The 288,358-nt window shown below is 36.7% G+C and overlaps 3 protein-coding genes and 1 pseudogene across 5 annotated transcripts; 2 read left to right on the forward strand and 2 right to left on the reverse strand.

The window, feature by feature from the left end:
• Positions 1-1,342: 1,342 nt before the first annotated feature.
• Positions 1,343-134,632, reverse strand: Taok1 (TAO kinase 1). The gene is given in 22 exon segments (XM_047543843.1): positions 1,343-8,801; positions 17,288-17,336; positions 17,339-17,468; positions 18,486-18,611; positions 18,613-18,699; positions 22,860-23,099; positions 25,110-25,313; positions 28,428-28,556; positions 30,217-30,453; positions 35,461-35,595; positions 37,655-37,858; positions 40,711-40,878; positions 44,367-44,448; positions 46,817-46,910; positions 50,725-50,816; positions 58,172-58,285; positions 60,094-60,190; positions 60,738-60,783; positions 62,575-62,676; positions 67,461-67,532; positions 78,723-78,947; positions 133,984-134,632. Coding segments are annotated over 21 exon segments (3,057 nt in total). The 5' UTR covers positions 78,855-78,947; positions 133,984-134,632; the 3' UTR covers positions 1,343-8,284.
• A 56,026-nt stretch (positions 134,633-190,658) lies between these two features.
• Positions 190,659-191,565, forward strand: LOC124980098 (40S ribosomal protein S2-like; annotated as a pseudogene).
• A 39,986-nt stretch (positions 191,566-231,551) lies between these two features.
• Positions 231,552-257,339, forward strand: Nufip2 (nuclear FMR1 interacting protein 2). Of its 3 annotated transcripts, XM_047543630.1 has the most exons (5): positions 233,010-233,195; positions 233,424-233,506; positions 236,810-238,534; positions 251,542-251,574; positions 254,119-257,339. In XM_047543630.1, exons 2-5 carry the CDS (start codon positions 233,446-233,448, stop codon positions 254,169-254,171), a joined length of 1,872 nt encoding a protein of 623 aa, XP_047399586.1. In that variant the 5' UTR covers positions 233,010-233,195; positions 233,424-233,445; the 3' UTR covers positions 254,172-257,339. The 3 variants fall into 3 exon arrangements, with proteins under 3 accessions (XP_047399584.1, XP_047399586.1, XP_047399585.1); XM_047543628.1 differs by lacking the exons at positions 233,010-233,195; positions 233,424-233,506 and adding an exon at positions 231,552-231,921; XM_047543629.1 differs by having other exon boundaries at positions 233,010-233,506.
• Positions 257,340-262,794: 5,455 nt separating this feature from the next.
• On the reverse strand, positions 262,795-270,194 carry Cryba1 (crystallin beta A1). The gene is made up of 6 exons (XM_047543631.1): positions 270,030-270,194; positions 268,363-268,427; positions 267,276-267,394; positions 265,799-265,940; positions 263,886-264,028; positions 262,795-263,446 (listed from the first exon to the last, which is right to left on the reverse strand). Exons 1-6 carry the CDS (start codon positions 270,058-270,060, stop codon positions 263,299-263,301), a joined length of 648 nt encoding a protein of 215 aa, XP_047399587.1. The 5' UTR covers positions 270,061-270,194; the 3' UTR covers positions 262,795-263,298.
• Between the last annotated feature and the right edge of the window lie 18,164 nt (positions 270,195-288,358).

The following is a 288,358-nucleotide window of genomic DNA, read 5'->3' on the forward strand; positions in this document are numbered from 1 at the left end:
TCCACTATGAAAACCCTACAGGCTCAAGGGCTTTGGGAGATGAGAAGATGAAGGCTGCCAAAAAAGGAGGCAAGAAACCAAGCCAAAATCTAGGTCTTGCAAAATCATCATTTTTCCCTTCACCAAAGGGAACTAGAAATGTACAAATTCATTGATGAACCTCAATGATAACATATCAGTTAGCTGATAACCCTCATTTTATCTGGACCCCTGACTTGTGGGAATAACTGAAATAGATTGTGGATAATAGATACCACTTCTAGAAAATAATATCTTGCTTAGTTAAAACATTCCCTTTAGCCACCAAAGCTGGTCCTGGGCTATGACAGGTGTGCATTCATCTCTCAATGGTCTACTCAGAAATGATAAGGTTACAGCTTTTTTTCTTTTTTCTTTTTTTTTTTTAAATAAAAAGGCAATTGACTGAAGCATTTTCTTTTTTTTTTTAGGTAAATAGCAAAAATAAAAATAAAAACCAACCCTGGCATTTGCACAAATAATGCAAATGGAGTGATATGGCCTTTAAGGAAGGGATTAGTAGAAAGTAAGAGAGACGTGAAGAAAACTCAGAGAAAATTATGTATTTTTTTCTTTTTAAAAATTTCTACATGTGCAAAAAAATCATGCTGTTTAAGGAAAACAAAGGGAAATGAGTACATAAAACTAAAAATATAAATAATGTTTGGATGACTGATAAAAGCAGAAACCAACCTGGGTTACAAAAAGGATTATACATTCAAGATGCTCTTAAACCCAGTGGGATAACTTATGTTAAAATTGTGTTAATAGTTATGTTAAAAATCTCAAGTTTGTTTTTAAATCTTCACAATACAAGCAAAGCTGTTTTAAAATATACACTATACATATTTCTCATAGTCTCTCCAACCACATGAATGTGCATTAGGCTTTTTCATATACTAAAACAAGGGGGTTCTGAAAGCTAAACTGCTTATAGTAACCCATCCATTATTTAAATGTTGAAGTTTTAAGTGGGTTAAAAACTTTAGCAGACTTACATAAATAGGATTTAGCAACACAAGTGTTAATTTAAAAAAACTCTAAAGCATTTACAAATAATCTGGTTGAACAGTCAGGGAAAGTTATGTGCACTATACTTTAAAATGTTATTTACATCAGACCATTACTTTTGTAAAAATTTTCCCTAAAAAGTTAAAAAAAAAAAAAAAGGAGAATTAACCTGTTCTAACTTAGCAAAGAAGGATCATAAAAGGAAAGGTAAAGAAAGAACAAAACTATCTCTTAATAGAAACCCCACACATCCCTCTTCAGTTGGATTTCACTCTATGAAACCACTTGTAACTCCTAATAGGCTCATATATCAAGTGTCAAGATAATGTGATAAAAGACCTTGTCAGATAAATTACTGGCCTCAAGTGAACTTGTTTTTTTGTTTTGTTTTTTTGAAATGTTTTCCCACCTTGTGTCTCTGGCTTGGATTGTTTTGGGACTCGTGCAATTAAATGGAAGGGCACTCTTTGTAGGCACAATTCCCATTTTATATGAAATAAAAGGCAGAAAATGTGTCAGGAAGAAGGGGTGGTGGTTTCTCTGGTAGTGTGAAATGCAAAGGAAGGACAACAGCACATTTGGAATGGGCACCAAATGACAGCTGTCTGGCAATACACCAGGGACAGCCAACACTTTGATAAGTTAAACATACCTGTTTATCACCCCCCAAAAGGGCTAGAAGTATTCCAATACCCCCTAGGTATTTTGATATGTGCCAAACTGTCACACACAGCAGCTAGGAACTGCAAACATAAGGCAGCTGCACCCTTTTTAATTACATAATTCACTCTATGACCATGTGCAATTTATAGTAACAATAATGTTCATGCCTAGGCAATGTATTTGAGGGTTAAGAAAAAGCAAAATGTGCCACAGATAGAAACCTATTCCCATATAACTGGTCTTCATGCTTTCAAGTGGCTCTAATATACCTTGGATACTAAGCCAAGCCATGCAAAAGCAAAGAGTACACACTTTTCATTAACACTGGTATCTCATTTCTAAACCACTGACTTCAAAGTTGCCATAAAAACATAACACAAGTACTGAAAGCATACAATTGAGGGTTCATGGATTTTTTTAAAAATGCATTTCCCTCATCTATGTTCACCAGTCTTTTAATACCTTGGCTACAAGGCATATCAGAGAAAGGGAGGTTAAGTGAGGGTAATGTCTAAGGAACATATGTAATTCTGGAAATAGGAAAAGTGTTCCAGAAATGGGATGAATGTGCCAGCAATAAGCATAGTTCATTTCATTTGAAAATTCAGTTAAGGAGCCCATAAACAGTCCCAAACCATAATGTTATCACCTGCATAATTTACATAAACATTAACACACTTGCACTTTATAGACAAGACACACTTCTGTAAACATGGCCACTGGGGGAGGGAGGCTCCCTACCTCACTCATGATTAAGAACATGTAATCATTATATTAAATAAAATTAAGTTTCAAAAGATTTCAAACCTGACCAATAATTAAGCTTCATTTCCCCCATGTTTAACAACATTTAAGCATTTATTCTAAAAATGTCACCTAGGATGGTTTCAGGGTTAGATGCTAGAACCACAACTGGCAATGACAGCAACTCCTCGCTAGCTGGCACAGACTTATAATTTTAGTACAAAATAAAAAAAATACAGAAACTAGGTCAATTTGTTAGCTACATATTTACAGATAATTACATGATTTTTCACTCACAATTGCTAAAAACTATGAGTGAAAGGAAACTGTGCAGGTTGAATTACCCGTACTTTGAGGGGAATTCTTGGGCATCAAGATATCCTTTTTCATTCATTCGGAAGTCTCATCCTTACTCCACTTTTTTATGGCAACTACCTACAGATGTTCAGATTAGTATTGTCCAGTGGGCATTCTTCTGTTTGAGAAGATTAACCTTTTTCTCTACGTAAAGAAGAACCCCTTGTATAATTAAAAACAAAGAATACAAACAGACACACAAATCTCTGAAATTTCAAAGTTTGGGTTGCTGGGAAACATTAACAGTGATGGTGACAAAGCACATGCCTCCTTAGTTTTAATTCTCTGCCTCTCTTTTTTTAAAAATATATCTATCTTTGGGTGGGTGGGAAGTACAAGTTTAAGAAACTTACAACAGGCAGATAAGGTGCAAAGTTATATATTTGTTATGATCTGAAGAGTACCATTAGGCCAAATAGGTTCTATTCCCTTGTACAAGTGAAATTTTGGAAATCTGAATATAAACGAGGAAAAAAATGAGTCAATACAACTCAGTAGAAAATACAAATGCACAAAAAAGGAAGAGTTCTCAGCTTCACTTTTTTCTAGACAGTGTTTAATAAAACTTACTTCTTTACAAATTAATAGTCATTTCCAATGCAGATCTACTGTAGTGATTGCATAAAAGTGCAGCTAACATAACCAGACACAGCAAAACAGACTTCAATCAGTAGTTCTTGCATTTAAAAGGCAAGTATGCTAAGTGTACAGCACACTCTTCATCCTGTAAGGAATCTGAGGATGGGAAATTTCCAGTTCTTAACAATTAAGAATGATCAAGTGCCTTTTAAAAGGCAATGCTATACCTAGGTGGGAATAGTATCATGTCTGATGGGGGAGAACAAAATGGAGAATTTCTCTTCAATACTGATCTATATTTTGGTAAGCAACACAAAGATGACAGCCCATGTACTGACTTTATTCCTTAAAGAAGGCTCTAAAATAATGAGAATCTCTTCTTCCAATATTATAGAAGATTCACACTTACACACCTTAAATAAATTATTTTCTGACTTGAATACACACTAGGACACTTCACATTTTGAGCATGGGACAAAATGCAGAACTGTATAAACCTCCAAGGGTGCTGTGTTGGGCCAAATCTCTGCTTGAATAGTAGTGGCTCAGAAGGGGTGGAAGGTGCACAAAGAACTTACTATTAGCAAGCAAGAAGAGGCAGCTAAAAGGAGAAAGTCCCTCACACCATATCCTTTGCTCCCAGTGGCCATTTCCTGTTGATTTTATGCTTTAGGAGTACCTTACATGCTTTCGTAGTAATTCCTCTGTTGGCTGTTCTGATCCTCAGCAAAATATATAATTGTTACTATTAATGGACTAAAAACGAGTAAGAGGATCAATGGCATCACAACTAAGAAATACATGCACAAAGTACATAAAGACTGTGTGACTTATTGGTTCTTTTTATCATCTTTGCAGAGGAATCACCACCAGTGTTCTTTCTTTCCACAGTTCATTTCTCTCTGCATCATTTACATTTTAATTGCAGCATGACGCAAACTCACAAAAACACTAGCTGGCTCCTTCCCCAGAACAATTTTACTGCACTGTAACTTACAGGTCCATATTTTACTTAACCTTCTTTCCACTCACACAAGTGCTAAGAGGGAATTAAAAAGGGAAAGACTGCACAGATGTTCATCTTCTCATAAATATCAACCCAGAGTACTCAACTCATTCTTTAAAAACACATGCATTCTGGCCATAATTGAGGACTGAAATAATAAAACCAAACAAAAACAGAACCTTATTAAGTGCCCTGATGGAAATGTACAGTATGAGTTACATTCACCCATTTATACACACATATAGACACTCATATGTATATACAATATATACATACAAATGATAATAGCTATACCAAAAATGTGCATATTTAACACAGTTTTTAAAAGCCAGTAGATCATGGTATAATACAATTTATTTCCACTAGTGAATGGCACAAATGGAGAAATGCAAAGGAGGTGTTTCAAGTACAATAAAGTCATTTTTCACAGGTGAAAATAAATAGTATTATTCCAGTGTCTAACACAATGTATTCTATAAAAGTTTAAAATGCCAGACATTTAGCACTTACAGAAGCAAAAAGTCTGCCTTAGGGTTTGAAAAAAACACAGTTTTCAATTTTTGAAAAGGCAGTGAGAAAAAATTGGTGGAAGTAGGAGGGGAATGTCCAGGACGGTTTTTTAATGTTTTGAATGATGTTTACATGATGTTCAGTCAAAAATCATAATGACTATGCCAAGAAGTTCAATTTACCAATAAATTCTTGACTTAAAAGTACTAAGCATATTACACCTGTGAGTATGACTTCAAATGCAGGACTATTTGCCTCAAAAGAATGGCATCTCCGAATGAAAATATAAACATTTTTTAGCTAACATTATCTAATGAAAATGCTTTCAGACACTAATTTTGGGATAGAGTTGAGTTTAAAAGAGGAGAAAAAAAATATGTGCAAAGGGGAGGGAATCTAATTAGGAATAAAATGTTTCAAGATATATGAGGCTTTGCATTTTTAAAATGTTAGCCCAAAACAGGGAGAAGGGTGAACACAAGAAAACTTTCACTGCCAGGCTCTGGATACCAGATATAGCATCTAAAACTTCTGATATGCTACATAAATTTCCCATACTTAAAATTTTCTTACACACACACACACACACACACACACACACACACACACACACACGTATGTATATATAAGTGAACACCAACACCAGGGAGGAGGTAGCGTTAATTTGATCAAATGTTGACATTTGCACACTGATTCAGAAAGTGCTTGCTCTTTCCTTAGGATAACTCATCACAACCTTTCAAATTTTCCTGTTACCAGTTTCACTATGTGATGATTCCTACCATGTATGAGATCCCTCAGAAGTTAGATCTCATAGACAAATGAACCAATTTGAATCATTTTTGCAGACTACATATATTTTTAATTAAGATTAGTTTAATGGCATAATCCAGGTATAGTCATAACTTACATATAAAACTGGTTGCCATACAATTAAATTACATACAAAGCCCTACTGGATAGACACTTGGGAGTCAATATTCAATCACTCTTTTATAAGTACATATGATCTCAATGAATTTAAGTGACTCAATTTGACTATGTGAAGTTCACAACTGGACTTTAAAACGTATCACTGGTAGTATTTTGAATTTAAAAGAATTTTGTATGCAAATCTGATCTGCTTTCCTATTCTACCTCTGCAGTAGTAGAAAAGGGCTAGATCTATGAGGGGTGAGTTTAAAGGTATTCTATATTTGGGGGAATTTTGTTAAATTCTGCAGCTCTTATTATTTTCCTCCAAATACTTGCTTGAAAGTTCTTAAAATATCTAAATGGGGGGAAAATTAGCAAGACTAAAAGTCCTTTTCATTAGATGGAACAAATATACATATTTACCTAAAAACTGGTGATCTAGAGCAGAGCCTAGAGGACAATAATACATCAGTGTACTACTTGAAGCACTGTCTAGAAGTGTGTGTGAACTCCACCGTGATTTGATTTTTAAAAGACTTACACAAAATTTTAATTTTTCTTCTCATTTCCCTTCAAATCAGTGTCAGAAATTCCTAAAGGGGGGATTCATGGAAACTGGACTGATATACCTAGGGAAGACTTAAAATTTGGTTGAGAAAACCAAGACTACATCAGTGACATATTATAATTTGGTCACTAGTTTGGTCTACATGAAAAGCATTTTGAGGGACTTGCAGAGTTCAACCTTGGAGCCCTCTGACTACATGAAAAGCAGGATGCAGAGTTAGCAGCAAGTCTTTCAAGATAACTGGGGAGTGGGCAGGACATCAACTTGTAAGAAATTCTGATCTGTCACAGAAAGGATATTTTTTTTTCTTCAAGTCATATTCACAGCTCCAATTCAACTTCCATACAAGCAATGAATACCAAATAACATCTGACTTTCAACATTGGGTTGATCCTTCATTATAAAACAAAACACAAACAAAACAAAACAAAACATGACCCCCCCACCTCCCCCCCCCAAAAAGAAGTTAGCTTTTGTCAAGAGATTCCCTGACCACTATAACTTTTATTTATTTATTGTTATGTTTTTTCATTTAGCAAACTTCCAAGTTCCTTTCAGTAGTACTTTAGCTCTGAGGCTTGAGACTTCTGGAAGTGGTGTTTCTTATTGTGTGATGTTAACCAACTGGTCACTAAGTCTCAATGAACTAGAAGTTTGTAAAGTACTGCAGCAACAAAAACAGCAATTAAAAAATAAGAGGACCTGCACATGCAGCAAAATCTACAGTGGTGATGAGGATTAGTCAGCAGCTGGTAGTCATTGGCTCAGTGACTCCTGGTTCACTATGGCAACTAACATTTAAATAATTGACTATTCTACTTGTAAACAGGAAATCCCATAAGCCAAAAGGGGATAATCAAATTCTGTCTATGTAGTGTGATGACTATTCCAATAGATGGCAGTTTGCAAATATGGCAACATTCAAATACCTCTGGCATTTGATTTGTATTGGCTATGTCTTTATTTTTGCACAAAGTAAAAGTACTGCTTAGGGTCTTGGAACTTACAGAGCTTAGCTAGGATGATATGTCACAGTATAAGCAACAAAATGTCAGGATATATAGGCTTCATTTCCTTACTAGGTTGCTGGACATACTTATCAGATAAACTTTCTAGGGACCCTCTCATCCTGCTGGTCTACCCCTTTGAAGGCTCACAAGTTTGTTAATGCAACCCTTACACAACTTGTGATTACCTTAAGCAACTTCATCTTACTGTGACACAAAGAAGGCACAACTGAATGAACAAAAATCATCGACAAACTTACAAAGCTTTCAGAGAAAGAAGTAAGTTATTTTCTACCATCTGAAATGATCAATACAATCCCTTAGTGTTTGTGGATTTCTGCTTTTTTACACCAAATGAGGCTGAGAATTCAGACCAATTTAACAAAGAAAATACCTTGGTGGGGGTTGCAGTTGTGTTCCAATAATACCATGTTTCAGCATAGGCTGCCTGCTGTCAGTGGCTCATAAGAACTTGGAAAATGGAAGAATAATTAGATCTTCTCAAAAACTCTTAGGATATGGACACTCTCAAGTGATGACTCAAGCCACTTTGCTGTATTTTATTTCTGCAGTGTTCAGAAAATACCCCCTCTATCTAGTCAATTTCTTTTTACCACATGCATATTTAGTATCAATACCCCTTTTCAAAATTTGCCCAAAAGTTAAAAACAAAAAACAAAAAACAACAAAAAAAACACACACACACACAAAAAACCCGGCAGCCAAATTCTATGACATCCCAATTAGTAAACACAAAACAGAATGCTTTACAAAAATGAATAAAATATACCATATGCACTCAGCTCCCACACTGTAGTACCCAAGTGAGGAGACTGCTGTGATGATGTCTGTAGGCAGTTTCTTTTGGCAGACAGCTCCAGCGGAATTGCCACTCTCAATTTTAAGTTATGTATAAGACATGTGTGACCCATTCGATATTTGTGAAGTGACACTCGTGCTTCTGCTCATGCCCTGCTCCGTCCGTCCCCCAGAAGCTGTCCGCCTCAAAGCCTGGGGGCTATTGCGGACTCCCATACTGCTACCGCGGGGTACCCCTTGCATTGGACCTGAAGGGTGACCCCATGGCTGGGGTCCACCTTGCATTGGATGGCCCCAAGCTTGTGGTGGGCCACCCATGGGATGACCCCAGTGAGGTCCTGGACCCCCAGTAGGATTGTGAGACCAACCGGAAGCTCCCGGGTAGCTGTGGCTGAATGCCTCAGGGGAGAGGTTAGAAAGGACCATGTTACTAAAACCTAGTCTCATGCTTTCAGAGTCAAAAGCTTCAATTTCTCTAGCTTGACGCTCCAACAGGCTCCGTATTCGTTCTGTTCGTTCATTCTGCAAAGCCAACATTTCTTCTTCAATCTGTTGAGAGTTGGGAAAGGGAAGCAAAAAGAAGGCCAATTTATTTTTTAAAAATCTATAAATAAAAAGCAATTAAGTATTCAGCTTAGAAATAGCTATATTATGGATGTATATTTAAAATCTCAAGAGATGTACTGTAAAAATGACTTATAAATGGTATTTCTAAAACATGTAAAATCAAGTTCTTAAAAACAAAGGCAATAACCTCTATTGAAATAATAAATTAAGACAATTATCATGGATGGCTGCTACATCCATCAGGTAAGAAGTTTTTGGAAAAAGCAAAAGAGGGGAAAACAGCTTTATCCAATATCAGATACCATAATGTCACTCCAATAAAATAAGTACTGGTGGAGGAACAGACAGATTGATGAAATAAACAGAATGAATTCAGATCCTAGTTTGTAAGTTTTTAACCCAGGACAGGGCTGGGTATGTAGCTCAGTGGTAGAGCACCCATCTAACATTCATGAGGCTGAGTTCATTCAATCCTCAGGGGGAGGGGGTGGAGGGAGAAAGATGCAGGACAAAGCAGTGGTTAATTCAGTGGAGATAAGACAAAAACAAGTTAACACAGGAAAACTAGCCAACCATCATAATCAGTAATGGGAACCTTGAAAGTATTATAAGTAAATAATTTATACAGAAAAATATAATAAAATCCATTTAAAAAAATTGTAGTCATAGATGGACAGAATGCCTTTAAAAATTTCTTTTTTATTTTTATGTGGTGCTAAGGATTGAACCCAGTGTCTCACACATGCTAGGCAAGCGCTCTGCCACTAAGCTACAGCCCCAGCCCATAAAGTTCAATTTTTAAAAGTTGAAGGAAGAGGAGTGCAGTGGTACATGCGTATAATTTCAGTGGCTCAGGAGGCTAAGACCTTAAGCAACTTAACAAGATCCTGCCTCAAAACAAATAGAAAAATCAAGGAAAAGAGAGGGAAATACAAATGACACCATGATGATACAATCAGCCAATCCAGAATTTAGACATTTCTATAGCACATGATTCAATCCATAATTAAAATAAGAGAGAGGATACTGATAGAGACTAAAAAGTTTAAAAGGCAATTAGCCAAATGTAATGTATGGACCTTGTTTGGGTTTTAATTCAAATAAACCAACTGTAAAGAAGACTGTTTTGCACGCATGATGGCCCACACCTATAATCTCAGCAACTTGGGAGGCTGAGGTAGGAGGATCACAGGTTCAAGACTAGCCTCAGCAACTCAGCAAGGCCCTCAGCAAAATAAAGGGTTAGGGATATGGCTCCATGTTAAAACACCCAGGGTTCAATCCCCAAAACTGAAGGAGCGGGGGAAAAAGACTTTTTTGAGCTAAAGGGGAAATTTAGATATGAACTACAAAGTTATTATTAATTTTGTTAGATATCACAATGGAATTATGGTTATTAAACTTAATGTGAAGTCAAAAAGTTCTATCAATATTTAGGAGTGAAATGAAGTTATCCTGGGATGTTTAAAAAAAAAAAAAAAACTCTAGACATTGTCTAAAAAGGCAGGGGTGAGAAAAAATTAGGAAAATATTAATGATTGTTGAAGGTGTGTGATGAGTTCTTAGGAACCTCATGTACTGGTCTTTCTACTTTTGTGTATGTTTGAAATTTTCCATGGTACAAAGTAAAGGAGCACCAAATTATTGTTTTGTTTTGTTTGGTGCTGGGGACTGAATCCAGGGACTCCCACATGCTAAGTACATGCTCTACCACTGAGCTACAATCCCATCCCAAATTATCAGGTTTTAAGGCATTTGAAGGCGTAAGTCAATAGTCATTGTTCTCTACAGGAATCTAGTTGAACAAATATGTTTGGTTTTTAAGTATCAAGCTTATAAATGTGTGCTTTAAAAAATACACATCTTAACATAGAAAGCACATACAATATAAAATTGGATTAGAATATAATAACACATAAGATTTATAGGCATAAGATGGAATCATTTACATTATATGGGAGTGTTAAAGAGCAAAGAAATCTTCTCAAAAAAGATGGTTTATACACTGGATTTTGAAGGAAGAACAGAAGGTAACTAGATGCACAAGGCAGACAAAAGATATTTTTATCACAGGAAAGGTGGAAAGGCATAGAGAAATAATAAGAAGGGCCTGGGAAAGAATAAACAGGTCAGAAGGAATTGGAGTAAGAAGAGTTGAAGAATTAAGCTGGACACAGTAGCAAGCACATCTGTGATCCCAGCAACTCGGAAGGAGAACTATGCAAGAGGATTCCAAATTTGAGCCCAGCCTGGGCAACTTAGGGAGACCCTGTCTCCAAAAGGAAAAAAAAAAAAGATTGAGGATGATGTAGCTCAGTGGTAAAACACTACTGGGTTCAAATTCCAGTACCTCAAAAAAATAAATAAGGAGTTTGAAGATTTGTATTCTAAGTATAAAAGTGTTAATAAAATAGGTTTAGAAAGGCATTTCATATGAAAGTTGAAGGAGGAAATAGATTAACGTGAATTTTTCTGAGACAAAGATATTAAATTGTTAACTGTGGTAATTTCTCAGTGGTGGAATTAAGGATAAATTTTAATTTCTATTTATGTTTCTCAATATTTGCCAAATTAAAAAAAAAAAAAAAAATCCAGGGATAGGGATGTAGTTCACAGACCACTTGTCCCAAGTTCAACCCTGGTACTCTCCACTTCCACACAACTGAATTTGTAAAATAATTTTCCCATTATTTTAATATTTCTGTAAAATACCCAATTCATACAGAATTAAATTTACACATCTTTAAGGATTCAAGCTTTTGTTTTAAATAAAAACCTCAAAAATAGGGGCTGGGGTTGTGGCTCAGTTGTAATATGCTTGCCTAGCACGAGTTGAAGCAGTGGGTTTGATCCTCAGTACCACATAAAAATAAATAAATAAATAAAATTAAGGCATTGTGTCCATCTACAACTAAAAAAAATATTTAAAAAACTCAAAAATTCATTCACTAAAATATTTATCTTAATTCAAGATATAATAAATGATGAGAATGGGGTAAGCATATAAATGATCTGAATTTCCTGCATTATCTGAAAGGAACTCAAGATAAAATAAAACCAATGATACAGAACAGAAGACACAGAGACAAACCCACGCATCTACAATCATCTGATCCTTGACAAAGGTGCCAAAAACATACACAGGAGAAAAGGGTTTTTTTTTAACAAATGGTGGTAGGAAAACTGGTTATCCATATGTAGAAGACTGAAAGTAGACCCTTATCTCTCACTCTGACACAAAATGGATCAAAGACCTAGGAATTAGCCCAGGAACTATACAAGTCCTAGAAGAAAAAATAGTGCCCACACTCCAGCATAGAGGCACAGGCAACAACTTTCTCAATAGGACTCCTACCACTCAGGAAGCAATGCCAAAGTTAATAAATGGGATGGCATCAAATTAAAACACTTCTGCACAGCGAAGGAAACAATTTGGAATGTGAAGAAAGAACTTAGAGAATGGGAGAAAATCTTTGCTACTATTCTTCTGACAGATTTATATCTAGAATATATAAAGAATGCAAAAACAATAACAACAAAACCCCATATAACCCAATTTATTAATTGGGCAAATGAATTAAACAGACAATTAATGGGCAAATGAATTAAACAGACACTTCTCCAAAGAAAAAATACAAATGGCCAATAATATATGAAAAAATGTTCCATATCATTAGTAATTAGGGAAATACAAATCAAAACTAAAACTGAAATTTTATCTCACATCAGTCAGAATGGCAGCCATCGAGGACACAAACAATAATAAATGCTGAAGAGGATGGGGAAAAATGGAACACTTTTACACTGTTTATGTGACTGTAAATTAGTATAACCACTACAGAAATCAGTATAGATGTTTCTCAAAAGAGTAGGTATGGAACCACCGTATGACCCAGCTATATCACTCCTCAGTATTTATCCTCAAGGATTAAAATCATTATACTATAGTGATACATGCATAACCATGTTATAGCAGCACAATTCAAAGAGCCAAACAAGAAACCAGTGTAAGTGTTCATCAATGGATGAATGGATAAAGAAAATGTGGTGTATATACACAATGGCGTTTTATTTGGCCATAAAGAAAATGAAATTGTCATTTGCAGAAAAATGGATGGAACTTGAGACCATTATATTATGGGAAATAAGCCAAAATTAGAAGGTCAAGTAAAGATTGTATGTTCTCTCCTCCTGTGGAAGCTTAGAGGCAAAAGGCAGGGAGGGGAGGTTGGTGGAGTGGACAGGGATCTCATGAAAATCAAAGGGAGATCAGTAGAAAAAAGGGATGGGGGCAGAGGAGAGGGAAGAAGTGCTGGTGATACTGGCCAAATTATATTGTGTGCATGTACAAATATGTTACAACAAATCCCATCACATGTACCACTATACTGCGCCAATAAAAAATGTGAAGAGGAAAAACAATAAGCAAATTTATGCTTATGAACATTTACCCAAAAGCACTGCTTCAATTTTATATGCTGCTAAGTTTTGTCATACTTTTTTTTTCCTTTCTTTTGGCAGTGCTGCGGATCAACCTAGGGTCTTGAATTTGCTAATTTTTTCAACTAAATAAAATTCAAAATTAAGATTTGTGATAGGTTGTGCCAATCTTTACTTCTTTTAAAACATGTTATTTATTACTACAAACTAGGTAAGTGGTTTCCCTAAGCAAACTTCTGAGAGGTGCTCCCAACCTATCTTCTTAGAAACCAATTATGATCTTTTTGTGTGAATATTTCATTTTCAAAAGAAAGATCTTGTAAGATATTCCAATTATTAATTCTTACTTACCAAAATGTTGATACTAAATAAAGTATTGGGAGAAAATTAAATGAGAAAATAATAGTTAAAAAAAAGGCCATCTAGCAGGGCATGGTGGTGCATGCCTTTAATCCTAGCAACTCAGGAGGCTGAGGCAGGAGGATCATCAAGTTCAAAGCCAACTTCAGCAATTTAGCAAAACCCTATCTCAAAATAAAAAAAAAATAAAAATAAAGGAGGCGGCTCAGTGGTTAAATGCCCTGGTTTAAATACCTGGTACAAAAAAAAAAAAAAAAAAAATCTGTACTTTGGAAATACTACTACCTTTCCTTGTGTAAGATTCACATGAGATTTAACGTTATAATTATGCTGTTACTTAGCTGAAAACAATGTAAACGAAGGATGAGAAAAACTGAAGTAAGATTTCATGTATACCTATGTCTCTCTTTGTTAGTATCTCAAAGGAACAGTTTTTGTTTCACTTGGAAACTTAAAGTAATCTTCAAACAGAATTATTACATTCACTAACATCACTCTAGTTCTACTTCTATTTATTTTCAGATGACTATGTATCTGTATAAATAGTAAAACACAAAGTACAGAAAATATAGCTCTTATGATCTGTCAAAGTATGGAGGGGGCGGATTAGCCCAGGGCCTTTTGAAAGCTAACTACACAGTCTACTGCTGAGCAATACCCTCAGTCCCAATTTTTCAGAAGTTTTGTAGATAGGGTTCATAGTCTTGGCAAATGTCAATTGACCTCAGACTGCTTTGAAATCATGTACTTTTCACTTGATATGTAAACCGCCCTACAAACCGAGTAACATCTCAAAGCACTATACATTTATCATTTTTTTGTTCTTTTAGTCTTCTAAATACTAAAGTATTCTGTATTTTCCATTATCAAAGTAATATAAAGCACATTTAGGAAAAATAAGAATCAATCTATCATATTAATACAGTCACTACCAATATTACCAATATTACTTTAAGCATAACTTGGTTTTCTACGTTATTCAAATATCAAAAGCATTTTCCCATGTTAACACTTTTTTTTTAGTATCAGGGACTAGACCCAGGAACACTTAATCACTGAGCTACACCCCTAGCCCTTTTTATATTTATTAGAGACAAGGTCTTGCTAAGGTGCTTACGGCCTCATTAAGTTGCTAACTAAGTTAAGTTGATCACCAAGTTGAACTTGTGATCCTCCTGCCTCAGCCTCACGAGCCGCTGGGATTACAGGCATGTACCATTGCATCCAATCCATGTTATACTTTCTTGAAGGCTTTATTTAAATGACTGAGTAAGACTTTATTTCAGGAACTGGGGATACAGCTCAGTGACAGAGCAAGTGCTTATTAGCATGTGCAAGATGTGCAAGGACTTAGGTTTAATCTCCAGAACTGGGGGGAAATAAGGTTTTATTAGTGGCTTAGCCATATTTACTTAATTAATTAAATTATACTTCTACTTTAGATGGCTACGTTATTTTAAGCTAGTATAAATATGTTACACGTAACATATTTGCATATGATTCCCATACTTTTCTTTTCCTTAAAATAATTGCTCAGTTTTAAATTCCTACATTGTATAGGCTCAATATACACCTTGAAATTGCTTTCCAAGGTGCACTGATAATGTACAATAGTGCCACTGCATATTCATCAGTGGATTTTTTTTTTTTCTGTTTTTAAATACCAGAGATTGAACTCAGTGGCACTCAACCACTGCCCAGTTCTATTTTGTATTTAATTAGAAATAGGGTCTCACTGAGCTGCTTAGCACCTTGCTTTTGCTGAGGCTGGCTTTGAATTTGCTATCCTCCTGCCTCAGCATCCTGAGCCACTGGAATTAAGGCATGAGGCACCATGCCTGGTTTGGATATTGGTTTTATGCTCACATTTTACTAGACTTTTCTAACATGGAAGAATTTTTCATGTATTAAAATAGACCTTACTGAAAGTGCTAGTTGACCTTTAACTCTGAACCACTTAGGTGGAGCTAAAGTTAAAACCATATTTGGAATAGTACCTATTTTTCACACCACCATTTCTAAAATACCATAGGGAATTTTCCTTCAAGTGATAATTAATAAAATATGAAAGTTGACACCTGACAGATTTTTTAGAGGCGTGTATCTCTCAAAGAAGCTGGTAATAAAAACAGCTGTGCCAGAGAAATAGTAATATCCTGGTACAGTTTTTATGTTATCTTCTGATATCAGTTAAAAAATAAATTTAAGAGAAAATAAAAGAAAGAAAGGGGCTGGGATAGTGGTACAAGCCTGCAATCCCAGCTATTGGGAGGCTGAGGCAGGGAAATCACGAGTCAAGCCAAGCTGGAAGCAGTGACACATACCTGTAATCCCACAGGTTCGGGAGGCTGAGATGGGAGAATCTCAAGTTTGAGGCCAGCCTCAGCAATTTAGCAAGATCTTAAGCAACTTAGTGAGACCCTACTCAAAATAAAAACAAAATGGGCTGGGGATATATAGTTCAGTGATAAAGCAGCCTGGGGTTCAATCCCCAGTACAAAAAAAAAAAAAAAAAAAAAAAAAGAAAAGAAAAGTTCAAGGGCCAGCTGGGCAACATGGTGAGACTATCTCAAAACCAAAATCCAAACCAACAAAAAGAGAAACAGTAACATCTTATTTTGGTGCTTTAAAAAGAGATACGGGCTCAGGTTGTGCTTAGTGGTGGAGCACTTGTCTAGTATGTGTAAGGCACTGGGTTGATAAAATAAAGGTCTATCACGTCTAAAAAATTTTTTTAAAACAAGGAGATACATTTGAGGGGACTGGATCAGTGATATTACATGTCTCACATAAGTGCGGCCTTAGGTTCAATCCCTAGTACTATCACCACTAACAAAAAATACACAGATTTTAAATTTAATAAAACATTCTATTTTTATCACAAGAATTACAGGAAATAGAGGAAAATCTACAGGTCTATGATCCACAAACAGTGACAACTTTAGGAGGACCAACAGTTAAGTACTAACAATGTCGAAGGACTTGAGACTATACCAGCTGTTGGGAACTTAAGAATTCTGGAACACAGCTCTGAATCCTGGGTACAACTGCTATTCTACCACTTCTCATAATTTCCCAAAATACACACATACACACATGCACACTCCTTTGTATTCTAAAGGATGAAATTTGGAGATTCTCATTCTATTCTAACAATTTATCTGACAAAGAGTAAGTCAGAAAAAATAAAGATGTACCCAGAAGTAATATTTTCAGCCTAACGTTTCACCTGTGTGGAACTGGTTTTAACCTTCTGTCCCTCAGTAATAATCTTCCACCCAATCTGTATAGTTCCAGGTCAAGGATGTATAAGTAAAATATATAGTCCTGATCCTTTGTCCCTGCCTCTCCCAGGCAATTACTGCAGTTCCTTTTCTTCACTATTCAGTCTTTATCCAACCTCTTTAGGTAGAGCTAGGTACACAAAAGAAGTGAGGAACATGGAGCCAGAGCTGCTACTCTCACAATTCAATTGTTTTCCCATAACCTTAAATTCTTCTCTAACAACTACTACTAAATTGTATCCCCTGATTTTTAGAACTCATATTTATAAGGTTCATTACTGAATCAGTCATTTTAAATAAAAATGAAAACAAAAACAGTACCAAAACTAGAATTAAGGAAATAATATATTATGAAAGAAATGTAATGTAACCTGTCAATATTAAAATGTTTTGATAAAAGTACATACTAGGACAATTATCTTCCTTCTGTTATTTATACCTTTGTTCTAAGAGTGCCCTGCGGAGGGAGACCCTCTGTTCAAGCTCCGAAGCTCTCGATCATGTTGTGCCTCAGCTTGCATCTTGATTTTGCTCTGATATGCATTCAACAGCTCCAGTTCCTGCTGCAGCTGCATCTTCAAAACCTGGCATTCTGCTTCCTGTGCTTCATCCAAACGCAGCTGAAAGCAAAAGAAAACAGATCTATCCCACTGTGAGCTATCTATTCATGACTTATGGAAAGGAGAAGGAGTGAGAGAAAACAGTCTACTCTTTGTTTGCTATATAATTGTATGTGTCCAGGAGTAAACATCTCTGATAAGAAAGGCACAAAACCAATGATGTATTATGAAGACCAAGTTATCATAAGCTATTTGGAGGGTGCTTGAATAACTACATTTTTCTTATGAAAAACCTAGAATCTGATTAGGTGATATAAAACTCAATTTCTTCCTCCCTAGTGGAAATAAGTATAAGACAAAGAACAATCAACTACAGCTTACAGGCCAATCTAGGTGGCTGGTTGTTTATGATAGTCCACAAATTATGAATGATTTTTTGGTGGGGTATTGGAGATTAAACTCATTGGGCACTTAGCCACTGAGCCACATCCCCAGCCCTTTTTATTTTTGAGATAGGGTCTTGCTAAGTTGCTGAGGCTGGCTTTGAATTTGCAATCCTTCTGCTTCAGCCTCCTGAACCACTGGGATTACAGTTGTGCATCACCACGACTAGCTATGTAAAATTTTATATTCGGAAATGGTTATATTTTAAAATGGTTATGTAAGTACTCACATAATATCCTCACTATGCTTCCTGGTCTGCAAAGCTTAAAATATTTATTATCCGTACCTTTCAATATATTTCATATTTGCACTCAAATATGACCATTTGGATTTCCAATATACTACTACATTTTGCATACCAAAGCTTCTATTACAATCTTGTTAAGCTACTGGGCTCTGTTCTATATCAGGGAGTTGATATAGAACCTCATATCTAAATGCATCAGTGAGAATTCTATACATGTCACAACATTTCCAAGCCATGATGAAAAAAGAAAGAACATGGACCACCATTACTGTTTCCCTAGCTTCAGGAGAGTAATCATTTTCAACTAGTATTTTAATTGCTAGGATTTTATCAGTGGTAGAGAAAAGAGGCACTAAACTTGTCTGGCCCAAATAAAGCAAACTTACGGCCTGTGTGGAGAGCATTTCATTAATGCTGTGATCATACTGCTCAGCCAAGATGGCTAACTTCCGGGTCTGTTCCTCCTTGAGCCTTTTCAGAACAGCTTTATGCTCGCTCTTTGGTGTAGTCTCCCAGTAGGTGATTTCTTAATGCTTTGTACTGTCTGGTTTGGATTTTGCAGGTATCCTGAAACTGCTTTTTTATTTGGAGTTCTTTAGACTGGGAAGAAAAAAATGGATGTATGTAAGTTTTAACATATCGCATTTGGTATACCTTGTGCATACTTAAATAGGAATAAAAGGCTAATAAGAAAAGAGGAAAAACCGAAAAGGTCAGATGGTAAGGTTGCAGGTATTTTCTGCGTTTGGCTATTCAGTCAAACTATTGGATTCTATGCATTTTCACACACACACAAAAAAACTAATTTATCTTTCTTCTCTTCTCTTCTCTTCTCTTCTCTTCTTCTTCTTCTTCTTCTCTCTCCTCTCTCTCCTCTCTCTCTCCTCTCTCTCCTCTCTCTCTCTCTCTCTCTCTCTCCTCTCTTTCTCTCTCTCCTCTCTCTCTCTCTCTCTCTCTCTCTCTTTCTTTCTTTTTTGCGGTGCTGGGGATTGAACCCAGGGCTTTGTGCTTGCAAGGCAAGCACTTTACCAACTGAGCTATATCCCCAGCCCAAAACTCGTTATTTCACTAGTAATTTAGTGACACGAATAAATATAAAATTAGCTTTAATGACTATGTATACTCATACCAAAATTAATTTCTTCTAAAAACTTAAGTGTAATAAATAAAATATAAAAGCACTTTATTACAAGGCAAATTTTTACCACATATCTGAGGCAGAAAAAAAATCATGTTTACTTATTTAATTTTGTGGTTGTAGATGGACAAAATGCCTTTATTTTATTTATTTTTATGTGGTGCTAAGGATCAAACCCAGTGCCTCACAACATGCTAGGCAAGTATTCTGCCACTGAGCTACAGCCCAGCCCTTTATTTGGCTTTTTTTTTTTTTTTAAACCACCTGAAATACTTTGCTCCAATTTCTTTTAATGATAATCTCGACTCTTTAACTAACAGTCTATAATAAACCATATTTTTTGTGCATTCTATGTACCAAACTGGAGGATGACTTGGAAGTCTATATTAGCAGCTGATTCTATTGTTATTATAGTTATCTTTATCTTAAGAGAATAATTAAGTAGAAAGATACTTAGTAATGGTCTACTCTTTGCTTTTATTTTGTATTGGGGATTTAACCCAGGGGTGCTTAACCATTGAGTCACATCCTCAGCCCTATTTTTGTATTTTATTTAGAGACAGGGTCTCACTGAGTTGCTTAGTGCCTCACTTTTGCTGAGGCTGGCTTTGAACTCTCGATCCTCCTGCCTCAGCTTCCTGGCTGCTGGGATTATAGGTGTGCACCACTGCACCTGGTTCATTTCATTTTTTTGAGACAGGGTCTCACTAAGTTGCTTAGGGCCTTCTTAAGTTGTTGAGGCTGGCCTCGCAACTTGTAATCCTCCTGCTTCAGCTTCCCAACTCACTGGGGTTTACAGGCATGTGCCAATGCACCCAGCATTAATGGTTTACTCTGAACCACAAGCAAAACTTCAAAGTCAGCTGAGTTATCTCTCAAGAGGTTGAACAAAAGCTTTGGGGCTAAGGAGGCACAACCTTCTTTTTGGAGTGATAACAGATATGAGTTACATAAATACTTCTTTTTCTAAAATATATATATTTACTTTTTAGTTGTCAATGGATTTTTTATTTATTTATATGTGGTGCTGAGTCTCGAACCCAGCCCCCCACCCATGCCAGGCAAGTGCTCTATCACTGAGCCACAACCCCAGCCTCAAATATTTCTGAGATTAAAAATAATTTGAGTTTAGAGACAGAAGACCTTTGGTTTCAGCTTTGGTTAATCACCAGGCAGGTATACTATGAACTCAGAAATAAGTTTTAATAAGATGAACTATACCTCTCTAAGGTATAGGGGTAGCCTATAAAAAAGAGCATATTAATTTACTATTCTAAGACAGAATCTATAGTTGAATTATTTTACCTTACTATAAATATTCACAGGTATCGAATGGATGATTCAGTATGCATGCAACAAATGCATGTGTGACCAAGTTACACATTTGTTTTTAAAGTCCTTCCCCGTACTAGAACATTAATATGAATATTTCCATATTTTTTTACCAGTTGAGGTAACAAGTCCTAGTCATATACCTTTATTATGTGAAAGGTGAAGAAATGACTACCTAGAAATGACTCTTGGTTTAGTTATGCTTAGTAGCACTACTCTTAAATACTGTTCTCAGTTAACATAATTCTTCCAAGTGTTCTTAGAGCACTTGGAACAATGACGTTTAGACATTCTCTTTTGCCTCTGTAGCATAGCCTCTATACTTTAAAAAATTCTTATAATTTTTTCATTATTTTGGTACTTGGGATTCACTCTAGGGGGTGCTTTGCCACTGAGCTACATTCTCACTTCTAATTTTTTATTTGAGACAAGGTCTCACTAACTTGCTGAGGTTGGCCTCAAACTTGCGATTCTCCTGTGTCAGACTCCAAGTTATTGGAAACAGAGGATGTGCCACCACGCCTGACTAAAAAATATGTTTATTGTTGTGCAAAGAAATCTATAATCATTACATACTACTGCCTAATAAGGGGGAAAAAATCCACCCTCCTTAAAATTTTTTTCTTCAACATGAGTAATATTAATGCTTTATGCCAAGAATAAACTACATCCCTCAATGGTTGATTCAAGTGAAAACAAGATAAACATTACATTATTTCTACTTTCATAACACTGACAAAAAAGATCATATGGATGGTAAACTTAAGAAATAGCAGAGTAGGCAGTAGGTTTTTACCCCACCCATTCCATAGAAACCCCTCCCAACACACAAATCTTGGTCAACATACGTAAGTGCTAGATCTGAAGTCTCCCCTTCTCCATTTTAAAGTTTTACAGAAGGCTGGAAGAGGGCAACCATTAACTTAAGTAATACAAACAGGACTACGTGTTAAAACTATATCAAATTGACTTGTGGAGAGGAAAGTTTTATAAGAGGAAAATGGTGATTTTTTTTCCCCTACTAAAGGAAACCTTGAGCTCATAGAGGCATCCTATTTAAAGTCTGACTCTAACTGAAATATTTTCATTTTTTATGTAGCACCTAAGAAAAATATAGACTATATTTTAATAATTTCTCAAACTGAAAAGGTTCTAACAATAGGACACAGAGAGTCAAAACAACTATCCATCATTCAAGCCCCAGAGAAATTAGTCATATCAGATTTATTATGACAGAGAAACTAACAAACTTTAGTTTAATTTAATTCCGGGTGCTACTGGCTTTAAAACCATAATTAATTTAACAGACATGTTAAATCACAGGCTAGGTATTCTATGAACACATTTAATAAGAATGTTTTAAAATTCACTGGTGAGCTAGCACAGTGGTGCACACCAGTCATCCCAGTGGTTTGAGAAGATGAGGCAGAAGGCCATGAGTTCAAAGCCAGTCTCACCAACTTAGTGAGGCCCTGTCTCAAAATTAAAAATAAAATGGTCTGGGGATATGGCTTAGTGGTTTAAAGTGCCCCTGGGTTCAATCCCCAGTACAAAAAAAATAAGGATTCATTTGATTCAATCTTCTATGTTCATTAAAAGTTAAAAAATTTGAAAATTTCTTTAGTCTCAAATTTGGTAAAAGAGAATAGACAAGGTAGCTGAAGGGACAAGGGAAGAGAGGGAAATTATTTTTATATTCTTATATTTCATACAAATCACATTTAGAGTAAACATTCTAAAAACTATATTACTTGGGACAACAGAGAGAAGCAAACAGATTGCTGACATGTGAAATATAATACCAGCATAGGACATTGGGTACATGTATTTACATTGGAACTGATGATTGAATGCTGGGGCACTTTACCACTAAGTTATATCCTCAGTCTTCTTTATTTTATTATTATTTTTTTGAGGCAGGGTCTCACCAAATTGCTGAGGCTGGCCTTAGCCTACGATTCTTCTTTCTCAGTCACCTGAGTTGGTGAAACTACAGGCATGTGCCAATGTACCCAGTGGATACTGGGTATATTTAAAATGAGAATCTTGATTTTTATTTCCTGGTACTTCCCACAGTAGAGAGTTTTAGTTATTTTTTTGTACTCTGATGAGAAATACATAAGCTAATGTCTGCAGTTAACAAGCAGTACACATTGAAACCCACTGAAGATGCTAAAAAGCAAAAAATCTGCTCAATTTCTTAGTGACTATACATCTGTCTTAGCTTTTTTCTGCTTCCATGGATGCCTTTTATCTTTTTACCCCTTCAAGAAGCTTATACTAAAGATACCTTCAAACTCTTAGGTTGTTGTCGAACTTCCATGACATGCTTTCGCCTTAGTTCTCGTTCCCTTCGCTTGTTATATTCCAGCTGGTTAGTGAGCTCAGTTTGATGCTGCAATCTGATCAACTCACAGCGCATCTTCTGAATTGTGTTAAGGTGACGAAACTCCAGTTCTTGCATGGATTCATGCTGTCGAAGTAGCATTGCATGCTCTAAGTCCTTCTGAGTCTGTCTTTTGTTTAACTCCTAATCCATAACAAAAAAGACAAAGGTATAATTTACAGCTGGTACAATGACAGAAAAAACAAAAATTCTAAGAAAAAGAAACAGATGCAATTAACCCTTTGCTTCAATTATAGCTGCATAGTAAATATTAGGGTTTTGTCACATTTTTTATTTCTGAAGGTGCTAGGCATGAAACCTAGGGCCTTATGCATGCTAAGCATGTACTAAACCAGACCCCCTACAGCTCAAGTCTTGTTTCACAGATTTAATGTGAGGAGGAAATAAGTTCATAAATAAAAGTTCCCAGAATACGACCCATCAATGATGTTCAATAAATGTTATTCTTCAAAATAATTTTTCAGATCAAAAAGAACAAGTACACACATACACATTATGTAAAATTCAAACTCACCCTCCTTTAAGCCCTGCAAACCCATCTCCCCAGAGGCCAACAGTTTGATGCATATGCTTCTCATCTTTTTTTTTAATTATTTATTTGTGACACATTCATTATTTGAAAAACATACAGTTTCAATAATATACACTTCAGGCATGTTTAATTTGCTCTCGTCATTTAACAGTGTAGAGTGTGTGTGTGTGTGTGTGTGTGTGTGTGTGTGTGTATCTCCAGATGAGATCAGTACATAAAGATTCTTCTAAAAGTTCACTAAAAGTCACCGTTCCCCTACATCCCCCTGCCTTTAGGTACTAAAGAGTAAACCCAGGGGCATTCTGTCATTGAACTACAACTCCAGACCTTTTGATTTTTTATTTTGAGACAGGATATCACTAGTTGTCCAGGCTGCCCTTTAACTTGCTATCTTCCTACCTTGGTCTCCTGAGTAGCTGGGATTACAGGTTGTGTGCCACCATGACTGGCTCAAATCTACTTTGTGATACCATTTTTTTCCCAACCATTCCTATGTGACTAGACAAGTACATTGTTTCCATTTTTTGCTTTTTAAAAGTTTCAATAAATATCTACATATAGTGTATCATATAATCATGTTTTGGTTTTGGTTTTTATTTGGAGGATATAAGAAGTAGAAAAAAGCATACAAGCATGTATTTTAAAAGTTATTACTAGGGACTGGGGATGTGGCTCAGTTTTGGAATGCTTGCTGTGCATGCATGAGGCCCTGAGTTCAATTCCTAGCACCCCCCAAAAAAAAAAACAAACAAAAAAAAACACAAAATACCTACTGCTAAAACCACGCTCTGAAAGGGCAGCAGCAACTGATACTCTTACCAACAGTGTCCATTAATCCATGCCACTACCAAGATGAGATATTATCCATCTTTTTAAGTATTTTTTAATCTCACTGATGTTTTATTAACATTTCTTTGATTATTAGAGTATTTGCAAAATATGTTACATTTGAAGCTTTTAAATCACTCTCGGAAATAAATTTATTTATGTTCACAGACATCCTGATCATGGGGACAACTGGTTTCATTGGTATAAGTTTCTACATTTGCCCAATCATGTTAATAGCTAACATGATTATAAAAATGCATTAAATGGCAACATATATCTCATGGTACCCATTTCAAATCAGAGGCAAAGGCTGACCAATTATCTCCCCATATTTAAAAGTAAGTATTTATTTTATTCATATATTATTTAAATTGTTTATTGAATGCCTACTATGGGCCAGAAACTGGCAATATAAAGAACTAGACAAAGTCTGCTATTTTATACAACTTCAATTCTGGTGAGGAAAACATGACTCCCTTTCCCCCAAAGCATGTGTGTGTATGTGCACATGTGTGCATAAGAGGGAAGAGTGCAAGGAATATTTAAAGAAGGGAAAAAGATTTGGTAGTCAGGGAAGGCATGTCTGGGGAAGTGACATTTGAGTGAAGACATAAAGAAAAGAGAAAGCAAGTCCTGTGATTATCTGGGGAAGAGTGACTCAGACACAGGAAAAAATAAGTGCAAAGACTCTGAATGTGGGATGAGACTGGCAAATATTCAGGAAAGACTCTGGTGATAAAGGATTTTTATTTTCACACCATTTACACACATACCTCCCTGACAAGGTCTTGCTCCAAGTTATGCCGCCCAAGTAACATTCTTCTCTTGAAGCGACGGCATTCCAGCTCTAGGTACTGTCTCTGACGTCGAAGAAGGTTAGCTTCTTCTTCTGCCTGGAAATGTTGTATATTTTCCTTCTGCTTTGAAAGCCACTCTTGTTTTTCTTTTTTAGGGGTGCTCTGGTTTTCATTCAGCTCCTAGCAACATAAAAACAACAAAAACTCAGTTCACAATACATAATTAACTGTATGAACGTGTCACTTGGTATATGGTAACCTTAAATAAAAGGTTCGCATTCTTGATTGCGATACAATCAAGAATGTGAAGAGAGAGGCTGCAGAGTGAGAGAAAATCTTTTCCACGTGCACTTCAGATAGAGCACTTATCTCCAAAATTCATAGAGAACTTACAAAACTTTACACTAAAAATACAAAGAACTCAATCAATAAATGGGCCAAGGAACTGGACACTTTATAGAAGAAGACACACAGGCAATTAATAAATATATGAGAAAGTGTTCAACATCTCTAGTAATTAGAGAAATGCAAATTAAAACAACTCCAAGATTTCATCTTACTCCAATTAGAATGGCTATCATCAAGAATATCAACAATAATAGATGTTGGCATGGATGTGAGGAAAAAGGCACACTTTTACATCACTGGTGGAGTTGCAAATTGGTGCAGCCACTCTGGAAAGCAGTATGGAGAATCCTCAGAAAACTTGGAAAGGACCCACCTTTTGATCCAATTATCCCACTCCTCGGTTTATGCCCAAAGGACTTAAAATCAGCAAACTACAGTAACACAGCCACATCAATGTTTATAGCAGCTCAGTTCACAATAGCTAGATTGTAGAACCAACCTAGATGCCCTTCAACAGATGAATGGAAAAAAAGAACTCTGATATATATACACAATGGAATACTATTCAGCCATAAAGAATAATTATATTATGGCATTTGCAAATAAATGGATGGAACTGGAAAATATCATGCTAAGTGAAATAAGCAAGCCCAAAATACCAAAGGCTGAATGTTTTCCCTGATAAGTGGAGAATGATACATAATGGGGGTGAGGGGGTGGGGAGTGAGAGAAGAATGGGGGAACTTTAGATTATGTAGAAGGAAATGAAGGTGGGTATGAAAAATGGTGGAATGAGACAGACATCATTACCCTATGTACATGTATGATTACACAAATGGTATGAATCTACATTGTGTACAACCATAGAAATGAAATGATGTACCCCATTTGTGTATAATGAATCAAAATGCAGTCTGTAAAAAATTAAAAGTTAAAAAAAAAAAGTATTTAATTGCTTTCTCTCTAGTGCTTAGGCAGAGTAATGACCTGGAGAAAGCAGGTAACATTTTCCTCTTTTTTGAGTTACTTATGAAATAGGACAAGAAAAAGATATATGTACGCTAGAAAACCTGTATACTTTTTAGTTTTACACAGTTATATTTTGTTGGTTCCTAGCTTCAAAGGACACAATGATCGTTTATAATAAAGTAAAACACATTCTTCTTTAAAACTTTCCCAAGAAGAGACAAAAGGGAGTGCTTTCAGATAAAAATCACGTATGAATTAAAATTAGGGCTAAAATACAGTAAAATATCATCTCAATTTACATTCTTGATATTAAGTTTTCAGCAAAATTACAGATGAGCTAAATGTAAAAGAACTGGAAAGTAAATGGAAAATCAACAAAACCATGATTAGGGGCTGGGGAGATAGCTCAGTTGGTAGAGTGCTTGCCTTGCAAGCACAAGGCCCTGGGTTCAATCCCCAGCATCACAAACAAAAACAAAAACAAAAACAAACAAAAAAAACCATGATTAGAACAGAAATTTACTTTAGAATGGTACTTAATTTTTAGCACTAATAACCACTGAACAGAGCAAAACAAATGCTTTTCTATATCATGTTAAATATCATCTCAAAAACTAATACCATGAAAATGCATTTATATTGGGCAAAGTGAAAAAAAAAAAAAAACAATTGATGATATACTCAACGAGGCAAACCCTACAATGCTAATTAATACTGGTATATTTTCAACCTAAAGAGAATCAATATTGTATAAAGTATAAATCAACTATCTTTCCTAGGTATGACTACTATCTTCTTTCCTCTGTTATTCAAGAAAGAGATCACGATTTGGGGCAGGGGAGGGGGAGATACTGTGGACTGAACCTAGGGGAGCTTTCACTACTGAGTTATATCCCCATCCCCAGTCATTTTCTTATTCTTTTGAAACAGGATCTCACTAAGTTGCTTAGGGACTTGATAAACTGCTGAGGATGGCCTCAAACTTTAGATTCTCTTGACTTAGGTTCCCAACTTGATTGGATTACAGGTATGTGCCACCAAGTCTGGCTATAAGAAGATCAATTCCTTACAAGTTTAGTTTATAAGATATTTGAACACATACAAATAAAAGCATATAAATTAGTAGTTTTGCCAGGCACGGTGTTACCTGCCTGTGATCCCAAGTGGCCTGGGAGGGTGAGGCAAGAGGATTCAAGTTTAAGGCCAGCAATTTAGCAAGGTCCTTAGCAACTTAGCAATTCTCTATCATAAAGTAAAAAAATTAAAAGGGCTAGGGATGTAGCTCAGTAGTTAAAACATCCCGTTTTAAGATGTGACCTTGCAATGCTGTCCCATGCTGGTTTCAAACTTGTGGTCTCAACTGACCCTCAGCCTCCTGAGTAGCTAGGACTACAGGTATGTACCACAGTGCCCAGCAGGCTTACCACGCCCCCCCTGCACCATCCTCCCCCCGCCACCGTACTAGGGTTGGTACCCAATGATGCTTTGCCACTGAGTTTCATACCTCACTGTTTCTATTTTTGAGATAAGATCTCACTAAGTTGCTTAGGCCCTTGTTAAGTTGCTGAGGCTGGGCTTGCAATACTCTTGCCTCATCCCCCAGGGTTACTAGGATTATAGACATGCATCACCACATACAGCACTGGCTTACTTTGAAAGTAAGAAACGTGCATTTTTTCCCACAGCTCAGGTATTTTTATTTCTAATGAGTCAGTTAATTAATAGGCACTTAGGAAAGCTATTATAAATGAAATAATTTACATTTTCAGGAAAGGTTCTTTCTAAGATCCTATTCAACTAGGAAACTCAGGCAGTTAAGGGTAATGAATTATAATCAATATCGTGGCATAAGCTGATACACATTTAGTGGCCACAACCAATAAAAGAAAATTTTATCCTACTGGCTTTATGAGTTGAGAACCATTAAATATAATTAATAAGCAGGAACCTGACACAAATTTTTTATAAAATAAATACCTCTTTAAGCTGTTCTTTTCGAAGTTTATATTCTCTTTTCTGGGACTCCAAAAAGCTATTGAGTTCTTTCTTCTGTTGGGCCTGAATATGTTGCTGAAATTTTTTCTCCTCATTGGCCATCACTTTAGCCTACGTGAAATTTTTTAAATGAATCAAATTAGTTAAATAATAGACTCAAAGGAGATACATTAAAAGCAGTAGTTTAATATTAATATACATCACTAAAGATACTTTATTTCTTAAGAACAAAGAAATCAGTAGAAACAACACCAAAATAAAATATCTGACCAACTGGGCCTCGTGGCCCACCCCTATAATCCCAGGGGCTTGGGAGGCTGAGGCAGGAGGATCACAAATTAGAACCCAGCCTCGGCAATTTAGCAAGACCTTAAGTTACTCAGTGAGACCCAATCTTAAAATTTAAAAAAAATTTAAAAAGGGCTGGGGATGTGGCTGAGTGGCTTGACACCCCTGGGTTCAATCCCTGGTACAAACAAACAAAAAAACAAACAAAACTGACCAATGTTTTTCAGCATCCTTATCATTTAAACTTCAAAGATCCACTAATTTGGAATTCATTTTTAAAATACTGGGATAGACCAGTGATGTAACTCAGTGGTAGAGTACCTTCCTAGCACATGCAGTAAGGCCCCAAGTTAGATCATCGGCATTGCAATAAATAAATAAAATACTGATCTCTTACTGGGCCAAATGTTTTCATTTAACAGGAATATATCCTCCCTTCAATAAAACAAAACAAACAAGTGTTTTTCTTCAAGTATAATTAAATTTTTTATCTAGATTAATCTAAATTAATTTATATATTAAGTAATGGAATATATTCACCTTTAAATTAAACCTTGAGTTTTTCAGGGACACTTTGGTTGCTGGTACCCCCCAAATCCCCAGTCCCTTTTAATATTTTATTTAGAGGGAGGGAGGGCCTTGACTAATTTGCAGAGGCTGGCTTTGAACTTGTGATCCTCTTGCCTCAGTTTCCTGAATCACTGGGATTACAGGAGTGTACTGCTGCACCCAGCTAAATCTTGACCTTTAATATATATAATAAATACTATGAAAACATTAAATATCAAATATATATATCATTCTATTTTATTTTTGCAAATTTTTTTTTCTTATGGGGGATTGGGGTATCAAGGATTGAATCCAAGGGGCACTTAACCATTGAGCCATAATCCCAGCCCTCTTTTCATTTTTTATTTTGAGATTAGGATCTCACTAAGTTGCCGAGGTTGGCTTTAAACTTCTGACCCTCCAGCCTCAGCCTTACTTGCTGAAATTACAGGTGAGCCTATCATACTATTTCATTTATTATATATGTAATACATATTAACTGTAGAATGTTTCAGAAATACAGAAGAAAAAAGAAAAAAATATCTCATGTTTTAGCACTCAGAGATAAACCAACGTAAACATTTTGGTACACACCTGTTTCAATTTTTTTCTAGGACAAAAATTTTAAAACAATATTTTCATCACACTGCACATCCTGTTTCATGAATTGCTTTCCTAAATATGTTAGAATCTACCACTTCACAAGTTACAAAGAGTTATGCCCATCACCTAACAGGATTCAAAATATTGATAATTTTTTTCATTAAAATTATTTTACAGAATACTTTATACAAATTACATAAATGCTATCCCTTTCCTCAAGCAGTTTATTTGGCTCCTGGGAACAGATGCCCCAACATTAAAATGCTATGTTGGTTAATTATGAGATGGACACAAGCTAAAACAAACAAACTAATAATACTGAAACAGCCACCTCTTTTTCCATAGCAGCCTGATGTTTCTTAATAAGTTTCTCCATTTCTGCAGCAAAATTATTACGCTGAGTTTCAAGATCTTTGTCTAATCTGAGGCGGTGTTCATCCATCTCAGCCTTTAGCTTATTTTCCAGAGTCATCAGTTGCTTTTGATGCTGCCGCCTCATTCGCTTATAGCCAGACATCTGTTCTCTAAGCTCAGAGTCCTGCTCATGTTCTTGCATTTGCCTGGTAACCTAGACATACAAAGAAGAAAAGAAGAAAATAAAGCAAAACATTTTTCTTTCAAAATAATTTAGACCATCCTACTATTAACTAACTAGGTAGTTAATTTAAGAGATCCCAATGTTAGCAGTTTACAATTAAATTTCTGGCAGGTCTTTTAAAGAAACAAACAGGTTCTAAACTCCTATGGGGAATGTAAAGGACCTAGAATGCCAAAATAATCTTCAGAAAAAACAAAGTAAGAGGATGAGCACCACAGTGATCAAGACACTGGTACTGGCAACATACAATACTCCCTTTCAACAAGGACTACAACAAAAAAACCTAGAAATAGACCCTCAAATTTTTCTACCAAAAACTCAAGTTAATTCAGAGGGAAAAAAAAAGTATTTTTAACAAATTCTGCTAAAATAAGTGCTTCTCTACACAGAAAAAACAAACCTTGACTCCCATATCTCTCACTGAATGTAAAACTAATCATCTGAGGAGGATAATTTATTTCTTTTTTTTTTTTTTTTTTTTTTTTTTGAGGAGAATGGTTTCTAATCTGAATGTAAAATCTAGAATAATAAAGCAGAAGAAAGCAAAAAATATCTTCATGACCCTGAAATAAGCAAATATTTCTTGGGCAGTATATAAAAAGTCAATGATCACAAAGAAAAAATACATAAATAGTATATTTAAATTGAGATATAATTCATAGAATATAAAATTAATCATTTTAAATTGAATGATTCAGTGACATTTAGTCCACTCATCATGTTTTTCAACCATGTGAGCTTTATCTATTTACAAAACATGTTTACCACCTCAAAAGAAAATCCTACTCAGTTGCTTCACTTTTTTCTTTCTTTCTTTTTTTTGGTACCAGGGATTGAATCCAGGGGCATTTAACCAATAGCCACATTCACAGCTCTCTTTTTATTCTTTTATTTTAAGACAGGTTCTCTGCCAAGTTGCTGAGACTGGCTTTGAATTTGCAATTCTCTTGCCTCAGTCTCTTGAGCTGCAGGGATTACAGGTGTGCGCCATCACACCTGGCAGTTACTTCTCATTCTTCCACTTGGCAAACTAACCAATAATTTGCTTTCTGTTTCCACAGGTACCTATTCTCAATATTTCACAAAAATCGTGTGATATATGTATCTAGTTTATTTCACTGTGTTTTTGAGGTTCATTTATGTTGTTGCATAAATCATTATCTCATTCCTTCTTATAGCAGAATCAAATTTGATTATATATGTATATCATAATTAGTGTTTCATTCATCCATTGACACATTTGCACTGGTCCTTTTCTTTTGCCTATTGTGAACAGTGCCTCTATTAATATGTATGTACATGAACTTGTATGTTTTCAGTTCTTTATTTAAAAAAAAATTTTTTTTGGCAGGATCAACCCAGGGCCTTATAAAATCTGAGTGTGTTCTATCACTGAACTATATTCCTAGTCTATAAAACTGTGTTTGATTGACATTATAATTGTACACATTTATGGAGCACAATGTGATGTTTTGATATAAGTATACAATAAATCAAGTTAATTAACATATTCATCACCTCATTTACCAATAATTTTTCATAGACATTTGAAATTTTGTCTTATATATTTCAAAATACATATCGTTATTGACTACAGTCACCCAGTTGTGCAATAGATCTCAAAACTTACTTCTCCTATCTGAATCTTTGTGGGTTTTCATCAACAATTCCCTCTCCCCCTACTCAGCCTCTTTCATGATTTCAACCTTTTTAGATTCTACATGTAAGTTAAGACTGTGGTTTGTATTTCTGTGCCTACCTTATTTCACTTAGCATAGTGTTTTCTAGATTCATCTATGTTGTTGTAAATGATAGGATCCCCCATTACACACACACACACACACTAGAACCATGTATTCTTCATTCATCATCCACCGACAGATACTTAGGATGATTCCACATCTTGGTTATAGTGAATAATACTACAATAAACCAAGAATGCAGATATTCCTTTCACAACTAATTTCAGTTCCTCTGGCTATTGTTAGTTTCTGTTTGCTTTTGGTGATTGGGTACTGAACCCAGAGTGTTCTATCACTGAGCTGTATCTCTAGCACTTTTTATTTTTCAACATAGGGTCTCACCAAGTTGTCCAGGCTGGCCTTGGATTTGGTATCCTTCTGCCTCAGCCTCCAAGAAGCTGGGAATAAAAGTGTGTGCCATCATGCCTGGCTCTACTGTTAGGTTTTTTTGGGGTTTTGTTGGTTGTTTTTCCTTTGTTTACTGGGGGTTGAACCCAGGGGCACTTAACCACTGAATCACATCCCCAGCACTTTTTATTTTGAGACAGAGTCTCACTAAATTGCCTACAGTTTCTTGAGGCTACTGAAGCTGGCCTTGAAGTTGTGATCCTCCTGCCTCAGCCTCCCGAGTCTTTGGGCTTACAGGCACACACTATCATGCCTGGCACTTCTAAACTGTTTTACATTCCCATCATCAATGTACAAGAGTTCCCTTTTCTCTGCATCTTCACCACCTGTATTTAATTTACCTGATGTTTTCAAAGATTTTTTTTTGTTTTTTGGTGGTACTAGAATTGAACCCAGGACTTCAAGCATGCTAAGTAAGCACTCTACCACTGAACTACATTTCCAGCTCATTTTATCTTGTTTTGAGACAGGGTCTCAGTTGCCCAGGCTGGCCTCAAATATGTGATCTTTCTGCCTCAGACTCCAATTAGAACTCTAACACATTACTAATGGGCATGTGAAATGCTACAATCACTTTTGAAAACTGACAAAGTTTCTTAAAACTTGACAATTCTACCCTTAGGTTATTTACTTAAAAGAAATTAAAAAACCAGCTGGGCATGGTGGCACACACCTGTACTCCCAGCTACTTGGAGGCTGAAGTAGAATACCAAGTTCAAGGTCAGCCTGGACAACTTAAGTGAGGCAAATAAAAACTTAAAAAGGGGGCTGGGGTTGTGGCTCAGTGGTGGAGCGCTTGCCCAGCATGTGCGAGGCACTGGGTTCAACCCTCAGCAACACAGAAAATAAATACATAAATAAAATAAAAGTATTGTATCCAACTACAAATAAAGTACATTTTTAAAAAATTAAAAAGGGGTTGGGGAGGGCTAGGGTTGTAGCTCAGTGATGAAACGCTTACCTAGCATCCGTGTGAGGCACTGGGTTGATCCTCAGCACCACATAAAAATAAATAAAGAAATAAATAAGGGCACTGTGTCCATCTACAACTAAAAAAATAAAAATAAAAATTTTAAAGGGGGTTTTGGGGATGCAGTATCATGATAAAGTGGTCCTGGGTTCAATCCCAAGTACCACCAAAAATTGTAATTTAAAAAGAGATCACATTCACAAGATGACTTGGTCATGAATATTTATAGTGACCTTATGCATTATAGTTCCAAAAGGGAAACAAACCAAAAGTTTATCAGCAAAAGAATGGATCAACAAATGATGGTATATTCACACAATGGAAAAGATTTAGAGCAATAAAAAAGAATTAACACTGTTGAACACAATAATATCTTGTTTTATGTAATGGTTAACCTAGATGTACATCAATTTAAAAATTCCTCAAATTGAGTATGTAAGATCTGTACATTTTATTGTATAAAGAAAAATTCAAAACAGAAAAAGGCAGGCTGAGTTACAATATAAAGTACTTATAAAATATTATATAGCAATGTTTATTTGTGCAAAAAGCTACATACTCTCTGAATATTTTATTTGTAATATATAGAATTACTAAGTTCATAAATAGAATTATATATATAATATGTAATATGTAATATATAGAATTGCTGGGTACAGTGGAATATACCTGTAATCACACCTGCTCAGGTGGCTGAGGGAGGAGGATCTCAAGTTCAACAGGAACTTCAGCAACTTAGTGAGGCCCTAAGCAATTTGGTGAGATCCTGCCTCTAAATAAACATTAAAAAAGGGCTGGGATGTGGCTCAGTGGTTAAGCAATCCCCAGTATCAGAAATAAATAAAAATAAGTATTTTCAAGTTTTTGATTTGTCCTTAAATTAATTTGAGGAAGCCAACATTTGGGATATGAAACTTGCATGAGAATATTTAATACATGCCAAGTCACAAAGAGGTTTTCCTCTGATCTGGACCTGCTTTTACACATCTACCAAAAGAATCACCAAATAAAATTAAACCATCTTTGCCATTTGTTCTGTTTAAAGCATTATTTTCATGTTGCAGAACAGTAGTGGTGGGGAGGGTGCTGCATTCCTGACTCCACATGCAATTCAGATTCATGGGCATAGGATTTATAAACTCTGATTATACAGTAATTCTGCTTATTATGTAGCAATTTAGATAATCCAATACTTTTTTCCCTGTCATATTCCTCTAAAAATCTACTTTTCATATGATATATTAATGTAATTTCTTTCTATTCCTAGTATCCTTTATTATGTTTTGGTACCACTTAGCTGACTGAACAGAGTTTTAAATGCCCCACTATAATATGTTTGTAATGGACAAATAATCTATATATATTGTTATTTGGGAAATTAGAGTGATTACCGTACACCAAATAGGATTATTTGTGATTTCCAAACATTAGCCTCTTTGGGTTACCTCATCTATTTCTTTATTGTCAATTCTTAGTGGAAATACCCATTTTCTCTTTCTCCTGTGTGTAAAACCTAATAACTCTAAATGCTCCAGCTTTTTGTTTGATAAATACTTCTTTTTATGTTCCTAATAAAAGTTACCTGAATAACTATTTAGCACTTTGTAGTTCTGTTAAGTATTTAATATATTCTAAAAGATTAGTTATATGTGTACGTGTCTTGAAGACATTGTTAGTAACATTTTTCAGTGTGCTTTACATATTTTTCTCTTAACAGGCACTTAAATGTTGAATGAATGGAATGCTTTGCAAAATAAACTCTGATACAAAAAATAAGATAAATTTATACTTGAGTCTACATTGCCAAAGTCCAACATGAAAAATTATATTTCCCTCTGGGCCTGGGAAAGTACACACCAGTGATGCTGTCCTTATAGTCGCAAAATGTTCTCGATTACGATAGTGTGATTTGTGACGTGATACTTGGGGAGGAGACTGTGGATCTGATGCTCTTGTTCTAGGATCTCCTTCTTCTCTGTAATTTTCTTCTTCCTAAGCAAAGAAAGAGACAATAACATTTAAGATAAACAAACTTTTTGAAACTTCAAGAAAACTAAAGTTCAAAGTTAATTAGATCAATAAATCTAGTAATAATTTTAGAAATCAAAAACAAAAAAATGAGAATGCTATCATTTTATCTTCAACATAATTATAATTAGAAATTGTTTTCACAGTGAATGGAACAGTATACAGATTCAGGATAAGGACATGTACACAGCTGGATTTATAACCTACACATTACGCATAAAACTGAAAAGTTTTAATGTCACTTAAAAACAAGTAGATAAAACATGTAGCTAATACTTTAATAGTAATAAGAATTAATGACACAAAGCTTTTGGATTTTAGAAGCAATACAGCTTAAAACTACCTTTATATTTTTGCCATCTGTCCAAAATAAGCAATTAAAAAAATGTTTGCAAAATATTGAAGAACTAATATTGTTTCTTATAAACTTCCATCCATTAACTGAAGAAGTCAGTTAAGTAATAACCAACTACATATAGAAATAATCTTTTTTTTTTTTTTTTTTTTTTTTTTGTTACCGGGGATTGAACTCAGGGGCACCTACCCACTTATCCACTGAGCCACAACCCCAGCCCTATTTTTGTACTTTATTTAGAGACAGGGTCTCACTGAGTTGCTTAGCACCTCATTTTTGCTGAGGCTGGTTTTGAACTCACAATCCTCCTGCCTCAGTCTCCCTAGCCACTGGGATTACAGACGTGCGCCACCACACCCAGTGAAACAATGTTATGATTGATTCCATTGCCTATGAATATAAAAATTAAATGTGATTTTTCCCTTAATAATTCTACTGCATAATCATCATTCTCAGTAGCTTTCATGTATGTTAAAATATATCTAACAAAAAATCTGCCATTTTAAGCCAGACTAACTACATTGAAAATGTTGTGTACCCATCACCACTATTTCCAAAACTTTTTCATCACCCCAAACAGAAACTCTGTATCCATTAGCAATAACTTCCATTTCACTTTCCATTCATCCCATGGTAACCTTGAAATCATCCCACATGAATTCCTATTATAGACAGATATTTCATTAACTTTAATTATATAGTACTTGTTCTTTTCTGTCTGGCTTATGTCCCTTAGCATGTTTTGGGGTTTTTTCCTTTTTTTGGGGGGGCGGGTACTGGGAATTGAACCCAGGGACACTTTATCACAAGCTACACTCAGGTCCTTTTATTTTTTTTATTTTGAGACAGGGTCTCACTAAGTTGCTTAGGGCCTCAACAAGTTGCTGAGGTTGGGTTTGAACTTTCAATTCTCCTGCCTCAGCCTACTGAGTCACTGGGATTACAGGCATGCACCACCAAGCCCAGCCTTTAGGATGTTGTTGACACTGACCCATAGAGTTGCATGTTTCAAAACTTCACACCTTTTTCCAAGTGAGTAATATTCCATACAGCACAATTTGCTTATCCATTCATCTGTTGATGAACATTTGGTTTTTTCCCTTTCAGCCACTGTGCCTAATAACTTTTAAAATACTGTAAGCAATGAAGTTTAAAAATCAGTCCTACAAATTGCTAAGAGTTATTGGACTTTTCAAAATTTTCAAGAAAATTTAAAAACTTACACTCAAAATTGTAAATAAGGATGCACCTACATTTCCTATGTTTATAATTTTCCACATATGTATTATTTTAAAGATATAAATATGAAAAGTGCAAGTCACTTTTGATTTTTACTCATCCCAATTCCCTCATTCTCCAAAAGGAATCATTATAAATTTCATGTGCATCTTTCCTATTCTTTAATTTTTATTTTCCATGTAAGAACTTCAAATAATATAGTACATATAATATTTCTATTTTTTTTTCTAAGATTTTTGGTTCCATATTCTTGTATTCTTAAAATGTTAGTTTTCTAAATGCAGTTAACAGATTAGGAATCAACAAGACTATTGCCATTTTTAAAAATGTTTCAATCTTTTGAAACTTAAAACTTCCATCACTTAAACTAATGATGAAGAAAATTATTTACCAATGTTGAAATTTTTTTGCTGAAATCCAAATACTCACAGGTTTTAAATGGATGACAGAACTGTTGGACATCACCGTATGGTCTCCTTCCATCATGTCTAGCTCACTCTTATCATCTGAGGCATCTGGAAGACTGTTAACACTACTGCTTTGGCTGCTGGCACTGATAGACATACTGGGAATAGACTGATTACTTCCAACACTATTCACTGTTCCAGTCCGGCCAACACCATGATCTTGTTCCTAAGGGAAAAGAGCATTGTATTAAAATATCTACGTCTCTTGTGAATTCTTGATTAAAGCATCCAGCACAGATTCCACTTGGCACACAGTTATTAGAAAGAAAATCAGAAGCCAGGTATAGTAGTATATGCCTATAATACTAATGACTTGGGAGGCTGAGGCAGGAGGATCACAGCAATTCTGAGGCTATCCTCAGCAATTGAGGGAGACCCTGAGAAACCTGGGGAGATCTTGGCTCAAAACAACAAATAAAAAGAACTGGGGATGTAACTAAGTGGTAAAGTACCCTGGGTTCGATCCCTAGTATGAAAGAAAGAAAGGAAAGAAAGGAAGAAAGGAAGAAAGAGAGAGAGAAAGAAAAGAAGAGAAAAGAAAAGAAAAGTAAAGAAAGAGAGAGAGACAGAGACAGAGACAGAGAGAGAAACAAAGACAGACAGACAAACAGGTCTATCGTAAGAAATTCCCTTTATGTGCCAACTAGGAAGCTTGTCTACTTTTAGTTAATAGAAAAACAAATAAAGCTGAACAATAAATTAGTAACAAACACCCTGAACTGTTGGGGGGAGCCAGCTGATCAGTTCTGGATTATTTCCTTTTTTGTTTTTGTTTTGTTTTGGGGGGTATAGGAGATCAAACTCAGGGCTTTGAGGATGCTAAGCAAGTGTTCTAACCACTGAGCTATATCCCCGATCCAGTTTTGGGTAATGTTCAAAGTACTAAATTTTCTCTTAATTGTTTGACATTTTTTGAAAAACATTTCTATAACAAATATTATGGGGATAGATAATTCACTCAAATTTCAATGATTCTTGTGGTCAATGTAAACACTTCCTTAAAAAAAAAAAAAAATCCTGGGGGTCCTGGGGATGTGGTTCAATGGTAGTGTTTGCCTGGCATATGTAAGGCCCTGAGTTCAATCTCCAGCACTGGCAAAATAAATAAATAAATAAGTTTTTTAAATCCTGAAAATGCTTTTTAAAAAATTTTAGTTGTAGATGTACACAATACCTTTATTTTGTTTATTTATTTTTACCTGGTGCTGAGGACTGAACTAGTGCCTCACACATGCCACATAAGTGCTCTACCATGGAGCTACAACCCTAGCTCAAACACTCCTTTTGTGCTTATTTTTTACTGAGTACTTTTATAAAGGAGGCTGTTCTTTCTTCCTGAAAATAAGTCATTAGATTATCTAGCACCAAATAATATTAATTTCTATCTATTCCTGTAAAAACTAAGAATTATAAATTTGTATAAATACATATTATAAATGTTATATGCTTTATAAATACATATAATAAATAAATATATATATATATAATTTATTATTCAGTCTTAATCACAATAGTGTTCAAGTAATCAAGTAGCCATGGGGTTAGGACACTAACATTTTAATAGTCTGTAGTACCAAACTTTTATAAGATATGCTAGAACTTAATGAATACAGATACCATATGCATGTGTGTGGGGGGAGGTGTGTATGTACATATACATATATATTTATAGAATTTTCTTAGATCCCTAGTCTAATAGATGCTTTTAAAGATTTAACTACATAGCTGGGGCTGGGGTCATGGTTCAGTAGTAGGGTGCTGGCCTGGCATACATGAGGCCCTAGGTTGGATCCTCAACACCACATAAAAATAAAATAAAGGTATTGTGCCCACCTACAACTAAAACAAAATGAAAAAAAAAAAAAAAAAAAAAAAGATTTAACCACATAGCTGCATGTAATCCCAGCAGTTCAGGAGGTTGAGGTAGGAGGACTGCAAGTTCAAAGCCAGCCCTAGCAATTTAGCAAGGCCCTAAGCAACTTGGTGTGATCACATAATGATCACATCCCACTTTTTTGCAAGAAAAAATTTGGGATAAAATCTGCACTGATTTTGCAGTAAAATATGATATTAGAGGTCTTAATTTTATATCTCATTAGTTATTTAGTGCCACTAAAAAGGAAAAAAAGCATCACTCATCGTTTCAGAATACAAAGTGATCTCTCTCATCAAAAAGCAATAAAAATAACCAAAGATTCAGAATTGGGATGGGGTAAATTTGAAAACTTAGAGGAAAAAAGATAATTCACACATGATACACTTTCTTTGTAATTTTCTTGTGAGGAACTTCTGCAACATTTCTGCCAATCTTTATTTTCATTCTTCTTACGAGGTAACAGAAAAAAAGTGGCCTTGAGAATGAATTACAAATTTAAATTCATATGCCTCTACCTACAATAAGTTAAATACTCTAAGCCTTACTTTCCTCATCTGTAAAACAAATATTTTAGAGCCATGTGAATGGAATAAAATTATACAGAACTAAAAGGAACCAGGTTTCTTCGGTTACAGTCAAACGCCTGTTAACTTTCTAATAATTTCTGAGTGAGAACAGTCAACTCTCAAGACTTCATTTCAAGTACTTCTTTTTTTTTTTGTGGTGCTGGGGATTGAACCCAGGGCCTTGTGCATGCTAGGCAAGCACTCTACCAACTGAGCTATATCCCCAGCCCCCTCATTTCAAGTACTTTTAAAAGCATGTCCTGTGGAACTAAATGATCAAATTAGGGTTCAGTGACAAAGAAATATGAGAAGGATTAGACTACATAAATTTGAACAGTTTTTCCTAATAAAAGACTTTGAACAGCCTTTACCATGCTAATGTGCACTTAACATTAAAGGGATTGGGCTTAGAGCATGCAATCTAACATAACTAAAACCCTTTTTTCCTAATGGGATAGTGTATAATCAATGTTAAGAAAACGACTTGGGAACCACTGATAGAAAATTATTTGCAATAATGCATAAAGAAAAAAACCCATAAGGAGAATTCAAGATTTCAGTCATTATAGGTATTACCTCTTCTTCTTCCTGTGCTTCCACTGTTGGTCCATTATGTGCCTCCTGAAAAAGAAGTTTCTTCATTTTTCGATACTGCAGATTATCCAGCTCTCTTACTGCATCCTTCGTCCTCTGAATAAGATCTATTAACACTGTTTCAGGGCGCTCCCGAAGAACAAACATGTGCTAGATAGGGTGAAGGTAAAAGGTTGACATAGTGCAAATGTACCCCTTCTCATACTTTAGAATTACTATCTTATGATGCATAATACATAATCTATAGCTATCTAATTCTATTACTGATATTTACAAAATTATCATTTATATGCATATACAATATGTCTACATTACTAATCTTGCATGTTTTATAAAACCCAAAAACATAATCTTTTGTTGGTCAACTAAAACTTGAGTTGAAATTATCAAAGGGTATAAACAATAAGAACTGTCTAATCAGAACCCTCAATAAAGGTTTACATATTCTAAGAACTGCTGATTTTATAAAAAAATATACTTCTGGTTCTGAGTTATATTTGATTTCAACAGAATATTTACTAAGAGGGAATTAAGTAACCTGAACTTAAGATATTATGATTTCCCTTATAGGCTGCACATAAGATTCTACATAAAATAGTAACATAGATTGATAGTTATTATGTTATTAGTGATTTTTATCAAACATTTAATAAAACTTAACATCAAATGCAGGAAAGTAAAAAGGACAAGTCCACCATTAGGATTATCACTCTTTTAGGTTTTGCTTTTTTTGGCAGTACTGGGGATGAACCCATGGCTTCCTACATACTAGGTTAGCACTCTAGCTGTGCCCCAGCCTCTATACTGTTACCTTTTTTTTTTTTTTTTTTAATGTACTGTTCCATTTAGATATACTTCCCAGAAATTTTCTGAAGATAGAATTTGTTTTGAAGATAAAAAATTAGCATATAAATTGTAGAAAAACATCTGCCCTCCCTTAAGTTCATGAAATATCCTTGAATTTTTATAACATTTACTTTTACCTTGTCATCTCAAATTTCTTTCTTTTCTTATGTAAAGAGTTTAAACTACAGACACAATACTGCATTCTACTTTCATTGAAAAGCAACAAAAATAATAGTACTGTTATTTATTTCTGTATTTTTGAAACAGGGTCTTTCTATGCTGCCTAGTTTGGCCTCTACTCCTTGGTTCAAGGGATCCTCCTGCCTCAGCCTCCTGAGTAGTAAGGATGGGACTATAGGAGTAACCCACCGCACCAGGCTAGTATTGTTATTTCAAATACAAATATAACATCTGCAGAATATTTAATAAATGTTTGTGTAAAAATTATTGAACAGTTATCTTAATTCTGGACAGGTTTTTATAATTTTTAATTCTGAGATAAACTGCTTCATATATTTTTTGTATTAATTTTCTTTTATGACAACTATGACAAAAATGTAATGAGGACAAAAGAAAAGAAGCTCTTTGATGCAAGCCTTGACAACTTAATGAGACCATCTTAAATGTAAAACTAAAAAGGGTTGGAGATGTTGCTCAGTGGTAGAGTAGCTCTATGTTCAATCCCCAGTATTGCAAAGAGAAAAGAGGAAGCAGGGAGGAAGTGGCAGGAAGGAGGAAAGGAAGGAAGAGAGGAAGGAAGAGAGGTGGGAGGGAAGGAAGGAAGAGAAGCTCTTACTACCCACTTCCTATCGTTTCAAATATGGTTATGAAGTTAACACCATGAAGCAAGCAAATGAATAAGCATGGAGACTTGGGATCTAATCAAATACCTGACTCTAGTGGGCAGGGTTATTACTATATAAATTAGAAGGAATTCTTTTACTTAGCTTGGTATGTATCACTATTTAAAATATTCGGTCTTATCCAAAAATACTAACTTTTCCCCAGTAATTGCAACTGAACCCAGAGGCCCTCTATCACTGAGCAACACATCAAGCCCCTTACTTATTTTGAAGCAGGTCTTGCTAAATTGCCCAAGCTTATCTCAAACTTGTGATCCTCCTGCCTCACCCTCCTGAGTCACTGGGATTACAGGCATGCACCACATGCCTGGCCAAAAATAATTAAATTTTATATTTTTAAGTTTTTTTTTTTTTTTTTTTTAAATTTACACATAGATTATACTTTTTCTTTCTTTTCTTTGGTGGTGCAGGGGATCAAACCCAGGGTCTTGCACATAGTATGACATACTCCATCAGCGAGTTATATATCTCCAACCTTGTTTTATTTTTTACTAACATAATTGCTAGATATTTTAGTTTTTGTTGATACTCTGAGTGCCTATTTACTAAGGCTTTCATTTCCAAGCCCATGAGTAAGCTCACAGCATGGAATTCCTCAATCATTACTAAAATTTTACACTGTTCTTCTGTATACTTGGCTGCAAATATTACCAAACTATTTTATTTATTTATGTATTTATTTATTTGCAGTGCTGGAGGATGAACCCATGACCTCATGCATACCAGGCAAGTGCTTTACCACTGAGTCACATCCCCAGCTATATGTAATTTTTAAAATTTCTTTGTAGCTTTAAATTAGGTGACATATGTCAGTGAAAATAAACTGAAATCTTTGAATTTCTGAAATACTGATATAAAATTAGCTTATTTAAACGTTGTGAAAAATCAAAAAGATTCCTTAGGGTCACAAAGAGTCAAACCCTACTCATTATTGCCTAATATAGATATTTTAAGAATTGTTAAAGTCAACATTATCATTATTAGTATTAATAAGATGATCGATCCTTAAATGCAGTAATTTTTGAGACCAAAAAGCATGTATTAATCACGCATTTAAATTAGACAACCAAGCTTGTTAAAAACTCACAACTTAATAAAAAAATATATTCATTGCTAAGTGAGAACAATAAACTCCCATAAAAAAGAAATATTCTGGTTTTGGTTTTTTTCTTTCTTTTTCTCTTTCAAACTTAGGCTGGTGGCTGACTGGCCTCAGACTCTGGAGTACCTGGACTATAGGTATGCACCAACACTCCCAGCAGGAACAAAAATATTGTATCCATTTTTTAACAGTTTCTTTTCCATGTATTTACCTAAATATAACACAGCATATACATTTTTATATTAATATCTAACAGATCAACACATAAGTTATGGTAGATAAAAAAATTAGATCTAAAATTATTCTGTTTTACCAATTTTGAAACAAGACTTTGCTTCACATTAAAGTTTATAGGGGCTGGGCTAGATATGGTAGTACATGCCTATAATCCTGGTAACTTGGGAGGCTAAGGCAAGATGATTCCAAGTTGGAGGCTTGCAACTTAGCAAGACCCTATTTCAAAATAAAAAATAAAAAGAGCTAGGGATGCTACTCAGTGGTAGGGTGCTTGCCTACCGTGTGCAAGGTCCCAGGGTTCCATCCCAGGACTATTAATTTAAAAAAAAAAAAAAAAAAAAAAGTTTCCAGAGACAACAGTATAAAAATTTAGTATTTTATGGGTTGGGGGTGTATCTCAGTGGTAGAGTGCTTACCTCACATGTATGAGGCCTTGCACTTAAAAAAAAAAAAAAAAAAAAAAAAAAAAAGTATTTCAATAAAAACTAGTATATAACTTAATCCCAGTTCAAAAATCAAAGAAAAACAAAACACAATCTTTTTTATCATTTCTCAAGGGTAATACAGATTTACAGCATTACAGAACTGACCTTTAAAAGTTCCTCTGATGTTGGACGATCTTGAGGGATTTTCTGGAGGCAAGAATCTACAAAGTTGCGAAAATAATCAGACCTATTGTAAAGGAAAGTATCAAGTGAACATATTGCTATTTTCTTAAAAAAAAAAAAAAAAAAACATCAAAAATTAAGGCATGTAAGGTGGAAGAAGGAATGGAAAAGGAATAATAATAAAAAAGCAGGGACTATACTTTCATGTCTATGAAAAGCTATCTAAAGCAACCAATAAATCTTATCCATTTTCCAAAGATAAACTTGCACAGATTTTTTTAAAGTTTTAGATAGACACAATACCTTTATTTTATTCATTTATTTTTTTATGTGGTGCTAAGGATTGAAACCAGTGTTTCACATGTGCTAGACAAGTGCTCTACCACTGAGCCCTAAACCCAGCCCTTACTTGCACAGATTTTTTTGGAAATTCTGAGACTAAGAGTATAGTTTAATTCAGTGGTAGAGTGTGCTTATTAGCATTGATGAGGCCTTGGTTCAACTTCCAGCACCAAAAAACAAAGAAACAAATTCCTGCTTCCATATTTTTAACTATCTCAACTCAATTTTACACTGAGGCAAGACAAAAAAGTCTTATTTCCTTCTGCTTTTTTTTTTCATTGAAATACAAGATTGTATTCCTTCTCACTCCCCCAACCCGTTTTCCTTTTCTCTAAGACATCTTTAGAGATGTCTTAGATATTTTTTTATATAGCATGTTTTAGAACATCATTTTACCTACCCTGGAGAGAGAACTTTTCGTGCCTGAGTTATGAGATGCCCCTGAACAAATGGCTAAGAAAAAGTCTGTATCATATTATTACACAGCGTTATTCAGGACAGTTCAGTGATTAAGACAGCAAGTAATAATTAGTTCATCAATGCTTTTCTCCAAAATCCAAATAAGATTTTTAAGTTCATTGTAGGCAAGAATGCTTTTTAAATCCCCAAAGTTGCATACAGTACAAACAAAATTTGTGTTCAATATATTTATAACTTACACATATCATGCTATGGTTTAAATATTTTTTTCAATTCAAGATGAAAATTCCCAATGCAACAGTACTGGGAGGCAGGGCCTAATGAGAGGTGTTGAGGTAATAAGGACTTTGTCCACATGAATGAATTAATGCCATCATAAAAAGGGACACAAGGGTCCTGGGGTTGTGGCTCAGTGATAGAACACTTGCCTAGCATGTGTGAAGCTCTGGGTTAGATTTTCAGCACTGCATATAAATAAATGAATAAAATAATGTCCTCAACAACTAAAATTATACATAAGAAAAATATTTAAAAAATGGATGCAAAGATAGGTTTACTCTCTCCTGCTCTTTGGACTAAGAGGACTCAACATTCCTTACCTCCTGAGGATGCAGGGTTCGAGGCACCTTCTTGGAAGAAGAGAGGCTGAACACTAACCTGCTAGTAGTCTTTGTTTTGAACTTCAGAATGGTGAGAAAAAATTCCTTTTGTATTTTTGGAACCAGGGATTGAACCCAGAGGCACTTGATCACTGAGTCACATCTCCAATCTCCAGCCCTTTTTAATTTTTTATTTTGAGACAGGATCTCACTAAGATTCTTAAAACCTTGACAAGTGGCTGAGGCTGGGTATGAACTTTTGATCATCCTGCCTCAGTCTCCCAGGCTGCTGAGATTATAGGTCTGAGTCACCATCACCATGCCTGACTCTTCTGCTGTAATTTTTTACCACTGATAAAAAGAACTTCTGGGGTTGGGGTTGTGGCTCAGTGGTAGAGCGCATGCCTACCATGTACAAGGTCACTGGGTTCAATCCTCAGCACCACATAAAAACAAATAAAAAAATAAAGGTATTGTTTCCCACTATAAGTAAAAAAATATATAAAGAAAAGCCCACTTCTATATGTGAATGAACTTAATATTATGAAATCAAGGATGCAGCAGAAGGAACACTGAAGCAATCTGAATAATATAATTATAACTAGAATGATCCCCAGTTTTCAATTATCTGGCAATTTTGATAAAGTCAAATCATTTTACATATGTTTTATAATATATAAATTATAACCTATTCCTCAATCAAATATCACTATAGGTTGCAACAATCTATACATACATTCAGTTTAAAATATTAATGTTTAAAACTGTTACTTTTATACAATTAGGGTTATATGTGTTCCTGAAGTTCTAAAAATATAAATTATTGTAAAAATCAATATTTTTTATATCCATGTAACAATCTATCCTTTTCTTCTGAACTGAGTTTTATATACATGCTATGAAATGCAGATGAGACAACGTATAAAAACAATATAAGGGTAAAATAAACCTGTTTTAATATCTCTTAAGTAATACAATTTACCTAAATACGATTAAGACATTGTGATAACAGATTATGTAAAAAGCATTTCATTTATAGAATATCACACAGTATTTCTTAGTAATACTCACCATTCATTAGACTGTAGTGTAGGGGATTCATTTTGGGCTATGTGATATAAGGCACTCATTGCATTCATATTAAATAAAGGAGGTTTCCTTTCCGCTGTAAAATAAAGGAAACTTTTCTATTAAAATATATGTGTGTGATAAAGGTGAACTCAAGTATTGTTCAAGTTGGAAACAATCTTGCAAAGAAAGTACAAATAACTCTTTCAAGTGAATCAACTGAAAATAAATTGCTGATATAACATCCCACCATTTCAAAATATTTATTTAAATATATAGTTCCTACCAACTAGAACATTTTCCTAAAGAACCATACTATATCCCTTGAAATAGTCTACTTAATACTGATATACAAGTCTCATCTATTCCCCAAACTCCATGCAAGTTTCATTCTAATGTCCTACGTAGCAAAAGTGAACTTTGATAACTTGTGTCCTTCAAGGAATTTGTTCATTTTATCAAGTTGTAAAACTTACAGACATAAATCTGTTCATATTTCCTTATTACCCTTTAATATTTATAAATCCCTTAGTGATTAACATCTCTCTTTACTGCAACTGGAAATCTGTGTCTTCTCTTTTGTTCTTAATGAGTATGGCAAGATGTTCACCAACTTTATTGATCTTCTCAAAGAACCAATTTTTTATTTTGCTGATTTTCTCTATTGTTTTTGTTTTCTATAAACTGATTTCTGGTTTGATCTTTATTCTTCCCTTCTACTTGTTTCAGACTCAATTTGCTTTTTCCAGTTTCTTAAGATAAAAGTTGAAGTCACCATCTTTACAATTTTGAAGTAAAAGCACTCTTGAGTGGCCCTCAGTTTGGGTTTGTCTACTTCCTGTTATTAGATCTGGATCATACATCTTTGGCAGAAATATTTTAAAGTAATGCTATATTTTGCTTACAGTATCCTATGAGAAACACATGATTTCAAGAGATATCCTTAATCATGGTGTTCACTTTGATCACTTGGTAAAGGCCATCTTTGCCAAGGTTCATGTTAGCTTCTCTTTTCTCCTATGTACTTAATAAACATTTTATAAGAAGATATTTTGAATGATTTAAATATCCTGTTTCTTGTAAAGCTTCCATTTATTTATTTATTATAAAGATCCATAGATTTCTACTTTATTTAATAAATTTCACAAATCAGGAAGATAAAGACAGAGAACCACAAACTTGAGGGCAGACTCAGCAACTTTGTGAGGTCCTAAGCAACTTCGTGAGACACTGTCTCAAAATAAAAAGTAAAAAATGCTGGGGACACAGTTCAGTGGTAAAGTGACCCTGGATTCAATCCTCAGTACGAAAAAACAGCCGGGACAGTGGCACATGTCTGTGATCCCAATGACTCAGGGAGCTGAGGCAGGAGGATTACAAGTTTTAAGGAACCTCAGCAATTTAGTGAGGCAGTAAGCAATTTAGTGAGACACTGTCTCAAAATAAAAAATAAAAAGGGTTGGGATGTGGCTCAGTGGTAAAGCACATCTGGGTTCAATCCCCAGTACCCAAAAAAAGGATAAAAATTATATTCTCTCATTTATTATGATGTCCATACTGTCTCATATTTGAGCGGTAGGAGCTTTTGTAAAGTTTCTTAAGTTTGAAGAAACTTCAGTTTTTTAAGCTTCTGTGTCTTTTGGACCTTATTATTCTTTGATTATTTTTTTGTTATTCTGGTACACTAAGATGTCCCAGAATCAGCTTGTACTTTCCTACCCTAAATCCTGGATCAACTATTTCCCCAAAAAGGCATGGCATTAGGTATGCTCACTGCTACTGTGGTGTCACTGCTCTCAGGCTCTCGACAAAATTAAGAAACACAAGAATGGCACATTGGTGCACGTCTGTAATCCCATCAGCTCGGGAGGCTAAGGAAGGAAGATCACAAGTTCTAAGCCAGTCTCAGCAACTTATCAAGGCCCTAAGCAACTCAGTAAGACCCTGTCTCTAAATAAAATATAAAAAAAGGGCAGGGATGTGGCTCAGTGGTTAAGTGCCCCTGGGTTAAATCCCTGGTCCAAAAAAAAAAGGAATATATACATGTATATATTTATACATGCATGAACACTGAACATGTTTGTTTCTATACTTAGAAACAAACGAATTCTCTACAATCTCTCAAACTCCAATCCAACACGACAGTGTTTATTCTAGTTTTGTTTCATATTTGTAAAGCTCTTTTCTGACAAGATACCTTGTTCTCATTATCCTTAATATACTTTCTTACTTGGTAAGTTCTCCCTGTGTGTAACCAAGTTCCTACCACCTTGGCCACTACCCTCTACCCTGAGCAGATGTGCTCCTTCCCCTGTTCAAAATCTGAATGCATTTTTCATCTACTGTTTCTGACACCCCACTAAAACCAGGTAAATTCTCTCATATTAAGGAAACCTTCAGCACAGAAGCACTTCTCGTATTTATCAGGCTTTGTAACTGTTACAATATCTCTAAATATGGGTTGCCTCTTCAGACTCTGCTTATGTAAGATGATGCTTTCCCTGTGTTGTCACCTCCCCATCCTTCTTGGGTTCTGATAATTCATGCTGAGCTACCTCCGTGTTATGAATGCCTTCGTTACCCCGCTAGGACTCTGAATCCTTATACCTGACAGTCCCTTTGCATAAATCATCTAACCAATTTCTGATTCCACACACCAGGCTGTGAGAACTCTTTATTCTACTCATTTGATTCTGAAACCCACCCCTGATTTACCATGGCCTATTGCCTGTCATGGACACCTACCTACTGTACCTCACCCAGGGGCTTTAAGAGTAAACAGTCTGGGAAAGGAAAAGGTTACTGAAGAAATTCTGAATAAATAAAAGAAAGACATTATCTATTTCTATGATAACTATTAAGGTCTTTGACCTGGAAGATTCAACTGACATTTTCTATCTCAAATTCTTATAAGCTACTACTAAACTTATTTTTGACTTAAACCACATTTATTTTTTTAAAAAGTTAGAGATCTTATTCTATATATAGTATTGTATACCTGTTTATAAAATATCTCTATTCATAAATGTGGATGACAAAATACCACCCAAACTAAAGAATAATGAGATGAAATTGAGATAGAAAAACAAGGTCCAGAAAGTAAATCTCAGAAAACACTATCCAATAAAAAAAAGTATTACAGAAAAAAGGTTCGTATTATTTATACTTACATAGAAGAATTATAAAAGGTAAAGTAAATGGGTTCAAATTTCACCGTTTTTCCCTTATGATTGATACCTCTCAATGGAAAAAGTAGCTTTGTATTTGCATGGAAGCTAGTGCTGACAATAAACTCAGTAACAATTCATATACCTATCTGGCTTACTTCCAGTGGGAGTATTAGTAATTATGCTAGTCCACTGCTTTAAGCCTACTTCTACTTAGAAGCAACACAAAAAATGTGTCCATAAAAATCAAACTACTATATGGAGTTGATTCTAATCTCCTTCACCAATTGCAAAACACCATCACAGTGATTTCTAGACCTATTTCCATGGTCTCCCGTGAATAAAGTCTGTCTCACTATCTTTAAACCAAAACAAAACAAACTGCTACAAAAAAGTACACAGCCTGACAGCTAATTTTCATACCTAACATGAAGTAATAACTATACTAGGAAAGGGTAAGTTATTTGTGAGTGCTTTAGAAACCTTCTTTGGATGATAAATCTAGTGATAATGGGAACATTCTAGATGTTTTGGAAATATTAATATTGTTAGGAATAGAAGGGATATTATTTTAAGACCTAATTTAATAGCAAATATTTCTAACCTACATACATAAAAATTACCAAATAACCAAATCTTTAATAGATTTAGTACTTCCTTTAGGAACCTGATAAAAACCTGTAACTAGTAATTGAAGTAAACACTGATCAAACTTAATCCAGAAAAATGAAGAACAATGCTTACCAAGTTCAATACATGTTATTCCAAGAGACCATACATCAACTTTGCCATCGTATTGTCCTTCATCCATGGCTAAAATTACCTCTGGGGCCATCCTAAAAACAAAATGTTCATATAAGGTTTTAACAAAAACATATACTATTGTTGTAGAATGTAAGGATTACATGGAGAACACTGGTTTGAATTCCAACCAATATGTGGACGTAAGAATTTTTGTAATGGGAAATAGAGGTTGTGAGGTAAATATTTAGCAATACACAAAAAGTGTGAGATTCATTCTACCCGTCATGATCATGTAACAGAATCCCAAAAGAACAATTTTGCAGAGAAGAGCTGTGTCTGCATCTGTTCCAAGTCTGTAGATTCCAATATTGCATATCCTTTAGGCCAGTGGTTCTCAAACACCTTGTTCTCAGGATTGCATTTAAAAAGTCTAATTTTGGCTTTAAAGATTGAATTTTACCACTGGAAACAAATATTGTCAGTTGTTTTTCTTAAAATGACAACCTCATTTCATTTATTTGAGAAGTATCTGCCATAATTACCAAGACTCTTTCAAATAGTGTTCCATGATAAAAGTGGTTGATCAGCTTACAACTCCAACAACTACAAAATTATTAATCTTATGTGTGTTTTTTTTCTTTTTTTGCATAGCTTTATTGAGGTAAAATTGAAGTACAATAAAACACATATATGAAGTATGCAATTTGATCACTTTTGTATGTAACCAATATAATCAATATAAAAAGCATTTTCATTACCTTTTTTTAATATCTGAAATCATGCAGACTATTTCCTGCATGATTTATTACATTAGAAACCAATCACCTTAAGATATATAGAACCCCACATGTCAACTATTTCAAAATTAAACGGCACACTTATAAAAATCTGAGAGGTCAAGGAAGAAAGCACAAGAAAAGTAAATAAAAAGTGCTTTGAACTAAGGGATAATAGAAGCTTAAAGTATCAATCTCTGGGATGAAACAGTACTGAGATGAACATTTACAATTTAAAATACTTGTATCAGAAAGAAGCTAAAATACTTATCTTGAAAACATGTAGTAGAAAGGGAAAAAAAAGTAGAAGCAGAAATATATGAAATAAAAGAAATAATATAGCTAAAACTTGATAAAAACTAGACAAGTCTAATCAAGAAAAAAGCAAGAACATAAAAATTAATATCAATGGAAAGGGAGCAATCAAAATAACCCTACAAATGCTAAAAATATATTACCTTAATATTACAATTGTATGCCAACAGGTGATAGCTTACATTACATGGTCTATATTAGAGAAGGATCCATGTGCTGCTGAGAAGAAAGTGCATTCAGTCACTGATGGATGAAATATTCTATCTATGTCTATCAAATCTAAATTACCAATATTTTATAGTTCTATAGCTGCTTTAGTTTTTATTTGGAGGATCTATCCAGTGGTGACAGAGGCATGTTAAAGTTACCCAGTATTACTGTGCTGTGGTCTATTTGATTCTTGAAATTGAAAAGGGTTTGTTTGGTGTCAGTATACTCCATTGTTTGCAGCATAAATATTTATGATTGTTATATCTTTCTTTTTTCCCCTTCTAGAATTTTTATTTATCTTTTTATCTGATCTTTTAAAAATTTTTTTTTATTTTTACAGACTGCATTTTGATTCATTGTACACAAATGGGGTACATCTTTTCATTTCTATGGTTGTGCACAATGTACATTCATACCATTCATGTAATCATATATATGTACATAGGGTAATGATGTCTGTCTCATTCCACCATTTTTCATACCCCCCTCCATCTGATTGTTATGCCTTGTTGAGGTGTAATTCCCTTAAGCAATATGAAATCGCTTTTTTTTGTCCCTCCTGATTAATTTTGGCTTAAAGTCCACTTTATCTGAGGATAGAAACCCTGCTTGTTTATAAGATCTATGTTAGTGATATGTTTTTCCCATCCTTTCACCTTCAGTCTATGGATTGTTTTGCCTGTGAGGTGAGTCTTTTGGAGACAGCATTTTATTGGGTCTTGTTTTTAAATCCAATCCGCGAGTCTGTGTCTTTTGATTGTTCAGTTTCGGCCATTAACGTTCAAGGTTAATGAGATATGATTTGTATTCCTGGTCATTTGGGTTTATTTCTTGTTTTTAATTTGAATTAGTTTCTCCTTTGATTGACTATTCACGTAGTGTAGTTCTTCCTTTTGCTGGTTTTCATTTTTTTTTTTCCATTTCATCTTCACAGAATGTTTTGTTGAGTATAGTGCAGGCTTTCTATTTGCAAATTTGTTTATCACAGGAAGTTTTTATTTCATCTTCAAATCTGAAGCTTAATTTTGCTGGATATGGGATTCTTGGTTGGCATTCATTTTCTTTTAGAGCTTGGTATGTAATTCCAGGACTTCCTAGCTTTGAGGGTCTGAGTTGAGAAATCAGCTGAGATCTGAATTGGTTTTCCTTTATCTGATATTTCTCTCTCACAGCCTTTAAAATCCTATCCTTACTCTGTATGCTAGGCATATTCATTATAATGTGTCTTGGTGTGAATCTGTTTTAATTTTGTACATTGGGGTCCTGAAAGCCTTTTGTATTTGATTTTCCATTTCATTCTTTAGGCTTGGGAAATTTCCTGATATTGCTTTGAAAAGACATGCATTCCTTTGGTTTGTCTTCACACCTTCATCTATCCTGATAAATCTTAAATTTGTTCTTTTCACATTAACCCACAGTTCTTGGAAGTTCGGTTCATGGTTTCTTAACATCTCTCAGTGGTCAACTCTATTTTCAAGATTGTATATTTTGTCTTCATTGCCTAAGGTTCTGTCTTCCAAGTGGTGTAGTCTGTTGGTGATGTTTTCTATTGAATTTTTAATTTGGTTTATTATTTCCTTTAGTTAGAGGATTTCTGCTTGTTTTTCCCCACAATCTCTGCCTCTTTATTGAAGTGATCTTTCACTTCCTGTATTTTCTCTCTGATTTCATTTTTTATACCATCCTTTACTTCACAGATAAAGTTTATGTACATTCTAAACTCCTTCTCTGAAATTTCTTCCACTGTGGTGTAAATGGATCCTATTATTGGAGTATCTTGATTTGTTTTGGGCAATTTGTTCCCTTGTTTTTTCATGTTGTTTGTGTGTCTACCCACCTAGCAGTATAGATCTGAAGCAGCAGAGTTTCTACTCTGTGGACTTAACGTATCCCTGAAGGTTTCCAGTACCTCACCATTTAGGGAAAGACAAATAATAACAAACAATGCAAACAAAATACAGCATTAAATCAAATAGTTCCTACTTTGACGTCTACAATGTTAACTATCACAACAAACAGAAATGATGTGATCAGTTATTGCCTATAATGAAAACAGAAAGTTTGCAAAAGGGTTTATAATTTCAAATGGTGGTCAGGGGGAGAACAGAAGTGATATAGGATGTGATAATTATGAGAGAGGAGGAGAGAAAAAGTAGTAAAAAATTAAAAAAAGAGTGAAAGAGAGAACAATAGAGATTGCTGTTAGCAGAAGAGAATCAAGGAAAACAGGAGAAAAACACATATAAAGTAAAAATTTTAAAAATAAAAAGAATATAAAAACTAAAATATACTAATCAAACATCCTAGTTGACAAAAAAAACTAATCCATGAAGAATAACTGGCTTCAAAAATGAGGGAAAAAAAACAACTATGAATATGTATAAATGTCCATATACCATTAAGGTCACAATTAAACAGAGAAAAAGAACAGAAGAAAAAAAAGATCAGAATTCTTTCCATTGGCGTTCAAAAGATTGTTTCTCTTCTCAGTACTTTTAGGTGTGGTTGTCTGAAGAATGATGCTGCACCCTCCGGACTGCTGAAGTTAGAGAGGTAATCCTGTAGGCGGAATTCCTGGAGGCGGGGTTTAGCTTAGGTGGGCTCCAGTCTCTCTGCTGAAAGTCAATTGGTCTGGAGATTTTAAATCAGCACAGCTCCAGGGTCCTCTACTTATTGGTCCACACTGGAAGAATGTACCCCAGGGATTTTCCCTGGGTTCCACTTGTATGGTGGGGGAGCCAATTCTTAGTTCCCTAAGTCACCTGTGGACCTCATGTTTCCTGGTCTCAGGTTCAATTTCCACACAATCTCTCCTGCCCCTGCCCTTCTGAGTTCCCTGTCAGATGTGTCTCTCCCAGCTGGTCCTACAAGTAGTTGGATTGGAGAGGGAGGGTTAGAGCCAGGTAGGTTTCCTCAACCACTTTTCCCGTGTGTAAACTTATCTCCACATTTGATTTTCTCGTGGTCACTTAAGCACATTCTATGTCATGCAGTGTGGGTTTACTGGGTCTGTATTTTGGGCCAAATTCAAGTTTGCCAGGAACTGGTCCTCTTAACTGCCAGTCCCCATGCAGTGGCTGCAAAATGGTTCCTTCCTTAGTCCTCTGCACGTCTCCTGGAGAGATGGCAGCTTCTTTCCCCGCACACAGATATTGTGCAGGGCATCCTTCAAGTTTTCTACGCAATGTCCTTGATCTCTAAACACTCTACCCAAAGAGCCTCAGGTCTCCCCAAAAATGTGGGTTCCTTTAATTCCCTTATACCTTCATTCTGCTCTGGCTGGTGCTTCCAGCCCAGCTACAGCAGTGGCTATGTGGCTGGGGATTTCTTCCTTATTTTATTACATCCAACCTCCTAGGTCCCCAATCTGCTTCGAATGTCATTTTAAATTCCAGTAAAGTCCCCTCGCTTTTTTGTTGTTGTTGTTGCTGTTCACCTACCTTGCTGAAAAGTTGCCTGTCTGTTTTCTTGGTTTCACTCCACGGAGCAGCCAGGAAAGCCACCTCCTCTATTGTGCCATCTTGAAAACCTCTCTCTTATGTGTGTCTTAAGTTATAAAACAAAACACCAATTCATGTCTACAACTAGAGTCTAACTTTTTTTTTTTTTTTTTTTTTGGTACTGGGAAATTGAATCCAGATACACTTACCTCCCTGTGTTTTTTTTGTTTGTTTGTTTTGTTTTGTTTTGTTTCAGATAGGGTCTGATAAAGTTGCTTAGGGCCTCATTAAGTTTTTGAGGCTGGTCTTGAATTTGTGATCCTCCAGCTTCAGCCTCCTGAGTTGTTGGGATTATAGGCATGCACTACCACACCTGGCTGTGTCTAACATCCTTGATGATACTTTACCTAAGACTTCATTTGTATTTGGTGTTAAGCATGGATGAACATCTAAAAGAATTACTAACTGCTTCAGTAAGATTAACAACCATCTCCAGCATGTATGTGTATGTGTCTAACAACAGGTGTCACATTTGTTCTGAATACACTATATAGAAATTAACAAATATGTTAATAAAGTAAACTTTCCATTGTCAATAACTGGCTGTTTGATGAGTTTCCTTTAAAATGTTTGAGTTCAGAAAATTTCTAAATTAATCAAAAAGTTAGAGTAATTTTTATATTTTTTAATTGAAGATCTTTCAGACCCTTTTTAACATCTAATATTCATCACCAATTTCTAAAATGGGGAATTGTTAAGAAGTATTACTGGCTCAGAGAGTTCACTTTATAGAGGAAGAAGATTCTATGTATTATAGACTAATGTCCTATATAAGCAGTGGTTTTCAAATTTTTCAATTCATTTACCTCCTAGAACTTATAAAAAATTTTTATACCCTTGTACCTTTTGGGGTTGATATTTACATTTTATAAATTTTGTAGTATACAAATATTATATATTACAGGTGAGGAAGATACTTAAAACTTGCAGCTGCAGAATCAGTTTAGTTAACTTATTAAAAACACTGTCATATATGCTGGAGTGGTGGCACATGCCTGTAATCCAAGATATTCAGCAGGCTGAGGTAGGAAGATTGCAAACTCAAGGCCAGCCAGGGCTAATTTAGCAAGACCCTATCTCAAAACAAAAAGAGGGGGCTGGGATTGTAGCTCAGTGGCAAAGTGCTTGCCTAGCATGTGTGGAGACACTGGGTTCAATCTTTAGCACCGCATAAAAAATAAACAAGTAAAATAAAATAAAAGCATGCTGTCCATCTACAACTACAAAAAACTAAAAAAAAAAAAAAAAAAAAAAAAAAAAAAGAGTGGGGGGCTCAGTGGTAGAGTGCCCCTGGGTTCTAATTCCCAGTACATAAAAAAATAAAAAATAAAAAAACACTGCCATATAACTGAATTAGCAAAACTAACCTGAAGATCTTATCAACCAGACAAATCAGAACCACTTTCTGTCAGAAAAAGGTCCAACTTCATTTTTCGATGCAGTTAAACATTTTAATATGTCACCACAATCATCATCTCAGGTCCCAAATTCCATACAAGGAAGGAAGGAGGGATGGAAGGAAAGAAGGAAGGCAGGCAAGTAAGTTATTGGAAGAGAAAGAAAATGAGGAATAAAAGCAAAGAAGAAAGATGACTAGAAAGACTCAGGGCTTTGCCATCAGTGTGTGTCCTGACCCTTCAATATTTCTTACAGATGCCCAACATTCTCAAAATGTCTCTCCAGTGTGCCTCTGAAGCTTTTACATCCCAGAGCAATGCATCATTATAATATTCAAAATAGGTAAGAAGTTTTTCCGTTATAAAGTTGGATAAGGGAGAGTTAAAAGGCAGGTAAGAAAGAGGATACAATGCAGATAGAGAGGGCACATACAGAAGTTAAAGATCTGAAAATTATTCCCTTTAAACTTTTGCTGTCAGATACATACTGAATTATTTACCGAAGAAATTAGGAGATGTCTAGGATTTCCTTCAAAATAATTGGGATGGGAATAAATAGAAGTACACAAAGCAGAAATGGTAATGTTTTGCTGGGTAGTTGGTATGTAAAAAAAAAAAAAAAATCATACTTTTTCCATATATATATGTGAAATTCTCCACACAAAGATAACAAATCTGAAAAAAATTCAAATCAGCTACCACTCTTTGTTGTTGTTATTACCAGGAATTGAACCCAGGGGTATTTAACCACTGAGCCACATCCCCAGACCTTTTTTGTATTTTATTTTGAGACAAAGTCTCACTCAGTTGTTGAGGTTGGCTTTGAACTTGGGATCCTCCTACCTCAGCCTCCTGAGCTGCTGGGATTACAGGTGTGAGACACCATGCCCAGCAGCTACCAGTCTTTAAATATTCTGTCTAAAGATCAGTTATATTAAGTATACTTAAATATAAAGAATATATACAGTTTACCATTTAGCATATCTATCTCCTACCACACTTGAATTTTATTGACTGTTTTTACTCCTACACCCAATATTTGATGTAAATAGCAACAGGAAAGCAAATGAGGCATGGATAAATGAAAAGATGAAAAAGAAAACAGATAAAAGGATAACACTCTAAATCTGTATTTAAAATTAAGTATAATACTCCAAGTAAAAATGTCCAAAATGACAACTGAATAAAGTATAACCACACATTGTCTATTTCAATTATGAGGATCAATGCCAGATAGAAACATTCTTACCAATATGGTGTTCCCACAAAAGAATTGGCAGGAGATGCCATGGAAGCAGATCCAAAATCAGCAAGTTTCACCTGGCCTGGTTCTGTCAGAAGGATATTTCCTGCTTTGATATCTCTGAGTTTAAGGAACAGAGAAAATTATTTGTCTTTTTTTCATTAGATAATGTTGAAAATGATACAAAACAATTAAGAACTTGTAAGATAGAGAAAATGAAATAAAATTAAGGGCTAGGATAACTTACAATTGTGATAAGATTAGATAACAAAAATATAGAATTCAAAAAAGAGTAACTTTTCTAAAAGAGAAGATAAATAGCAGTTTAAAAAAAGATAGGTAACTGGGGCTGGGGCTGTGACTCAGTGGTAGAACTCTTGCCTAGTGTGTGTGAGGCACTGGGTTCAATTCTCAGCACCACATATGAATAAGTAAATAAAATAAAGGTTAATCAACAATTAACAAAAGTATTTTTAAAAAGATAGGTAACTGCAGCATATAGTCTATATTTAAGTTTGTTTATCAAAACAAACAATGGTTTGCAAAACAATTTTCTTGGCTAATGATCCCTTCACAATGTATAAGATTTCTGACTATCCCACTTATTTCTTTTAGGAGAAAAAAAGGGGGTGGGGCACAAAGAACTTTATCCTCCAAACTTGTTTTTGTTTTTAAAAAGGCCTATTCATATCATTTTCAAACTTCAAATATAGTTCTCCTAACTCAATGTGAAGTGAAAACTGAAACATATGGACAATGCAATATTAATGATCCCAACTCTACTTTCAAATTTACTTTTCTGAAAGAGCAAACATACTGTCCATCCAAATTAATAAAAGTATGGATAATTACATGATTAATTACATGAGTGGATTGCATTCCAGTGGGCACTATAACATACACTTAACCTTTCAAAAATTAAAAAAGAGAAACTAAATTTCCAAGCACTTGTTCATTCCTTAAGTATTACAATGCATATAAATACTAAGTGGATCTAATTTCCTTCCTCTTATCATAGTATATAATATAGTACATATATTATATACTATGATTATTCATTTGCTATTATATATGTGAATCTATTTTCATTTTTTTTTTAAGTAGGGAGTGTACTTTATTTCTTTGTGATGCTAAGGGACTAAACCTTAGACTTTGTACCCAGGGAACTACTTTTAAGTCGATAAGAAACTTAGGTTCTAATTCTAACTCTGTTAATCATGTTCTAACAACTGCAAGTCCTTTGGACTTTGCTATTCTCTTTTAAAAATATGATAATCCATTATTTCCAAAGACCCTATTACCAAGTCTAACATGTACTGCCTGGTTCCAACACATAATTAAAATTAAATTCTATTTTTCACCTAAAACAGTCAAAACAAATAACAGTGTCAAAATGCATTATAAAGTGATTTAATCTCAAAATTACTATCTATTATCAAAGATTATTAAGGATTAATGCTCAAAACCATAGTCTTTGTCCATGTCATGAAATTGATAGGAAAAATTTGGCATTATCAGTTACTAGGAAGACAAAAGATTTGTTAAGTTCTACCTCTCCTCTCTTTGGCTTTGCAAACTTTGGGAAATTATAGTAAAAATCTGGGGCATCAACTTTTTTCACCTGTAAAAAGAAAAAGACTATCTATCTGATCCCTGATATCCTTTCCAGTTTGCAAATTAAGTGATTCTAAAATTAAGTTTCTACTACTTTAGAATTCCCAAGAGCACAGGAGGCAAAGATAAAAATTATCCTAAACAGAGAGATCAAGTGTACTACTGTCATTTTTAATTCATGAACAATCAACAAATATGAGTTTATACAATTCTTATTTGGCTATAACCAATAAACATTTCAGAGTTACTGAACTATAGAGCTGATAAATGCAATTAATTGCTTGTCACTATGTGATAATTTTCAAAATACTTACCTATGGATCATGGTATGAGAATGTAAGTAGGCTAATCCCTGGAGAGCACCATGTGTAATTGCTGCTATTTCCACTTCTTGTAATGGCTTTTTGTGAACTTAAAATAAAAATTTATTTGAAAAAATTACTATATAAAAGGTTTTGTTTAAAACAATAAACTTAAATATCTGATATATGGGTAATTTTTAAAAACTGATATTTAGCAAGAGAAGTCTTATGATGCTAATAAAACAGGCTGCTAACTTTATAAATGGTATACAGTTGTGCTAGCTATTGAAGTATAATTCTCAGCCAATTTCCCTTTTAGTTAACAATATTAAACAACTTTGTGATTATAAAAGCAAAAGTAAAAGAGAAGTTTTCCATTTATTCTCACTTATCTTTGTTATGAACAGGACAGCAAGCTGATAGACAAAGAATCCAGAAAAATGCTTGTAAAGTCACAAGAGAAAACTTGTTTATTTTATATCCTATGTAAGATTTATAAGGATAACATAATATGCTGAGAATCTGGAAAGAGCTAAGAATTTTACTCTTTCTAGATAGTTTTGTTTATTTTATATTAACATTATTTAAATAATCTCTAACTGAACTATCATTTTAATCTATTAATACTTTTTTTTTAATAATCAAAAGAAACCTACCTTCTAGTAAATCTGAAGCAGATCCTAAACAATATTCCATTACAAGCTACACAGGAAGAAAAATTACAAAAACATTAAAATATAAAGATTTATTCTAGTTGAGATAAAATTAATTTGCCCAGAGGTCCAGGGGATAGTTGGAAATAAAACAAACTAGGTATGGTTTACCTTAAAAAATACTTACACATTTATCAGGTTTTTTTAAAAATATTTTTTAGTTGTAGATGGACACAATATCTTTACTTATTATTTTTATGTGGTGCTGAGGATTGAATCCGGTGCCCCACATGTGAGAGGCAAGCGCTCTACCACTAAGCCACAGTCCTGGCCCTATCGATTTGTTAAATGTATTTAAATTACGCTAATAAGGAAGCGATTATCTTTTGATAATGCCAACATGTAATCACTTCTATAAGCTATGCATTTCATATGCAATTACTTAATTAAATAAAAAATAAATGTAGATCTTCTGTTACTATTAAACTACAAAACCAAAATTGATTATTTGGTAAGATGTAGAAAACTGTGTTCTCTAAAACTGTATGTATAAAGCTTAGGTAACAATTTAATTTGCTTCTCTTTGTTTTTTGAGCTGGTCTCACTGTGTTGCCCAGGTTGGTCTCTGAACTTCTGGGCTCAGCAATCCTCCCTCCTATCTCCAGAGTAACTACAACTACATGCATGCACCATCAAGCCCAGTTCTAAATAATTTTATTTTTTTAAAACCAAACACAAAGAACCATCTCTGTGCCAAGTATTTTATACATATTAACCATTTTAATCTTCACAAAAACCTTATTAGTTAGGTCCTACTATCTCTTTGTTTTACAGATGGAGAAATCTGAAAGACATAAGAGTCAACCTGCCCAATGTCACTGCTTTTTCTTCAACCACTGTCCCAGTTTTAGGAGTCACCACCACCAAAATCAAATCAAATAAAAATGTAAACTGGGCATGGTGGCGCACACCTATAATCCCAGTGACTTGGGAGACTGGGGCAGAAGTTTGAGGCCAAACTCAGCAACTCATCAAGGCCCTAAGCAACTTAGTTGACACCCATCTCAAAATAAAAAAATAAAAAGTGGGAATGTGGCTCAGTGGTAAAGCAACCATGGGTTCAATATGTAATCCCTGTACCCCCAAAAAAGTATCAAAAAGTTACAAATCTAAGTCAAGAATATTGAAATAATAATCAGCTGTAATTTATTGCTTATTCAAAATTAGGGGTAATTCTTATTTAAAAGAAATTGAATCTTTCTCTTTAAAAAGTCAGTTATTAGCCAGGCATGTGCCACCCAGGACAAAAAAAAAAAAAAAAAAATTCAATTATTGTACCTATATCACTATAGAATTATCATCCCACCTCAGTAGTAACAACAGGGTAAAATTAAACCTTACTTCTTGTAACAAAGTGCTTCAATTCTCTAAAATTAATATTATTCAGCCAAGGAATCATGACCAGTTCAATTTTCATTAGAACACACCCAAATTTCACCAAGATTACAATATGCTTTTGTTAAAAAAGGATACAATAACATATTCTCAAGTTAACAGAATTGTTTTCACAACATTTAGATGGTACCACTGAAAGTACTGGTAGAAACTTTACTACATATATGAAGGTCAACTGAATTCTGGAGAAAATTTGCATTAGACTCGCGAAAGTTCTATTATCTCTTATTGCCTACAAGTTCTAGAAAATGCTGCTTTTCCCCTCACAGTATAAACGAATATTTTAATTGTTTCTGCATACCTTTCCACAACCAGTTCAAGACATTCTGAATAAATTCATTCTAAACTAAAACCAACGAAAATTACAAGGAGAACAGATACCAACCCAAGCTGTGTGTTCACGTAAATAGCAGCCTTTGTATTCTATACTGTTGGGATGTTTTATTCTTTGTAGAAACTTGACTTCTTTAATAATATCCTGCCATTTCTGTGGGGAGAAAAAAGAAAGAAGGGAAAGGATTATGAACAGTTGGTTTTCCTGAAGTTATAGGAAAAAAAAGTAATTACTGTACTGAGTTAATAAGAACATAAACTTTGCTTGATTTATGCTGTTTAGACGTCAGGAAAAAAGTCAGAAAATGAAAAGAAATTATATTCATATAGTTTACAAATGCAAATGCATAATTTAAAAAATTATTTCATTCATGGTAGGACAAATTTTAATTTGATAAAACTTATGTTGAGTCTCATTAAACGTTTACAATCACACACTATCAACTGTGTGATAACTATATATCACACTTATTAATTTTTTTCCAAAAGAAAAATCGGTTATTATGCACATACCATTGTAGAATTACTACCACATCAATCACCTCAATGGTAGCAGCAGGGTAAAACCCTTTGGGTTTTTTTTTTTTTTTTTTTTTTAATTTACATGCCATAAAGTTCACCCATTGTGTTTTTTGGCTTATTTCTCCAGTAATGCTAGGATTGGTCTTTTCGTTCTTAATTCAAATGAAATAATTTCTCTGAAATTTAAGTTCTAAATGCACATTCTAAAATGCTAGCAGAGCAGAATTAGTTACGGTATAGGAAAGTTCACAGAAAAAAGCAATAGTATGAAAAGCTTCTATTACACAATTTTTGAGGATACTTCCTCATCAATACCTACCAGGAAATAGAGGTAAACTCCTGACTTTAAATCAAGACATCCTCAAGCATTTAGGCCAAATGTTATACATAGTTACTCTTGAGAAGCAACCAGGGAACTCTATAAACATACAGGTTCTTTTGCAGGGCACTCTGGCACACACTTTTTTTTTTTTTTGGGTACTGGTTGAATTCAGGGGCACCCAACCACTGGGCCACATCCACAGCCCTATTTTGTATTTCATTTAGAGACAGGGTCTCACTGAGATGCTCAGCACCTTGCTTTTGCTGAGGCTGGTTTTGAACTTGTGATCCTCCTGCCTCAGCCTCCTGAGTCTCTGGGATTACAGCATGCACCAATGCACCCAGCTTGGCACACACTTTTAATTAAAACAATTCAGAAGGTTGATGCAGGAGAATCACAAGTTGGAGACCAGCCTGGACAACTTAGTGAAACTGTCTCAAAATAACATATAAAGGGCAAGGAACGTAGCTCAGTGGTAGAATGCTTGCCTAGAATGTACAAGACCCTAGATTCAACACCCAGAACTGCAAAAAAAAAAACCAAAAAACAAAAGAAATAGGGCCTTGGATCCATATGCAGAAATTCTATAGGTCTAGTAGGTATGGCATGGGGATTAGGAATCTGTTTTTTATTCTTGTTTTAGTTTTTGTTTTGTTTTGTTTGTTTTTTGGTACTCGGGATTGAACTCAGGGGCCTTCAACCACTGAGACATATCCCAGCCCTATTTTGCATTTTATTTAGAGACAGGGTCTCACTGAGTTGCTTAGCACCTAGATTTTCCTGAGGTTCAATCCTACTGCCTCAGTCTCCTGAAGCTGCTGGGATTACAGGTGTTTGCCACTGCCAACTTTCTTAAGTTTTTAAAGTTTTACTGCTTATTTGGACTATATAATTAAGGGCAGAGAAAGCAGTATAATAGAAAACTTTAAGAAATGTTTTGTACTGGATTTAATATCATACACCTCTGGTGTTATTTCACATGATCTCAACCAAATACACCAAAATATGTTCAATGTTTTAGGTAATATGTGTAAAATATATTATAAAATGCTAAATTCTGAAAACCTATTTTATGAACTTTAAATTTCAAATTTGAATACTCTAGGAGACAAAGTCTTAAAAATCATATACCTCTATATACACTATGGAATATTACTCAGCTATAAAGAATAATAAAATTATGGCATTTGCAGGCAAATGGATGAAATTGGAGAATATCATGCTAAGTGAGATAAGCCAATCTCAAAAATCCAAAAGATGAATGATCTCGCTGATAAGTGGATGATGACACATAATGGGGGGTGGGAGGGGGGCAAGAATGGAGGAAGGAGGGACTGTATAGAGGGAAAAGAGGGGTGGGAGGAAGGAAAAAATAACAGAATGAATCAAACCTCATTACCCTATGTGAATGTATGATTACACAAATGGTATGCTGTTACTCCATGTACAAACAGAAACAACATGTATCCCATTTGTTTACAATAAAAATAAATTTTAAAAAATCACATACCTCTAATGAAAAAACTTCCATGAAGGACACCAATATTATATGTTAAAGATGGTACTGTAAATAAACTTTTTGTTCTAGGTATAACTAATCAATTAGACTCAAGTTTAATCAATAGCCTATGAAAGCTAGTCCTAAAGTTGTTTTATACAATGGTGAATAAAATCAAACCTGCAAGAAAGATCAGGAGTTTTTAAGAGATCAAAATGATGAACCATGGGCTGGGGAGATAGCTCAGTTGGTAGAGTGCTTGCCTTGCAAGCACAGGCCATGGGTTCAATCCCTAGCACCGCAAAAAAAAAAAAAAAAAAAAGATGAACCATGATATAATTCTAACAGTATTATCATACCCACAAATATGATCATCATCACAAAAAAAAGACCCACCATAAATTAGATTCCAAAAAAGCAGGAAACCAAAATCTTTAGTACTGAACCAGCAATTCTACTGCTGGGTATATACCCAAAAGAAATGAAAGCAGAGACTCAAAAGAAATATTTTCTGTGGTATACACTATGGAATATTATTCAGCCATAAATAATAATAATATTATGGCATTTGCAAATAAATGGATGTAATTGGAGAATATCATCCTAAGTGAAATAAGCCATGTCCAAAAAACCAAAGGTCGAATGTCTTCCCTGATAAGTGGAGAATGATATACAATGGAGGTGGGGAGTGAGAGAAGAATGGGGGAACTTTAGATTATGTAGAAGGAAATGAAAGGGAGGGAGGTATGAAACATGGTGAAATGAGACAGACATCATTATCCTATGTACATGTATGATTACATGAGTGGTATGAATCTACATCGTGTATAACCATAGAAACGAAATGATGTACCCCATTTGTGTACAATGAATCAAAATGCAGTCTGTAAAAAATTAAAAGCTAAATAAGAAAAAATAAAATAAAATAAAACAAATATTTTACATTCATAGCAACATTATTCATAATAGCCAAGGGCTGGAAGCAACCCAAGGGTCCATTTATACATGGTACGAACATAAATGTGAAGTGTGTTGTGTGTGTATAGTTAGATAGAAAGGCTAACATACAGATATGTGATATATATACACACAATGGAGCATTTTTCATTCTTAAAAAGGAAGGAAATTATGGTGCATACTACATAAGTTAGTCACAAAAGGATAAATACTGAATGATTTCCATGTACAGAATACCTAGAGTACTCAAATTCATAACAGAAAGAAAATAGAATGGTAGTTGATAAGGGTTGGGAAATGGAGAACTATTGTTTAATGAGTACAGAGTTTCAGTTTAGCAAGATGAAAAAGTTTGGAGAAGAATAGTAACAATCGTGGCACAATAATGTGAATATACTTAATGCCACTGAACTGTACACTTAAAAATGTTTAAGACAGCAAGTTTTGTTATATGTATTTCACCACAATTAAAATCTTTTTAAAATTTTTAAATTAAACACTGTCACAATTTTAGATTTAAAAAGTAGATTATGAGCTGGTGATATAGTTCAGAGGTATAGCATTTGCCTATCATGTAGAAGGCCCAGGATTTAATCCACATACTCACAAAAAAAGAAAAGAAAAAGATTACATTTTATAAATACCTATATAATAAAAAAGAAACAGAATAGTAGTAAACTAAAGTAAAATATGACATCAATAATTTTTTTGGTTTTTCAAATCGTTAAATACTGCCTATTTATAGTTTGCTTAAAATAAGCATTAAGCAATTTGTAAACTATTTTAAAAGATTATGTCCCATATAATTTACTGTCATGCATATCTTATTTTAGTTTTTTTTTAAGATTTTTTAGTTATTCATAAAACCTTTATTTTACTTATTTATATGTGGTACTGTAAATCAAACCCAATGCCTCAGACACACTAGGCAAGCACTCTATCACTGAGCTACAACCCCAGTCCCTCTGTTTTAGTTTTTATATTTTTTAATTAAAAAATTTTTTTTTTTGCGGTACTGGGGATCGAACTCAGGGCCTTGTGCTTGTGAGGCAAGCACTCTACCAGTTGAGCTATCTCCCCAGCCCTGTTTTAGTTTTTAAAACACTAATCATCCCTCCAAGATATAACATATTAAACAGAATAATATATTAAAATACAGTATGAAAAACTAAAAGCAGGGGACACAAGTTGGGAAGGTTTTTGGGATGGCATTAATGTTTGTTTTCAGCTCTAGGTTAAGAGTTAAATGAGAAAATTCATTAAGATGCAAATTTAAGATTTGTACACTTATTTTATTTAATTTTTTTAAGCTTTGAGACAGGGTCTTGGTAAGTTGCTGAGGCTGGTTTTGAACTTGTGATCCTACTACCTCAGTCTCATGAGTCGATGGGATTACTAGGTGTTCACTACCACTCCCAGCTTATATGCTTTTGTGTGTATCGTACATTAAAATTCCTTAAAGAATTCCAACCTTTGGTCTCTAATTAAAAATAGTATGTTATTTTCTAACATCAATAAAAATGTAGGGGCTGGGGATATAGCTCAGTTGGTGGAGCACTTGCCTCACAAGCACAAAGCCCTGGGTTCAATCCTCAGCACCACAAAAAAAAAAAAAAAAAATTGTATATAATTAACCTACCTCAGTAGATTGCTTTCCACTATAAGACATTTTCTTGATGGCCACCACTTCATTGGTACGCACATCCCGTGCCTACAAAAAAAGAATTTTAAAAGGATCATTGTAAAAATCAATAAATTAAATCTGGGCAAACATTTCTTTGAGAATAAAAGTATTTATGAACAACCATGTCAAAAAGGACATCAAAATGGCTTTTAGTGGGAGAATAAGGAGATGTAAGTCAAAGAATAGAAAAAACATTTAACATATGCTACAAGTCTAAAAATCTAATTACAACATGAAAACTAAAATTATTGAAATTGTATTGTATTATGGACTTTTGTTAAATAAGTAGGTTCTAGCTGCTTTTGTCACATACAAAAGTGAGTGAGATGACAGATATGTTAACCTACTTCACTTTAGTCCATTTTCCTGTCTCCAAGTATCTCATAAGTTTATAAACCTCGAATATATACAATAAAATTTATTTTAAAAATAAAATGAACTAAAATCATTCTTTTAAACATTTAAAAAATAACACTATACAGCAAAACTCCTAAAATTACCCAGCTGCTAGTATTTTGGAAAGAGAAATAAAGCAGAATTACCTTTGAATAACCCAGTTGAGAGGAAAAGGTAAACATTTTAGTAATACTAAAAACAGACAAAACAAAACTAGTGATTTATAGGTATGAAATGGACAACTTTCTAGGAAAGAATACATTATTAATATTGGTCCAAAGAAGAAAACACGAGTAAAACAATGGTGGAAGATAGAAAAGAATACCAAATGAATCAATTACCCAGTCTTCAATGGAAAAACAGTTTTACCAGGGGAACTTTTCAGGATATGAGGAGGAAGAAAAGGAAGAAAGCTCTCCCATTGATTTTTACAGAGGCATTATGCCCTATTACTAAAACCTTATAAACAGTACAAAATGGAAACTTAATTTCATTTGTAAATTTAGATAGGAAGACTCTAAAATTAACAAACCAAATTTACAAGTCATGAAAAGAACTTTTCTTTTTTTTGGGGGGGATTAGTAAATTCCTCAAACATAATAAATCATACCTATTGAAACCAACTGCTAATAAGGATCAAGAGAAGATTTCTAAAATGCTATCATAATGATGATTTAACAAAGTTACAGAAATTCTGAAAAAATTAAGAAGCATAACAGAAGCATGACAGTTGACTCTTCAGCAAAAGGGCAAACTCATTATGTATGAATGAAATAATATGTAAAATTAAGAAGACACAAAACAATAACTGCTAAATATTTTAAATGAGTTCAGTAAAATACTCAGAACCATCTCAGATTATTTGTAGAGAAACATATTTTCAACTTAGGCTTTAGTAAATTCCCAAAAACAGAATGCTCTAAAATTTGATTATGGTGATGGTTGCAAAACTGATATTTAGTTTAAAAAATCACTGAAATGTACACTTAAAAAACTGATAGATTTGTGTCATGTAAATTACACCTCACGAACTGGGTGTAGGGGCTGGGGAGATAGCTGGTAGAGTGCTTGCCTTACAAGCACAAGGCCCTGAGTTCGACTCCCAGTACCGCAAAAAAAAAAAAAAAAAAAGAACTGGGTGTAGTGGCACATGCCTGTAATCCCAGCAATTCACAAATTCACAGCTAGCCTCAGCAACTTAATGGGGCCCTAACAACTTAGAGAGACCCATCTCAAAATAAAAAATGAAATGGGCTAGGATATGCCTCAGCTGTTAAGCATTACTGGTTTCAATCCAATATACATATGTCTTTCTCTGTTGTTTTTATTGTTGTTGTTTGTTTTTTAAGACTGGTCTTGCTATGTTACTCAGGGTGAACTCAAACTCCTGGGGTCAAGAAATCCTACTGCATCAGTCTCCTGAGCAGCTGGGACTAAAGGTATGTACCACTATATCCAGTTAAAAAGTTTTTTTTAAAAAAGACAGCACTTATATATTATGACTTCCAAACTGCTTATAAAAATTGTATACCTGCCAGACCTAGAGGAACATGATTGTAATTCCAGTGACTTAGGAGGCTGAGGCAGGAAGATAGTAAGTTTGAGACCATCCTAGGCAATGTAATGAGACCCTGTGTCAAAATAAAAAAATAAAAAGGACTGTTGCTGGGCGTGGTGGCACACACCTGTAAACCTAGTGGCTCAGGAGGATGAGGCAGGGGGATTGCAAGTTCAAGGTCAACCTCAGCAACAGCAAGGTGCTAAGCATCTCGGTGAAAGCCTGTCTCTAAATAAAATACAAAACAGGGCTGGGGATGTGTCTCAGTTGTTGAGTGTCCCTGAGTTCAATCCCTGGTAGCAAATAAAAAAAATTAAAAAAAAAAAGAACTGGGGATGTTACTCAGTGGTAAAGCGCCCTGGGTTAAATCCTCAGTACAAAAACAAAACAAAAAAACATTAAAATAAGCAAAAATTGTTTAAACCAAAAAGTATGATACTGTACCATGAGTTTATTAATATATTTATTGTAATACATGACAAGAATAGCATAATGGATAAAGAAAGAGGTAAACAATTTCCATATTTACTTGCAGTAATATAAAATTAACTAACTAAAGAGAGGATGGAATCTTCTAGTAGAGAATAAGTAAAGTAACAGAGAAGTTTACAAAAGCATTTGTTTACATAATAAAATACTATGTAGGTCAGAACCAAATGAGCTATGGGTAATTAAAGAGGAAAACAATACTACATGCCATCAATTCTCACTGTAAGAGAAATTGGATAAAGATAAAATTAGCTGCAAATCTAAAGACAAACTGAGGTAGTACAGAGCAAAAGAGTAACAAAAATAAAGTAGGAAAAAGAAAATACATATAATCATTGTTTTGTCTCAAACCAAGAAATTGCTTGTGAAGATCCATTTGGGAAATTAAAATGAACTTATTTATATATTTATACAAGAATGATCCAAAATCATGGGATGGGAGGATGGGAGCGCAGGGATAGAGGCCTGTAATCCCAGTAACCCAAGGCCAGCCTCAGTAATTCAGTGAAGCCCTAAGCAACTTAGCAATACCCTACCTCAAAAAAGGGGGATGGGGAGGGATTGGGGACATAGTTCAATGGCAAAGCACATTTAGATTCAATCCCCAGTACCAAAATAAATAAATAAATAAATAAATTCTTTTTTTTTTTTTTTTCCTGTGCTGGGGATCGAACTCAGGGCCTTGTGTTTGCAAGGCAAGCACTCTACCAACTGAGCTATCCCCAGCCCAAGAATTATTTTTAAAAAGAAGAATGATTCAAAATCACTATTGATAATTATTCTCATAACATAAATGTGAATAACACTGAACAATTTATGTAACTGTTGGAGAATATATAATTTGTAAAGACTATAAAAAAGCACAGATTAGTATAATCTCATACTAGGAAATACTATATTCCATTTTTAAAAGTGAATAACCAAAAAACTTTTACAAAGTAAATAAATGACTATTAGGATCACATATGTGGTCTGCCACATTTGTTAGCAAACTATCTAGTTCCTAAGTAGGTATTCTTTTTGTCTCTTTAATTTCCCTGTATACTATGGCCTACCTACTGACATCATGTTGGTTCTATTTAAAGTACTGGAGACTAAAAGAGAATGTCTATCTTCTTTGCAATCTACAACGATCCTCTTGGATATCTGATCCTCTGGTTTGGTTTCAAATACTATGGTGCCAATCTGTGATTAGCTTGCCTGATGAGACAGCAATACTAGATGCCTCAATTAGAATATTTTTTAATTTAATATGATTCCTACAGCCAATTAATGAAAATTCAAGGATATGCTATAAGGACTACTTTTAGTTATCTAAAGAGGTCTTTCCTCTATCAACAAAACACTGTATTTAATCCTATCATGGGCTGGGGGTGAGCATAAACAAAAATACAGAAGAATATACATACACACCTGGCTTTATCTGATACCACAGAATACCCAGAATACCTAGAAATGGAATTTCAGCAAATAGATTCAATTCTAGGCTATATTCAAACTTTTCTTATCTATATGTTGTATATTTCCCAGACATCAAGACAATAAGAGAAAAATTTGTGCTTTTGGTCAGTTGGTCAGTTGCCCCTGAGTTCCTGGGACTGTCTTAACCTTAACTTCAGATTTTGGCTTCTTAAGTCAGCATTTAAAGAACAAATTTCTCCCTTTATTTTACTATATGAGTCTGTTAAAACACACAGTGAAGTCAGTATAGCACAGTAATCCCCTACATGTCTTCCTCTAGATTGGTAATTGGGAAACTTGGGGTTTGGGATGTAGATTAAGTGGAAGAGCACTTGCCTAGCATGTGCAATTCCCAACATCATACTCAGAAAAAAATTCAATCCAAGAAATTAGAGGGCAGAATTATTTCAGTCCACAAGTTTAAGAAGTTTAAGACCCGTGGGACCCTAAACAACAAAAAACAAAACAGTACTAACAAACACCAATACATATAAAAAACACCTACAAATAAAATAGAGGGGGCACGGGGGTGGGGTGGAGAAACATGCAATTTTTTTAAAAGGGCAAAATATTTTAACAAATGCTGCCCAAAGATATTTAAATAGCCATTAAGTCCATGAAAAGGCACTCAGCATAACCAATCATGAAGAAAAGATACATTAAAACCATACTGAGCTGCAATAGGGTTGTGCGTATGTCATATCAGCTATTTAGAAAGTTTGTGGAGGATCACTTGAGATCATGAGTTCAAGACCAGCATGGGCAACTCAGTGAGACACCTCTCATAAACAAAATAAAAACCATATTAAAAGACTATTACACATCCATCACAATAGCTCAAATTAAAATGACTGTCAACACCAAATGCTGGAGAGGATACAGAGCAAACAGAATTCCCGTGCACTGCTGCCAGGAGTATAAAGTTTCTGTCTTGATAAAAAAGTGTGGTAATTGGTTACAAAATTAAACTTATATCTGCCCTATGACCCAAAAATTCCATTCTTAAGTATTTATTGCAGAAAAATAGAAACTTAAGTCTACAAAGAGACCTGTAAGAATGTTCATAGCAATTTTATTCATAAAAGCCAAAAAGTATTATATGAGAATACTATTGCCTATGAATTAGATAATAAAACCCATAGAAACCCCAAAATTACCTAACTCAAGAAAATTTTTAAAAATCTCAATAGATCTATAACAAATAAAGAGAGTCGATCTGTAATCAAAAACCTCCCCAAGAGGCTGGGCATGGTGGCACACACCTATAATCCCAGTGGTTCCAGAGGCTGAGGCAGGAGGATTGCCAAGTTCAAAATCACTCTCAGCCATTTAGTGAGACCCTGAGCAACTTATCGAGACCCTGTCTCAAAATAAAACATAAGAAATAAAAAACAGGCTAGTGATGTAACTCAATTTTAACCACCCCTGGGTTTAATACCCAGTATCAAAACAAAAACCTCCCAAGAAAGAAAAGTCTGGAATCCAGTGGCTTCCCTAGTGAAAGAACCACCCTACACACACACACACACACACACACACACACACATACACACTTTTTAGTTGTAGATGGTCACAATACCTTTGTTTTATTTATTTATTTTTTCATGGTGCTGAGGATCGAACCCAGTACCTCATACGTGCCAGGCAAGCACTCTACCACTGAGCCACAATCCCAGCCCCTACATATATATCTTTAACACATAATGTTTACATGTATATACTGTCATTTACCATTTTTCTTAAAAAAAAAAAAAAAAAAAAAAATCATGTTTTATTTTGTGGTACTTATTTTTCATATTAATAAGTGTTTATGTATACCAGTTGCTCTTTAGATTTCATAATATATGTATCTGATATACCATAATTTGCCTCTATTTTTGCTATTAAATATAATGCTGTGATGAATATCATTATATTCCTTATGGGTTTTTCGTTTTGTTTTGTTTTTGTCAATTTGAGGGTAAAAGGAAAGGAAAATAAGGCAATGTGAACAGTTGTTAAAATGTGAGCAACTATGACAGGAAAAATAGTCATCCAAGTTTCAAAGGAATAAGTAAAATAGCTCCATTTGCAGAGGATGTGTTCCTAAATATAGAAATTCCAAAGAATTCAAAAGAAAGCTATCAAAGCAAATAAATTCAGCTAACTTGTCAGATACAAGATTAATACACAAATCAGTTATGGTTTATATACACCAGCAATAAACAATTCAAAGAGGAAATTTAGAAAGTAATTCAATTTAGAAATAAATTTAAGGGAAGTGAAACATTTGTACGTTTAAAACTGCAAAACAGAGACTGGGGAGGTAGCTCAGTGGTAGAGTGCTTGTCCAGCATGTACAAGGTCCTTGTTTGAATTCCTAGCACCACAGAACAGAAAAACAAAAACAAATTAAAAAAAAAAGAAAAAAAAAGCTTTGAAATACAGCTGTTAAGAAATTAAAGATCTAAACAGATATTTAAAAAGTCAACCTGTGTTCATGGATTTAGAAGACTTAATATTGAATTTTAAGGGGCCCTAAATTATCTTTATAAAGAATAAGTTGGGAGAAAAAACTTCTTGAAATCAAACTTACTACAAAGCCACAATAATCAAAATAGTATGGTACTGACATAAAGGTAGGCATACAAAAAAATGCAACAGAATTGAGAGTTCAGAAATAAACCTAGACAATATAGTGAACTCATTTGAAAAGGATGCCAAGGCAATTCAATGGGAAAACAATAATCTCTTCAATAAATGGTTACCAGGACGTATGCAAAGGAATGAAGTGGGACCACCACCTCAATATCACACCAAAACAACAACAAACTACCTCAAAATGTGCCAATGACCTAAATATAAGAGCTCAAATCATAGAATTCTAAAAAGGAAACACAAGGTAAATTTTCATGACCATGGATTCAGTAATGGATTTTTTAAAAAGTTTTTGGTACTGGGGATTGAACCCAGGTTTTCACATATGGTAGGCAAGCACTCCACCATTCATTAGGGTACAATCCGCAGACTTTTTCTATTTTATTTTGAGACTGGGCCTCACTAAGTTGCCCATACTGGTCTTGACTTGTGATCCTTCTGCCTCAGCCTCCTGAGTACCTGGGATTACACACGTGCCACCATTCCTGGTCTGGCAATGGGTCTTTAGATATGATAGTGAAAGCATGAGCTACAAAAGAAAACACAGATTTGGACTTCACTGAAATGTAAATTTCTGTGTATCAAAACATTTTACCAAAAAAAGGAAGAGATCCACTACAGAATGAGAGAAAATGTTTGCAAATCATGATAAAGATTTACTATCCTGAGCTGGGAGTACAATTCAGTGATACAACACTTGCCTAGCATGCTGGAGACCTTGGGTTAGATACCCAAGCACTGCACAAAAGAAAAAAGAAAAGAAAAGAAAAAGAAAGAAAATTTAATACCCTGAATATATATAAAGAAATCCTACAACTTAACAACAAAGAAAAAACAACAATTTCACAAATGGGCAAAGAAGAAATACAAATGACACATGAAATACAAAGGGCACATGAAAAGATGCTCAACATCATCAGTCATTAAAGAAATGCAAATCAAAACCTCAATGAGATCTTCACACCTAGTATGAGGGCTAAAATCAAAATAACAATTAAAACAACAACAGGCATTGTCACAGATGTAGACATGCTGGAACACTTATTCAGCCTGTGGTGGTACAACTATTGTGATGCAGTTTGGCAGTTCCTCTAATATAATCAGAGAACCTATAATTCCATTCCTCAGTATATACTCAAAATTGAAAACGAACTTGTTGAGAAAACAGTATCACAAAGTATGGCCATTTGACATGATCAGTAAGTACTCTGAACTAAAATGCAGACTCAGAGATCTCTGACCTTCTTTTGTGATCCTCTCTCTTCCTCAAAGCCCAAAGAGGGACTTTCTCGAAGTTTTAAATTGTGTGCTGTTTTGAGTAATTTCCTCCATTCTGCCCAGGACATGAATGAATCATCCCTTTGTCCAGAGTATTCATGGTACATATGCTACCCACCCATTAATGACTCAATAGACCCCTTGGTTACCAGATTAACTGCTACAGTATCCAGTGCGTGTGTATAAGTAATGATTTAACAGCTCTAAAGCAGAGTAGTAATGCTGGCAATTTGCATGTGTCAAAGGGAAACCATAAAGTGCTTCCTATAAGTACAACAGTAACTTAATAAAAGTTCTTGACTTAATAGCGAGAGGAAAAAACCTGTATGCTTTTGTTGATAAAATCTACAGTAAGAATGAATCTATTCATGAAATTATAAAGAAAAAAGAAATTTTTGCTAGTTTTGCTATCACACTCAAACTGCAAAAATTATAGCCACGGTGCATGATAGATGTTCAGTTAAAATGGAGAAGACATGAGACATGAGGCTGAAATATATTTCAGTGCTAGAGTGCTTGCCTAGCATTCATGACAGCCTTGGTTCCATCCCCATGGGGAAGAAGGGAGGGAGGGAGGGAGGGAGAGAGGAAGGGAGGGAGAAAGGTGGAGAGGGAAGGAGGGGCATTAAGTTATAAGGCTCAGTACTATCTTTGGTTTTGGGCATCCACTGGGGATCTTGGAATATATCAAGAAGTGAGAGGGATTTTGTGTAGGGAAGTTTTAAATTTTCTTTTCTTCCCAAAGGTTCAATAATTCTAGGCTTTTAATGAACTGGCAAAAGAGAAACAAAATTTTAAAAGCATATAAATTTATTAACTTACAGAAATACAAGAGACATACACAAAATAGGAGACTTAAAGAAAAGGCCAAGGATTTTAGGACAGCATAGAAGAAATCAAGACAGATAAAAGGAAGGAAAAAGAAAATATAACTTAAATCTGAAAGTCCTGTGCTACAGTTCCTCATACCTCCACCCTCAAAGCCTTACTTCTTCCCAGAACTGTTACTCCCCAAGTTCTATTTTCTAAGCCTGTTACTCTCCAATCTGTGGGAAACCTGTAAATCTTAAAGTAACCAAAATGTTACTCGCTTATGAAAATTACCTTGTACACTAGCCAACATAACAGATTAAGAAAAGAGAGAGACAATATTTTAAGAAACTTAAAATCAAGGGTGATTTTCCACATCATCTACTGATGGGATAATGGAGAGCACATCAGCCGAAGGATCCTGAGAATGATCAGACTACATAATTCGTCTTGTGATCACCAGGCTAATCTTCCTCACTTATCACATACCTTCCCATGCCCATTCGTCATCAAGTTTCCTTCGAAAGAAGAGCCTAAGGACCCTAAAAGCATCTCCCACTCTCTAGGTGGCCCGCATTCTCTCTCTTTTCAAAATATTATTTTAGTTGTTGATGGACCTTTATTTATTTATTTTAATGTGGTGCTGAGAATCAAACCCAGTGCCTCATACATGCTAGGCAAGTGTTCTACCACTGAGCTACAACCCCAGTCCCTGAATTCTCTCTTGAATGTTTATTCCTAGCTTTACCCAAAGCACATCTTGCTCTTGAGAAAGCCTACATTCTCCCATGAATGTGTCTCTACCTTCCAAAATAAATCTGTGTCTCTAACTAATGCTTCCTTAAATTCTTTCTTTTTTTTTTTTAGTTGTAGATGGACACAATACCTTCATTTATTTTTATATAGTGCTGAGAATCAAACCCAATGCCTCACACACACTATGCAAATGCTCTCCCTCTAAAGCCACAACCCCAGCCCCTTAAATTCATTTTTATGATGTTTGTCAAGAACCCCACTGGTCCTGAGTTGAGGTTCCCCTACTCTGGAACTCCTCGGACTTCCTCCATTGACAGTTGAACATTAAATAGCATTTTGAGCTACAAAAAGAATTAGGGGTTTGAGGTTGCTGGGTGGTAGTAACAGCAAGCTATGGAGTTTGAGGAGAGGAAGTCAAAGTGGATAAGATTGTCTATTAAAGTCTCTCAAATAACAGTCAACTATAATCTTTCTGGGTCAGGTGTCAAAAACCTGATCTTATATTTCCATGAAAAGAACTTTCCTAAGTGGATAGGAAAAGCCTCTGCCTGTATGTATTGTATACTAATGTAGATGAATTTAAAATTTCTTTTTCATAAAGGAATGGCTTTTGAGAGCCAACTCTGTGTCAGCAAAAAGCATACATTTTCTCTTATCAATTCAAAGTTGCCAAAAAAATATATTTAAGGTGAGATATTTTGATCTCCCTCAATTCTATCTTTTGTCAAAACATTTGGTCTTTTGTCTTTGGTTCCAGAAACAGTTTCAGAAGGAACTGAGATAGAGGTGAAAGTCAGTCTTCTGTTTTTCTAAGAAGCCCCTTTCAACCACACCTGAGCTTACAGTAACCCATTAAGTCCAGAGTTTTCAATTCTGGGAATATTTTAGTAAAATTGACATAGGTTTGTAAAATAGGTTGGAAATCATAATCAAAAGCTTTATCATCATTAAGAACAAAAATATACATTGTCTTATAAATAGGACACTGGGACAATATAATATCCTTTGCATATGTAAGTCACCCTATAAATAGGACAGTGGAACGACACAGTATCTTTTACATATATAAGCTATCCTATAAATAGGACATTGGGCACGTATGATATTTGTTTGCTGGAACAAAATGGGTAAAGAGGTGGTTTGTGGAAAGTCCCTAGATAGCCACAGGATGGTGGGCTGGTTGCCTGGGGAACAAACCACATACTCAGGTTTGGAACTCACAGCCTCACTCCCACCTTCAGAAGAAGGGAAAGATTCTGAAAGTTGAGTTAATTACCAGTAGCCAATAATTTAATCAATCATTGTAATAAAAAGCCCAAAAGGACTGAGTTCAGGGGCTCCAAAGAAGATAAATAAGAACATATCTAGCATTCTAGATCTCATTCTACATCTCTTTGACTGTATGAAGAGGTGAATTTGTATCTTTAAAACATCCTATATATAATCATATAATTAACTGTTTCCCTTAATGCTGTAAACCACTCCAGCAAATTAACAAAACCCAAGGAGGGGTTGTTGAAACCCAGATTTATAGATGGTCAAGAAACACAATCTAGAGATTTCAACTGGCATCTGAAGTGGGGATGAAGCAGTCTTATGGGACTGAACCCTCAACCTGTGGAATCTGACATTATCTCCAGGTTCTACTGGTACAAAACTGAATTAGAGGACATAGAGTTGGTGTTTGCTACAGAACTGATTGCTTAATGTTTGAGGACACATCTGGTATAAGAAGCATGTTGTGAGAGCATACTAAGAATTCTTCTACAGACCGAACTCTATGTCTCTTTTTATTTTTGTCTTTTACTTTGACACAACCCTTGAACACTTACAAAATAGACCGCTCCAAAGCTTCCATGGCCAATTTCTCTGAGATCTGTGAAGAGCTTTTCTGGATCTTCTTTGAAGAAGAGTTCTGCAATTTCAGGGTCCTTTAGACTGCCTGCTCTGTTAGTTGATGGCATCCTGCTGGGCAGTCAGCTGTCTTATTCTAATTTTATACTGCTATCCCAATCCTTGGTTCATCTGTATGAATGAAGCCACGTTGGCATAAAGTACTGTAGAGAAATAAGAAAAAGAAAAAAGCAGATAAGTTAAAAGCTGCTAAAAATAATTAAGATCACTTACTGATAGCACCCATGAAATTATGTCAGGCCTAGAATTTCACTGAAATGATAGTGTGGGCTACTATTGCAGTAGTTCCTAAACCTGGCTCATTATCACCTGTGGCACTTAAAAAAAAAACTAAAGTAAAGCACTTTTAAAATTTAGATACATCTTTATATCTCAGAAGGCTTTCTATGTCAATATTTAAAATTTTATCTAATTCTAAACTGGGTATGGTGGTGTGGTGGCACATGCTTGTAATACCAGTGAATGGGGAGCAGGGAGGCTAAGAAAGGAAAATCTTAGGTTTGAAGCCAGATTGGACAACTTAGTAAGATGCTGTCTCAAAATAAAAAAATAAAAAGGACTGGAGATGTAACTCAGTAGTAAAGCACCCCTGGGTTCAACTCCCAGTATGGGGGAAAAAAAAAAAAAGAAAAAGAAGAAAAGGTTCATCTAATTTGATAGTCTGTGAGCAGAAGAGATAATACATTACAAAGATTATTAAAAATAAACAAAATAGCCAGGCAAGGTGGTGCATGCCTGTAATCCCAGAGTCTTGAAGTCTGAGGCAGAAGAATCAAAAGTTCAAAAGTAACCTCAGTAACTTAGTGAGACTCTGTCTCTAAATAAAACATAAAAAGGGATGGGGTTGTGGTTCAGTGGTTAAGCACCCCTGGGTTCAATCCCTGGTACCAAACCAAACCAAACAAAACCACAGACATAATAACCCAAGATTTACTCACAGTTTGCTTTTAACAACAGGAAGACTCTATTAATGATTTTATACATAATACACAAAAGATGTAAACTTAGCACAATTTCTTTTCCTTTGGGATACCATATGATGGTATTAACCAAATCATATGCAATAGGAGAAAGTATGAATTCAACCCAAACAAAAGCTGATTTATCTGATTTACATTAAAATATGGCCTTTTTATCAACTAACTCCTTAACTAAGAAGACTTAAAGACAACCAGTAAATTCTTTGATATTCTGCTACCAACTCATGTATATCAGATTCTCCAATTTTTAAAATAGCTGTCCTAACTTCAGAATCTGGGTCCTGGAATGATGTTGCCTGAATATGAATCTCAAAGCTGTGAATTTGGGTAGTCTCATTTTCCTAATCTGTAAAATGAAAATGATAACCTACTTCATAGAGTAGTTGTGAGGATTAAATGAGTTACTAAGTGGAAGTACAGACTAATACTATGGTATAAATAAATGTTAGCTATTTTCTTTTAACCCACTTAATTTCAGCAATTTTTAAAAACTTCAGAATTGCAAGCCATGGTCAAGTGCACTTGTAATTCCAGCAATTCAAGAAGCTGAGGCAGAAGGATCTCAAGTTCCAGGCCCCTTTCAGCAATTTAGGGAGACTCTGCGTCAAAATAAAAAATAAAAGGGGCTGGAAATGTAGCTCAGTGGTAAAGCACCCAGGGTTCAATCTCCAGTACCAAAAACAAAATAAAACAAAAACTTTGTAAATAGAATTTATTTCATTAGACTTCTAGGGGGGGGGGGGGAAGTTCCATTCAATTCTTCCTATGCCCTTTATGTAACTTCCAAGCAAGTTTCATTCTTAGTGAAATAACTGAAGCAATTTTAATTCCTGTTACAAGATGTCTTTGCAACTATATAATAAAACATATTTATATGCCCTTTGTACCTCCCTAACATAATACTACACTGCAGTCAAAAGGTATACATTGTTAATTTGTATTTAATTTCTAACATATGTCCATGGTTGCCCCATATACTTTAACCAATTTCTCTACTTGGGAAATTACCCAGAACAATGAGTATAAATTACATTTCTCCCAAGACATGTGAACATAAGAAAGTCACTTAACTTCCCATCCCCAAAATGTGACAGTTGAACTGAATTCCATATAAACTGATAATATTTAAGGTGTTGGGAATGTAGCTCAGTTTTAGTATTCTAAGAATTACTTTATGGTGGGCATGGTGATACATGCCTGTAATCCCAACAAACTCAGGAGGGTAAGAAAAGAGGATGGAAGTTTCAGGACAGTCTCAGCAACTTAACAAGACTGGTCTCAAAGTAAAAATAAAAAGGGCTAGGAATGTTATTCAAGGATAGAGTATCACTGGGTTCAATCCCCAGTAGTGTCACTGCCCCCTACACAAATAATTACTTCATGTAAAATTTTTTTAACCAGATTTATGACTTGTATCTTCTCTTATCTGCCTAACGAATTCCCACTCAAATCTTTCAAGATTAGATTAAATGTCTTAACACATACATGTTTTAACCCGTTAGGAAGAGTTGGTCACTCTACATATCTCAAAACATCCTGCAAGTATTTATAATATTATATTGCAATTCTCTCTCTCTTATCTCTCTCTCTCTCTCTCCTCTACACAGGCAAACAAAATGAGTCTTATTAATCTTTGTATCATTTCTCCACCTCCTACGTCCTCCTTCCTACAGTTAATATTAAATATTTATTAAACTAAAGACTTTATCTTCTATACAACCCCCTAAAAATGATTTTTCTTCCATATGTATTTGATGAACAGTATATATAAGATTATGATAAACAAAACATTAAAGTTGATATAGAGTAAATTCATAGCACTCTCTAGAAAATCAGATAGATAAAAATACTAAGAGAATAAGAACACTTGCTCTACCAACTACCAAAAGACAACACACATCTACTGATCTACTTGACAACATAAAAAAAAGAAAACTTATGTAGCTCAGTGGTAGAGTGCTTACCTTGGGGAGAGAACCAAAGTTCAATCCCCAGCACCACAAAATATAAACAAAACTTGGGAGGATGTACCACAAGACAACAAAAGCAAAAAGACAAATGATAAATTTGGGAGGAAAAGGGTTAATATCCCTAGTATGTAAAGAGTTTGAAAAACAGGTAAGACAAAGACATCCTAAAATCCCAAATGTGTAGTTTCAAAGAAAGACAAGAATAAGGCAGTAACGAAGAGTGAACACGTGAAGATGACAAACAGCCATGAAATAAGTGAAAATATGTTCAATATTACTGAAGGTAAGAGAAATACAAACTAAAACCATTCTAAGATTTCATTTACTATCTATCAGAAAGGCAAAACCTCACCATACACTGATAGTAAGATAGAAAGGACACATACACTTTCATTAGCAGTAAAAATGCTAAAGAGTACAAGCACTACAAAGAATATCTAGTAAATTCATATAGGCAATTACCATTTCACCCAAAATCCTCCATTAAGGAATCTGTACCAAGAAAGAATATTTACACTAAATATAAGAAATGATAAATGCACAATGTAGTTCAAGAAGGACTATTTGTGTAACAGAAGATTACAAACAAGTTAAACGTCTATCACATGGGCACTGATCAAATAAATTGTGCACCTATACTAAGCACCAACAAACTTGCTCTGTAAAAGTCCAGACAGTGCGTATTTTAGGCTTTGTGAGACAAATGACAAAAATCAAAGATATTATATAGGTATTTGTAAGACAAAATATAATTTGTTTATAAAAATGTATTGACAACTTTCAAAATATAATTAAGTTCTTTTTTTTGTAATGCCAGTTTAGTAATGGGAACAATGAAATTCTTTTTTAGGGGGATTATATTTTGCTAAATAGGTCCAAAGTAAAGTTACATGCTCATCAGAATTTTTTCTGTTCATCTGTTAGTGCTGATCTATAATGACATTTACTTATTCTATCTATAATGACATTTACTTATTCATTGCACCCAGTCCTTTGAAAATTTCATACAAATAGGTACTGCCAAATATTGATACAAATCCATGAACATATGGTTTTAATTGAGCATATCTGTCTCTCAAAAGACACATAAAATTTCATTGGCTTCTCCTCTTGATATTTGTCTTTATTTACCATGTCACCACTTTGCAGATCAACCACATCCAATTGAAAGTTATGTGGAAGCTCCTCAACTGCAATTAAATGAACATTAAAATATGGAAATGTCCTCTGCACCTTCATCAAGGTATGAAAAGTAGTGCTGGAACTGTAGTTTAATCTCAGAAAATACATCTGGGGCAAATCTTTATCAGAATGGAGATCTTACTTTTTGTTTTAGCATCTGACAGCATGTAAAGCATATAAAGAAGCTTGATATTACCTGTGATTCAAAAAAACATTGTAAAATGATTTCATAATAGAATGCTTCAAATAAGCACCATTTTGCCTTATAATTTTAATTTAAATGCATTCAGAAACATTATCAAATTGGCATCAAAGTAAATATCCAAAGTCAATCAGTGTTCAGCAATAATAGTTAAAAATCTCATATTCAAAATAATTTAATTTGAGCCATAGGTAATACGCTCTACATCATGTACAACCAAAGAAATGAACAGTTGTGTTCCAACTGTACAATGAATCAAAATGCATCCTGCTATTAGAACAAATAACAAAATTTTTTAAAAGTCACAATATCACTTTAGCACCAATAAACCATCAACCTGCTGTGTGGCAGGTAGGCAGTAGCAAAAGTCAATATAGTTTCTGTAGGTGTCAAAATTTCACAGAAGGGAAGATGGTAAAGTCCAAAGAAGTTTTAAGTTCACCATTGAGGCTACTGGTCAGTAACAGATTCAATTATTTTTCATAAAATATCTGCTAATAAAAAATGTAATAAGCAGGCTTTAAAACATAAATGAATCCAACTAAGTCTTTTTCTGCTTGATGCATACTTTCACCCCCAACAATTCTTGTTTTGTTGTTATTGTTGTTTTGGTACCGGGGATGGAATCCAGGGGCACTTAACCACTGAACCACATCTCAGCCCTTTTTTTATGTTTTGAGACAGGGTCTCACTAAGTCCTTAGGGTCTCACTAAATTGCTGAGGTTGGCCTCAAACTTGCAATTCTCCTGCCTCAGTCTCCCGAGTTCCTGGGATTACAGGTTCACTCTACCACATCCAGCTTCATCACCATCAATTCTAACACATCAAATTCCACTTCAGGTGATGCTGAATTAATCTTTGTTCACCTTTGAAAATATTCTCACCTGGAGTTGATGATATCCGCAGATTATTCATAGAAGCTAACTATTTAGGCCCTTCGAATGTGGCACGGATCCTCAAACAAGCAGTATAAAGTAACCTCTATTGACTGATCAAGAGCCAAGGATAATCACTTAAAATCACTTATGTTTGTTTTCTCTCTCTCCTCTCTCTCTCTCTCTCTCTCTCTGTCTGTCTCTCTCTCTCTCTCTTTTGTACCAGGGATTGAACTCAGGGGCACTTAACCACTGAGTGACATACCCAGCCCTTTTTTGTGTTTACTTTAGAGACAGGGTCTCACTGAGTTGCTAAGTGCCTTGCTGATCTGCTGAGGCTGGCTTTGAACTTGTGATCCTCTTGACTCAGCCTCCAGAGTTACTGTGTTTGATTTTTAATGCACTATTTGCTATTACTCCTAATGTCCTCAACTCTTTGAACAGTTCTTCTCAATGTAAGGTTAACTTTGTTAAGTTGATTTTCTATGTGCACATTTTTTCCACTGCTACAATCAAATATGATCTAAATTACTCATCATCAGTAAAGGACTTTCCATGCTTAGCTAACATGAGTTACTCAAGTTTGCTTTAGTCAGTTTCATTTTCATATTTTATTTTTGTGAAGAAATCATGCTATAATAACATACTCTATTTTAAATTTTTAATTTTTCTGTTGTTCTGCAATCAGTTGGTAATATTGTAATAGGGCTTAGTCTGGAAATACCTGTGTATATCATGTTATTTTAGCTAAACTAGTGTTGTTGCATAATAAACAAAACACTTTGCTACCTAATTTGATAACAAAACAACCACTCTCTGATAGACTTTAAAAGCATGACATTATTCAATTTAAATTGTTGTGATATGATGGATATGCACTAGTAATAAAAATAAATACATTAAATGTTGCAGTTCAGTGATAGGTGTTGAGTTATAATTGCATTAAAGAAATTTGTATTGTGCCAAGCTGTGGTGTCAAAGGATGAAAACTACTCAATTTTGCCACTGAGGCACAAAAGCCTGCAAATATATAAATGAATAAGCTGAATGTATTTTACAATAAAACTGTGTTTACTGATACTCAAAATCTGAATTTCATGCCATTTTCATTTGCCACAAAACACTATTCTTCTTTTGTTTTTTTCCAAACATTTAAAAACATGAAAAACATACTTAGGAGCCATACAAAAGTCAGGCAGCAGGAGAGATTTGGTCCTTGTGCCAACTGGCAACCCCTGATTTATACAATGGAGATTTATACAGTTATAAAAAGAAAAGAGGAATATTACTACATTATGCTATGAAATAATTTGCAGGTTATACTTTTGTAAAAAATAAAGCGAAGTACAGAACAGTGTACATAATATGCTACTTTTTATTTAAGGGTGAAGAAGATGAAGAAGGGATGAAAACCAATAAAATAATAAATAAAAACACAAGTTGCCCAGGATGACCTCGAACTCGCCACCTTCCTGCCTCAGACTCTCCAGTTGGTGGGATTACAAGTATTTGTCAGTGTACCTGGCCTAATCTTAAAATACTTTAATCATCATATTGTTAATAAATACCACTATAGAAGTATTTAAACTTCAGAAATGAGTAACTATGTTAATGTCATGAGGAATCAAATAAAACATAACAAAACCTAAGTAAAAATCTTGCAATCATGCAGAAGTCTAAAATCTATGAGAGAAAATGTCTTTCTGGTGAGAGGAACTGGGAAAAGGGAACATAGAAAACTGAAAAGTACAAGGGTAATCCTGGAAAGAAGATAAATGGAAAAGAGATTTATTAATTCTGTATATCAACCAACACAAATACTAATTTATACAAGCAAAGAACAAATTCAGAGAAGTAAAGCAAAGACTTTGAGAACTGTGATTTAAACCACTACCCAATCCTCAGACTGCACTTAAGAGACAAGTGCATATACACAGAGCATAGCCAAGGTTTTGAAAACAGAACTTAGAACTTCTACCCACAAAAAGTAAGATAGATCTCATCATGTAAATCATCTAAGCTGGGTTAATGTATACTAATAAGAACAAATAAACATTCCCAGGGGATATTAATAGCTCTTAGAAAGGACAATACAATATTCAAATCATCCAGGATAAAATCCAAATTACTCGCAAAAACAAACCACACACACATAAACACATACACACACACACAAAGAAAAATATGACAAAATATCAAGGGAAAAAAGAACCAACAAATGATTACTTTGAGATGACTCATGTTAGAATTATCAAAGACTTTAAACAGCTATTTATAACAATAATAAATGAGATAATGGCTAACATTCTTAAAACAAAGACACAGATTCTCAACAGAGAAATATAAGCTACAAAAAAGAATCATATTGAAAAATTAAAACTGAAAATAAAGTATCCAAAAAAAAATTTGGGGGGGGGCGGGTGCTGGGGATCGAACCCAGGGCCTTGTGCTTATAAGGCAAGCACTCTACCAAATGAGCTATCTCCCTAGTCCCCCCCCAAAATTTTTTAACTAACTGCCATGGACTCAATAGCAGAGGGCACAACAGAGGAAAGAATCAGTGAACCTGAAGACAAAACAGAGAAAAAGGATAGAAAAAAAAAAAAAAAATGAGTAGAGTCTGAATGGTGAGTGGGTCAATATCAAATGGTTTAAGTTTCAATCACTGAAGATGCACAGAGGGTAAACAGATAGAGAAAAAAAATGGTAATGTCAGATAATTTCCCAAATTTGGCAAAAGACAAATTCAAGAAGCTCAGTCAACACCAAAGAGGGCAAATTCAAAGAAAACCAAGACTAGACATATCAAAATCAAAGCGCTAAAAAACAAAATATAAAGTAAAATTAGAAATTATTATAGATTTCTCATTGGAAACAATGGAGTCCAGAGAAATTAGAACAGTATATTGAAGGATTATAAAAGGAAAGAACTGCCAACTCATAATCCTTTACCTAACAAAAGTTTTCTTCAGAAATGAAGGTGGAAGGGAGGGAAGAGGCAGGGTAGATAAATTCTTAAATAAAGGAAAACTAAGATAATCTATCACCTGCAAAGCTGTGCTAAAAGAAATGCAAAATGTATTTAAAAAAAAAAAAAAGAAAGAAAGAAAGCTGGAATAGCTATACTGATATCAGACAAAGTAGACTTCAGAGCTAGGAAAATTACAGTAATAAAGAGGGACATTATATAATAATATGTCCTTTTTTTAAATTCCAAATTTATATGCACCTGACAACAAACCTTCAAATTACATAGAGTAAAAACTGGTACAACAAAAAGACAAACCGTCAAATTAACAATTACCTTTTGAGACTCCAACACTTCTCAGAAACTTAAAAAAAAAAAAAATAGTAGTCAGAAATCAGTATGACTACAGAGTAACATTATTAACTAACTTGACCTGACATTCCTGGAATAATCTACCTAATGACAATAGAATACACATTCTTTTCAAGTGCATATATAACATAAACACAAAATAGATCATGTTCTGAACCTTAAACAAACCCTAACAACTGAAAAAGAATACAACTCATACAAAACTATATAATCTGACTATAGTGTAATTAAAATTAAAATCAGTAAGAAAAAGATAACTTTTTTAAGTGCTGTATTGGGGATTGAGCTAAGGGGTGCTTTAGCACTGACTTGTATCCCCAGTCTTTTTAAATCTTTATTTTGAAACTAGGTTTCACTAAGTTACTGAAGTTCTCACTAAGATTGTGAGGCTGGTCTCAAATTTGCAGTCCTTCTGCCTAAACTCCCCAAATGGTTAGAATTACAAGCATGCACCACAATGCTAGGCAAGAAAAATAACTTAAAAAAAAAAAAAAAAAAAATTTGGTGTTGCGGTTGTAGCTCAGTGGTAGAGTACTTGCCTAGCATGTGTGAGGCACTTGGTTTTGACCCTGAGCACCACATAAAAAGTAAATAAATAAAATAAAGGTATAAAAAATTATAAAAAAACTAATTTCTAAAAAAATCCAAATATTTGGAAATTAAACAACATACTCTAAGTAACTCAAAGGTCAATGAATAAGTTTGAGGAAAATTGAAAAAGATTATGAACTGCGTGAAAACTATAATACAACATAAAATTTACAGGATACAGCTAGAAGCTGTACTTAGAGGAAAATTTCTAGTATTAAATGCTATGTTAAGAAAAATAAAGTCTCAGTTGGGTATGGTGGTATATACCAAGAACAGAACAAAAATTGATAAAATGCAAAACAAAAGCCAAAAGAGAAAAATCTGTAAATTAAAAAACTGGTCCTTTGGGTCTGAGGAATAATAAAACTTAAGACCTCTAGCCAAACTAACCAAGGAAAATAATAAGAGCAGACACAAATTACTAATAATGGAAATGAAAGATGATACATCATTACAGACCCTATGGACAGCAAAATGTTCAGGAAATTACAATGAACAGCTCTCAGCTCATAAATTTGAAAACACAGAAGACATGGATAAATTACTTGACAAATATAAATCACCAAAACTCACTCAAGAAGAAATAGATATTCTGAATAATCATATGTATATTAAAAAATTAAATTCAGCTGTGTATGATGGCACATGCCTATAATCCTGGTGATATGAAAAGCCAAGGCAGGAGGATTGTAAATTTCAGGCCAAGTTCAGAAACTTATGAAGACCCTGTCTCAAAATAAAAAAATAAAAAGGGCTGGGAGTGTAGCTCAGTGGTAGAGCAGCTGCCTATCTGAGTTCAATCTCCAGTTGGGGGGCAGAGAGAGGGGGATGGTAGGAAAGCATATCACAAAAAAATGAAGATTTATGACCAATATACATCATGATATTAAAGTAAAAATTCTTGTGGTTATCAGAGACTGAGAAGGGTAGCAGGTAAGAGGGAACAGAGGGAGAATGGTCTATGGGTAAAGAGGTACAGGTGGGGAGGAGGAATAACTTCTAAAGTTCCAGTAGAGTGTTCTGAGTTTGAATCCTAATACCATGTGGCAGGTAGGGAGGGGCTAGTAGAGTATTTTGACTGTTGTCAACACAAAGAAATGAATGATAGTTTGAAGTGACAGATAAGCCAGTTACCCTGATCTAATCATTGCACACTAGATAGATGTATTGAAAAATATCAGTCTACCCCCATAAAAATGTACAATTATGTCAATTTAAAAATGTTTTTAGTACTAAGGACTGAATCCAGGGAAGTTTTACTACTGAGCTACACCCCAGTCCTTTTTACTTTTTGTTTTGAGACAGGGTCTCACTAAGTTGCTTAGGACTTTGCTAAATTGCTGAGGCTGCCCTCAGACTCCAAACTGTCTTGCTTCAGCCTCCAGAGTAGCTGGATTACGGGCATGTATGCCACCACACCCAAATGTGTCAATTTTCAAAACGACAAAAAATCTTCAGTAATTGGTGTGAAATATTTTTCAGCCATAAAGAAAAATGAAATTATGGCATTTTCAAGAAAATGGATGGAACTTGAGACCATTATGTTAAGCAAAATAAGTCAAACTCAGAAGGTCAAGGTCAGGCTGGGGTTGTGGCTCAGTGGGAGAGCACTTACCTAGGTTCAATTCTAAGTACTACATATATATAAATAAGTAAATAAAATAAAGATCCATCGACAATTTAAAAACAATTTTTTAAAAGAAGGTCAAGGGTCATATATTTTCTCTCATATGCAGAAGTTAGAGAATAAAAAAGAAAAGAAAGGTGGGGGTGGATCTCCTAAAAATCAAAGGGAGATCAGTAGAGGAAAGGGACCAAAGGGTGAGAGGGAGGGAGGGAGAGGGGGGAAAGTGTTGGGGAGTGATATTGGCCAAATTATATTGTTATATTGTGTGCATGTATGAATATGTAACAACAAATCCCATCATTACATACAACTATAATGCACCAATTAAAAATGTGGGGAAAAAATTTTTAGGACAGATGTTTATTAAAAAAATAAAGACTCCTCCGTAAAATAACAGTACATCAATTCTAACAATATATAAAAATGATACTACATCATAACAAAGTGGGACTTACCCAGGAGTGCAAGCCTGATTCAACATTAGAAAACCACTGTAACTCTCCATTCTAAATAGACTAAAGAAGAAATAACACATGATCATATCAACCTAGGCAGAAAATCAATTTGACAAACACAACATCCATTCAAGTTAAAGACTCTCAAGAAACAAGGAATACAGCTGGGGAGATAGCTCAGCTGGTAGAGTGCTTGCCTTGCAAGCACAAGGCCCTGAGTTCGATCCCCAGTACTGCAAAAAAAAAAAAAGAAAGAAAGAAAGAAACACACAAGGAATAGAGGGAAACATCCTTAACATCCTTTACCAAAAAACTATAGCTAATATCATACTTAATGCTTGAAGACTAAAAGCTCTCCCCTAAAGATTACAAATAAGACAAAAACTCTGCTCTAATCACAGCATTGACGTTGTATTAGAAGTTCCAGTTGGTGTCACAGGCAAGAAAAATAAATAAAAGGCATACATAATAGAAAAAGAAAGAAAGCTTTATGATTACTGACAATATTCTTGTGCACATGAAAAATACCAAGAAATGTACAAAATAGCAAGGGGGAAAAACAGAATATTTACATAAAATTCTAATAATATAGAAGTAATGTGTGTGTGTGTGTGTGTGTGTGTGTGTGTGTTTTGGTTTTGTTTTTGTGGAGTTTTCTGTTTGTTTTTTCAGTGCTTAGGATCAAACCCAGGATCTTACACATGCTAAGTAAGTGATCTATCACTGAGCTACATCCCCAGTCCTTTTAAGTAGAATTTATATAGTAAGAACAAAAAACGCTGATGGAATAAATCAAAGTTAACTGAGCTAAACAGACAGATGTGCTTTGTTTGTGGAGTGAATGACTCAATATTGCTTTCTAATCCAGAAATTCAGTGATTCATAGATTCAATGCAATCTCCAGTACAACAATATATTTTGTAATTACCAATAAACTAAGTCTAAAATGTACATGAAAAGGGAAAAGATTCAAATTAGGCTAAATAATTTTTAAAAGAATAAAGTTGAAGGATTCATACTGCCTGATTTCAAGACTTGATGTAAGCTACAAATAGTCAAGCAGTGTGGTACTAAATGAAAGGATAGATATAAGTCAATAAAACAAGAGGCAGAGAAATAGAACATACAAAATATGATCAATTGTTTTTTTTAATATTGTTGATGGACCTTTATATATTTATATATGGTGCTAAGAAAAGAATCCAGTGCCTCACACATGCTAAAAGCAAGTGCTCTACCATTGAGTTACAACTCCAGTCCTGATTAATTTTTGACAAAGATGCAACAGAGCAAAGATAATCTTTTGATTAATAAGACATCCATACGTATAAAAATGAATTTTAACTCAGACCTCAGACCTATAGAAAATTCAAAAATGATTTACATCACATAAAAATTTAATACCATAAAACATTTAAAAGGAAAAACAGGAGAAAACATTTGTAACGTTGGACTAATCAAAGAATTCTTAGATATAATATCAAAAGTTTAATACATAAAAGACAAAACAATTTGTATTTCATCAAAATTAGTAAGAACTTGGGCTGGGGATGTGGTTAAGTGCCCTGAGGACAATCCCGGTACCAAAATAATAATAATAAGAAGAGGAAGAACAACTACAACAACACCAACAACTACAACTTATTTTGTAGCCAGGTACAATGGCATGCCTTTAATCCCAGCAGCTCAGGAGGCTGATCGAAAGTTCAAGGCCAACCTCAGCAACTTAGCAAGGCCCTAAACAACTTAGTAAAACCCTATCTCAAAATAAAAAAATAAAAAAGGCTGGATATGGATCAGTGATTAAGCACTCCTGGGTTCAATCTCTGGTACTAAAATAAAGAACTTATCTTGCAAAGAGCACTATTAAAAGAAAAAAGATTCTCTTCAATCTTCAAGCCAGAGATCAGAAGAGAAATATTTTCAAATCATATTTCTGAAAAACGATTTGTATCCAGAATACATAAAAAAAACTCCAGAAACTCAATAATAAAAGTCTAGGGATGAATTCTTGGGGTAATAAAACTATGAAGAAACTCCCAGAAGTGATTACTATGTAAGAACAGTGGTCAACCTAGGAAAAAGAGAGGGGTTTTAACACCTAGAAGAAATTATGGAATGGCTAGCCAGCCAAATTCTATTTCTGGCCCACGACAGTAGTTATAAAGGTTCTATTTTTGTTGTTGTTGTTTTCTTAACTTTTTGGTTCTAGAGGAACACAATACCTTTATTTTATTTATTTTTATGTGGTGTCAGGGATTGAACCCAGTGCCTTAGGCATACTAGCCAAGTGCTCTATCACTGAGTTACAATCCCAGCCCTTTTTAATTTTTATTTTGAGACAGGGTCTCACTAAGTTGCCAAGGCTGGCATAAACTAGTGATCTTCCTGCCTCAATATCCAGAGTCAATGGGATTAGAGGCATGTGCCAAGTCACTAAGTTACAGGGGTATGATTTAAGTTACACATATTTGTTTTATGAGTTTTTTTTTTTTTCTTTTCTTTTTGTGGTACCAGAGATTGAACCCAAAGCCTTGTGTGTGCATATGTGCTACATACCCAGCCTGTTTATGTCTTTTATATACTACGTTTAATTTTATCATAAATATTAAAGAAAAAATTGACTATATGATGGAGAATCAATTACATGTAATAACATGCTCAGGAAAGATGGCAATATACAAAAACATTAAAGGTTACTTTTGTCCAATATTTTGACAATATTTACAAATCAATATACTTTGCCTACATTCCAAATTTAAAAAAAATAATCAATCATATGTTCAACTTTAACAACCAAAAAAAGATGCATAACACTTAAGCATATTTTTTGTACTGTTACAAAATAACAAAATGAAAAATAAGACAAAATAATATGAGAACTACAAAAAAGTTAGAAAGCTCTGAAATATACCATTACACTATTAGGCTAGAATTAACAATATCCTTTGCATATGCTAGGCAAGCACTCCACCACTGAGCCATACCTCCAGTCCCACAAGTAACATATTTAATAGTGAATGACTGAAAAATTTCCTCCTAAAATCAGGAAAGGAAAAGATGTCTGGTCTCATTACTTTTATTCAACATTGTGCTAGAAATTCTAGCCAGGGAAACTAGGCAAGAGGAAAAAAAGGTATTCGATTAAAAAGGAAGAAGGTAAATCTCTAATCACAGGGTGACATGATATTATCTAAAGGAAACCCTAAAGAATCAACAAAAAGGGCGGGGGTTGTGGCTCAGTGGTAGAGCACTTGCCTAGAATGTGTGAAGCATTGAGTTCCATCCTCAGCACCACATAAAAATAAAAATAAATAAATGAATTTTAAAAAGTCCACTGACAACTAAAAAATGTTTAAATATATATATATGTATGTATATATACATACATAATACATACATAATGTTTAAATATATATATACATACATACATACATACATATATATGTATGTATGTATGTATATATACATACATAATCTGTCCTGGTGTGGTGGCATACGCCTATAATCCCAGCAGTTGGGGAGGCTGAGGCAGGAAGATCCTGAGTTCAAAGTCAGCCTTAGCAAAAGCAAAGCACTAAGTAACTCGATGAGACCCTGTCTCTAAATAAAATGTAAAAGAGGGCTGGAGATATGGTTCAATGGTCAAGTGCCCCTGAGTTCAATCCCCAGTACTCTCCCCATCCCCAAAAAATCTAATCTGTACTTAGATAGAAATATCACTGAAGTATTTTGCCATATCCTTTCAACAAAGAACATAAAAAGAAATTAACAACTATATAAATGGTCAATGAGATTTTATTTGAGTCTACAAAAAAAGTAGACCAGAAAAGACTATCATTTATTAGGTTATTTGTGATTGAAAATATAAAAATCATGATTTTTGTGGGTGGTGTCATTTTGTTCAATCCAAAATCATGTATCTCCAAGAAAGCTGATAAAACTAGAATAAAAATCTTGTATACTTTATTTTAAAATCTCAAATAGGAGATTTCAGAATTAAGTAACTGTTCTATATCTGCAAAACGCACTCAAATAATTGACAATACTATCAGTCAAAAGCAACAGAATCAGAAGATGGGGGAAGGATACTGATAATCACAGCACATTCTGTATTCCTTGAGGATGAATGTTCCTTGGAACAACAGTAATGACATCATGGTATTCCATCTTTTAAGAACCTTAAATTTTTCACAAAAAGAACATTGTTCTAAGCAAATAATTTAATATCATAAAGCCCTTTTCCCTGCATCTGTTCATCAAAAGGTTCGGGCTTAGAAAACAGCCAACTTAATCAAATGTTTGATCCCTTTAGAAAAAGAAAAATGCCTATTTACACAGCAGCAGCAGAGATTACACTATCTACTGTATGCTCCCTCAAAAGATAGATGGACAAAGAGACATACATGCTTATCATTATAACAATAACTGGAAGCTGAGTGCAGTGGTACTCACCTGTAATCCCAGGGACTCTGGAGGTGAAACAGGAGGATTGCAAGTTTGAGGCCAGCCTCAGCAACTTAGCAATACCCTGTATCAAAATAAAACATAAAAAGGGCTGGGGATATAGCTCAGTGCATCCTAGGGTTCAATTCCTAGTACCAAAAAAAAAAAAAAAAATTGGAAAAATGCAACTGAAAAGTATCACTAATAAGATAAATTGATATGATTTGGGCATAATGTACAAAGCACCAATTTGATGCTTATTGTTTCAACTTGAGTAATATATATATACGCATGTATACTTATGTAATTTTTTTGGAAGGCTACTAGGGAACGATCCAGGGGCACTTACTTTACCACTGAGTTATAGCCCTAGTTTTATTATTTTTCATTTTTATTTTTGTGGTACTAGGGATTGAACCCAGGAGTACTTTATTACTGAGTCACATCCCCAGTCCTTTTTATTTATCTTTATTTTTTTAGTTGTAAATGGACATAATATCTTTATTTTATTTATTTATTTTTATGTGGTGCTGAGCCTGAGGATCAAACCCAGTGCCTCAAACATGTTAGGCAAGCACTCTACCACTGAGCCACAACCCCAGCCCTTATTTTTTATTTTCTACTTTGAGACAAGGTCTCACTAAGTTGCTTTGGGCCTTACTAAATTGTTAAGGATGGTCTCAAACTTGCTATCCTCCCATCTCAGCCTCCCTAGTCACTGGGATTACAGGTGTGTACCACTGTACTCAGCATACTTTAATTTAAAAAAGGGAGATATAGGCAATTTTTCAAAAAAAGGTCTTAAACATACAACCTTATTAGTTATAATTCTATGCATTTTTCTTATTCCAATTATTCTAGCCATGTGAAACTTTCATGTACCTTTCACAGTCCTATATATGATAAGCTACTATTAAAAGCTATATGATTAAGATTACAACTGAAATGTTGAAATTATTTCTTTATTTATTTATTTTTTGCGGCGCTGGGGATTGAACCCAGGGCCTTGTACTTGCAAGGCAAGCACTCTACCAATTGAGCTATCTCCCCAGCCCAATGTTGAAATTATTTAATATTTAGTACATAATGCTAATCTGTACCAAAATGCATGAAATCATTCCATTTATGGGATGTTTGCAGGTGAGATGAATTAATTTTAAAAAATGAATTTCTTTGTTAATTCAACTTAACTATGGATTAGAAAACACAAGTGGTAACAGTTTATCTTCATTTAAGAAAACAAAAAACACCCAGAGAAAAATCATCATCTTTTGAGCTAAATCTCAAAGCTTTATTATACCAAGAGAAAAGAAATAAGCAATTGACCTTGGGTGTAGGCTTCATTTTTATTCATTCTTTTTCCTTCTTTTGTTTGGGTGGGAGTTGTTTAGCTGTTATTAAGATTGAAAATGATAAATAAGATTATATAATGGGAAACTCTGGTTAACTGCTTGCTGAAACATTGATATAATAACAACTGAAATCAACTTTAGTTCTTCACATTCAACAACATGTATGATTTTAAAATACTAGATTATTTCATACTAATTTTTATGGATTATTTTATGCAAATATATAAAATAAGAATGTGGAAACAAAAAACAGTGAAAAGAAATTATTGATAAACCTGAAGAGATTCCCTTATCCCCAGAAATAAAATCATTAGCAGAACAAAAACAGGGTAAAGAACTATTAAATGTAAGCCTTAAATTTCTAGATAACAACAAACTTGAATACACTATTCTGCTTAAAATCTTGATTTGGGGTTTAAAAAAAAAAAAAGCCAAGTCTACCCATTAAAAAGGCACATCTAAAATAAATGAAATGAAAATTGAGTACAATATGATAAGCCATGTTTAGTGAAAAAATAAGAGAACGGTGTATGAACTATATAGTATGCTGTGTGTGTGTGTGAGCAGGGAGAAATACAAGGGTTTGGATATTGATATGTATAGACTGTTCCTGGAATAATATTTCAGTAAATATTTAATATTACTTGCCTCCAGAGAAAGATACTGGGCCTCTGAAGAACAAAGGTTGATTTTACACTCTTAAGTACACAGCCTCAGAAGACAAACTGCCTGAGTCAGAATTTCAATCCCTCTACTAGCTGTGTCAAGTCACTCAACTTGTCTATGGCTCAGGGTTCTTAACTGTAAAATAGGTTAGTACTACACTTAGGATTGTTGTGAGCATTATTACTGTTAAGCAGTATGTATGGCTATAACACCACTGTTTTTCTAGAAAACTTAACATTACTATTTTCTACTCTTGGTAAACTAGAACTATAAAGAAACTTTCTTAATCATTATATTCTATTTAATGGTGAAATACATTTCTATCAGTCAAGAAAGAAGTCTATCATCTATTATTCAACACTGTTCCAGATGTACTAGCTTTGTTAGCAAGTATCATAATACATAAAGCATTACTGGAAGACAATAATAACAAAAAAGTAGGTTCCATGAATAAGGCAGTTCACAGAATCAGAATTACAAATAGCCAATAAAAAAGTATAGTCAGGCAGAGATAAGCAAATAGTGAGTAGTTTACAAAAAGAAAGTCAACCATAAAAAAGGAAAACTCGAAAACAAAAGTTGGTTTCAAAAATAAAAAAGAAGAAAACTCAAGTAAATCTGGAATGAAAGCAGGGACAATTACTACCAAATTTACAATATAAAAAAGGATTACATTAGAAATAGTATGAAAAACCAACAAATTAAAAACTGAGATGAAATGCTCAAATTCCTAAAATCACACGAACAACCAAAACTTACTGAAGGAAACAGGAAATCTCAACAAACCTTTAACAAATAGAGATTAATAAATCAGTAAAAAAAAATTTCAGCAAAAAAAAGTCTTGGACTAGATAGCTTCTACCAAATATTTAAAGAAAAAGTAATACCAAATCATTTTATGAAGCCAGTATTGCCTGGATACCAAAGCCAAAGATATCACCCCAAAAGAAAATTACAGACCAATATCTCTTATTGAATATATATGCAAAAATCTTCAACAAAATATTATGAAACTGAATCCAGCAGTTGAAAGGATTACACATCATGACCAAGTGAAATTTATTCTAGGAATGCAAGCATGTTTCAACATATGAATATCAATGTAATACATCACATAAAATAAAATGAAGGAAAAAATATGTAATCATTTCAATAGACGCAGAAAATGCATTTAACAAAATCCATTACTCCTTTATGATCAAAAAACACTCAACAAACTAGGAATAGATTGGAATTTCCTCAACCTGATAAAAAGTATCTAAGAAAAACCCACAAGTAACTTATTTTTTTTCAGTATTGGTGCTAGAACCCAGTGCCCTGCATGTGCTAGGTAAGCACTCCACCACTGAGCCATACCTCCAGTCCCACAAGTAACACATTTAATAGTGAATGACTGAAAAATTTCCTCCTAAAATCAGGAAAGGAAAAGATGTCTGGTCTCATTACTTTTATTCAACATTGTGCTAGAAATTCTAGCCAGGGCAACCAGGCAAGAGGAAAAAAAGGTATTCGATTAAAAAGGAAGAAGGTAAATCTCTATTCACAGGTGACATGATATTATCTAAAGCAAATCCTAAAGAATCAACAAAAAGGGCGGGGGTTGAGGCTCAGTAGTAAAGCACTTGCCTAGCAAGTGTGAGGCGCTGGGTTCCATCCTCAGCACCACATAAAAATTAATTAATTAAATAAAGGCATTGTGTCCATCTATAACTAAGTGTGTGTGTGTGTGTGTGTGTGTGTGTGTGTGTGTGTGTGTGTACACAAATATATATACACATTTTTTTAAAAAAGAATCAGAAAAAAAAAAACTTATAGAATAAAAGAGTTTAACATAAACCAATGAGTAATAACCTCCTATCCAAACTCTTTCTAGTCTTGTTATCTCAAATCTTTTCCACTATTCCTCTTACTTGTTACATTAATATTTATTAAGTACAAATTATGGGCAAGGAAATTCTTAAGAGGAGTCACAGAATTACTACTTGTGCATTTTGTCTTTTAACTCAACACCATGATAAAAGTTCAAATTACAAACCAGGCACAGTGGTGCATGCCTGTCCCAGAGGCTTCAGGCTGAGACAGGAGGATCATGGGTTCAAAGCCAGCCTCAGTAAAAGCAAGACACTAAGCAAATCAGTGAGACTCTGCTCCAAATAAAATACAAAATAGGGCTGGGGATGTGGTCAGTGGTCAAGTGCCCCTCAGTTCAATCCCTGGTACCTCTCCCTCAAATTTCAAATTACAAAATAAAAGTTCAAATCAATAGATACAGCAATTAATAACTTCACCATATGTCTTAATCTTTCCTGTCCTTTCTCTTAGGCTATTTATTCCTAAATCTCAGCAATTTTTATCAAAGGCCCTCCATGCCACCTGAAATAATCCACTTTCTACATTCTTAACAAACCTATCCCATTCCTTTTTCAAATCTGACTTAAATCCTAAGCCCATGAAATTTTCACAAAACCTCAATTCAAATTAATTCCTTATATATAGTAAAATATTATATATATTCTCATTTTGTATCTACTACAACATTAATTTTATTCTGATTATATTCTAGTTGTTTATATGCCTATGCCCATCATAAGCTTCTAGAGTTCCTCCACAGAACCCAACAACTTCACAGAGGCAAAAAAAAAAAAAAAGTTTGTTGAATGGCTATTTAAATACCTATCATTTCATTTATTTCTATGTCTCTTTGTACACTCTGTCCAGTTTAGGTAACTGTGAATATTTTTTCAACTGCTACTCCAATTATAAAAAAGAAGACAGGCACAGTGGCATGTGTCAAATCTAAGTTAATCTCCTTTCTACATATTATCTATCTCAATTACTTGCATCACACTGAACATAAACTCTAAGGTAAAATTTATCCCTAAATTAAATCTAAATATGTGATTACTTTCCAAAGAACAAAACCAATACCATGTCCTAAGGAATTACAAAAACAATACAAAGATAAAATCTATGTAATAGAATCTGAATCATTAACAGTGGATGTAATGATGAGTTAAATATTGTACATGATCAGTTTTGCTGTTAACACTTACTTTGAAAATAATTTTACCATTAAGAGCATTACACATTTACTTATGTTCAAGTTCAGCCCTGAGAAACACTAAGGTGAATGCAGACAACTGCATCCAGCTGAACCAAGTATATTAATTGTATGCTCTTATCTGTTTTCTTAAACAGATGTTCTGGCATCTGGAGCCTTGCTGATCTGGAAGAGGCTGTCCCTCCCAGAATTAGTTCTCAAGAGATATTGAACAACTCACCTATAAGCATACCTTTCATATGTAAATCAAATCACCTCCTTTAACTAGTTCTTACATACCAGGCCAATATTCCTCCACTTTAATCACCCCAGGGCTTGTTACCAGACAACTCAAGACAGCCTCTACAACTCCATAGACTACTGAAATTACTAAAATTAGCTAATTCTAAACCTGCCCAACCTGCCTCCCCTATTCCTTCCCATAGAAACCACAACAAAGGCTCTTTCCCGAAGATCCTAAGTTCCCTCTGCCTCAGGACTGACCTTGGTGCTTCCCCATGTGTTGGTGCATGACACAGGAGGCCCCTCTTCTAGAAACTATGGTGACAAACTACCTTTTCAAGGGCAGTTTCTCTGTTGGCCTTATCATACCTGAATAATAATAAAACCTACATTTTAAAAAATCAAGCCACATAATACACAAAACATACATACACAGAGACACCTTAAACATATTACCATACCAGCTACAGTCATTTACATCTGGTGTTAAAATTTTGCCACCTGAGGGGCTGGGGTTGTGGCTCAGTGGTAGAGTGCTCGCCTAGCATGTGTGAGGTCCTGGGTTCAATCCTCAGCACCACATAAAAAAAATAAAATAAAGGTATTGTGCCCACCTACAACTAAAAATAATATTTAAAAAAAAATTTGCCACCTGAGTTCAGATAACCTATAGTCCCACTGCAAAATAAATCCTGAATTGCAACCCTTTCTATACTCATTTCCTTACATCTCTTTCAAGGTAAAGTGCAGTATTTATCACAGTATTTATGTATCCATTAATCATTTAATTTATGTAAAACCATACCTCCATTTTTATTCTGTTCTTATCTTTTTGTGTGTATGTGTGGTACTGGGAACTGAACTGAACTTAGGGGTAGGTGAGCACTCTACCACTGAGCTAATCCCCAGACCTTTATCTTTTTTTCAAAGTGTGACAGATGAAGCTTCTAAGTGTTGTACTCGTATGCTTATTTTCTCTGTGAGTTCTGTGGTTTTTATAGTATAATTTTGCAAAACATGGTGGCTTTTAGTACTGCATGTTTTGCAACAGCAGAATTGCTGGTACTTATAAAATATCTGAGGTTCATGATTATTTTCTAACACATAGTGATTCTGTGAACTGTACTTTTCCTATAATTATACTGTAAATTTCTTACTATAAAGATATCAATCATCTGCTTCTCTGGAACATATTAATGAATAATTAGTCTGATGCATGCCTGTAATTCCAGCTACTTGGGAGACCAAGGCAGAAGGATGACAATTTTAAGGCCAGTGTCAGCAACTTAGTGATACCCTGACTCAAAATAAAAAATAGCCAGGCATGGTGGTGCACATCTGTAATCCCAGAGGCCCGGGAGGCTGAGGCAGGAGGATCACAAGTTCAAAGTCAGTCTCAGCAACTTAGCAAGGCCCTAAGTAACTCAGTGAGACCCTGTCTCTAAATAAAATACAAAAAGCGCTGGGGATGTGGCCCAGTGGTTAAACACCCCTGGATTCACTGCCCAGTACCAAAACTATATAAATAAAATTAAAATTAAAATTTTTAAATTAAAAAGGGCTGGGAATGTTGCTCAGTGGTACAGCACTCATTAGCAGCCATGGGTTCTGTTCCCAGCACTGTAAATAATAATAATAATTTGCTACTTAATCTAAATAACTCTTTTACATTCTTTTTTATTTTGGTGCTGGGGACTAAATACATTCTTTTTAATCAGGTTCACTGAAGTAATTTAGTAATTTTATTTTCAATACAATTCACCCGTTTTAAACATAGAATTTGATCAACTTTTTTTTTTTTGGTACCAGGGATTAAACCCAGGGACCCTTAACTACCAAGCTATATCCCCGGCCCATTTTTATATTTTATGAGAGAGAGAGGGTCTTGCTGAATTGCTTACGACCTCACTAAGTTCCTGTGGATGGGTTTGAACCCTCCATTCTCCTGCCTCAGCCTACGGAGCCTCTGAGTTTATAGGTGTGTACCACCATGTCCTGCTCATCACTTTTTTTTTTTTTTATTGTAAACAAATGGGATACATCTTGTTTCTCTGTTTGCTCATCACTTTTTTTACATGTGTATACAGTCTTGATACTACCATCAGAACAAAAAATATTTCTATTACCCCAAAAAGTTTCCACAGCCCTTGATCCAATTTCTGTCACTGTAATTTTGCCTTTCCTAGATCTTCATATAAATGGAATCAAATATCTTGTAATCTTTTTATGGCTGGCTTTTTTTTTAATTTAAAATAATGCTTTTTAGATTCATCTCTATTGTTACTGAATAGCATTCAATTCTATGCATAACAGTTCATCGATTCTCCAGTTGATAGTCTCTGAGTAGAGTCTAATTTGGGGCTAATATGCATAAACTTGCTATAATACTGATTTGTATTTAAGTCTTTTGTGAGCACATGTACTTTCATTTATCTTGGGTAAATTCTAGGAGTGGAATTGACAGTAAATGTATATTTACCTTTTTTAAAAAAATTTCTTTAGTTGTAGATGGACACATTTTATTTTATTTATTTATTTTTAATGTGGTGCTGAGGATGGAACCCAGAGCCTCACACGTGCTAGGTGAGCACTCTACCATTGAGCCACAACCCCACCCCAATTGTACATTTAACTTTTTAAGACTGTTTTCCAAATTGTAACATTTTGCTTTCCTACCAACAATATATTTGCTTATCCACTTCTTCACCAACACTTGGTGCTTGTGGTCACAGGCATTCTCTACTTTTCCCTATCATTAATCTCATAAAGCAGTAGAGTCAATTAGATGTTAAAGATTGCCAAGATGTCATAGAAGACACAAAAATTAATCTATAATAATTTAAAACTTCACTCTGCTCCAAGGTCACAGAAATAGAATTTAGATCTGAAAGGAACCCTGGAAAAAATTGTATACTTTCAGCTAACAAAATGATAGGCAAGAAGTAGAGTCAGGATATAGGTTCAGAGGTAGAGAGCATGCTTAGCATGCACAAAGCTATGGAGTCAATTCCCAGCACATGAAAAAAAAGAAAAAGTTCAAATTACTTTCTCAGAGTTTATCATTATTAGATGCTCTTCTAAACACTTCACACTATAATAAATAACTCAGATGATTCTCACAGCAACTCTATGAGACCTATACTTTTATCTACTTATTTATTTGACAGTGCTGGGAATTAAACCCAAGTCCTCACACCTTAGGCAAGCACTCTACCACTGAGGTATATACCCAGCCCAAAACTTGTATTTTTAATAATTCCACTTTACAGACAGGGATACTGAGACACAAAGATTAGTTTACCAAAGACAAGCAGCTAGTAAGTGATATATGGCCACAAATCGACCCTAGATTCCATAGTCTTTTTTTTCCTTCTCTCTGTTTCTCTTACTATTACTTTTTTTTTTGGGGGGGGGGCAGGGGGTGCTGGGGATTAAACCCAGGGCCTTGTGCTTGCAAGGCAAGCACCCTACCAACTGAGCTATAACTCCAGTACTTTCTAAATATTTGTTGTTTGTTTTATTTTTGTTTTTTCTGTGCTGGGGATTGAAAACAGGGCTTCAACACGCTAAGCACTCTACCACCTAGCCCTGTCCCATAGTCTTTATTTTTTTTTTTTTTATAGTGGGGAGTGAACGCAGGGGTGCCTAACCTACATCCCCAGTCCTTTTTATTTTTTATTTTGAGACAAGGTCTTGCTAAGTTGCTTAAGGTCTCTAAGTTGCTAAGGCTGGCTTTGAACGTGTGCTCCTCCTGCCTTAGCCTTTCCCAAGTCTCTGGGATTACAGGTGTGTGCTACCATGCCAGACTCACAGTCCTTATTTTTAGTGATTACCTCTAACACAGAAAACCAGGGCTCAAGGTCTCTCTAGCTATCTTATCAGATACAGCATCTCTAAAAGATCCTGCCTTGACTACAGTACACCTTTAGTATGTAAAATACATCTATAGCATCCGGAATCACATCCCAGGAAGAACAGATCAGTGTAAGAAAGTCTTTGGTTTAATAGAACCTTCAGTTTTTAAAAATGTCATTTGGTTACACCCTACATATTAAATCCTAAAATTAAAATAAATTCTTGTTTTTTCCTATTTTTCTTTCAAATAGACTACGAGAGAGAAGCCCTGCATTTGTGAGGGTACACGGATATAGAATTTAATGTATGAGTTAATACCTCTAAATTAATTTAATCAATTGTTTAGAAAGAAAACCTGCCACTACACTTACAACAAGCAATTTTTAAAAGTAAATATATAATACATAAGACAATATTTTAAAACTACAGAGATAGCAAGCCCAAAAAAACTACTAAGACATGTGTATATCAAAACCAGCAAAGTATCACTGGGGGAAGGAATATAAGGGAGACTAAGATTCAGAGTTTGCTCCCCTGATAAACATTAACATTTTCTTAAAGTGGTTTGTTTTATGGTTTTGTTTTGTTTTTCAAGAAAGTGGTAATGTTGGAGATTGATCCAGGGCCTCATCCATGCTAGGCAAGCACTCTACCACTGATTCAGTCTCAGACCAACCTTAAAATTTGTAATGAGAAATAGGTCAAGAGTACAAACATGTTTTTGATGAGTATTAAATGAGATATGCGTAAAGAAACATAGTGCTCACGACCAACAAGCGCTTCATTGAAAACTCCTCTGCTTTCTTCAATTTCTGGTTATCATCTCCATTTGGGAAACTTCCCTTAATCCAATGACTTCTTCCAGGCACAATTAATTGGTTTTGTGTGTATGATACTCCCATTAAGATTTGTTTACACTCATTTTAGCACTTACATCATTTCACTGTACTAATTTATATATCTCATCCTATCACTAGGGTGAATTCCTCAAAGGCACAGGTTACCTTATCTCTGAATCTGATATACAATGTCTCTCATAGACAGCAGGTGTTCAAGAAATGTCACAGTGATTATAAAAATTACACAGATGAACAAAGAAAAATGTTTTTACTAAGCAGAATCGGGGACAGTATACATAAAAATTTGGCACTCATCCATATTCTGTCAAATTAGAATTATGTTTCTATTTGTGGTCCACAGAACACTTATAGAAGAATCCCTTAGGGGGCTGGGGATATAGCTCAGTTGGTAGAGTGCTTGCTTCACAAGCACAAGGCCCCGGGTTCAATCCTCAACCCCACCAAAAAAAAAAAAAAAAAAAAGAATCCCTTAGGGTGTCTTATTTAAAATATATACATTTAAACCTAAATCTGAGTTTTTGAAAATGTAGTTCAGGAATCTGCAATTTTTATGTAAGCAGCATTTTTTTGCTAAACTAATGGCTAACAGTAAGTAGATTAGAATAACAAAAAGAAGCAATTATTAAATGTACATTTAAATAGGAAAATGCATAATGATCAGTTCAACATTACACCTCAAAGTCCTTAAAATTCATGAAGTTATTTCATTAAACTACTGGATCAAAGCCAATTATAAACCAAGTCTAGTGATAAATTGTGTTCAGTATTTGAAAATAGGAGAATCTGAGGGATAAAATACAACTATCTTCAAATAATTTACCATATGACATCCTCCCTAATACAGAACTTAGAAGTGAAAAGGGGCAACAGTTAAAAATATGAATAGTTTATCCTGTACCAAATCATGCCCAAACCTGAGAATAAGCAGCAAAATACAAACTTCAAACCATTCAAAAAGATATATCTGCTCTTACTTACCTCCATGATACACTCTATATGAAGATCTACTTTACAGATGACCTTCTAAGCCATTCTATCTTGCTTATTAGGACTCCAAAAAGAAAACACAGGCACTTTAAAAAATGTACATGGTTATACATCTCTTTCCTTTCAGGTCCCATACTACTAACAGAACATCTTGTTAATTAATATTTGGAGGTGAGATTTTAAAAAGAAAACTTTCATTAATTTGTTTATTTATTGCAATAATGGGGATTGAAACCAGGGCCTCATGCATGCTAGGCATGCATTCTCTCACTTGGCTATTTCCCCATACCTTTTTTATTTTCTAAGACAGGGTCTAACCAAATTGCCTAGGCTGGCATTGAACTTGGGATTCTCCTACCTCAGTGTTCTTGTAGCTGGAATTAGATGTGAACCACCTCACTAACAATTTTCTTTTGGAGAAAGGTCTGGCTATGTTTCCCAGGCTGGATTAAAACTTCTGGGCTCAAGTAATCCTACTATTTCACCTTTCCAAGTACCTGGAAGTTTAGGCACCCCTTAACTCTTAAAATTATGTGTTCATTTAAAGAAAGGAAAAATAACCAAGCATGGTGGCGCATGCTTATAATCCTAGCTACTCAGGAGGTTGAAGCAGAAGGATCACAAGTTTAAGAGTCCTCTTCTGACATCTCTCTTTCCTTTACTCATAACCCAATCTATCACCATGGCTTGTGGATTTGTCCTCCTAAATCTTTCTAAACTTGGCCCATTTTCTTCCACCTCTGCAACTCCTTAAACTACAACTTTATCTCACTTGGGCTACTTGCTGTAACAACCTCCTCAACAGTGCCATTGCACATACTCTTGGCAAATCTCCAATCCATTTGGTCTATTACAATGAGAATGATCTTTCAAAATGCAAATTTGATCATGTCACTCTATTTTAAAGTATTCAATGCCTGTATTCCGTACTTTGGTTGAAATAAAAATCCTACGAAATTCAAGGATTTGTATCTTCTTACCCTAGTTGTATATCAAGCTTCTGTTTTTCACCATGTTCCTCCTTCCACAAAGTCTTAAACACATAGTGACTGAGAACACCAGTTAAGAATTATATTACCTAAGTCCCAAAACTGTATTTATCAACATACCAACTGTATATCCTTGGGCAAATAACTTAACCTCCATCTTAGTTTTCTCATCTCTATAATGTTTTGTTTCACTGTAAAATATTCAAGGAAAATAAAGTTATTTAGGTGCTTCCTTCATCTCATTAGGATGCCATACCAGAATAATTGACTTACAATATAAAATTCAAAATCCTTCAACACACAATGTTCCAGGAGCTAGTCCTTCCTACCAGGGGTCTCTTAAGTTACCAAACCTTTGTAGTAATTTTTAAAAAGGTACTTCCTCCAAGGATATGCAGTCCCTAACAACACATGAGTAATGTAGCACAAGCTGAATTTCAACCCTCGCTCATCCACTTAGCCAAATGTACTTGGCTTATAATCACATTCCTATCATATCATATCATGTCTTTCCTCAAGCCTTCAACTGTAGCTTGGGATCCTTTTATTCCCACCTTTGACCAAGAATACTATACCTACTCTGTCTTCCAATTCCCAACTTGGATTTGGAGCCTATCCTTTGTATTCCTGTGATGTAATATCTGTGCCAGACACAGTGGCACATGCTTTAATTCCAGCTACTTGTGAGTCTGAGGAAGGAGGACAAGTTGGAAGCCAGCCTCGGGAACTTAGCAAGATCCTATCTCAAATTAAAAAAAAAGGGGGGGGGCAGGGGATGGGGGTGTGGATATATAGCTTTGTGGCAAAGCACTTCTGGGTTCAACCAGAGTGGCAAAAAAAGAAAAAAATTAGAAGAAAAAAATAAAGTATCTGTGGTACTACATTTGTACTGGTTTATAATTACATATTTTCTCCTTTGTATCCTTGCCCAGTACAAAAACACCTCTTAGAGATATAATTTTTATCTTCCTATTTTCACCTACTAGATAGTACTAAAACATAGAAAATTTCAAACTAATATCACCATGAAGGAAACAGATTCTATGTAAAACATTAAAAGATGGATCAAAAAATATTTAAATTGGGCTAGGGATATAGCTCAATGGTAGTGCATTTGCCTAGCATGCACAAGGTTCTGGGTTTGATCCCCAGCACTGCTTCAGGAAGAAAATAAATAAATAGAGTCAATATAATCTAGTTTTACTTGATTTTAGATTGGAAGAATAATGTTTTCAATCTTAACTATAATCTATTAATATCTCCCCTATAGTAAAATGTTTGAAAGTGAACAGTGTGAAGAAATCCTGTATGAGGGTTGGGGAGATAGCTCAGTCGGTAGAGTGCTTGCCTTGCAAGCACAAGGCCCTGGGTTCGATCCCCAGCACTGCAAAAAAAAAAAAAAAAAAAAAAAAAGAAAGAAAGAAATTCTGTGTGAACCAAAACCAGTAAGTATTTACTAAAAAATTTAATGGTCAATTGAACTACTAACTACTCCCTGGTTTTCATGATAGAGGCAAGGCATTATATCTCAAATAGCATACTAACACTTATTACAGGTACAATAATTGTGAAGAAAAATTATAAGCAGAAAAAAATGTCAAAACATTCAGAACTATTAATCTATGCAAGTTGTTTCACACAATTTTCTGAAAAGCAAAAAGAGAAACTAAAGGTCATCATCAACAAAGAAAACCCATGACAGGTCATTTTACTCATAACATAAAAACAGGCACTTGCTACTACTGCTCTTATTCTTTCTACCAGGGAACCACAACTTCCAAAGAAAGAGATGTAGGCTACCCAACTTCTACACTTTGGCAACCAAAGAGAGCTAGATCAGTTTTCCTATTTCACTGCTTGGTACCTTTCCTTTCCTTAGCAAATGTTACTGTGTCTCTACTTACACAGATGGTGATTAAATAACATAGTATATGCTTAATAAATTGTTATAGCAACTGTGAAAGTCCATGTTTCTCCATCTGGCCAATAAACTAAGTTTTATATCTTCTGATGTTTTCTACAATATACTAATTTTACAACAAGGCAAATGAGGGAAAAAAGTGTAAGGCTTTTTATGTGATACAGGAATATCAGCAAGCCTTGTAAACCTCCAAACTACAACTTCAATTCAATGAATCAATTATATTATAGTAAAAGTAAGTATGCTTATAAAACAATAGCTCATTCCATGAAAACATAATGTGCAATTATTCTAAATGATGCTATTTTGAAAGGTTATAGCAATGGCTCTTCACTATTAAAATATTGAGTATATTAATATTTAACTTCACAGCACTGGGTTGCAAAACCCAGATTGCTGTAGTTAATATGACTTCATTTAGTTGGGCACAGTGGCGTACATCTATAACCATAGCAATCTGGGGAGGCTGAAGCAGGAGGATCCCAACTCTGAGGCCAACCAGGACTACTTAGCAAGACCCTTTCTCCAAATTAAATTAAATTATAAAGGGTTGAATGTAGCTGAGTGGTAGTAGAGTACCTGAGTTCAATCCTCAGTACCACCACCAACAACAACAAAAAAATAGAATCACATTCATAAATAAATGTTATTGGTGTATGCCATCACAATGTGACCAGTAATCATGCTACAACACTAGCCATAATAATAACAAGATTTTAACCAAGCAAATTGTTCTTGAAACTTCTTGTATACACATTTGGGATCAACTATGGCTTCTCAGGAAGGATTTACCTTTCTCCTATAAACACTGGAAAAATATAAAACTACTTTTCAGACAATAAACAAGAAGATTACAATCTTAAAAGAAGCTAAATAAGCAAGGCTAATTTCTATGGCTACGGGTTTTCTATCTGAAAACATTTTCTGGAATGTGATATGGGAAAGAGGTTCTGAGTAAAGTCTCACCAAGTCAGGAAGACAGAAATTACAGTTTAGGAAGGCTGAACTAAATAAAGGAAGAGAGCTGCCTGGGGAAAATATTACCATACTGTTTAGAGGACATCTTCAGTATTTGACTAAATACTAAGCTGCACATGCATAGTACAAAACTCCACAGGGACAGAAAAAGATCAATGGGAACAATTGATCCAAAAGTTCACATAGGACTGGGAAATGTCTGAATTCCAACTCGAACTCTCTCCAAGGTAGAGAGTTCTACATTTAGGATTTGTGTGTGTGTGTGTGTGTGTGTGTGTGTGTGTGTGAGAGAGAGAGAGAGAGAGAGAGAGAGAGATATAGATGTTGGGGACTGAAACCAGGGCCTTATGCATGCTAGGAAAGTAGTCTACCATCTGAGCTAAATCCCCAGCTCCCTCCTATAGAATTTAGTAGAGACCCTAAAAAGGTACCTATCTTTGTTATTGTAATAGTGGGGATTTAAACTCAGGGCCTCATACATGCTAGGCAAGTACTCTACCACAGAGCTATACCCTAGCCCAAAGATGAATATCTTACAAGTAGGGCTAAATTAGCTCTAGAAAAAAGACTACTCTAAATACAACTTAATAAAGCTTAAAGAACAGTACAACTTGGAATGTTGCTCAGTGGCAGACCACTTGCCTAGCACATGCAAGGCTCTAGGTTCAACCCTCAAAATTGCCAAGAAGAAAGAAAAAAAAAAAAAAAAGCAGTCTGAAAAGAATCAAGTCAACCCACAACGAAGTATAATACTCTTTAAAGGTAGTCAAAACTTTAGCATACAAAAATGTAAAATTGACAACATACTCACCCAATCAAAAATTAAAAGAGGGGGCTGGGGATATAGCTCAGTTGGTAGAGTGCTTGCCTTGCAAGCACAAGATCTGGGTTCAAATCCCCAGCACGGCAAAAAAAAAAAAAAAAAAAAAAAAAAAAGAGATGCAAAAACCAATCAACCAACCAAAGGAAATGTTAGCCATAACCAGCAGAAAAATCTGCTCAACAAAAAAAAAAAGATCTCATGGGCTGGGGTTGTGGCTCAGTGGTAGATCACTTGCCTGGCATGTGTGACACCCTGGATTTGATCCTCACACTACATATAAATAAAGAAATATCCATTGACAACTTAATATATATATATAAAAAAAAAACAGATCACATAATTAAACAGAAATCAGCAGTCAAGGACATTATGTTAATTATTATAAAAATGTTCAAGTAGTTGGGCACAATGACACACATCTATAATCCCAGCAACTCCGCAGGCTGAGGCAGGAGGATTGCAGGTTCAAAGCCAGCCTCACCAATTTGGTCAGGCCTTGAGCAACTTCTCAAGACCCTATCTCAAAATAAAATATAAAAAAGGGCTAGGGGATGTGGCTCAATGGTAAAGCACCCCTGGGTTCAATCCCTTATATACACACACATACACACACACAAATTCAAGTATTTACATAAGAAAAAAGTACATATACACACAGACACACACATATTTTATATATATATATATATATATATACTCTCATTATATAATGCCAGCAACCTGGAAGGCTGGGGCAGGAAGATTACAAATTTAAGGTTAGCCACAGCAACTTAGCAAGACCCTGTCTCACAATAAAAACTATTTGAAAAGATCTGGGGATATAGATCAGTGGTAAAGTTCCCCTAGGTTCAATCTACAGTACTACAATAAAAAATAAATAAATAAGAAAAAAATAAAATGGAACTTTAAGAGATGAAAATTATAATTTTCAGAAATAAAAATGTACTAGATGGGCCTAACAGCATGTATGACACCACAGAAAAAATATCTATCAGTCTGAAAATGATCCATTAACATGAGGTACAGCAATAAAAACTAACCAAATAAAAGTACAGATAAAAACTAATGAAATAAAAATGTACTGAATCCCAGTGACATGTCATTAGAATACCACGTGGGAGGGTAGAATAAACTGAACATTATTAGAAGAAATAACTAAAAACTTCTAAATTTTGATGGAAATTATAAGACTACTGATTCAAGAAGTGCAATAAACACCTCCCAGGATAACCTCAAATCAAGACCATGGCATATGATAATCAGTTTCCTGAAAAACTAGTGAAAAAAAGTCTAGAGCTGGGGTGTAGCTCAGAAGTAGAGCAATCCCCAACAGTGTTCAAGACCTGAGTTAGCTCTCCAGCACTTGTGTGTGTGTGTGTGTGTGTGTGTGTGTGAGAGAGAGAGAGAGAGAGACAGACAGACAGACACAGAGGTAGGAGCGAGGGAGGAAGGAAAAGAAAAAAATTTATGTCAGTCAGCACTCTTTAGAGCAGGCCAGGAAAAAGATGAATTATGTAAAGAGGAACAAAGATAAGAATAACTGCAGATTTCTCATCTAAAACTATGCAAGTCAAATCAAAACATGATAAAGTCAGACACACACTGAGATTGTCTCAGAAAAACAAAAACAAAAAGAAATAACAGTATGAGATCTTTAAAGGGCTACAAAGAAAATAACACTTATCAATTGCAAATACAATGTAAAGTAAAAATACACTTACGAAATGAAGGTAACACTATATACCTATCAGAATGACTAAATTTTAAAAAATTATATAATCAAATGCTATGAAATAAGCCAGTCACAAAGGTCAATATCATATGATTCCTTTTATATTAAAGCAGACAAATTCAGACATAGAAGGTAGAAGAGTGGTTGCCAAGAGCTGGGGAAGGAAAGAATGAAGAATTGTTTATTGATGTTGAGTTTCAGTTGGAAAATATGAAAAAGATCTGGAGATGGAAGGCAGTGATGGTTATCCAATAATGTGAATATATGCAATGCCACAAAAAAGTAATAATCTTAAAAATGATTAAAGAGATATAGTTCAGTGACAGAGCACTTACCTAGCTCGTAAAAGGCCCTTGGTTGATCCCCAGAAACAGATAGGAAGGAGGGCAGAGCGGGGGAACAAGGTGGACAAAAAGATTAAAATGCTAAATTTGTTATGTTTATTTTCCACAATTAAAAAAAAAATGGGAGTGAGGAGGTACCACCTCCAAAAAAAAGCGTCTGACAAATGAATGTCTTCATTCATGACAAAAACTCTTAGAAAACTACAAACAGAAGGGAACTTCCTTAGCTTGGCATAGTGGCACACGCCTGTATTCCCAGCTACTTGTGAGGTTGAGTCAGGAGGATCTGAAATGCAAGGACAGTCTCAGAAATTTAGTGAGAACCTGTCTCAAAATAAAATTTAAAAAAGGAGTTCAGTGATAAAGTGTTACTGGGTTCAATTACCAGTATTCTTTCCAGAGAGAGAGAGAGAGAGAGAGAGAGAGAGAGAGAGAGAGAGAGAGAGAGAAAGAGAGAGAGAACTTCCTTCACTGAATAAAGAGAATCTATAAAATCCCTACCGAGCTAGGGTTGTAGCTCTGTGGTACAGCACTTGTCTGGCATGTGTGAGGCACTGGTTCAAATCTCTGCACCACATTTAAATAAATAAAGGAATTGTGTCCATTAAAAAAAAAAAAAAAAAAACTATTTAGTTGGGTGGAGAGGCACACAACTGTAATCCCAGCAGCTTGGGAGGCTGAGGCAGGAGGATCGAGAGTTCAAAGCCAGCCTCAGCAAAAGTGAGGTGCTAAGCAACTCAGTGAGACCCTGTCTATAAATAAAAAACAAAAAAGAGCTGGGGTTGTGGCTCAGTGGTAGAGTGTTCTCCTAGCACATATGAGGCACAGGCTTCGAACCTCAGTATCATATAAAAATAAATAAAGTTATTGTGTCCATCTACAAATTATATATATATATATATATGTATGTATGTGTGTGTATATATATATATATATATATATATATATATATATATATTTTTTTTTTTTTTTTTTTTTTTTTTTTTTTTAAAGCCCTATAGTTAGCCAGGAGCAATGGCATGCCTGTAACAATCCCAGCAACTTAGAAGGTCAAGGCAGGACGCAAGTTGGAGCAACTAAGTGAGACCCTATCTCAAAACAAAAAGGACTGGGGGTTTTGCTCAGTGGGAAAGCACCCTTGGGTTTAATTCCCAGCACCAAAAAAAACCAAAAAATCTATAATTAGTAAGTCAGTATCATATATAATAATAAAACAATTTTCTTAATGTGAGGAACAAGGCAAAGAGCCATTCTCATCATACCTGCACAACACTACAGTGCAATAAATCAAGAAAAAAGAAGTCAAAAACATTCAGATTGATAAGGAAGAAATAAAACTGTCTATTCACAATTGTCTCACAGAAAATCCCAAACAATCTATAAAATAGCTACCAGAACTAAGTAGTGAATTTACCAACTTTGCAGAATACAAAATCAGTACACAAAAATCAAATGTATTTTTATGTATTAGTAATGAAATTGAAATTTGGAGAAAAAAGTAATGTTTATAATAACACCAAAATCATAAAATTGAGGCTACAGATGTAGCTCAGTGGTAGAACATTTGTCTAGCATGCACAAGGACTAAGTTAGATCCCAGCACCACAAAACAAAACATAAAACCCTAATGAAATATTTAGGCATATTTTCCCCCTGTGCTGGGTATCAAACCCAGAGTCCTATTCATGCTAGACAAGCTCTCTACCACTGTGCTACACACAACTGACAACTACAATATATTAATGAAAGAAGTCAAAAGCTACCCAAATAAATGGAAGGGCATGTAATATTCAAAGATTGGAAGGCTGAATATTGCTGATGTCAACTGTCCCCACAATGATCCAAAAGTTCAACAAAATCCCCAAAGACCAGCAGTACCTTTTTGTAGAAAATAACAAACTAGTTCTGAATGCATATAAAGTACCTATAACAGTCAAAGTAATTTTGAAGAAAAGAATTTGGAGGGCTCAATCTAACTGATTTCAAAATCTACCATAAAACTATAATAATCAAGATAGTATAATACTGTAAAAAGAGAAACAGATTAATGGAACACAATAAGAGTCCTTAGAAGAAGACTCATACACATATGGTCAATTAATTTTCATAAAAGATACTAACAGTAGGGCACAGTCGCACATACTTGTAATCCCAGCGACTCAGGAGTCTTAGGCAAGAGGACTGAAAGTCTGAGGCCAGCCTCCGCAACTTAGTGAAACCCTTCGCAACTTACTGAGACCGTTTGCAACTAAGCAAGACCCTGTCTCAAAAAAGTGAAAAGAGCCAGGAATGTAGCTCAGTGGTAAAGTACCACTGGGGTGAAACCCCAGTACCAGAAAATGAAAAAGAAAGAAAAATATACTAAAGGTCTGCAGAAGCCCAATGGGTAACTAAAAGCAGGATAAAGTTTGGCATTTGTGACTTCATTTTTTATCTACTCTCTGTTATCTTAAATTGTTTGACCTGCTCAGCTCTACACATAGGTATATTAATCATTTACAAGTGTTCGTCTAAAAACAAGTAGTCCAAAGTTTGATTAGTCTAAAGTTTACCTAACCTATCTTGTCCCCTTCAAGACTGAGAAAAGATTTACAGCATGCTATTTCAGACCTCTGGAGTAAGTAGCACATAGAAGTATCAAGTTATTGGGCTGGGAAGATAGGTCAGTTGGTAGAGTGCTTGCCTTGCATGCACAAGGCCCTGGGTTCAATCCCCAGCACCACCAAAAAAAAAAAAAAAAAAAAAAAAAAATCCAGTTATTGGCAAACAGCAGAGCCTTGTAGACACATCGCCCTATAATGAGATAATCCCCCTAAGCAGAAGCAATCATAGGAACCAAACTTCCTCCTTCCAGGGTCACCGGTCTGACAGAATAAACATTTTAAGTATCAAGTGGAAAATGCCTCCTCATGTGGTAAGAAAATCTCCAGGGCCATCTTATGAAAGAGAACTGAAATAGTAATCCACTAGACCTCGTCTGACCAAGACTGCTTTTTTATGTATACCTCTTGGTCCCTTAGCCCAATTCTTACTCTATTTAAACCTACAAGCTCGTGGGAGAACCTTGAAGGCAGAGTTGAGATGCTGGATATCAATTGCCTTCTCAATATGGCCATATTGGTTCAAGTTCCTTTCCTGCTTTTCAACCGTTACCTCTTCTGTTCGGTTTTTGGAGCAAATGGCTAGACCTGGTTTGTTGGAGTCCTAGAGTCATAGTATAGAACTGATACTGATTTTGTCTTTATAATTATTCTAAGGTTATGTAAGATTAGGGGGAGCTGTGGATATCTGTACATTGTGCTAATTTTGCAACTGTTTTGTAAGCCTAAAATTATTACAAAATTTAAAATACAAAAAAGAATGCCTGCCTCTTTAGTGAAATCTCCAAAGTTCTAAATCCTTAACTCAGAGGTATGAGTTAAAATAACATTAAGGCATTTACTTTGATTTCTATAATTAAAACCATGAAATGACTATTACATTTTCCAATACTAATCCCTTTGGAATTAAAGAATATTTATGGTACACCAGAACATTACTGAATGTAGAGATGAATTTAATTCAAAACAATTCTTTTTCTTTTTCTTCTAAACAATTCTTTTAACAGCTTTTTAAATAAAAAGGCAATCACGTACAGAAAAATGAGAAGCAAATCACCCTTTAAAAAAACGTAAAAAGGGCTGAGGTTGTAGCTCAGTAGTAGAGCGCTTGCCTAGCACATGTGAGGCACTGGGTTCAACCCTGAGCACCACATATCAATCAATCAATCAATAAAGGCATTGGGTCCATCTACAACTAAATATATATATATATATATATATATATATATATATTTTTTTTTTTTTTTTAAATGTAAAAAGGGCTGTATATGTAGCTCAGTGATAATACTGGTGTACTTGGCATGCAAGGCCCTGGGTTTATCCCCAGCAAAAAAGCAAACAAAACTGGAACATCCCTCCTCTTTTTATTTATTTTATTTTTTCCTTTTTATGGTACTGGGGATTAATTCAAGGCATTCTACATGCTAACCAGCAGGCACTATACCACAGAGCTCTACCCCCAGTTCCTGAAATACCAGTGTTGAACATGTTAGAAGATACAGTAGCAGGAAATAATTAACATTAAGATTTAGTAACAGTTCATGTATCAATATCCAAATATATACAATAACTCCTAGTGCAGAGGAAGCCAAAAAAAAAAAAAAAAAAAAAAATCAAACATTGCCATTACTGATTTTTATTCAATTTTCTTTCTTACTTTTTTTTTTTTTGGTACTAGGGATTGAATCCAGGGCACTTTACCACTGAGCTGTATCCGGATCCAGCCCTTTTATTTTTTATTTTGAGACAGCATCTCACTAAGTTGCTCAGGGCCTCCCTAAATTGCTGAGGCTGGCCTCAAACTTTCAATCCTTCTTCCTCAGCCTGAGTCACTGGGATTACAGGTGTGTGCCACCACAAAAGGCCTCAATTTGCTTTCACTGGATCTAACTAAACAATTATTAAAATCAACTGATAAACAAAAATAATAATAATTCATTCAACATTTACAAGGCCTCTATAATGTGCCAAGTACTATCCTAGATGCTAGAGACTCAGAAATGATTTAAGTTGGAGGGGCAAATATAGGAACAATTGGAATTTCATTTAACAAATATTTATTGAATAATAAAAAATGAATAAGGTAACTCTGCCATGAAGATAACTCCTTTTAGAAAACTGAGTTAAAAATCTACTTTTGTACATCCACATGCAATGTCACACACCTATAATCCCAGCAACTCAGGAGGCTGAGACAGGAGAATCTCAAGTTCACACTCAGTCTTAGCAATTTAGCAAAACCCTAAGCAACTTAGTGAGACACTGCCTCAAAAAATTCAATGAATAAAAAGGACAGGGGATGTGATTCAGTGGTAAAATGTCTCTGGGTTCAATCCCCACTACCAAATAATATTTACCTTTGTACAGTACCAACATGATGAATATAATTTCAGGTGGAAAACTAAAATATTATCAGTTCAAAAAATTTTATTCGGGGCTGGGGAGATAGCTCAGTCGGTACAGTGCTTGCCTCTCAAGCACAAGGCCCTGAGTTCTATCCCCAGCACCGCCAAAAAAAAAAAAAAAAAAAAAAAAAAAAAATTTTATTCAACATAGTTTAAAATTAAACAAGGTCAGATTTTCTTTTTTCTCCTTATTGAAAAAGTTTAAGTTTTTATTTCTTTACTTTTCTTGCTCTTTTCCTTTTGTTTACCTGTTCCCTCAGAGTCTCTTTCTCCCTTTTTTGCATGCTAACATCCAATTTCTTTTGATTACACTCCCACCCTTTCTATTATCTAGAACTTCTGTATATTCTTTTCTTATTCCATTAACAGCCACATTCTATATCCCTCTGCATCCTCTTTGTCTTCCCCATTTGAAACTGCAGACCTTATTGCAAATCTATTTGTTTTACTGAAGATAATATTTGAACTCATTCTGTTTATTATGACAATTTTGTTATTGTCCTCATAGGGGCTATTTGGTCTAGGATTGCATAGTGTCTGAATTGGGCACTGCTAATATTGATCTCCCCTTAAAGAAAGGGTTTTGGAAACCTATAGGGCCACTATAAGCCTATAGGGGGAAATCTGCAATACCCCAGATCTGCACTGCTAGAGGGGAAGATACATGAACAACATGAAAAAACAAGGGAAGAAAATGACCCAAACAAATCTAGATTCTATATTAATAAAATTGAACAAGTCTAAAAGATGACACGTGTATACCTCCAGCTTGCATTAAAAGAAGAAGCCATCAGTATGTTCTACTTGATCTGTTGTATTAATTTCCAAAATATAATTGCCCCTTTCCTGGTGATTCAATTAATTTTTCTAGAACTTTTCTCTAAATGGGTTGAAATTTTTTTTTGCATTAAATCTAACAAGTATTTGAATATTACATGTAACTACTTCCTTCCATGCTTTGAAAAAAGGAAGTTACAGACAACCTATCCACTTCTTTCAACACTGAATATCATGGATATTTTCAGACTATTTTACTACACGATTCATTTTATTATCCTAGCTTTATTTTCACCTGTTTATTTTATTTTTTAGTTGTAGATGGACATAATACCTTTATTATCTTTTTTTTTAATGTGGTGCTGAGAATCGAACCCAGTGCCTCCCACATGCTAGGCAAGGCTCACTCTACCACTGAGCCACAACCCCAGCCCCACCTGTTTATTTTTATTGTTTATACATATGTATTTTATGTTATCTGAAATCAGATAACTTAATATGACTTCAAAAATTGTGCTTTTTCGGGGCTGCGGTTGTAGCTCAGTGGTAGAGCGCTTGCCTAGAATGTGTGAGGCACTGGGTTCGATCCTCAGCACCACATTAAAATAAACATATAAAATAAAGGCATGTTGTCCATCTACAACTATAAAATTTTTCTTTTAATTGTGTTTTTTCTAATGCAAAAAATTGAATGGGGGAGCCGGGATTGTGGCTCAGTGGTAGGCACTTGCCTACTATGGGTGAGGTCCTGGGTTCGATCCTCAGCACCACACAAAAAATTAATTAATGAATGAAATGTATTGTGTCCATCTACAACTAAAAATATTTTTTTTAATTGAATGGGCATCTTTCGATGTCAAGTCAAAGGACAATACAAATATTTGAAGTGAAAAAGCCCCAAAGTGGTTTATCTGTATTAAAGTTTATAATTATACATAATGTCCAAAGAATCTTAAACATATTCTTTCAAAGGTCAAATCAGTTTCACCAAATCTTCTTTTTTTAATCACCCACAGTACTTTGTATTTGGTACTTCATTATATAGTAACACCAAATAAACATTTTAAAAGGTTCTTCCTGGGAATTGAAGAACACCACTTTGAGAATCAACAGTTTATATTTTTTCATAAAAGATATACACATGGTTAACAAGCATACAAAAAGATGATCATCACTTTAATCACTAAAAAAATGCAAATCAAAGCCACAAAGAAGTACCATTTCACATCCACTAGGATGGTTATAAAAAATGGAGGATGTTAAAATCTGGAACCTTCGTGCCTTTCTGGAGATCATGTCAAATGTTTCAGTTCCTGTGAAAAATAGTTGGCAATTCCATAAAAGGTTAAATACAGAATTATTGTATATCCCAGTAATTTAACTTCCAAGTATATACTCAAAGACTAAAATTGGGTACTCAATCAAGTACATATAGAGGCACAGTCACAGCAGCACTACTCACAATAGCCAAAATGTGAAAAACAATCTAAACGTCCGCAAATAGATGAATGGAAAAACAAACTGGGGTATTCATTTGCAAAAGAGTATTATTCAGTTATGAAAAGGAATAAAGTAAGTACTATTATACGCTACAATATGAATGAAGGTCCAAAGACAGACACAGTTGCATATTATATGATTTCATGTACATGAAGTATCCAGAAGCAAATCCAAAGCCAAAAAAATGAAGATTCATAATTATCAGGGGCAAGGAAGAAAGGAAATTACTGAACGCCTGCTAAGTAGGCATAGGGTTTGCCTTCAGAGTAAGTTAGTACTTTGGATGAATAAATGTGGTAGTTGGACAACACTGTATGTTAATTAAACACCAATGAATTTTTCATTTTAAAATGCTTAATTTTATGTTATATGAATTTTTCCTCACTTTTTAAAGAATTTGAAACAAATATGTCCTAACTCAACTAAGCACTTCCATGCATTCTTAGCTCTCCTTAATAAAGTGGAGCTCTCTAAACATAATTAATATTTTCCTGTTGACTCAGAATCATGATCATGAATAACAAAGACTGTATGAGTAAGCCATCCTTCATGTCTTAACTATCTCAGCCTCAGTTGTCACATCTGTAAAATGTCAGTTTTTGCTAGCGTGCAGGTGCACATACAAAACAAATTACATATGATATCAAGAAATTCACATACTTATTATAACCCATTCAAGCAATTCCTGTAGACTCAGCACTGGGGGTTAGGAATGAAGCACATAATAATTTTATCTCTATGATCCTTTCCAGTTCTAAATTTCTCAGTCTGTTGTAATGTAACACAGTGGGATAGCCTCAAGATTTATATTGGTTAGGGGAGCTGTACTGTGTGCTTTTTCCTTCTTTTATAAATAGTTATCCAAGTTCACTGTCAAATACACTATGATTGCTAACTGCTATCCAACACTTGCCAGGTATAGTTATTCCAACAATCAGGAGTCTATGGCAGGAGAATTGCAGGTTTGCAACTCAGCAAGAACCTGAGGACCTTAGCAAACCACTTTCTCAAAAAATAAAATAAAAGGCTGGGGATGTAGCTCAATGGTAGAACACTCCTGTTCAATCCCCAGTACCACACACACAAATTTTTCTCCAATTAGACTCTATTCAACAATTAGTACTCTACATCCTATGCTAGTCATTTAAAAGGAGGAATACAAAATAATGATAGTCCAGATAAAACCTAAAACAATTAGCCCAGCATGATGGCAAACACTATAATTTCAACTACTCAGGAGGCTGAGGCAAGAGGATCCCAGATCCAGGCCAGCCTGGGCTACTTAGCAAGATATTGTTTCAAAATTTAAAAAATAATAAAAAGGGCTACGATGTACCTCAGTACATACCCCTCAATTCAACCCCCAGCACCACAAATACAAACACATATGCACACACACACACTCGCACAAACCCTAAGACAACTAAGTAATTACAAAACAAGAAAAACACCTCATTAATTACTAAACTGGGACATTGATAATGAGCCAAAAAGAATTTCAAGAAGAACAAGGACAGTGTAAGTTGGAGGGTTGGGGACAATTTCATTGGAAGATGACTTAAATGAACAGGGAGGACAGGACAGATGAAATCAAAAAGGCATTAAAGGGACATCATGAACACAGGCAAAAAAAAGAAAATATAAAATGGGCTGTGTGCTGGACAATAATGTGAAATAAGGTCACAATATGTGTGAAGGAGCTAATCACAGTTAACCTTAAAAATTAAACAAAAGAATTACTTACAAAAATAATCTATGGTAAAGAACAAGAATGAGAGGTTATTGAGGGGCAAAGGACAAGAGGGAGCCTGTTGGAATGTTAGAAACTTTCAAGTAATAAATTTTGCATGTCACTCAGGGAAATATTCGTTACCCTGTTTAAACACAAAAAGAAAGAAACCTTCTATAGCTTTATTCTGAGTAGTAGAAACATTTGTAAAACTTTATTCACAGGTATTTTACTATTTGTATAACATACCACAAGTACAAAATAAGATTCAAATAATTGCAGAAATGACACAGTAATACCTTTGTAATTTTGAACAAGTGCAAGAGGAGTGCTAGAGTTAAGAATGTATCTCAGTGGCAGAGTGCTTGTCCAGCATGCATAAGGACCTGAGTTCAATTCCTAGCACCCCAAGTGGGGAAAAAAAGAGTGCTGTATTAGGAGATAAGTCTTCTCATAATACATGAAAGGATTTGAACTGGCAGAGGATGAAAATCTTTTAAGTAATATGCAATTAAGATAAATATACTAGCTGACACCTAACATAATATATCAGGAATTATTCTAAGATCTGTATATATAAAATTGCTTCCAATCCTCTTAATAACCCTATATGAAATGCATTATTATTATTATTCATATTGTACAGATGATCAAACTTATGCTCAGAGAGCTTAAGTAATTTGCTCACTTAAGGTTAACTGTGATTTGCAAATTCACACAGCAATAAGAACATCAATGACAATAAACTTTTCATCACACATACCAGGGGCACTTTACCACTAAGCTACACTACCAGATTTTTCTACATGACCATAAATAAACAACAAATCAAAAACACAACAAAACAAGATTATCAACAGATGCCCAGTGTGGTGGCACATGCCAATAATTCCAGCAACTCTGATAGGCTGAAGGAAGACAGAAAGTCTGAGGCCTGCCTTGGCAATTCAGTGAGACTATCTCAAAATGAAAAACTAAGGGGCTGTTAAGAGTGCCCTTGGGTTCAATTCCCAGCAATGTAGGGGCGGGGGTAGGGGTAGGGGGTACTAAAATGCTGCTCATAGGCCTTGAGTGAATCTAGCAGCAAAAGCCCTTATCCACATCTTGTAACTTCAATATCAGCACCACCCTATCACAAGCCTCACTCAGAATTACACCATCTACATCATCCTTACATCCCCTACTCCTAAAATAAACTTCGCAAAAATGTAGTTTCTCACAAGAAAGTTACAGATCCCTAGAAAAGAGAATAAAGAAACATTTCAAAAGAAGAAATACTATGACTTCATAATCTATTGTGTGAATTTATGTAGGAAAAATCAAAAACAATCCCAAAATTTCTAACTTGGAAGACTTCAGGTTATTAACAAAAACAAAACTACAGCCAGGCACAATGATACATGCTTATAATCCCAGCAGCTCAGGAGATTGAGGCAGGAGCATGGAAAATTCAAAGCCAGTCTCAGAAACTTAGCCAGGCCCTAGGTAACTTAGGGAGATCTCGTCTCAGAATAAAAAATAAAAAGGGCTGAGGGCCGAGCACAATGGCGCACACTTGTAATCCCAGTGGCTTTCGAGGTTGAGACAGGAGGACTGCGAGTTCAAAGCCAGCCTCAGCATTGGCAAGGCGTGAATAAGCAACACAGTGAGAGCCTGTCTCTAAATAAAATACAAAATAGGGCTGGGGATGCAGCTCAGTGGTCAAGTGCTCCTGAGTTCAATCCCTAGTACCCCCCCCAAAAAAGGGGGCTGCTGAGGATGTGGCTCAGTGGTTAAGTGCCCCTAGGTTGAATCCCTGGTACAAAAGAAAGAAAGAAAAATACATGTCCATAAAAAGACCTATACCAAAACATTCATAGCAGCTTTATCCAATAATAGTCAAATACCAATACTTTTTCTAAATAATAGCCAAAACCCAGAAATGATTCAAATATCGACCAACAGCTAGGAAAGCAGCTCAGTGGTAAATAGCTTACCTAGCATGTGCAAGGCCCTGGGTTCAATCCAGTACTGCCAAAAGAAAAAAAGGCCAAGGAACAGACTCAGTGGCGTACACCTGTAATCCCCAAAACTCTGGAGGCTGAGGCAGGCTGACTTTAAAGTTCAAGGCCAGCCTCAGTAATTTAGCAAGACCCTGTCTCAAACACACACACACACACACACACACACACAAAGGTTGGGCTTGTAGTTCAGTGATAAAGTAATTGCCTATCATGGACAAGGCCCTGGATTTGATTCCCACAGGTACAAAACCAAAAACAAACAAAAAAACAAAACATGCAGGGTGTAGCTCAGTGGTTGAACATTTACCTAAATATGAGACCTTAGCTTTAATCCCCAATACTGGGGAAAAAAATGCTTGAATCTCTCATATCATAATGCAATCTGAATAAAATAAAGTTAAATAATAAATACTAAAGTCTGGGACACCATTTTATTTTATTTTTTTCCCTAATAGAATTTATGTTAAAAAACAGAATGAGGTCTGGGGCTGTAGCTCAGTGGCAGAACGCTTGTCTAGCACGTGTGAGGCTTTGGGTTCAATTCTAAGCATCACATAAAAATAAACAGATAAAATAAAAGCATTCTGTCCATCTACAACTAAAAAAAAAAGAATGATAGTGTACTCTCACACATTAACTATCAAATAAACTAGATTTTATATCAATTATTTTGCTTACTTAGCCAACATTTCATTTCTCAACAGAACTACCTTATTGTTAATAAATGAATTTACCACCTCAACGACAGTCACTGAACACATTTTAAATGTTAGCTTATTTATTTCACCATTCCTGTCCTAATATATTCCGTGCCATCATCTGAAAGACTAAAAGAAAATTTGTCTTCATAAGGCTATTAAATGTTAACCAGATACCTTATTAAATCTAGTTGTTTAAGCTATTTTACATATACATATATATATTTTTGGGGGGAGGAATACTAGGAATTGAACCCAGGGGCACTTTACCACCCCCAGTCCTTTTTACTTTTTGAGACAGGGTCTCACTAAGTTGCTGAGACTGGCCTCAAACTTTCAATCCTCCTGCCTCAGCCTCCTGATTCACTGAGATTACAGGCATGCACCACCATGCCGTTTCCTTTTACTTTTGGGTTTTTTTTTTTTTTTTTTTTTTTGGGGGGGTGGGGTACCAGGGATTGAACTCACGGGCACTCAACCACTGAGCCACATCCCAGCCCTTTGTTGTTTTTTTATTCAGAGACAGGGTCTCACTGAGTTGCTTAGCATCTCGATGTTGCTGAGGCTGGCTTTGAATTCAATCCTCCTGCCTCAGCCTCCTGAAGCCACTGGGATAACAGGTGTCGCTACCAACTTTTTTTTTTTTTTTTTTTTTTTGTAGTTGTAGATGGACAGCATGCCTTTATTTTATTTATTTTAATGTGGTGCTAAGGATTGAACCCAGTGCCTCACATAAGCTAAGAAAGTGCTCTGCTACTGAGCTACAGTCCCAGCCCCTTCCTTTTACTTTTGATTAAACTTGCTGGCGTTGTTTTATAGAAATGAACATTCACAGATAAAACACAAAAATACATGTCACTAAACTAAATTTAAAAGATCTTCTATTTACTCCATTTTTAATTTTTTATTTTTTGGTAGAGAATGAAAAACATTATTAACAACTACATGTCAGAGTAAAAAATCTGAAAGTAGCACATTACATTGTCCCTCCTGGGGTTCAAAACCCTTGAATTCTAGGAAACAAAACCAACTGAAATACCATACTCCTGTTATGTGATGATCTCTATAAAACTTCACAATCATCATCAACCATTTATACAGTTTCTATGTAACAATGAGGAACAAAGTTTCCTTATTAAGTACAATTACATGCTAAAATGTAATTATAGTTTTCACAGCTCAAGAATATGGATGCTTTTGGCAGAGACAAAGCTTTTCCAATTTTCAGTGACACTAAACTCCTGAGTCTAAAAGAAGAAAAAATAACCTTGAACTTATTTAGTAATTCTGTTCATCAACTTTTACTGAAATTTCTTTTTCAGTATCCATGAGAATAAACTGGTAAAAAAATCGATCCAAAATACAAACAAGAGATTCATAACTGCTAACATAACATCAACCAAACTCGTGTGGTGGCACATCCCTGTAACCCCAGCTACTTAGGCAACTGAGACAGGAAGATCTCAAATTTGAGACGGCCTAAGTGGCAGCTTAGTGAGACCCTGTTTCAAAAAGAGAAAAAAAGGTAGGGGAGGGTATTTGGGAAGCTATGACCAAGGAGGAATTTAAAAGTAAGTAGACTGCTCCTATGTTCACTGCTAATCAACCTGGGGTTCCAGACTGGTCTGAAAGTATGCAGGAGCTCTCTGTGCCTACCCAGCAGTTTCCTACTGAAGACTGGAGAGTTCCCAGTCAGCAACTGAGTGGGTAGGAAAAATCAACAAGTGGTCTTGAGCTATTCTTTTGCAGACACTTAAGCAAAATGGAAATAAGGTTATGAAAAATAAATAGCAGATTCTGAAAAAATGGGGAAGGGTTAGGGATGTAGTTCAGTGTAGAGAACCCCTGGATTCAATTCATAGTACCGCAAAAAAATAAAAAATAAAATTGACCAAAACATAAGGACTATGGTTAGATATAAGATACTGAAGCTCACTGAAATCCTTTTATTATAAAGGATATTTACAATATTAAGAAGTCACAAAAATTTTATTAAAATATATATTACAATTCCTATTTTAAAATTAAATCTATGTCCCCCCACAAATAATTTTTAATATGCCCCAAATAAAAAGTTCTTATATAGGATGTGATGGCACATGCCTATGATTCCAGCAACTTGGGAGGCTGAGTCAGGAGTATTACAAGTTTAAGGCCAGCCTCAGCAACTTGGTGAGGCTCTAAGCAATTTAGCAAGACCCTTTCTCAAAACAAAAAATAAAAATGGACTGAGAAAGAATATAGCTCAGTAGTAAAGCATCCCTGGATTCAATTCCCAATACCAAAAAAAAAAAATCTTGCTGGGTACAGTGGTGTGAGCCTATAGAGGAGATCTCCCCTCACCCCCACTACAGGGCACTTTAGTACTGAGCTATATCCCTGCTCTTTTTATTGTTCAAGACAGGATCTCATTAAGTTGCCCAGGTTGGCCTCAAACTGCCTCTGTTTCCCAAATAGCTGGGATTACAATCATGAGCTAGTGTGCCAAGCCAGGATGTTCTCTTGAGCCCAGGGGGTCAAAGCCAGCCTGCACAACATAGTAAGACCCTGTCTCAATTTAAAAAAAAAAAAAGTTTCTTTTTTAATAAATTCTGCAATTCATGAGAAACTGCATTCAAACATAGGGTATGACATGCACTTCCCAATATCAAAACATCAAAATTTGCCAGGCACGGTGGCACAGGCCTATAATCCCAGTGGCTTTAGAGACTGAGCCAGGAGGATCATGAGTTCAAAGTCAGCCTCAGCAACCTAGCAAAGTCCTAAGTACCCCTGAGTTAAATCCCCAGTGGGGGGAAAAAAATCAAAATTTAAACATCATTCCCCAAACTGCTAATACCCTGCCTAGGATCTCTTAGACTAAGTCCTCTATACCTTCCAACTTTGAGATCTAGAAAAGATAAATATGCCCAACATGACTACCAAGTAAACTGTGACTGGAGTCAGTACAGATAAAGGGTAGAGTTGCTTACACAAAAACATAAAAAAAATAAATAAAAGCATTCTTCGGAGATATGAAATTAGAAGTAAAAATGATCTGGAGCATTTGTCTAGCATACAGTAGAACCTGGGTTCAATATCCAGCAATGGTAGAAAGGAAGAAAAGAAAGTAAAAGGGATGAGGTGAAAAATTTCAAATAAAGTTAACTGGATGCCGAGAACACAAAAAGTGTCCCATAATAATGCTTATCCTTACTCTGACACTGCCAATTACTTTTTTTTTATTCTAATTCTCAAAACTGAATTCACAAGCCATTAATGGATCAATATCTAAGAAGCAATGGCTTAGAAGAACTGACAATCATACGAAAGTCCTTGCTTTCTTTCTTATGAGTATCTAGCTTGAGAAAACTATTCAGAAGAAAGAAAAATTGAGAGGACAAAATCCATCCAGGACATGGACAGTGTCTTAATGGAACATAATTATCACTTAGAGTTTGTTGAATTAATATGTTTTGAAATATAAAGCATTTGCAAGATGAAGACATACCTACAAATACCACCTAAGTAAAAAAGCTTAGAAGAAAATGAGTACTCCAATGGCCTTCAAAATCAAGGATGGTGAAAGGAGTTCCAGGAGGCAAAATGGGATATCAAATTTTTCTTAAATAATAAAATGAAATGCCAAAGGAGAAAAAAAATTTCATTCCTTAGAACAAGGCTTTACATCCAGGGGCTGGGGAGATAGCTCAGTTGGTAGAGTGCTTGCCTCGCAAGCACAAATCCCTGGGTTTGATCCCCAGCACCGCAAAAAAAACAAACAAACAAAAAAAAAAAAACAGTTTTTACATCCAACCAAGGAAAAAAGAAACCCCTCATAGATTAAATCTTCACTTTAGGGCCTGCAATCCCAGTTACTTGGAAAGTTGAGGCAGAATAGCATTTGGAGGTCAGCCTGGGTAATTTTGTAAGACTCTGTCTCAAAATAAAAATAAAAAGGACTGGGAGCCAGGCACAGTGGTGTGTGCCTGTAATTCCTAGGAGGCTGAGGCAGAAGCATAGTGAGTTCAAAATCAGCTTCAGCAAAAGCAAGGCACTAAGCAACTCAATGAGACCCTGTCTCTAAATAAAATACAAAATAGGGCTGGGGATGAGGCTAAGTGGTCAAGTGTCCCCAGTACCCCCAAAAAAACAAAAACAAAAACAAAAACTACTGGGGATGTTACTCTGTGGCAGAGCAGCTGCCTAGTATACACAAGGTCCTAGGTTTATAGCTTTAAAAATAATAACAACAGGGACTTGGGGGTGTAGCTTAATGGCAATAGGGCACATACATGCACAAGGCCTTGGGTTAAATCCTAAGACTCCCCATACCCTCCCCCACTTCAAAAAAAAAAAAAAAAACCCTCACATTAGTATTAAGCAGTAATATATAATAGTCCACCATAGATACAAAGTTAGTAAACTAGCCTGATATACTCATCATTTCTAACCATATTATATGTCAGACTCCAAATGTATAAACCCAACTTCGAATCAAAATTATAGAACACAATTCATTCTTTTGCACGTTTGTCTGTTTTTACAGTGCTGGAGATCAATCCCAAAGCCTCACGTATCACAAGCAAGTGGTCTACCCTCATCCCCTGCAATTCATTCTTAAATATTTTACTCCCTATATTCATTCATAAACATTTATTAAGTAGCTAGTTGGTTAGCCAACTTATTAAGTAGCTACTATATATCAAACAATACCTTAAGTACCTAACAAGGGTTATCATTCTTAAATCTAACTCAGTCAAGTAAACACTGTCCTCTTACTATAAAAAAGAAAAATTTAGGCTCAAAAAGTTAAAGAGGTTACATAGCTAATAAATGATAACATTAAGATACATTAAGTGCCAGTTTTATTACTATTGGTGTCTGAAAATCAGAAAGTTTTGTTCCATTCTATTATTTTATAATTCTCAGAAACTAAATTTTGAAAGTCTTTCTAAACCTTGCAGTAATTCACCTACATCTAAACCTGCATAAAATTATTTGATCAATTAATTTATCAAAAGGAAAAATAGGCCTTCTTCTCAGCTGAAAGATAAACTAGAGGGCAATAAAATATAGTTATATTTAAATAATAACTTAAGGGGCAGTTACAGTTATATTTAAATAATAACCTATAGATCAGTAGTAGAGCGCTTGTCTACCATGCATGATGCCCTGAAGTTCAATCCCCAGCACTGCAAAAATAAAAAAATATTAATCATGGGCATAACTGACATTGGCCTTTTTTTTTTTTTTTTTTTTTTTTTTTTGAGATGGGGTCTTGATATGTTGCCCGGGCTGGCATCAAGTGATTCTCCAACTTAGCTCATGAGCATTTCTACCAGGCTGTAGTACTATGAAAAGTACTCAGTAACCTGTACCTTTTACTTATTTTATAGGCCAAGTCCTTCTCCCACAACCTGTCACTCCCACCCAATCCCTTACTAGGGGTTGAACTCAGAGCACTCTACACTAAGCTACATTTCAAGTTCGGTTTTTTGTTTGTTTTGGTTTTGTTTTTGTATTTGGTACCAGGGATTAAACTCCGGGACACTCAACCACTGAGTCACATCCCCAGTCCTATTTTGTTATTTTATTTAGAGAAAGGGTCTCACTGAGTTGCTTAGTGCCTCAATGTTGCTGAGGCTGGCTTTTTAATTCGTGATCCTCCTGCCTCAGCCATCAGAGCCGTGTGTGCCACCACGCCCGGTTCAAGCCCATTTTATCTCTTATTTTGAGACAGCATCTTGCTACATTGCGCAGGCTAGCCTCAAACTTGCTATCCTGCCTCTGTCTCCAGAATAGCTGGAATTACAGGCATATGCCACTAAGCCCAGCCAGGTACTTTTGAGAAACTTTGTTTTTTATTTTTAAATGGACACACTTTTATTTTATTTGTTTTTATGTGGTGCTGAGGATCAAATCCAGTGCCTCACACATGCCAGGGTAGCGCTTTCCCACTGAGCTACAACCATAGTCCAGAAACTTCTACCTTTTAGGAACCACTTAATTGTGTCACCATGTAAGAAGGTACAGCCTTCTTACATTTCTTACTATATTTCTTACTATATTTCAGAACAAAAAGTCTGCTTCTAGAACAAGTGGAAGGAACCAATATAGAAATAGAAATAATTGTTATCAAATGATAACAGATACACCTCAACTGAAAATAACCATTTCTAGTTTTTCTACGTGGATTTTTCCATGTGGATTTTTTAGAAGAGACATCTTTAATGAAATTAAAAATCAATTCTTAATCACTAAAAACTCAACTACTTTAACCCAATAATGGAATATAAAGGAACAAAATACTACAGGTTGACTCTTCTCAGTTCCATTTTATAACAGGAAACCTTGAAGAATATAAAAAAATAATCCAGGCATGAACAAGTTCAGAAACCTAAAAGGCAGATGAACATATGTTGGCACTCTGCTTAATGGAACAATTCAATTTTATGCAAGACTTGACTACAGAAATAGTAGTCAATAGTCAAAACTTTCTAGAAGAGATTCATTCATATATGATTCTAAACTGAATCCTTAATTCATACCAAAAAGTTCCTACTTTCTTAAAGGTTAAATCTGTATAAAATAGCTATTATTAAAAAAAAAAACTACTTATAACCAAAAAGAGATACAAATGAGAAATTAACTGACTTTAATAAACAAATTAGTCAAATGCAAAACAATTATTTCCAGGTACTATGAAGAACCAATTAATCTCAGTTCTACATGAAATGCCAACAGTTGGCAAAGATAACTTCTGGATTTACTAAGTATTCATGTCTACTAAGAATCAACAAATTATTAAAATAAATTATGCATTTTTTGTTAGTTAAGAGTATCCAGTCATTGTAATATCCTAATAACTAATCAATTTCTTTCTTATTGATAGAATGGCATCAAAGAATGGAACCAAATATCATGCATGTGTATTCTTTAAAAAAGTTTTTTAGTTGTAGATGGACACAATACCTTTATTTTTATGTGGTGCTTAGGATCAAACCCAGTGCCTCACACATGCTAGGCAAGTGCTCTATCACTGAGGTACAACCACAATCCCCATGTATATGTCTTAATAAACAAATCATTTCTTATTAACACATATTCAATTACTTGCCATATCCACAGTTCTCCACAAGTCTACATTACAGAAAAGAAAACAATAATTTTCTACTCATACATTTTGGCCTTACACACTACTGCATCTCTTTAAAATCTCTCAAGAACAGGGTGAGGTGGTGTGCATCTGTAATCCCAGCTGAAGCAGGAGGATCACAAATTTGAGGCCAGCCTCAGGAATTCAGCAAGACCCTGTCTCAAAGCAAAAAATAAAAGGAACTGGGTATGTAGTTCAGTCGTAAAGTGCCCCTGGGTTCATTAACCAGTACCCAAAAACCCTCCCAGAGGCTTGGGGATGTAGCTCAGTGGTAGAGCACTTGCTTAGCATGTACAAGGCTTTGGGCTCAATACACACACACACACACACACACACACACACACACACACAAAACCTTTTGGAGTTTTAATTTATTTTAATACTATCCTTCAGTTTAGAACAATGTTTTGTTATTGTAAAAGTCTCTAAACCAGTTGATTCTAAGAAATTCCTCCATGTATAAGACATGAGATTATAACCAAATTAACAAATCAGATATCAGAATGCCAAAAATTAAGTCATTAAAAGGGAATCCAAAGAAAGAGCCAGTTGTGAAAGAACAGGAAGTGATGTACACTGCCATTTTGACATGAACTATTTAGAAACATAAGAAGTGCCATACTAATCTGGAATCAACCCAGACTAATAGCTCTCAGTATTCTCCTACAGTGACATCAGAGGTCATCTTCTGAAATAACCCTCAGGCAGTTTTTCTGTAACAACAAATTTAGCTAATTGATCCTGAACACACTTTTACCATTTCTAGGCAGAATTCCTACCAGCTATGGAAAACAGTATTTTAGTTATCCTCAAGAGTACCACTTATGCTGAAATATAGCAAACAGTTAACCTATACCATGTGTATATTCTTAAGTTTTGTAGCTTTTATTGATAAATCCTCTCTTCCTGCAATCTAAGATAAACAATTGTCTCTACTGAACAGTATGCTTGGACATACACATGCTAGTATATATGAATTCATTATCAACAAACCATAATCTACAGAATTACGCTTTATGGCATAATTTGCCACATAGGAGAAAACTCTACACATTACAACATGCAGCTTTGTACCATGAAATAAAGATTCAAATGAATAGTGCTGCTTAAATTAAATGAATTGAGATGAACATCATAAGGGAATAAAGAAGGCAAAGAGCATTCTATTTTTGTGAGAGAAAAAATAATACTACATCAAAATCATGAAATAAGATAATAGAAACTATTAGTGCCCAGCACTACTGCTAACAACATCTTTAAATCCCTGTATTCAAACAGGTTTCAAAATGAACACACCAAGAAAGCTCTGGGTACATTTAATGATAACATAAATACAGAAGTATTTTTTAAATAATTCACTAAGTAAAGCTTAAACTCCAACTACAACTTGTATGTAAAATATCAAAACAGATCATAGCTGTGATTTTACATTTTAGTCATCTTCATCACTTTGGGAAAATTACTTAATTCTACTAATATTCATATATGGAACATTTTTAAATCACTTCCCTGGTAATCTAAACGCTTACAGGAAAAAATGTATTGACAGTACATCAAGATTCCTTCAGGACTTAAAAGACTACTTTTTGGTCACAAAAAGCATGTGGCAACGTTAAAATTATTGTTGTTATTTATCGTTACCCAGGACAAAACCAGTATGTATACTGCAAACCAACAGAGATGATTTTTTTAAAAACAAATGACAGGAAGCAAAAGTAAAAAAAAAAAAAATGGCTAACAGAATATAGATCTATCATAGTATAATTGGGCAGATTAATGTCTATTATCTTGCATTTCCTTATGAAACAGAGCATTTGCTACATAAAGGTTTGTAAACAAATCATTTTCAGAAAATTTCAATTTCAGTATTCTACAAAATAATATTAACTTTTAAAATCCACAGCCCAGGCACAAATGTCTATCAAAAAGCCTGTCTGTATGTAATAATCTTTAATAACTTCAAATATTCCAAAAGTCATAGGAAGAAAAAAAAAGAAAAATAAAGGGATACAAAATTATTTTATTTGAATTCTAACAAAAACTCAACCTGCTCCCCAAAACAAAGTCAATCCAGATATGTCTCTCTCAGGAAGAGAGCAAGAGACATCAAAATTGTTCCAATATGAGGGGTTCCCTTGAAAGGCCATACCCCCCTAACAATAACAACAGAAGCAACTATACTTCCCATGGACAGATCTCAGGGGAAGAGTATTAACGGTACTGTTATCGATCTGAAATCAAAGGAAAAAAAGAGTAACCTTTGCAAGGGAAGCGCCATTACTTCCCTCTCCTGTTCCCCCTCCCTTCAGTGTATACATGGGTCTGTGTATGAAGAAACTGCCTTGGACTTCTGCAGCATTGCAGTAGACTAGACGATGAGGAAGGGGGAAGGGTAAGGGGAAAGAAACGTTTCCATTACCCCTAAAAAGGAGTATAGATTTCCTGAGGGAGGGGTGGAATCCACCCAGCAGGCTGCTCAGAGCAGTCTCCCTTCCCAAGAATACAGAGACACTACAAAGGAGGAGGAGGAACGGGAGGAGCAGAAGGACCAGAAGGCAAAGGGACCTCGCGCCTTTAAATCGGGGTGCACATCAATCCTATCTCCCTACGAGGGCCACACCTTCCTCGAAACATCCCTTCCACCACCCCTTCCGGTGACCCTTAGGAAAAAGGAATGTAATTGCTCTTGCCCCTCATAACAGGAGGGCGCCCAACTAACCAGCTTCTTCACCCCACCCACAGAATCACAGACCCTCCTTGTCTCCCTCCCCCACCCCACTCCCACATCCCTTCTTCGGTAGAGGCCTGAATGGGCCGAATTTCCCCGCCCCCCCGCCAGGTCTCCTTTCCCGAAGCAGAGGTGCCCTTACCCTTTAGCCGACAGGTCTACAGCGAAGTAGGCAAGCGCAGCCCCCCGCAGCGCTCAGGTGGCTGCTAGCTGGAGGGCGAGGAGTGAGGAGGAGGGGGCCTGGCGAACGACCGCCGCCCCCCCCCCCGCGGAGCCCCGGCAAGCCGCCCAGCCCAAGCTCTGCGACAAGGGGCGGGGAGGGGGGCGGCGAGGGGACGACCAGAGTCGAGGAGGCGCCCTCAGCGCTGGGGCTCAGCTAAGATGGCGCGGGGAAGTGCCCGGAGCCGCCGCCGCCGCCTTGGGGGAACCGGCCCGGGCCTCGGCCGCCTCCCGTCCTCACACAGCCGAGGCCCTCTCGGTCCCCCGCCGCGGCCCCTCGGCGGGCGGGCCCACGCGCGGCCCTCCGCCACCACCACCACCACCCCTGGGAAGGGGGCGCTCACAAAGAGAAGAGAGGCCGCGGGCCGGCCGGCGGGCGGCGGGGCGGGGTCCCCAGGGGCCGGGAGGCCTTAGAGGCTCGCGGGTGCTTAGCACTCTTGGCCCGCGAAGGGCGCTGGGCGAGCGGGACCCCTCCTCTCTCCTCAAGCAGGCAGCGGTACCGACTCACTCTCTTTGCCACCCTCCCTCTCTCCCTCCGAGCCCTGAAGCCACAGAGCCCGGCCGCTGCCCAGATTCCCCCCCTTCCCCAACACCACTCCCCTCCTCCCGACAGTCATCCCAGTCTCCGATCTCGCGAGATTTCCCTCGTGACAGGCCCGACCCTGCGCAAGACCCGACTACGTACGTGCGTGCGCCCTCGCGGGAGCGCGCAAGCCCTTTCGTAGGGCCGGGTTGCCCTAGTAGCCCAGAGTTCTATCCTCTGTCCATCGTAGCCTAAGCTTTCACTCAGCTTTAGGAGCTCCAGTGCCACGCGGGCGTCAGGTGCATTAGTCCCCGGAAGTCTGAGGAAGATTAACTTGTCTGCACTCCCCTCCAAAGCATCCGCCCCTCCACTAATAATGCTGGTGTGAAAGTTTGCCCTAAAGTGTAAAATATTATCTCATTCCTTACACACCTTACTTCGACTCTTCCTTGGAATTCAGAGGTAACCTGAGCAGCGTAATCAATATGTAAATGAGTTTTCAGATTCTAATAGTTTATAGTAAATTTTGGAAAGGCATGAAAACTTGGAAAATATAACTTAAGCTACCCTGTATATCGGTGACGGTAGGAAAGCTACTTCAAAAGATTCTGTGGGCTGGGCGGGGTGGCACACGTCTGTAATCCCAGCAGCTTGGGAGGCAGAGGCAGGAGGATCCAGAGTTCAAAGCCAGCCTCACCAAAAGTGGGGGGGGGGGGGGCGGTATGAAACTCAGTGAGACCCTGTCTCTAGATAAAATACAAAATAGGGCTAGGGATGTGGCTCAGCGGTCGGATGTCCCAGAGTTCAATCCCTAGTACCAAAAAAAAAAAAAAAAAAAAAAAAAAAAAAAAAAATTGGTGGTTTGGTAGGTTGAGTGATGGCAGTTTTTAGGAACAAGTGCAGCAAACCAAAGGATCCTAAGGCGCTTATGCAGAGAAAGTTAGAACTCATTTTGGCGGTGCCTAGTAGCGCATGCCTATAATCCCAGCAGTTTGGGAAGCTAAGGCAGTAGGATCACAAGTTTGAGGCCAGCCTCATTATCTCAGCGAGACCCTGTCTCAAAATTAAAATAAAAAGAACCGGAGGACTGGAGATGGGACTCAGTGGTTTCAGTGGTTAAGTGCCCCAGGGGTCAATCCTTGGTATAAAAAAAAAAAAAAAAAAAAAAAAGGACTGGTGATGTGACCCAGTAGTAAAGCCCCCCTGGGATCAGTCCCCAATAAAATTCAGGTGAATAATTTTTCTTATTTTTTTTAGGGAAAAACCCTTCGGTGGTTCTTAACTCAAGAACACTTTTATGGACTGAGATTGTAGCTCTGTGGTATAGCGCTTTCCTTGCACGTGTGAGGCACTGGGTTTGATCCTCAGCACCACAAAAAAATAAATAAAGGTATTGTGTCAATCTACAACTAAAAAATTTTTTTAATAAAATACTTTAGTACATCTGAAGTGCAGTCATGAAAAATCGTGGCTCTTCAACCAACATAACTGAGACAAATACATCTGTTTGGTTTACTTCGAAAGAAATTTCTTTGGAGCAGTGATTGGAAGTTTCAGTAAGCTTATCAGAAAAACAGAGCATATGATTTGGTCTGGATACTTTCTCCTGTAGTAGGGGTACTCTGAATCATTCCTTTTTTGTATATTTTTTTCACAAATTTATTTATTTATTTATTGGGTCCATCTTTATTTTATTCATTTATTTATTTGTGGTGCTGAGAATGGAACCCAGTGCCTCACACATGCTAGGTAAACGCTCTATCTCTGAGCCACAACCCCAGCCCCTCATTCCTCTTTTTGCCTACATTGTCAACCACTGTCAAATGGCTTCTTTCCCTCAGCATATAAAAACTTGCCCTCCCTCCTTTTGGGATGGGAGTTGAGGGGAGATTACCATCTTCATCTCTTCACCGCCGAGCTGCTTGGGAAACGTAAATCTTCCCACCTCCACTGAAACTGATCTTGCTGAGGTCAGGAGTGACCTTGGTTGCTATATCTAGTGAAGTCATTTAATCCTGTCCTTCCTGTCATCCACAATATTTGACATAGTTGACACTCCTTCCATCTTGAAACTGTGTTCCTCCTTGGCTTTTCAACACCACTCAAAACCAGTTTTCCTTCTACCTTCCTTTCCTGGCAGAGCCTTTCTTCCTCCACCCAACCCTTAAAAGATGCCCCTCCAATTCTGTTCTGTTCCAGCAAGAAAATTATTACAGCAAGAATGTCCTCTTCTAAGAGCTAGGAGTATAGCCCAGAGGTAGAGCACACACTTAGCATGTAGTGCAGCCCTGGGTCTAATACCTAATACTTCCCCTCCAAAAAAGAGTGTTCTCTTCCATCTAATTGTTTCACATATTGGGGAGAAACAGATTCAGAGCTTCCCATAGTATATTTTTATGGAAAATCCCAAACATAAACAAAAGGATTAGAATAGAATAATAAACTTATTGGGCTGGGGACATAGCTCAGTGATAGAATGCTTACCTAGCATAAGTGATGCCCTGGGTTCCCCAGCACTGCAAAAGAAGAAAAAGAAGTGGGGGTGGGGAGGACAGGGAGGAAGGGGAGGAATAGGAAGAAGCCACCTTATGTCCATCACCCAACTTCAACTATTTGTAACACTTTACCATTCTTATTTCTCCTGTTTTCTCACAAACCTTTCCCCTCCACACAGCCCAAATTTTATTTTATTTCACTTTATTTTATTTTATTTTAATTTGGTTTGTGTTACTGGAGATTTAACTCAAGGACTGTCTACCAATGAGCTATCCCTAGCTCTTTATTATTTTGATAAACAGTGTCTTGCTAAATTATCTGGACTGGCCTCAACTTTGTGTCCTCCCCAGTAGCTGAAATTACAGGCATGTACCACTGCGCCCAGAACCAAAAAAAAAAAAAAAAATTAGTTCTACCTCTTCCCGTAGGACACTTCAGTTTGCTGCTCTGTTCCAAAAACTGCTCATCACCTTGCCCAGCTCCCCTGGAGTATTTTTAAGTAAATATCTTGTAAACCATAACATTTCACCATACATACTTTAATATGTATTGCTAACAAAGACTTTTTTTACAAAGACTTTTAATGTAAAATAACCACAATATTATTATCACATCTTTATAAATTTTTTAATCCTTTAATATCACTTAATACTCAATCCATGTTCAGTTTTTCCCAATAATTTCCAGAATGCCTTTTACAGTTCATTTATCTGAGTCAAGATCTGAATACCACCAAAAAATATCACCAAAGCTTATGAGATTAATGAAATGTGGATCCAGAATTTGTCGTCATGTTCGTTTGACAGTAAAAACCTATGAGATCAACCACAAGCCTCTACTACCTTAATAAAAGGTATTGTCAGATTAAAAAAAAAAAACTGAACAAATTTCCCATTTTGCATGATTGATAAATAAGTCCATAAACTTCCTTTTCATGTGTAAAAGCTTCATTTCATTTTTCCTTTCTTCTTTTTTTTTTTTTTACAACTGAGTTATGTCTCTGGTCTTTTTTATTTTTTAATTTTAATTTTTTAATTTTTTAATTTAATTTTGAGCCACAACGCCAGCCCCCTGCTTGCTTGCTTGCTTGCTTGCTTGCTTTTTTTTTTTTTTTTTTGGTACTGGGATTAAACCCAGGAGTGCTTTAACAACTAAGCAACATAACTGGGTTTTTGGGGGGTTTTTTTGTTTTTTGTTTTTTTGAGACAGAATCTTGCTAAATTGTTGAGGGTCTTGCTTAACTTCTGAGGCTGACCTTGAACTTTCAATCCTCTGTCTCAGCCTCCCAAGTCACTGAGATTACAGGCATATGCCATCACGCCTGGCACAAATGCTTTCTTAAATTTTCTTTCTTTTCTACTTTCCCTCCTTTTTTCTTTTGTTTGAAATTTATTTATTTAGAGGTGGCACATTCCTGTAAATTCCAGCAACTCTAGAGACTGAGGCAGAAGGACTGTAAGTTTGAGGCCAGCCTCAGCACCTAAGCGAGGCCCTAAGCAACTTAGTGAGAGCCTGTCTCAAAAATAAAAAATAAAAAGGCTAGGGAATGTGGCTCAGTGGTAAATTGTCTCTGGGTTCATCCCCAATACCAAAAATAAAAAGAAAAAAAGAAAGATAGGATGAAGTTTATTTGTTGAAGAAATCCGATATAGACCTTGTACAATTTTTTGCATTCTGGACTTGGCCCATTGCATCCTCATAATATCATTCCATATGTTATTTCACATTTGCTTCAATGCTTATACTTCCTGTAAACTGTAGTTAAATCTAAAGTTTGATTATATTTATGGCATACTTGTTCTTATAAGAATGTTGTATGGGTATGGGATGGGGATATAGCTCAGTTGGTAGAGTACCTGCCTCACAAGCACAAGGCCCTGGGTTCAATCCCCAGCACCGCAAAAAAAGAAATAAATAAAGAATGTTGTATGGGTGATTTTTTATATTTTCTATCTGCTACCACCTCATACTTACCTCCACCTCCACCATAAATTATAGTTCCTCTCTTTTCTATTTCCCCAACACTAAGAGAGTTTTTTGTTTTGTTTTGTTTTGTTTTATTGGTGGTGGTGGTGATCTAACCTAAGGCCTCCCAAATGCTAGGCAAGTACTCTACCACTGAGCTACACTCCCAGCCCCAAAGACAATCTTAAGAGACCCTGGATGTTTTTTATTTTATTCCACCTCTGTGCCTGTGATATGGTGTTAATAGGTTTCCCTCAAATTCTTCATGTTGCGTACACACGTACACACACACACACACACACACACACACACAAGCTTTCTTAACATTAAGTTTATTTAAGAAGAAAACACCATTAATAAATACTGCAAATCACAGCAGTTATTTCATGTAAAAATTAATTTTAAAATATAATAACATTTGTCAATGTAATGAAAGTAATAAGTTAATGCCTAGAAGAGTTGCAGATATTGCTGTTCCTGTGGACTTAACTCCTGAACATTTCTCTTTGATCCCCACTGCCCCTTCTATGGTGGTTCATAACTCCCAGTTTTTCAACTGGTTGCTATAATTGCCTTCTAACCAGTACCTGCATCTCCTCCACTAGTATGCCTCATTCTCTATACCAAGGTGAGTAGTTTTAATGTTCCTAAAATGCAATTTCTAAAAGCTGAAAGTGTCATTTCCCTGCATAAAACTCTCCCATGACTTCCCTTAAAACTCGTCAATGGTCTTCTTTAGAATGTTCCCAACATCCTGAACAATTATTCAATATTCTGCTAACTGCTAACACACTGTCTCCAGGACATCCACTGCATTCCTCCGCCTGACATGCCTTCTCTAGTTGATAATATCCTTCAGTTAGAGTGTTATCTCCCTTAAGAAACTTTCTCAGATCTCAATTAAGTATTTCTTAAGTTTGTAAATTAGGGTCAGAAAGCTGTGGAGAGAGCTATGGATACCAACTACATTTTGACTTTTTTTTTTTTTTTTTTTTTTTTTTTTTTTTTACATTTTGACCTTAATAGAAAAGTTACTCAAGACCGCTGGGCATGGTGGCCCATGCCAATAATGCCAGAAACTCAGAAGGCTAAAGTATAAGGATCATAAGTTCAAGGCTAGCTTCTACAACTTAGTGAGGCCCTTCCTCAAAAGAAAAAAATTAAAACAAGGTGCAATTCAATGGTAAAGCACCCCTGGGTTCTAGTTCCAGGGCAATTAAAAAAAAAAAAAAAAAAAAAAAAAAAAAAAAAACAGAAAGAAAGGAAGGAAGTTAGGTAGGTTACCTAAGCAATGACAAAACCAAGAACAACCTCTTTCCATGTGTTCTTATTTAATCCTCACAACAAACCTGTGAGGTAGATACTATTAATGAGCTTACAACATTTGCTCCAATCACAAGTAAGTGGAGAGCCAGAATTTGAACCCAAAGGTGTGACTGAGTCCAAACAAACTATCTTCCCATCATATTGTATTATTAGCCCTTACAACCAAGGGTACTTTGATGCTACATACGAATTTCTAGTGTGTATAAGAGATGCCTGAACAAGTATGATGCCAGTGTATTTGTTGTCACTCATGTATCAATATCTGAAAAGATAACTTGTCAATCTGTCACTGGTTGCACTGATAAGAATAGAGTATTGGTCCAATGAAACTCTTTTCGGTTTCTTTTCTTTTCGGTAACTCAAGTAAAGGATTGAGTCATGTTCAAGTCAATTTAACGAATACTTCTTAAAATCCTAATGTGTGTTAAGTTTAAAATACAGAAGGAGCAAACAGAACTAACATTTATGGAGTTACTCTGTGCCAAGCAGTGTATGAAGCAAGTGCTTATATTCATTATTCCCTTCATCTTCCCTACATCCTTGTTAGAGGGATGATTGATGATGATAATTCTTGATACAGAAAAAGAAAGCTCAGAGAAGTTAAGTAACTTTGTGCAACATCACACCCCTAGCAAAAGAAAAGCTAAAATTAGAATACAGACTCTGATTATTAAGTCCCTATTTTTTTCACTACCTCCCAGTCCACTTCCCCAAAACTTCTCTCCCACCCTACCTCCAGGAACTCAAAATCTTATAGAAATAAGATCTGCATGTACAAAACATTTAAATAATGATGTAAAACAACCTGTGAGGAAAGGATGCACACAACCAGATCTTACTTTTAAAGAAACCAGTGGTTATGGGCCTCAATTTCCAATCTAATGAAAGTAAACTAAAATGATCTCTAGAAGCTTTTTATTTTTTTACTTTATTTTTTAATTTTTTAATTTTTTGTGTGTGTGCTGGGGATTAAACCCAGGGCCTTGTGCATGTGAAGCAAGCATTCTAACAACTGAGCTATATCCCCAACCCTCTAGAGTCCCTTTTAGGTCAAAAATCTGTAGAGGAATGATGCAAATAATACAGGCAAATAATTTGAATTCTGAAATGTGTGTGTGTCTGTGTGTGCGTGTGTGTGTGTGTATGTGTGTCTTACTAGGTTGCCTACAGTGGCCCCAAACTCCTGGTCTCAAGAGATCCTCCTGCTTCAGTTTCCTAAGTTCTAGGACTACAGGCATACACCACTGTGCCTAACTAGTGCGTGAATATTTAGAAACGGAAAAAGAAAAGTATTGATATTCTGATAGAATATTCTATTTGAATATTAAAATCTGGGGAGGAATTCATTGCTAGTGGTGATATCCCAATCCAGGGTTAGCTAATGTGTAAATTTTTTGCAATTGCATCATTATTATCACGGAAATCTCTCTTTTCTCACAGTAGAAGGCAAAAAACAATAAAACTAAGTGAAAGGGTATTTGGTGAGAATAATGTAATGATTAGAATTACTACTTTAGGGCCAGGCACAGTGGTATATGCTTATAATCCCAGCTACTTCATAGGCTGAGACGGAAGAATAAAAAATTTAATGCCAGTCTCAGCAATTTATCAAGACCCTATCTCAAAATTTAAAATAAAAAGGTTTGAGGTTGTAGCTCAGTGATAGAGCACCCCCGGATTTAATACTCAGTATCACAAAAAAGGAAGAAAAAAGAAAAAATTACCAGTTTGGAAACTAGAGATAAGGCACTCCATGGAACTGATAATCATCAAATAAATGAATGAGGGAATGAATGAATAAATAAATAAATAAGTAAGTAACTGGAAGTCCATTCAGTATGTCCTGGGATGTTATCAGTGCATCCTTAGACTTTATTTTATTTTATTTTATTTTTTTACAAAGAAAGATTTTTTCTTTTTTTAATTTGTTCTAATTAGTTATATATGACAGTAGAATGCATTTTGACACATCATACATAAATGGAGTATAACTTCTCATTCTTCTGTTTGTACATGATGGAGAGTTACATCAGATGTGTAATCATATATGCACATAGGGTAATAATGTCCAATTCATTCTACTATCCTTCTTATCCCCATATCACATCCATAGAATGTTATCTTTAGGTGTCAGGACCAACAAACTATAAATATGCAATGTAATGTGGCTATCATATGTCACTTAGATATGCCTAGTTTAAGCAAAATTTCACAGGCTTGATCATGAACAGAGTTACTTTTTTCGGGGGAGGGTACTGGGAATTGAACCCAGAGGTACCCACTGAGTACATCTCTAGCCATTTTTTATTTTGTGTTTTAAGAAAGGGTCTCACTAAGTTGTTTAGGGTCTCTCTAAATTGCTGCAGCTGACCTCAAACTTGTGATCCTCCTGCCTCAGCCTCATGAGTTGCTGGGATTACATGCACCACTGTGCCCGCCAGCCAGAGTTGCTTCTTGAGCTCTATATTCTCATATAATGGAACCCTTTTTGTGAACATCTTTTTAAAATGCCAGTCTTGTGCAAAAGGCCCGGGTTCTATCCCTAGTACTTGAAAGAAAAAAAAAAAAAAAAAAAAAAAAAGCTAGTCTTTTAAAAATGCACTGTGTGTGGGCTGGGAAGATAGCTCAGTTGGTAGAGTGCTTGCCTTGCAAACACAAAGCCCTGGGTTCGATCCCCAACACCGCAAAAAAAAAAAAAAAAAAATGCACTGTGTGGGGAAGGACCAAATTCTTCTTCCATTTTAACCCACAGGAATAAATAAATGCTGAGCCAAGGTACCAAAGGATGGTAGAATGCAATTCAGTATGATAAAGTCCTGACCTAGAAACCTTCCAGTCCAGTCTCAAGTATCAGATAAGTTTCTATTGCAAGCCATGAATAAGTTAGATTATAGCCACTCCAGAGTCCAAAAGAAATCCAACCCTGAAAAAATTAAGTAGTAAAGAGAGAGAGAGAGAAAAAGAAACAAAATAATAGTTTAAAACATTAACTTTGGGGTTCCACTTCTATTACTAATGTCAATGACCACCTTATTTTGTCATTTTTATAACTATGCAGAGTGTGGGTTTCTTCATCTGTAGAATGGGGTTGACATTACTCTTCTCAGAGGGTTCTTTGAGGATTAGATAAAATAACATGTAAAGTGCTTAGCTTAGTTCCATGCCTAGTCCATGGAAAATGTTTTAAGCAGTTATTGTGTATGTGTAAGGAGGTAAATATTCATCCCACTGCTCTGACACTACCCTCTGGAAGGCATTCCATGATCAGTGCATCACAACCGTGATTGTCTGGAACATCTGTGACGATGGGAAGGGTTGGGCAGCATGTTTGTGGACTGAGAGGTTTTTTGGAATGTGTCTTCAGGACCAATTGATGATTTTGTCATGCCCTTTTCTTTGGCTGACATCTCCCAAGATTTAAAAAAAAAAAAAAAAAACCTATGGGAATTTCTACTAGATTTGTGCCACACAGAATATAAAACAGAAACAGCTGGCAATCAAACATAAAATAAGTTGACATTTTATTGCCCCAGGATTGTATTTGGGCCTCCTCTTCGGACTTCCCTTAGGTAGTAGTATTGTACTAGTAAGAAGTCTTTTGGTTTTGGTTGAAAATGACAATTCAAATCAGTTTAAGCTGCAGGGGAGGGTGGGTGGGAGGAAATTGTGTGTGTGTTGCTGGGGATTGAACCCAGGGTCTCACACATGCTAAGCAAGTGTTCTACTACTGAACTACATCCCCAGGTTTAAAAAAAAAAAAGAAAGAAAGAAAAAAAGAAAGAAAATTTATTAGACCTCATTAAACTAAAAGAATTTGTAGGGGTTGGGAGTATAGCTCAGCAATAAAGCCCACTTGCCTAGTATGTGTGAGGCCACAGGTTTGATTACTGACACCACCAAAGAAAAAAAAAATTTTTCATCAGCTGTTTCTGTCTCTTCTTTTTCTGTCTCTCTACATACTTTAGCCAGCTACCAATTTCTGGGTTTCTCTATAGGCTGAATTTTGTTATAAAGTTGTATGTGGCTGTTGGGCATGGTGGCAACACCTGTAATCCCAGCGAATCAGGAGGATAAAGCAGAAAGATCATAAGTTTGAGGTCAGCCTGGATGATTTAGCGAGACCCTATCAAAATGAAAAATGAAAAGGGTTGGGGATATAGCTCAGTGATAGAGCCCCCACTGGGTTCAATCCCTAGTACTGAAGAAAAAATTTGTATGTGTCCATCCTGGGGACAGGGGTTTCAGATGCTTCCCACTAGGGCAACCTAGTTTAATGTACTCCACTGAATGTTGCCATTGATAGTGTCTACACACAGGAAAAAAATCAGGAAAACTTCTAATATGGGTTTTTTGTTTGTTTGTTTGTTTATTTGGGTATGGGGGATTGAACTCAGGGACACCTGGCCACTGAGCCACATCCCCAGCCCTATTTTGTATTTTAGAGAGAGGTTCTCACTGAGTTAGTTAGCGCCTTGCTTTTGCTGAGGCTGGCTTTGAACTCCCCATCCTCCTGCCTCAGCTTCCCAAGCCACTGGGATTACAGGTATGTACCACCACTCCCAGTTTCTGATATGGGTTTTAATCAAGTGCTTCCTTTACTGATACATTATTCTAACTAGAGATGGGAGACTGTCTCAAAGTTCAGGTTTTATACAACATTTAAGTTTGCCTGATTTGTGACCTTTCCTACATAAACTGCTCCCTCTTATCTATTATCTGAAAATTCCTGAATAGGGGAAAGAGGTCTCATCTAATTATTAAGTGGTACCATGTAAATAGTTATCATGAAATTTATTATTTCTCCTCTTCATAAATCTTCTTGACACAGAATATCAGAATATTGTGGATGTAGAATTTGAAGGCATTTAAGACTTTGTGAGTATAAGTAGATAACAACTGAGAGTTTGCCTGGGGCACACCTGTAATCCCAGCTCTTTGGGAAGTTGAGGCAGGAGAATAGCAAGTTCGAAGTCAGCCTCAGCTACTTAGCAAGGTCCTAAGCAACTTAGTGGGACCCTGTCTCAAGATAAAATATAAAAAGGTCTGGGGATGTGGCTCAGTGGTTAAGAGCCCCTGGGTTCAATCCCTGATACCAAAAAACAAACAAACAACAAGAAAAAAAAAAACAAAACTGGGAGCTTATGAACCATGGGCATAGTTCCATAGAGGTCTCACTTGGATCAAACTGAGGAAAAATTGTATCTTAGTAGTTTATTTCATGCAGCAGAGGGATGCTGGACCAGGGATGGAGAGGGAGGGGAGTGAAAGGAACAGCTACAGAAGGTCCAGAATTATATCATTTCACTTCAGTGACCCCTCTCCCGACCTGGCCTGAAAGCAAAGGGAAGCTTCTCATCCTGGAAAAACAGTTCACATAATCCAAATGAACAGCTCTGAGTGCTCCAGGTTGGGCCCTGTGTCATATGTCCTTTCCTAAGCCAGTTACTTTGCCAAGGTGTGAGATATTTTGATTACCCTAGCTATGATTGTATGATCACCTTGTGTCAAGAGTCAGAGTAACACCCCCAAAATAAGTACATCGAATGATGGAGAGGTAATTCCCAGAAGGAATGTAGCATACTTTTTGCCAAAAGAGGGAGAAATTCTGGACAGACAAAAACAAGAGACGTTCACTAAAAGTAGAACGGAACTTCTGGTGAGGCCAAATGATGTGGCTTTGTGGGGATGCTAGCTAGAGTAGACTATGTTAGTGCTTATTGTGGTCAGATAAAAAGAAAGCAACTATCACCTGGATACAGTAGAACTTTCATATCTATGACCTCTTTTGATCTTCACCACAACTCTCAGAAATGAGCAAGTTACACTCATTTTACAGAATACAACTTTTGAGACTCAAGCGATACAAAGAAGTCCTGCAGAAAACACATGATTCATATGACAGGCGTGACTCTGGTACGTACATCAGATGGAGAAGTAGAAAGTAGATGCTTTCCAACGTTTTTGAAAACTTAGACAACCCTGGAAACATCTGGCATGTGCAAGAACCCAGAAATGCCCTTCAGTCAGACACATAGTACCAAGGTGACAGCTTTCAAATGACTCTGGAATGTGTGTGCATCTTTTCCTAGCATTCTCTGTCACACTAACCTTTATAGGTTATTCTCCCATATACTGCAGACAAACAACATTAAGTCACTCATTTTTATCCCCATATCCCATACCTAACCCAATTTCTGGCTCAGCAGAAAATGTGTAATGACTGAATCGATAAATAGCAAATATTTATTGAATGTTAATTATGTACATTATGTAGACTGTGGATGTAGAAATGAATAACATCATTCCTATCTCAAGGAGATCACAGCCTCATGGGAAGGGCCACAAATAAATAATTCTCTGACATTTAGGACTGTTTGGTTATAAAAGACAGAGAACTAGACAGAAAGTAGCTTAAGGGAAATTCAAATATTTTGGTTTACACATACTGAAAGAAAAAAAAAAAAAAAAAGGTCCAGGGTGAGGGCTGGCTCAGGAAGTTAATTCTGGGGCTTAAATGATCTGGTTTCATCTCTAAACATGTCTTTCACTGCGTTGCCTTGGGTCCGGGACTTCATAGCAAAAGGAGCAGCAATTCCAGTCCTTACATTCTCTCAAGGTTATGAAAGTGGGTTTGTGGCTTGACCATACCCTGACAAGTTGAACAAACTCTCTGTGCCAGGCTGAGGATGTGGCTCAGAAGTAGATTATGTGTTTAATGTGCGTAAGTTCATTGGCTCAATCCCAGCCCCATGAAAAGACAAAACAAAACTCTCTGGTCCTCAGTTCCACCATTTTTTAAAAATATATTTTAGTTGTTGATAGACCTTTATTTTATTTATTTTTATATGTGTTGCTGAAGATCAGACCCAGTGCCTCACACATACTAGGCAAGCTCTCTTCCACTGAGCCACAACCCAGCCCAGTTCCACCATTTGTAAGAGGCAATAATAATCATAGCTACACAACGTGGTTATTGTGAGGAGTCAATAGTTTAGTGTTTAGAATTCTCCCTGACATCGAATAAGCCCTAAATAAATGTTAACTATTTTATTATTATTGTCATCATCATCAAATGTCAGGGAAAAGTGTGTGTGTGTAAGAAACAGAGCAAGAGAAAAATCTCCAAAATGCTAAAGAAAAATCTTATTGCTTTCATTGACTCTACTTGGATCACGTGCCCAACCCTAACCCAGACTTGAGGGAAAGTCATACACTATACACTGTGCATACAGATCGATTTAGGCTGATAAACAAATTCCATCCTTAGAATACAATACAGTCAACTTCACAAGAACCAGAGACTGTAAAAAGAGGAGGGGCTAGTTTCCAGCAAGAAATTAAGGTACAGTTATCAAAAAGAAAGGCAATGGATGGTAGCCTAGGAAAATAAAAGATAGGCAACCCAACTGGCTTTATAGGCTTTATAAGATAGTCTAACCAGAACTCTGATCAAGAGAAGCATTAAAACCCATCTAAGGAGCTTCTGACCCAGACTAGGAAGAATTTCTTTCTTTTTTTTCCTTCCTTTCTTTTCTCAGAAACGGGTCTCACCTGATCCTTCTGCCTCAGCCTCCTGAATAGAAAAATTGATTTCTTTTCATCAATGGCCTAGGTACCCTAGTCCAAAAGGGTAGAACTTTTAAAAACAAATTACAATAAAATATACATAGCGTAAAATCTATTATTTAACCTTTCCCCCCAAGCCTTTCTCCCCAGCCCCCCCCCCCCTTCTTACTGCAGTTCCAGGAATCAATCCCAGGGCCTTGTGCTTGGGAAGTGCTTGGGAAGTGCTGTACTACTGAGCTATGCCCCCAGCCCTTCATTTCACCCAGTTTTAAGTGGCATCTCATTGCTGGGCTGGGGATACAGCTTAGTGGTAGAGCATTTGCTTAGCATGTATAAAGTCCTGGATTTAATTCTTAATACTTAAAACAAAAACCCCACATTGTTATGAAACTATCACCACCATTGATCTCCAGAACTTTTTCATCTTCCAAAAGGGAAATACCATACCCTTTAAACAATAACTCCGGGTTCAGGGTCATAGCTCGGGTTAGAGTGCCTGGGTTCGATCCTCAGTACCACATAAAAAAATAAGTAAATAAAATTAAGGTATTATGTCCATCTACAAGTAAAACAAATTAAAAACAAAACAACAACCAATAACTCCTCATTCCTCCTGTTCCCTAACTCTGATCACCACCATTCTACTTTCTGTCACTATAAGTTTGGCCATTTGGGGTACCTATATAAGTAGAATCACACAGAATTTGTCTTGTGACTTGCCTATTTCACTTAGCATATTGTCTTCAAGGTTCATCAATGCTGTAGCATGTGTCAGAATGCCTTTCCTTTTTAAGGCTAATACTCCATTGCATTATTTATCTCATTTTGTTTATCCATTTATTTGTCAGCGGACACTTGGGTGGCTTCCATCTTTCAACTGTCATAAATGTTTCCAGGAACATGGGTGTACAAATAATCTGTTCAAGTCCCTACTTTCCGTTTTTTGGTTATATAGGAGTTGAACTTTTTAAAAGAGAACAAATGCAACTTTCTTAACTTTTTTTTTTTTTTTCTCTTTTTGAAAGGCTGTGTAAAATTCTCATACTCTCATGCCACTTCTGGCCTTGATGATGACTCCTGCATTACCAAACCAGAAAGTCAGCCCTTATTGCTTAGGACATACATGAATACAAAGATTTTCCCCAATCACCACCATGAGACCAAGCAGCCTGTTTTGGAATTAGATAATGCATTGAGAAAGCTTGCTTTCCTCTCAGATCAGACTCTTTGAATGATAGGAAGAACATTAGAGTTAGAAACTTAGGTTTCCTGGGAGGGAACATGCCAGCTGTGAAAAGCCCAAAGTTGTAAATTGTCAGATGGTGACTATCTGTGAAACCTGTCCAGATTCCTGACAGCTCAGCTGAGAACCTAATTACCAGTTACAAAAAAAGACAGGAAAAACGTGTTGTCAGAGGTTGCCTGGTCAGAGAGAATGAGGTACAGTGTCCTGGCCTCCTCATCAGCCTCCTTCTTGTTTCAACTAGAGCAAAACACATTAGTATAATTGACATTACATGTGTTTATTATCTGGAACAAAGGAGCCATGTCCAACCACAACCCTGTGTCAGCTGAGTCTTTGGTAATCACATAAATTGAACAGTGGCACTTGACCCAATTTTATAAACACTTCCTATATTCTCAGTGCCAAGGATAATACCATCTGTACTTACCTTTTCTCCTGAAGTTTATAGACCTCCTTGTTTCCTGGAGTGAAGAAGAGCAATGATCCTTTGTTCTGGTGAAATCCAAAGAAGGATAATGAGTTACCTAAAGTCACACAGTCAATTTGCAACCAAACATCTTTTCTTCCAAGGAAAATAGTACAAAAATAGTATAAGAAAATTAGCAGTCTTCACCAAGAATCCCTAAATTGGGGAAAAGCAACATTAGTGTACTCACATGCTGCTTTTTTTCAAAATCTTCTAGTCTTAACAAAACACACACATTTCCCACTCTCCTTTCTTTCCCCAAGTGCATCAGCAGTACTTGAGTATGAAGGTTACCTTCTCAGTGGGAAATTTATTTTTCAGGTTTTTGAAAACAAGAACCTGACACTCACAGCCTCAGGGAACAAAGAGAGATAATTAATATTTATTAGGCACCTATTATGGTCTAGATTCTATGTCTTGCCTCTATCTAATTTAATCTGTAAGTCAACTGGCAAAGTAAATGCTATGTACATGATTGATGCCATACCAGGAACTCAGATTAAGTAAATTGCCCAAGCTCACACAGCTAGTAAGTGGCAAAGCAGCTTGGTCTGGTGGTTCATGCCTATAGTCCCAGCTACTCAGGTGGTTGAGGCAAAGGATCACTTAAGTCCAGAAGTGCAAGGCCCTGTGTTGGACTCCCAGAACTGGGGTGAAAAATGCCTTGCTCAAATAGAAGGCATTCAAACAAAACACTCCATCAGAATCAAAGACTCTGCAGAGAATTGGGAATGGAAAATGGGAGGAATGAAGGGAAAAGAAGTGGATGAGGAACAAGAAGGACCAGGAAGGGAATGTACCTGGGAAATTAATGATAATGGGAGTCATTCTCAGAGACCTTCCACCTATACCCACAGAACATGCAGAAACTGACACTCTTTTTTTTTTTTTTTTGCTTCATTCACCATTTATTTTTCTCTTCTGTGAAAGGATTAGCAGGATGGGCTCAGTGGGAAAGGAGGCCCCTGTGGGATCCTGTTACCAGCCATCTGTGTTCTGTTCTTTACTTTCGAACAAGACAGCTCCAAAACTCTGAACTGAAGAGGGAGTTGGAGCTGCATACAGATCAGCGGAGCTGTTGCTAACAGCTCTGACGCCTGCAGGATGACTCAACCCTCTGTGCCTGGTGGAGTCAGCTGTGGTCCCCTGGAGCCTCCCACTCTAGGGAGAAAATGAGAGATGTGAGAAAGTGGCTCTGGGAAAGGAAGGAGAATCCTTGATCTTGGGAGAACCCTTGATAGGATGAAGTGCTCTGAGACAGTTAAGAGTTCCAGTCGAGGGGTTGGGGTTGTGGCTCAGTGGTAGAGCACTTGCCTAGTATGTATTAGGCACTGGGTTCAATTCTCAGCACCACATATAAATAAGTAAATAGAATTAAATAAATAAAATAAAAGGTCCAACAACAACTAATAATATATATGTGTATGTGTGTGTGTGTGTGTGTGTGTGTGTGTGTGTGTGTGTGTATATGTTCCAGTTGATGATGGGGGAGGAATTACAGGTAACTGCGGAAAGCACAATACTCTACATTTTGCTGCTTCCCAAAAGGAGTATGTGGTCAGCAAAAGCCAGAGAGCTTGAGCCAGGAATGCAGCCCAAATACAAATCTCACTCACCTCCCTGGTGAATTTTACCCAGGTACAGGCAGCTCCTACTATTACCTCACTTTCCAAGGAAACCTTAGGCTGTTCCTATTCCTACAGAGCACCATTAATACTTTAGAATGTTTTTGTGGGAGACAGTTGCTACTTCAGACCACTCCCCTAGTCATTCTCTGAGACACAGGCAATTAGGAAGAAGAAACCATGCCAGGAAGTTCTTAGGTAGCCTTCCTGTTTGCTAGGGGTTTTGCTACTTGTGTATCCATAGTGCAAGTGGCATCTGGATTTACCCTATGCTAATACACAAACACTTTTCTTCACCCCCTCTCACTCCTGAACAACACAGGCTTCCCTCAAAGAGCTGTCCTTTCAGTTGGCTCCTTATCATTCACCAATAAATAGCCCCCTCCCAGGTTTGGCTTCCGGTTGCCATGGCAACTCAAAGGAACCGGTTGAAGCTGCCAATAAAGGCATCTGCAAGAGCTCCCTACAGCCAGACTCCTTTAAAAACAATAGTACAAAGTGGAATCACCACTTTACCTACCGTCCCCCCCACATACCCTACATATACACTCTTTTGTTGGTTTCATGGAGAGACTGTCAGTTCTTGGAATAACTGAGAAAGTGGTTGGTTAGCCCTGGACAAAAGGTTTTTATGCTCGGATACAATTCTTTCTTTAGATGCTGGCCTAGAAATCTGACCAATCTACTAGGTGTTCATACCTCTAAGGGGTCAAGGAATTTACAAAATAAGTCTGCATATGCCCTTTACTTATATTTCATTTTTCTGTGCTTACAGGAAGAATCTGTGTATTTGGTATTTCAGAGCTAGAACTGCTGGTTAGTCTCACACGAAGGATGAGAAGACTCTTGATGTCCTCATATAATATGTGTAAAAGAGTCCTGTACATGAGTGTTCAAATATTCTTTTTTTTTTTTTTTTTTTTTTTTTGCGGTACTGGGGATCGAACTCAGGGCCTTGTACTTGCAAGTCAAGCACTCTACCAGCTGAGCTATCTCCCCAGTCCTCAAATATTCATTTTTAAAAAAATGTTTTTTGTAGTTGTAGATGGACAGAATGCCTTTATTTTATTTGTTCATTTTTATGTGGTGCTAAGGATCAAACCCAGTGCCTCACACATGGTAGACAAGCGCTCTCCCACTGAGTTACAGCCCCAGCCCCAAATATTCATGTTAAGTGCTATTCCCTGTCCTCATTCCCCTTTAGTTCAGGCTATATGGCACAGTAGTTAAGCAATTAGTCTCTGGAGCCAAACTTCTGATTTGAATCCCTTTTCCCCCCTATGCTTTGGCAAGCCTTTCTCTGTGTTTCACTTTCCCCATCTGTAAAATGAGGAAAATAATAGTATCTACTTCAGAGGGTTTTATATAGATGAAGTAAATTAAAATCTACAAAGTGCTTAGGACAATATCTGTTTTTATATTCCAAACATCTTTAATATATCAAGTATACTGCTGGACACAGTGTGCTGCTGGGAAACATAGACAAAGTACTCTGTCCTTAAAGAGTTCATAGTCTCATATTCTCATGCTAGAAATAGACAAACCAATAATTGTAGGTAATGTGATAGGTATTTCTCTAAATGAAGAGAGCAAACAGAGGAGGGAGTCAGAATTTAAACCTGAAAAATACTTGAGTTTCCCCAAAACAGAGAAATGGTTTATCTGTTAGGTACTCTTGAGTTATAAAGTACAACTCACTCTACTTAGCACACCAATTTTAAAGATATACGTCACAGAAGCTTAGGAAACGTAAGAGTCCAGAAAAGAAAGACACAGCAGTTTTAGTGTTTTACTCTGATGCTTAATCATTAGCATGACTTGGCTATTTTTCCTCCTGGAAGAACCTCTTTTACCACTATCAATTTTTTCCTTTTTCTTTTCTTTTTTTTCCCTAGATGTTGATAGACCTTTATTTTATTCATTTATTTATGTGTGGTGCTGAGAATTGAACCCAGTCCCTCACATGTGCCAGGCAAGTGCTCTACCACTGCGCCACAACCCCAGCCCCTCATTCCTTTTTCTTCACTTTTTATTTCTTCATTGCTTGCCCAAACCTGTCATGAATCAGAATTTATTTTATTTTTTCTTTAGGTATCTTTTTAGCTCTAGTTCTTACCCTTAGTAAGTAGCGCTCTGTGTGTGTGTGTGTGTGTGTGTGTGTGTGTGTGAGAGAGAGAGAGAGAGAGAGAGAGAGAGAGAGAGAGAGATGGGGATTGAACTCAGGGCCTCAAGAATGCTGAGCGGTTGCTCTATTATTGAGCTATACTCTTAGCCTTCTCCTTTTTCCTAACTCTGATTTTAGAGAGTAAGAGAATCTGATCAATCTACTCCTTTCTTGGTGCCAGGTATGGCATAAATTGCGAACTATGCTCTTGATTGTTCACCATTGCATCAGATGCCAATTCTGGTCCAGTCAGTTAAGGCAAAAGACCTCTATGGGTCATGACTATTGCTACCTAAGGCTGTCTCTTCAACAGAGGTTATGGGTGGGAATGTTTCCTTGGAAAGGAAAGCTGGACTTAGCAGTCACTTTGCTCTATATAAAACAGAAAGAAGAAACAACATGTACAAAAAGCATGGTAAAAAGAGGTGCAGTGAGTCTGCGGTTGATTCAGCAGATATTTATTGAGGTATTGCTTCATACCAGTCACTATGCCAGGAGTGAGTAATGTTATGGGGAATGCTGGACAGGTTGCTATGGAAGCCCACTGTAGGATCACCTGAACCAGACATGGGGAGTCAACAAAGACTTCTTAGAGAAAGGAAACTTCACATTGGGAGTTATTGGGATAAATAGAAGGATGGCACGTTCCAGGATCTGAAAGAAGCTTAATGAGGATATCAGAAAATGAGGGGGAATAATAAGAATTAGGCAGGGACTACCGCATTCAAGGCCCAGTAATTGTAGTTACCAATTAGAGAACTGAGCACTAAAATAAAATCAGTGATATATATGATGTAACATTTTACGTATATTAGCTTATTTAATCCTCCCAACAACTCAATGAGGTAGGAAAGTTTATTCTTCACATTTTGTAGGTGAGGAAACCAAAGTTCAGTGAGATTTGATAACTTTCTTATGATCATATAACTAGCAAGTGCCCCATCTGCTAACAATGAAATTATACTTACTTTGTAGGTCACATAAAGAATATGGTAGTATTTATTTTGAGAATGATGGGAAGTCATTGAGGGATTTTTAAGAAATCTGCATTTTGGAAAGATCAGTTTCGCTACAGACTATAACACAGATTTAAAGCAGACAAAGGATATATAGGGAGACTACTGGGATTCTTCTGTAGACCAGGTGAGAGGGAGTAGTGACTTGAACTGGGATAATAAATTTGAGGTGAATATAATCATTCATGTATTATTATTGTTTTTATTAGTAATTTTTTTGGGAGGGATAGTGGGGATTGAACCCAGGAAGGCTTACTACTAAACTACATCCCTAGCCCTTTTTATTTTTATTTTATTTTTTTAAATTTTGAGACAGGGTCTCACTACATTGCTTAGGGCCTAGCTAAGTTGCTGAGGTGACCTTGAACTTTTAATCCTCCTGCCTCATTCTCCCTAGTTGCTGGGATTACAGATGTGTGCCATTGTGCTCAGCATTATAACTATTTTTTTGAGACAGTTTCGCCATGTTGCCTCTGCTCCCAAGTTGACCTCAAACTTATGACTATCCTGCCTCACTTTTCCAAGTATCAGGGACTACAGGTGTGTGCCACAGTGTTCAACTTCATGTTTCTTTGTTTTGTCTGTGCTACTGAGAATTGAACTCAAGGCCTCATGTATGCTAGACAAGCACCCTTACCACTGAGCAACACTCCCAGCCTTTTTTACTTTATTTTGAGACAGGGAGGATCTCACTAAATTGTGAAGGCTGGCCTTGAACTTGCTATCTTTCTGCCTCAGATGCCTGAGATTACAGGTATACACCATGCCCAATCTTCATGTATCAATTTGATTAATAAACATTTAATGAGGGGGGTTGTGGTTGTGGCTCAGTGGTAGAGCACTTGTCTAGCATGTGTGAGGCACTGGGTTCGATTCTCAGCACCACCTATAAATAGATGAATAAAATAAAGTTCTATCAACACCTTAAAAATACTAATATATATATATATATATATATATATATATATATATATATATATTTAATGAGTTTCCAGGAAGAGTGTTATGCACTAAGGATACAAAGATGAGTAAGAACTAAAAAGCTTTCTCTCAGCAAAGGAAACTATCAGTAATGTGAAGAGAGAGCCTACAGAGTGGGAGAATATCTTTGCCAACCATACTTCAGATAGAGCGCTAATTTCCAGAATCTATAAAGAACTCAAAAAACTCTACACCAAGAATACAAATAATCCAATCAACAAATGGGCTAAGGAAATGAACAGACACTTCACAGAAGAAGATGTACAAGCAATCAACAGATATATGAAAAAATGTTCAACATCCCTAGTAATAAGGGAAATGCAAATCAAAACTACCCTAAGATTTCATCTCACCCCAATTAGAATGGCGATTATCAAGAACACAAGCAACAATAGGTGTTGGCGAGGATGTGGGGAAAAAGGAACACTCATACATTGCTGGTGTGGTTGCAAATTAGTGCAGCCACTCTGGAAAGCAGTATGGAGATTCCTCAGAAAGCTTGGAATGGAAACACCATTTGACCCAGCTATCCCACTTCTTGGCCTATACCCAAAGTACTTAAAATCAGCATATTACAGAGATACAGCCACATCAATGTTCATTGCTGCTCAATTCACCATAGCCAGATTGTGGAACCAACCTAGATGCCCTTCAGTTGATGAATGGATAAAGAAACTGTGGCATATATATATACAATGGAATATTACTCCGCAATGAAGAATGATAAAATTATGGCATTTGCAGGCAAATGGATGAAATTGGAGAGTATCATGCTAAGTGAGATAAGCCAATCTCAAAAAACTAAAGGACGAATGATCTCGCTGATAAGCGGATGAGGACATATAATGGGGGGTGGGAGGGATTAGCGTTAGGGTTAGGGTTAGGTTTAGGGTTAGGGATAAGGAGGGTGGTAAGAATGGAGGAAAGAAGGACTGTATAGAGGGAAAAGAGGGGTGGGAGGGGTGGGGGGAGGGAAAAAAATAATGAATCAAACATCATTGTCCTATGTAAATTTATGATTACACAAATGGTATGCCTTGACTCCAGGTACAAATAGAGAAACAACATGTATCCCATTTGTATACAATAATAATAAAAAATATATATATATATACCAAAAAAAAAAAAAAACAAAGATGAGTAAGGAAGATAAAGTCCCTGTCCTCAAAGAGCTTAGTGTCTAAAGAGAATAGTGAGAACTAAAGATGAATTGGATGAGCTAATGATAGAAAAGAAGTAGTTTGGTATAATTCACTGACTTCTAATTAGCTCCAATACCCATGCTCTTCACCATGCTACGTCCCCAAGAATTTGTATGTTAGTAGGTACAAAGGATGAAAAAGTGAAATGAGGGAGGAAGATCAAGGAGAATATGGGTGAGAGATAGGGGTTTAATTTCATTCTGTTGCATATGGTTTTCCAGTTTTCCCAGCAACATTTGTTGAAGAGGCTATCTTTTCTCCATTGCATATTTTTGGACCCTTTGTCTAGTATGAGAAAATTGTATTTATTTGGGTTTGTGTCCATGTCCTCTATTCTGTACCATTGATCTACCTGTCTATTTTGGTACCAATACCATGCCGTTTTTGTTACTATTGCCTTGTAGTAGAGTTGAAGATCTGGTATTGCAATACCCCCTGCTTCGCTCTTGCTACTGAGGATTGCTTTAGCTATTCTAGGTTTTTTATTCTTCCAGATGAATTTCATAATTGCTTGATCTATTTCTGCAAGGTACATCATTGGGATTTTAATTGGAATTGCATTGAATCTGTATAGCACTTTAGGTAGTATGGCCATTTTGACAATATTAATTCTGCCTATCCAGGAACATGGGAGATTTTTCCATCTTCTAAGGTTTTCTTGAATTTCTTTCTTTAGTGTTCTGTAGTTCTCATTGTAGAGGTCTTTCACCTCTTTTGTGAGATTGATTCCCAAGTATTTTATTTTTTTCGATGCTATTGTGAATGGGGTAGTTTTCCTAATTTCTCTTTCTGAAGATTCATCACTTATGTATAAAAATGCATTGGATTTATGAGCATTGATCTTGTAACCTGCTACTTTACTGAATTCACTTATGAGTTCTAAAAGTTTTCTGGTGGAATTTCCAGGTTCCTCTAAATATATAATCATGTCATCAGCGAACAGGGATAATTTGAGTTCTTCTTTTCCAATTCATATCCTTTTAATTTCTTTGGTTTGTTTAATTGCTCTGGCTAGAGTCTCAACTCAAAATGGATCAAGGACCTCGGAATCAGACCAGAGACCCTGCATCTTATAGAAGAAAAAGTAGGTCCAAATCTTCAACTTGTTGGCTTAGGATCAGACTTCCTTAACAGGACTCCCATAGCACAAAAAATAAAAGCAAGAATCAACAACTGGGATAGACTCAAACTAAAAAGCTTTCTCTCAGCAAAGGAAACTATCAGCAATGTGAAGAGAGAGCCTACAGAGTGGGAGAATATCTTTGCCAACCATACTTCAGATAGAGCGCTAATTTCCAGAATCTATAAAGAACTCAAAAAACTCTACACCAAGAATACAAATAATCCAATCAACAAATGGGCTAAGGAAATGAACAGACACTTCACAGAAGAAGATGCACAAGCAATCAACAGATATATGAAAAAATGTTCAACATCCCTAGTAATAAGGGAAATGCAAATCAAAACTACCCTAAGATTTCATCTCACCCCAATTAGAATGGCGATTATCAAGAACACAAGCAACAATAGGTGTTGGCGAGGATGTGGGGAAAAAGGAACACTCATACATTGCTGGTGTGGTTGCAAATTAGTGCAGCCACTCTGGAAAGCAGTATGGAGATTCCTCAGAAAGCTTGGAATGGAAACACCATTTGACCCAGCTATCCCACTTCTTGGCCTATACCCAAAGTACTTAAAATCAGCATATTACAGAGATACAGCCACATCAATGTTCATTGCTGCTCAATTCACCATAGCCAGATTGTGGAACCAACCTAGATGCCCTTCAGTTGATGAATGGATAAAGAAACTGTGGCATATATATACAATGGAATATTACTCCGCAATGAAGAATGATAAAATTATGGCATTTGCAGGCAAATGGATGAAATTGGAGAGTATCATGCTAAGTGAGATAAGCCAATCTCAAAAAACTAAAGGACGAATGATATCACTGATAAGCGGATGAGGACATATAATGGGGGGTGGGAGGGGTTAGCGTTAGGTTTAGGGTTAGGTTTAGGGTTAGGGATAAGGAGGGTGGTAAGAATGAAGGAAAGAAGAACTGTATAGAGGGAAAAGAGGGGTGGGAGGGGTGGGGGGAAGGGAAAAAAATAATGAATCAATCATCATTGCCCTATGTAAACGTATGATTACACAAATGGTATGCCTTGACTCCATGTACAAATAGAGAAACAACATGTATCCCATTTGTATACAATAAAAAAAAAAGATTGCATAGGTATAAACACAGTTCAAAATGATCAAATTATATACAATAACCATGTGCAATTGTGTGTGAATTATGTTTCATTAAATATGCTTTTAAAAAGAAAAAAAAAAGGAGAATATGGGGAGAGCCTTGTATACCATTCATATCAGTTCAGACTTGATTCTGGAGATTTTTAGCAAGGCATTGGAAATGTATGAACCGAAAAATAGCTTGGTCAGATATACTTGTTAACAAGATTAAAATTTATTCCCCTCTAACACTTAGAATTCCTCTAGGGCTAATTAACCAGTCTGCAAGAATGAGAATGTTCTAATCTTCTTTTTGTATTCTGCCCTCTAGTGGTAATAAGAAAAACAGCAAATTCTAACTTCACCAGTTTGTAAGGTTTGTAAATTAACTTTGATTTGCACTGAATATCCTGACTCCTGTACCTCTGGAAAAGTTTTATTATTCAGAGGGCCTTCAGCAGAGACTGTCCATTCATTTTGAAATTCCCCCAGCTTATGGACACAGCTCTATATCTGACTGCAAACATCCTTCTGGGAATTCTCACCAGCCTGATCCCCAAGCCTCCTGCCCCACTTCCACTTTGTTGGGCTCTTTTCAGTGCCCTGCCTGGCATCTCACAGAAGGCAGTCATGAGCAGTTTGCAAAAACTAACACTGCTGCCCTCAGGTGGGAACCTGGTGAAGTGCACCTTACGTTTCTGGAACCACTGCCCTCCTTTTCAGAAAGGCAACTTTTTAAACCTGGTATTTTAGTGAGATCTTTTTCCTTTACATCTGAGTTATAAAAAGATAGTGCCCCTTTCTGCTCAAACCTAAGGAAGCAATGTGGAGAAAGTAAAAGTAGATGTCCTCACCATGGATTCATCAGTGTTAACATCACCATTTCACCATTATGGGCAATAGACTTTTTTTTTTTTTTTTTTTTTTTTTAATATATAACTTTCTTTTAAAAAAAATATATAAGGGGTGGGAGGGGTGGGGAGAAGGGAAAAAAATAACAGAATGAATCAAACATTACCCTATGTAAATTTATGATTACACAAATGGTATGCCTTTACACCATGTACAAATAGAGAAACAACATGTATCCCATTTGTGTACAATAATAAAAATATATATATATATTTTTTTAATTGTAGGTGGACACATAACCTTTATTTTTATGTGATTCCAAGTATCAAACACACGGCCTCACGCATGCTAGGTGAGTGCGCTACTACAGAGTCACAACCTTAGCCTGACAACAGACTCTTCAAACAACTTTGAGAAGTTTTGGGAATAGAAGAAATAGAAGACAGGGGAGGTGAAGGGCAACCTTTTCCAGAATATTTCCTGCTTTCTTTGGAAAACGATTTTTTTTTTTGTCCCAGGGATTGAACCCAGAGGCGCTTAACCACTGGGTCATATTCCCAGTCCTTTTAAAATATTTTATGTAGAGACAGGATCTCACTGAGTTGCTTAGGGCCTTGTTAAATACTGAGGCCGGCTTCCTTCCTGAGCCTCCTGAGCTGCTGGGATTACAGATGTGGGCCACAATGCCCGGCTGGAAAACGATGTTTTATTTTACACCTTGACCTTCAGTCCCTTTGCCCCAGTCCCTGTGCTTCATAGAACTCTGGCAATATCCACCATAAAAAGAGAGACTTATTAATTTATGTAGCTTGAAAATAAACACGAATTGCTTCTTAAAAATCCAGGTGATTTAAACACCCTCTACCAAAGTACTTTTGTCCTCCTCTCCAATTTTAAAGAACTTGGGTCACAATCTCCTCCATTCATTGAATCAGCATTCAGTGGCAAAGTGAAACTTTAAATCTTATCTCAGCTAAGAAAACTCCTCTACCTCCTAAGAGGGTAGTTTTATGAATCAAACACTGATGTTGTTTTTCTGATTTAGCACATATACACCACTCACAGATAATTTACTCCTGAATTTCTTTTAAAGTCAGGGGTCTTAAGATTTCTGACCAGACAGATCCCTCCCCCATTTAAGCCCTCTACTCACTCAGGAATTTGCGATGGAAATAGTACTGCTTACTGGAGTACTGCTTACTGCATACCAGTGCTGCCAGAGAGCAGAGTGGCTGTTGCCATGGGGGCAAAAGTGTTTGTATAGAACCATCTATACAGGTTGGTAGGCCTAAGGATTGTTTCAATTCAGAGCTGACTGGATTGGAATTGAACCAGTCCCTCATTTTACAGATGAGGAAACTGAGGCCCAAGACTTAGTTAAACAACTAAGGTCCGAGGGAAAGTTAGAAACAGAGTTGTGTCTTTCTCAATGCATCATCCTTCGTAGTAAAACACTTCTTCTGGGGATGAGGATATAGCTCAGTGGTACAGTACTTGCCAAGCATGCTCTAGAGGCCCAAGGTTTGATCCCAGCGCCACACACACATATACACACACAAAACAAAACCAGAACCATAAAACAACACCCTTGCTGGTTGAGTGGCTTGCTTCTGTCAGTTCCACTAATGCCAGTGTGCTATTTCAGCACCATCAGTCCAAGATAGAAGTGCCAGGAAATGTAGCACTGGCAACAATGTGGATGTATATATCCTTGTATTTGCATGCCTGTCTAGGCTTGCATCAAATTGCATGTGTACATCTAAGTGTGACTGCACTAACTGGCTATTTGTATAGTTCTCTGATAACTGAAATTCCTTAAACATTAGTTTCCTTAAGAGTGAAATTTGAATGAGAAACAGTACCTATCTCAAAGAATTAAATGAGATAATGTGGTATTTAAAGTACTTAGCATAGTTACTGACATATAATAAATGTTTGATGTTGCATTATTACTATTATGCCTTACTGTGATGGAACGTGTCTGGAGCTGCCTTCAAGGCACTGGCTAAATGCCTTAATTTTTTTCTTTTAATTTTCACAACAAACTTTTGAAGTACATTCTTTCATTTATCTGTACAGAACTGATGAGAAATCTACACACCTGGAGAGGTTGAATAAGGTCCCAAGGTTAGGAAATAGCTGAGTAAGAATCAAAACCAGGTCTGGGGCTGAGGTTGTGACTCCATAGTAGAGCACTTGCCTAGCATGAGTGAGGCCCTAGGTTTGATCCTCAGTACCACAGAAAAATACAATAAAGGCATTGTGTCCACCTACAACTAAAACAAAATATTAAAAACAAAAACAGGTCTGCCTAATGTTAATGCCCTCAATCTTTTTTTTTTTTTAATTTTGTTTTTTAGTTGTAGGCGGAAAGCGGACACAATATGTTTATTTTATTTTTATTTGGTGCTGAGGTTGGAACCCAGAGCCTCACTCATGCTAGGCGAATGCTCTACCACTGAGCCACAACCCCCACCCAATGCCCTCAATCTTAACAGATAGTATTCTTTTCTTATAGAAACAAGAAGGGATAACTGGACTATTATAGTGTAATTAGACTTGTTTGCTAGAACTCTAAGTCAAATTTGTTAGAAATAAATTGCATGGGTTTCAAGATGGTGGCCTAGAGGGTGGCTGCATTTCACGTTGCTCCAGGACGCAGGATTCAAAAGAGATAGTGAGAGACTTGGGACCAACTCAAAGCCGCTGGGTGAGTCTCTCCCGTTGGGGAGGTGTCCCGGATGGGGCGGTAGCCTTGGAACGCAGGGAATTTGTGAAGTGGAGTTGCTCGGCGAGACGCCCCTCCCCCCGCTGGAGCGGTAAACACGGACAACTGGGATCATCGTAGAGGAGGCGGCTCAGCACAGCGCTTGGACTCGGAGCAACCACTGGGGCTCCGGGCGGCTGCCTGAGGAGGAGCTGCGTGGTGAGCTGTTTAGACTCAGAGTAATCGCTTCTGAACACCAGGGGGTTGCCGGAGGAAGAGGAGAAGCGTGGCGGGTCGCTTGGTCTAGGAGTGACTGCATCAGAGCCACAGGCGGTTGCCAGAGGAGGAGGTGAGTGGTGAGTTGATTGCACTCAAAGCGACCACTCCTGAACACTGGTGGCCAGCCTGGAGGAGGAGCGTGGTGGGTCACTTGGTCTTGGAGCCACTGCCCCTGAACACCCGGGGGGCTACCCCGAGGAGGAGGAAGAGGAACAGGGCAGGTCACTTGGGCTTGGAGTGACTGCCTAGGGCTACGGGAGGTTGGCGGGAGGAAGAGACGCGAAGTGAGTTGCTTGGACTCCTAGTGACTGCGTCGGAAACCGGGCTGCTGTCTGGTGGAGGAGGTGTGTGGCGGGTCTCTGGGTATCGGAGCTATTGTACAGGGCTCCAGGTGGCGGCTCAGAGGAGGGGCCGCATAGCCAGGCAATTAGGTGCAGAGTAGGGTCCCAGGTGCTAGGTGGCTTCTTGCTGGAAGAGCCGCACAGAGACATGCCTAGGGGCGGAGCGAAGTTTCCAGGACTGTGGGCAGATTATCTGGGAGAGGCAGCCTAAGGAGACTCGCCTGCGGAGGGTGAGGCTCCCAGGCCCAGGAGGTAGGTCTGGGCCCCTGGGAACGTTGCAGAGGAAGACAGCCCAGCCCAGGTGGTAGTTGTAGATTGAGGGGAACCTCTAGGAGGGGAACTGACCAGCGAGACGTTCCCACCGAGTGAGTCTTCCCTACCGGGAGAGGTTTTCCCACAGGGACGGTAAAACCAGAGACACAGGCACAAACAGGACTTGCCTCAGCCCGCAGCCTAGTTTCCCGTTGGATGACCATTGGTCAACAAGTGGAGACACCTCTGACCACTAGCAGGGAATATACGCCACCTGAGGGTCACCACCCTAGAGAGGCAGCTTCTTCGTGGAGCTCCGCATTATTAACTTCCTCCAAGACTTCAGGCTACTGAAGGATAAGAGGGGATATACTAGCAATCTTCAGGGACATTATAAGTCGATAGAGGAAATCTGCAATATCTTAATGACCCACTGATTCCTGAACAATATGAGAAAACAAGGGAAGAAAATGCCCCAAACAAATCTAGATGTTACATCAATAGAATCCAACGACAGCATGGCAGAAGAAATGACAGAAAGGGAGTTCAGAATGTACATAATTAAAATGATTAGGGAAGCAAACGATGAGATGAAAGAGCAAATGCAGGCATTGAATGATGAGATGAAAGAGCAAATGCAGGCATTGAATGATCGCACCCATTGACAGTTAACAGAGCAAATTCAGTAAGCAAAAGATCATTTCAATAAAGAGTTAGAGATATTGAAAAAAAAAAAACAGAAATCCTTGAAATGAAGGAAACAATAAACCAAATTAAGAACTCCATAGAAAGCATAACCAATAGGATAGAACACCTGGAAGACAGAACTTCAGATACTGAAGACAAAATATTTAACCTCGAAAACAAAGTTGAACAAACAGAGAAGATGGTAAGAAATCATGAACAGAATCTGCAAGAACTATGGGATATCATGAAAAGGCCAAATTTGAGAATTATTGGGATTGAGGAAGGCTTAGAGAAACAAACCAAAGGAATGAACAATCTATTCAATGAAATAATATCAGAAAATTTCCCAAATCTGAAGAATGAAATGGAAAATCAAGTTCAAGAGGCTTATAGGACTCCAAATACACAAAATTACAACAGACCCACACCAAGGCACGTTATAATGAAAATACCTAACATACAAAATAAAGACAGAATTTTAAAGGCTGTGAGAGAAAAGAACCAAATTACATTCAGGGGGAAACCAATACGGATATCAGCAGATTTTTCAATCCAGACCCTAAAAGCTAGGAGGGCCTGGAACAACATTTTTCAAGCTCTGAAAGAAAATGGATGCCAACCAAGAATCTTATACCCAGCAAAGCTTACCTTCAAATTTGGTGATGAAATAAAATCTTTCCATGATAAACAAAAGCTAAAAGAATTTACAAAAAGAAAGCCAGCATTACAGAACATTCTCGGCAAAATATTTCATGAGGAAGAAATAAAAAACAAAGAAGCAAATCAGCAAAGGGAGGAATTATCCTAAAGGTACTGTCAAATAAAGGAGGAACCAAGATGTGTCAAAAAAGAAATAAATAAATAAATAAAATTTTAAATATGAACCAAATGACCGGGAATACAAATCATATCTCAGTAATAACCCTGAATGTTAATGGCCTGAATTCATCAATCAAAAGACATAGACTGGCGGATTGGATTAAAAAGAAAGATCCAACAATATATTGCCTGCAAAAGACTCACCTCATAGAAAGAGATACCCATAGACTAAAGGTGAAAGAATGGGGAAAAACACCATGTACATGGACTCAGCAAAAAAGCTGGAGTATCCATCCTCATTTCAGATAATGTGGACTTCAAGCCAATGTTAGTCAGAAGGGATAAGGAAGGACATTTCATACTGCTTAAGGGAAGCATAAATCAGCAAGATATAACAATCATAAACATCTATGCCCCAAACAGTGGCTCATCCATGTATGTTAAACAAATCCTTCTCAATTTTAGAAACCAAATAGACCATAACACAATAATACTAGGTGATTTTAACACGCCTCTCTCACCACTGGACAGATCTTCCAAATAAAAATTGAACAAAGAAACCATAGATCTCAATAACACAATCAATAATTTAGACTTAACAGACATTTATAGAATATACCGTCCAACCAAGAGCAAATACACTTTCTTCTCAGCAGGACATGGATCCTTCTCTAAAATAGACCATATATTATGCCACAAAGCTAATGTCAGCAAATACAAGAAGATAGAGACACTACCTTGTATTCTATCAGATCATAATGGATTGAAGTTAGAAATAAATGAAAGAGTAAAAAACAAGAAACTACTCCAACACCTGGAGATTAAACAATATGCTATTATATGATGAATGGATAACAAAAGATATTAGGAAGGAAATTAAAAAATTCTTAGAGGTAAACGAGAACAAAGAAACATCATATCAAAATCTCTGGGACACTATGAAAGCAGTACTTAGAGGAAGATTTATTTCATGGAGCGCATTTAATAAAAGAAGTAAAACTCAAAAAATAAACAACCTAACACTACAGCTCAAAGCCCTAGAAAAAGAAGAACAGACCAACACCAAAAGTAGTAGAAGACAGGAAATAGTCAAACTCAGAGCTGAAATCAACGAAATTGAAACAAAAGAAACAATACAAAAAATTGACAAAATAAATAGTTGGTTCTTCGAAAAAATAAACAAAATTGATAAACCTTTAGCCACACTAACAAAGAGAAGACGAGAGAAAACCCAAATCACTAAAATTCGGAATGAACAAGGAAATATCACAACAGACACGACTGAAATACAAAACATAATTAGAAGCTATTTTGAAAATCTATACTCCAACAAAATAGAAAATTTCGAAGACATCAACAGGTTTCTAGAGACATATGAATTGCCTAAACTGAACGAGGAGGACATACACAATTTAAATAGACCAATTTCAAATAATGAAATAGAAGAAGTCATCAAAAGCCTACCAACAAAGAAAAGTCCAGGACCAGATGGGTTCTCAGCCGAGTTCTACAAAACTTTTAAGAAGAGCTCATTCCAATACTTCTCAAAGTATTCCATAAAATAGAAGAGGAGGGAACCCTCCCAAACTCATTCTATGAAGCCAATATTACCCTGATACCTAAACCAGACAGAGACACATCGAGGAAAGAAAATTTCAGACCAATATCCTTAATGAACATCGACGCAAAAATTCTCAACAAAATTTTAGCAAATCGCATACAAAAACATATTAAAAAGATAGTGCACCATGATCAAGCGGGTTTCATCCCAGGGATGCAAGGTTGGTTCAACATCAGGAAATCAATAAATGTAATTCACCATATCAATAGACTTAAAGTCAAGAATCACATGATTATTTTGATAGATGCAGAAAAAGCATTTGATAAAATACAGCATCCCTTCATGCTCAAAACACTAGAAAAAATAGGGATAGTGGGAACATTCCTTAACATTGTAAAGGCCATCTATGCTAAGCCCATGGCTAATATTATTCTAAATGGTGAAAAACTGAAAGCATTCCCTCTAAAAACTGGAACAAGGCAGGGATGCCCTCTTTCACCACTTCTATTCAATATCGTCCTTGAAACTCTAGCCATAGCAATTAGACAGACCAAAGAAATTAAAGGGATACGAATAGGAAAAGAAGAACTCAAACTCTCCCTATTTGCTGAAGATATGATTCTATACTTAGAGGAACCAGGAAATTCCACCAGAAAACTGTTAGATCTCATAAGTGAATTCAGTAAAGTAGCGGGATATAAGATCAATGCACATAAATCTAAGGCATTTCTATACATAAGCGATGAATCTTCAGAAAGAGAAATTAGGAAAACTACCCCATTCACAATAGCTTCGAAAAAAATAAAATACTTGGGAATCAATCTCAGAAAAGAGGTGAAAGACCTCTACAATGAGAACTACAGAACACTAAAGAAAGAAATTAAAGAAAACCTTAGAAGATGGAAAAATCTCTCATGTTCCTGGATAGGCAGAATTAATATTGTCAAAATGGCCATACTACCTAAAGTGCTATACAGATTCAATGCAATTCCAATTAAAATCCCAATGATGTACCTTGCAGAAATAGATCAAGCAATTATGAAATTCATCTGGAAGAATAAAAAACCTAGAATAGCTAAAGCAATCCTAAGTAGCAAGAACGAAGCAGGGGGTATTGCAATACCAGATCTTCAACTCTACTACAAAGCAATAGTAACAAAAACGGCATGGTATTGGTACCAAAATAGAAAGGTGGATCAATGGTACAGAATAGAGGACACAGAAACAAACCCAAATAAATACAATTTTCTCATACTAGACAAAGGGTCCAAAAATATGCAATGGAGAAAAGATAGCCTCTTCAACAAATGGTGCTGGGAGAATTGGAAATCCATATGCAACAGAATGAAACTAAACCCATATCTCTCACCATGCACGAAACTAAACTCAAAATGGATTAAGGATCTCGGAATCAGACCAGAGACCTTGCATCTTATAGAAGAAAAAGTAGGTCCAGAGCTTCAACATGTCGGCTTAGGACCAGACTTCCTCAACAGGACTCCAATAGCACAAGAAATAAAAGCAAGAATTAATAACTGGGATAGATTCAAACTAAAAAGCTTTCTCTCAGCAAAGGAAACTATCAGCAATGCGAAGAAAGAGCCTACAGAGTGGGAGAAAATCTTTGCCAATCATACTTCAGATAGAGCACTAATCTCCAGAATCTATAAAGAACTCAAAAAACTCTACACCAAGAATGCAAGTAATCCAATCGACAAATGGGCTAAGGAAATGAATAGACACTTCACAGAAGAAGATCTACAAGCAATCAACAAACATATGGAAAAATGTTCAACATCTCTAGTAATAAGAGAAATGCAAATCAAAACCACCCTAAGATTCCATCTCACCCCAATTAGAATGGCGATTATCAAGAATACAAGCAACAACAGGTGTTGGCGAGGATGTGGGGAGAAAGGTACACTCATACATTGCTGGTGGGGCTGCAAATTAGTGCAGCCACTCTGGAAAGCAGTATGGAGACTCCTTAGAAAACTTGGAATGGAACCACCATTTGACCCAGCTATCCCACTTCTTGGCCTATACCCAAAGGATTTAAAATCAGCATATTACAGAGATACAGCCACATCAATGTTCATAGCTGCTCAATTCACAATAGCCAGATTCTGGAACCAACCTAGATGCCCTTCAGTTGATGAATGGATAAAGAAACGGTGGTATATATATACAATGGAATATTACTCTGCCATAAAGAATGATAAAATTATGGCATTTGCAGGCAAATGGATGAAACTGGAGAATATCATGCTAAGTGAGATAAGACAATCTCAAAAAACCAAAGGAAGAATGATATCGCTAATAAGTGGATGAGGACACATAATGGGGGGTGGGAAGAGTTAGTGTTAGGGTTAGAGGTAGGTTTAGGGAGGGGGGCAAGAATGGAGGAAAGAAGGACTGTATAGAGGGAAAAGAGGGGTGGGAGGGGTGGGGGGAAGGGAAAAAAATAACAGAATGAATCAAACGTTACCCTATGTAAATTTATGATTACACAAATGGTATGCCTTTATGCCATGTACAAATAGAGAAACAACATGTATCCCATTTGTGTACAATAATAAAAAAATAAATAAATAAATAAATAAAATAAATAAATAAATAAATTTGGTCCCTAAAAGGGAAAAAAACTGCAGTTGCTAAAAAAGAAATTATGCAGGCTGAAAAAGTTAAAATTGTCTACCATAAAAATAATTGTAAGAACTAATATTTGTTGAACTTGTCGAAGTACCTATCAATCATGCAATAAAAGCTTTATAGACATTAAAAAAAAAAAGAAAGAAATTGCATGTTGAATGGATCAACATCATATAAATATATTTTCATTAAACCCACTGAGGACTTGAGCTGTAATTTAGTGGTAGAGCGCTTGCCTAGCATGCGCTGAGGCCCTGGGTTGTATCCCCAGCGCTAAAAAAAAACCAAATCAAACCAAACAAAAAAGAAAACAAAAAAACAAAAGCATTGTCAATGTTTGTTTTCACTTCCCTTTTGGAAAGACCCTACTTAGCCATTTGATACAAGACACAACTTCCCAATGACTGACTGCCATTTTTTTTTTTTAAATGTTGACCTTTATTTTATTCATTTATTTATAGGCGGTGCTGAGAATCGAACCCAGTGCCTCACACATGCTAGGCAAGTGCTCTACCACTGAGCCACAACCCCAGTCCCCTGACTGCCATTTTTTTTCAAAATCCTACTGTTTCAAAACTTGTAGCTAGTCGTGTTGAAATTTTTGTAAAAAAATACCAATCAAATTGAAATCATGTCACCAAATGCTTGGGAATCCTACTTATCTAGTAAGCTCTCTATTATTTAAAATCTCTTCAGGCATGAGAGATAGACATTAAACATGTTTAATAGATACTGTCCCATTCTAGTTAAAAGTGTCAGTTTTGGGGCTGGGGTTATGGCTCAGCAATAGAGCGCTCACCTAGCACATGTGAGGCACTGGGTTTGATCCTCAGCACCACATAAAAATAAATAAATAAAAATAAAGGTGTCCATTTTAACTAAAAAAAATTTTTTTAAAAAGTGCCAGTTTTAGGATCTTCCATAGTTTTACACATTTAGTTTCTATCAGATCAGTTTCATTCATACTTTAGTTGTTCTTGACTGTTTCCTTTTCTTCTTTCTTTCTTCTCCTTCTGTGATTATCATCCATTCCTACACCTTCAACTATCCCTGCTACATGTATAAAACTACCACATCAATCCTATTAATTTGACAAACATTAATTAACTTCTTGCTACAATCTGGATCTCATTTGGGTAGTCAAACATCTGTCCTAAGTTCAGATGTTTATGGAACATCTTTAAAAGGATTTGGTGAGCTATCTGACATCCCCATAAAAATAACTTTGGGCCAAGAAAGTACCTTGTCGTCTCTGTACCTCAATCTTGGCATTACCTCTAGGACCCTCCTTTACATTAGCTATTCACAGTCTCCAGGAATCCACTATACTGATTCTGCAAATCTCCTTGTCTTGTACAACTTGGGAGTGATGCTAGAAATAACTAGTGTTAGAACCTCAAAATCAAGAAGACCCAGAACAAAGTCATCACCTTCCTCCCCAAACCACACTGCTTTTAATTTCCTCTAGTATTCATTTAATAAAAGCAATATTTCCCTAAAAATCCCCTAAAACCTTCTAAGTCCCTCTCAGCCCAGTTACCATTTAATAACTACAGTAATGTTAAAACACAAATCCAGTCATGTTATTCTCCTGATTAGAACCATACCACACCTTTTCCCAGTGGTCTAAACATGTAATTCAAATTCCTTCCTGGGACCTAGAAGAGACCCTGAACAATCCAGCCTCTACCCAAATATCCCTTTTTTGTGATTCTGGGGATTGACCTCTGGTGTGTCTACTGCTTAGCTATATCCCAGCCATTTTTTAAAATCTACTTTTAAATTTTAAGACAAGGTCTTGCTAATTTGCCTGGGCTCAAATTTACAATCCTTCTGCCTCAACTTGCTTAGTAGCTGGGATTACATATGTGTGTCATTGCACCTGGTTCCTGCCATATTCTAGTCATACGGAACATGCAAAATTCTATCCAGCTTTAAGGCTTGAGCAAAAGCTCTTCCCTCTGCTCTTACCATGGTTGACTTCTCCATTCCACCTCTCCAACCTGGCTGTCATCTCTATTGTACCATTATTCTTTCTCACAGCACCATTTGTTTATCTTTTTAAAAATTTTTTTTAGATGTTGATAGACCTTTACTTCATTCATTCATTTATATGTGGTGCTAAGAATCAAACCCAGTGCCTAACACATGCTAGGCAAGCGCTCTACCACTGAACCACAATCCCAGCCCCCATTTGTTTCTTTCTTTCTTTTTTTTAGTTTTGGGGATTGAACTCAGAAGCATTCGACCACTTGAACCACATCCCCAGCCCGATTTTGTATTTTATTTAGAGACAGTGTCTCACCGAGTTGCTTAGTACCTTGATTTTGCTGAGGCTGGCTTTGAACTCACTATCCTTCTGCCTTAACCTCCTGAGCTGCTGGCATTCACCACCACGCCCCGCTAAATTTTTTTTTTTTTTTAATTTTGAGACAAGGTCTTACTGAATTGCTTAGGGCCTCGCTGAGTTGCTGAGGTTGACTTTGAACTTGCTCTCCTCCTGTCTCAGCCTCCTGAGCCACTGGGATTATAGGTGTGTGCCACTAACCATTTTTTTCTTCATAGCACTTATCCTAATGAAAATATCCGAAATTTTAGAACATACCTATTTGTAGTGTACCTTCCCTATTAGGTGGTATGCTCCATGAGGGCAGGGACCATGGCTGCTTAGTTCATTAGTGTTTATCATGCATCTAGCAGAATGCCTAACACATAGTAAATAAATAGTAGTTGATACCATTGTTCCTTGTGAACTCCATTCTCATTCTGCAAAATGACTGTTTAAAGCTTTACCACTCTCGAAGTAGCTCCTTTAATCTTTAGGTTCTTCAAATCTGACTAGAAATTACTCTTTTCTTTTTTTTTTTTTTCTTTTCAGTCACGGGAATTGAATGCAGGGGAATTCTGCCATTGAGCTAGATCCATAGCCCTTTTTGTTTTTTTATTTTTTAAACTTTTTTTTCTTTAGTTCTAGATGGACACAATACATTTATTTTATTTATTTATTTATATGTGGTGCTGAGGATTGAACCCAGTTCCTCACATGTGCTAGGCAAGTGCTCTACCACTGAACCACAACCCCAGCCCCTGTTTTTTATTTTGAGACAAGGTCTTGCTAAATTGCTGAGGCTGACCTTAAATCTGTGATCCTCCTGCCTCTGCCTACCATGTCGCTGGGATTAGAAATATGTACCATCAAACCCAGTTCCTATTTTCATTTATTATAATTTCTTTAAATGTTTGAGTAACACTGGACCACTCAGCATTCTATTACACTAAGGTAGGAGAAGAAATTTAAAAATAGGTAGAAAGGAGCCAAGCATGGTGGTGCATGCCTATAATTACAGCAATGTGGGAAACTGAGGCAGGAGGATTGCAAGTTCAAGGCTAGCCTCAACCATTTAGTGAGAACCCTTTGCAACTTAGTGAGACGCTGTCTTAAAAGAAAAATGAAAAGGGTTGGGAATGCAACTTAGCGGTAGAGTGTCTCTGAGTTCAATTCCCAGTATCAAAAAAAAGGTAAAAAGGAGACAGAAAGGAGGGACAATGAAATATGATTTTCATTCAAAAGGTCTGTGTCACTCCCAGATTCCTAGGAAATCTGTAATCTACCTGTATACTGTTAATTAACTCACAATAAATTGTAAGTAAGGCCGGGTGCGGTGGCGCACACCGCCTGTAATCCCAGCGGCTTGGGAGGCTGAGACAGGAGGATTGTGAGTTCAAAGCCAACCTCAGCAATTTAGCAAGGTCCTAAGTAACTCAGTGAGACCCGTCTCTAAATAAAGTACAAATCAGGGCTGCGGATATGGTTCAGTGGGAAAGTGCCCCTGAGTTCAATCCCCAGTGCCAAAAAAAAAAAAAAAATTGTAAGTAAGGAGAGGTGATATTTTCAGAAACATAACTTAGGGGGATTTTCTAGCACTATCATTATTACTTGATCAGATAATGACCACATCAGCCTAAGGGTCCTAAGACTGACCAAACCATCATAAACCAGTCTAGACAACATCAGAGTGATTTCATTCCTACATACCTCTCCACACCCACTCCCAGAAAACCCAAAACTATGTCTCTCTTAAGATGGTCTGCCTCCTCCCTTAAATTCATAGTCCTTGCTTTACCCTTAAAGGCATCTCTCTCTTCAGATTGTCTCCATTCTCCCTTGAATATATACCTACTTTTTAAAAAATTATTTTTATATGTTTTTAGTTGTTGATAGACCTTTATTTTATTTGTATGCAGTGCTGAGATTCCAACCCAGGGCCTCACACATGCTAGGCAAGTGCTCTACCACTGAGCCCCAATCCCAGTCCTTGATGTCCAGCTCAAAGGGCAGGCACAGTCCCTCTTCATTTTTTCCCTAATAACCCACAAATAACTGCTCTCTTATATGACTTCTCAGAACCTTTCCTAATACTTTTTACATGAATGTCACAGTTTATCTGTGTTATTTGTGTGGATCTCCTACCCTAGAGGGTGAATTATTTTTTCTTCCACAGGTACTAGGGATTGAACCCAGGGCCTCATGCATGCTAGCAAGTGCTCTCCACTGAACTATATATCCCCAGCCCTAGAAAGTAAATTTATAATTTATTTATTTATTTATTTTTAATTTGTTTTATGGTGCTAGGGATCCAACCCAAGGTCTTGTGCATGCCAGGAAAATAGTATGTATGTACTATGAACTACACCACCAGACTGAGGGAGAAATCTTTAAATAAAAGAATTTTATTTTCTTCTTTAAATCCCCACTACCCAACCCAATTCCTTTCTTTTGTTCTTTCTTTTATTGTACTGGGGATTGAACCCAGGGTCACTCTACCACAGCCCTTTTTATTTCTTATTTTTAAATGATCTCACTAAGTTGGTTGGGGCTTTGCTAACTTGCTGAGCCTGTCCTCGAACTTGCGATCCTCCTGTCTCACCCTTTAGAGTCACTGGAATTATAGGCATGTGCCACTGCATCCAGTCAGAACAGAATAGCTGTAGAAGATATCCAGGGATTGTCCCAGAAATTAGTAATGAGACACCTAATAAGGACTCCGAGAAAAGGAAATGTGCTAATTTCCTCACATATATCTTCTCTTCGAAAGCTACAGAAATCCTCAAAGAAGCCTCTTTTGGGACTTTTTTTTCCACATAGAAAACCAGAGAAAACCAGGAAGGAAGTGAAGACTGAGTGAAGTCAGCCATCCTTGGACTGACCAGTAAGAAAAAGTGAGGGACTCATTACTCCTGAAAAATGTGAAGGCGACCTTTTGTAACTTTCCCTCATTCTACAATGATGAGCTGGGTTCTATCTCCAGATATTTGATTTAATTGGTCTAGCATATAAGCATCTATATTTTTTAAAAGTTCCCTAAATGATTAATGTGCAGCCAGGATGGAGAACCAATTCTTAGAATGATGTTAGACTGAATATTTATGTCTTCCCCAAACTCACATGCTGAAGTTCTGAATCCTTGTTGTGGTATTTGGAGATGGAACTTTTGGGAGGTAATTAGGTTTAGATGAAATCATGAGAGTAGGTCACCATATTGATATTAATATCTTTATAAAAAGGAGAAGAAACCAGACTGCTTTCTTTTTCTCCCTGTCCTGTTGAGGACACAAATAGAAGACAGGCATTTGCAAGCCAGGACAAGGGCTGTCATCAAGAACCTGGTCATACTGACACACTGACATTGGACTTCCCAGCCTCCAAAATTGTAAGCAATAAATACTTGTTGTTTAAATCACCCAGTCTATGGTATTTGGCAATGGAGGCTCAAGCTGATTGAGACAAGCAGCAATCTACTGGTCTTTCAAATGAATGAGAGTGAACAGAAATAATATAAGATACTGAGAATTTTAAGATATATAAAATATATATAAATATAAATATTATAAATATAAACATAAAAATATATAATATAATATAAATATATAATATATTTATAATATATGATATATTTATAATATATAATATATTATATAATATATAATTTATATAATATATAATATATTTATATAATATAATAAAATAAATATATATAAAGATATATATAAATACATATATGAAGATATATAAATATAAAGATATATAAATATAAATATTATAAATATAAACATAAATATATATAATATTCTTTATATAATATAATAATACATTGTAATTATATATAATAATATAATAATAATATATTATAATTATATGTAATAATACTATACTTTATATAATATAATATAAATATATTTATATAACATAATATATAATATATAATATATGATATATAATATATTTATAATATAATATATACATAATATATATTTACGTTTATGTTTATAAATATAAATATATATTATATATTTATATTTATGAATATATTTATATTTATATACTATATAAATATAAATATAATCATAAATATAAATATATATATGATTATTTTTATATTTATATAGTATATATTTATATTTATATACTATATAAATATAAATATAATCATAAATATAAATATATATGATTATATTTATATTTATATAGTATATAAATATAAATATATAATAAATATAAATATAAATATATAAATATAAAGTTATATAAATATAAGATACTGAGATTCAATGAATAATCATTGTTATTCAAAGCACTTTGAAACATTGCCTGGCACATTAAAAAATGATCAATAAACACATTTAGTAGTAATAGTATTAGCATTATCATAGCCAACATCAGACAAACAACTGGGCTGGAAATGGTGACATATGCCTGTAATCCCAGTTACTGTGGAGGTTGAAGCAGGAGGATCACAAGTTTGAGGAGAGCCTGAACAACTTAGTGAGATCCTATCTCAAAACAAAATTAAAAAAGGACTAGGGGTCTGGGGATGTAACTCAGATGAAGAGGCTTGCCTAGCATGCTTGAAGTCCTGAGTGAAATCCCCAATCAAAAACAAATTGGGTGCAGCAGCACGACTATAATCCCAGCATCTTAGGAGCTCAGGCAGGAGGATCATAAGTTCAAAGACAGCCTCAGTAATTTATCTAGGCCCCAAGCAACTTAGTGAGACCCTGTCTCAAAATAAAAATAAAGGACTGGGGATTTGGCTCAGTGGTTAAGTGCCCCTGGGTTCAATCCCTGGTACCAAAACATATAAATAAATTGATTAAAAAGTTAAAAAAAGAAAAGGAAACCAAAACAAACAAACAAAAATAAACCAAAATGGGTTGTAACAAAATTGGTTGTACTTCAATTTTCAATAAAGAATTAGAGGTAAACTATTTTCCTGATAAAGAGATTTAGACTTGGTTGAGTGATCTGACCAAGGTTTCAGAGTCAAGATTCAAATTTATGACTAAAATTATTTTTTCACCTTTTCCCCATGGCTCTGGGGATGGAACCTAGGGTCCTGCACAAGCTAGGCAAGTGCTGCACCATTGAGCTACATTCTCCATCCCAAATTATGACTGAAATCCTAATGGCTTTCATTATACCAGGATAGTTCAGGACATTTTTTTGCACCCTGATTTAGAATCCAAAACCGAATCAAGTTTTTGACAGTAAGAGGTAGGGAAAAAAATCCAGTTGGGTCAAATTTTCACCAGGAAGCACTGTATTTCTCTTAGCTAATATTCTTTGTTAAAGAATCATCTTAGTGCTTGCCTTGTAAGCACAAGGCCCTAGGTTCGATCCCCAGCATCCCCAAAAAAAAGGACCATCTGTCTTATTCCAGGGATGTAGTTCAATGGTAGAGCACTTGCCTAGCGTGGCTGAGACCCTGGATTTGATCCAAGCACCATGAAAAAACAAAAAATAAAAAATCTTTTTTGACACTGTGATAACATTTTCTTCTGTGGTCCCACATTGGAGCAGCCTTTATTAAAATTGTATCAGAATTATTTGATTAACTTTCTTTTCCCTTCATCTTGCTCTGAACAAGTAGATGAATCATATCCTATTTATCTCCATTCTCCTAACAACAGGAATTAGATCCTGGCTGATTCACTGGAGATGCTTAATAAATGATTGTTAAACAAATTAATAGGCGAATAGGCCTTTGGGTCTCATTTAGGCTTGAAGTGATGATACAATTGCAGAGGATATATTTTTGCATTATTTGGGCCCATATCTGTATATCACACTAGGTGATAAATGTTTTGATACTTTATTTTGCATTATTCATATTTGTAGTTTCCACAGGATCAGTATTCAAGATCCTGTTGAGGTCTGTTCTGCTCAGAAACGCAGTAGGATTCATATGTTTTAACTGGGGCAAAGTCCATCCATAAACTTAACAGACATTTATTGGATTCTTCCTATATACAGAAAACTGTGAGAGATAGGATGTGTAAAAGGTTAGACCAGGATTAGTTTTATAGGTGATGCAAATCTGGAACTGGATTTTACAAATCGTAAAAATGGGATCGTAAAGTGACAGGGCATTTTAGGTTATAGGAAGGATAAAATCAAAAGGAGAGAGGCAAGAATGATTATGGTATATGTGGGAGGCATTGAGTTAATAGCACGAAGTGTCTATAGTCATTTGTTTTCACCAAATACATAGAGATGACTAAGAAATGCCAGAAAAGAGGAATGGGAGGAGTAGTCAATGGTAAGGCACTTGCCTAGCATTTGTGAGACCCTGTACTGAAATCCCCAGCACTGAAAAAAAAGGAGGGGGGGTGGCTACAGGAAAAGAAAATCAACATCATTAGTTATTAAGGAACTTCACCCTTACTAGCATGGTTATAAGAAAAAAGAGTAACAATGCCAAGTGTTGATGAGAATGTGGAGAAATTGGAACTTTCCATACATTGTTGGTGAAATATAAAATGAGATTGTGACTTTGGAAAACAGTTTGGTGGGAGTTTCTAAAAAGTTCAACATGAACTTACCCTATGATTCAGCAATTTTCCTAAGTATTGCCCAAGAGAAATGAAAATATATATCCACACAAAAACTTGTATGCAAATGTTCTTAACAGTATTATTCATAATAACCCAAAAGTGGAAATAACCCAAATGTACATCAGCTTGGTGAACAGATAAACAAAACACAGTATATTCATACATTGGAACTGTTCAACAATAAGAAGGAATGAAGTACAGACACAGGGTACAACACAGACAAACTTCAAAAACATCATACTATGTGAAAAAAAGTCAGACACAAAAGATTTCATTTACATGCAATGTAGGATTCCATTATATAAGTTACAAAAGCCAACACTATAGAAACAAAGCTGATTAGTAGTTGTCTGGGTCGGGAGCAGGAGCAGGGATTAACTGCAAATGAGCACAAGAAAATTTATGGGGGTGAGGGAAACTTTCAAAAGTACAACTCTAAATTTACTTAAAATTATTGAATTGTACACTTACGAAAGGTGAATTTATTTACTTATTTATTTAAAAATATTTTTATTTGTAGATGGACACAAAGCCTTTATTTTATTCACTTTTTTTTTTTTTTTTTTTTGTGGTACTCTGGGTGGAACTCAATGCCTCACATGTGCTAGGCAAGCGCTGTACCACTGAGCCACAACCCCAGTCCAGAAAAGGTGAATTTATGATTTGTAAATTATGTCTAAAAAAAGTTGTGGGGATTGAGGAGAAGATACAGGCCGGCTTAAATCAAACCCTGACTCTACCACTACCCAGCTTTGAGACTTAGACGAGTTATTTTGGTTTTGTTATCTTCCATCTTGCCATCCTTGTAAAACAGGGATGATAAAAACAGTACTGTAGCTACCCAGTGAAGACTAAGTAAGGTCATGGCAGTAAAGCGGGTAACAGTAATTGCTCAGTGAAGGTTAGTTCCTATTACTAGCATTATTGGGAGACAGTAAGGAGAGCAGTCTGATAGGATGAGCATGTGGCCCTGTGGAGGGGCATGAGAGCTGGGGTGCATTAGGTGAAGTGGGACTAGTTGATAGAAACTAGTTTGTGCTTATTTTCAAAAGGTGTATGAAAGATTGAACCCAGGGGTGCTTAGCCACTAAGCCACATCCCCAGTCTTTTTATATTTTTTTATTTTGAGACAGGGTCTCACCAAGTTGCTTATGCTGAAGCTGGCTTTGAACTTGCAATTCAACTGTGAGACTTTTGAGAAGATGCAGGTGGCATAAAAACACAGGTGAAAACTCTAGATAGGTAAATAATAAGGGAAAAGAAGGAAGTGATAACTGAATAAGTAGAGCCTGAAAACGTATCCCTTTCTAAATTGAATTTGTATATAGGTAAACAAATTTTACTTAATTTTGTTTACTCGTGGTATTCACTTATTAATTTAATGTATACACTGGTGTTTTGAAAAATATTGGTCTGCTCAGTTATACATATTTTCCAAATATTAGTATCTTTACTTATACAATATCAAGTAAATGTGGTTTTATGCAGGGGTATGCTGGGGATCAAGCCCAATTCATTCATTCAACTAAATGTGTAAATAACAGATAATAGGAGGACCTATAAAACCAGGTACTGTGGTGCACACCTATAACCCCAGCTACTCAGGAGTCTGAGGCAGGAAGATTTCAAGTTTGAGGACAGCCTGAGCAAATAAAAAAGGCTGGGGATGTAGTTCAGTGGTATAGTTTGCCTAGCATGCATATGGCCCTGAGTTCAATGCCCAGTGGAGGTGGAGGTCGAAGGAGAGTATATCCTGTATAGAGTTGTCATAAATTAGATCAGTTAATTCTTGTACAGTTTATACAGGCTATGTTATATATCATTAAGGAATTGGATTTGAGCTTCCAAGAATTGTTTTTGAACCCATTAATATTATTTTTTTTTTGCTTTTTTTTTTTTTTTTTTTAAATTCAAGAGTTTATTTAACTTTCAGATAGGACTTTCCAAATATGGACATGGTTGAACCCATCAATATTAAGGCTCAGTAGTTAATTGGCAGCTCAGAACTGTTGTACCACCAGATCTTGTTAGAAGTAGAATCTAGAATTCATGGCCATTCTATAGTTTTCAAAAATTTAACTGAGAAAAATAATCTTTATGAAAAAAAGGCAATTAGCTCATCCATGCCTTTTTAAAGATCTGTGATTCTTTTTCGTGCTGAAGTCTTAGGTGTCTTTGAAACTTAATGAAAATTCTAGAGCACTAGTTTACAAACCAAAAAGTCATTTTTTTTTTTTTTTTAAAGATACTGGGGATCAAACCCAGTGCCTTGTGCACACTGGGCAAGGGCTATATCAGCCATGTACACCTCAACCGAGGAGCCTTTCTTTTTTTTTCTTTTTTTTTTTTTTTTGTGGTGCTGGAGATTGAACCCAGGTCCTTGTGCACACACTCTACCAACTGAGCTATATTCCCAGCCCAAAAAGCCCTAAAAAATAATGAGCTTTTGTTTATATGAGTTATACACATCAATAATTACTATATTAGAAATTAAAGCAAAATAACAGTAAACCTATACCAATAAATAACTTTTTTTGGTGAAAAAACAGCTATAAATTCCAAAACAACAAATAATGTAGTAAGTGTTGATGTGTTACATTCTTATAAATTTCTTTAATGTCTTCTTTAGCTAGATTATCATGTATGTATATGCATTTAGTCTGTCATGATGTGTTGTTTTACTTGATATATATAAAGAACATTTAGACTACTTTTTTTCCTTTGTTCAGTGCTGGGGATTGAACTCAGGGCCTTGTGCTAAGCATGCATTCTACTACTGAGCAAAACTCATAGGCCCTCAACAAGTGGTCATTTCTTAAAGATTAGTTGCAATGTGGCATCTAAAAACCACATAAATGAACTTTTTGTTCTCTGTTTCATTAAAATTCATTGGTATTTCTTTCTTGCTCTTAAAGTAAATCTTTTATCCATGCATGATTTAATGTATACACTGGTATTTTGAAAAATATTGGTCTGCTCAGTTATACATATATAAATATGTAAAAGATACATATTTTCCAAATATTAGTATCTTTTTTTTTTTTTTTTTTTTTTTTGGTGCTGGGGATTGAACCCAGGGTCTTGTGCTTACAAGGCAAGCACTCTACCGACTGAGCTATCTCCCCAGCCCCTAGTATCTTATACTTATACAATATCAAGTAAATGTGGTTTTATGCAGGGGTATGCTGGGGATCAAGCCCAAGGACTCATGCATGCTAGGCAAGTGCTTGACCATTGAACTACACCCCAGCCTTCATTACACATTATCAAAATATCATATTTATTATATTAGGAAAGTTTTTTAAGTGTTGGGAAACTATTAAGCTCAAAATAGTGGATAAAAGTCTGCTAAAATTCTAAGTTTTACTTGAAAACTCAAATTTTATCATTGGCAAGAAACACTATCAGTTATTTTCCTTAAAAGTGCAAACTCACTTTGTTCATTTTTTGGGGAAAATACCCAAAAAATGATAGTTAACTATTCTTTCAAATAAAAATGGAGGTCAATGAGAAAAAGTAGCTAGCTTAACTCATAGTTTGATGAAGCACACAAATGTGGTTTATTTTTTTGTCATTGTTGGGGATTGAACCCGGAGCCTTGCACAGGCTAAGTGCATACTTAACTGCTGGGCCACCTCTGCTGCCCCACACAAATGTTTTTCAAGACAACCATCCATCATTCTTTGATACACAGCTGAAGTTTCATGCATATCTCCCATTCTGTCATACAAAACAAGTAATTAAAAACGTGTAACAATGGGGAGCAATTTAATAAAAATTTTTTTTCTACTTCATCAAGGACATTCTTATATAAAACTGCATCCTTTTGTTCATTATTTAATTGCAAGTGGATGGTGGTAAATACAATCAATACTAGTATGGTTTGGTGTCACCACCTTGTGTCCTGCTAATAAACAAGTACGCTTACCTATCATTGCTTTTGCAACATTAACGCAATTATCAGCACAGTGAAAAAAGCAAATAACATTTTAGTATTATGTGTATCAGTCACTTTCTCTCTCTCTCTTTTTTTTTTCCTTTTCTTTCTTTTGGTACTGAGAATTGAATCCGGGGTTACCAGTGAGTACATTCCCAATCCTTTTTTATTTTATACAGGGTCTCATTAAGTTGCTGAGGTTGGCCTTGAACCTGCAATCCTCTTGCCTTGACCTCCGCTGAGTCACTGGGATTGCAGGCGAGTGCCACTGTACCCAGCAGCCACTCTCCCTTTAAATACCACTGTTCTACGCACTTACTATCCAAATTAGGATCTGAAGATCAGCTGCAGTGGCATTACCTAGAAGCTTGTCAGAAATGCAAAAACTCAGGCCTAACCCCAGATATCAATATTTACATTTTACCATAATCCTTAGGTCTTTTGTATTCACATTCACTTTGCACATTAGAAACACTTGTGTAGCAACAAATTCCATCATTATGTACAACTATAATAATGCACCAATAAAAAATGTGGAGAAAAAAAAAAAAAGAAAAGAAACGCTTGGTGAGCTTATCACCCATGCCCAGTTTCCTCCAGTCCATTTAAATCAGGATATCTAGGGTCACTAAGTGATTCTAAAATACAAACTTGAAAACTACTGCTCTGAGTTTTTTCCCCAGGAAAATGTATCTACTCATGCACACAATGTTTTTGCACAAGATTTCAGAGAATTTTTTTAAGTTGTCACTGAGCTAAACCCTTAGCCCACTTTCAGAGAATTTAGAATATCCTAAATGTTGTCTGTGAACCTCAAATTAAGAAATTTTACACTAGATTTTTAAATAAAAACTTCCCAAGGATCAGATAAAATCAGGAGAGAGTTGTTTATCTTCAAAGTAGTATAATAATTATAATCATAATCATAATAATAAATAGTCTTTATTGCACATATTTAATAATATGTGTTCAACTTTTATTATGGGCACTATAAGAAATAGCCTGTCAAAATTTCTTTTCATGTGTACTATAAGGAATGTGTTGTTGAAGGTGAAATTGTTCACTAGATTTGTTTTATGAGAGAAGCTGGGCGTGGTGGCAACACACTTTGTAATAATCCCAGTTACTCAAGAAGCTGAGGCAGGAAGATTGACAAGTTTGAGACCAGCCTGGGCAATTTAGCAAGACCTTGTCTTAAAAAAAAAAAAATTGCTCTCTGAGAGAAACATAGGAAAAATTTGTAAGCCTTATCTTCAGGAACTGTGGAGATTTTCCTTAAGTAACCAGACTGTTCTTGCTTATGAACACTGCAAATGTTGCAACTGATTGCTTTCTTGTGTTTTTATTGTTTGCCAGGGAGCTTAAAGTAGAGATTTTGTTTTGCCCTTAGCATGGTAGAACTTCTTAAAGTGGTGTTCTTGCAAGAAGACAAACTATAGACAAATGCGTTAATTATCAATTAAAGTAAAGTAGGGCTGCAGATGTGACTTAGTGGTTGAGTGGATTAACTGCATGCATGAGTCCCTGGATTAAATTTCCAGGACTACAACAACAAAAATGACAATTCTACAAAACTCCACCTTGGGAATCTCTAACAAAGTCAGAATTTGTCCTTTTTCTTAAGTGATAAAATACTCTTTAACTGAACATCTGTTATGTGTCAGCTTCTAGGCTGAATATAGTATCAGGAAATGGAAAACCCCCACAGAAAAGTTAAATAAACAAGTCCTCCAAGTAAGAAAAGAAAAAAAGTTATTAGTGGCTTTAAAATCTTTATATTACTTAGCCCACTTATTAATTGGGGTTATTTGGTTTTTTTGGCATTAAGTTTTTTAGTTCTTTATGTATCCTGGGGTTTAGTGCTCTATCTGAGGCACATATGGTAAAGATTTTCTCCCTTCTGTAGGCTTTCTCTTCACGTTATTGATTGCTTCCTTTGCTTAGAAGAAGCTTTTTAGTTTAGTCCCATTTATTGATTCTTAATTTTACATTTTGTGCTTTAGGAGTCTTGTTAAGGAAGTCAGGTCCTAAGCCAACATGATGAAGGTTTGGGCCTACTTTTTCTTCTATTGGGCACGGCGTCTCTGTTTTAGTGCCTAAATCTTTGATCCACTTTGAGTTGATTACTGTGCAGAGTGAGAGATAGAGGTTTAATTTCATTTTGTTACATATGGATTTCCAGTTTTCCCAGCACCGTTTTTTGAATAGGCTATCTTCTATCCATTGTATGTTTTTGGTACCTTTGTCTAGTATGAGATAACCATATTTATGTGAATTTGTCTCTGTGTCTTCTATTTTGTACCATTGGTTTACATATCTACTTCACTGCCAATACCATGCCATTTTGTTACTATTGCTCTGTAATATAGTTTAAGGTCTGCTATTGTGATGCCTCCTGCTTCACTTTTCTTGCTAAAGAGAATAAGTCTATTCTGGGTCTCTTATTTTTCCAAATGAATTTCATGATTGCTTTTTTCAGTTCTATGAAGAATATCATTGGGATTTTAATAGAAATTGCATTAAATCTGTATAATACTTTTGGTAGTATGGCCATTTTGACAATAATAATTCTGCCTATCCAAGAGCATGGGAGATCGTTCCATCTTCTAAGGTCTTCTTCAATTTCTTTCCTTAGTATTCTGTAGTTTTCATTGTAGGGGCCTTTCACCTCTTTTGTTAGATTGATTCCCAAGGCTTTTTTTTTTACGCTATTGTGCATGGGGTCGTTTTCCTAATTTCTCTTGCAGTGGATTCATCACTTATGTATAGAAATGCATTTGATTTATGGGTATTGATTTTATATCCTGCTACTTTGCTGAATTTATTTATTAGTTCTAGAAGTTTTCTGGTAGAATTTTTTGGATCTTCTAAATATAGAATCATGTCAAATAACCCAATCAATAAATGGACTAAGGAACTGAACAGAAGAAGAAGAAGAAATACTTAGAAGAAATACAATTATCAATAAACATGAAAAAGTGTTCATCATCTCTAGCAATTGGAGAAATGCAAATCAAAACTACTCTTAAGATTTCATCTCACTCTAGTCAGAATGGCAATGATCAAAAATACAAGCAATAATAAGTGTTGGCAAGGATATGGGGGGAAAGGTACGCTTATACATTGATGGTGGGACTACAAATTGGTGCAACCACTATGGAAAGCAGTATAGAAATTCCTTAGAAAACTTGGAATGGAATATTTGATCCAGCTATCCCACTCCTCGATTTATACCCAAAGGACTTAAAATCAGCAAACCACAGTGATGCAGCCACATCAATATTTATAGCAGCTCAATTCACAATAGCTAAACTATGGAACTAACCTAAATGCCCTTTGACAGATGAATGGATAAAGAAAATGTGATACATTGGAATATTACTCAGCCTTAAAAAAGAATGAAATTATGGTATTTGCAGGTAAATGGATAGAACTAGAGAATATCATGCTAAGTGAAATAAGTCAATCCCCCAAAACCAAAGACTGAAAGTTTTCTCCGATCCATAGTTGGGGTTTAGGATTGGGCAGAGGGGAGTGAGGGGAGAGGTGGGGCAGGACGGGAAGGACAGTAGAATGAGACAGACATTATCCTATATACATGTATGATTACACTACTGGTGTGACTGAACCATGTACAGAAAGAAGAATGAGAAGTTATGCTCCATTTGTATACAATGTGTCAAAATGCATTCTACTGTCATGTATAACTAATTAGAGCAAACTTTTATATATCTTTATGTTACTTAACCAAATGATTCCACTTCTGAAGATTTACCCTAAGAAATAAGTTAACAGAAGGAGGGAAAAGTACGTGTGTTGAGAGTCATTGTCTTATAATACTGAGAACAAGTTTTTACCAAGTGTATTAGATACATACAATTATTTCTCAGAAAAGTGGGATTATTAAATGAAATAATATATGCTAATTACTTAGTTCAGTGCAAGTCACAAACCATATGCTTAATAAAAGGTGACTTACAAGTCTTAAAAATAACAAGACATCCACATCTCTGAAATGCTGATCTCTGTCTCCTTTCAACCCCCCACATTCATATTTAACAGAGACCTGTACACTTGATTTGTTTTGGTTTTTTGGTACTGGGGATTTGAACCCAGGAGTGCTTTACCAGTGCTACATCCCCAGCCCGTTCTATTTTTGATTTTGAGATAGTGTCTTGCTAAGTTGCTTAAGGCCTCACTCATTTGCTGAGGCTGACTTTGAACTTGCAATCCCAGTTGCTGGGTTTACAGGCTGAGACTTGTACACTTGAAAAATTGCCTTAGGAAGGCTAACTGTGCTTCCATAGCTCAAGTAGGTTCCCATACTCTCAATTCCCTACAATTTCTACTTTCTCCTTTGGAGACTATCATTCTACCTCACACCATAATATCTTCTAAAAGTACCTATAAGAACTGCTATAGGGTTGGGGTTGTGGCTCAGTGATAGAGTGCTTGCCTAACATGCGAAAGGCACTGGGTTCAATCTCTAACACCACATTTAAAAAACTAAATAAACAAAATAAAGGTACTGTGTCCATCTACAACTAAAAATATTTTTTTAAAAAGAACTGCTATAACCACTTTGAAGTCTCAAGCTGAACAATCTTTTTTTTTTAAACTTTATTGTATCCTTTTTTAAAAATACCTTTGTTTTTATTTATTTATTTTTATGTGGTGCTGAGGATAGAACCCAGTACCTCACATGTGCCAGGTAAGCACTCTACCACTGAGCTACACCTCTAGCCCTGAGCTGAACATTCTTACAGGAGAGAGAATTACTGCTGTACTACCTATATCCTCATATTTTCCCCCTCAGATCCCCATGTGGAAGTTTCTAGGATTCCTGCCAAAATCCTACAGGAGTTCTAAGAGCTACTGCTTCTAGAATTTTCTCCCAAGTTTCCACTATCCTCCCTTTTCCCACCTTTAGGCCCAGTGGTGGAGCTAAAACCTAGTTAGTGGGCAATTTTGTGTTGCCCAATCAGAACTTTGTGTGTGTTGCTGGGGATTGAACCCAGGGCTTCACACTCGCTGGGCAAGTGCTCCACCACTGAACTACACCCAACTCCATGCCTAATCAGAAACTGAGCTCAAGAATACTTGTTTTTTTTTTTTTTTTTTTTTTTTTTTTTGGGTGCTGGGGATCGAACCCAGGGCCTTGTGCTTACAAGGCAAGCACTCTACCGACTGAGCTATCTCCCCAGCCCCTCAAGAATACTTTTTACTGTGGAGCTAGAATTTCAAAGGAAGACAAAGGTTAAATAAACTTTTGTGTGCTGATCTATGACTTATCAATTCTGTCCAATTAAACTAACATTTGCCAAGTACTTGCTACTTGCCAAAGACTGTTTGAAGTATTGGGGGTACAAAGTAAAGCAGAATAATGTCCTTCATTTCTATTGGCCAAAAAGAATTTGGCAGGTAGCAGAAAGAGGGATTTAAAGTCAGGGTCCTTTCCAACAAAAATCAAGGTAAACTGGGTCACTTAAAATCACTGGTCAGGTTAGAGAACTAGATTCACAGTTATGTGCCCCTGGACAATATCCAAAATCTAACCACAGAACCATCTTTAGGGTATCCACTGCCACTGCTATGGAGTACCAATATATAGCAACTTAAACTGCCAATATCATTGGAACAGGGGATCAGACAACGCGGTTTTCACTACTGCCATTGCCATCCAGGAATTTCTTCTTACTTTAGGAATCAGGTCCACCAAATTTCCCTTCCTTGGATCACTGACTTCTGATTAAAACCTGAGTAACTATGTCTGTTTAGCAAAGTGTAGATTCTGTGCCCACTCCCTAACTTAAAGGAGGTTGAAAAAGTAACTGACACATTTAGATTTGTGTGTGTGTGTGTGTGTGTGTGTGTGTGTGTGTGTGCGTGCGTGCGCACATTACTAGGGATTGAACCCAGGGATTCCCAGCCCTTTTGGTTTTTCATTTTGGGACAGGGTCTCTTTAAGTTGCCCATACTGTCCTCAAACTTGCAATCTCCTCTCAGCCTCCCAAGTAGGTGAGATTATAGTTGTGCACCATGATGTCCAGCCAACACTTGCAGTTTCTATCAAGAAAGCAACTCTGGGGGCTGGGGAGATAGCTCAGTGGGTAGAGTGCTTGCCTTGTAAGCACAAGGCCCTGGGTTCGATCCCCAGCACCCAAAAAAAAAAAAAAAAGAAAGCAACTCTGCCTCTCATCAAGTTTCATATCTCAGAATTTCCTGAACATAGGAAGAGGTTTCCGTTGCTGCATTTTGAAAACAATAACAAATGTCTACTAAAGAGGAAGAGAGGAGGATGATATGAGGTTGGAGAAGCAAGCAGGGACCAGATAATTCAGGGTTTACAGGAGATAATAAGGAATCTGGATTGCATTATAAATACAATGGGAAACCCTGGAATGACTTTAAGCTGGAGAATGCCATGACTGGATTTGTTTTTTAAAAAGATGATTGTAGTTACTGTATACAGAGGACAGTAGGGAGGCAAAAGTAGAAGAAGGGTCCAGGGAGTAATTTAGGAGACTGAGATAGAAGGAGTGCAAGTTCAAAGCCAGCCTCAGCAATTTGGTGAGACCCTTCCCTGCCACCACCGCCCCCCAAAAAAGAAATGAAAACGGACTGGGGATGGAGCTCAGTGGGAGAGCACCCCTGGGTTTTTTGATACTGCAGAGTACCAAAAAAATTAAAAAAATAGAAGAAGGGAGACAAGTTATGGGGTCACTGAAGTAGTGGCATGAATGAATGCAGCAGCAAGAGAAAATGGACAGGGGCTGGGGCTGTAGCTCAGTGGCAGAGCACTTGCCTAGCAGGTAAAGAATTCAATCCTTCGCACCACATAAAAACAAACAAACAAATAAATAAAATAATTATTTAAAAAAGGAAGGACAGATTACACACATTCATTGTCTTAGAGGCAGAGCAACAGTGCTTGCTGATGGAAGGTGAGGGACTCAAGGATGACTCTGGTTTTTAGTAACTGAGAGTAGAGGTGGTGTTCTTTACTAAGAATGGGAAAACTAAAGGAAATTGGGCTTAGAAGAAAATTAAGATTAAAAGAGCAAAAAAGAGCATCAAGGACCAAGTCTCAAGTAATTAACAGTGTGCTAGGTAATTTTTGTGACTTCAAATATGCCCACAAAAATCTTTGATACTCCTTTCTTCAAGAGGCTGAGCTTTGGGGCTGGGGAGATAGCTCAGTTGGTACAGTGCCTGCCTCCCATGCACAAGGCCCTGGGTTCAATCCCTAGCACTGCAAAAAAAAAAAAAAAAAAAAAAAAAAAAAAAAAAAAACAGGTTGAGCTTGATCCTATTTCACTTGAATTGGGTTAGATTTAGTGACTTGCTTCTAATGCATAGACTATCATAGAAGTCAAAATGTCTGACTTCACATAGTAGGTCATAGGAGACATCACGACTTCCTTCTTTTTTTTTAAATTTTTAAAAAATATTTTGCTCTACAAAGGATCTCAAACACTGAATTACATCCCCTTTTGAGACAGGGTCTCACCTAATTTCCCAGCCTGGGCCTTCAATCATCCTGCCTCAACCTCCTGAGGAGCTAAGATTATAGATGTGAACCACTGCACCTGGCTTGCAATTTCTTTCTTGTACTCTCTCAGATCACTCTGGAGGACACAGCTGTCATTTTGTGAAGTCACTCCAACAGCCCTACAAGAGGTTGACCTTTTGAGAAACTAAGGACTTCTGCTATCAGTCATGGGAGTCCACCATTTTGGAAGCAGATCCTAGACCCAGTTGAGACTTCAGATAATTAGTGCCTGACCAAATTCCAAATTTTTTTGTATTTTCTTTTTCTTTTTTTTTTTTTTTGGTGCTGGGGATTGAACCCAGGGCCTTGTGCTTGCAAGGCAAGCACTCTACTAACTGAGCTATATCCCCAGCCCTGTATTTCCTTTTTTAAAAAAATCATGTTTTTTATTCAATCATATCAATCATACAAATTAATGGATTTTACTGTGACATTTCTATACATGTATATATTGTGCTTTGATCATATCCACCCTCCCTACTATCCTCTTTTGCCCTCCCCACACAGTTCAGCCCTATTTTGTATTTTATTTAGAGACAGGATCTCACTGAGTTGCTTAGTCACTTGCTTTTACTGAGGCTGGCTTTCCCCTTTCGTAGTAGTCTGTGATTAGGGTTGTTTTTATTTGTTCATTTCCATATATGATAGAAGATGTGTGATATGTACCTTTCTGTGTCTGGCTGAATTAATTGAACAAGATAACCTCCAGTTCTATCCATTTTTCTGCAAATGACATGATTTCATTCTTCTTTATGGATGAATAAAATTTCATTGCGAATATATACCATATTTTTTTTATCTATTCATCTGTTGATGGACACCTAGGATGATTCTATATCTTGGCTATTGTGAATAGTTTCACAATAAACATTGGTATGAAGGTATCTCTTGTATGCTAACTTCGTTTCCTTCAGGTATATAGTCAGGAGTGCATATATAATATATATATACATGCATATATATAGCTGCATATATAATAGATCTATTTTTAGTTTTTGAAGGAATCTCCATATGGTTTTCCATAGTGGCTGTACTGATTTATATTCCCACCAAAAGTGTATAAATGTTCCTTTTTCTTTTCTTCATATTCTTTTTTTTTTGGGTGCTGGGGATCAAACCCAGGGCCTTATGCTTACAAGGCAAGCACTCTACCGACTGAGCTATCTCCCCAGCCCTTCTTCATATTCTTGACAGCATTTAAAATATATATATAAAATAGATATTCTGCTTCTTCTCTGGGAAAACACCAAATGGCGGATGACGCCGGTGCAGCCGGAGGGCCCGGAGGGCCCAGGGGCCCCGGAATGGGTGGCCGCGGCGGCTTCCGCGGAGGCTTCGGCAGCGGTCTGCGAGGCCGCGGCCGAGGCCAGGGTGGGGGTCGGGCCGAGGCCGCGGCGCTCACGGAGGCAAGGCCGAAGACAAGGAGTGGATCCCGGTCACCAAGCTGGGCTGCCTGGTCAAGGACATGAAGATCAAGTCCTTGGAGGAGATCTACCTCTTTTCCTTGCCTATCAAGGAGTCTGAGATCATCGACTTTTTCCTGGGGGTGTCACTCAAGGATGAGGTTTTGAAGATCATGCCTGTACAGAAGCAGACTCGTGCTGGCCAGCGGACCAGGTTTAAGGCATTTGTAGCTATCGGGACTACAATGGTCATGTTGGACTGGGAGTAAAGTGCTCCAAGGAGGTAGCCACTGCTATCCGAGGGGCTATCATCCTGGCCAAGCTCTCCATTGTTCCTGTGCGGCGAGGCTACTGGGGGAACAAGATTGGCAAGCCTCACACTGTTCCTTGCAAGGTGACTGGACGTTGTGGTTCTGTGCTGGTGCGGCTCATCCCTCCTCCCAGAGGTACTGGCATTGTCTCAGCCCCTGTGCCCAAGAAGCTGCTGATGATGGCTGGTATTGATGACTGCTATACTTCTGCCAGGGGCTGCACTGCCACCTTGGGCAATTTCGCTAAGGCCACCTTTGATGCCAACTCCAAGACATACAGCTATTTGACTCCCGATCTCTGGAAAGAAACTGTGTTCACCAAGTCTCCCTATCAGGAATTCACTGACCATCTTGTGAAAATCCACACTAGAGTCTCTGTACAGAGGACCCAGGCTCCAGCTGTGGCTACAACATAAGGGTTTTTATACAAAAAAATAAATAAAGTGAATGAAACCTGTTAAAAAAAATAAATAAATAAATAAATAAAATAGATATTCTTATTGGGGTGACATGTAATCTCAGTTAAGTTGATTTGCATTACCCTGATAGCTAAAGATGTTGAACATTTTTTCATATATTTGTTAGACATTTGTATTTATTCTTTGGTGAATTATATGTTCAGATCATGTGCTCATTTATTGATTGGATTACTTCTTCTTTTATTAACTTTTTTGAGTTCTTTACATATTCTGGATGTCAATCCTATGTCAGATGAATAGCTGGCACTTGTCTGAATCTTAATTGCAACTTTTTGAGAAACCCTGAGTCAGAACTACCCAGTTAAAATTACTTACATCCATATTCCTTATCCTCAGCAACTGAGATAATAAATAAATGTTTATTATGCCAGACATGGTGGTCCATGCCTGCAATTCCAGCTACTTAGGAGGATGAGTTAGGAAAATCTCAAGTTTGAGGCCAGTAATTTGAGGCCAGGGTCTCAGCAATTTAGTGAGATCCTATCTTAAAATAAAAAATAAAATGCGGGACTTGGTGGCACATGCCTTTAATCCCAGAAGCTCAGGAGGCAGAGACAGGAGGATTGTGAATTCAAAGTCAGCCTCAGTAAAAGCGAGGCACTAAGAAACTCAGTGAGACCCTGTCTCTAAATAAAATACAAAATAGGGCTGGGGATGTGGCTCAGTGGTTGAGTGCCCCTTGAATTCAATCCCTGGTACCCCCTCAAACAAAATAAATAAATAAAATAAAAAGGGCTGGGGATATAGTTCAGTAATACTGGGTTCAATCCCCAGTACCAAAAAAATTAAAAATGTTTGTTTTGTTAAGTCACTAAATTTGCATAATTTATTGCATAACAGTGCAATAATTAAAATTAATAATAATAACATGTTTATATAATAAATAAAATATTTATTGTTATTAATTTATTGTATAACAATTGCTAACTCACATGACACTTTTCCTACATTTTCTCTATTTTTATAGTACTCCATGTGTTATTTATTTATACCTATTTTACTAAAGAGGGTGACATGCCCAAGGACTCATAGCTAGTAACTTTTGGAACAGATGGTAATTTTTTTTTTTTTTTTGGCAGTGCTGGGGATTGAACCCAGGGCCTTGTGCTTGCAAGGCAAGCACTCTACTGACTGAGCTATCTCCCTAGGCCCAGATGGTAATTTATAGAACTAGAATTAGAACCCAAACTAGTAGCAAACCTTCATGCTTTTTTCCCAACAAAAATCTCATCCCACTCCCTATCCCCTGCTCCTGCACACTTATAATGTGTATGTTTGTGTGTGTGTTCCATCTTTTTATTTTACCCTCTCTTTTTCTCTTGACACTCTGTTCTTGTATTATTTCAGCTCTCCTTCTGTGGATGACTCCAAATCTACATATTTCATTTAAGGGTCTCTTGAATTTTTTTTTCTTTTGTGGTCCTGGAGACTGAACCCAGGGTCTCTGCATGCTAGGCAAGTACTCATACCATTAAGTACATCCCCAGCCATTTATTTATTTATTTATTTATTTATTCATTTATTCACAGTACTGGGGATTGAACCAAGGGCCTTGCACATGCTAGACAAGTGTTCTTCCACTAAGCTACACCGAGTCCTTTTTAATTTTATTTTTGAGACAGGGTCTTCCCAAATTGCCTAGTTTGGCCTCAAACTTACAAGTCTTCCTTAGTTTCCTGAGTAGCGGGGATTATAGGTGTGGGCCACCACACCGTCCCAGTTCTTAATCTTAATCTCTTGTTTTAAATTTCCTTAATATACCACATTTAACCAAAATGAATCAAAGTCAATGGTCTCATTCAGCCCTTCAGTCCTGTCCCAAGTATAACTTTCCTTGATCCCTTTTTCTGATAATTGACACCACTAATATTCTAGTTATTACCCAAAACTCCAACATCATTTTTTTTATTGAACTTTTAAAGAATTAATGGCATATCCAACTACTATGTAAAACTATAAAACTCTAATTTAAAAAAAAAAGAATTAATGATACAGAGTCTAGGAATGTAGCTTGGTGGCAAAAAGTTTGCCTAATGTGGTAGGCCCTGGGTTCAATCCCCAGTACCAGAAAAAAATAAAATAAAATAAAATAAAATAAAATAAAATAAAGGAAAAAAATTAATAGTATAGACATATTATAGAAAATTTGGACAAGAAACAATTTTTTTTTAATTTAAAATCATTTGTAGCTGGTCTTTGTGGTGCATACCTGTAATCTCAGCAATTTGGGAGGCTAAGCAGGAGGATTGCAAGTTGGAGATCAGCCTTGGCAACTGAGAGAGATCCTTCTCAAAATAAAATATAAAGAAATAGGGATGTAGCTCTGTGGTAGAGAGAACCCCTAGTTTTGGTCTCCAGTACCAGGAGAGAAAAAAAATCTGTAACCAACAGTGTGAATAACAATAGGTAAAGAACTTGAGGAAAAAATTGTGGAACAGTCATACAACAGAAGGCCATGCAGCAATTAAATTTTTTTTAAAAAGGAGGCAAAATGTAAATTTTATATTGCAGATAAAAGTCATCTTTCCAAGCTACAGGTGTACTTGTAGGGAAATCCTCTTTTTCATAGAGGCAGACAAAAATAAAATAAATGTTTATATTCTCTTCATTGTTCACAGACTTGGTTCTGTTTTGTTCTTTCACTTGTAGAGTGGCAATAACATCCACCCAGATGCAGAAACCAGAAAATTCAAAGTTCTCTTCAACCTTTCCCCATTTCTCACTGCTGCTGCTAATAGGCAACTGCTTTCATAGATCTTTGTTCCCCACTTCACATCCTACTACACTCAAAGAGGTTCTTTATACCTCTAGACAATCACAATACCATCACAGATGTCCAGGGTTTTACCTCCTGTACTGTGAATAATGAATAAATGAATGAATAAATAAATAAATAAATGGCTGGGGATGTACTTAATGGTATGAGTACTTGCCTAGCAATCTATCTCCTCCAACCCATCTTTACATTGGCCTCAGTTATTAAGCCCCGATCCAAATAGTAATAGGTTATTTTTCAGCTATTGCTTTTTAATACTTACAGGAAAAAGTTTAACTCTGAAAATGCCATCCCTGTACTTATGCTCTTCCTTCTGCATACTATGACTGTTTTCTTTGCTGCCTGGTAAATTTCTTCTCATCTTTTAGTACAATTCAAATGTCACTTCCTTTCTGGTTCTGCCAGCATTACTGTACCCTTCTCTGTGCTTCCAAAAGCACTTTGCATATGCTCATATGCTTCTTTCTTTCTTTTCTTTTCTTTTTTTTTTTTTTTTGAGATGGGTTTCACTATATTGCCCAGGCTGGTCTTGAACTTTTGGTTCAAGTGATCCTTCTGCCTCAGCCTCCTGAGTACCTGAGGCTACATGCCTAGCTCATTTTTTTAATTCTCTTCCTCCCCTTGCTACCGGGAATTGAACCCAGGGTGCTTTACTATTGAGCTACATCCCCACGCCTTTTAAAATTTTTTATTTGGAGACAGTCTGTCTGGTTAAGTTGCTAACGTTGGTCTAGAACTGGCCATCTTCCTGCCCCAGCCTCCCATGTAGTTTGTATTGCAGGTGTGCACCACTGCACTTAGTTTAAATCGCTTTTTACTACTTCATTTCCAGTTTTTGTATAAAAGGAAAAATATTATTTGGGAATTCCAAAATCCATTTTATAAAATCTATCTTAGCAAATATCAAGCAAATATTTTAATGAACCACTTAAAATACCTGTGTTTATATTTAAATCTATGTTTGGGATGAAAGCAAAGGACCGAAAATGGAAAGAAGTACTTTATACTTTGCAACCATAGATATATTATTCAGTTTTATTAAGACAAAATTATTTTTTAATATATTTTCAAAATATGTATTTAAGACATAGGAAAATTTTTGGATGGTTTTGGATTGGTTTTCCAATGTGTGAAGTGGAATGATGGTATATCAAAAGAGATTAAGCATTCTAAAAGTCACAGTTGAAAATTGTATCTTTGTATCTTTGTATACCTAGATACAATGCAGACAGGTATTAAGAAATATGGGGCGCTAGGGTTGTGGCTCAGAGGTACAGCACTTGCCTAGCATGGGCGAGGTCCTGGGTTAAATCTTCAGCACCACATAAAAATAAAATGATATATATATTTTAGATGTAAGTGGACAAAATACCTCTTATATATATGAAAGGTGGGGACTGTAGTTTTGTATGCTACAACTTATCTGTATTAGTTAGGGCTCTTTATGTTGTAAATAGTGGAAAATCACAACAGAACTGGTTCTTTTTTTTTTTTTTTTTTGCAGTGCTGGGGATTGAACGCAGGGCCTTGTGCTTGTGAGACAGGCACTCTACCAACTGAGCCACATCCCCAGCCCCAGAACTGGTTTAACAAAATGTAAATAAAAGTTTGTTTATTGGCTCACATACCAGGCAAGTAATTTCTTGCTACTTCTGAAGGAACTTGTTCCAGGATTCAAATGATGTCCACTTTCTTAGTGATGATTCCATTTTTATGTGGACCCTCTAATCATGGTGCCAAGCTGGTTGCTGATAGGTCATAGAGATACATACTTTCAACTGGTAGAAAAGAGATTCAATTTCTTTGATAGCTGGAAGAAAGATTCCTAAACTCCCTAAACTCAGTATTATTAGTCTTAAGTATCCTGAGTTGGGTATAAAGTCACACACTAATTCCCGAACTGGGGGTGGTGGTGGTGGTATGAAAGTTAAGGGGATATGAGATTCCTTGATTGACTTGAATTGATACCTAAGAGTTGAACATGTAGAGAAGGAGGAAAGGAAAAAGTAGAACTATTTGATCAATCATCACTTTAAAATATGCTTTACATAGGACAAATATCATCAACCATGATATTTATGGAACTCCTGATTTTAGAAATAGTTGGAAGAACATTATATTAATTTTGAATGCCTCTCCTTGTTACAAGGGAATTTTTTATTATTATTATGATACTAAGGATTGAACTCAAGGGTGCTCTTCCGCCACCTGAGACCCTCACCTCCTGTTTTGTTATATGAGGTTTTTAAAAATCTTTTAAATTTGTTCTAATTAATTGTACGTGACAGTAGAATGCATTTATACATTTTGATAAATCATACATAAATGGAGTATAATTTCTCAATTTTCTGATTATGCATATTGTAGGATCACCTCAGTCATACATGTACACGAGGTTATAATTCCTATTTCATTATATTATCCTTCCTACCTTATATGGGTTTTTGTTTTGTTTTGTTTTTTTCAGACTGGGTCTTGCTATATTGCAGAGGCTAGCCTCGAATTTGAATTCCTCCAGCCTCAGCCTCCCTAGTCACTGAAATTATAGGCATGTGCCATCATGCCCAGTGCTCCAAGGAAATTTATAAAGAAAATGAAAAAGATAATCAAATCAAACTTTACACACCTGGGTCATCAGTGTCATCTTCTTACCCAAATCTTCTAAATTCTTTTTTAAAAATATTTTTTCTTAGTTGCGGATGGACCTTTATTTTATTAATTTATATGCGAGAATTGAACCCAGTGTCTCATACATGCTAGGCAAGCACTCTACCACTCAGCCACAACCCCAGCCCTAAATCCTTCTAAATTCTAAGAAAACTCTACTTGTGCACCTGAAGCAAGTCACTCTTTGGGTTTTCTGTAAAATCTCTAACTTCTTTTAAAATTCAAAAATTCCATTAGTAAAATAATCATCAATTTTAAAATTTGATGTTTGTTTTATATATACTAATTTCAGATGAAAACTGTAAAATAATAGAATGACACAATCTGTGACTTTTTGGGGGAAGGGTGCTGAAGATGGAACCCAGGGGCCTCTTGTATACACATGTGCTTCACTACTGAGCCCTACTAGCAATCCATTTGTGTCTTATTTTTTGCTATACTAGGGATTGAACCCAGTGTACTTCACCACTGATCTATATCCCTTCCTTCCCTTTTTTTTTTTTTTTTTTTTAAATTTTGAGATAGGATCTTGCTAAATTGCCCAGACTTGCCTTGAACTTGTGATCCCTAGTAACTGGGGTTACAGGCCCATGGCACTGCACTAGGCTCCTTTCTGTGTTTTGTATATATACTTTGTGTGAACCGCCTTTTTTAAAAATATATTTTTTAAGTCGTAGGTGGACTCAATACCTTTATTTTATTTATTTATTTTTTGTGGTATTGAGGATGGAATCCAGGCCCTCACATGTGCTGGGCAAGCGCATTACCACGGAGCCACAACCTCAGCCCTGTACTGCACTTCTTTTTTTTTTTTTTCCTTCAAAATTCCACTAAGTTTTTTTTTTTTTTTTTGAGCAGGCTTGGATTAATTTTTATTTGTTTTAATTAGTTATACATGACAGTAGAATGCACTTTGATACATTATATATGATGGAATATAATTTCTCATTCTTCCAGTTATACATAAAGTTGAATCCCACTGGTGGTAGTTATATATATATATATATATACACAGGGTAATAATGTCTGATTCATTCTACTCTACTTCCTATCCCCAAACCCCTTCCCTCCCTTAATCCCCTCTACCTGATCTAAAGTAACTCTATTCTTCCTAGTCAGCCCATTGTAATGTACTGCACTTCTTAATATATGATATGCATTAACTTTATGTCATATATAACATATAGTATATGCTTCCCTATGCATTCTATCATGTCCCCTGCATCTTAAGGGTGAGGGGCAATGTCATAATCCTTCAGATACATTGCCAAACAGCATTCTACCCTTCCTTTGAAGCCCATGCTTTCCTGTCATCTTAACCTTTTACCTCTCCCTCTCACTGCTTTGTATTGACTCCCAAGGTATGCTGCTACATTTGTGACAAACTTTGGCAATCTGGTTTATTTTCAACCCAATGCTTGTCATATTTTGGCTTGTGGAACTTCAACATTCATGTGGATGAGTCATCTAAGATTCCATCTTCAAAGCTTTTTGACTTATACCATTTCAATAGCTCCCCTTTCCTTTCTAAGCATGCAATTTTCTACTATGCTCACACTTAGATTTTTTTCTACTTAAAACCTCCACCCTTTTAACAATCTGAAACTCCCTATACTTGTTCTCCAACCCCAACATTCTTCTCACACTTTCATCCCCCTATTGCTAAAGTTCTAGTTCTTCAATATTGTTGAATTTTATTTTTTTATTTTTATTTTTTATGGTGTTGGGGATCAAACCCTGGGGCCTCATATGTGCTAGGCCAAGTACTTTCCCACTGAACTATATACCCAACCCCTGTACTCACTTCATTCTCCCAAAAGTCAATTGTTCCCTCCTGCCTTTATTTCCTTCCTATTATTCAGTTCTAGATGGACCATGAAACTCTACATATTCCTTCTGAGAAAAGTAGCCTGGGGTGACCATGCCTTATGTCATATAATCCTGTTACCCTAGTCATGACTGATTCAATCGTAAGTATACAGTAAGAGCAAAAGAAAAACATGCCCCTTAAAATATCTATTTGTTCCAATTGCCTGGCAAACAATTATAGGCTAAATATAAAGGAGACCAGCAGTCTTTTAATGTGGTCTATATTGGATGGGCCTAACTGACACAATCAAATCCTCTTTCTGGTGAGTTTGGATACAGACACACAGAAAACAGTGCAATCAGAGGGAAGTAGTAAGTATATGCGGAAGAGAGACACTAGACAGTAAGAAGCTGTTATAATAGAGTCCTTTGAGCAAATGGGCAACCACTTCTGAGAGGGTTAGAAGACAAGTGATCAGAGCTGACGTTAGGATGTTGAAACATCTATTGTATCCTAGTCATTTTTCATTTCTCCATGACACCTGTCTGCAGAGCCAGTTTCTGGGTTTCCCTTCTGCTTGGGTATCATCACCTTATACCTGAACTGAGGGCGTCTCTGTTTCTTGGCCCCCAGAAAGAGCTTACTGCCCCATCCAATAGTTTATCACCTCAATTCTTCTCTTGTCACTGCCTTATAAACCTCCAATCTTAGATGAATCTACCATTCTATCCTCTGTCCTACTTTATCTGAGCTACTGAACTGTGGTGGGAAGAAAATCACATGACTTTTTTTGTAGATTCATACCACCATAAACTTATCTGTGAATCCTCTGCAACAAGCAGCAATCCTTTTAATAGTTCCTACTCAGCTTTGCTTTCCCATTTCCTGAGAAAACTTCCTAAATATCCACCACTCTTCTCAAGTCCTTTGCTCTTTCTTCCCCAATACCTCTTTACTCACCCTTGAACCCCAGCATTAGGCATAGGGCTTGGCACATAAAATTTGCCCCCCAAATATTGTTGATTAATACCATATTATGTTCATCAGGGATTCCCTTAACTTCTTGCCTTGCTTCTGAACAAATATCTGTTACCAACAATCCTCATCTTTTACCCCCAATCTCCAAGACAAAAGGACTCCTCAAGTACCCTAGAGCACATCCTAGTCTGTATTCCCTGACATCTTCCTTCCATCACTTTTCTATCTCCTCCATCTTCTTCCCTCTCCCCTTCTCTTCTACTTTCCTGCCAAGCTCTTTATTTATTTTTTTGTGGTGCTGGGGATTCAACTTGGGGCCTCATGCATGCCTGGCAAGCTCTCTAGCACTGTTATACTCCCAGTCCTCTTTATTCTTTTCCATTGATCTGTTTGCCTGTTTTCTTGGCAATATTATACTGTCTCGATTACTGTAACTTTACAGTAAGTCTTTAAAGGTTTTGATACTGGGGATTGAACCCAAGGTCTCACCCGTGCTAAGTATATTTTATCACTGAGCTGCACTCCCAATCCTGGTGTCCTCGCTTTTAGTTCTGTCCACCCAGAGTGCAGGGACTACAGGCATGCACTAGCTTCCCTTGAGGTGTTGGGGATCAAACTAGGGATTCACACATGCCTAACAAGCACTTTATCAATGAGTCACATCCGTAGTCCCTACTTCACTAGTTTGAAGGTTTATTTTTACCTTGTCCTTTAGGTCTCAGCTCATGTCATTCAAAGAGGCATTCCTTTAACACAGTGATTCTCAACTAAATGTGATTTTTATCCCCAGAGATTTGACAATGTTTAGAAATCTTGTTTTCTTCTTCTTCTTTTTCTCCCCTCACCCTGTGGTGCTGGGGATTGAACCCCGGGTCTTACATGTGGTTAGGCAAGTGCTCTAAAAACATTTTTTATTTTTATCAACTAGAGGGGTTGTATTTTACTGGCATCTAGCAGGTAGAGGCCAAGGATGTTATTAAACATCCTAAAATGCACAGGACATTCCTTTGCAAAAAAGGATTATCCAGGCCAAAATGTCAATAGTGCAGATGTTGAGAAACTCTTCAAATAATACTGTAAATAACACCTTACTTAAAGTGGCTCTATTTCATTGCCTTATTTCCTTCACAGCACTTACCACAATCTGAATTTACATTATATATTTATTTTCATTTGTTAATTCTGTGCTTATATTCTCCATAAAGTCAAGATTCTTATTTGTCTCCATCACTGTTGAATGAATAAATAAATTGCATACACCTGAAACTACTTGATAGACTTTTCCCACTAAAGTTTAGTTTTACAAATTAATTTAATTCATTTCCCATCAAAGCATCTATTTTTATTGATTACTTCAACCAATATTTTTGGAGTACGTACTACATGCCAAGCAATGAGCTAGGTGCTGGGTATATAAGAGGGAACAAGAAATAGCCCTTGGTCTCAAACAGCTTACAAGTCAAGGGTTGGTTGGGGAGGGATACCTACACGTAAAAAGGCCATTTATACTTTGGAGTGTGGTGGGAAATCAAGGAAAATACATGGTCTCTACTGTTGAGGGGCTTAATCTGTTCTGGGAGGGAGGATGATAGATACACATAAACAACTACAAATACCAGAATAGAACACAAATAAGAAAAGCAAGTTTTATCAGCTATGGAAATCTGAGAAGGTTAAGGGGAAGAGATGCTATTCAGTTTGAGGTATATAGGGAAACCAATGAGAGTTTGATAAGTAGACAGAAGAAATAGAAGAGGAGAGGGTGTTCCAGGCACAGAGAATGGCAAGAGCCAAGGCACAGAAGTGTGTGTGCCAGGAACAAGTAGACGTGTTTGGCTAAAGCACAGGAGACCAGTGAGAGCTTAGGCTGGAAAGGGAGACTGGTCCAAACTGGGTCAATTGAGTAAGAATGCAAATGACCCAAATCTTGCCCATATTTCCTATAATTTAGAGCAGTATCTCCCCCTTGGACACAGGGAACAGGAAGTTTAGAGAATTCTGGTGACTCAGCAAGGCATTAGTGAACCAGTTATGTTTTGACTGTCAGGATTTTGGGGAGGTTCCTGGCTTACCTCCCCAATAGCAGAATAAGGCGACACCCATAAAGGGTTAGAGTTCCTGATACATAATAGGGACACTTCCTGTTGCAGTGTGTAAACAAATAATATGTTGCCAGATTTTATTTTTTGGGGGGTGAGGAGGCTCTTTTTCTTTTGTTCCAAGGTATGGAAGAAATGAGTGTGTACTAATGAAAGGAGGATGAGGAAACAGGAGGGGAACCAAAGAATGGAAAGAATAGGTCAGTTTGTCTGAGAAATGCTATGCTGAAGTATTTATTTGCAAAATTCCAGTTGCCATAGCAATTGAATACTGCTCTTTCCACTGTTCCTCCTTTAATCCTTTGCACGGCCTTTAAAGAAGTTGTTTCCTAGGTTAGATGTAGTCTTTTCCATTGATCTTAAAGATTTTAGGACATTTCTTTTCACCTGCTTTTCCTTTTTCCTTTTTGCAATCCAAATCCAGTCACACATCTGGGAAGAACTGGATGGTGCAGCTATTTCAGGAGCTGGACCTTAGAATCAAGGGAGCATTATCAAATAGCCAGGTCTGAGTTGAAATAACCTGTTAGTGTCTTTTGTGGCATCTTGGCATATAAGTAAGTGATAAGCCTAGGGATTAAGTAGGTATAAAATGACTTAAAAGTAAAACAAAAACCAACATGCAAGTTACAACAGTGTAATAAAAATTCTCTGAAACTCAAGGAGAGAATTACCCACATTAGGAGGGAAAAATAATGATTATGAGTATCATGCTAACTAATCCCACCAAATCCTCACAACAACCCTATGAGACAATCATAGCTAATATTTACTGAACACTTGTGCCAGGCACTTTAGAGACTCTATTATCTCATTTGAGCCTCACAATCACTTTTGCTATAGATATTTATACTCGTTATTTCAATTCTGAAAAAGGTGGTCTGGGGGCGCAACTCAGATGAACATATGTTCTGCATAAACAAGGCCCTGGGTTCAATCCCCAGCACCCCCAAATTAAAAGAAGAACACAATTAACAATTAATTGAATACATGTGCCAAGACACTGTCCTAAAACTTGACATGCACATGCATTTTCCCATGACAAACTCTGAACTACATCTGCATTTTACTGAGGGTCAGAGAGATTAAATAGCTTTCTCAAGTCTACATAGGTAAGGAGTAGCAGGAGTAGGATTCAAAACAAGGTTTTCTTATTCCAAAGCTCCTGAGCTTAAGCACTGCAAAAATAGAAAACAAAGTTCAGAGAGATTAAGAGACTTGCTCAAAGTTTCACAGCCAGTATGTCACAGACTAATATCTAAGTCCGGGTTTTTTCTGAGACTAGAACAGAAATGCTGACTATGTATGTGTGGGAGTGGTACTCAGGATTGAACCTGGGGTCTCCCACATGCTAGACACATGCTGTACACTAAGTATGTTATCAGTGCCCTTTTCAAAAAAACTTATTTTGAGATGGAGTATGGTTATGTTGCCCAGGCTGGCCTTGAACTTGTGGTCCTTCTGTCTCAGCCTCCCAAGTCACTGGGATTACAAGTATGCACCACCATACCTAGTAAAATATTGACATTTTGTAATAATAAAAATAACAGAAAATTATTTAGTCTTCTCATCTAAAGTTAATTCTGAAAGCAAAGCAATCTAACAGTGCTTTATTTTATTGTGGTCTTTAGATATAGTTTCTTCAGATGTTAGTCTGTAAATCACTAGCCAGATAAGATGACTTAACTTTTTTTTTTTTTGAGATGGGATCTTACCCAGGTTGGCCTCAAACTCCTGGGCTCAAGTAATCCTCCTGCCTCAGTCTCCTAGATAGCCATGACTACAGGTCCACAGCTCAGTGGTAGAGTGCTTGCCTCATATGCACAATATCTCGGGTTTGTTCCCCAGCACCACAAATCAAACCAACCAACCAAACAAACAAACAAACAAAAAACAGTGTTCACAGGCAATGACCACAAAATAGATATAGTAAATTACATCAAAATTAGGGGATGCAAGGACATAATTAAGTGAAAAGGCAACCCATAGAATGTGGGGAAATATTTGCAAATCATAGAGCTGGTAAGGGATTAACACCCATAACATATAAAGAACTCCTACAACTCAACAAAAACAACAACAAAAACCTAGGTCAGGGCTGCAGGTGTAGCTCAGTGGTAGAGTGCTTTCCTAGTATGCACGAGGCCTTGGGTTTAATTTCTGGCATTCCCACCCCCAGATTGAAAAAAAAGAAAACTTAGTTGGTTTTGGGTGGCTGTAACACAATACCTTAGACTGGGTAATTCATAAACAAAATAAATCTATTGCTTATGGTTCTGGAGTCTGGGAAGTTCACAATCAAGGTGTCAGCAGATTTGGTGCCTAGCAAGGACATCCTCATAGATGGTGCCTTCTGTGTGCTCATATGGCATGAGGGCAAAAAGCTCCATTAGGCCTATTTCATAAGGACACTAATCCCATTCACAAGGGCTTCATACTCATGACCTAGAAATTTCCCTAAGGTACCACTTCTTAATACCATCGCTTGGGGGTTAGTTTTCAACATATTAATTTTCTGGGGGTGGGGAGACACATACATTCTGACCATAACAGACATACATTCCTTGGCTCTGGAGGGCCTGGTAGTAGCAACAATCCAATAGCAATGAGAACACTAAGTATTCATATCTCCATTTTTATTTATTTATTTATTTATTTATTTATTTGGTATTAGGGATTGAACACAGGGGTGCTTAACCACTGAGCCACATCCCCCAGCCCTTTTTATTTGGAGACAGGATCTTGCTAAGTTGCTTAGGTGCTTGCTAAATGCTGAGGTTGGCCTCAACTTGTGATCCTCCTGCCTCAGCCTCCTGTGTTGCTGGGATTACAGGCATGTGCCACCACACCTGGCCCATCTCCATTTCTAAATACAGTACTCTCTGTTAACCAAGATATCAGGGATACTGAGAGTAACAGCTTATTCCGTAAGTGGGATATAGGAAGTACTACTACTCAAGAAATGATGGGAACATGTCAAAATGACACAGAGGTCAACTGGAAGGGGCAAAATATGGGACAATTAGAGCACCAAAATAAATATATTAATGAGTTATATAAAATAGAAATCCATGAGTCCCTACTTACATAAGTAAATAATGGAATAGTAAGTGATAAGACTAGAAAGATTTCTTTATAGTCAAATACTAATGAATAAATAGAGAAAGAATTTTGGAATTAGAAAACCCCCATTTGTCAATCATCATATTAAATCATTAAATCAGTCAAGAAACACTGTAGATGCTAAAACTAGTGGGTGAAAATTTGATGAGGAACAGGATATTTACATAGTCTCAAAATATGTCCTCACAAAATATTAATAATTATAAAGTGAAATAGAGTAATTTCACAGTGGAGACACCTGGCAGATGCACCTTAACTAACCCATCAGTTAACATCAGCAGTTAATGGATCAAATTGAAACTGTACCACTAGATAAGATGCAATGAGAAAAGGAGATCATCACTTCCGTGATAATCCTTTCAAAATGCATCACATCACTAATCATGAGGTCATCAGAAGAAAACAAAGTCAGCAATATTCTATAAAATAACTGACCTGTAGCCTTCAAAAGTATAAGGAATTCAAAATCATGGAAAGAGAGGAAATACTGTTCTAGATGGAAAGATATAACTAATGTAAAATATGATTTTATTTATTTATTTTTGGTACTGGGGTTGAACCCAGGGGTACTTAACCACTGAGCCACATCCCCGGGCCTTATTTGTATTTTATTTAAAGACAGGGTCTTGATGAATTTCTTAGGACCTTGCTAAGTTACTGAAGCTGGCTTTGAACTCATGATCCTTCTGCCTCAGCCTCCAGAGCTGCTGGGATTAGACATGCACCACTACACCTGGCTGTACCACATGATCTTGAGTAGAATCCTACAGCTACAAAAGACATCATTGGGTCAATGGAAAAACTGGAATAAATTGTTTTAAGCGATAGTAATGTACCAGTATTAATTTCCTGATTTTTTTTTTTTTTCAGTACTAGGGATTGAACCCAGAAGTGCTTACCACTGAGCTACAGAACTAACCCTGTTTGTTTTTTATTTTGAGACAGTGTTTTGCTAAATTATTCAGACTGGTATCAAATTTGTGATCCTACTGCCTCAATTTTTGGAGTTGCAGGGATTGTGGGTATGCACCACTGCACCAGTTAATTTCCTGACTTTCATAGTTGTACTGTGTTTAGGTGGGAGAATATTCATGTCTGCAGGAATTATACTCTAAATTATTTGTGTGTACAATGCTGTCAACTCTAACTCAAATGGATTGAGGTGTGGGGTAGAGTTATTTGTATTATTTTTGTAAAAAAAATGAACTTGTGATGTTAAGTAGGTGACTCATTTTAGTACTGTTACTAATCAATGATATCTTTGTGTGTGTAAGACACTAATACCCATGCAGTGTATTTTCTGATCCTAGTCTATGGACATGACATCAAATAATCTCTATTTAGCAGTGTGATAGAAACCCCATTAGTTACCTATCCAACCACTGTTCCCATTTTTTTTTTTTTTTTGCTAACAGAATTCTAGTTCTCTTGAGGTACGGTTATGTGGACGATCCTATCTCCAGGAGTTGAATTTTTATTGGTCTAAGCTAGTTATGGTTTAGGCATAAACATGTGGTATAATTCTGGCTAATGATACATATGAAGGCAGGTGTGCTGGGGTTAGGGTGGGGTTTGGGGAAAGATTTTCCTTGCTAATAATAAGATACCCACAGAATTAGAATGGCTTCTCTTCTTCTATTTGATGCGGTCATGTCTGCAAAGGATATCTGGAACTTCAGCAGTCATCTTGCAACCTCAAGAGACAAACTGAGGACAAAAGTCAATGCGTGGAAGATGATAGAGTAGAAAGATAGAAAAAAAATCTCCGTTTGTGGAAATGTAATTTATGGCTATCATCCTATCTCCTGCCCCTTTGGAAGATAATGTATTTTCCTTATTGTTTAAATAATTTGAACTCGAGTTTTCTGTTACTTGCAACCAAAAGCAACCTAACTGAGAAAGACGATCAAGGGAAAGTTTTAGTTCACAGATTTTTCTAAGATAGATCTAGTGTTTCTTAGAAAAATTGTTCTCTGCCTAGATAACTTAACATGTACCCTATTTCCACTGATCTGGATGAAGTTTGAACTTAAGGAAGAAGACAGTGAATTGAAAATTTATTTAGCTCACATATGAAGCCTGACACAATGTTTCTAAAAACCTAATGGTATTGCTCTGGCTGGGAGAAAGGCCTTTGACCACCATCTGAACTCTTCTGCTTGATGCATTACAAAAATTTCCTAAAGATTTATATGGAACATTCCATCCTTTGGCATAATACCAATGATATATACTACTGTCTACTCTTTCTGATTCCTGTACTTAGTGGATAACTTTAACATAAATATCAAGCAATAAAAATTTTGTGAACATCTTTGTTAACTGCACACTAAATACATTTACATTGAGTAGGCACATCCTTATCTTATCCCCCTTCTTAGACATACACTAAAAGTGTTTGAAAAGACTTAGTGTTTTTGCCTTATTTATTTTATTTTTTTGCAGCACTGGGGATTGAACCCAGGGCTTTATGCATGCAAGGTAATGGAACTCTGGCTACATCCCCAGTCTATTTCTACTGGGAATAAAAATTGTCATTTAAAATAATTTTCACTATTATTATTTATTTTTAATAATTACCATTTGGTTTATGAGATTTTCCATTTTCCAATTTCTAAACTTTTATTGTTCTTGGATTAAGAATAATGAGGTGGTTGGGGGATGGGGATGTAGTTCAGTGGCAGAGTGTCTGCCAAGCATGTATTTGATTCCTCGAACTGCAAACAAACAAACAAACAAAAAGTTAAAAGCTTGAGGATTAGACTTCTTATTTGCTGTGTAGCCTTAAACAAATTACACTGAAGACCTAATTTGGTAGCTTTTATTAAGTAAGGGGAATATAATACTAAAATATTGCTTTTTTATCATATTATGTAATTGCATGTAGAATTCGAATACCATAATTTTTAAAACTAGTTCCTTGTTACAGAACTTCAGGAGGTAACAAGAATGAAGTACATTTGGTTTTGGAATTGAGTAGACTTGTTTTTAAAGCCCATGCCTACTACTTATTATCAGAAGGATTTTAGACAAGTGATGTAACCTCTCTGATCTTCAGTTTCTTTATCTGACTAATGAGAGTCACCAGCCTACAGCTGATCCTCATTATTTCCAGGTTCTGTATTTTTGAATTTGCCTACTTACTAAAATTTATCTGTAACCCTAAAATCAACACTTGTGGCACTTTTGTGTTAATTCCCTGGACATATGTAGAGCAGTGAAAAATATGAATTACCCAAAGTACATGTTCCCAACTGAGATTGCCCAAGGCAATGCTTTGTCTTCTTGTTTCAGTTCTCATACTGTAACAAACATTTTTCGTGGTCTATTTAGTGGCATATTTTGTGTTTGTTTTTTGCATTTTGTGCTTTTTTGGATTTTTTTTTTTTTAATGTATCAGGGATTAAACACAAGGGCACTTTACCACTGATCTGTATCTCCAGCCCTTTTTATATTTTTATATATTTTTTGAGACAGGGTCTTGCTAAGTTGCCTAGGGCCTCACTAAATTGCTGAGGTTGGCTTTGAACTTGTGATCCTATCTCAGCCTCCCGAACTGCTGGGATTACAGATGTATGCCACCGGGGTTAGCTGAATATGATTTTGCTATTTAAAATGACCCCCAAAAGTATTCCTGAAGTTATACCTACTGTTCCTAAGAACAATGATGATGAAGAAAATACACGTGTTAGAGAAGCTTCATTCAGATATGAATTATATTGCTGGGGGTCATGAGTTCAATGTTAAGGAATCAACAATATATATTAAATACAGTGTCTCTGCTCAGTGGATGAAAATATTGTGACAAGAGGCTTTCAGGAAGGTAAACTTGTATTTTCCATAGGAACAATGGCTTGGGATTCACTAATTCAGTGTTTGCAGTCACTTTTATTAAATATAACTACCATAAATAAAAAGACTTAATTGAATCCTGTAGGTTTGTAACTCAACTATTGCACACAGATGTTCAGAATTGCAGCTGGTACATGGGGGTAAGAGCTATGCTGAGTGTAGTTGAGGGTAAGAATCCCTCTAGATATATTCTTGTCAGTTTGATTTTGATAGTTATCTAGGTGCTCACATGGTTCAGTGTTGGAGTATATTTAAATGAAAATCTTGAAGATCTAGAAACTTCACAACAAAACTCTCAGGCTAAGCCACAGGCTGGATTTCCCTTGAGAAAGTTTCAAATAGACCATTTCCTTGCAAATAACAGTTTACTTTCACAAAAATAGATGACCTAGCTCATGATCATAATTAGCCTTCTGGAATTGAATGACAATACCAAATGAGTGACTATCATTCTCTCCTTTCACTCTCCTAAACTGATTTGGGGTTCCTACTCCTCTTCCTCAGAATGTGCATTTTTTTTTTTGGGGGTGCTGGGGATCGAACCCAGGGCCTTGTGCTTGCAAGGCAAGTACTCTACCAACTGAGCTATCTCCCCAGCCCCAGAATGTGCATTTTAATAGTAAAAATGCCACATTTTATTGATTATTGCATATATGTTTATATAATGTCATAATAAGGCAAGTATTTTAAAGATGAAATATAATGAATTTTCATCAGGGGTTCAGGAAAGAAATCCCTTATTCTCATGCTGAAGATCCTGAAAAAAGACCAAGTAATAAAGTTAAATAAAGTGACAGACCTCATAAAGACCTGAGTAAACTGGAGTAAAAACAGTGGAGCTTAGAGACGCCTTTCCACAAGAAATTGCACTGTACTTTCAATTACTCAAGGCCCTGAGCTTTTTTTTACTTTATGGTCTTTTACATATGCCATTTTCTTTTCCTGGAATATCACTCTGCATCCTTCTCCTAACTCTCCCCTGCCCTTTGCTTTTCCCACCCACAACAGAGAGATCATGTTTGACTAACCTCCTACCCTAACCTCCCCCACCCCATTCGCTTCATTCATAGCATTCTTACTTTCCTCCATAGCACTCATCACAATCTGCAATTATAGGTCTATTTGTTTATGTATTTGTCTTTCCCACTAGGCTGTCAGTCCTATGCAAGCAGGGACCAGATCTGTTTTGTTCTCCACTGTAAACCCAGAGCCTAATCCAGTGCTGCGTGTATAGCAGGTTCTTACATAAATATTAACTGAAGGAATAAATGAATGAATAAAATGTAATTTAGCACATACTACTCTGGTAAAGAATAGCTTGGAGTGGAAATGGATGTTAGAACAATATTGTAATAGTTGGTGTTGGGTATATTTCTTTAGTTATTTTTTGGTGTTGGAGCTTGAATCCAGGGCCTTGTTCAGGCTAAGTATGTGCTCTACCACTGAGCTACACCTCCATCACCTGATGTGTTTAAACATCCTCTACTCCTCCTCCCTTTCTCTACCCTCACCATCAAGTAGTCTAATTTCATAGTGCTAAGTCCTAATCTTTATAAATTTGGAGACTACTTTTGGGAACAGATACATGAACCAAGACTGATTCAATTTGCAGGATTTTAGGCTTAAAAGTTCTTATTGAAATAAAGTTTGATTTCATATTATTCTGGAGTAACTCCAGGCATTCGCTATTCAATGTGAATAATTCAAAATTATTCTGGAGTAACACCAAGGTATTCACCATTCAAAGGAAAAGACGTTTGCTTTGTTTTGCTAAAACTGAACTCAAACTATATAAAAGAGACTGCTGCTTTTCAATATAATTTTGTGAATTTTAGGTGTCCAAGAATGAATATTGCTTTTGAATGGTTACATTCTTTCTATTCTTATTGATATCCTATGAACTTTGTGTTATGTATTTTAATTAACGATTTATTTTTTCTAGTTGTAAAAATGAGCATGTTCTTTGTAGACATTCTGGATAATGCATTTAAGATGAAAGAGAAAAAAAATAAAGAAACAAAAAAGGACTGAGAGTTTGGCTGAGTGGTAGATCCTTGGTCAGCTTTGGTAAGTGGTCAACCTTATTTATACGTGTCTATGCTTATTTAACTGACCTGACTGATAAGACATGGTGTACAAGGTAGCACAGAGAATTTTGCACACATATGTAATAGTTATCATTTATTGAGTATGCCAGGTGCCTTGACTTTTTATACATATATTCTCTTGTAATCATCTCAATATAGTTCTATAAGAAGATATTATCATCCTCACTTTACAAATAAGCAAAGAGGCTGACAGTATAATTTATTTTCCTAAGATCACATAGTTAGTAAATGGTAGATCTGAGATGCAAATCTATATCTGATTCTATTCTTCAGTCTCATATGCCATACGATTATCCTCCTTTTCTGTTTTAAATCAAGTTGGAATTATCATAGAAATGGTTTTATCTTGATTTTTTTACTGTTGATAATATTTTCTTATAACAATTCATATCTTTTACTAATCTTATTTTAATGGCTTTATGATGTTCAGTGAATTTATTGAAATAATAAGTGAACAAAATGAAATTGCCAAATGGTAAAGGATAGGTTGGATAGACATTCAGATTTTTTTTTTTTTTTTTTTTTTTTTTTTTTGCGGTGCTGGGGATCGAATCCAGGGCCTTGTGTTTGAGAGGCGAGCACTCTACCAACTGAGCTATCTCCCCTGCCCCAGATGCTTCTGACTATGTCTTTTGTGTATGTGTGTCGGGGGTAGGGGTTGTGGCAATTGAATCCAGGGTTGCTCTATCACTGAGCTACATCCCCAGCTCTTTTTATTTTATTTTTTCTCTCTATTTTTTTATATTATGAATTTAACCCAGGAGGGCTTAATCACTGAGGTACATCCCCAGCCCTTTTTATTCTTTATTTTGAGAAAGGTCATCTCTAAATTGGTTAGGGCCTCGCTAAATTGCTGAGACTGGCCTCAAACTTGCAATCCTACTGCATCAGTCTCCTGTGTTGCTGGGATTGTAGGTGTGTACTACTGCACCCATTTATCATCTTATTTTCTTAATCATTTTTTGTGTTCTATGTGACTTTTTCTTGTCTTCCTACTATATAAACTATGTTTTCTTGGTTTTTCAAGCTTTGGAAGTTATATATCCTGTTTTTATTCTAAAAGTGCTTACCTTTAAATAAATGTTTTTTAAAAACCTCACCTTCTTTTCAACATCACAATGAAATAATAGCTTTTGACTTCTTCTGAGTATGATGGGGTATTTAGCATACTTTTATTTATCCACATTCTTTACTTTCCACTCCCCAATCCTCTCAGCTTGGTTTTGTTTATGCAATTTGTCCTTTTAGTCCTTGATTATTCCTCTTAGGAAAAGATATTTCTTTCTTTCTTTCTTTCTTTCTTTCTTTCTTTCTTTCTTCCTTTCTTTCTTTCTTTCTTTCTTTCTTTCTTTTTACATTATGTATTTTTTCTTACAAAAGTTATTTTAGACATTTAAATACAGTCTTATTATGCATGAATCCTGTTAGGCCATGATTTCCCTCTTTTTTCTTGAATTCTCACTCAGCAGAAGTATACATTTGCGTAGTCTTTTCTCTCAGAATGGATAGCCTGTGTGGTATCATTTGAATTATTTTTGAGGTCTTTAGAATCACATAACAATATGGCTAAGTGTTGAATTCTTAAATTATAAACACTTACTCTCAGAATTCTGTAGGGTATGCTCTATTGATGGGTTTTATGGAACTTCAGAATCCTGAGGATTGTTTGATTTTTGTTCCTTGTAATTTTTTTTTCCTTTTCTTTTCTTGCCTGAATTTTTAAAAAAAATTTTTTTAGTTGTCAATGGAACTTTATTTTATTTATTTATTTTTTTATGCAGTGCTGAGGATCAAGCCCAGGGTATCACGCATGCCAGGCAAGCGCTTTACCACTGAGCCACAACTCCAGCCCCCTGCCTGGATTCTTAAAGGCTTTTTTCATTATCTTTGAAATACTTTAAAAAATATTACCTGGCTAGTCTAGACTGATGCCGATTTATTTTCATTCATTTGGCCAGCAAGCTTAAGTTTTAAGAAATTTATTTAGTGATTCTATTCCTACCCTGTTTCCCATTCTGAGATTCCTAATGTGTTCATTCAATTCACACAACAAATACTATTTTGAGCAACTACTCTATGCTAGGCACTATTTTAAGTATGGGGACCCATCATTAGGAACAAAAATGCATTTCTTTATTGGATCTTCTGAATCTATTCTTCATATCATATGTGTTTGTTCTGATTTTTCAAAGGGACTACATTCTTTGAACTCTTGCATCTTTTTATAATCCTGTAATTTTTCTCCATCTGTTCATTTAACATAAAGAGGTCTATACTTGTCTAGCTTTGGTTAATAAGTAAGAATTGCTTAAGTAAGAATTACTTGGAGTTGGGGTTGTGGCTCAGTGGTAATGTGCCCACTTAGCACGCATGAGGCACTGGGTTCAATCTTCAGCACCACATAAAAATAAAAGGCATTGTGTTCATCTACAACTATAATATATTAAAAAAAAAAAAAAAAGAATTACTTAAGTAAGAATTCCAGTTCTTTTAGAGACTGTAATTGTTCTAAGTGTATCCCTCATCTGCCCTCACTTAAGTCTTCAATCCTAGAAAAAGGGAATGTTCATGGAATTCTATTGGAGTGATAAGATATTTTGCAGAAGTAGACTCTTGAACAGTCCTCTCCTTCTAATTGGCCCCTTCTATATTCCAACAAGCAGAAATTCCTCAAAGTTTCTGGCATATGGAAGGTTTTTCCTTTATTTTTGTTCCTTTGATCATTTCAATGTGAATTTAGAATGAAGCAATTTAGAAGTCTGTCCTCACAAAGACTTCTTATTTTAAAAACCCCAAACTAACTTTTTTTTCCCCTCTATGTTAAGAAGGTTAGGAAAAAAATACTCAAGACTCATAATTACATGTAGTTTAAAATTTTTTCACAAAAAATCTCAAATTCCTTGGGAAGCTACATGGTCTAGTGGGAGTTGGGAAAATGGAGTTTGATTGTGACATGTAATTTTACTGTGGCTTTGAATGAACTATTCGAACTTCAAGTTCTCTAATCTCAGATTTTCTTACATCATAGTGTGACAGGGAAAGCACCAGGAAAAGAAAATGTGGAAGCATTTGGACTGTTCAAAGATAGACACTAAGGAAATCTGCGGTCTTTTTGTTATTGTTTGAGTGCTTTGAGCACTTTCAGTCTAGCCCAGAGAGTGTCTGCTTGGGGATAGAAATGAGGCCTGGTTGCTGGGAAGCCTCGGTATGCAAACCAGCTCTGAAGTGTATTCGGGGGACAGTGTAGCTTTGGACACTGTCATGTTGTATGCAATTCAAGAGAGTGGCAAACACAGTACCACTTTTCTGTTAGTTCAAATTACTATGCCAGGTTTATCTGAAATTAGTTTGTCTCCCTCCCCTCTTTTCATGGAAATGAAGGCCTCTGGGTGGGTTAATTATGCCTTCGTCAACAACTTTTGTACTTCTGGCCAGCATAGGCAGCAGATGATGTCTATTTTTGTAGGATGATTTGAAAGTGTGCAAAAAGAAACATCCCTATGGTTATCTTAGAAGTTTAAAGAAAGTATCTTATGGCCTTAGGCAAAACTTTTCAGATCTAGCTCCTTTATACTATTAATCCTTCCTACAGTTTATGATTCAATTTCTTTTTGAAATTTCTGTTAGATTTGGTATGAAGTTTTCTTAACCATGGGTAAAAATATTGTTTTCACTAAGATCCATGACACTGTAGCTGTTTCTGTACTACAGAGATAAATGGCTCTCTATGTCATTAGATGAGGGACTTTTTTTTTTTTTTTTTAAGTAATGGACATGAAATGAAGAAATAAGAATTTCTTTCTCTTGCACCATGTTGTGCAAATGCATCACACTTGTAACCCATAGGCCAAAACAGAATAGGGCACCTATTCAATCCCTTTCAATACACTCAGCAATGTACCAGACACTGCAATAGGAACTAGATATACATCAGTAAACAAGACAGTTCCTGTCCTTATGGAACTTCAAATCAAGTGGGGAGAACTATTATATTAATTGGTATAAGGTGGTATGAAGGAAAGATAGAGGATAAAATAACTGCATGTAATAGTAAGAGAAGACAGATGTACTTACATAGATCAGGGAATAAAAAATTCAATCAAACCTTAGAAGCAAGGCATAGTAGTGTGTGCTGTAATCTCAACTCTGTGGGGACTGAGGCAGGAGAATCATTTGAGCCAAAAGTTCAGGACCAGCCTGGGCAATATAGAGAACTTTTCCATTTCAAAAAAACAAAATCAAGCTTTATGATATGAGATAGAAACTACTATGGGAAGAGCAAAGAAAAATATTACAAACAGAATGCACTAAGGATTTTTTGTTGTTGTCATTGTTGTTTTGTTTTATGGTGGTGGAGATTGAACCCAGGGTTTCATATATGCTAGGCAAGTAAGTGTTCTACCACTGAGCTATATCCCCAGCTCTTTTGGTACTAGGGATTGAACCTAGGAGAGCTCTGCTACTGCGCCACAGTCCCAGTTCTTTTCATTTTTTATTTTGAGACAGGGTCTTGCTAAGTTGCCCGGACTGGCCTAGAACTTGTGGTTCTCTTGCCTTAACCTCCCAAAGATTACAGGCATGTGCTGCCACTCTTGTTACAATACTTGATCTTTTTTTTTTCCTCATGGTATTCAGGATTGAACCCAAGGGCACTTTATCACTGAGCTACATTCCCAGATCTTTTTCTTTTGAGACAGGGTCTCGCTAAATTGCTGAGGCTGGCCCCCAACTGCCTCAGCCTCCCGAACCGCTGGGATTACAGGCATGTGACCCTGCGCCAGCCACAATGTTCACTCTTGATGTGTGTCCTCAGTCTTCTCTGAGGTCCAGACACAATTGTCTACTTGTTGTATCTTCTTAAATACATCAAGGGAATTTCAAATTTATCATGTCTAAAACCAAACATTTTGGTTTTTTCTCCAAATCTTTATCCCAGATTTTCCCCATCTATAATGATACCACCCTTACTAAATGACTTAATCCAGAAACCTGGAAGCATACTTGAGTTCTCTCTCTCACCCACCATAATTAGTTCATCCATAGGTCCTATCTGCTCTATCCACATATGTGTAGTTCTAATTGGATTTACTTTTTCCCATCTCTTCTATTTCCTAGTCTAAACTATTGGTATCCATACTTCCATTAGTAACCTCCTATCCATTCCTCCACAAAATAGGTAGGGTAATCTTAAAATATAAAATATGAAATTAAGGGCTGGGTTTGTGGCTCAGAGGTAGAGCACTTGCCTAGCATGTGTGAGGCACTGGGTTGGATCCTCAGCACCACATATAAATAAATGACAAAATAAATGTCTATCAACATCTAAAAAATAAAAAAAATAAATAAATAAAATAAAGGCATTGGTCCATCTACAACTAAAAAATATTTTTAAAAATATGAAATTAAAAAGGAATGGGGGGCTGGGGAGATCGCTCAGCTGGTAGAGTGCTTGCCTCACAAGCACAAGGCCCTGAGTTTGATCCCCAGTACCGCAAAAAAAAAAAAAAAAAAAAAAAAAAGGAATGGGGATGTAGCTTAGTGGTAAAGCGCCCCTCCGTTCAATTCCCAGTTTAAAAAAAAAAAAAAAAGTGAACATTATAGTAATAATATTTTAGCCTTCAAGTCAGGTGTGGTGGCACATACCTGTAGTCGCTGAGGCAGGAGGATTTCTTGAGACCAGTCTGGGGAACATAGCAACACCCTTGGAGATGGGAGGGATCTCTTAGGAAGACAATGTAAAGAGTAGAAAAGAGAGCCCCAGGATTAAGCTTGGAGAATTAGCCAGGTGTACGGTTGTGTCACTGAAGGAAATACTGAAGGAAATAAAGAGGAACCTGTGGTTTGGCAAGGATATTGATGACTTATGTATGCAACTTGGTAAGTTTGGGGATACTGACCAATCATTTTTATGGTGCCTGGGCAAAATGCATGTAGGTCTTCCTTCATAATTTAATGCCATGTTTTAATTTTTTTAAATATGTTTGTTTAGTTGTAGGTGGACATAATACCTTTATTTTATTTTTTTAATGTGGTGCTGAGGATCAAACCCAGGGCCTCATGCATGCTAGGCAAGCCCCAGTCCATATTTTAACTTAAAAAAAAATCAGTTCTAGGCTTTCTCTGTGAATTTTCAGAATAAAATGTTCCTAATCATTGACTGATTAGGAATTTGGAATGAGAGAAAACACTTTACTAAGATCCACCATGCTGCAGCTGTTTCTGAGTTATGCTACTAAATAGCTCTCTCAATGTCACCAATCTTAGACAAGTGACTATTCATTTCATTACTGAAGACTGAACCCAGAGGTGCTTCACCACTGAGCGACATCCTCAGCCTTTTTTATTTCTTATTTTGAGACACGGCTTGCTAAATTGCCCAGGCTGGACTTGAACTTGATTCTCCTGCCTCAGGCTCCTGAGTAGCTGGGATTACAGTTGTGTAGTACCACATCTGGCTTTCTTTTTAGTAGTAGACATGAGATGAAGAATTTTTCTGATAATGTACTTTGCTGATAGCAATATAAGCTGAAGAAAACTCAATGGTGATACACATTTATTGAGTATCTACTACGTGCCAGGTACTCTGGGGATAACTCAGAGAACCTGATAGACAAGTCTTGATGCTTACAGGGGAAATGGAAAGAAATTAACCTACAAATAAATACCTGCAGATTGTGGCATGAGCTATGAAAGAATGAAACAAATACAGAAAATAAGTGGGAAATAGTATTCATTGTCTAGATAGGATATTTAGGGAAAACTTCTTGAGGAGGTGACACTTACCAAGTTTTAGTCCTGGGAACTGAACCCAGAGGCACTCTACCACTGAGCTACATTCCTAGTCCTTTTTTAAATTTTGAGACTTGTGATCCTCCTGCCTCAGCCTCCTAAACCACTGGGATTACAGGTGTTCACCACCATGTCCAGTTCATTTACTGACTCTTTTTTTGTAGATGGACACAATACCTTTATTTATTTATTTTTATGTGGTGCTGAGGATCGAACCCAGTGCCTCACATGTGCTAGGAAGTGCTCTACCACTGAGCCACAACCTCGGCCCCTCAATTACAGATTCTTGAAGGATGGGAATTCAGTCATACTAAGACTAAGGAGTTTGTCTGGTCATTGATGAATCACCAAATTGTTTTTTGCAGTTTTTGGCCCTCAATAGTTAAGGAAGGCTGACTAGCCCATATTAGAATGTTCGATAGTGGGGGGTGGTGTTGGGAGTGATCTACCTCCACAGGAGTATTTTATCACTGATATCAAAAATTGTCTACTGAAAGCCTGGGGATGTACCTCAATAGTAAAGTACTTGTTTAGTATACGCAAGGCCCTGGGTTTAATCCCCAATACCACAAAAATAAATGAATAAATTGATAAAATAAAATTACCTACACAGGTGGCCAGGTGCAGAGGCAGGTGACTGTATTCCTAGCTCCTCATGAGGCTGAAGCAGGAGGATTCCTTGAGCCCAGGAATTCAAGTTTAGCCTGGGTAGCATGGTGAGACTCATCTGAAAAATAAATAGCCTGGTGCAGTGGTGCATGCCACATGCCTGTAATCCCAGTGGCTCTGGAGGCTGAGGCAGGAGGATAGTGAGTTCAAAGCCAGCCTAAGCAACTTAGTGAGACCCTGTTTCCAGATAAAATATAAAAAAAAAGGGTTGGGGATGTGGTGATTGGGAGTCCCCAAGTTCAATCCCCAGCATCAATAAGTAAATAAACAAACAAACAAACAAACAAAAATTGCCTACACAGGGGGTTGGGGTAGTAGCTTAGTGGTAGCCCTGGGTTCAGTCTCCAGCACCCCACAACTAAAGAAGTGAGACAGAGAGAGTGAGGTATGTTGGACACAGAGCTTGAAGTGATGTGGTCATAAGCCTAGGAACGCTGACAAACACCAGAAACTGGAAAAGGGAAAGAATACGTTCTCCCCTAGAGTGCTCAGAGGGAACACAGTTCTGACAACTTGACTTTGGATTTCTGGCCTCTAGAACTGTGAAAGAATAAATTTTTGTTTCATCCTGTCAAGTTTGTGGCAATGTGTTACAGCAGCCACTGGAATCTAATTTAGCCCCTTATTCTCTGAACCTAGGGTTTATAAAAAGTCCCACCCCTTTCCTAGTCACTCAACATGTTGATTTTCAGACCATATATTCACAGATCAGACAGTTCAACATAGTCTGATGTAACCCTAGTAGGGGACAGGTCTAAAGTGGCATATGAAGGACACATTATTCCTGTGTTTAAATCTCTAATGCACTCACACCACATTTGAGCCTCAGGTTTAGGAAATTGCGCAGACTGACATTCAAATACAGTTTATAAGTTCCATTTAAGAGTGAGATTCTTTTATTTAATATGATTATCTTACAGAAAGAAAAGGTAAATATAAAATACATATGAAATATTTTAATATGCATAGTAAAAACTCCAAGGACTAAAGTAGATGAAGGTTTGCAAATAGAAGATAGAAAACTGGAGCCAGGGGGCTGAGGCTGTGGCTTAGTGGTAGAGCGCTTGACTAGCACTTGTGAGGCACTGGGTTCGATTCCCCAGCACCACATTAGAAAACTAAACAAACAGAATAAAGGGATTGTGTCTATCTACACTAAAAATATTTTAAAAAGGGGGGAAAAAGAAACAGAAAAAGAAAACCAGAGCCCAGGACAGTGGCGAATGCCTATAATCCCAGCGGCTTAGAGGCTGAGGTAGGAGGATCACAGGTTCAAAGTCAGCTTCAGCAACTCATTGAGGCCCTAAGCAACTTAGTGAAACCCGGTTTCATAATAAAAAATAAAAGGGGCTGAAGACATAGCTGAGTGGTAGAGTGCCCCTGGGTTCAATCTCCAGTACAAAAATAAAATAAAATAAAAAAGAATGGATGAGGATGACTACATGATTGGATGGATGGATATAGGGATAAAGGAACAATTACTAAATAATTGACAAATGACAAATCCGTTTTCACCAAAAGACTTAATTTTCCATGCTGTACTGCTAGATTACTCATGATTTTCCTTTTGATGCATAACAGTGACTTTGATTCAAACAGTTTCATTTTACTTTATATCAGTATATGAACTTAACTTTCATTATTGACAAAATGCCACATACATCTCCATATCCTCTTTATTTTTGTCTTAAACGAAACTTCTTTTGGATAGGGATCTCATCTTTTCTTTTTAAGACTTTGTGTTTCTAGACTGGGCATGGTAGTAAATGCCTGTAATTCTAGCGACTCAGGAGGTTGAGGCAAGAGGTTCACAAGTTCAAAGCTAGCCTCAACAATGTAGCAAGGTCCTAAGCAATTTAGCAAGACCCTGTCTCAAAAAATAAAAAAAAAGGGCTGGGGAATGTGGTTCAATGGTTAAACCACCAGTGAGTTCAATCCCAGGTATCAAAAAAAAAAAAAAAAAAAAAAAGACTTCGTGGTTCTAAATCAATATTATGAAGGTAAAATTTTATATTATAGCTTTATTTAAAGATATTCAGGTTTGGGGCACTATGATATGTGCCTGTAGTCCCAGCTACTCCCGAGGTTGAGGCAAGAGGGTCCCTTGAGCTCAGGAGTTCAACACTATTCCTGGCAGCATAGCAAGACCCCTATCTCAAAAGAAAAAAAAAAAAAAGATAGTAGGGAAATTATAGAAGAGATTAAGAGATTGAGGGCTAAATTTACTTTAGTAAAAGAGTTAAAAACAACAACAAATTTTTACCCGGGTATGGTGGCACATGCCTGTAATCCCAGCAGCTCAGGGAGGCTGAGGTAGGAAGATTACGAGTTCAAAGCCAGCCTCACCAAAAAAAGCAAGATGCTAAGCAACTCAATGAGACCCTGTCTCTAAATAAAATACAAAGTAGGGTTTGGGATGTGACTCAGTGGTTAAGTGCCCCTGAGTTCAATCCCCAGTATGCTCCTCACAAAAAAACAAAACAAAAACTTAATTTTGAAATAGATTCACAGGGTGTTACAAAGAAATATGTAGGGACTTCCTATATGCCCTTCCTCCAGTCTCCTTCAACATAAACATATATATTTTCTGTGGTACTGTGGATGCAACCCAGGGATCCTCTACCACTGAGATATGGCCCCAGTCATATCTTTTTATTTTTTATTTTGAGACAGGGTCTCATTATGTTGCCCAGGCTGAACTTGAACGTGTGATCCTTCTGCCTCAGCCCCTGAAGTAGCTGTGACGACAGGCATGCATCACGGTGCCCACCAAGTCTCCCCCAATATTGATATCTTACACACTTATACCATCATATTCAAATCAGGCAGTTAACACTAATATAATTCAGAGCTTATTCAGATTTTGTCAGATTTTTAATACACACACATACACACATATGCACATTCATTTTTGTGTGTCTGCATGTATATCAGATTCTTTTTCATAAGATGAATGCAGATATTAGACTGAAAATTAAGTCATTTAGTTCTTAAGGTAAATAGGTATATATTTGAAGAGAGCTTTCATTGATGCTGTGTTGGGAGAAATATTTCTTACACTCAAGTTTGCTTATATCCAAGAAGCTTAGTCCAAGTTAACTGCTTGACCCATGTAGGCATTTTATATTGCATTCCTATCACAGAGGGAAATCTTCTGGCTGCTCTCTAGGCCATCTCAAGATAGCTATATAAACCTGGATCTGGTAACAAGTTCAGGATCAGGATTGCTCACCAGCAATCAGCATTAAGGCATGGACTCACACTAACCAAAATCACAAGTTTGGAAAATGACAAAATTCTAATGTTTAAAAATATTTATAGCATTTGATCCCCAGCACTGCAAAACAAACACACATTTATTAATTTAGGACTGGAGTTCTCTCTCAGTGATTGTACATGTGCTTAGCATGCATGAGGCCCTGTGTTGAATATCCAGCACACACAAATTTATTTATTTAATAAATGATGAGGAACGTCTGTGTGCTGTTTAGTGTACTCTCTCTTCTTACAGACAAGACACATGAAATGAGATTATATTGAGAAAACAGAGATGATGACATTAGACCAAGCAGAGTACGTTTAATAAATTTTTATACTTTCATTTTATTTATTTATATGTGGTTCTGAGGATTGAACCCAGTACCTCACATATGCTAGGCAAGCATTCTACCACTGAACTACAACCCCAGCCCTTGATGAATGTTTTTGTGCTGGTAGTAGCTAGCCTCTGAAATGACCCCCCAGCAATCCCTGTCTCCCAGCATTTATAGTTTTTTTTTTTTTTTTGGTGCTGGGGATCAAACCCAGGGCCTTGTGCTTCCAAGGCAAGCACTCTACCGACCAAGCTATCTCCCCAGCCCACATTTATAGGTCTTGGTGATCTCCCTTTGTGTGTAGCTTGGACTCATTTTTTTTCCCCCTGAAATTAAATGATTTTATTAGAAAGTTTGACTAATTAGGCTTAGAGATAAATGGACAGCCTTTTTGAACAGTAAACTTAGGATATACATTATTTTCAAATACCACATTAAAGTGTTTAAAACTGAAAGATTTTAGGCCTAAAAGGTGTCATTGTATTTACAGTAGCAGAAATCCAAGAGGTCAGTCAGGCATGGTGGCACATGTCTCTAATCCCAGCTGCTTAGGAGGCTGAAGCAGAAGGACCTCAAGTTCAAGTGAGTAAGACCTGCAACTTAGCGAGACCCTATCTGGAAGAAGAAAAAAAAAAAATTAAAAGGGCAGGTAATGTGTCCCTGGGTTCAATCCCCTGTACCTCAAAGAGAGAGAGAGAGAGAGAGAGAGAGAAATCCAACATATTCCAAATGATAATAGTAACTGTCAATTGAAGTAAATCAGAGTTCAAAGTACTATTATATCAAAAAAAAAAAAAGAAGAAGAAGAAAGGGAAAGAAATAAAATCTCTTTAGAATTATTAAAAGGCACAGAATTCAAAAATCAACATACAAAACAATAATTTTCGGGAGCTGGGGATATAGCTCAGTTGGTAGGGTGCTTACCTAGCATGCACAAGGCACTGGGTTCAGTCCCCAACACCACGGAAAAACAAAACAAAACAAAACATATGCATTTCTAAATAATAACAACAAAATATACAAAAAAAAGAAATCAAGAAAATGATCTCATTTACAATAGAATCAAAAGAATAAAATTCTTGGGAATAAATTTGACCAAGGAAGTGAAGGTGGTAAACACTGAAAACCTACAAAGCATTGATGAAAGAAACTGAAGAAGTCACAAATACATATAGATATATCCTGAGGTCATGCTGGGGCTGGGGTTGTAGCTCAGTGGTAGAGTGCTTTCCTAAGCATACATGAGGCACTGGGTTCAATCCTCAGCACCACATAAAAATAAAATAAGATCCATCAACAACTAAAAAAATATTTAAAAAAGAGAATTCCAATGGCATTTTTTTCACAGAAAAAAAAATCCTGAAATTAGTATGGAACCGCAAAGACCCCAAGTAGCCAATATAATATTGAAGGACAAAGCTGAAAGCTTCACACATCTTGATATCAAACTATATTACAAAGATATAGTTATCAAATCAGTATAGTACTGGTATAAAAATAGGCATAAATACTAATGAAACTGAATTGAAAAGCTATAAATAAACCTGTGCATATACAGTCAACTAATTTTCAACAAAGGCATAGGAATATGCAATGTAGAAAGCATAAATTTATCAGTAAATGATGTTTAAAAACCTGGATATGCATATGCAAAAAAATTTTTGAAATTAGATCCTTCTCTTCTATAATCATAAAAATAAATTTAAAATGGATAAAGACTTAAACGTAAGGTCTGAAACCACAAGCCTTCTAAAAGAAAACATGGGGAAAAGCTCTCTGATACAAGTATTGGCAATTTTTTGGATTTGACACCAAAGCACACAAAAGTGAAAATGAACAAATAGAACTACATTGAAGTAAAAAGATTCTCCACAGTAAAGGAAGCAATCAACAAAAAGGAAAGGCATGAGGGCTGGGGATATAGCTCAGTTGGTGGAGTGCTTGCCTCACAGGCAAAGGCCCTGGGTTCAATCCCCAGCATAAAAAAAAAAAAAAAGGCATGGAAGAAAATATTTGTAAATATAAATATATGGTCAATAAGGGAATAATTTCCAAAAAGCATAGGATATAGGGGGATTAATGAAATTAGGTTTCGAAAAGTCTGAGGTTTCATCTTTTTTTTTTAACCTTTATTTTTTTTTAATTTTTATGTGGTGCTGAGGATTGAAACCAGTGCCTCACACGTGCGAGGCAAGCACTAGTCAAGTGCTCTATCACTGAGCCACAACCCCAGCCCTGAGGTTTCATCTTGAGAGTTCTTTTTTGTTCTCTTGCTTACTCTAAGGGGAGGCAATTACTGTGTTGTGAGCCACCCTATGGACAAAACCTTACCCAAAAGCCAATAAGGAACTGAGACTCAGACCAACACCTCATGGGAACTGAATCCTACCAGCAACCACATGAGTGAGTTTGAATGTGGATTCTTCCAGAAGTTTTGTGAGAAACTTTGAAGTAGAAGCTCCCAGTCAATCAGCACTTAGATTCCTGACCCAAGGAAACTGTGAGATGATAAATGCTGGTTATTTTAAGGCATCAAAGCTGCTCCCCTCATGGTAGTCAGGTAGCAGAGAGAGGAGGGGACCAGGTATCAGAATTCCTTAATGACCCAACTTCCTTTCACTAGACCCCACCTCCTCAAGGTTCCATCACCTTCCAATAGTGCCACATGCTCATGACCAAGTCTTTTAAACACAAGAGCCTTTCGAGATCCAAATAATAACATATAATGTTCAATAATTTAGTATCACTATATTCAAAATTTAATACCATTTGCTGATGTTATAAGCACTATACTAAACTTTATTTAAACCTCACTAAACCTTGTGAATTAGGTTTTAATATTACCCCACTTTTCAGATGAATAAACTAAAGCTTAGAGAATTTAAGTAATCTGACCAAAGAAGGTACAAAGCTAAGCAGAATAGGGATTACATCTTAGTTCTGACTACAAAATTTATGTTCATACTACTTTGCTATAGCTTCTCCCTCAAATTTTTCCCATAATACTTTTTTTCATAAAAGCAATGTCATTTTAAAAAACTTTCATATTCAGAAAAGTTGTCATATTCCAGTTATTAAGAGACTAACCTAATTTATCCATACCTCTGTACAATTCCTTTGAAAGTTTTTGAAGTTAGTGTCTCCAGGCAAAAATTTTAAGATCTAAAAGAAATATACATGAATAAAATTCTTTTCCTGCCGAAATAAAACAGTGGATGATACCAGTGATTTGCCTCATTTTGAATCTGTAACTATCATCAGAGACCAATTTCCATTTATATAAAACTACATAATACTGTTTCTGATTAAAATTTCTGTTAAGTTATAGTCAATTGTTATAGTTGAAAAACTAGAATTTTTCAACTAAATTTCCTGTTGTTCACAGTTTTATTATAATGAAATAAAGGGGTTGTTTAGGGAGAAAGAGCAGAGAATATGATCATGAAATGTTAAAATGGGAAGAAATTTCCAGACCCATGCTTTTTTTCCCCTTCCCATCATGGTGATTGAACACAGGTGCACTCCACGACTGAACTAGACTCTCCAGTTCCTCCCTCCACCTCACCCTGCTTCTTCCTTTTCTTTTTTCTTTTTAGCTTTTGTTTTGAGACAGCAGTTCCCTAAATTGCCTAGGCTGGGCTTGAACCTGCAATTCTCCTGCCTTAGGTTCCAGAATAGCTAGGTAAGGCCTCCTGAGTAGCTGAAATTGCAGGCATATGCCACCGAGCTCAGCTTCATTTTCCATATTTTAGAGATGAAAAAACTGAGAGTTAAAGACCAAAGAGTTAAAGGCTTCTGTATTTCTTAAATTGCCATAATACCCAAAGTATAAGATGAAAGTTATATGGAAAAAAAAGTGTAAAATGTGATTTTCATTTGATAATAGAGATGGTCTTGCAAATATATTTAACCAGTTTCCTAAAGTGTGTAAATAAGAAAAAAGAAACTCTCCCCACTCACCCAAGAATCCAAATAGTCTGGAGCTGTAGTGCACACCTGTAATCCCAGCAAGGAAGGCTCACAAATTCCAGGCCACTCTTGGCAATTTAGCAAGACCCTGTCTCAAAATAAAAAATCCCAAGTTCAAATCCCAGTACCGTGGGAAAACATCCAAATAAAGATATAATATCTGATACACAAATCATGTTCAATAAATATTTGTAAATGAACATATGAACAAAAAGATTATTTTTCAAGTTTTTTCACAGTCTTTGGATTCATTCTTTATATTTAGTCATATTCCATAGATATAATTTGTGGCTTTGCTTTTTGTACTTCAGTTATAGTGTCAGTATTTTTTCTGTTGTTATAAAATGTGACTATAACCTTTAAAAATACCTTTTGAAGTTATGACATTTCTGAGCCAGATTTTAAATATTAACATTTTAATAATGTGGATCCAAGTTTCAGAGGGTTCTCATTTAGGGGGGAAAAAAAAAAATATATATATATATATATATATATATATATACATATATATATAAAACCTTCTAAAATTTTACAAAATAATAATAATTAATACCCTAGTTTAAAAAACAACCCAAACATTTCTAGGGCCCCTCCAAGGCTTTGGTGGGACTTTTGCAATGAGGGATCCTGTAGGATCCTAAATCTTCATTAGCTTCATAGTACATCTATTCCTGTTAATACTCAGACACTATCTTCATGGTGGTTCTGAGATAGCTTGAATGGTATGTACGTACTTATTTATTTATTTATGGTACTGGGGATTTAACCAAGGGGCACTTTACCACTGAGCCACAGCCCCAGTCTTTTTTTATTTAAAGATAGGATCTTGCCAAGTTACTGAGTCTGGCCTCAAACTTGTGATCCTCCTGCCTCAGCCTTTCAAGTCACTGGGATTATAGGCAAGCACCACCACACCTGGCTTGAATAGTTTTTAGAGGTTTACTAAAATTTTAGAAATACGTATCACATTTTTAAAAATATTTTTAAATTTTGACAGATCTTTATTTTATTTATTTATTTATATGCAATGTGCGAATCAAACTCAGTGCCTCACATGCACTAGGCAAGCACTCTACCACTGAGCTACAACCCAAGGCTCACATCACATTTTAAAAAAAATTTTAGTTGTCGATGGACCTTTATTTATGTATATGTGGTACTAAAAATCAAACCTAGTGCCTCTTGCATGCTAGGCAAGCACTCTACCACTGAGATATAACCCCCTACCAGCTCCCATATCACATTTCCATAGTGTTAGAAATACTTTTTGGTTGTTGTATTTTGGGGCTTGGGACTGAACCCAGGGCTTTGCACGTGCTAAGTACATGCTCTACCATTGAGCTACATCCCTAGTAGTTTAATAAGAAAATTCTTTTCTTCTCCTCCCTCCCTCCCTTCCTTCCTTTCTACTTTCCCTCCTTCCTTTCCTAGTTCAGACTCCACTACAAATCTGCTGGCTTTTAAATTATAGGCATGTCTTTTAATTTCTTCAGTTTTCAAATTCCTCATATGTAGAGTGGGCTTAATATTTATTTCAAATTAGAAATGAAAATTTAAAAATACTTGGTACGATTCCTGACATAAATACCCAGTAAATATGGACTATTATAATTATAGTGATAGTTAAAATATTAAGCTAACACATATGGGAATCTTCTGTTTCTCCATTATAGCTTCCCTCATTGACTATAGGTAAAATATTGTGTAAAATGAATTTCAAAGAAATATACAGATTAAGGTTATTAAAATTACCAGGCACAGTGGCCTGTGCCTACAGTCCCAACTACTTAGGAGGATCACTTGAGCCCAGTTCAAGACCAACCCGAGCACATAGTAAGAGACTTTAAATAAATAAATGAATAAATAAAACAAAAATTGAAAATAAAATTAATTTCATTTTAAAAAATAATGTTTTTAGAACTGAAGTCAGTGGCAGAGTGCTTGCTTAGCATACACAGGCCATGAGTTTGATCCTCAGCACTGCAAAATAATGTTTTTATTATGAAAAGTAATACCTCTATTACAGAACATTTGGAAAATAGAGAAAAGAGGAATAAAAGTGTCTATAAATTCACGAAATTTATGCTGTATTTCCTTCTTGTACTTTTTCTGTAATGTAGGTTCTGTTTTATACTTATGCTTGAAATAAGTGGACCCAATTGTTTTCTTTTTGGAAAACTTTGGAATTATGGCATTATTATAATGGAGTATTTCAAATGGCAAATCTCAACTATATCGTACATAAAAATTTCAGAAAATCTAGAAGAGGCACATGTTTTACTGCTATATTTCTATTCTTATTTCGAAATTTGTTTTTCAAAATTATGATTCTAGAATATATAATCTAATATTCTGCATTTTTTTCTTAGAGTTTCTGCATATTATTACATATTACTAAGTCGGCATTCATAGAGACTAGAGCAGGAAACAGGAAGGCAAGGGTGTGATAAATCAAAAACTCAAAGTGAGTGTTTTTGGTTTGCCCACAGCTATAAGGTAGGAAATGTAGACAAAGAAGTTAGAACTCAGGAATTCTAGTCATTCAATTAAATGTCTAAGTCAGTAAAAAAAAAAAAAAAAAAAAAAAAAAAAACTAAAAATATAAAAATATATACATATATCAGCATAATCCTAAATTATATATATATATATATATATATAATTTTATTTTCCTCTTTAATCGGAAAGTGTTGAAATACTATTCAATAGCAAAGACATTTGTCACGATAACGTTGGTTTTAGCTCTCAAAATTGGGTAAAGGGATACTTCTTTAAAATTTCACAATGTAATGTAAATTTTCACTGTATGGAACAAATCAAGTTCTGGTTTTGTTTGTTTAAGTACTGGGGATTCAACTCAGAGGCACTCTACCACTGAGCAACATTCCCAGCCCCTTTTATTTTTTATTTTGAGACAGGGTCTCACTAAATTGCTAAGGGTAGCTTCGAATTTTCCATCTTCATGCCTCAGCCTCCCAAATTACTGGGATTACAGATGTGTGCCACAAGGCTCCATTTAAATACTCTTTTGTGTTGACATTCATTAATTTCAGAGCACAAGTTTTTGCTTCGAAACTTCTTTGTTCCTTTAACACTGCCCTGCTGTAAGAACTCGTCACATTTTAAAAACTATAAAACATAACATACATTATGGAATAATCCACACATGCATTGCCAAATAAAGAAAATATGGTCCGGGTGAGGTGGCACACACCTGTAATCCCAGCAGCTCAGGAAGCTGAGGCAGGAGGATAGTGAGTTCAAAGTCAGCCTCAGCAACTTATAGAGGCCCTAAGCAACTTAGTGAGATCCTGTCTCTAAATAAAATACCAAAGGGGCTGGGAATGTGGCTCCGTGGTTAAATGCCCCTGGGTTTAATCCCTGATACAAAAAAAAAAAAAAGAAGGAAAGAAAGAAAGAGGAAGAAAAAGAAACAAAAAATGGTATTATGGTATACACACAGGCACACACAATGGAATATTATTCAGTCATAAAAAGGAAAGAAATTCTTATATGTTACATGAACGAACCTTGAAGACATCACACTACGTGAAATAGGTCAGTCACAAAAAGACAAATACTGTGATTCTACTTATGTGAGGTAACTAGAGAAGTCAAATTCATAGAGACTGAAAACAGAGGATGGGGGAGGAGGGCAAGGGAACTTATTGGTTTAATTAATTCATTTTTTTTTTCTGTACTGGGGCACAAGTAAGTGCCTTTTTTTTAACTTTATTTTTGGTGGTGCTGGGGCTTAAACCCAGGCCTTGGGAATGCAAGGCAAGTGTTCTCCCATTGAGTTAAACACCAGGCACCTTTTTACTTTATTTTGAGAGAGGGTCTCACCAAGTTGCCTAGGTTTTTTTTTTTTTTTTGGTGCCAGGGATTTCAACCCAAGGGTACTTAACCACTGAGCCATATGCCCAGCCCTTTTTTGTTATTTTATTTAGGGACAGGGTCTTGCTGAGTTGCTTAGGGCCTGGCTAAATTGCTGAGGCTGACTTTGAACTTGCAATTCTTCTGCCTCAACCTCCGGAGTAGCTGGGATTAAGGAATGTGCCACCATGCCATGCAGAGTTATTGTTTAAACGGTATGAAGTTTGAGTTTTGTAAGATGAAAAAGTTCTGGAGATGGACAGTAGTAATGGTTGTACGACAATGTGAATGTATTTAATGTCCCTGAACTGTATATTTAAAAATGGTTAAGATGGCAAATTTTGTTACATATATTTTTATGATAATTTTTTAAAATTCCCATTATTGGGGCTGGGGTTGTAGTTCAGTGGTAGATCCTACCATGTGTGAGGCACTGGGTTCCATTCTCAGCACCACATAAAAATAAATAAATAAAACAAAGATATTGAGTTCATGTACAACTAAGAAAAAAAATTTTTAAATTCTCAATATTATATACACTGAAGAAAGTACATTATATATGTATGTCCAGTTTAACAAATAATTACAAAGCAAATGTGTGTAATCTCCACCTAGCTCAAGAAATAATACAGTATCAGAGAATACCAGTGTCCCTCCTTTCTTCCTCAATAAACACTACCATGACTTTTTTAACATTCGCATTTAAAAATCAAGACTGTTATGTGATAAGGCAGCTTAAGTTAGATCAAGGATACAAAATGGGAAAGAAGTGTTTAATTTAAAATATTTAAATTAATTAAAATAATTCAACTTAAATGCAAAAAAAAATCCTTAAAAACTTTTAAAGCGCTTTTTCTCTCCTTTACTCTTGGAACTCTTCACATTCTAAGACCTATTTTGGTTCCACAGTTGACCTCACCTGCAGAGTTTAATTAAAAAAAAAAAAAGTCTTTAGTGTAGATTTTCATTCTTCTTTTTCTCCCTTGCCTCCAACTACAAAGAAACAATGATTTAAACCCTTTGTGCCCTTTTAGAAAATTACACAGATACCCCATTGTGGAACCCTATAATCCCTTCGTGGAAAGGAAGAGATTAGCATATGAATACAAAGCAAAATGAAACCAGAATACAAAATGATCTACTGAATTGTGAAGCTCTTGTTTTCTTAAAAATGTATTTATTTCCTTTTTTTTTTTTTTTTTGTATTGCCCCTTTAGTGGTCTCAGGGTTAAGGGAACTGAGCTTCCCCTCTGGTTACCCGGAAAAGGATTTAAAAAAAAAAAAAGGCAACAGATTCGAGGAGGTGCAAAACCAACAGATGGCTCCCAGCGCCAGTGGAATCTGCTACACTCGACAGGAGCTTGCTTGCCGGCGAGAATGTAGAAAGTGCTGTTCGCAGACTGCGTGGTGAAGGAGAGAAAGCGACAGAAGAGAGAGCCATAGTGCTGACGTTGAAGGCCCGGCCCTGTGAGGTTGCACAGGGTAAGTGGCGTTGGCCAGGAGGCAGTGGCGAAGGGGAAGGAAAGAGGATTTGGGCTAGGGGCGGGGCCTGCGGCACAGCGTGGCTCCTGATTGCTGGAGCGCGGCTGCCAATCTCGCAGAATCGCTCGGTTAACCAGTGCGCTGGCGAGACGCGCTCAGATATACTGAGCGAGCTGTGAGAAGCAGCCTCAGATCCTGACGGTGCAGCAGCCCGCAGCCTCAGCCAGGGAGTCCCAGCCGCTTTCAATGGAGGAGAAGCCCGGCCAGCCACAGCCTCAGCACCATCACAGCCACCACCATCCGCACCATCATCCCCAGCAGCAGCAGCAGCAGCAGCAGTCGCACCACCACCATCATTATTATTTCTACAACCATAGCCACAACCACCACCACCATCACCATCACCAGCAGCCTCACCAATACCTGCAGCATGGAGCCGAGGGCAGCCCCAAGGCCCAGCCAAAGCCGCTGAAACATGAGCAGAAACACACCCTCCAGCAGCACCAGGAAACGCCGAAGAAGAAAACAGGTCTGGGAGGGAGGACGGGTGGGGGAAGGGGGTTGGGGGTGGGGGGACAGGGAGTTGGGGGTGGGGCTAGATCTGGAAAGCGCGGACAGGGTCGGGGCGTGTGTGTCCTCGGGGTCTAGGGATGCCCCGTTTCATTCTCCCTAAGCTCGGGCAGGGCGGAGGAGCTTACAGCGCCCTCTCCTCCTCTTCGGCATGGGAGAGGCCCAACCAGGCCAGCATGACCTTCCCGGCCCCCACCCCAGCTGAAGGGAGACCCGCAGGGTCGGCCTTGATGGTCCAGCTTTATTCCCTTCCCGTTCACCTTCCTGAGGCCCTGGAGTTACCTCAATTTGGGAGTCCTAAGATGGGGTGAACCTACCCCCCTAAAAATCCCTTGGAGGTGTAACTCAGGAAGGCCTAGCGAATCCCGACCCGGGTGGTGTCGCGAGGCCCTTTTGCAGGCGGTGAGGAGTGGGTAGGTGGACTGAGTTGAGGAAGCGTCCTCACCCGCCACCCCAAGCCCACCTGTGGCCTTGGGGTTCCCCGTCGTGGGGGGTGCCTGGGACCCTTCGTCTCTGGGGTCACTTCCACTTCTAAATGCCATTTTTGGGCGCCGGACCCCGCAGTCCGGCCCCTTGGCTCCTCCCGAGGCCGGCGCCCCGGGCCCGCTCCCCCCAGAGCCGGCGCGGCTGGAATGTTCTCTCCTCCTCGCGGGGCCGCTTCCTGTCCGCCATGTTGGAAGCCGATTCCTGTCACCGACTCCGGCCCACTGAGGAGCGGAGGGGAAAGGGTGTCCAGGGGCACACGCGTGGCAGAGCCAGCGACCCGGGACCCCAACAGGCCATCGCTTCGTCCCCCAGCATTGCGGGGGCGCGGCCGCCCCCGACCCCGAGGCCGCCCCTCCCCCCGGCGCCGGCCGGGTTGTGTAACCCGGTGGCGGCCGCGCGGCCCCGGGCGGGTCCCTGGGGTGAGGGGCGGGGGCGGTTGGGGTGGGGGAGGGAAGCGGCCACGAGGGGAGCGGCCTGCGCCGGGCCCCGCGCGCCGGCGGCCGCGTTTCCCGCTCCCGGGTGCGGCGGGAGGCGCGGGCGGTCGGGGCGGGGAGTCGGCCTAGGAGCGGAGTGAGGGGAAGGAGGCCCCGGGCGGCGGCCGCAGAGGTCCTCGGGGCAGGAGGGCCGGGGGCTGCTGGGGTATTCATTTTGGGTAGAGGCGGTGCCTGAGGCCGGGTGGGGTACCCAGCGGGAACCAAGCTCCCCGGTCACGAGTTTCTCTGCCACAGGAACCTCATCTCCTGCCAGGTTCGCTCACGACTCCGCCTCTGAGGCTTTCACTTGGGCCTTTTCTTTCTAGCAGCTCATTTTCTACCAAAAGGGGGGTTAAAACTCCCAAACCGTGTTCCATCCGTCTCGCACACAACACTTAACCTTCTGGGCTTGGGTAGTGTCTTTAAGGGGAGGGATTAAACAAATGTTTGATTGGATACGGAAAACGGGCAGTTTTTTTTTGACCCCTTTCTTGTCCTTAAGGGTGAACTGAAGTGGCTCCTCCATGAGGTTGGATCCACTACCATTTTGCCTCAGACGAGTCTTTTTCCATGTTGAAATGAAAGGTATTTTTCGCGTTTCAGAGCCGATATTGATCCCCAAACTCTTATCAAATGTTCAATTGAGGGGTAAAGTCATGTGAGGAACTATTTGGGAAGAAATAAGCTTTGAAGTTTATAATCACGCACAGTTTTTTAAAGAGGTTCTTTATAAGTCAAGATATGAAGGCAAGAAAGCACATGTTTAATCCAAATCTAATACCAGCAATTATTGAGAACTGGAGAAAAACTTAACAGCTTTTCTATTGCAGATATACTGTAACTTGAAGACTGAAATTGGCATATCAAATTTTCCATTGTAGGGGGTGGTGAACCTATGGCCTTCAGTAGAGAACACATAGACAAGAGTTAATTTGGAGCTGCTTAAAAATTGTTAGGAACTATATAACAATAGATCATTTTAACATTAGGTTTTTCAAAAGATGAGAAAGTATTGCCTTATTATGATTGCTTGGAATATGTAAGGCAGTATTACTGTTTGGATTTTAAAATTGTTTTTTACCAGTTAGGTTAATATATTGATGCAGAGCTCCTCTCTAGGAGTAGAAGCAGCCTCTGAACTGTTCAAGGTGGCATTCTTTAATGTCTTACCCTGGAATAAAGGATAAGGAGGGGAAACAGCAATTTTGAGAGAATGTGAACCATTTAGGGTGAGCGTTAGTCTGCTACCTAGTCACACAGTATTGTTGCTTCAGAGTGTGCAATGCTAATAACTAAGAAAACAGGTTATTTTTGAAACATTTTCTGTAATATGTTGAGGTGGGATTTTATGATCCATTACCCGCGAACCTATTAAAAAAAGAACCATTTTTCTTTATCCAGAAGAGGGCGCAAGAGAAGACCAAACATGTTGAGTTATTTCAGTTTCTAATCCAAAAACTAGATGTATCAGGACTCTTAGTTTTGCTGAGTCCATTTGAAGTAGGGGTCACGTGGCAGCCCTAAATAATAAAAGCACTAGGAGGCTTTTAATTTCTTTAAGTAATTGTATAATGTTTACATTTTTCTTAAATACCTAAGCTTTAAAAATAAAATGGCATATTTTTTACATACCAACAAGGTTGCCATGAGAAATTTTATGTAGTTAAGTGAGTTTTTGTTTTGTTTTTCTTTTGGTCCTTAAGACTTCTGGGTGGAACTGGGAATGTAGCTCAGTACAGCTCTTGGCTAGTATGTTTAGGGCCCTGGGTTGTATCCCAAGCACAGAAGTAAAAAAGTTTGGGGTTTGAGTACAGTGACTTAGCTTTTCAGCTTTTTCATTGGTGATTTCTGATATTTTTCTGATAGTTGAGCCACTAGATAGTAATCTAGTTCACTTAGAAGTCTTTGCTTTCAATCAACTCAGTTTGGACATTGGATTTTATTTTTTAATTTTTTTGTATTTAAGATTGCTTATCTTAAATTGGGATTTGAAAAGTTATAACTAATGAGTCATCTGTTTAACCTGTTAGCATGTTAAATGGTATGGGTAGTTCTTTAGTCCAGATTTGTACAAGAGTGTAGTTCCATTTCTTAAAAACATTGAGCGTATCCATTTAGAACTTTCTGCTTTCCTAAAGAAAACCTTTTAGAAAACATCCTAAACTTAGATCTCTTCTTTCTTGTTTTATAGTTTAGAAGTTTTCCACCAAAATTTGACTTTTTCAGCCAAATAATCGAAATATAATACTGCAGAAGTTAAGAAATTTTATAAAGTGTATTCTCATGGTACAAATTTTTCACCACTATTTTAGGAATGATGACACCTTGAATTATTTTCTGCAAGTTTAAATAGTAGAAGACAATGTCTGTTCATTTTGAGTATTGCCAATTTTTCTGAGTAGAATGAGTGACTTAAAGTTTTAATGGACTCTTGTAAATCTTTCCAGACTGCGTTCTGTTATATATCATGTTTTAGACCTAATGGTTCTCAAGTTCAAAAAATTTTTATTTCCCCTTATTTATTTATTTATTTATTTATTTGGTGGAGATGCTGGGGATTGAACCTGGGGCCTCGTTCATTTCCCCTTATTTTTATCATAAAATTGAGGACCTTTAAAGAGTTTTTGATGTGGTTTATATTGATCAATATTTACCATCTAGGAAATAAAAACAAATTTTGAAGGAAAAAAATAGTATACAAACTCATGTGCTTTTCAGCTTTCATAGGCCAGAGGCTTTAACAGTGTGAATGAAAGAAATAAAAGCAAATAACTTATGCCTATTGAATCCACACCCTGAAAAACTTCTATAAATGGATGTGTGTGTATTTACTGCATATCTGTTTCTAATGACTTCCTTGACCACAGGATACTTTCATACACTTTTCAAAGAAAGGTAGATAAATAGATATTACTATTATACTTAATAAGGGAGCAGAAAAAGTTGTTAACCCAATTGAATCACCTATAATCATAGAGTTAACTTTGTGGTGGTTGAAATCTTCATTATATCTAAATACCATAACACTTGAAAATTAGATTCCTTTCATTGTAGTTTTGTTAGTAAATATTTCATTTCTTGAGTAGGCAGTGTTGCATAGTGGTAGGAAACTGTGTTCTCCAGACTGGAGTTCAGATTTCCAGTTCTGTCGCTTTGTGACCAGGGTAAGTTACTTCACCTCTGTGGGAATTTGTTTACCCATATGAAAAATAAAGAAAACATAGGTTAGAAGGGTTAGAAACATTGGTATATAGGTGTTTTGTTTTCATTTATCAGTAGTATGATCTAATGTCAAAATAATTTGACTATTTTAGAAAAAACAAGTATTACAGCTTCTGATGGATGCAGTGGACACTACTTTTGGTGATAACTGGCCACTCAGGATTTCGTAGAAATGAGAACCCCCCCCTTTTGTTGTGCTCAGTGGCTCAAGTATGATAGGCAAGCACACTGTCACTGAACTATACTCTTAACCCTAATTTTCTTTTAATGCTATTATATCAATAACACTTGATTTTTGCCCAGTGGGTAGATCTATTCTTAATTTTAAGGAAAATTTACAATGGTCTGTGAGGACGATGGGTAAGTTAATTCTCTTAGATTGAGAGGTATTATGGTATACTTAAAAGAGGTGATCATTTTCTCTCTGATATTCTGGATTTTGGTTTGAGGCATGGCTCAGTTATGCCTCTGCTTAGCAGTAGATTGCATTTTCTAATTTGTAAAGTGGAGCTAACAAGTTTCTTTACAGGGAGATGTGAAGTTATAACAAACCTACAACTAAGCATAGTATCTAGTGTATAGTAGTCCTTATGTGTTAGATGCCACTGCAATTTAAATGTGATTTTTTTTAATCTTTTTTTTTTTTTTTTTTTTCCCCTCCCTTAGGCTATGGTGAAATAAATGGTAATGCTGGAGAAAGAGAAATATCTTTAAAGAGCCTGGGTTCTGATGAAGCTACCAACCCCATTTCCAGGGTCCTCAATGGCAACCAGCAAGTTGTAGACACTAGCCTGAAGCAGACTGTAAAGGCCAGCACCTTTGGGAAAGCAGGAATTAAAACCAAGAATTTCATTCAGAAAAACAGTATGGACAAAAAGAATGGGAAGTCTTACGAAAATAAATCTGGAGAGAACCAGTCTGTAGATAAGACTGATACTGTAACAATTCCAAATGGTGTCGTAACAAATAATTCAGGCTACATTACTAATGGTTATATGGGCAAAGGAGCAGATAATGATGGTAGTGGATCTGAGAGTGGATATACCACTCCTAAAAAAAGGAAAGCTAGGCGCAATAGTGCCAAGGGTTGTGAAAACCTTAATTTAGTGCAGGACAAAATAATGCAACAAGAGACTAGTGTCCCAACCTTAAAACAGGGACTTGAAACTTTCAAGCCTGACTATAGTGAACAAAAGGGAAATCGAGTAGATGGTTCAAAGCCCATTTGGAAATATGAGACTGGGCCTGGAGGAACAACTCGAGGAAAACCTGCTATGGGTGATATGCTTCGTAAAAGTTCAGATATTAAACCTGGTGTGAGCAGCAAAAAGTTCGATGATCGGCCCAAAGGAAAGCACGCCTCAGCTGTTGCCTCTAAAGAGGACTCATGGACCCTGTTTAAACCACCCCCAGTTTTTCCAGTGGACAATAGCAGTGCTAAAATAGTTCCTAAAATAAGTTATGCAAGCAAAGTTAAGGAAAACCTCAACAAAACTATTCAGAACTCTTCTGTTTCACCATCTTCATCTTCATCCTCTTCGTCATCTACTGGGGAAACTCCGACCCAGTCTTCAAGTCGGTTATCCCAGGTCCCTATGTCAGCACTGAAATCTGTTACTTCTGCCAACTTTTCCAATGGGCCTGTTTTAGCAGGGACTGATGGAAGTGTGTATCCTTCAGGGGGTCAGCCACTGCTAACTACTGCTGCTAATACTCTAACACCCGTTTCTTCTGGGACTGATTCAGTTCTCCAGGACATGAGTCTAACTTCAGCAGCTGTTGAACAGATTAAGTCTAGCCTTTTTATCTATCCTTCAAATATGCAAACTGTGCTGTTGAGCACAGCACAAGTGGATCTGCCCTCTCAGACAGATCAGCAAAACCTGGGGGACATCTTCCAGAATCAGTGGGGTTTATCATTTATAAATGAGCCCAGTGCTGGCCCTGAGACTGTTATTGGGAAGTCATCAGATCATAAAGTGATGGAGGTGACATTTCAAGGAGAATATCCTGCCACTTTGGTTTCACAGGGTGCTGAAATAATCCCCTCAGGAACGGAGCATCCTGTGTTTCCCAAGGCTTATGAGCTGGAGAAACGGACTAGTCCTCAAGTTCTGGGTAGCATTCTAAAACCTGGGACTACTAGTGAGAGTGGAGCCTTATCCTTGGAACCCAGTCATATAGGTGACCTGCAGAAAGCAGACACCAGTAGTCAAGGTGCTTTAGTGTTTCTCTCAAAGGACTACGAGATAGAAAATCAAAATCCTCTGGCCTCTCCTACGAACACTTTGTTAGGCTCCGCCAAAGAACAGAGATACCAGAGAGGCCTAGAAAGGAATGATAGCTGGGGTTCTTTTGACCTGAGGGCTGCTATTGTATATCACACTAAAGGTAACTCATTTGTTTCTTATACAAAGATTCTTTCTGGCCAGTTTAACATATGTATTAGTTGTTTGTAGTAAATTTTGAATATTTTGTGATTCTTTAAGAAAATTGGAGAACTTAGTGACAGTGGAGAAGTAACTAGCATTAGATTCTTAATTCAGGGTCTTTGGAAATAGTATGGTTAAAGTTTAGAAGGAATGTGCACTTTTTCAGCTTCAGCATTTCTTTTTATATAAATAGGTATAATTGACCTATCTGGTTCCAAGACTACAGAGAGGTGTATGTGTGGTGCTTTTGGTGGGGGTTACCTAAAGGGGTGATCTTATGTGTTCGTAAGAGTTTAAAAAATTACCTTTGCACAGATATTCCCTCTTTTTTTTCTTATTAGCCATACATGACAGTAGAATGTATTTTGAAGGTATTTCCACCTTTGCTTTTTGTATCATGCTGCTTTATTAGTGAAACATTTAGTAGTTCTAATTTGAAGTGAGTAGGAGCAGTGTTTTTTTAAGGAGTCCAAAGATGGAATGTGAAACTATTTTTTTCTTATAAGAAGGAACAATGGGTGCTGAAAGGTAACTAGAAAATAATTTAGACAAATTACTGTGACAAACATATTTGTTCATGAGCATTGTAGAGACCAGGCTCTTGGGAAACTACTTTTCATAGCTCCAAAACGTTTTAAAAGGGAACCAGTTGTGAATGGAGTGGTTTGCATCTGTAGTCCCAGGTACTTGAGAGGCTGAGACAAGAAGAGTATTGATTGCTTGAGCCCAGGAGTTGGAGGCCAGTCTGGACAACATATTAAGACACTTTACCTAATTTTTAAAAAAAGAACCAGAGATTTTTCAAATTCCATGCTAATAGTTTCTTAGGATATGACTTAAATTTGTTGTTGTTGTTTTTTAACCAGGATTGAACCTAGGGTCGCTTAACTACCAAACAACATTCCCACCCCTTTTTTATATTTTATTTAGAAACAGAGTCTTACTAAGTTGCTGAGGCTGTGAACTTGTGATCCTCCTGCCTCAGCCTCCTTAGCTGCTGGGATTACAGGTGTGTACTCCCAGCACTTATTTGGATCTTAAAAATTGGCTGAATAATATAACTAGTTTAAAGTAATGAGATATGGTGAATGATGTATATGATCTTTTGCTTTTGAGAACAGTGGTTTTCAGTCTTCTCAACCCTCCTGTCTCATTTCTCCCCCTACCCTAATAAAGCCATACCCTATCTGTGCATGCACACCTACTATGAATTGCACATTCCCATTTTTAACATGGGCTTATTTAGGCAGTGACTTGGAACTGCAAGAAAAGTGGGAGCATATCAGATTGTAGGGATGAGGTAATTACTCTCTTCTCCCTGAAAGAAATCATTACCTCAGAGATGAATAACAAAGCTGTTTATATGACTTTTTAAGCAAATTACCTAATCTGCACATCTTTCCTTGTCTTTAAACTGGAAGACAATGAATGGAAGTCCTTTCCTTAATTTTTTCCTTTAAAAAAATGGAAGTAAGGATTGATATATACAAGTCTTATGAGTAGGAGTCCTGGCAGATAAAGAAAGTTTACCTGTCTTCACTTGCTCTTCAGTTCTTTTTGGAAGTTAGAAAAAGTAGGCCACCTCCAAAAAATATTGTGACATGTTCCTTTTAGTGGTTGGTTAGTTGGTGGTCTTATGAATTTTTTTTTTTTTTTTTTTTTAAGAGATGGTGGTCTCAGTATGTTGTCTGGCTAGGCCTTGAATGCTTGCTTTTTTTTTTTTTTAATGTAGAATTGCAGGCCTTTGTAAATGGAAGTATTGACTTGTGTTTAATCTGTTCGCATTTTCTTTATGCATGGGCTAATTACATATGAAATCAGTGGTTTAGATAAACTAAATGCCCCATGAAGATAGGTTGTTTTTTTTTTTTTTTGTTTTTTGTTTTTTTTAAGTTGTCAGTGGACCTTTATTTTATTTATTTATTTATTTATTTATATGTGGTGCTGAGGATTGAACCCAGTGCCTCACTCGTGCTAGGCAAGTGCTCTACCACTGAGCCATGACTCCAGCCCATGGGGATAGTTTGGTTTTACTTGTTTTTGAGAATATTTGTTGTAGTAAGTGCATCAACTTTTTTTTAAGTGAAGGCTTGAAGTTTTCTTAAGAACTTTAAAAGAATCTTAGAAGAAGTAATAATCAGTTTGGGCTTATTGGAATATTAAGAGCACCTGTATTTTCTTTTTTACTGTAGTCCTTCCTTTCAATATTCAGTAGTAATATACTGAGTTGAAGAAGTTTAGAATGAGAAGTTCAGTGCATTTTTCCTAACTTTAGAAATAGGCCATTCAACAAGATAGGAGGGTGTGTTTTGTCCCTTAATTTTGTGGTACTGGGCCTCATACCTGATAGGCAAGCATTTCAATATGTAGATAGATTCCTCAGCAAACCACCCCCGCTTTGCCCTTGCTAAGTTTAAGTTGCCCAGGCTGATCATAAGTTTGGGTTCCCTCTGCCTCTCTGGTAGCTGGGGTTATAGGAATATGCCATTGTGCCTTGCTAGGGATGGTACATTTTTTAGGTTTAGCATTAATTTCTAGCAGCCTTACAAATACTGCAGATTTTTAAAAATCTTAATTCAGAACAATTGAAGATGTGAAGGGAAGACACAATAGAGCATAAAAATGGATTTATGGGAATTATAATTTTGGGGGATTTTTCTCAGTAGTGTATGCTATAAAATTTGCTGGCCTTGCATAGTTGGGACTAAAGGTGTATGTCCTGCACCTGACCTTACTTGAAGCATTGTGATTTGGGGGGTGGGGTGGGGCCCTGGGATACTACCCAGGGGTGCTTAATTACTGAGCCACATCCCCAGCCTTTTTTGAGATGTGCCTTGCCAAATTGCTGAGGCTGCCTTTGAACTTGTGGCCCTCCTGAGCTGCTGGGATTACAGGCATGCACTGCCATGCTTCGGCAGTATTGCTGTCTTTTTTTGTTTTAAATATTGTGTTTTTATGTGGTGCTGAGGATCAAATCCAGTGCCTCACATGCTAGGCAAGTGCTCCACCACTGAACTACAACTGCAGCTCTTGTCTTTAACCTATTTTACCCCTCCACATTTTTGGGATGCTCTTCCCCTCTCCCCTTTGAGATTGTGGTAAAATAAAGATTTATCATCTTAACCAATTTTAAGTGTATAGTTCAGTGGTTTTAAGTAATGTGCAACTATCACTACCATCCATCCATTTCATTAAGCTCATGAAATAAACTCATTACTCATTACACAACTATTCTTATTTCTTCCTCATAAACCCTGGTAACCACTCTTTAACTTCATCTTTATTATTTTGACTACAGGTAACTCATATAAGTAGAGGTAATAGTTTTTTTGTTTTGAGGGTACTGGAGATTGAACCCAAGGCCTTGCTTTTTGTGTGTGTTAGTGCACTTTACCACTTGTCTACGTACCTAGCTACTAGTGTTTATCTTTTTGCGACTAGACATTTAAGCATAATGTCCTGAAGGGTCATCCCTATGATAGCATGTGGCAGAATTTCATTCCTTTTAAAAACTGAATAATGTAGGGCACTTGAAATTCTGACTTTTTGAATATTCATTGAAGATAATAAGATGGTAAATTTGATCTGAGACACAGGGATATATCACATTTCTTCATCCATTCGTTTGTGATGGACACCTAGGTGTTTGCACTTTTTAGCGATTATAAATAATACTGCTATAAAGACAGATGTAGAAATATTTCTTAGACCCTGCTTTCAGTTCTTTGGTGGTATATACCCAGAATTGGGATTACTAGATGACATGATTTTTGTGGAATCACCGTTACTGTTCTCCATTATACCAGCAATGGTGCATGAGGGTTTCACTTACTCACACATCCTTGCCAACACAACTTTTGTTTACTTGATAGTAACCATCCCATTGGTTGTGAGAAGGTGTTATTTTGTAGTTTTATTATTGTGCTGAGGATCGAACCCAGGACCTTGTGCTTGCAAGGCAAGCACTCTACCGACTGAGCTATCTCCCCAGCCCCATTGTTATTGTTTAGTATTTGGGTTGAGTGTGTGTTTTTAAATCAGGGATTGAACCCAGAGAAGCTGAGCCACATCCCTAACCCTTTTTATGTTTTTGTTTAGAGACAGGATCTCCCTGAGTTGCCTAGGACCTCGCTAAATTGCTGAGGCCTGGCTTTGAATTCACCATCCTCCCGCCTCAGCCTCTTGAGCACTGTGATTACAGGTGTGCACCACTATGTCTAGCTAGTGGTAGCTTTTAAATGCACATACCCAGGACATGTAACTGTTGCCTCCTTGAAGTAGTTTACTTCAAATTTTTAGTTTAATGAAACTCCAAGGGCTTCTAACTCTAGATTGTAAGTTCTTTTGAAATGGTCTAGTTATTTAAAGCCTCATAAGTTAGATTGATATGAGTTATTTCATTGACTTTTTTTGGTCTTTTCTTTTGGCTCTGGGAATCAAACCCAGGGCATTGTATATCTGAGACAAGTACTTTACCACTGAGCCTTGTCCTAGCCCTCTGTTTGAAAATCTAATTTAAACTGAGTCATTATTTGTCTTAACCTGGTTAATGGTTCACCAAAGAATATATAACACTTGAAATTCTGACTTTTTGAATATTCATTAAAGATAATAGTAAGATGGTAAATTTGATGTAAGATACAGGAGAGATGAATAAGATTTATACTTGAGGGGTCTGGGTTTGTAGCTCAGAGGTAGAGTGCTTGCCTAGCATGTACGAGGCACTGGGTTTGATCCTTAGCACCACATAAAAATTAAAGGCATTGTGCCCATTTACAACTAAAAAAATTTTTTTTAATTGTACTTGATGGTTTGAATGAGAACATGAAAGCTAGTCTTGTCTGTAAAATTAATGATTAAACATCAAAAATTTTAATGTTGTAAAATACAGTAAAAATACAAGGTGAAGGTGATTGCACTACAAATAGAGTTTACAAGACCTAAATCAACTTTTTTTTTTTTTTTTTTTTTGGTGGCAAGCACTCTACCGACTGAGCTATCTCCCCAGCCCCCTAAATCAACTATTTTGGAGGAAAGTTCTGATGCTCTTTTTTCTTTAATCTTTGGGAGGTGACTTTTCTATAGAGGGAGAAGCTACTAGTATAAAATATTCTTCAGGTAACTTTTAGACTGCTGCATGAAGTTTTTAAAACTTTCTCTACTACCTCCACAGGTGGTAGGTTATTGGTGTAGACAGTTTGATTCATTAGATTTGGGGTAGACCTTTGAGTGGGGGAAAAGAAAATTAGCTCTCTAGGTGGTTCTAATTGCCAGTTGCAATTGGGAATAGGTATAAGAGTTTTCCTCAGTTTAATTCATTTTTTCTTTTCTCAAATACTTTTGTAGGGGTTTTTTTGTTCTTTTTTTTTTTTTTTTTTTTTAACTGAGGAGTTGGGCAGTACTTGCTGTATTTTTCTTTCCTTTTGAAGTACCTATGTAGGCAGAGTATTTTGCCTTACTTATGGAAGAATTATTCAACAGGGTGAATCTTTTCCTTTACAGAATTTGATCAAATAGAGGATAAAACAGTACCCAAGTGCACAATGCAATATTTTAAATGTCATAGAGTGGAGGAAGAGAATTTCTAATGGAGTAAAAGTAGGAAGAATAAACTAGAGTTTTGTTTTTATGGCGCACTTAAAATGAGTTTTGCTGGGTGGGGAAGGTTTTTAACCTATGAAAACAGAAGATTGGACTGGGGGCAGGGTAACTCAATAGTAGAGGCTAAGTTTAAATTCCTAGTGCCAAAAAAAAAAAAAAAAAAAAGGCAAGAGAGAGAAAATGCTGGACCATGAGGCATGTAACTGTCCTCCCACCTACTTGAAAGGCCAAAGCAGGAGGATTGCCTGGACCTAGGAGTTTGCAACAGTGCCACCACTCACTTCCTGAAAATGGAGTTCTAGAACAAGAGATAAAGAATAGTAAAATGGGAGAATCGCTAATAAATGAAAATACAGGAAGGAATCAGTTGGGATATGGTGAGGGGATATAAAAAAGAGAAAAGATAAATTTTTGCTAGATTACAGAGGTTTTAAATTTTAACCTGGAAACGTAGAGCCTTCCGTTGAGGGGGAAATGAGCTTGTGGATGAGAAAACATGGGTTTTTAATGCTTGTACTCCCAGTTAATTCATACTTGGATAAATCATTTATCATTTTTAAGCATGGGTTTCCTAATTTCATGAAAATAAGGATAACAGCCTATGTTTTTTCCTCTTGGATTGAATTGAGATGCTTTAAAACTGAGTAGATAGTAAGCAGTCAACAGATCTGCGATCAGTAGATTAATGTAGGTAGCCTGGATGCCATTTTTCCGGTGACTTTGTAAAGTGGAAGATCAGTTAGATTCTTGGATATTCCAGGTAGAGAAATAATACAAAGGTCTTCCCTCTTGACTTGTAGCCACATGAATGTTCAAAGTAACAAACATTTACTCAAAAAGTTTTCAGATTGGCCTCAGTAGAAGTGAGGCACTAAGCAACTCAGTGAGACCCTGTCTCTAAATAAAATGGAAAATAGGGCTGGGGTTGTGGCTCACTGGTCAAGTGCCCTTGAGTCCAATCCCCAGTACCCCACTCACAAAAAAAAAAAAAAAAAAAAAAAAAGGTTTTAGATTGGGAAAGGGCACAAGGGATCTGATGTATTTCTACATTTACAGAATTTGGGAAATAGAATATGATGATAAGTAGATAATTGATCTATAAAACTGACAAGGGGATTATATGCAATTGCAGCAGTCCACTTATAAATAGATTTTATTTTGGAGATTTGTAACAATTTGAAGAAACTGTTAAAGAGTCATGAATGTAGAACATAGTCATTTGCTATCATAAAATTCAGACAAATCTCTTACAAAAAGTTATATCAGCGTGGGTGATAAGGCATAAGATGAGGCACCATTTGCAAAGGAATGTAAAGATATAATATTTAATCATAAATATGAAAATCATGTGCATAATTACTATTAACATGTTCCTGCAAATTTGACAGTTTTAAGAAAGTGCACTTACATTTGGGAAAGGGTCCATGTTTTTCTCTAATATAGGACATATATAAATGAATATAACAAATGATTCCTAAGATGGTCTATGAACCCTAGTGATGTGCCAGTTTAGCATCCATATTCCCTGCTTGATTTCTTATGTCTGCTTTATGAATATAATAATAATGAATTTACTTTGGTGTTAATCCAAAAGATTACTTGTAAGGATTTTACAGAAGCTGAAATTTAAGCCCCAGGTTTCACTAGTTTAAGGGGGAACTAAATCACCCATGCCACAAAAGAATTGTCAATTACTGTTACAGTAGCAGCAGTTTCATTCCGAGCATTTTGAATTTGATGTTTTACCCTTACAGGGTGAACCAGATTAGAATAAGTACTGTAGAAAAGAAAAAAGTTAAAAAACCAACTTAAGTTGTGTGTATTTAGAGGTGGTCCAGCAATTATGCTTATTCTGGCTGGTGGTGGCTTTATTTATTTTCATTATTTAGAGAATACTTTATATTAGTTTCTGTAATCAATGGTTGGTGGCTTTAAATTGGGAATGAAGGATTTATTGTTTGTTGAAAAGGTGGTGACTTCTGCCATAAATTAAAGTTATTTAAAAATGTACTTATTTCTGGTTATAGTCTAACTGAAAAAGTAAAGGATAGTTAAAATTTCTGAAAGATTTTTTTTTCCTCCCCAGTCTGGGGATCAAACCTGTGGCCTTGCATTTACCAAGCAAGTGCTACCTGAGCCACATCCCTGAAAGATTTCTTTGTAAATGAATAGGCAGGTGTACAATAGACTAGTTGAGAAAGGAAATCAGAATAGGAAAACAGTGTTGGGATAGTTTGTAATTATCAAAAGATAGATAAATCTATATTAGGGAAAAGGCAATTTAAATTGAAGATGTTGCCATGATTGCTGAATTTTAAGGAATTTGGTGTAAAATGGCTTACTAAGTGATTGAAAGGCACGATTAATGGTAGTTTGATTTTTGGGTTCTCAATTATGGGAATTGGCTTGCTTGGCCTTATATTTGACTGGCTTATTTATTTAATTTTGTATCAGGGATTGAATTCAGGGGCACTTGTACAGTGAGCCACATCCCCAGCCCTATTTTGTATTTTATTTAGAGACAGGGTCTCACTGAGTTGCTTAGGGCCTTGCTTTTGCTGAGGCTTACTTTGAACTTGGGGATCCTTCTGCCTCAGCCTCCCAAACCGCTGGGATTACAGTAGTGTGCCACTGACTTTTTTATTTCTAAGGGTGCTATTATGTATTGATCAACATCAATTTAGATGTTGATTTTTAACATTCTGTTAACCTGAGAATAAAATCATTGTTCAATTTTAAAGACAAAAAATGAATTTCAAGTTGACTTTGACTCTTAACTTCATTCTTTTTCTTGAGAAATTTTAGAATTGAATACTGAATCTGTTTGGACTTTATGAAATTGCTGGTTTTGGAGGTCAGAAGTTGAATGTCAGCTGTGTCAAATGGGTCAATTTATTTACTACTTTGTTATATTATTTCCTGGCTTATTGTTTGTTTCATTCAAATTAGTATTAATAATACCAAAGTACTATGGGAAGAATTTGCAATCCTCCTACCTCAGCCTCCTAAGTCACTAGGATTACAGGTGTGTGCCACCATATCTGGTCAGATTTGTTTTTATTTTTTATATTTTTTTAGTTGTTGATGGACCTTTATTTTATTCATTTATTTATATGCGGTGCTGAGAATCAACCCCAGTGCCTCACACATACTAGGCAAGCGCTCTACCACTGAGCCACAACATTACCCCCTCACATTTGTTTTTAAAGGAAGAGATAGGTAGACATTGAAAGTGAAGCTTGACTGACAGGTGACCAAAGAGGCAAGTAGAAATGTTTGTAAGATACTACTGCTTGAACCAGGGCAGCGGCATTGGACTGAATAAAAAGGAACAGATGACTGGAATGTTGCAAGTGTCCTAACACTGGTTAAGAATTGCCATAGTTGAACACTCCTACCCTAAATTCTCTACTTTGAATTTCCTTTTTAAAAAAAATTTTTTTTTTTTTTTTTTTTTGTTTTAGTTGTAGGGTGACACAATACCTTTATTTTATTTTTATGTGGTGCTGAGGATTGAACCCAGGGCCTCACACATGCTAGGCGAGTGCTTTACCACTGAACCACAACCCCAGCCTTCTACTTTGAATTTCTTTTGACTCTGCCCTCCTATCATTTTGTTCCTTAAATGTTTTTGTTGCTTGAGTCCCTTTTCATACTACACTAATTCATCTGGGTAATCTCATCAAATTCTTTTGTATATTAAGCTTAAGAATTCTTCAACTGCTATTATTTTGTTGCATCACCTTAACGAACTCAGTTTTATATACACAGAATAAAAGTGTATATAAAATTGAATTCATTTGCCAGGTGTGGCACATGCTTGTTGTAATCCCAGCTACTGGAGGTTGAGGCAGGAGGATCGAAAGTTCAAAGCCAGCCTCATCCACTTAGCAAGACTTTAAGTGAGACCCTGTCACTAAATAAAAAAATATAAATAGGGACCGGAGGCATGGTTCAGTGGTTACATACCCCTGGATTCAATCCCCAGTACAAAAAAAACAAAATAATTGTTTTCTACCTTCTCAGTGAGTTAATATATTTAGTCCAGTTTATCATTAGATTGTATAGGACCAGTCTCTTAATGTCTCCATTTTTCTTTTGTATCTCTGATAAAACTGTCATAATTTATTTTACAGTAGCATTTATTGAACTTGATGTCACCTTATTCTTTACAGTTGCCTGGAGGAATCCTTACTAATATTTAGTATAATAATTTTAGATTTCTTCAGTGACTTTCCTTCACCTGTATAACTAAATAATAACTTCTTTACATAGACTGTTTTGGTCTGTCCTCTGAAAAATGTTCTTCCTCTAAATCTTGCCAACTTTCAACCTTACTAAAGTACTTGTAATCCCTAAAGTGTGGGTTAGTTAACTTTTTGTATAAAGGGCAAGATAGTAAATATTTCAGGCTTTGTGAGAACTATAGTATCTGTTGCACTAACTCAAGATTTTACCTTGTAGCTCCAAAGCAGCCGTAGGTGACACATAAACAGTGAGTGTAGCTGTGTTCCAATAATATGAGTTAAAAAACAGGCAATGGATAGAGACCCAGTTTGCTGACTTGTGTGCACATCTTCTTTAATATCGTCGAATTTTTAAAAAATTCTGGTACTGTGGATTGAACTAGAGGGTGCTTTACCACTAAGACATATCCTCAGCTGATTTTAGTTTTTGAGACAGGGTCTCACCAAGTTGCAAAGGTTGACCCTGAACTTTGCAATATCTTGCCTCAGCTTTTTGAGTCACTGAGATTATAAGTACGCATCACTGTCTGACAGTACCATCTGTCTTTGTTCATGCTTTTGCTTCTACCTAGAACCTAGCCTCAAAATAAAGCTGCCTACCAACTAAGTTCACTGGGCAGACTGTTTTTTGCATGCATAACCCAAGTCCCTAAACAGTAATTTTTTAATTTGTTTGCAGTGGTAGGTATTGAACCCAAGGCCTGACTGTGCTACACAAGTGTTCTACCACTGAACTACACTGCCAGCCCCTATTTTGTTAATTTCACATTTGATAGTGGTGGTCTGGATTTGAGAATTTGAACAAAATTGCCTACTTTATTTCTTAGGAGCAGAAACCTTTAATTTTAGTTACCTGATTTGACTGAGCATTTCTCATGACATCCATAATTGAATGATGATATGATCCCTCTTCAATAAAGAACTGGCAAGTTAAAAATTTAGCTGTGTGTGTGAGGGGGCAGTATGAAAAGATCAATTACTATATTAGGATTTGTATTGTTGAAAGTACCTTCTACAGCTTTAGTTGGTTTAGTTTCTCTTGGGATAATTAAAACATTAAGTTAAAAACATTCACATTCAAAATTAGTTGAAACTTCTGTAACCTATAAGGAGCCAAAAATCTATTCAAATCTATTACTCTTGTCACTACATATTAGCCTTAGTAGGTCCATTTAAGTATAGCATCAGACTATTTATCTTTTCTTTGATTTTTAACCTTGTTTGAGTTTTATGGAAACTTAACATTTTAAGGGCTGGGTGATGTAGCCGAGTGATAGCATGCCTGAGGCCTGAATTTTGTCCCCATTGAGGAAATAAAGTTGCTAGTAGTATAGACCTAATATTAAATAGTAGGAAGGTAATTCATTCATTTTTACTTTAGCTTATTTTTTGGCTAGTAGCTATGCTGGCCCCTGGCTAGGTTTTTAGCTGTGAATTATATCTTCTTTCCCTTTTGAGACATCATAGTCAAATTTACTACTCCAGAGCCTACATTTGAGGGTAATAGAATTTTCTTAGAAGTCATTTTAAAAAATCTATAGCATTGGGGCTGGGGTTTTGGCTTAGTGGTAGAGAACTTACCTAGCATTTTGTGAAGCACTGGATTCAATTCTTTGCACCACATATAAATAAATGAATAAAATGAAGGTCTATCAACATCTACAAAAATATTTTTTTTAAGTCTATAGCATTTGAGTTCAAGCTTCAGCTGGGATTATAGGTGTGTGCCACCATGCTTGGCTTAGATACAGTTTTGATCTTGTGGGTCAGTGGGGAGATTCTACTGTTTCCTTCCTCTATCTATCTATTTATGAATGACAGACATAATTTTAGGTCTATACACTTAGTTTCATTTAAACCTGGAGAGGGATTAGGTTGTGCATTAACTGTAATTGGTGTCCAAATATATCCCTTCTTCATGAACTCCAATTTATTTTTCTTTGTATTGATTGCTAATAAACTACACTTAACATAGAATGCAATGAGAGTAAAATAATCTCCAGCTTTTCAAAATGATAGTTGTATGACCATAAGAAGAACACTTATTCTCGATTTTTTAAAGTTTATTCCTTTTACTGAGTAGTTTTTAATTTAATTCATCTAGTGGAATGTTTCCTTTCAAGGTCAATTATTTGAGTCTTATAATAGTCATCTATTCTTATTCATCTGGGCTTCCTTTATCTCTTTATGAAGCTTTCTTGTATGCTTGGTAGAATTCTTCCTGTTTTTCTTTGTTACTATTATTTGTCTCTGTTCATATTGTCTTAATGAAGATGCCAGAATAAGCTCATTGTCAGTGTTCTGAATGAAATTGGAGCAAATGAGGATTTTGTCGTTAGTCAGTGGGTATAGATTAGCATTTTAACCTTCTGGGTTAAAATGAGAGTAGGTGTGGTTTAGAGGTTAGAATCACTTGCCTGGGTGCTTAAACTAAGCATCAGATTTAATCAATCAGCTTTGATGAATGCTGTGTCCAAAAGACTTGAGCATCTCATTCAGAAGTGACAAGTTGCCAAAAAGTACTTGGTTTTGTGTTTTTTTTTTTTTTTAATAATGATGAACTGTTGTGAGAAATACCATTTTATCTATAGCATGCTTGTGTGTAACTTTGTTGTTTGTGAAGATAGAATTGTTCTGCCAATTTCAGATAATAGTAATCAACTTTCTGTATTCAACATGGCAATCTGGATGGCACTTAAGAATTGTAGATTCACCTCTTTGCTGGGTGCAGAGGTGTAGGCCTTTAATTCCGGCACATAGGGAAGCTAATGCAGGATTGCAAGTTCAAGGCCAGCCTCTGTAATTTAGGGAGAACCTGTCTTTAAATAAGAAATTAAAAAGGATGGGAGGGTGCAGCTCAGTGGTAGAGCACCGCTGGGTTCAAATTCCTAGTACAAAAAGAACAAACAAAATAACTATAGAAAGACATCAGTGCTTCATAGAATTGTTATTTTCAATCCTAGCCCTGCTGTAATCAGTCTAGGTTTTTTGATTTTGCGGGGGGGGGGGGGGGTGTTTGTTTGTTTTGTTTCATTTTTTTCATTTTTAAAGGGAAAAAGCATACATTTCGTTTCTTGAAAGTTGTATAAAATAATCCCCCCCCTTTTTTTTCCTGCAGAAATGGAATCTATTTGGAATTTGCAGAAGCAAGGTAAGAATATTTAGATTGCTTGAAATGGTAGTATTAATGAGCAGTTGGTATACATTATTTTTGGTTGGGACTAACAGATGAATAGTGATATACCAAATACATTTTGTGTTTTGTGCTACTTAATAACTGTAGTCAAAGGCACTAGCTGCCACACCAGGACTGTTAAGTATCAGATAATACTATAAGTAAAAAGAATACATTAAAATACCCTTTAACTGCTGGACAAAGGACTGAATAGTTATTTCACTCTGTTATGAAAGGCAGATCAGGGGGGTTGAGGATGTAGTGTTTTAGCAAGAGGTCCTGGATTCAGTCCCTGGAACTGTGTATACACACACATAAAAAAAATTATTTTCACACTCCTTTAACCAAGATGTGATTAGCAGGAGGGCAGAGGGTTGAGAATAATCAGCATGTGGATTGAGAATTTTCAGAAAATTAAAATTGGTTATAATTATTGTATGCCTTTTCCCCAAATATATTAAAATATGATAGATATAAAATACATGAATAAAGTTAAGAGTTTGAGTTGGAGAACTAATCACTAGTATATTTTAGGTTTTCAGAACCTTGTAATAGTTATATGCCAATTCTCATCTACTTTGCTATTCCGTGTAAGTGAATTTCAGGTGAATGAAAATTCTAGAATTTCGGGACTTAATATAAAAGATTCTTTTGTATCTTATTTTTTACATATTAGGAAACTGAGGCCCACAGAGGTTACTATTTAAGCTAGACAGTGGCAGGATTAGAATGTAGGTTCCCCTAATGTCCTAACACTACTCTAGTTTTGACCTCACCTTTTTCTTAGGGTCACATCTTTTCTAACACAGCTGTGACCTAAAAATAACTAACAAGCTTTTAAATTGTTTAGATTTTTTTGTACCTTCTTAATCAAACACAACTGAAAAATGGCTATTAACTATTAAAAATGAGCATTATAGCCAGTCCTGGTGGTGCACGCCTGTAACCCAACAGCTCAGGAGCCTGAGGCAGGAGGATCATGAGTTCAAAGCCAGCTTTAGCAAAAGTGAGATCCTAAGCAACTCAGTGAGAACCCATCTCTGAAATACAAAATAGGGCTGGGGATATGGCACAGTGGTTGAGTGCCCCTGGGTTCAATTCCCTTGGTACCACTAACCCCCACCAAAAAAAAAAAAAAAAAGAGCATTATCTTCATGATTGATTGCCAGCAGGTGGGATATTTTCAGGCCATTATAATTTTCCACTAGGTGACAGGTTTTTTTGGTTTTTTTGGTTTTCCACTAGGTGACAGGTTTTTTTGGTTTTTTATTTTTTTAAAATATTTTTGTAGTTGTCAATGAATCTTTTTATTTTATTTATTTATTTATATGTGGTGCTGAGTACCAAACCCAGGACCTTGCACATGCCAGACAAGTGCTCTACCATTGAGCCACAACTCTAGTCTCAGTTTGTCTATTTTTAGGTAGAAATGTAGTATGTGATAAAAATGTTGCCCCTTCAGAAAATGGGAGCATTTAACTAAATAATGGAAATTTAATACTTTAGAATACCCCTGCAATCTTTGCCCAGGCATATTTTGACTTAAATTTTGAATCCAGAAGATCCATAGGCTTTTAATTTTTCTTCCTTTTCTTTTCATGTGTGTGCATGCACTGGTATTAAGAGATCGAATGGAGGATTTGCACACACTACCACTGAGCTACAGCATCTGCTTTTGCTGAGAATGAGGCTGGTGGTCCTGTGGAAAATAAGAAGGAATCAATGAGTCATGATTAAGACTAACATTAAAAACTAACGTTAATCAAATTTTTGGTGCTAGGTTTTACCTGAACTGTCCCTTGTTTGATAGTCCACACAGATTAAAATAAATTCTGATTTCAGTTGCTAAAAGGAACAAAAGGAAACAAATCCAAGTGCTTTTTGTTGTTGTTGTTTTAGTATGAAGATTATTGATGACTTAAGCTTTTTTTTTGGGAGGGTGGGTCCACTTTTTTGAAATTTACTCCTATCTTTTTTGTTATAGATGGACACAATATCTTTGGTTTTTTGGTTTTTTTTTTTTTTTGGCAGTGCTGGGGATTGAACCCGGAGCCGCATGCTTGCAAGGCAAGCACTCTACCAACTGAGCTATCTCCCCAGCCCCAATATCTTTGTTTTATTTGTTTATTTTTATGTGGTGCTGAGGATCAAATCCAGTGTCTCACATGTGCTAAGCCAGTGTACTACCACTGACCTACAATCCAGCCCCTCAAATTTACTACATTTTTAATTAAAAAAAAAAAAAAAAAAAACAGAAAAACTTTATTAAGTGAACTCAACCATTGCTAGTCTATAGAAATTGAGGCTGTCACTGGTTGGAAGACCAGACCCTGTTGCAGAAATCAGTTGGAGTGCTAGAGCAACTAATTTTTGAGTTAAACTGGATTGCATATGTGTTTACAAAGAGTAGCCTTAAAATTGTTTTTAATAAGAAGAGGGGGCAGTGTAAATGATGATTACTTGGGATTTATTTTGGGATTTCATTTCTTATTTTATTTACTTTTTTAACCTTCCCTCTAGATCCCAAAAGGATAATCACTTACAATGAAGCCATGGATAGTCCAGATCAATGAAGGACCAGACTGCCTGTTCGTAACCTTTCTGCAGCATTAGAGCCACCGTTCATGGGGGACACAAGGCTTTTATGCTCCTAGATCTTCAACGCAGCAGAGGAACCATAAGTAGAATCACAGGATAATATATACAAATATATATATATACACATATATATATATATATATATATAGTTATTTAAAAAAAGGCAACTGAAAGTAATTAGACTTCTTAAGGAATCAAATTTATTTCAAGAGACTACACATGGTTATTTAATCTCCGGTACTGAATAGTTTTTTTGTTTTTGTTTTCTTTTTTCATTTGTTAGTTTTTGTTTTTTAAGTGTGAATGCAAGTGATTAATGAATACAGACTTACAAGCGTGGTTCTAAAGTTCCTGCTGTCATCAACTTGGGCTACAAATGACCCACTGGAAAGGCAAATCCACTTAAAAGATCTCTGTATCTTGTTCTGTGACTAAAGTGATACACTAATCACGGGGAACCCAGAATGATTCAACATTTTCCCCTACTCCTCCCTTGATCTTTTGGTTTTACTTTAAGCCCTGCAAGAATGCTGGATAAATGCCTTGAAGTTTGCAGGGGTGTATTTTTTTTAGCAAATATGATTTGCATGTCTTGCCAGGAGTTTAAGCAGCCTCTCTGGGTATTGGGGAAATATTTTTTCTTTCCTTTTGTTTTTTTGTGGGGTGGGGATAGGGGAGGGCATTGAAGTTCTACAATTCTGGAATAGTTGGTGGGTACATAGTTAACTTGTTTTGGTTACATGTTGGACTTTAACAACTGAAGAATCCATGAGTGTCATTTAAAGAAAAGTTGCAGAACAAGCAATTGGCTTAGATATGGGGGAGGAATCCTTTGCCCATGTTTTAATGTAATTGTATAACTGGGAGCAAAAATATATTCTGCTTTTCAACTGTAGGTGCTCCAGACTTGCTCTCTGTCACTAACACTAAATGTGCAGTTTTCCTTGTTTTTCATCAAACACCTAAGAGAAACTTGTGTACCTTTCTGTAAATTCTCTTGATTTCTTGGCAGAATCTAAAAGGGGAAGAAAAAAAGACAATGAAAACTAAACTTTTCATGTTTTTAGCCAGTGAGGAGGTAATAAACCCTGCTTATAGAAGGTGTGCTTTCATGCAAATTATACTTCTGAGCTTATTAGCTTCTAATTATATCTTAGTAAATATATTTTATTACTAGAGCAAAATGGGTTTTTAAGGAAAATAATGTGAAATTCTGAAACTTTTCTTTTGGGCAGAGAAGAGCATTAGCCCTGTCTTATCATCACATTGCCATCCTGTTGCACTGCAGCTTGTGTATAGCATGCTAAAATAAATTTTTTTGTGTGTGTGTGTGCAGAAACTAAGGGTCCAATTTAAGATTGGGTGATGTTAGTGGTATAATAACAAGTTCTCTGGCCTGACATAGCATAACATCACACACACATATACACACACACAGAAATTAGTATATCCATGTATGTCAAATACAGGTTAAAATAGCAGGGCATTTATATAGAGTTGTAGTCTTCTAATAAAAAGTAGGCTGGATCCCCTGGGACTATATGGGGAGAAAGGAACTGCTTTTTTGCTCTACCCCTTTGCTTAAGAAATGTCCAGTTTTGAGCGACTGTAGTGTGGATGGTTTTCTTGTTTTGTTGATTATTTGAGGCTTTTAACAAGTAGTTCATGAAAGAAGCTGTTGGACTCGATGTAGAGTAGAGAAAATATCTTTAGTCTGGATTTCTGCCCTGCTTAGATTTTTAAAAAGTATAAGCATGGATTGCCAATTCCACTTGATGTAAACAAAACTTTTTATACATAATATATATATATATAATAACTTATTGTATCAGTCCAGGTTCAGAAACTTGTGGTAGGCCAGTTCCAGATAGTTTCATTTCACCTGTAAACTGTATCACTTTTACTGATATTGTAATTTTCAAATGTATAATATGTTTACAGATGTGCCCTGCATTTAGTCTGCCTTGTTCCTATTTTGATTTTTGTTGAGTCTCCTGCCTGCTTGCCAAAAGCTAGGATGCTTCAGGCCCATGTACAATTGAAAGCAGAGGCATCCTTGAGCTTTAAAGCATTGAACAAACTGGAAAATGCAACATACCACATACTGAAGTGAAAATTCTGTGTTTTGTGTTTTTTTTTTTTTTTTTTTTTAAATAAAAATTTTCAAAAAGTAAAAAAAAAAAAAAAAAGATAAAAGGTTGATTAAAGGAAAAAAAAAAGGCTCCAGTTTGTTTTACAGGTTTTAAAGTTCTGCTGTGTGTTCAATTGCCTTGTGTAACCACTTGTCGCCTTAGGGCCAGATCCCCACCCTCACCCCACCTCCCTTTTTTTTTAAATGTCCATTTTGCTTGCCTGGAATTTTAAAGTTCTTCTGTTTCACAACTCACAAACTTTCTGGGTTTGTGACATACAGAGTTTGAATGAACATATATTCAAGAAGGAAAAACAAAACAAACAAAAAACAAAACCCAGCCCCCCTTCTGAATTGGGCTTTACCTTTACTTGGAAGCAACAATTAAATAGTTTTAGAAAGTCTTTGCTTTCTTAGTTTCCTCTCATATCCCTCAGGCCTCTCTGTTGAGAGAAGCCGAAGAGAATGTAACCCTTCTGTTTGTCCAAAGGCTTTTTGAGTCTCAATTCTAAATGAAACAATGCAACATTTCACTTTGATTTCTTAACTGAAATTTTCTTGATTATATGGTTAGAGGTATATAGTGGTTAGGAATGTCTCTTAATTTTCTGGGAACCCTAGTGCCCCATCATATTAACTGTCAGTATTTTTGGGCATTGGGTTAATGGACTTAATTGCCTAGGTACAAGCAGGACTTTGGGACAAATTCTCCTTTGTGCTGTTTGGTTATACTTAACTCTACTTGTTGCAATCTTTCTCCTTAGGTCCTCACACAATTCCTTACAGAGCACTTATTAAAAAAAATCTGAAGAGTTGATCTGTTTTCTGATTATTTTTGTGTAAGCTTCTAAACAAACTTCAGCTGTGATTAATTTAGCACATTTAAATAACAATGTGTTACTGTTCATTATAAAGAATTTTCCTTCGACTCAGAGTATTAGTACTGTAGCATAAACCAAATACAGTCTAGAGGGGATTTTTAACATCCCTCCATTAAAAAGACTGAAAAAGCTGTGTGTGTATGCATGTTTATGTGTGTTGGGTGCTTGTATGTGAGGGAAGGATGGAGATACTAGTGAGCGAATGTGTATAAGACATTAGTATTCAGAATGAAACTTGTATTTATTTTGTGCCATTTGTTTTCATTACACAGAATAAAGTCAGGTGGTTTAAATCCTTAAAAGGGTAGTATTTGAAAAATGGCACTAAGAATGAAATCATGACCTATTTTTTTAATAGCTAAGAAGATACTAATTATGAGTGAAGATTTCTTTTTAAATTTGTCTTGATTGTAGGCTTTTGTGTCATATGCCACTCTTGTGTAGATGTCTTGAATAATCCCACAAAAGACAGGGTGTATTTATCTTTCTCCTTATTCACCCCACTTTGCTGGTTGAAGTTAATTGCATAGCCTTTCCTCTAACCTCCTTAGTAATGAACCTTTAACATAAAGTGTATTTACACGATCTGTAGTGGCCCATCTTCCTCCCCTGCTTTTTAGGAGATAGCCAATAACAAGGGATTTATTAATGACAGCTTTTGTTTTCGTTTTCTTGAAATAAATGGCTAGAGTGTGTCTCCATTTTAGAATTTTGCTGTCCTTAATCATTTGCATACTTAAGTCACTACTCAGAATCTGCAAAAACAAAAGAAGTGTGTAATTGTTCTTTCAAATAACAGTTTTTAGGGAAAATACGACAAACATCAGTTATCAGAGTTGTCCACAATACAAAATGTGTTTCTTAACAAAATATGACATAGCAGCAGTAGTCTCATACTTGGATGTTAAGCTTGTTGCTAACTCACATCAGGCATCTAATGATTTTTTTCTGTAATTGCCAATAAGTTTTAAACAAACAACAACAAAAAAAGCCACTTAGTGTGAAATCATCGTGGAACAAATGGCCACAGGCAAGGAAATTAAAATAGGACTTTGCTCAATTTTAAATTCTACCAAATAAGGAGGGAGTCATATTTGTAAGCCTTTCTTGGGAGAAATAAAAGTGCATTTTCCACGAGTTATGGGTATAGTTATGCCTCTGTGCCATGTCCTCAAAGCATGATCCTTCATGTGCTGGCTGCAGAATTGATGTGTAGTGGGACAAATACATGTATGACGATTTTATGGTAAGACCTGTTGATGGATGCTGCACAGCCCAGGTGGATTCTAGTTAAGACTTCTCTAGTAGCCCTACTGAATTTTAAAGGAAAGGGCAGAGGACAAGTCTAGAGGCATAAATAGCTGCTCTAAATTTGCCAGAGGCATGGAGTTCTTAAAGTCAATATTGCTTTAATTAATTGACAGGGCACCAGTATTCTTTTATGGTGAAAAAGATGGACTTCTGCTATGAGTATCTTAAAAGGTTTCTTTTTTAAACATCAGTCTATTCAGATGTGTGAGAACCAGAACCACCGGGAACTGGTTTAAAGAATGATGAAACATCGTCTCCGCTCACTGCTTTACTGAGTTTTAAGTTCCACACCGTTTTGCTGCTCAAGAAAGATCTTAAAAGTAGTTAAAGGATGCCAGCAATGGTATGAGTAGTTTTAAGTTGTGCCCATAATAAAAACACCTAATGAAGCAAGAATAATAACATTGCTTTTATATTACTGGGAATGTCAAATAGCAGTTATAGACTAGAAACTATGGAACAGCCATCCTCACATGATGGAGTCATTGACTTCTCTCTTTATTCATAGAATTTTATGTTCAGGGTTCTAAAGCCATTTTCTGATAGTGCAGTATCCCTTTTCTACAGCCTTATTAAAAACAGCTACAAATGTTTGTTTTCCAGTTCAGTTTTAACTTTCACCATGTATCAAAGTTGTACTCTACAGACCAACAAATTAGCTTGAGGTAAATTATATAGCTTTCCATATACCCTTTTTTTCCTCAGGTGCTAATAAACAAAGGCTCCAAAAATGGATACTGCTTTTTAGTAACATCTGCTTGATTAAAATGCATTATTTCTTTTGCTAGATGTAAAGATTTGGTGTTAACAAAAGTTTTAATATGTAAATATGAATGATTGCGTTTAGTTTGCCCTTGTTTGTCTATTGTGTCTTCATTTATCTTATAGAGGTGAATCCTTTTATGATCTTGAGTACATTTTGAAAGGTATTGTTGCATTTTTTTAAAATGAAAATACAACTGTTTTCTGTCTTAGATTAATCCTGCTGCTGCTATGAAAAACTGAAAATCAAGAATGTGATGCACTTTTTACATTACTATATATCATACATATACCATAGGTTGCTTTGGTATCTTTTCTGTAGCACAGCCACTAACAAAAGTGAGTGAATTTTACATAAAGTTGTCTTTGGGAGGGAATCTGTACAAGTAACTTATCCGTAGTTGGTATTGGCCTATAATGACAATAATTTAGGAAAGTAAAAGATTTGCTTAATATACTTTTTGGCCTTAAAATGTCTTCTACTACTGAAAATATTTTAAATCTTAGTTTTGTTTCTGTTAATCCCTCTGCCTCAAAAAGAGGAAGAATGACTTAAAGGAAGTAGTGTCATTGGTTTGTTGCTGATCTTTCAGAAAACAATTATCTGCTATATGAGCTGGGGAACTTTTTGCTCATGTACAAAGGAGAAATAAATGCTGTCCTAAAACAGTCAGATTTAGTTAATATCAATCAAAACTCTCAACTCTTCTGTTTCTCTAGTGTATTTTTACTTAGCAAAGGTAAATTTAAATGTAGTAGGAATGCTACTTGAAAAAAGGAAAAGAATTTCTCAAGCACATCCCCAAACTTTAAGGAGATGGAACCCAAAACAATGCAGGGGAAACACCAAATGAGGTGGAGGAATATGAGAAAGATGTGTGGTCCAAAGCTATCTGGTTATATTTTGATGTTGCCAATATTGCAGAGCCAAAATTTTAATTTGCTTATTTAATATATTTGTTGGCCAGAGATCTATTTTTATATCAATGTGCCTTGCATGTATATTAAAAAAATTTTGGAAAGGCCATGTAGTAAATGCCTGAGATAGTTGATGGTTCTTAACCACCTCACTAATTTTTATGCAGTATGAAACGCTCATTCTATTGCCCAACTGGTGCTCTCTGTTAAAAGTTATAGATCTTGTCAAACTGGAACTATTTTATAAACTGGGGAAGTGATTTTCTTTTTTTTCTTTCTTTCTTTTTTTTTTTTTTTTTTTTAAAGTCTGTTAGTGGCTGTTCTGTAGCGGGAAATAGTAAAAGGATTCTTCACTTCCTTTCCTGCCCCCTTAGCACCTTTAACTAATGTGATGACACCATTTCTTGTGTGCTTTGAAAAAAGTTTCAGCTTGCTGTCTCCTTTAGTGTTATAAAAAGTGTTGTTTAAAGCATTGTTTGCGAAGTATAGGGAGATAATGGAGTCCAGGTTAATCGGGAATTCTGTGTGAGCTTTAATCCAAGTTATTGGCTCTTTCCAACTTTAAAAATTTTTTTTATTGTTAAAGCACCTTGCTTAGAAATTTTTAAATATTTATGTCTGCAACAATTGTCTCAAAATGATAACTGTGCAATTCTTGTCATTAAAAACAAAAAGATCTGAACTGAACTCTCCCTAATGTGACTTGTTAGTTTCTCTGTATTTCCTGCCAGTGTAAATGTGAAAAGCTTTGCTTGCATTACGTTTTAGAAATGCATTTTGCACACTCGAACTTTGCTGAAGCTCCATGAAAAGGTTAGATCTAAGTAGATGAATAAAGCTATGCACATGTTTTGAAAGTTTAATTTGTGTGTCATTACCAAAAGTGACCTATCTGTCCTTATGTTGCCATTCTTAGTTTAACCACCTTTGGAAACATGGCTCAAAGTCACACTTCTGAGTTAGCTCATGAGTGGGATTAGAAGAGAGGAAAATAATTGGCACCTGTTATTAATAAACATAAGTTTAAACAAGAGCTTGACTTGTATCTATTAAAGGGCTTTTCTTAAAACAGGGCAGTTTTATCAGCTTATAAATCATCAGATGCTCTTTCTTAGTGAAAATTGGTTTATTTCATGGAAAAAGAAATGAGAAGTAATTCAAACTGGAATGAAGGACCTTTGCCACATGGAGCTCTGTGACAATTTATGGCTTAAAGCTGGCTTAAAGGTAGGATAGCCTTTCTTAGCTTTATTGCTTTAGCCTAGATTTGGTTTACTGAATGATTGGTTTGAGATTAGATTCATTTAGTTACTTAAAGATTAAAGCACAGATTGTTTTAAAGGTATAAAAATTGCCCATGCTGATTTGAACAAGTTTAGAAATCAGGCACATTTGATTCAGTTGCTGCAGCTTGCATGTACTTAATAGCTTTACTTCACATGTATGTGTGTAAATAAGATTGTATAGATGTACTGGCCAGGTCTTGTCAAATCATCTTTTAAAATTGTCTTTAGTTTGTTCATTACCTTTGTAGGAGAGGCTAATAAAGTAGAAGATATTACTAATTTTTTTCCCTATGCTCCTAGACAAAAAAAAAGTATTTCCATTTTATAGGTTTCCCATGTATAGAAGAGGGTTACTTCTGTATCATCAAGTATGTGTTTGTTGACTTTTTGAAAACACAGTGAAACCCTCCTGTATCTTCATTGATAGTGGCAGTTAATTAACTACTAGTCAAAACTTGAAAGGTGGCCCATCATACATGGCCTAAAAGGCAAAAATGCAGGAGGTGTAGCAGGCATCATCATAGATGGCTTTGGCTACTCTTCAGCATCTGTCAGTAGTCCACTTATTTTCAGTCTTGGAACATTGGAGGAGCAAAGTAATTTGTGTGCATAGGCACTTAGGAGCTGAATTACCTCTTAATTTGGGGGAGAAGATAATTGGATTACAGTTGTTAGAAGACATTTTCCCTTCCCCCCTTTTCAAAAACATTTGCCCAGAAGGAAGATCTTTTCTAGATTTAGGAACAGTGACCAGAAATTTACCCTTTGCTAAATGCTTAGGTATTGTCATGGATTCTGAGGAAGTGTCAGTTACATGATAATCTTCCTTTATTGATGTCTTACTTAATGTTCAGTGTTTTAAAAATATACATTACAAACACTTTACAACCATACTCAGATTTACTTATTTTATCAGGAAAAACTTGAGATTTGTAGATCAAATTAAGAGACAATAAGTGTACATTGTTGAATAAAAACTTTTAAAGTTTGAGGTGTTTGTGTTATCTTTTGTGTGCTGTAACTTTAAAAAAAAGTCTGAACTGAAAACTTAAGGTTCTGACTTTGATAATGTCTCCACCACCACCAAAGGGTTAAATGTGCAAAGAATTTGTCTTTAATGTACTCTGGTCATGTGGTTTTGTTTTCTGTTTTCTTTTAATCATACAGGTTATTATAGTGCTTAGAATTAACATTTATTGAAAAATCAGCTGTGAGAGCAGCTGTCTTGCCATTTTGAGGACATTGAACCTTATGCTCTTCAATTAAAATAAGAAACCAAATTGAACTAAGCAATTAAGCAACTAGAATGTTAAGCTGCCAAGATTCTGAATTTATTCATAACTTCTTATAGAAATAGAAGGCAGTATACATTTTGAGACTTCCGTTTTCTTTAGCACTGATTTGTCACAAATTGGGGGGAAAGTCAATGCTAAAGTATACAATATTAGAAAATAATGGAGAGAACATGCATAAACTAGTCACTATAGAGGCATACCATTTGGGTCAAATGCATTTATTCTTTGAGATAGTAAATAATTGTCTTTGGTAAGTGACTAGCAAGGGCCCAAAAAGGAAATAGGGTTTTATTGAGGCTTACCGTTAAAATTTTTCGGCTTACTTACGTGTGGTTTGGGTAAAGCATGGTAGTTAATTCAGTACAATTTTTTGTTTTTTTTTTTTTTTAAATGACATTTATTATGGATTTCAGCATCTAACATTTGGAAGCAATGTCTGAGCAGAACATAAAACTCATCCTAGAGTGCTTAGCAGACCTCGTGCTTGAGGAATTCTTTAACTTGGAGCTTTTAATCCACTACTGTTGGATACGGCGAATCGATTGGATTTGGGATGTCTGGGCATGAGAACCCCACTCTCTCCAGTGTTTATAGTCTCCTCCATGATGGTCACATTCCAAGATATACTGATAACCACGATATCCAGGATACTGGTAGCAAACCCAGCTACAAAATTCCAAAGCATGACATTATTAAAACTAGTTAGGAACCTGACAAACACCCCAAAATCTGAGCCTCTTCTCGACAGAATGGTACAGGATTCTTTTTTTTTTTTTTTTTTTTTTTTTGGTACAGGATTCTTGTAGGCTTAGAAAACAAGAACCATTCTTAATGTATCAGACATTTAAAATTTAACCTTGATCATGAAAAAATGACTTAAGAGTAGTCAACATACATTTCCATAGAGGAGTGCCCAGGGGAGAAAAATCTAACCTTAAGTTGTAGTTGGTACAAAGAACTTAGAATTCAAAATCATAACAGGAACATGACCCCCGTGCCAGTATGATACCAATGCGTGAAATCTGATATTACTATTGATATGATATTAGCAAGGCTTTCATCTGCAGGAATTAACTTTGTCCTCCAGCCCTGTTTTTGCACTTACGCCCCACACTGTATCTTCATGGAACCAACTTCGTTGTTGAACCAACCCATGGCTTGCAAGGAGGGGTAGTCGTCACAGATTTCCCACTGGCGTCCAATAAAGTTCTCTTTCTCAAAGATGGTAATTTTAGACTCCTTATGATTCTGTTACCCAGAAATTAAAAACTTAGTGCCTAGTGTTAATGGCTGTCATCTTGACTCTTTGCCATATTTTTTTTCAAATTGAAACACTGGTTTACAAAGAAGTACATAAACTGACCCAAAAGAGGTTTATCATCCATAATCCTGTTAAATCCAATTTAAATACAACATTTGCAATGTACAAATAATACTTTGGGACAATGAAAGACGAATGGAAAGGATACAACACACAGCAAAGGAAAAAACAAAACCCAGCCAACCAAGGAATTAATATGCCTAATGTGGAAAAAGATTTCACAAATTCATACAGGAAGTCCCAATATGTGTGTGCATGTGTGTGTGTGTGTGTGTGTGTGAAATAACATGTAGGGGCTAGAGTAGGATGAGTACAACACAACATTTAAAAGGCAGAGACAAACTTGCGTGAATTTTAAAATGGTCAAAGTAACCCAGCTAGCTGGGCATGGTGACACATGCCTGTAATCCCAGTGGCTTGAAAGGTTGACGCAAAAGGATTGCAAGTTCAAAGCCAGCCTCAGCAATTTAGTGAGACTCTGACCCTGTCTCAAAATGTAAAAAAAAAAGGCAGGGGATGTGGCTCAGTGGTTAAGCGCCCTGGGTTCAATCCTTGGTACCAAAAAATAACCCTGGTGGTTGTGGTCTGGGAATAGTTAACTAGAAAGGTGTGCCAGGGAATTTTACAGGGTGATGATCGTATGTATATGGCGAGAGTGTCAGCTACATGGGGGTATACGTTTTTTCCAAAATTCATGAGAATGTACACTTAGAACCTGGGTATTTAATATATGATAGTTATACCTTAAAGAAGAAAAGTGAACTCAAAAAAAATTACTTCCAGATAAATATTTTTTAGATTTAGAGCCACTTATGTTACCTTCTCCACTAGTGGAACTTTAGTCTGACTTTGAACTAAGGAGGCGATTAATAATTAAAATCAGAAAATCTCATGAATATTTAGAAAATTTCTAGCAAGGCCTCACTTGCTAGAAATACAGGGATCCTTTTCAACACATGTCCAAAAGTTCTGTTTCAGCTTGAAATCATTCAAAGACAGATGCACTATTGATTAATGGTTAGTGTTAGAAACAAGATTATTGTGAATCAATGCAGATAAGAGTTACTGGAAGACGTATGCATTTGTTTCCACTTTTTAAGGGTTTAAGCGTTTCCCTATTTCGGCAGTGAAATATTTAAATTGAAATGTAACTGGCTAAGAATTTACTTTGTACTACAAGATAGGTGCTTTCACTGCACTGGTCTTGTAGGCATTTTGGTCTTGAGTATGTACTGCCACCCTTACATACATACTGTGCTACATCTCCAGCCCTTATTCTTTCTTATTTTGAGATAGGGTCTCACTAAATTGCCCAGGCTAGCCTCAATCTTGAGATCCCCCTGACAGTCTCTGGAGTTGCTGGTATTTCAGGCAAGTGCCACTGCATTCAGCTTATCACCTTCACTTTTTTTTTTTTTTTTTTTTGCGGTGCTGGGGATTTGAACCCAGGGCCTTGTGCTTGGGAGGCAAGCACTCTACCAACTGAGCTATATCCCCAGCCCTCACCCTTGCTTTTTAACTTAAGAAAAATACCACCCATTGAAGAAAAATGACTGACAAATGGAGTGATGCTATTCTTTTCTCTTTTTGACTTTTATCCTTCCTACCGCATTCAGTATAACAAAAGAAGTAACTATCAGTCTGTTGGTGCCCTCTCCCCATCCCCATGCACAGAAGTAGAAATTTCAGAGACTCACAGCTGAACAGATGGGGCGGAAGGACATGAGACGCTCAATGTGGTAGGCATTGCTCCCACTCCAGGCATCCCAGCGAGGGTATTCTCCTCTCTCCAGGATAAACTGTTGTCCACAGAAGCTGGTATGCTCATAACCAATCCAGCTGCCAAAGACAGGTAATGGTGTTCGTTCATGGTATTCAAAGTCTATGTGGCCTCAGGGAGAAGGCATCTTTCATTTAAATAAGTTTATAATGAAGTAAAATATCAAAGCAATCCCAATAGAACCATATAAAATAATAAATTTATCATAAGAGGTGGGAAATGAGCTGGGAGCTACACTAAGCAGGTTTGTAAATGTATTTGGAGATTATCTATTGAAAGGATTTATTTCACTGGCCTCTGTAATGTGTATTAGCAAAGCGATCTTTCCTTTCCCCTGCAAGTCGCCTATTCTCTATCTTGAGCTCCAAGTTCATGATCTAGTGACTGACTATTGCTTTGGCTCCAGTCAAACCTGAAGGCATCAAGGAGGCAAAGGGATGAATAGACAACTGATGAACGACTCAACTTGTTTTCTTTGTCACCTTGTGGGTTCTTTCTCCTGCTACCCCATACTTATACCCTCATAACCTGAAAACACTCTAGCTCAGTTTTTCACAATTGGGTCTTGATTACTGATGACATCTTAAGGTGTTGTCCATTTTAGTTTTGCTGTTTTGGTGGCAGTTTGTGGAATGCTAGCTACATGCAAAGTTAGTTCTGCCTTGAACTTGTGATCTCCTTGTCAAAGGAGTTTTTTCCTTGTGTATTTTCAGATTGATGATAAAGACCTGAATCAGTCTGCCAAGAGTCAGAAGACAAAAGCAAGAGAATCTTCCTCACCAAGATTGACCATCAACAAGAGACTTGTGGAAGGCTAGAAGCTGATAGGTCTCTGGAGTCGGGATGAATTCCTTTTCATATGGAGAAATTATGTAATAGTCTTTTCTAGGACATGCATGAAGCGAGTTTGCCATTAAGAGGCTTCCATTTGACAGTTTCCTCTCTCTACCTCTTTTCTGTGGGTATGAAAAACATGAGGGTCCTGTGACTATTCTGAGGGAATCCTGCACCCTGTAGGTTCCAAAAATACAGACCTGATTACTGTTACTGCCCCCACCCCATTGTATATATTTCTTTAACTTCATTCCTCCATCCAAATCTGGTGTCAAGCCACTAAAAATCTCATGTTCAGGCTGGGGAGATAGCTCAGCTGGTAGAGTGCTTGCCTCGGAAACACAAGGTCCTGAGTTCGATCCCCAGTACCGCCAAAAAAAAACAAAAAAAACAACAAAAAAAAACAAAGCCCTCATGTTCCTTCAAGTTTTTGGCATGGAAGTCTCTCTTCAAGAAGTGATTAGTGGATTAATGTCTGGGGAACATTTTACCCCCATCCCTACCCATATCTAAAGGGACCTGAAATAAGGCCCTGTCACTCTATTGAGGTCCATACTCACGCGCCACATTCCACCTTGAGGGACCTGACATTATCAAAACTGCGCTCAGAGACATTTGGGCAGGAGCTGGTGAACTCCATCCTCTTGCCCTGGAAGTTCTCCTGGTCATAGATGGTTATCTGAAATGGGATTGAATAGGGCAAGAAAGCTAGAACCTGATACAGCAGGAAAAAGAGAGACTTAACCCTGTATTTTCCATCACCAGCAGTAGCCCCATGCCTAATGAGGTCTCTTCCAGTGTAGACAGGATAGGAAAGGGTTCAAATTAACACTACTGGTTGGTGGTATTGAATGCTCAGGATAGGACTAAGATCTGGGGGGACTGGTTTATAACAGGAGAGTCTTGCCAGGGGTGAAGTTTAGCCCAATGGACAGACCAAGGGCTTGTGTGCTCTTATTTTACAAAGCTTCCTGCATAAGTGTGGTCCAGAGGCCAGAATTCTGGGAGTTCCAGGAGCTCCTTGTAGATTACTTCTTAGCTTCTTCAGCCACACTCACTATAAAAACCTGAAGTATAAAGGGAGGGATTGTAATAAACCTCTTGGATCCCTTCATCTAGAATTTGGCTCTTGGACCTGGCCACAGGACAACTGAAGCTGTGAAATGGCTTCAGAGTTGACCAGTGATGCGGGGCAGGGTAGGAAGTGCTGGGGAAGGACAGGATTAGCACTTCAACCCATGGTTAACCCAATCAGGTTGAGAGAATACTGAAATCCTGACTTATTTAGGATCTGGTGGCAAATCTCTCTTCACTTATGGATTCTAATTATCTCTTTGGGCATAATCCCCTCTGGGCTATCCTATTTTGAAATGATTTTAGCAGCGTGGAGGAGAGTTGACCAGAAACTAAATACCATTTCTCACGCATCATGCGTTTCCAGGTCATCCTTCTTCTGTTCTAACAAGTGGCATCCTGAGAGATCTTTCAACAGTGTCCAGGTGTTGGGTGGACCCTTCTCTTATGGACTGGTGTTTTATCGATTGGTCACTGTCTCATGATCAAATATAACCCTGGTGGCTTCTCTGTGACAACAGCTCAACCCTGCTCTGTGGGATCCCTTGGTTTTCCACCTGAGGGTGGGCTTACCTTCCATGGCCCCAAGGACCCAGGCATAGGGTTGGTCTGAGCCATCTTGGTGGTTGGAAGGGTTTCTGGAAGACAGATCACACACCAGTTACATGGCTTCTGGGATGCGGAAGGGTGAGGTGAGAGAACACAGGAAAAAGGAAAGGAGTCCAGAAGTTCAATAGACAGACTTCGGTTGGGATCCTGACTCTGCCACTCACTACTTGAGCCTCAGGTTTCCCATTGGTAAAGCTTCTACATGCAGAGTTTTTATAAGAATTTAAAAAAACAATATAGTAGGTAAAGCATGAGCATTGTGATAAATGTAGCTTCTGTCCTCTTGATTGCTTCCAGGTGATAGCATTGCCTCAGTCTCACATACTCCAGTATCGACTTTTTGGCAACCATCTAGTCCAGACCCTTCATGCCACTGGGTACATAGCAGTGCCACAATTCCCTTCATCCTCCCCACATCAGCTCAAGTGTAGCCTGGGCTCTGATCCTTCATGGTTTCAGCCTTAACTTGCTTCTCATAGCACTTAAACTGACTGACTACAGTGTCTGGGCATGGTACCATTCTCACCCTGCTTCTCTATCTTCTAGAGAAGCTTGCTGCCTCAGAGACTTTTCTTGCCTTCTCCAGCCTGCAGTCACTAGCTTTCTCCCTTTTTAACACTTATCATAGTACTGATCTTGTTCCCATTGAATATTGACTGAGCATTTCAGAGGCACGGTGATTGATACAGCATCATGCCTGAACAATGTTGGAATGGGGCTGGGGATTTTAAGACTTATTGAACCTGACATGGTGGCACAGGCCTATAATCCCAGCTACTCAGGAGGCTGAGGCAGGAGAATTGCAAGTTGGAGGCCAGCCTCAGCAACTTGGCAAGACCCTGTCTCAAAATGAAAAATAGAAAGGGCTGGAGACATACCTTAGTGGTAGAGTTGCAGTACTGGGGTTGTGGGGGGAGGGGAGACTTATTGAAGGAAAATGAAAAAGAAAAGAAAGTGGTAATAATAGTTAACACTTGACAATGACTCACTGTATGTCCTGTCCTGTTCTAAATGCTTTGCATACATTAATGCATTTAATCTCCTCAATAAGCCTATAAGGTAAATAATATCATCCCCATTTTGTAGATGAGGATCATGAGAATCATACAGGTCTGGGAGACAGGAAAGGTGGTAAGATAAGTAAAGGAAAGAAGGATAGAAGGAAGGGGGAAAAGTGCAAAAGGAAGGATAGAGGAAGGGAGGGAAAAAAGATAGGCAGACAGGCAACAGGTTTCTTGACTCGGGACAGATATTTGTGACCCTTCCCTCTGGCCAGCACGGGGTCCAGGAACTAATTCGAGTAAACTCTGATATTCTTTTGTATTCTGAACCTCTGAATAAGCAATATCTCCCAGCTGCTGCCTGCTATACATTCTCCCTCTGCCCAGGAGCCTGCTCATTTCTTGCTATCCCCTGTCCCCTGTCATGGTTTCTCGGGTAGTGATTATTGCCATATAAGTAACTCCTGTTGGATGGCAAGAGAAGGAAGCCCTCACCCAGAATCCCCCACTCTTCTCCAGCTACCACAAAGGCTCTGACCTCCAGGCAAGAACACTGGGCCCTCTCCAGTATGTCTGTTCAAGGGAGGGAGAGAAGGGCAAAGGCAAGGGCAACCTCAGGGTCTTACTCACCCAGCTCCCGCTGCACAGTCTGGGTCTCCATCTGGTGCCACTTCCTCTGCAGTCTCCCTCTTTATAGCCCTGTGGCTGATGGCCGAAGGCCCTGTCAGCATTCTGCTTTCCCTCTTCTTTTGTTTCCCCTGATCCCCAGAGCTTTGGTGGCTCAGCCTACTGGGCAGGCATCCCTCAGGCCTTTGTTTAAACTAGGGTTACCAAAGTCCAGAGAGGCCCCACTGCCTGGGCAAGGCTGGTTATTGCAGGCCTTGCCTGTTGTGGTCTTAGAGCAGCTGGGAGCTGCTCCCAGATAGGTCTCTCCTGCCCTTCTCCTGGTTCTTCATGTCATCCCAATATCTTTCTAAGACTTTGGGAGGTCCTGTCAGACGCACCAAAATGCACCTGACTTCCATACAGGTATTCATTTCCTGTTGCTTAAAAAATATATATGAAAGGATTATTACAAGTCTAAATGTTGTTGAGGAAAAAAATGGCTTTACTGTGTTTTTGAAAATCTTTATTCTACTATAGCTACATATAACTAGTAAGAGCTGAATTTAGTTACAGTTGGATTAGTAGATATGTCTCACTGTAGCTCATTTATTAAATATTCATTTTAATGTTGCAGTTTGCTTTTAAAAATTTGGAGACAATAAATCCGATGGTTTTAATATATGGTTTTAGGTCAGTAGAAATCTTACAGGCCCAAGGTACTATGCCCATAGTACCCTAAAGAGGAGAATGAGCTTCCCTGGAAACTCAGGCACTTGGTGAGGGTAGAATATAGGACCTTGTCAGAGTGCCTCAGGGGAAAGATGCGTTGTCCAATGTAACAGCTACTGTGAGAAGCCACAGGGTGGAGAGGTAAGGAGGACTTTGAGCCAAGTAGATATGGGTTCAAATTCCAGCTCCCCTGGCTGGATGGCTTTAGGCAAGTCAGTTACTCTCTCAACCTCAGAAAAGGAGATTATATCTAACTGTACTCTCTTCCTGGTTGTGGACACTATAGAAAATCTCACAGCAACTTGTAGAGAGGAAGAATGTTCCTGCAGTCCCTCTGCAATCATTCCTGATTGAGACTCAAGTTTCATCAAAGCCTCTTTTTTTTTTTTTCTCAGAGTCAAAAATCAGGGGGTGAGGCCTTGTATGTATGTGACTTGGGCAGAACATTTCAGGCATATAAGTCGGATGCTAAGAACAGTGTAAACTTCAAGGGTGTTTTCTGCTGTCTTGATTAGCAGTGATGTTGGACAACTGGCTGGCAAGGGCCCGAGTTGCCTGAGAATGACAACAGACTCCAGCTGCTTGGTGGCTTTGCAAAGGGCCCAGGCACTGGCTATCTATGGCTAGTGGCTCTCCCTCTCTTTTCCTTGTCTTCCTTCTTTTTAATCCTCCTCAGAACTGGAGAAACATTTGTTCATTTGAGCATTTGTTCATTCATTTCCTAACTACCAAGATGGCTTAGGTACCACTAGAATATGCCCTTTTGGCATCCTAGACTCCTCAGTTATCACATTGATCATGTTATAGAACTTTCTTTAGGAACTAGAAATATTGAGCTCCAAAAAGGAGCACTGAGGCACTTGGGAGTTAAGATGAAACTTTTATACACACACACACACATACAAAATACATATACTATATATATGTATGTATATATTTTTCCCCCTTGTACTGGGCACTGATTCCAGATGTGTTTTACCTCTGAGCTACATTCCCAGTCTCTTTTAATTTTTATTTTGAGACAGGGTCTCACTAAGTTGCTGAGGGTCTCAATAAGTTGCTGAGGCTGACCTTGAATTTGTGATCCTCTCGCCTCAGCTTCCCAGATAGCTAGGATTACAAGCATATGCCACCATGCCTCGCTTCTAGTATATATACATTTTTAATCTTTGAATTTTGAACATCAAGAACATATTTTCTTTCTTATTTTTGGTGGGGGGTGGTACTAGGGATTGAACTCAGGGCACTTTCCCACTGATCTACATCCCCAACCTGATTTACTTTTTATTTTGAGACAGTGTCTCACTAAATTGCTGAGGCTGGCTTCAAACTTGTGATGCTCCTGCTTCAGCCTCCCAAGACACTGAGATTACAGGTATGTGTCACTGTACTTGGATAAGAATATTCTCTCTTTATTTCTCTCTCTCTCTCTCTCTCTCTCTCTCTCTCTCTCTCTTTCATACTGGGATTGAACCCAGGGGTGCTTAACCATTGAGCCACATCCCGAGTCCTTTTTATATTTTGCTTAGAGACAGGGACTCACTAAGTTGCTGAGACTAATTTGGAACTCATGATCCTCCTGTTTCAGCCTCCTGAGCTGCTGGGATTATGGGCATGTGCCACCATGCCTGGTGAGAATGTGTAAATTTTATTTAAGTTATTTTTTATAATGAAAAAAACTATTTGTCTACTTCTTCCATTAGACCCCAGGTTCTATGAAGGAAGGGGCCTCATCTGTCTTGTTCATTATCTTATCATCAGCTCTGAGCAAAACTCCTGGCTTGATATGTATATGCTGAATGAACGAATGAATGAATGAGTGGGTTTTGTGATTGGGGCACAGAGGTAATTCGAGTATGTTCCTTATTGCTAGGAGCACCTGCTGAGTGTGGCCCACTCACCCCTGCCACAACTGGCCTGCTTGTGCTGTGTTTGTGTCATATACTCTCAGGGTCTTATCTGGGAGCTTCACACTCTATTGCATTATTGATTCAATGAAAACTGATTTTGCTGATTTTTAGTTTTTTTCAGAAAAGTAGGGCTTTTATGATTGATTGAAAAGTCCAAACACATGCACAAAACTATTGTGTGTGGGGGGGTCAATGATAGGGCAAACAATCTATGAAAACCCATCAAACATTCCTGGAGTCATAAGTTCTCCTGCTACTTTCCTAAAGCAGAAGCTTGGGGGTCGTTGCATTTCCTGCACTAACCACCAAACCTCCCAAATGCAGTGCTGGGGATTGAACCCAGGGGCTTGCACATGCTAGGAAAGTGCTCTATGATTGAACTACATCCCCAGCCCCTCAATGCTTTTTAACCAAGTCCTAGAGGAATTCCTCTCTGACATAGTCACCATTGTTATCACCTGCCCCATGTTGGTCATGGCCTTGGAGCTCCAGCCACTGACCCCATCTCCTTCTAGAAAATTTAGGGCTAAAAGTCACTGAAGGATCAGGAATTAAGGAAGCCATCAGTCTGTGATCCCTTTTCCCATGCTGGACTTGGATCTCTCCCGTTCATCCTTAATAACAATACTTACAGCTCACTGGGCATTGACTATGAACCAGACAGTGACTTCCTGATCCTCACAACAACCTATGGAGTAAGTAGTTGTAATACCCATTTAACAGATGAGCAGACTGAGGATATGAGAGGCTAAGTTCCAGGTCAGGTAACCTAGCAAGGATTTCAGTGCATGTCTGACTCCAAAGCGCGTATTCTTTCCTCTCTGGCATGAAGTAGGATGATGATTCCTACTTTACCCACTGCTGTCAGATGAAAGAAGATAAGGGTGTTTAGGACAATCATGGGTACTCAAAACTCAACAAACAGTAGCTGCTTTATTGGTTGTACCAAATCAGATACCATCTTGTGCTAAGTTCTCATAGAGGCAAGTAGGAGCAAGGCTGCAAAGATTTTAGAAAAATTTATCAAATAAAAAATTCTTTCTCCCTCCTTTCCTTTCCTTCTTGCCTCCCTTTTGTACTAGGGATTGAACCCCAAGGCCTTGTGCATGCTAGACACATGCTCCACCACTGAGCCACATTCCCTGCCACCATCAATCCAGTTTTCTGAAATTCTACTGGGGACATAGACTGTGAACCATGTTCTCAGTCCACATGTTCATTGCCCAAGCAGGTGGGGCAACTGTCTGTTCACTGGAATGAGCTGTTAGGTTTAGGGGTGATGACTGACATTAAGGGAAATGTGACAAACCTCCGAGTATAACCTGGACAGTTTGAACGATAGGCTTCTTGACACTAAGACCACATGCCAAGAATGGTTGGTGCCACTCAATAGAATTTTATGGATGACTTGGCCTCCCTGGTATTGCCTCTGGGTAGGGGACAGGAGAGGGGGAGTGAGGTCATGGGGCCAGGGAAGCCCTTGGACTCAGCACTTTATGATGACAGCACAATGGAGCTGGCCAGGCGGCTGAGCAGCACTTTTGTTGTTTGGGAATAAGCAGGATGGGTACAAAGCAAAGGGCCCAGTCAGCGTTCAGCCAGCACCCACCTCCCCCACAAGTGCCTCTGGGGGATCTTTTTAGCCCTGTCTTTTTTTCTACCTCTTTAACCAGGCAGGAGAGCTGGGGCCTGGCTGGGCCTGAAAAGGCAGTAGGGCAAGCACTGGGGGAGAACTTGGGAGGCATCTTGAGCTAACAGTTCTTTCTAGTTCTTCCTGAGGTCATCCAGTTCTCTGCTTCCAAAACTCAGGGCCCAGACTCTTGCTCCCTCTGTATGTAACCAGCTGGAGAACATTTCACTTCAACTCAGTCTCACTGAATTTCCCAATTCTGCAGCTTAGAAACCCTTGAAACTGTTAGAAAAAAAATAGGTAGAGGATGGAACTTGTCCTGGTGGATGATGCTCAGCCTAGTCTCTCCACCCCAGCCAGGCAGAGCAACTCAGTCTCATTTTGGGTCACCGGATTGAGCAAATACTGGACACCCTGTTAAATTTGAATTTCAGATAAACAATGAATTTTTAAAGAATAATTAAGTCTCAAACATTTTTTACACTTTTTAGTATAAAACAGACTTTTGACTCTTTGTTATTTGAAATTCAAATGTTATTGGGCATCTTGCATTTTATCTGACACTTTAGTCTCCTTCTGCTTTGATCTGGAGCCTCCTGTGATGCCCCTGTGCCAATCAGTGTCTCATTTGTCCTTTGTAGAAGCGTAAGAAGTCACCACCTAGCCAGGTGTAGTAGCACACACCTGTAATCACAGTGACTTGGTAGCCTGAGGCAGGGGGATTGCAAGTTCAAGACTTAGTGAGATCCTGTCTCAAAATAAAATAAGAAGGGAGGGCTGGGGATATAGTTCAGCTGGTAGAGTGCTTGCCTCACATGCACAAGGCCCTGGCTTCAATTCCCAGCACCTTAATTAATTAATTAATTAAAAGGGCTGGGAATGTAGTTCAGTGATAGAGCACCCCTGGGTTCAATCCCCAGTATTACAAACAAACAATGACAAAAAGTTCACCACCTTTGAGAAATCTTTTCCCTGACTTACCCATGCCTACCAGCCACCTCACAACACCCTGTAACCAAAAGGAGAAGGAAAGAGAACTAATACATTTTTAAGAGTTTTCCCAAATGCTCTTTTACTTAAATCTCCCAAATAACCCTACAAGCTTTGCTTATCTAAACATCTTTTACAGCTGTAAAGATGGACTCAGAGAGCTTATGTTATTTACCTGAGGTCACACAGCTAGGAAGTGGCAGAGTCCAATTTCAAACTTGATTATCTTTGTTTCCAAACTCTCTGTTCTTTATCATGTTGCTCATGAGACAACTTCTTACCTTTGACTTGTGTGAACAAGTATTACTCTTAGGGAGTAGTCATAAAAACAACTTTGTCTCTATTTATTTTTAGTGCGACTAGTTTCTCTCCCTTGCTTTGGATGTAAACTTGGGTAGTCTCATGACTTTTCTGGCCACTTGTCAGTAATAAAAAATTAGATGGTTATTTTAAACACAAAGGATAATCTCAATTTAATTAATTAATCAATTAATTAATTTTTGTGGTGCTGGGAATCGAACCCAGGGCCTCAGGCAAACTAGGCAAGAATTCTACCACTGAGCTCTACCCCAAGCCCACATTTTTTGTTTTTTAAGAGATAGGATCTCTAGGGCTAGGAATGTAGCTCAGTGGTAAAACACTTGCTTAGAATGCAAAAGGTCCTAATTTAATCTCCTGAACCGCCCCCCCAAATATATATATCTCATATATATAATATATGATACATATTATATATATGATTTTTTATATCCCTCCTGAGTTGCTGGGATCACAGGCATGCACTGCTACACCTGGCTCTCTTATCTAGTATTTTTAAAAGTAATTTCTTCCAGGCATGGTGGTGGTACATGCCTGTGATCCCAGCTACTTGGGAGGCGAGGCACTGGGTTCAATCCCCAATACAACACACGTGCGCGCGCGCGCACACACACACACACACACACACACACACACACACACACACAAAATCCCTATATTTTATTACAAAATTATATGTAACTTAATATTCTTATATAATAAGTTTTTTAGTGAAGGATACAATATTTTTTAAAAACCCAGAAGCCTGGTCCCCAGAAGTTACTATTTTCAACTCTTTCAGCTTTTCTTCTGGTATTTATCAATTTTAGATATTTGTATTGATTTCCTGTCTTGGAGGATAGGATTTTATCTCTCTTACAGCCTACTTCCCCTCCCCTCCATTATAAAAGCACATCAAAAATTTTGCTTAAATCCATATTCAGTGATTGCATTTCTATGACTTTGTTAATATTGCTCATGCTAAACCAAGTAATGTTTGGTAACATTTCCTTTCTTGAACCATGTTTTGTTTTTCTGGGAGTTTAAAATTGTCTGTACCCCATAAATATGTACAGTTCCTGTGTGTCAATTAAAAGTAAAAAGATTTTTTAAAATTACCTAGTTTTTCATAGGCTCTTTTAAAGCATCTTCATTAAATACCTCTTATGCAATGTTCTACATGCTCTAACCTATTAGATTTTCTATCAGCTCCATTTACCCCCAGGAGACCTCCTTTTTGGATGCCTCCGCATTTTTCCAGCCTGCAGAAGTTTCCCCCTATGCTGCTGCATAGCTGCTGCCCAGAGACATCTCTTGATTGACACCCTGGGAATTCCCTTGCTTCTCTCCTGTGAATCCTGTGTCTTTTTCTTTCATGATATACCTTCTTGTTTTGGTAATGTATACTCTCTAATAGTGTTCTGAAACATGAAGAAAATGGTTTTGAAGTGAAAATGTCTAAAAGTCTATTTTTGTACAGTCACATTTGATTAAAGGTTTGGCTAGATGTGGAGTACTTAGAACTCTAAACTGCTTCCCCTTTGTCTTTTATGTGCAATGTTGCTATTGGAAAGCATGATGATGTTTTGTTTTGATTTTGGTACTGGGGATTAAATCCAGGGATGCTTTACCACAGTCTTTTGTTATATTTTATTTTGAAACAGGGTCTTGCTAAATAGCCAAGACTGGCCTCAAACTTGTGATCCACCTGCTCAGATTCCCTAGTTGCTGGAATTACAAGCATGTGCCATTGCTTTGTTTTTTTTTAAGAATCTAATATTTTATTATTTATTTATGTATTTATTATTATTTTTAAATTTAAAAAAATATTTATTTTTTAGTTGTAGATGGACACAATACCTTTATTTTATTTTTATGTGGTGTTGAGGATCGAACCTGGTGCCTCACCTGTGCTAGGCAAGTGCTCTACCACTGAGCTACAACCCCAACCCACTATGATGACATTTTGGTCCCTTGTTCTTTGTATGATTTATTTTTTTATTTTCTACAAGGTTCTGAGGCTATGCCTTAGTGAAAATTTTCTGCCTTTATTTTTCTGGGCATTGGGTAGACTCTTTGAACTTTCAGGAAATGTATATCCTTCAATTATTGGCAAAGTTCCTGTATTCTTTTTCTGCAGCTTGCATTGGTTGAATGTTGGACTCCTGAGTTGGTGCTCTAATTTTCTTGTATTTCTCTTCTATTTTATGTCTTTGTCTTTTTTTTATTTTCCTTACTCCTAAGAAATTTCCTTGGTTTTAGCTTTTAATCCTATTAATTTTCCACTGTTACTAAAACAAAATGCCACAAACTTAGTGGTTTAAAATGACACAAATTAGTTAATTATCTTCCAGTTCTGGAGGCAGAACCACCTTCCTGCCATGACGTACATCTGTCATCCCAGCAACTTGGGAGGCTGAGGCAGGAGGATCACTAGTTCAAGGCTAGCCTCAGCAACTTAGTGAGGCCCTAAGTAACTCAGCAAGATCCTTTCTCAAAATAAAATATAAAAAAAGGACTGGAGATGTGGCTCAGTGGTTAAGTGTCCCTGGGTTCAATTTCTGGTACCAAAACAAAAACAAAAAGAAAAATGAAAACTGACTTCTCTGCCTTCCTTCTGGAAGTTTCAGGGGAGAGTCTGTTTCTTTGCATTTTCCAGTTTCTAGAGTCAACCTGTATGTCTTGGCTCATGATCTTTCCTCCATCTTTAAAATCAGCAGCCTAATATTTTCAAATTTCAAGCTCTCGGTCTCTGTCTGACTCTGACCCTTCTACTCACCTCCCTCATAAGGACTCATGTGAGTACCCAGATAATGTAGCACCATTCTCCCATCTCAAGTTTATTCATCTCATCTGCAAAGTTGCTTCATTGCCCAGTTAGTCCTGGGCTCAAGTGATTCTCCTGCCTCAGTCTTCCATGTAGTGGGACTAAAGGCATGCACCCCTACGTTGGACTCCACTTTTCTTGTGTGTGACAGCTCTATGATATTTGGATAATTGAACATTTATTTCCTTCTTTATAAACACTCTGCTGCTGCTTCCTCTTGGCTTTTTTTCCTTCTACCCTCCTAAGGGTCCCCTCATTTACTCTCAAGAGTTCAGTAGCCACTTTGCACTGATGACTCCCAAATCATCCAAATTCAGGCATCTCTTCATATTAGTTTCCTAGGGTTTTTATAGCATATTGCTACAAAGTTCATAAAGCAACAGAAATCTATTCTCCTACAGTGCTGGAGATTGAACTCAGGGCCTCCTTCATGTCTGGTTAGCACTCTAACACTAAGCTACATCCCCAGCTGTCTCATGCAATTGTGTAGGCCAGAAGTCTTAAACAAGTATTGGTTCCTCCTGGAGTCTCTGAGGCAGTGACTATCTCAGGTTTCTCTCCTGGCTTCTGGTGATTGCCAGCAATACTTAGCATTCCTTGGCTTGCAGATGCACTATTCCAAACTGCCTCTGCCTCTCATAGCATTCTTCTGTGTCACTGTCTTCACCTGGGTGGTAAGGATTGAACCCAGGGCCTCGTGCACACTAGATAAACATGCTACCGCTGATCTCTAGCTACTGCCCACATGGTCTTCTCATAAGGACACTGGTCATTGTATTTAATACCTACCATAATCCATATGGTCTCTTTTTTTGTGTGTGGTGGGTACCAGGTATTGAACTCAGAAGCATTCAACCACTGAGCCACATCCCCAGCCCTATTTTGTATTTTATTTAAAGAAAGGATCTCACTGAGCTGCTTAGCACCTTACTTTTGCTGACATTGACTTTGAACTTGTGATCCTCCTGCCTCATCCTCCCAAATTGCTAGGATTTCAGGCGTGAACAAGTATGGCCTTATTTTAATTTACCATATTTTATCTGCAAAATTCCTATTTTCAACTAAGGTCTGACTGAGGTTCTAGGTGGGCATATTTTAGGCAGACAGTATTAAACCTAGTATACTCTTCAACTTCGGATCTGAGTAGCCAATTACCTCTGAAATGTCCCCAACTAGATAATTTTCTTTTTTCTTTTTTATTGTTTGTTCTATTTGGTTATACATGACAGTAGAATGCATTTGGATTCATTGTACACAAATGGAGTACAACTTTTCATTTCTCTGGTTGTACATGATGTGGAGGCACACCAATCGTGTAATCACACATGTACATAGGGTAATGATGTTTCTCTCATTTCACCATCTTTCCTTCCCTCCACCCTTGTCCCTCCCCTCATTTCCCTCTACACAATCCAATGTTCCTTCATTCTTCCCTTACCCCCTCCCCCGACCCCACCATTATATATCAGCATCCACTTATCAGGGAAAACATTTGGTGTTTGGCTTTTTGGGATTGGCTTATTTCACTTAGCATGATATTCTCCAACTCCATCCATTTACCTGCAAATGCCATAATTTTATTCTTTATGGTTGAGTAATATTCCATTGTGTATATATACCACAGTTTCTTTATCCATTCATCTATAGAAGGCCATCTAAGTTAGTTCCACAATCTAGCTATTGTGAATGAGCTGCTATAAACATTGATGTAGCTGTGTCACTGTAGTATGCTAATTTTAAGTCCTTTGGGTATAAATGGAGGAGTGGGATAGCTGGGTCAAATGGTGGATTCATTCCAAGTTTTCTGAGGAATCTCCACACTGCTTTCCAGAGTTACTGCACCAATTTGCAATCCCAACAGCAATGTATGAGTGTGTCTTTTTCCCATATCCTTGCAGACACCCCAATTAGATGATTTTCAACAGAGTCCTCAAACCTAAAGTAGCCGAACAATTCAGATGATCTCTACTGTTGTCCCTAACCCAACCTGAACTTCCTTTGACATTTCCCATCTCAGAGATAGTCCCCTTCAAGCCAGAAATTTGGGAATCAATCTTGACATCTCTCTCTCATCACCATTTCCAACCTTTGACTGAATCACTCTGATTTTACTTCCCTAATAGTTCTATATGGGCCCACTTCTCAGCTCTATTATATCAATTATTATAAGTTTGGCTGTAAGTAATAGAAGACCAAATGCAACTAGGCTTAGACAATAAGAAAACTACATGTTCACTTAACAGAAAAGAATGCAATAAAGTTATCTTCAGTTGATCCAGTGATGTTTCAATGACCTGGGTTTTTCCATTCCTGTTCTACTAACTTCAGTGATGACTTCATCCTAAGGCTGGTTGCTTTCATCATTATTGGATGTTTTCCAGTAGCAGTTGGGGCTGTGTGCTTCATTGTTCACATCCATGGGGAGGGGAGAACTGTAGAGAGACAGGGGGAGAGGAAGGACTTTCTCAGTATCTCGGCTCATGCCTTACTGGTCCAAGTTAACAAAAGTTAGCATTTTGCCATATTTGTTTCAGATCTTTTCTTTTCTTTTTCTTTCTTTCTTCTTCTTTTTTTTTTTTTTAAGAAAACTTACATTTAAAATTGAAGATTTCTTTGTACTTCAGCCCAGTCTTATTCCCCTTCTTCCCTCCTCAGAGGGAACTACTATGTTTAAGTTGGTATGTATTCTTTCTATCTATATAATTTTTTTATTTATTCTTTTTTTTTTTCAGTGCTGGGAATGGAACCCAGGGCTTTGTGCATGCTTGGCAAACACTCTTAACACTGAGCTTCACCCCCAGTCCTGAATATTTTTACTCCATACTTATAAAAATATACTGTTTTTTTCCATTAAAAAAACATACAAAATGTACATATAAGATGCATATGATGTATTTGACACATATAAATTCATATAAATTCTTCAACATCATATTTTTGAAATCTGTCCATGTTGATACATACAGGTCACATTGATTTATTTTACAATCTATATGGTATACCATAATATGAATATACTACTATTGATAATCTTATTTTGTATCTTATGTATATTGTGATTTTCTGTGCTTCTTACCCTCTATTCTTTCCTTCTTTTATTTATTTAAAAATTTTTATATATATATACAAGTAATATATATATTTGTTTTTTAGTTGTTGATGGACCTTTATTTTATTCATTTATTTATATGTGGTGCTGAGAATTAAACCCAGTGCCTCACACTTGCTCTACTACTGAGCCACAACCCCAGCCCTATTTAATTTTTTTGAGGTAGGGTCTTGCTAAGTTGTCAAGACTGGCCTCAAACTTGCAATCCTCCTGCTTCAGCCTCTTAAGTCAATGGGATTTCAGGCGTGCACCACCACACTTGGCTTAAACTTTAAATGTACTCAGTTTCTCTGTCCTTTTGAACAAGACAGAGATAGAATTTTCCATTCCTTTTCTCCTTGTTGGTATTTGGTTTTTATTTTATTTTATTTTATTTTCTTCTAGTGACCAATACTTATTTGTGTATACATGTATTAAAATGTATCCATAAATATCAATTAAAAATAAAATTTAAATTTTAAATATTTTTTTCTTTTTTTTATTGTAAACAAATGGGATACATGTTGTTTCTTAAATATTTTAAAATACTTATATTTACCATTTCTTCTTGCACTTTACCTTTCCCTTCTGGATTTGTCTTCCTTGTTGTTGAAGTAATTTTTAAATAGTTCTTTTAGCAAATCAACTTTCTTAATCTTTGTATGTTTGAAAACAACTCATTCTCACTTTCGAATAAAAATATAGGTAGGAACTAAATTCTTGGTTGATAGTCATTTCCTCAACACTTTGGTAATATTATGTCATTGGCTTCTGGAAACTTCCTTGGTGGTGAGAAATCACTATCATTCTGAATATGTTCCAATGTAGGTAGTCTAAGAGTTCCTATTTATCTTTTAAATTTTTTTTTAGATGTTGATGGACCTTTATGTTATTTGTTTATTTTTATGTGGTGCTGGGGTTCGAACCCAGTGCCTCACACGTGCTAGGCAAGTGCTCTACCACTGAGACACAACCCTCAGGAGGTCCTATTTACCTTGATGTTCTGAAGTCCTACAGGATATGTTAGACGCAGACTTGGTTTTATGTATTCTATTCAGAACTTGTGCTTCTTCAGTTGACAAAGTCATGCATTTTTTCGGATCAGGAAGCTTCTTCATCATTGTCTCCGTGGACTACCTCTCTTCCACTCTTGCCATTGTTTCCCCTCTGAACTCCTGTTTGGAGCTTCTCATTCTATACACCATGTCTTTTATTCTCTTTTTCTTATTTTCTATTTCCTTATCTCTTTGTACCACATTCTGAAAAGTTTCTTCATATTTGTTCCAATTCACTACTTCAGTCTATAGCATGATCTAGTTACCTATTTAATCTATTAAATAGACTTGTCTTCATGTTAGTAGAACAAATGTCTTTTTTTAAACCCATGTTTTCCTCCATAATAACTCATCATTACCACGTGGATTTAATTACTTCTTTTATGTACTTGACCATTTTGAACATTTATTTTAATTAGCCTTCATGAATTGAAACTTTTTTTTTCAGATTGTCCTTTTATTTTTAATTCCCAGATTATAAATTTTCTCATTGATTGTGTCTGCCATCTCTCTATCATGGCATTTGCATCTTTATTGATTTGTTTCTACACAGGGCAGGGTCTTGCTCATTCTCTAGGTTTTTGACAAATTCCTGAGGGGGGACCTGCTTTGTGTTTCTTTTTTTGGGGGGGTACCAGAGATTGAACTCAGGGGCACTCAATCACTGAGCCACAACCCCAGTCTTATTTTGTATTTTATTTAGAGACAGGGTCTCACTGAGTTGCTTAGTACCTCACTTCTGCTGAGGCTGGCTTTGAACTAGCCATCCTTCTGCCTCAGTCTCCCCAGCCACTGGGATTACAGACAGGTGTGTACCACCACGCCTGGCTTGCTTGTTTCTCTATGCAAGTCCCTTATATGTTTCGCCACTTTTGAACAGTGTATACTAATTTCATAGGTGAGTTCTCAGCAAGTCTAGTGTGTATCAGGTGCTATATCCGACATTGGCAGTGTGCAGGCCTGATGTTTCCTTCCTACAGACTTCAGGTGGATACTTAGCTTTCTTGCTGTGTTCCACAGCCCAATGGCATAGTTTTTCTAGAACCTTTTTTTTTTTTTTTTTTTTTAAATCCAGGAGACAACCCTTTTGTTCTTGGCTTTGAGCAGGAAACCTGGTTCTAGCTTGTGGGCCTGAGGCCATATCTTCCATTCCCAGAGGGGCATTAAATTCCTGATTCTGATAGCTTGTGGGACTCTGGGCTTCAACTTGTGATATGTGAGAGACCTGAGCATATTCTGTGACTGGTCATGAGGGACCCACTAAGAGGGTTTTTTTTTTTTTTAGGTAAGATCTTTTCTTCCTTTTGAAATCTAACATACTTACAAAAAGTGCACAAATCATGAGTGAAAAATTTGACAAATGTTTATGAAGTTCACACACTTAATTCAATAGCCACTCAGACCAAGAAATAGATCATTACTGGCAGCCCTTCCCCAGAACCAACTTAGGCCCCCTCCAGGCACTACTCTCCACTTAAAGGTAACTACTGTTGCAATTTCTAACAGCATAGATTCATTTTAATCATTTTGTATTTTATAAACATGGAATCATATCATAAGTACTTTTCAGTCTCTGGCTTCTCTTTCATCATCATGTTTGTGAGCTTTACCCAGGTTGTTGCACATAGTTATGGTTTGTTTATTCTCATCTTTATAGTATTCCACTCCATGAAAATATCAGTTTTTAAATCCATTTTTTTGTACCAGAGATTGAACCCAGCGGTGCTTAAGCACTGAGCTACATCCCCAGCCCATTTTATTTTTTATTTTGAGACGGGTCTCACTAAGTTGCTCAGTGCCTCGCTAAGTTACTGAGGCTGGCTTTGAACTTGTGATCCTGCCTCAGCCTTCCGAGCCACTGGGGATTACAGGCATGTACCACCACACCAGGCTTAAATCCATAAATGTCGCTAATCATGTAGGCATTTTTCCATTTGGGAGCTATTGTAAATAGCATTGTTATGACCACTCTTGTGTGTTATCAGTTAACATATATGTATATGCATTTCTTTGGAAAATACATCTAGGAATGGAATTCCTTGGTCATAAACACGCTCATTCTTAGCAGATACTGTTCAAACAATTTTTCAACATTTACTAATTTACACTCCACCCACAGTATGGAACAGTTTTTGATATCTAGGGGTCACATAGAAGATTCAGAATCAGAGCAGATCTTGTCCCTCAACTACAATGGATTGAGAATTATTACTGTTCTTTTCAAGACAAATGAATCAAGACTGATAGGAGAACCCCTGGAACATATCTTTTATACTTCATGACACATTACCACAATGTGTATCAAAAGCATTACAAGTCTTTTGAGCTTTTACCATATGCCAGGCTCTGTCCTGAGAGGCTATCTCACTCTCATCACACCCCAATGAGGTAGATACTATAATTAGTCACATGGGTCAGGTGAGGTAGCTCAGAAAGATGAAATAATTGTCCTAGGGTCCCAGAGCTTGAAGCAACAGAGCTGCAGCAGCCTAACACCAAAGCCTGCACTCTTCCATCTCATTCCAGAGCTTGAGGTCAGCCTTATTCACAAAACTCTTTTGTGGGCTTCCTAAAGACCTACAGTTCAGAACCATGTATTGTCAGATATGAATAATTGGATCAGATAAAATTGTCCAACTGCAGCTTCAAATAGGTGTCTTTATATCAGTGGATAAAAAAAGTTGAGAAGTCACTTTGAAGAATTCTGTTCCCAAAAATCTCTCCTATGTCAGGTTGTGATGTGTTATGTTGGTTCGGTGCTGTCACATAGCGACACCTTGCTAATAGTGACTGAATGGAATTCTAGACAAATTCGTTTGTCTGTAGACTTGGACACTGTTGGCTGCACTCCTGGTCTCTCATATCTGACCACCAGGGGGCATCTGTCTGTTCCCAGAATACTCAATTCCAAGGCTACTCCTGCTAGTGAGTTCCCTGCGGACCAAGGCAGGGAGGGAGGGAGGGAGGGAGGGAGGGACTCCACCAGAAAACTCTGAATTTAGAGTTAGGTTGTTCAAAGTGTGGCCCACAGCCCACCAAACCACAATCACCTAGAGTACATGGTTAAAATGAAGACTGACTTTCTCACCCCAGACCTTGAGAGTCACTTTCTAAGGGTAGAGCCTAGAAATTGTATATTAAAGCCAGCAGGTCATCCCCACTCCAGCCCCCACCCCCACCTTGTGGAACTGTATTAAAACTACATCAGTTCCATATTGATTTTTGTACATATTAACTATATGACCGCCAGCAATTCAATTAACTACAACCCAAATTATCCTACAAGGGGACAATAAAAACACACCTTCTCTTACAGTTGCTATAATAAATGAATCAATCTATGTAGATTTTAGAATGGTGCCTGGCAGTGTCTAAGCTCTTAAGATATCATTATCATTGAATAATAGTAGGAGGGAGTGTGATGGGAGGGCAAGAACATGTTGGATGGGAACTGGAAGAAGTTTGAGAAGTGATGTTTGAGTATATAGATGTGTTTACCCTGATTTGAACATTATGTAATGTACATATGTATCAAAACATCACATGCTACCTCATAAATTTTAATATATTTTTAATGTATTTATTAATATTGAAAATAAACAAATATATAAACAAAGAAAGAAAAAAAGAAATGTGAGATATATGGTTCCAGTCTAGTTGTGCTTCTCTCTGTGTGATCTTGGGCAAGTCACTTAACTTCCCTAAGCCTCAGTTTCTACACACATAAAATAGAGTGGACTCACTGGTCTGAGATTCTTCCAGTGCTGATGTTTTATGAAAGCTTCACAGGGTTCTGATGTATGAGAGGTACCTGACAATGAGCTTCCAGTCTCCAGTAGGTGTCTCAGGATGAAGTTTACCCCACCTAAAGATGGGAGTACAGCTTCCAGGATAATCCAACATGGCCACTCTGGTTTCCAAATGTGTTGGCAAATGGGGAGCTGCAGGTCAGGGAGCTGTGGGTGTGGTCGGCTGGAGGTTCTGGAGGTGGGATGTGGCTGGTCTGGTTGCAGGATCCTGGAGGCAGGCACATTCAGTCTGGCCAGGGGTCCTACAGGTCCTGGCTATTGTCTCAAAATCCACAGGGTTCTGAGGATCTTCCTGAACACACACACATATATGCGAATGCATACACACATGTGCATACACGTTTACATACATGCACACACACACACCTCCCTTCCTCCATGTTCCCTGTGTGGTTCCATCATCTTGAATCACATCCAAATGTGTTGAATGTGTTGAATCACAAAAGCTCTCTTCCTTTTGTTGTTGAGGAGGGCATCAGAAACTCAGAGCCTGGCTCAGTGCCTACCACGTGGTTCCTGTGCAATAAATATCACTTATACTGGAGAAAGTAGAAATAAAATGTGTGACATAAATGTGAGGAATGAGAACAATTTTTATTCCTGATTGGTCTTTAAGAAATTGACAGTTGGATCAGGCATGGTGGTGCACACCTATAATCTCAGCTATTCGAGTGGCTAAAGCAGGAGGATCACAAGTTTGAGGTCAGCCTTGACAATTTAGTGAGATCCTATCTCAAAATAAAAAATAAAAAAGGATGGAGGATAAAAGTCAGTGGTACTATCCCTGGGTTCAAGCCCTAGTACTGAAAAAAAAAAAAAAATTGACAGTTGGGAAGGTAAGGGAGCTTAGGCCAAGAATGGTTGGAAGTGGTTGGAGACAAATGGAGAGCATTCTGAAGCAGTGGGTGGATAGAGAGCTGGGTTCAGGGAATGGGTAAAAGAAAGCATAGGCTGGAGCAAGAGAGTTTGCCCTATGATCCACCTACAAGGCTCCTCCTGAAATTAGCCTTCTTTTTATTGTCGTTTTGCAATTTTTTAGAGAAGCAGAAATAGGGTCAGTGCCCATCCCAGTAACCTATAAATGGTTAGCCTTCAAATATTTCCAATAATTTGACCTTACCTAAATATCTGAATTACAGCATGAAATGATCATAGCATCTGAGAGCTGGAAGAAAACATGAAGGCTTGAGACAGTCCTCTCATTTTTACAACAACATAGACAACTACAAAGCAGAAAAGTGGAGTTCCTTCTTGTCATGGTGACATACCAGACAGGGGGGATAGGGAATGTGGGTAGGCCAACTTCCAGCCCCTGGTCCTGCCCTTGACCCTGCTTCCTCCTATGCTCTTGGATGAACAGCCAGTGCACACAGGTGGGGGTGTTTCAGAACACGTGCACACATCCTTACTATTCTTTGGGTCTGTCCAACTTTGCATCTAGCTACTTCCTGCATGACTCCACCTGGATGAACCCATACATTTGAAATGCAGATAGTAAAACTGAACTTGTTACCTTCTTCCCAAGCCTTCTTTCTCCCTCTTGGGTTTCCTCTCTCATCAAATAATGCTGCCATTTATTATTCCATTATCCAGATCAGAAACCAGGACGCCAACTTCGACTCCTCCTTCTCCCTTCCCCTCCCTGTCATTGACAGTGCCCATCAACCCACCTCCTGCTCTCTCTCCATTTCACCCTCCGCCACTACTGAGGCTTCAGTCCAGGAACTCATCATTTCCAGGTCCCTGACTGCAGTGGACTAACAAGTCTCACTACTCTGCACTCAATCTCCAGTCCCCAGCACCCCAAAGCACCACCTGCAGACTGTTTGTAAAACACGAACCTGGTCAAATACTGATTGAAGTTCAAGGTGCCAGTCATGTGAATGAAGGCACTAAAAGCCCTCCAAGCCAACACATGCACCAGCCAATAAGTGAGTTATGATGGAACAGGACAGATGTGGTCTAAGAGTTGACCAGAGCAAGGGTGATGTGCACATCACTGCTGATCCAATTCATCA

Source organism: Sciurus carolinensis, chromosome 3 (assembly GCF_902686445.1).
Source record: "Sciurus carolinensis chromosome 3, mSciCar1.2, whole genome shotgun sequence".
Classification (NCBI taxonomy): Eukaryota; Metazoa; Chordata; class Mammalia; order Rodentia; family Sciuridae; genus Sciurus; species Sciurus carolinensis.

Bases quoted from the DNA above. Each gene is read 5' to 3' on its own strand.
- Cryba1 (XM_047543631.1), bottom strand. From the start codon at position 270,060: ATGGAGACCCAGACTGTGCAGCGGGAGCTGG. The intron at 268,428-270,029 runs GTGAGTAAGACC...TCTGTCTTCCAG, and splicing joins GACTGTGCAGCGGGAGCTGG to AAACCCTTCCAACCACCAAG. The intron at 264,029-265,798 runs GTGAGTCTCTGA...TCTGGGTAACAG, and splicing joins TCCGCCCCATCTGTTCAGCT to AATCATAAGGAGTCTAAAAT.
- Nufip2 (XM_047543628.1), top strand. From the start codon at position 231,639: ATGGAGGAGAAGCCCGGCCAGCCACAGCCTCAGCACCATCACAGCCAC. The intron at 238,535-251,541 runs GTAACTCATTTG...TTTTTCCTGCAG, and splicing joins TATTGTATATCACACTAAAG to AAATGGAATCTATTTGGAAT. The intron at 251,575-254,118 runs GTAAGAATATTT...CCTTCCCTCTAG, and splicing joins TTGGAATTTGCAGAAGCAAG to ATCCCAAAAGGATAATCACT.